General features: G+C 36.8%; 1 protein-coding gene across 2 annotated transcripts; it reads right to left on the bottom strand.

The window, feature by feature from the left end:
* Window positions 1-60,032: 60,032 nt before the first annotated feature.
* Window positions 60,033-260,079, bottom strand: KCNH8 (potassium voltage-gated channel subfamily H member 8). 2 transcript variants are annotated; one of them, XM_074900508.1, is made up of 17 exons: window positions 259,834-260,079; window positions 195,412-195,645; window positions 177,514-177,645; window positions 161,609-161,736; window positions 158,772-159,012; window positions 139,425-139,582; window positions 137,251-137,292; window positions 134,316-134,523; window positions 109,471-109,668; window positions 105,264-105,463; window positions 103,190-103,439; window positions 98,592-98,806; window positions 80,902-80,940; window positions 78,723-79,078; window positions 74,893-74,999; window positions 73,748-73,824; window positions 60,033-61,928 (listed from the first exon to the last, which is right to left on the bottom strand). In XM_074900508.1, the coding sequence occupies exons 1-17, from the start codon at window positions 259,907-259,909 to the stop codon at window positions 61,218-61,220; spliced, it is 3,372 nt and encodes a 1,123-aa protein (XP_074756609.1). In that variant the 5' UTR covers window positions 259,910-260,079; the 3' UTR covers window positions 60,033-61,217. The 2 variants fall into 2 exon arrangements, with proteins under 2 accessions (XP_074756609.1, XP_074756610.1); XM_074900509.1 differs by lacking the exon at window positions 137,251-137,292.
* Window positions 260,080-288,358: the final 28,279 nt, after the last annotated feature.

Below are 288,358 nucleotides of genomic sequence, written 5' to 3'. Positions count from 1 at the left end.
CTCCTAATAAACTGTAGAGATTTGTTGATATTTCTCATAGGGGGGGTAGGGCACTGATAGGACAAAGCAAATAAGTAGTGCTGTCTCTCATGGAGTAAGTTTCACCAACTGACTAACTCTCAGAATAAGAATTGATAATTTGATACTAGACATCAATAATTTAATTGGATTTAACTGCTTACTAGGTCCACTGCATGTGCTTGTTATTTTCCATAGCGTGTCTTGTTTGAAACAGCATCATTAGCTGTATAAATTTATTAGCATTGCTTTAGGTTAAATGACAGTCCAGCAATGTGGATAGTTGCCTATGGAAAATATCCAAGCAATTTCTTTTTTCTTTCTGTGAGAATAGAGTGGTGGTGTGGCTGGTAATGAATATTTAGAGTGCTTTTATTAAAAAAGAACAAAAGATATAACACCCCCAACCAAACACATGCTTTCTAACAGCATTCATTATAATTTAATTGGAAGTTTATCAAGATTGATGTGGTTAAGCACTATGTTGCACTGAAGGCAAGGGTTAGATTCATTCCTGGTGCACTTCCAATGGACTCTGGAGCTACGCCAAGAATGGATTTGGCATGCCTTCCACATACTTTCTTGAGGTTGTTTATGGGGAGGATACTCAAGAGTTAAAGGCATGAGTTTAAGCAGCAGATTGGAGGGAAAAGTACATCTGTGGTGCCTGTGACACTTTAAAGAATTCTGTAGGTTCCATTTTGGCTTTCTTTTCTAAATATCTATGTTCTTTTCTGGGAGCCTTTGATAGGCAGGGGGAAGCCTTACAGCAACAGTGAAGGGATTGCACATAACCCTGTAATAGTCATTCTGTACCAAGGAGCGCATTGTGGAGAAAGTGGTCTCCTAAGGCTGTGACTTCATAGCAAATCCCCTTCATGCTTAACCTTTGGAACAAATGATGGTTCATTTATAGCAAAAATATGCTCAGAAAAATTTCGATTTACATTCAGAACTTCTAATCTGGAAAGCCACGGGAGCCTTATGATGGGTATAAGTGACTTAATGAAAGGCTGGGACTGTCTAAACAACAAAGGAGATCCTATTCTTGTCAAGCAGTATGGTTTCAAAGCAGGGCACTTGGCTGCAATGCAGAAAATTTTGGTTTCTTGCCATACAGCTACTCTGTGATGTTAGGAAAATCTCTTCCTTCCTGTGTGCTTCATTTATCTTTCCGAAAATTTATAATGATCTCTCTTATATCACCATGAACTTCACAGGTTAAAATCTAGATAAGACTGGATATAATCTGCAGAATACCCACTTGCAGGACTTCATGGAGCAAGGGACTTTGTGCACTGCAGCCTGTTGCTTTGGACACAGAAAGATATGTTTTGTATCCCGCTCAATTCCTTGGCTTAGAAGAATCAAATATTCTTATGGTTCAATACTGTGCATGTTTGAGCAAAACACTCTGAGCTGGAGCTTACAGGCTATGTGATTTGTCTAGCAGTTTCTTTTGAATGGTTTTAGACAGACTCTTCTCTTTCCTTTTTTCCTCTCTCTGTGATAGTTCTGAGACTTTGCTTCCCACAGATGCGTTGTCTGGCATCTCCCAAAACCTAGTTCCCAATAAGGACTTAACCTTCCACTCCAGAGCATCATGCATCCCAAAGGCCCTTCCCTCCTGTCTACCTAACCCTTGAAAACTCTTGTGAAAGTCCTTTTAGCATTGCCTGTTGCTCCGCTTAATCAAGGAGGCCCTGGGAGCACCTTTTGTTGCCCTCCTCCAGCTAAGCTCACTGCTACTCTGTCTCATGACTGCCTTGCCCTACCTCATTATCTACAGCCTTTCTGAGCAGAAGTTTAGCCAACAAGACTCTTGCACTGTACAATAAAAAGGGGCTACTTAAGTCTTTATAAACAAAGGTGTAAGCTTCTAGTAACTCCACAGAAAACTTAGGTTTCTGTAGAAGCAAACTTCTACCTTTCTGAGGAAGAGGGAACTGAAATTCAGTACTCAAGCAAGCAAAGTCCTTTATGACATTGCTGATGAAATGCAGCATCAGAATCCCAGAAATATCTATTGTATGATTATTGCTAACTTATTTTTGTGCCAAGTGCGGCATGGGCCAGTGAAGAATTTAGTCTTGTCAACCACAGAAAAATTGAGTTAATTAATCCACATTTTCAATACTGGAGTTTCTAATAGAGAAGGCTCTTGAACGATTTTCCCAACTTCCTGAAGAACACTAAAATCTTTGAAATGGAGCATGAACTTATTCACAACTTTCTAATTTTGTCTTTATCAGTTTGAATTAAAAATCAAAGTTGAAATCACTCAAGCTATTACCTTCTTTCTGTATCTATTCTACTTGCAGGTAGGCTTAGATTGTGTTTTACCTTTCAGACTAAGGTTTGGACTTTTTTTTTTGTTCTGTATGAATTTTAAGTGAATAGGAACAGTATAATGTTTAAAAGCTATTGGTATGACTGAAGTGGATCTCCTTAAGAATAAAATATCCCTTTATCCTCAAATTACAATCTTTTAATTGAAACGAAGGAACCTCTTCTTCCTTTTATTTTCATTTTCCCTATTCCTCATCAAGCAGGTTACAAGTAATTAACAAAGAGGATTTTGAAGACAAGGTCTCTTTCTATTTAATTCTCCCTTGCTCCACTGCTGCAAAAAAAATCCGCCTAGACTTTTTACCTTTTTAGAGATTCTTTGAAAGAGACTTTTCCTGGCAATTCTAGTGTGCTTACATAAACGTTTTGTAGACATTTAACTTCAGGTACCTTGTGTCTTTGCCAGGGGTTTCCAGCATGCGTTCTCCAGCTGAAGGAGTTTTAAATTTGCTCATGATGTCTTACTTTGCCTGTAGCAGTTAGGCTACTCCCCATAGCTTTTTCTTTTCAGCCCCAGGCCAGGGAAAGACACGCTGATTCTTTTCATGCATCCAAATTTTTCACCTTTTGCTTACCCTATGCACTTCCTTCCTCCCCAAAGGTAGGCAAGTCACTCCTCTAATTAATTCCTCCTTTTCTACTTTTTAATTTCTGGATTTTACCTTCCTTTATGCTTAGGCAAAGCCAGCCTTCACATTGTTTCTTTTTCTACTGCTGCTTACGTTTTCCCCATCTATGGTCATGGTCAAAGTTCAGAACTTGTCCTCTCTGACTTCTCTGCTTGCCATTTGAATTTCCTACTGCCTCCTGCTGTCTTATCTCCTTTAGTACTGATCTTCCTTCCTTACCTGTTATATCACACTGTTCTGCCACCTCCAGTTCATTAGCATCTGTCCAACAGCCTGCTCGTTTGGGAGCCTCTGAGCCATAGAACACAACGCTATCTAAGGAGAGGTAATGACCTCCCTGAGCCCCTGTCCCACTTGTCTTTGTGTCTGACTCTACACCTAAATCAGTATACCTGACACAAATCCAGACTCTCTCTGTCGGAAATGATCAAAGCCAACATAATCCTTCTCTAATGATGAGATAGAGTATTTACATGTTCACCTCTGATCTTTATATAAATGACCACATTTTTGACAGTTTTCTCATTAAATGACTTTTGTAAGCTAGAGGTTGTCAGAATACGTAGGACAGCAGTTTCTGGCACTGCTTGTTAGGGTGTCCTGACTCGAATGCCATCCGTAAAAGCACCGGCACAGATACTTGTGTTAGCTTTGGCTGCTGCTCACTGAACTCTGCACAGCAAATTTTCAGGGCAAGGGGAACAGAGTAGGGGAGGAAAGTGTGACATTGCAGGGTTTTTCTAACAGTTTATGCAGTTTTTGTGGCGGTGTTTGTGTTTATCTTCATATTCTAGGGCTTTTGTGAACACTGGATTAAATAAGCCACAGCTACTGAAGGAAAATGCTTGATGGATGTCATGGGTTTATATGTGCCTGGATTGAATCAGGAAAAAGGGTAGAAGGAAGTTGAATCTCAGAGCTTGCCTTATTTCCTTAAAAAGTAACAATTCGTAGGGAGAAACTCTTGCAAAGCTCAGTTTGTTTCCAGCCAAATTACTCAGTTACCCTTTAATAGAATTAAGTCTCTGAGTCATGATTGTCCTCAGGATTGCACCACACTCAGCAGCTGTGTGTATATGTAATAGTTTCAGGAAATCCTCCTGCTTACTTCAACTTGAAAGTCAAATGGTTTGGTTTTCTCACAAAATAAAATTAGTTGTGTGAGTTTTAAATAAAACGCAAAGAGTAGATTCATATTCCGATAGTGGTAGTGGTGTTGTACTTTTCCTCTATAGGCAACACAGAAGGACACTCAAGGTCAGGAGCAGATCAGATTGGTTCACATCTTTTTGTTATCTGAGTCAGAACAGAGACCGAAATGAAAGTTTGCGCATTTAAACCGGGATTAAAACCCTGTTTTCTTCCTGGGTTTGCTAAATACTAGATATGACATGAATTAGGGAAAGTTCAACACAGGAATACCATGTATTTCATGGCAAGAATATATGCTAGGGAAGAGAGATCTGAATCAATTTCCCATTTTAATTCAGTAAATTTTGTAAATGCTGAACAAAAGGTTATGAGAAGGCATCTCTACAGCACTGCAATTCTGTTCAGCCAAAATTATTCCTGAAATGGGCTTGATAATCATTCTTGCAGATGACTCTGAATCAGCAATCTGTGTTTTTTTGATGGATAAACTGTTTTCTAAAATGGTCGTCTATCCTTAAACGACTTAATTTACAATATAAACAGTTCTGTGTTAAGTACTAGGGATTCCTTAACTGTAACAAAAAAATTATGCATGATTTTTCATACTGATGTCAACATGTCATTGTAATTGATCAAGTTGGTGATATTATAAATTTTTAAGGTTTTGTGAATTTCCTTCTGTTGTCTTTTTAAACTAGTTGACTTTTTTTTTTTTTAACTGTTATATAAACACTTTGCAACCAGAATTGGATCCCTTTTATGATATTAAGTTTGTATTGCAGAAAACTATTACATATTAATAAGGTCTAGGATTCACTGAAATGTAATCCTGCTGTAGAATCACACAGGTATTTTCACTTCCTTGTTACGTATTACTTCCAAAAATATGCCTCTGGAGAAAAAAGAATGCCTTAATACCTGAAAATTAACAGTAGCTTGTAATACTGTTTCAGAATTGTATAGCAGTGCAAAATCCCTTGAGGATAAGCTAACATCTCTTTAAGCGGTTAGAAGCTTTCACCTTTCAAAGAACCTAAGCAAGTTAGTGTTATCTACTGTTCGCATATTCTGTTGTCTCTCCTGGTTTAATCGTGATTGAAAATTGTATGCCATAAAGCTCTTCATGCCTTTTATGCATGGATAGACTCCTGTGAGGCAAAGCTACTGGATGCATAAGACGTAAAAAAAGAAAAACAGAAAAAAAAAAAAGAAAATAGGGAGTAAATACCAAGTCAAGACTCTGGGAAATGCAGGTTCAGTGGTGATGACAAGATAACTGTAAAGAAAGACTGTTGGATTGGAGTCTATTTATAGAAAGTATGCATCAGGAACATGATGCACTCAATGGAAGAAGAAATTCCTGTGCTGATAATGGGCACAGTGACAGCTATATACAGCTTTTCTTCTGTACTCTATAGAGTTTTTGTGACTTTCTTTTCAAGTGAATTTATTTCTTGTGAAAGTTGATATAATAAGAGCATTAGAAATAAGAACCCTTTGGCTACCTGCAAACAGGGGAAAGTATGAAGCAATATCATGGTCAAGCCTTCTCTGTCAGTACTCTTGAATCCTTTTTTTAAAGGTATCATATTAAACCTTGTGAGTTTTACACAGTCATTTTACAACTCCAGCATTTCAGGGTGTCCACAGAGAATGTCTCTGTCCTCCTATTTCCTTTCCTAGTTCCCATAGCTTTGGAGGAGGAACAGCTTATAGCATTCATCATGGTGACTGAAGTGAACTTTAAGTTGAAAGCTTGTAATGATGGCAGTGCTATGAAGCAAACATATAAACTAACAAGGAATTTTGAGAGGAATTGTGGTGTCTCTTGTTTTCTATGTGTCTTCTTGCTTTTGGAGGTCTTGGAAAGTTTAAAGAAAGCTAAATCTAACACTAAGCTGTTCTTCTCTTCCTTCAAAAACCCTAATAAAGGAAAGTGGCAGAGGGGTGAAGTCATTACGTGCTGTCTCTTAAATAACTTAAAGGTATCCCACCATGAAATGCTGCAAAAGACCAGTCTCAAAATATTTCAGTCCCTTGAAAAAATAAACAGAAGAGATCAAGTTGAGGTCTTGGGGGAGTGTATGATCTGAACATTTCTGCAAGTCTGCATACTGGTTCAACTTACTAACCTTAGTGGTCTGTGGGCTTAGTGATCTGCTGGGAACTGGATTATTTCTGAAATATTGTACTGTGAAAATGGTTCAGTTTGGCCTCAGGGAAAAATTAATTACTCTTGGATTTAAAGGAAAACATTCAGCATTTTTTTTCCACAGTTCTCTTGTCTTACATGGCCTATGTCTTTGCATATTGGTTTGGTTACAAAATATAATCCATATTTTTCCCTGTTTCTCTTTAGCCAGGTTAATGCTCATGTTTGTCTTTTTGCTGTGTTTGCTTTAATTACTGTAGTGGTACAAGTCTATTCTTAATAACATGATATCTTTTGTTATGCCTATTGTTATTGTGATAAATTAATATAATACATAGTATGTCAGCATTCTACACTGCAATCAATTTTGCAGTGATTGCGTTGCTGTATCAGTAATACATCAGTGATCTAGAGGATGGTGGAGGAGATATTTTACAGCTGTAGTTGCTAGTGAAGTATGAAAACTACCCGTGAAGTCATCAGATAACACCTGGATCCATATGTTCCTTTTCCACTTTACGTATCTGTAGCACATGAGCTGACACACTGGGTGGAAAGTTCTTGATCCAAACAGCTGCCTGTGCTCAAATTACTGAAATACTGGTATCAATTTGTTCTTTCTTATCATAGATTCAGAAAAAAAAAAAAATCTCTGGCTGCTTTACTAGATGTGTTAATTGTTGATAGTTTAGAAGACTGTTTTAATTGATGATCTGCCATTACACAGGGTGTTTGATGGAAAGCAAAGCTGAAGTGAAAAGAAATGATTGTACAATGAAAAATTGGCAATTACATTTCTTGACAGAGGTTTAATCTCGACAGGGAAGAAAGTCTTCATGGAATAGCTGTTAGAAGTACAGGGGTTTTGGATCCCATGACTAAATTGTCATTATCAGCTGCCTCAGATTTTTCTGTAGGTGGTTCCGTGTTCCTGTTCCATGTTATCATGAGGTATCTGTTTGGTGTTTTCACTGGGGTTATGAGAATGCTATGGTTCAGGTGCACCTTACAATGAGCTAGAGGATTGTGTCTTAAAGCTGAGTTGAGACAACTTGTCATACTGAGGACAAGACAAAGAAAATGATCTTTTGTTCTTGTTTTAAAAAGCAACTCTCTGGTGGTGAAGCAGTGTGGTAGGACAGTGTAAGGAAGGTGGTCTTGACCCTATGTGTGTAGCAAAGTAGGGGATCTTTTCTGTGTATATTGATTAGTCTAAATGTATTATTAACCCAATATATTCTTAAATTTGAAGTTACTGATACTTGTCAACAGTAGAGTAAATCAAAAGGCTAATTTATAGTGGCAAGGTTATCTGGAATGTTTACATTTCCATGGAGAAAAATTGTTCCTTCCAAGCATTTTCAGACAACTATGAAAGATTAGTAAAGACAGTAGTAAGATAGCACTTGAACAAAGAACAGCCTTTAAGGCCAGAGGAAAAGTTAAGAGTAGTTGAGCAGAGCACGGTTTCAAGCCTATTGGTACCTAAATCCCTTGAGATACTGTTTGAAAGGGATACAGTATAACTGCGTTTGCTGTGCTTTTTCAAGGCTCTTATTCATTTACGCCAGGTCAATATTAATGGTTAACTGACAAATTGTATGACATGTATAGAATTATATTGTATTTGGTGTGTTTGTAGCAACAGCATTATTCTTATTAGGAGGAAAAATAAAGTATATAGTCATGTCTCAGAAGTTAAGAAATACTGACGTTCACAACAATGAAACCTCAAGTTAATTTTCCCACAAGACTCCTTCTGGATTTAAAGGGCTGGATATAACTGTTTAGAAGGTGAACTAGTGAAGGAGGATTTTTATATGGCCTTTTTCTTGTTTATTGTAAGTCTAGGAAAGTGTGTGGCAGAGCCAGCAAAAACAGCAGTTACTTGTAAACTTTGTGTGAAGTTGGTAAATGGTTTTATCACAAGAAAGTAAGATGATGATTACAGGAAACAATATTCCAGGAAAAGCTGTATTACATGGTACCTGGCCCCTATTATCTATGAAAGAGCATGATGGAAGTAGCCAGTGCGTGAGGTCAGTGACTCTGTAGCATGGTGGTATATGACCATGATTGCTTTAAGTCAAGAACTCAGGACTGTCAGAGGCAATGTATCTTGGGGTGCTGGCAGTGGAACCTGGAAGAAGCCACTTAAACTGATTTTCTATAAATGTGAGGAAAAGTTGATCTCCTTTGTTCCTTTTCTATAAACCAGGTACATCTAGAATTTGAGAGGACTGCAGAATAGGTACCTGCATGTTGTATAATATACTGATGTATACTCTAGAAATGTAGAACATTTTAGATATGTACAGCACTTTAGTTATACAATGTATAACATAAACTAGAAAACTGGTAGAAATTGAACCTTAAGTCTTTCCTGGGACTGAGGTTGAATACTATGAAGTAAAGAAAATGCAGGGCTGCACATTGACCAAATAATGAGAAAACAGCATGTTGGACCACTCCTTGCAATGAGTATGTGTCTGTCTGATGCAGAGAATGATGTATGCACCCTGTAGGGAGGAAAGAGAACAATGTGTGTTCACTAGACACTAAAATTCAGGATTCATTTAATTTTGGTGTTTCTCCACCCCCATTTCAGCTTCAGAGTGCTTACAAACTCACATAAGTATTACTGACTTTATTTTTCTTGATTTAACATTGTTCAGTCTTCTGTTTTCAAATGGAAGCAATTATATGAGGATAAAAGCTACAGTTGGGTTGTCATGAGGGATCCACAGGTGCCCAGGATTCGTCAGTGTCACACAGATAGGAGCATTGGGAAGGGGTGATGGAGTGAATTGTGCAGGTGTTGTTGAAACACACTTTATGAAGGGAATTGGCAGCTCTTCATCACTCAAGTCAACCAGGTAGTCAAGCCTGATAAATGAAGCCTGAACAGGAAAAGAGTTAATTTTCTACTGAGAAGAATAAAACCCTAACTGCTTGGAAAGAGTAAGAAGAAGATAAATGAGCATGTAAAGGAGTGTTTGAGAAGCTGAGAAAAAGAAGCCAAAGGAAATAAAAGTAGGAGGAGCAAGTTTTAGGTTAGGTCTATTAAATAGCGTGCAGATGAAGTGATCACTACTAAGTAGATAAACGGGAACAAAGCTTGTCTGACATGACCAAAGAGGACACAAAACCAGCACGGAAATAGGTATAAAGGGGAAAGTCCACTTAATCATCAAGGACTTTTTGACCATTGAGCAAAACTGTACAGAGAAAATATCACTGCAGACTCCTTCGCAAAGACATAATATGGTATAGCTTGTAGCAATACTGAATGGTATTTGGGTACTATTGTCATATTAAAATTTTGTCTGTGGTCACACATTGTAAAAATTACTAAGCATCATTACTACTGTAATATTTATGTAGTCTCCTGCCCTGTTCAGTCTTATGTTCTACTCTAAGCCATATGTACCCAGGGCGATGCATACTCAGATCTGCTCTAGCCATAGGGAGAAGCAAAAGGAAGAGAGCTGAAGATGAGCTGTATTCACTGTCTTCCCTGTCTCTTCTCCCTCCTACCTCCCATTTCCTGTTCAACCAGTAGTCCTCTCCTTGCCACCACTGAAAAGTGACAGAGCAGAGAAATGCTCCACTCGTGGTATCTGAGTCAGGGTGAGAGGGGGAAGGAAAATATTTGTTTCACAGGAGGGGTGGGATCCAGGTGCCTCAGACAGCAACGTACCTCTGGGAATGAAGACTCTCAGAGGAAAATTCCATTCTCTTTCTCCTCTCTTGTCCTTTCCTTCCACCCACAATAGCAGGTCAGATGTCAAGAAGGTGTTTAGAGATCACAAAGAGAGAAGCTTGCATTTATGCCTTCTTCCAACTCTCAATTATCCTAAAAGTTACACAGTATTACAACAGCTTTAGTTTGGTATCTATATGGTGGAGCATTTAAATGGTTGGTCTTGGGGAATTCCCTTAATGAACTGAGACTACTGGAATAAATTATCCCTTGCTCAGGTTAGGTGTCCTTCTGTACCATCTACATGAACAATACATCTACTTTGTAAATTTGACCTCTTTCTGACTGTTGAATTTAGACAAAATGCTGGATTGGCAGGAGGGGGCATGAGGAGGGCAGAGTGATGGGTAATAGGAGCCTCGTGCCTGGTTGGGAACAAATGTGTTCTGCTATGTGTGTTTTGGCAGTTGCATGTCATATCATCCATTCTTCTTTTCAGGCCAGTGAAGCAGAAGTGAGGGCAAGAAATACACAATTTGGCAAGCTGCACTAAAAATAAAGAGGTTGAAAAGAATTAATGTTGAAGTTGCTTCCTTTTTTATTTACTGAACTAATGACTTTTCTCAAGAAAAGTTACTTGAATAGTCAATATGAATGATAGACACGAACAGTAAATCTAATCTCTTGTGAAAAATTGAAGATTTTAGTGACTGGAAAATACTTTTTCTTTTACTTAGTGTATTCTACTTCTATAAAATTCCTTGCCTTCTGTAGCTTCCATGGGTGCTGGATTATTTCTCTCTATTGTTTTTGTAGTAAACCTCCCTTTGAAACTGCCATAGAGCTGAAGATCAAAATTAGTTCAGGCTTTCAGGCCTGATAGTGTCCACTTGTTCTCTTAGAAGGACTGGAATTTATACATAAAATCTAAGCAGTTCAATTCATAAGTGGAAATACAGAATATGGTTGCAGTGTTTTATTTTTCTCTTAATGTCTTCTGAAATCTGTAATTTCTGTTAGTTTTCACCACCCCACCCCCAAAAGAGAATGTAAAGGTTATTTGTCAACTTTTGATGTTGACATTAGAATAGCACAGACAATTGCATATTGACATCAGACCTCCATCTTTGTCTGAATAAGACACATGGATTACACTAAAATATTCATCTGCCCCATGTAATGAATGATAAACTTTGGGATTTCTGAAATGTAAGATATGGTAAAACAGTTTTTATTTCTCTTCTAGTAGTTTCCTTATGAGATAACTAGTTTAAGTGTTGAATGATGAAATCTCAGGTGCCCAGCATTTATTCTCATCAGTGAGAATTCATTCTGTTGGCCAATTCACAAGGAAATTTGGAAAATATAAATGGAATTGAGCCAAACTGATCTCCTAAACAACTGTCAGGGTAAGGTATGTACAATAAAACTGGTATGAATTTGATGATCAGGTTAAAGTGTTTCACATTTCTCTTTAATTTTACTATGGCTTCCTATCATAACAGAAGCCAGGTAGGAAACATGGTGACTTAGACTGGCTCTGGGTCCCCAACCTAAGAAGGACAAGGACCTGTTGGAGTGGGCCCAAAGGAGGCCACGAAGATGATCAGGGGCTGGAGCACCTCCCCTATGAGGACAGGCTGAGAGAGTTGGGGTTGTTCAGCCTGGAGAAGGCTCTGGGGAGATCTTACTGTGGCCTTCCAGTACTTAAAGGGGGCTACAGGAGAGATGGGGAGGGACTCTGTATCAGGGAGTGTAGTGATAGGATGATGGGTAACAGTTTTAAACCAAAAGAGGGCAGATTTAGGTGAGATATAAGGAAGAAATTCTTTCCTGTGAGGGTGGTGAGAGACTGGCACAGGTTGCCCAGAGAAGCTGTGGCTGCCCCCTCCCTGGCAGTGTTCAAGGCCAGGTTGGACGGGGCTTTGAGCAACCTGGGCTAGTGGAGGGTGTCCCTGCCCATGGCAGGGGTTGGAACTAGATGGTCTTTAAGGTCCATTCCAGCACAAACCATTCTATGATTCTGTGTACTTCAGTATTTAAGCGTCAGTTACTCTTCCAGAGCCCTGGGATAGTAATGTACAATTTCCTAATTGTATGCAGTTTTGGAATACCAGTTCTGGAATATCTTGTGTAGTTTGTTCAATTCTGTATGTTCTAGATGGGAGTGGAACAGAATGAACTGGATAAATACCTTGATTTTTATTTTATGGGCTCATCCAGCTGAAACACAGAACTTGTATTTTTCTGTGAAAAATGTTAAACTGCTCTTGGAAAGGTTTATTGAATGCTTGATTTTGAGTTATGGCATGACAGACAGAAATATGTTTTCAGTAACCAGGAAACAACATACTGAACACAGGCCTGGTGAAAATCCTCCCATAAAAAGAATGTTTTCACAGAAATTTGTGAAATCTTTGTGTGTGTGTGTATTTTTATTTCTGTTCTCCTTTCCTAGAATAAAAACCTGTTGGCAGAATTTTATATTCAGAAAAATAATCTTACTGTTTCTAAAGAGCATAAACCTTTAGCCTCTTTTGTGAATTGTTATGCTGAACAGGTGTTTTTGGTGTTAGATCATGTATTTCAAGGTGTGTCAGACTTCAACACACTGTAAATAATCTGATATACACTGTATGAGGATTTGGCCATTAAAAAAACCAGTTCTATATATTTTTGGGAAGGAGCTAGTGTGTATATCTTCTGTGAAATAATACATCTTTTAATGCTTTACAGTTTTATTGTCAAAAGGTTTGCATAAAACTAATGCAACAGCACAACAGAATTTGTTTTGAAGCTCCTTCCAGAGTAGAAGTTTTATCCTTACTAATATTTTGGCCTTGATTTAAAAGGTGTTCTTTGCATTTTTTTCTCTGATAAGCAGTACATATTCTCGTAGCAAAATACAAACAATAACACCCCTCTCTCCCCAACCCCTTCAATCTTCATGTTCTATTCATTTATTTATTTAAATGCTTTGGAGGATAAGGAACTAAGAATAGAAGTTTTCATTGCAAGGATTGTGAAGGTCTCCAGCATTTAAACAAAGCCATTGCTAGCACTTTGGAAAGGCTTTTCTTTAATCAGATATTTAATGCTGCAGCAGTCAGAGAAGTGATTTTTTAGCAGCCTGGAAAATAGAAAACAATGGGTATTGTAGTATGTAACAATGATCCTTAACTATCAGTCTAACATAGCTAAATTCCTATTAAGATGTATTTTTCTCCATTTCAAACAGTTTCTGTTATCCTCTATTACTTTTTGATGTGATGCACCACAAGAATTTACCTGTTATTGTACTGATGAATAGCTCATCTTGCTCTGATGGCTGAAATATTTCAGAATTGGTAGGGTAAAATCTGGAAGGTTCTTGAAGATCATCAAATCCTTTTATGACTGGGAAGCATATTTCCTTCTAATAACTACATATTGAATGTCCTCTTCAAACTGAATTGAATTCTCTTCAAACAGCATTTGAATTACAGGTTGCAATCTGATCCTGGAATTTTGTCAAGAAAAGTTTGGTTAAATTGATTTTAGCTTTCTCTGATTTACATAATATCTTTCTCATTTGTAATCTAGAAATAACAGATAATATCACAAATCTTTTTTGCCTTCAGCAAGCATATTACAAAATATTTCCACTGAAATCACAGACTTTTCTCTTAAGTTATAGCTTTCTATGGCTCTGTGAGTGGTCACAGAAATAGGATGCCTGTGGCCATGGGACACATACTGAATACAGGTCGATAAGTATTTAATAATACTTACCTTGCCAAATCAGGACAAGAATTTCTTCTGAGAGCAGAAAATTAATTTTCAAATGCTTATTCTAAATAAAACATTAACTTTGGGGACTCAATTGAGGGTTTTAACTATTAGGAAGTAATGGAAAATGAGACTGATTTTAAGGGATTTTTGTTTCCAAATTTCCTTCGGCTCTTTTAATTGATAAATATTAAAACAATGTAAGTAAAAGTGGTGTTAGATTACCTTTTCTTTTAGGCTAGCAGAAATAACCAACCAAAATCCCCAAATCTTTTTGGAACTGTAATTGAATGGAAATATACATTGTTCACAGATTGAGATTCCCAGTTAGTGCTACTGGGTTGAAGATCAACCCCAGAGATCTTCCAGAACTGAAACTTGCTTCTACAAAAATTGCAAACTACATGGTGCTAGTTTGTTAAAAAAAAATGTCTAACTACTGCTGTTCAGTGGCAGAAAATAATTCAGTTTAATCTTCGTTACAATTTATAAAGACCTGAAGATGACCCACATGTATTATGTCTCCTTTTCAAATGTGGGGACAAGGAAAAAATGTGGAGAAATTCAGACCGGTAACTGAGGTGTAATTCTGGGCAAATTCTTTGACTTGCTTTTTATCTTTATTAACACTAACTGTAGTAAATGAGGTCAGGTGCTTGGTAAATGAAAGACAAATATGGGGGGGGGAAATTGAGGGAAAGTTAGGAAGCATTGGTTGTCAACTGTCAAGAGATTGTAGGATGCTGGTCAATCAGAGCAACATTCCCATAAAGCTAACTGGATCCTGTTGTAGCAAGAGCTGTAAGGATTACAGAATTTTCATATGCTAAATTGATGTTTCCCTGGCCTCAGAGTGGAAACAATTCAATATTTAAGAAAAGATCCATGTTTTAAGTACAGGGAGGGTTGGCTGAAGATGAACTCTTTCAGTTTTGCATAAAAGATTTTTTTTTTTTTTTCCAGACAGAATATTACCTTTTCGCCAAATGAGTCATATGGGAGATACTTCATGAATACAATAGAAGATCCAAGCAGTTGGGAAAATATTAATCAAATCAATACTAATGTTATATATTAAGTCAACAACAGACAGTGATTTACAAGTTAGGCATAAAAAGAAAGTATTGAGGTAGTAGGAATCTGTCCATTAATGCTGTCTGTATGAACTTTTCAGTAATAGAAGCGATAACTGCATCCTAAACCTTTGTGTATAGAAACAAGAAAGCTGGTGTTTTTCTTTCTCCCACTTTTCAAGGCTCTCAGAGTGAACAGCTCCCTTGCTATAGAGTCTGCACTGGATTGTGTGTCTCTTAAAAAGTGGGGGAAAAAAATCCTTTATTTATCTCTGGGGTGAATTAGTAATGGTTATACATGAGAATAGATACTTACACACATATATACGGATGCATATTATTATGTGAGTATATGCTATACACCACATATACACAATGATGCTAGGGAGACTGAGTAGACAGATTGACTGTCTATACTGACCTTTTAACACGTTCCTTCCTCAGTAAAGCAGTGAGAAATGTTTATACTCAGAATATACTGCCAAATCTCTGTGACTCTCTTTCCTGAACTATTACAGTTGCGTGATGTCTTGAACAAGTTTATACAATGCTACTCAAAACATTGCTACCCTAAAAAGCCACAGAAGGCAAGATCTTTAGACTAAAATGTTTTTTAAAGGAATGTCAGGTAAAGAAATAGTTGCTTCAGGCTGGATAGGCTAAAGAAGAAATTGCTATTCTTTGCTTTTCTGTGTCCTTATTGGGCCACTTTATATAATGTAAGATCTCTTTGAAGGAAAGGCTAGGAAACACAGGACAGCTGGCTAGAGCATGAATAAAAAAGACATAACCTCTAGCTTTGTGCTTAAAAGTAAAAGTCTTGCATGGCTGTGCACATCAGTTCTGTTGTCTTTTGTGCAGCTTTTGATGGGCTGTAATTGTCTTCCTGGCATTCACAATGAAGCACATTAATTTTGCTTTTAAGTCTTCTGAAATTCAATAGAAAAATATGCAAATGGCTCAGGAGGAAGTATGTAATTCAAAAGAGGTGTTATATGTGATTTTTTTTTTTTTTTTTTTTTTTCCCCCCTAACTAAAAGAATAGAAGCTTCATTATGTTTTCAGGACTACTTTATTCATCATGATAAACCAAGAGTCTATTTCGTCCTCAAACATTGAAAAGTAATTTTTCCAGATTCTGATGAGATTCTAGTGTTTCTGGTGTGTATGGAAGGGTGAAAGTGTTCCTGTTACTGCTGTTACTATTTAATTGTATACATCCTTTCATCATAAAATGGTTTGCTCCCTTATGGATTTTCTTAAAAGTGAAACCATCGTAGTGATATTAGCTGATTTAGTCAGCAATGCAGGCAGGAGATTAACTACTCTTACAACCCCTTTGTGAATATACCTGCTACTATACCTTCGGGGTCCAGTGTAGTATCGAGTGTATCTTACAGAAGGTAGGTTTGTGAAGTGATGTGGCCTTCATTATAGTCTGGGGAGACATACTTGCTTGTCAAGACTTACAACCTAAGCTGTTAACAGGCTGAAAAAAATCCCCTTTTCCAAAATATAATAGAGAATGGTCTTCCATTTACATGTCAACAGAATATACTGTGGATGACCATGCAAAAAAGCTAAGTAGACTACATACAAGCTATCCTTCTGGGTGCCATCTACCCAAGTCTGCAAAAGTACTCTTTTATTCCTGCATACTGTATGCATGAATACGTTAAACCCATGTAGGATGCCCCACTAATGATATGATAGTCAAGATCCATGTGCATGGTACTTTAAGTACATATTACACATCTTAATTTGGATCGCTGACTGGGAAGTAATTACAAATTCTGGTAACTGCCCTGCTTCCTGCTGGCTAGTCTTGAGGTATTCTGCATAAACTTTAGGTGGGTTAGGCAATGGGACTAAGAAGGTTTTATTCACTGGAGCTCATGGCTATTAACTGGAGATTGCTTTGGATTCTAAAGGGACTTTCTGGCAATTGTTTGAGATCCTGTCAATAAGCTGGAGAAAACTTCTGTTGAAGGAATGGTACAATCCAAGTGGGAGGTAAGCGGCTTGGTTAGGCACCTGTCACTTTCTAGAATTTCCAGAATTTGTCTCTCCAGAAGTGTCACTCCTCTGAGTCATAGAGGAAAGAGTATATCAACTGTGCAGTGAAATGGCTTAAATAATACTCCAATAATTAAGACTTGTGGTATCAGAACATTTCTGACAAGTTGTCTCAAATTTTGTCTTCCAGCATTCTAGTCTCCCCAGTTCAAATTTGAGTACTTTTTTTTTTTTTTTTTTTTTTTTAATTTTCCCCCTTTTGGGCAGGATGGCATGTGAATGAAATGAAGAATGGAAAAACACACTACCAAACAAACCAACCCACAAAATCTTGCCCTTTGTGTGAGTGTCACCATTGGAGGGGGGATATACATCTATTCAAACGCCCTTCAACTTATATTTAGCTTGATGTCAATGCAAATGTATACTAAAATCTACTGCTGGCATTTGACATCCTGTGAGCAGAAGATCAGGCCATACATAAAGGCATTGGCTTCTCATCCTATGTGAGCTTCTAGAAGTTACTCAGTATTACACAGTCATGAGCACTGTCCTGACTGCCTTTGCTTTGATATTCCAGCTCAGTTCGAACAGCTTGCCTTTGCCAGAATAACTTGTCAGCTGGAAAGAGAGAGCAGTCTTACTGCACCCCACTTACCTGCCAAAGAGCATCCTCCTGGAACACTTGTGTGTTTTTCTTATATAAAATCAGGTGAGGAAGGAAGATAAAGACACAGTAGTACCATAAATGGCTACTGATAATAATTTTAATATCTTGCAGCTTTGACCTAGGAGCAAGCTATTACCCATCAGCTGTACCACACTAAGTACAAAATAGAAACAACCAAGGGAGATTACTGTGGAGAAAATACCTTGTGCCAATTTACTATCCTGTGGGAACTTCTGTTCTTAAAGTTTTGAGAAGAATGGAGCAATTAATGTCTGTGAGGCTCTAGTAGGTATTGGTCGTTAAGTTGTACTTCATGTACATTTCTCATGTTGTAGTTGTGACTTACATTGGCCCCTGGGGGCTAGCTGATGGATAAAATGTTGCTGCTTTAAGCATGCTGCAGAGTAATAGCTACCACGGATGCCGCAGTAACGTGAGGGGAAGGTGTACAGGGAGTAGGCAAAAGCAGTGATACCTGGGATGTGTCTGTAATGTGCCTGCTAGATAGGGAAGGAAGCAACGGACCTTTCCACTTGGTGGGTATGTTTGGTGTGCCCAAATCCTCCAGGCTGCACAGCCTTGAACCACTTGTTTTAGCCCTATCCTCACAGTTAAGAGTCGCTTTTACTTACAAAAAAGGTATGTCTGGTATATTTGTGCACTTGGGGATAGGTGTACGTTTCCAATAAAGTCTACAAGCGAGATGTGTATGGGAAAATACTGAAAAATTACTAATTCTTCTAAAGGGTTTTTAGCTATAATGCTCTTTCAACCTGCTTCTGCTTGCAGATGAGGTTCTGCGAGTGCTGGTTTTGGCAGCAGAAGAGGCCCAAGAGGTTTCTGACCTCAGTTATTCTTTCCCATCTTTGCACTTAAGTTATACAAAAATAACTTGCAGTGTGACATATAATAAACTGAACTGACTCAAATTTAGAAAGTATTTAAAAGTATTACATTCATGCTGTGAATGGAAGGAAAGGGGATATATTATGCCAATGACTAGATTGTTTCTGTGTTATTTGGGGAATGGACAGTGAGCAGCAATACAAGGTTGACATCTCCCAAAATTAGCTTGCAAAAGAAAACAGTCGTGGAACTACAGCTTAAATTTGTTCTTTATTTGTGCAAGTAATCTTTGCTGTTTATTCTTGAATTGTTAACTAACAGTGTATCACTACATTCAGCCTTTTATGCTAACTACAAGTGTGTCCCTTCAGGTTTACTGTTGTGTGTTTACCTGTTAGAAAAAAATATTTTGAAAAAATATATTAATTGTCTTGCATTGTCTTGTTGCTTCTTGGTTACTGTATGTTGTGTGCATGTGCATTTTCAAGTACATCCGTCTGAAAACGTAGATCCTGCAATTGTTCCATACTAAAGATTGAAATTTAATGGTTGATACTTAAAGGTTTGGTTTTGCAAGAGTACTGTGAAATTTTGATATGAGGCCTGTGTTGGCATTTTAGCTTGGTAGGCTGATGACTTCAAAACAAAACTAGTGGGTTTTTTTTAGAAAACACTGAGAAAACCCCAGGTGTACATAATAGCTGCAGTGCAGCTCTTTGCAATGTGCAGTTAAGTTCAGAGTCTGGCAGGTGACATTTTAAAATTGAAAGGTTTCTGAGAATACATGCCTCCAAACGTGAAAGGGGAGGACAATGGCTTCAGCTTTGTTTGTTGTACTTTAATGCATGTAAGAGTGCCAGGACAATAAAGCTGATCCTCTGGCATCTTCATGTTAATTTTCAGAAATTTTTCTATCAAAACTACTAAAACAGTACAATAACACTTAGGATGAATGACAGTTACAAAGTTATACTTGGTATGTTGATATGTCAGTTGACTTCTGCACTTGGTTTGTTGCTGTCTGTGGAAAAAGAGGAAAGTTTTTACACACCTGAACACTTTGAGAAGCTTTATTGTAGTTGCCTTTATATGTAAGCCGTGTAAAAACTGTGGGTTAAGATCATAGTGATTGTTTTGGTGAAAGCCAAGTAACTTTGAACAAGAGAATGGCAGCTTTTATAGGGAAGTGGGGAGATGGGAAAGGATAGGAAAACTTCATTAACCGATCTATTTTTTTACAGAAAGATCAAACACAACTCATCAAAACCAAGGCTGTTACTTGTGAATAGGAGTACAAGCAGGGAATTCACACCTGATTTCAGTGAAAGAGTGGAGTCTAAAGCATTTGGCTCCCTCCTTTCTCATTGTCTCCACTTCTTACTTGCTTTTGCTCTCTGCTCATTCTCACTCGTTCATGTTTTCACTAGCCTGTCTCGGGAGGGGATTTCCCTTGGCATTCTCCTTTAATAAAACAAAAATCTAAGTTTCTGTGTTTACATAAATTTATTGACGGCCTCTAGGCTTGTCTTACTGTACCCGTAGTTCAAAATGAATTGCTGTACACTGTTAACAGATTGAGAATACTGGGTTTGGGTTTTTTTTATTATCTGCTGCAATATTATCTGGTAAAGAAACTTTATCTGTTCAATGCATAGTCATGGAAGAAAGGGAGGCTTATCCTTTCCCCTCACATAGAGGGAAGACAGAAAGAGAAAGATGAAAGTGGAAAAACTACTTTGTCCCCCTGTGTAAACTGAATTTTTTTATCACTGGTAATTACCTTCAAAACCCTAGAAAAGGCCCTGTTGCTGTAGCTATGGCATCCTGCAATATAGCAGCATCCAAGGTATATTTTTCTTCACTTATCCTCCTTCCAAGTATATCTCTCACATTTGGTCTCCCCTTTGTGGGCAGTGTGACCCACTGGTCAGGACAGCTGTCTGTGCTGGAATTCTTGGAATTTTACTGGAAGTCTGTACGTGCTGGTGCCTTCCCTGGAAGTGAATTTGGGCTAGAAACAGTAAGACTTTTGATTGGGGGTGGCTAGACGGTGGAATTATCTCATGCTCATAGAGAGAAGCTTGAAAAGGTGGCCTGGAGGTACCTTATATATTACAGTCTGAAAGCAGATTGCTTCTCCTCAACCCTAGAACAAGCCTTGAGTGCATTTGCTAAACAAGTCCAGTGAATTTAGGCAAACTGCTCTTGATTCTTGAGCAGCTGGATTTATAATATGATATTGCAGAGGAATACATAGTCTGGTTTAATAATCCAGGGCTGTCTAAATAGATTACACAGCTTTTACATAATTCTACTTTTCAGTGCCAGTAAGGCAGAGCCAGAGGTATTCAGGAGCACAGCATAGGTGAAACAGATCCTGAGTCTTCTTCTAAAATGGTTATAAATGTTCTTATTGTTCATACAGCTCTAAACCCTCTTTTGTCTCTGAAGAGGAAAGAGGATTGTTTATACTGTAGATCTGATGCATTTAAGTGAGCTTTGGCTCTTAATTTACTCACCTACATAATCCCTGTAGAGGGAGAGGTGTTCCCAGGGGTTCTCTGGGGATGCTTATCTTCCTCTGTTGACTAAAAGAGGAGAGGTGCAGGGAAGGGCAATTCTCCCTTATATTTAGTTGCAAAGACATGAATGCTTTCCCTTCTCCCCCACCACCCATGCTGATGAATGCCTTATTCAAGCAAACTAATTTCCAGACCTGGAAAAAAATATTTGAGACAGTACGTGATGATTTATAAACAAAGCAAAATGCTGTTGTGGAGAGCAGGCAAAATGCCATGTGTGTTTGTTGGAAGTGGTAAAGCTTGTGGAGGGAACAGTAGGGACCTGAGTAAAACAGCCTTGAAAGCCATTCCACTACTGGTATATAAGCTGAAAGATGGAGTATGAGCCAATTTTCTTATCTCAACAGCATGAGCCTTGCAATCAAAGCTGTTCTCATTTTTAATTGTCACCTGTACTGTCAGCTGGCTTAGCTTCCCACACAGAAAAGTGTTTGCATATACCTTCACAGTTACATCTGGAGCTAAAGGTCCTTATGCACATCCAGCCCAGCTTCTGATCATTGTCTGTGATAGCAGGCTTGTCTTCAATGCTCAGGATGTGCTTTCAGAGGGGTTCTCAGGAATGTTTTGCAAGCAAAGCGTGTAAATTTTATTTAGATCCCCCACCTCCCCACTTTCAGCCTCTCTAGTGATGGGGAAAAAAATGGTCCATCTGCTGATCTTTGAATCAAGAGGGACTCGTTAGCTGGATTTCTGCTGGTATGATGGAAAAAAAGTCTAGAAATAGATATCCAGGCCTTGTAGGTTTTCTTGAAAATTTAAATATTTGAGTTACATTAAAAAACCCCCACAAACATGAATTGCTTTATTGACTGATATATGTGTGTTTAAGGAAAGCACACACTCTATTTACCTCAAAACTCCCCAATGTTTGTCTTGATCTTTGTGAAAAGCAGGCAAAGAACTGACTATTTCAGAAGAACTATAATTGTCTTTTCTCCCTCTTTCATATTAATATGAATTAATGATGGCTTCAGTGAAACTTTCTGAAATAAAAATCAATGCTAAGTAATCCAAAGGACAATCGAACCCATTGTTAAAGCCAGTAACAATTCCAAAATAATGCCCATACATGGTAATCCCATCAGACCACTGATATCAATGGAAGCCATTGTTGGTTTAAAGTTTTGATAAGTTTAATGAATTTGGAGTACCACAAGTGCTGTTTATCAGAAAGTATAAGCTAGTATCTACTGTGATGAGTGGTAGTGTTCATATTTTAAATAGCTTTTTGCTGTTTGAGAAATATATTTTTCCCCCTGCCTGAGTTATATGCCCTAAAACCTGCACTTCTTTGTGAGATCACTGTTGTTCATGGCTGGTATTTAAAACCGTAAAAATACTTGAGGAAGGAAGTGCTTAGTTCTAGTAAACCATGTTTTGTTACAAATTTTATTTTTTTAAGTTTTGAATCTTGGCACCATTTTAAAATCTATTTAAAATGCAACATGTAGTAGGGTGCTACCTCTATAATGCTAAGAAAATGTCTTTGATTATCTTTTGGTTAAAAGCTACAGGTATTATCTTGATGACACTTTTTCACAGTCGTCTTATTAGCCAGCATGACATGTTTGGGAAACTTCTTATTTGTAACAGTCAATGTGTATTTGTTGAGAACAGTCATGTCAAACCAATCTAATTTTCAGTGACAAGGTAACAGACCTTTTGGATAGGAAAAAGGAACAGATGTTGTATATCTTTAGTAAAGCTTTGTTATTGATTTGCACAATATTCCCACAAGCAAACTAGATTTACATTCAAATGTATTACTAGTAACAAAAAAAAAATAAAATATGAATTTCAGTAGTATAGGGAGAGAATGGTTGAGTAAAGAAAGTAGGGTCCTTCAGGGGTCTTTCCTGGCTGAAGTACAATTTAATGTTATCATCAATTACTAAGATGGTAAAATTGTGGATAACGTCTGTTTTACATTCCTGTTACGCTGGTTTTGTGTGACAGTGTTTTTGATATCAGGGGAGTGGGCTACAGCAGTGGCCCCCTGCAAGAAGCTTCTTGAAAAGCTCCCCTGGCTCCATGTCAGAGCAACCTCTGGCCAAGGCTGAGCCGATAAGTGATGGTGGCCGTGCCTCTGTGATAGCATATTTAAGAAGGGGAACCTGGGAGGAGGAGTTGGGACTTATGAGGAAGAGTTGCAAGGAGGACACCTATGCAAACACTGAGGTCAGTGAAAGAAAGGGGAGGTGCGCCAAGGCAGAAACCTCCCCCAGTATCCTATGGTGAGACGGCAGGACTGCCCCCCTGCCATTCATGGAGGTCCACGGTGGAGCAGACGCTGACCTGCAGCCTGTGGAGGACCCCACACTGGAGCAAGCAGCTGTGCCTGAAGGAGGCTGGCACTCTGTGGGTAGAACCAGCCCCTGCTGTTGTAGTTCACCACTGAGAGGACTGCAACATGTGGCAGTGACCCATACCAGAGCAGCGTGGGAATTGCTGCAGCCCGTGGGAAGAACTCACAACAAAGGAAGTTCATGGAAAACTGTCTCCTGTGAGAGGGGAACCATGTGGAGCAGAGAAAGAATGTGAGGTGTCCTCCCCCTGAGGAGGAAGGAGTGGCAGACTGACCATAACCTCCATTCCCTGTCCTCTGTGCCACTGGTGGATAGGAGGTAGAGATATCAGGAACAAACTGGAGTCCAAGGAAGAAGGAAGAGGTGGGGAAATGTGTTTTTAAGACATGGTAATGCTTCTCACTGTCCCACTCTGTTAAGTGTTGTTGTTAGTGTTTGAAATTTCTTTTTCTTCCCCTAAGAAGTCTGTCTTTTGCCTGTAACCATAATGGATGAGTCACCCTCCTCTGTCCTTATCTCAATTCCAGGCTCTTTTTCTTTATTTTCTCCTTCCCATTTCTGAGGGAGAAGGGGTGAGTGAATGGCTGTGTGGTGCTCAGTTTCCCTCTGGGCTCAAACTACAACACCTGTGTAACTACAGGAACAACGATGCAGGTAGCAGTTCAGTGAGAAAATCTGTGAGGTAGTGTGGATCGAGAGCTGAGCAGGGTCTAACAGTGTAACACAGTTATCTGAAAGGCAGAGGTAAATGAAATCAAAGAGTTTGAAAAATGTGAAATAATTCTCAACATTGATGAAAATGTAGTTGGAATGTGGTGGCAAGTTTTAATTAAGAGTAGAAACAACTGGATCCAGAAGACCAGAAGCCATAGAAAGCATAAAAAAAATATTACAACATAGAAAAGACAACCAGTAAGGAAAGAGACACATGAAATTGCTTTAATATAGTGAAAACAAGATCTAGGAAGAGATGTAACTCTTGAAATATGTTAAGCCTATGAAGAGAGAACAATTTATCTTCATGTTTAAAGGACAAGAACTAATGTGCTTAGGCCACAACAAAGAGTACTGAGGATCAGAAAAACACTTCTGACTAAGTATAGCAAAGTCTGAATGAATTGTCTGGAAAGTAATGGATTATCAAATTCTTTTTTTTGGGGGGGATGTGACATGCATGCGTGTGAACATCAGTTATGTTCAACTCATTATGACTAACTGGGGAAATATTTATTAAAGTTTGTAATGCACATAACAGGACAACGATTTGGAAAATTCTTGGCATTACTTGACCAGAACTTATCTGCTGTTAGAGATGTTGTATGTAAATGTCTTTACTGAAGCTATTGTTCCCAACTGTTTTTGCTTCTGTCATTCTGTTTAACACTTACCTCTTTGTCAGGCAGATTGTAACAATGATCCGTTGCCACACTTTAAATATCTCAGGGGTATATTATTCTTCAAGGTAGCAAGCTGTTAGGCTGGCTCTACTGATTGCCAAACTGCACGTTATAGTGAGTAATAATAACAGGATTTTTTTTTTTTTTTTGTTAGTCTTAAATAGTACGAATGTTTTTGAAACATCTTTTATCACCGCTCTGAATGCAAACACAACCCCTTAAACCTTGTTGGAAGTGAAGTCAAACAGTGTTTTGGGAATGTCAAATTTCTAACTGAAAGAGAGTGTAAAATTTTTTTGTCATTGTTGTTCTGGGTTTCTTTAGTAGGTTTTTTTTTTTTTTTGTTATTTCCTGTGTGTCTCTGAAATATTCTGAGGTTCCGTTGTCCAAAAAAAGTGATTGGTGCTATTAAGTATGGAGGCTTTTGGGAAACATAGGGGTGCAGCAGGTATTGCCAGTATAGTTCTTGACAAGATGTATTGCAAAGTTGGGGAAGCAGGCAGAAAAACAACAGAAATCTTCTTTAGCTTTCCCTGAAAGATATGCTAAAAATAATGTTTTCATGGAACATCTTGCTTTTAAACAAATGAAGTTTCTGCATGCAGGAAGGACTGTCTGTCAACTAGGCTTATTCTACTATTTAAATTACCATTTTAGCAAGTGGGATGCTGACGATATTCTGGAGAGAAAACCAGATGTAGAGCAATTTCCTCACATCACTGTAGGTCAGGTCTGAAGATGCAGTGAAATGCCAAGGTCCGAAGGTAATAAACTGAAAACTTCCCTCAGTTGTTGGGATTATTGCTGTATAGGACGCCACTGAACAACGGCACACAGTGTGACAGTAGGGCTTTAGTTTTAGACTAGAGAACCTTTTGTTACCCACCTGTGGCAGTATTTGTGCCACCAAAACAGCAGCTAACCAAGTGATTCAGATAACTGCCTCAACACTAGGGCCTATTGAGACTTCTCCTTCAGTTTTGTTTTTGGAGAATGTACAGCTTTTCTTTATTTACTTGTTCAAATCTCTGGATCACTCGGTTTGAGATAATCTTCACCCTAACTGAGGTAAAAAAAGTTTATAAAAGCCGAAATTCCCAAATAGTGTGAGATAAGTCTCACAATGGTTGTGTTGTGTATTCATTTCACTGGATCTGTGTTACCCCTCTGTAACTCAAATCCTTAATTCTGTTTTCATCTTCAGTTTCATTGAAAATATTATGCCTGAGCATAGCTCCTGCACCTCTGCAGCAATCTGTTTGATCTATTTTGAATGGTTCCCTTTTTCAAATATTATTTCAACTCATCAACATGCTCAAAGTGCATGTCTTTTCATAGATGACAATGTACCATCTGGGTTTCTGTTCAGATAGTAAATGCCCCTTTCTTTGTTTAATCTCACTTCCAAATTTTCTTTTAAATGGCTGATCACTATTCTGTCATCTTCACCTATTTCCCCATTTCTCTATGTACTGTTCCATTCACATAAAAAAAAAAAAAAAAAGAAAAAAATTGAATTAATTTAGAAAATGTGAGGCCAATTCCTTATGTTGACTATTTCCTTGACTAAAAATTTGATTTAGGCTATGTCTGCTTCACTGTCTAAATTGATTTATTGATCAAAAAAAAGAAGAAAATAACTAATTTTACTATCCCACTCGTTTACTTTTTCATTTTTGCTTGTTCATTTTAAAAGCAGTGATATGAAATATTATCATAGCTCATGTACAGACTATTGGTTAGTATTCATTTGGAATTATTTGAAGAAGCAATAGGAACACAAACTAGAGGCATCTGAGGTCAGGTATAAACACCGCAAAGCTGTGAGGATGTTTAAAATTGTTCATTGTGCTGAAAGTGTTTCAGCATAAAGCAAGGTTTACAGCATTTTCATTTATACCTGTAATACAATGAAGTAATTTTAACAAGCACACAAACTACTTTGGAAAACAACGGCATGCCTATGACTATGAAAAAGCTTCAGTTATAAATGCTGACTTACCTTGACCCTGTGTATTTACTTGTCAGGCAAGGACCATGATACCCCAGTTCTTTTGACTGCAGGATCCAGTTTAGCATAATTTCAAAAGCAGCTTTTCTTTGCATATCATAGTAGAGAGAGAGAGGTCCAGAAGCCAAACATTTCTCTCGAGCTCCCTGGGCTAGGCCTTTTAGGGGTTGATTTAAGTACCTGTCATCTCAGATGGCAGTATTTAATAGTCAAAGTAACTTACAGGATGCCTAAATAACTATACAACCTGTAAAAGATATTCTGAAAAAATCTCCGGTTATTATCTCTGCTGTTCCTGAGTTAACATTTTTCTTTAGAGTGGAAAATTATTTGGAAGTTTTACTTTTTTTATATTCTTTGAAGGTAATAGTGATAGATCAAACACCAGAATAATTAATGCTTTCTTACAACTGAATGAACACATAAAAGATCAACTCATTCTGTAGGATTAAACCCTTTGCCCTGCCATAACTTTTCCTGGTTGGACATGTGTGACTGAGAAATCTGACTCTTGGATACACAACACATGGATGTCAGCCTCAGAAACCGCTTGTGTGTGTATTTGTGTGTGTGTATATACATACAGGGCTTATTAATGTAGCTTCTGAGGGATTAATGGGCCATCAGCTCCTTGGTTTGTGGTTGACAGGCCTCTTTTTTTTTTTTTTTTTTTTTTTTTTTTTTTTTCCCTTTCTGGGATGTGGATCCTCTGCTTCCTTAGTTTGTCCCTCCTTGCCCATCCCATTCGGCAGCCTCCACTCCATCCTGCAGAGCTAAGGTGCCAGAGTAGGTTGTTCCTTGCTGACTCTAATATGAGTGGTAGCCTCTTATCAGCAGGGAGGGGAGCTTACCTGCTATGGCAAACAGCAGCAGCAGAGTGCTAAAGGCTGGTTAAGTTACCACCTGTCATAGATATGTACTTAGTGAATATGAATCAAAGCTGAGCTCTTATCTCCTGCTGTGGAGTGGCTTTAATGAAGCAAAAGCATTGGAAATGTGTTCTTTGGCATCACCTTGGAATATCTTTATCTTCTCTCGTTTAAAACAGTTAACTGTGCTGTTAATCTGTAACGTTGTTCCTTCAGGAATTTATCAGACATTAAAAATATTGATTATTTGCTTTGGAGTAGACAAAAAAGTCACTTTCTCATAAAAGAACTCTTTTGTATACAGAAAAGTACAAAATAGTTCTCATTTCATAAATGCTCTACAGCCTTTTTTATTTTTAATTGAGGATTAGTGACTGGGGGGTTTTTGAGTATTTACTGTTGCCTGTTGGAAAGAAAGTAATGAAAATATAGAGAAGAAAGTTCTTGGTATCGTGTTTTGTGTGTGTACATGTGTTACAACATTTTATAGTATTTCTCAGGTCATATAAATTTGGATGAGGAATTCTGTTTGTGAATTTGCTGCCTTGGGCTCTTTGGCAGAAAATCAGCTTCTGTTGAGCAAATCAAAGGATGCATCACATCTTCTGTAGCTCCTAGAAACTGAGCTTAAAAGTGCATCTATTTAACTGGCTGCTTATATAAATAACTGCTCAGAAGGAAAGAATTGAACTTTGGAGAAATATTTTGACATTTTTAGTTGTCTTTGATAATCAAAGCTGAAATACTTTTCTAAATAGTCTTTTACATTGTATATTCTCCTAATTCTCCCTGTGACTCTTTTATCTTTTTTTTTTTTTTAATGGTACAAAGGCTGTGAATTCATATTAGACAAAAATAAGACTAAAAAACTGAGCAAACCACAGCCTCCTGTACATCAGAAGACATTCAGTGCCACAGATAAGTACAACTTTACAGTCTTTCTACTTACAAGGGCATATTTAGAGCTTAATGAACATGGTGTGCTAGTGTATATTATGGGATAAGTTTGCAAATAATAACAGAAAATTAGGTTGCTGTTCCCATATGACACTAACAAGCTGCATTTTAGAGGAGGCTCTAGAATGAAGTGGTCATCTAAAATTTAATTTAGGGCTGAAAACCTGTACTCTGTTCCTCATCATCAAGTTATCCTGCGCTCTCCATTTTATTTGTTCTGTGATGATCTTTGAAAATACAGCTTTCACGAGAATGTCAGTTGAACAGAAGTACATGATGTACCAATCCATTGAGGACACTGAGAACATTGACCTCCTTTACATAAATTCATGTTCCATTTCAATCAAATATATTATCCCATCACCCATACATTTGCAACAGCTTCATAAAAAGTCAGCACTGGCATATGTGACACACAATTAGACCATTCTGCTGAGTCCACTTACAATGAAACAGGACTCTGGAGTGGATAAAAATCATTAAGTGATAATAAGCATGTAGTTTCATTTGTTCATAATATATTGATGGGGGAAAAGTGCAGCTGTGGAAAGTCAATATGCCTGTATACTGTTGTCCCAGCTGGACAAATGCACTTATGATCTTCTCATTACTGTAATTACAGAAGTAATCTGTTTTAAAAGAAGACCATAGCTACCATGTAAATGAGTATTGAACTTAGCAGAACACCACCAGTTTGTTACTTCTCAGGAGTTTTACTACATAAAGCAAGCCAAAAAAATACCAGCAGAAAGGCTCTCGTAGATGGTTTGTTCTGTAGATACATTTAACTAATAATATATCACAAAAACCATTAGGCAATCAGTTCCAGAAGGAGAAATAAATAATACAGAGACATAATCACATGTGCCAGAAGACATATATTCTAGTAGCATGTAATCCCAGTATTACGGCAGATTCAAGTAGCACTATTAGAAATGTTTCAAGTTTGAATTAGACTTCCTGTGAACCCAAGGTAAATCAAACTGTTGATAGTGCAAGTGATCCTTTTAGAAAAGTTATAGAGGAGGGTGAAGTGGTGGTGGGAACAGAATATGTTATGAGGCGGGAAGTTGCTCAGGTTTACAGCATCCTTCTCAACTTTTAGAGAGCTTGCTACAGTTACTTCTGTTGTGAAATAAAAGTTGATGGCTTCAAAATGAATGCGGCTGAGGAAACCAGTTTTGCCGTAGGCTTGCTTTTATGTATTTGTGGCAGTATCAAGAAGAATCACTTCTAATACAAAGCTTTCTTCAGAATAAGGTGAATCCCACTATCCTTTTAAAAATTTTGCACCTCTGTTCATGTTTGAATCCCTATAATAGGGAGTGGAAAAAACCTGCCAAACTCTGCAGTGACTTGGTGTACACTAGCTGGGGAAAAAAGGTAATAAAAAAATGCTTCATAATGAAGAAGGGATTGCACTCTAGAAGAAAGATTCCTGGTATAGGGGAAAAAAAAAAAAAAAAAAAAGCACAAGTTTTTATTTTCTTCGGTTGAATTTGTTTGGGGACAGTGATAATTCACAAGCATAAGAAGTAATTTCAACTTTTTTTCACTGCTCAGAAGGTATTTTATATTTTTACTCTTGTTTAAAATAGTGAAGTGCATTTTCTTTTCAGGAAATGTTCAATTTTAAGTGGAAAATGTAGGGCTGTCTTAACCTCAGTGTAACTTTTATAGTAAAGGTAGTGTCATAATTTAAACATATATTCAAAATAAAGATAGCTGTTTAGAACAGCTGCCCTTATGCAGATTCCAGACATTGTTAGTTGTTAATAAGTCAGGCAAAGGGGAAACTCAAAAACTATCTTAGGTGACAGTCGCTGCTTTCAAGCGAAGAGCATAATTAAAATTTTCATTATTTCCCTTCTTACTGTCTGAAGGTATATATATGCATGTATGCCAAGGGGAGACTCCCTGCACCCTGAAATACAGACTTCACTTTTTTTAGTCAGCTCCCTAACCACTTTCTCCAGCTCTATCCCTTTTCTCTGCAGTGTGTCCCTTTCCAGCTGTACATCTGTGCTCTTTGTATTTCTTGGGACAGGCCAACACACAAACTCTCCCTTTCAGTTTGTGTAGATGACTCAGGATCATCTGAGGCAGAGAAAGAAATGCTGGCAAAAAAGAACAGTGAAAAGAGAGAAGACTAGTCATGAGACAGAGTAAGGGGCTGGAAGAAATTAAACACAGGAATAAGACAGACATCCTTGGTGTTTTCAACCTGAGATTCATGCCCAAGCTTGGGCTTGCACATTAACTCCACACAGTGCCATATGAGTTCCTGTGCTTGATGTAGATTAAAGCTGCTTGACAATACGGATCGTATGAGATCTCTCAGCAGCTCTTGATGCTTCTGAGAGTGGAGATGGTGGAAAACCAGGGACAGTCTGCCTTTGGGTTCCCATCACACCGGCTGAAGAGGAGAGCTTGGGCACACCTGTCTGCACCCTAACTACATAAATGTCCATCAGGATGCTCTGAGCTGCCAAGTCATCCAGAGGGACATAACCTGTCTCCTCATCTCACAAAGGTCTGATAAACTGCACCCAGCTATCCAGATGACAAATACAGGTAATCTTATGATAGCAATGACATGTGAGTTAAAATCTTGCTTTCTTTTGAGCCAGCAATGACCACTGGAGACATAGAGACACCTCTTCATGTTTTCACACTATCTGAAAAGACATCAGGAGGACAACTTTGCTAATTCTTCCAGCTCTCCTTCATGATGATGCAATCTGTGCTATTATTTAATTTTCATTCTGTCACAGCTTGAAGTCCAAAATGAAAGCTGGATTTTTCAAGGGGTCAGATATATCTGCATCAAAAATCAGTTCCTTGTCCCAGTGTCTTATTTTTTCTTAGCAAACTAAGTGTGATACTGAAAGTAAATAGATATAGCTGAAACACTTTGATCTGTAATAGTAAAAATATTTTTGTCATAGAAACTTAATGGTATGAATCTGAATTGTTATGGGATGTGGGCACAACATAATATTTTAATTTTTTTTTTTTGTTCTGGTCTGAGGAGTTATTAAAACCCACCTCAATGCCCACCCGCCCCCCTTCCTCCCCCCAGTTACAGCGTTTGATGAAGTATGTGTCTGTGTGTGTAAACCAGCTTACAGCACTTGGGCGTCCCTTTTGTTAAACTATATTCTGTTACCTTTAAAGGTGTCACAGGGTTATGTGGGCTAAATGTATGCTCAGTCTGTATTTTTTACAGTGGTATCTGCCTCTCAGGATTTATTTGGCATTTCTAATAATACTTGTTAAATTGTACCTTTGCTCTTGGTGATGAGGAAGGTTTTATTAAGAAAATTATTATCTCTGTGATTATATCATCCAGCTTTTCTTTGGCCTGTGTCATTCCACCTACTATAGTCAGCATCCCTGCTCCTGCTGGCACAAGCTGTTGTCCCAGTCTGCTCCAGACTTTTAATTTATGAGTCATGCTGTTTATTTCTAAGTCCCTCTTTGCTATAGTCTCCTTGTGAGTGAGTGGCTACTGGCTTTCCTGCCCTGCCAATCTTCCATTTTCTTTCCTTTTATTCCCAAATTTCTGTCTTCTTGCTGATGCAAAGTAGATTGTGTTCCCAATGTTACTAATTTTTGTGAGGGGCTTTTAGCTTTTTATTTTATCAGAAGACTCCAACATGGTTGCTGCTGGCTGATGGGATGCCTGTGCTGACCTAGCACGTAGCAGCAGTTTCCTTTTCCCTCCTGCATTGCTATTTTTGTCTCTTGCCATTCTAATCAAGTTGAATTTTTTGGGGGGAATCTGCTAATGCTCATTCATTTAATTTTTTTCACTTCATCCCAGTCCCATGCACCTGCCACATTTGATTTGCTCTGCAATTTATTTGATGACTCAGACTTTATGTACGCATGTACACCTGTTTTATGTGGACTTTTCTCTTCTTCTCTAATGGCTTTTACAAATGTGGCCAATTTCACCCACACCTTAGAGAGAAAAAAGTTATCCAGGACAATTAAATTTCTATCCTTTCTGTGAAAACAAGCAGCACTGTAAAAGAATTCCTGTGTGTGTCTTCATGTATGTGTTACTGGACACTAGAGATGCTGTGCTGCAGAGAATGATTTAGAAGGACTCTGAGGAAAGACACTTGCAACTGGAGCTCACACTTATGATGCACGTCTATGTGAAACAAAGCTGTGTTACTTGATCTTTGTTTTATTTGCAATTTGTATTACTCTAAAAGAAAGCACATTTTTAAGAAGTTCCACCAATGTGTGCCTTTCTCAGGATATATGGAACTTGTGTATGATTGTACTGGAAGATTTATTGATTTTGGTTATATATACCTGTTTAATTTTTTTTTTTTTTTTTTTTTTTTTTACTATGGTAAATGCAGGATGTAATATTTTTTCTGTAAAGACTTTTACTTGACAGACTTGTATTTTGTTCTTTTCCACATAAACCTGAGAGCTACTTTTGAGACCCTTTTTACTTTCTCCTTTCAGGCTTCACAAGCTGCTGTTGGATGATTTCCTGCTATCATATAAATTAATCATGCCCATACTTAAGTATTCTCTTTTTTTGCCTGCATTTACCATACAAGTTTATTTTTAGTCTTTATTCTTTCAGAAGTGATGGTTAAATGGAATCTCTCTTCTTTGACTCTATCTTTCTTGCCAGAGGTTATTCTACTAAAACTGTCAATGGAAATGCATGAAGCTGAAAAATCTGCAGCGGCAAGGGTTGCTGTAATCCCTTAGTGTCGTTCTACAGGAAATTACGTCTTTCAGGGGTAAAATAAGTTCACAGTTCAAGCTCTAACTGTAGCTATGTCATGCCTCATCCCTGGGATACATCAAAGAATGATTTCTGTTGAAGTATAGGTTTCCTGGCATGGAGGATAGTGTTGGTATGGGTGACAGCATCTGTTTGGACAATTGTATTTCTGATTTCCAGAGCTCTTCAGAACAGCTCTGTTACTCTGAGAGTTTCTGATGTGGCAATTCTTATTTTTGCTTTACCCCATCCAGATGTAATTCCCTTTATCATCCATTATTTTCAGTCACGATTTTCTACACAGAAACTCAAACATCTGAGGTGCGACCACTTTAATTGAATACAGTTGCTCAAAATAAAACGAGGCATCAGTGTAAGGCTGTGTAATGAAAGGGCTGTACAACCTAGGGCACTTGCAAATGGAGGAGGTGATGGCTGGCAGGGAATATAATTCTTATGAGGGGCAAACTGTATCTCTACTACTCGACCTCAGTGTTTTTAAATGCTCTTGTTTGTCTTCCTTCTCCTTAACTGTGTTAACATCAAATGAAAATACCTTTCTCACAAGGATTCCCAGTGCACATTTCAGGAAAGAGTGAACAGTTTGACATGGCCTCTGTGGTGACACATTTAATTGTCACTCCCTGCCTCTACCAGTCCATACATCAAACCATAGCCCAACCACTATGCTTGTTCTGTTACTTGCTTTCCTTAGCATTACCTCCTTGAAAGATAATCGTTTATTGCTGAAGGTGGGACCATTTCAGGTGGGGTAAAACAATAGACACTAACAGTTAGGTATTTCCTGATTTCTGTATTGTCAACAAAATCATAAGGATTTTTTCCATCTGATGTTAGGATGCTTTCTGAAACCAGAGAATTGATTAAATATATTGTTTAAAATTATCATGGTGGAGAGAAAGATAAAAATGTTATTGAGTGACACTTGCCTTACCCAGTTTTGCTATCATTGGTCAGTGCAAATGAAGGAGCTGCTTTCCCCCACCCTAGGCTTGAAACCTGAACATACCTAGAGTTAGACTGTCTTTCTTTAGGAAAAGATTTTAAAAAGGATGGAAATAAAAGAATGGAAATTGATAGTTCCTGGCAGCTTGACTTCAGAATCTCTGAGAGGGATGTTAAAAGACTCTTCATTGCATGATGCTAGTTTTTATCACTGTTGAATTCTATATTTCTTATAATTGTCTCTAAATATGACTACAGGGGTGCAAAATCATGCATGCTCTTGCAGAGCATTATTTACACAATCTGGAGGAGCATGGAGGAGGAGATCCAGGTCTGGGTTATCTAAAGAAGGAGGAGGAAGGTCTGGTCAGTGCAACACCCAATAAAAGGACTAGTGTAAGAACAAAATCTGGTGTGAGCAACTTTTAAAGATTTGCATTGAATCTACCTGCAATTTTATGATCATATTTTATCCAGTTGTGTAGAATCATCATTGGCATATTGTTACAGAAAGAAAAAATTTGAAAAAGGATTTAATAGTACAGCAAGACTCATGTTTATGACAGCCTCTGAAAACTGTTTCTGTAGCTAGTCAAAATAAAATTCCAAAGCTAAGCTGTCTGAGATACCCACACCTACAATAAAAATTTGAGTTGGAGAGTGGCGTAAACCTGCAATACAAGTTTGGCTACTGTAGGAGAGAAGTTCTTTTAATTTGTAATGCAACTCTCAGAAGCTGTATAATGAGTGTAGAAAGGAATATAAGATAATAATGAAACTTCAGATTACTGTGGAGGAAATTTAGTTTAAAGATGGTGCAAGTAGGAATAATTTAAAGTTACTGTATAGTGCAAAATATTCTTTATCTGTAAGAATGAAAATTGTTAAATGCTTACATCACAGTTTCTGACAGGAGGCTGGAAAGAAAATCCGTGCAGTGAATCTCAGGAGCAAGAATCTTGCCTTTCAGCAACCCTCTTTACCTCTGCAGTAAATCTAAAGGGACTGATTATTTCAAGGATGTCCTATAACAGCTAGCTCAGTCTCAGACAACTACCATGAAACAAACAACTTTCAATTAACAGAGCCCAGCATAGGGTGAATCTGTCAGTTTTGTAGCATGCCCTCTTGTAGTTAGCTTGTGAAAGCTTTCCTAAGCTAGTACAAATGAAAAATAACACCTTTTTTTTTTTTTTTTTTTTTTTCCAGTCATAAACTCTAATATGCTTTGTTTTTCCATGGAAAGTAAAACTTTGATTCAGAACAAATTATCCCAATAATAATATATCAGTATTCCATTCAGTATTCTACATTCCTCCACCAAGTGGTATGATAGAGGCCTAACAGATATGTTGACCGCAATGTGTCCTTTTTTCCCCAATCAACAGGTAGCTGCAGCCTAAGTTCTTGCTGTTACAATGGACAGCTTTCAGCACTGATGCATTGTCATCCCTGGCAATTGATTTGGACACAGAGTTGCTCCACTAACAGAACTGCTGGGAAGGGCAGTCATGCTGGGCCAAGCCAGCAGGTTTGAAGGCTACCTCCATGTGACTGACCATAGTTATGCGGTCTACTAAAACCTAAGAATGCCTGCCTAGCTGTACCACAAGGATAAGCTGATTTGTATTGGGTGTCACAGTGCTTTGAACTGCTGAGCAGCAATGAAGATAGTAGGACCCAATGAAGGAGGTCAACTGAATGTCACAGGTATTCTGAACAAATTCCTGGTTTTGAGGGAATCATCTTTGTCCTGTGCTGTAATTAGCAAGCTCCCTGTTTAGGCCCTGATACAGGTTATGCTCAGAGTGCAGTCAATAGCATTGGCCCAGCTGTGCGTACAACTTAGTTGGCTTGATGGAAGAATGCCAGAGGGCTGAGAAGGACTCTAAGGTATGGCAAATTCTTCCATGCTCTCTGAGTCTACTTGATGTGCTGTGAAGTACTTGGATGTAGTTGCTAGGTGTTGAACTTTCAAAAAGGACCAGTCTTTGAGTAGCTGAGAGAACACATGGAAAAACAAGTTGTCAAACTGCAGCTGAAAACTTTCAGATTTCAGAAAACATTTGTAGCATGTTACATATAATTTGAAAATAAGTCACTGTCAGGATTTTCACTGCCCTGTGGTTTGAGACAAATAGATTAACAAGAGATATATGTTACTTAGTTGCAAGGCTGAAGAAAGACAGTAGAAAACCATTCATTCGATTAGGATGAAGCAGCTCATGTGGCATGGAAGTACCCCTTGAAGGATGCAACTTGCAATGCTTTTGACACAATGGCCAGTTTTTGTGACTGATAAATAGGGAAATTAAATGACCTGACAGAGTGTCTAAGTGTAAGTAAAACTCAAGTGAAATCTAAGGGCTGTGATACCTGAACAAAATATGTATTTGTGGTTCAACAGAGATGTAGATATGGGACAACTCTTTTGGTAAATGCAAGGTCAGCGAAAGCCACTTACTCTTTTTTTTCTTTGCTTTAAAGGATAAGATATGTAAGTGGGGAAGAACAGGCACATGGATAACTGGTTTGGTGTAGCTGATATGCTGAGGCTAATTTTTATTATAGTGTCTAAGCCATATCGATTTAGTTCAAATATTTGACTTACTATAACCTAAAGCAATTTTAAACAAGGCTTTTAAATTACTTTAAGAGGTTGTTATTAGTAGTTTGTAATGTATTTCCTTAATGTATTTATGATCAATGTGCTTAGTTTTTTTAGTATAGGGAAAGACTTTGTTTGAACTTTAGAAACTCAAAGTCCCTTTTATTCTCCTTGTTGATCCAATTTCCATTCAAATACTTGAATATTGTCAGAATAGCATTTGATTGTGAGGAAAAAAGGAAATAATTTGACAGAACTGAGGGAGAACATATCACTAGTGGAGTCAACATAGTGCACCAAGACATACAAATGGTATTTCTGAGTATGAAATAATTTTGAGAACGAAGAAACCTCTTTTTTTGTCTAGAAGTTTTTTGTGTTGACTGTCAAAAATATTTCCCAGTGCATTAAATTTGATAATTTCTGGCAACAGTTTTGGTTTTGGTGAATTAATATTTTCTAACATTTCTCTCCCATCTGTCCCCAAAATAAAAAGAATCCAGCCCCAAAATATTTTGTCAAAAAAATCGTGACCAGATCAGTCTGACATCATTTGTCTTCAGGAACCAATACATATAAACAAACATCGATATCTGTGTCACTGATCTGTTTGAAAGCTGGCTCAACATCTGTTACTGCTTGGCAGAGGGGCACAGAATGTTCAGATTTTTAAAGCCTTGTAAAATGTTTTCATATTTAAGTAATGATTGATATTTCACTGCAATTACTAACCTGATAAAATTCTTCACCAGAGGTAGGAGGATGAGGGAAGTTAACAGACAGGTACATCTGCTAGTCTTTTGGAGATTCAACAAACTTCTGAATGAGATTCAGACTTTGAACTTTTTTCAAGTTTATTTTTGGCTTGAAACCCAGAGAGGATAGTAATGGGCTGAAAGGAAGCACACCGTATTGCAATAAGACATATCCCAGATGAGCCTTTGTGATGGGTCTCTAACCAGATTCACTAGTTAAATGTTTTCCTTTGAGAGAATGGGAAGCTGGCTTTTTTCCTAGAAAGTGAATACCACTATGTCCATGACACTTCTAAGCTTCTAATAACCATTAAAGGATACTCTAAAATATTCCTTCTCACAAATGATAGTAATTGTGTAGTCATAATTAGAATGGAGTAAGACTTCTGAAAATACTGTTTAGAAGTACTGTGAGTGACAAACACATTCAGAAAAGTATAGTTCGTTGAATAGCAGGAAGTGGAATTTTGAAATCATGAAGATGACAGTTGTCATCTTAAATGTTGAAGTATTTCATTCAAGAAATTCTTAACATCAGTCTTTACACCAGACATTAAAACTTTAACTAGATTTTATCCTCAATAAGTTTTGCAATATCAAAATCTCTATGGGGGTGTCTACACAGTTCTGTAAGATGCTAAATAGATATCCCCAAACTGATATTCAAAGAACTAGAAACTGAACAATATAGTCACTCCACTTGCCCCAGCCAATTTGTTGCCTAGCCTGGAAGCAGGTGGTGGAGCCAAGGATCAGAGCTAGAATTATTAGTAGTATTTTGTAGTGTTTCATGGATGACAATCCACTTTGCTTGGAGGCAGGCTGAGATGCTCTGCAAGAAGTACAGTGCTCAGAGCATGTACACTCCCTGTGGAGTCTGCAGCAAAGTTGCTTTATTTTTTCTGAGGCTAACTGGCTAAATGTCAGGCTGCTATCTTTAGTAACATGAGGGCATTGGGATTTTTGTTAATACTGGATTAAGGCAAGCCACACAGCTGTGTTTTCAGGGAACTAAATTTACAAAACCTGAACTTTAAACTTAATTTCTCCCTTTACTTTAGCTAGAGTTGTAACGGCCAGTGGTTTCAAGAAAAAGTGTAGATCTAACAGGACAGCTGGCAACTGTCTTGAAAAGTACAGTCATAAGTGAAAAGAAGCCATTTTTATGATGGCATTTTAGAACAAATCAAAGAATCATAAAACAGTTTGGATTGAAAGGGACCTTAAAGACCATCTAGTTCCAACCTGCCTGCCATGGGCAGGGACACCTTCCACTAGCCCAGGTTGCTCAAAGCCCCGTCCAACCCGGCCTTGAACACTGCCCGGGAGGGGGCAGCCACAGCTTCTCTGGGAAACCTGTGCCAGTGTCTCACCACCCTCACAGTGAAGAATTTCTTCATTATATCTAATGTAAATCTACCCTCTTTCAGTTTAAAACCATTATGTCTCAGCCTATCACTACACTCCCTGGTAAAGAGTCCCACCTTTCCTGTAGCCCCCTTTAAATACTGGAAGTATGCAATAAAGTTTCCCCTAGAGTGTGCTCTTCTTCAGGCTGAACAACCCCAACTTTCTCAGCCTCTTCTCATAAGGGAGGTGCTCCACCCCCTGAGCATCTTTGTGGCCTCCTCTGGGCCTGATTGATCAGGTCCATGTCCTTCTTAGGTTGGGGTCCCAGAGCTGGACACAGCACTACAAGGGGGGGTCTCATGACAGGAGAGTAGAAGAGGAGAATCACCTCAAATGACCTGCTGGGTTACTTCTCTTGATGCAGCCCAGAATATGGTTGGATTTCTGGGTTGTGAGTGCGCATTGCTGTGCATCAAATCTTCACTTCAGTATATTATAATGATATGCAACTTAAGCTTACAAAAGCAAGCAATCAAAATTGGTAAAGGCCAGAATTGAGGTTGTCTGTGAGCTCCCATGAACATGCATAATGATGCAATCTTTGCTCTTGATAAGACCTCTCAGTCTCTATTACTCTCACTGTATTCTTTTGTGGTTTTGAGCTTGAACAGTCAAGCAAAGCAGCAGAGAGAATCCTTCTGGATTTAGTTTCATTGTTGGAACAAGTGCAGGGGAAACACTGTAAAAGTCTGTGCTAGAACAAATCCGGTATAAAGGTAACTTATTGAGAACAGAAGTGCTATGCAACTTTCTGCTGATTATGTGTTAATTATAGTGTTGGGGCTTTTTTCAGGGTGCTCTTAATTGTACCTGTTTGGATCTGTTTTGCTGTTGTGTGTATTGCCTCTGTTTTAAAGAATAAAAGTTCCAGTGAATTATGATACAAAGCCTTCCAATCTGAGAAAGCCATAGAGACATGGCTTACCAACCTTGTTCTGGAAAACCACAAAGCCTCTCTCATGAGATTATCCTAAGTGAATAAATAAATTTTGACTTAAAACCAAAACAAGGATTTGAAAGTTTTGGTATCACTGACACGGATTTTTAGTAGTTCAATAGCTGAAAACAGGAAAGTGTTGGAGCCTTTTACCATGTGTGTTGAACTGTATCTGTTTGCAATGATATTCCAACATTTTCAGCCCTTGAGTATATTTGTTAGTAGAAATGCTATTTAATCTGACATGCCTTTCCAAAACCAAATTCTGTAGTAGAACAAAAATGAACGTTTACTAGATATTGCTAGTCCATAATGAAAGAAAAAATAAAATTAAATTGGAATAGTGTGATTTCAAAAGCACAAACAGTTGATACTAAAAGTAAAAACCATCTTTCCCGAACATGGCACACATCAATTTAAGTTTAATTAGCAGTAACAGCATTAATGACATCTTGGTGCTCATCAGAATATTGAACAGTTGTTGGCAGATGTGTGGCAATACAGCAGTAATTATGAATCTTTCCCTGTTGTATTGTTTCTATTTAATTCAGTTTTTAAATGAAATCACACAGTTTATAGACTCTTCAGGTATGTTCAGGACTGCAGTCTATGGTGCACACACAGCACAACATATGCCAACCCATTTTCTTAGATGAAATCTATGCAAGTCTAAAAATAACTCTATGAGCATATGTGCTAAAGTACTTTCAGGTAACCTTTGTTTTCTCTCAGCTCAATGTAATAAATCAAAACCATAGAGCCAAGCACATGCTGTTGCAGCTCCTCTTACCTCACTTCTCAGTGCAAGAAGGAAACTGCTTATATGTATATAATACATAATCTATAGAAAGTACTTAGGATTTTAAAAAGGAATGTAGTATTTGTAAGGAAGTTACCCTCCACCTTTTTAAAAAAAGCATACTAAAAAAAAAGGGATGGCAGTAAGAGAGTAACTTTCTGTAGAGACTTTTTACCTCTTTAAGGGCTTTGTACTTAGTAATCATCCAGCAGGTGGTCTATAACTGTTCATTATCTTGTGGTTTGTGTCAAATGAGATCAAGGTCTGTTCATCAGAAGTCTGTCTCAGAGTACCTTGAATAATACATGGACCTCATTCACATTCTTGTGGGTTTTCTTCAAGGCCACCATTAGTGGTCAGAGCTGCTTTTATCATCTGAGGAGTAAAGGACATTGGTATGAAGCTGAAGAAACATTGTCCTATTTTGGTGTGCCACATGTGCTCTGTTCAGTGGAAGAAAGTTTGTCAGATTATCACGCTTATTAAATTGGCTGAAGCATTTAAAATGTGAAAGCAAATTGCTCATGGAAAAGAAACTAAGCTTGTGACTCAAAAAACCAAACAGCTGCTCTGCTTGACAGTGAACGGCTATGGATGCCAAGGAAAGGCTGCTGCTGAGCAGCATGACAGAAGGACTGGAGGGAAGGAGGGAGAGATGCAGAAGCTGATGCTGATATCAACAGGCTATAGAAAGGTGTCAAGGAGGCAAAAGTAGGGGCCGTGCATGGAAGTTTAATACACACACAAAGCTGACAAAAGCACCATCCAAGCCTTCAGAGATCTGCATATCCCTAATTAATGAGTATTAGTAAATCTTAAAACAATAACAACAAATAGTACAGGAAGGGTGCTATCTATTTTCTGTTTTGTTTATCTTGTTTCTTGGCATGGTAGAATTAAGTGGCAAGGTGGCATTCAAGTCCTCAGTTATTTCAGTGGGGTTTTTTTGGAACTGCTTTAAGCTCGTGCAATGTCCTTTCTTATAACACCATGTCTGTCAATTTTTAACAAAATCTAAATCTGCAATCTGACATTTTTCTGTCGGTGAGTGAAAGAGCAGTCATGTCAATTTAGTTATACCTTTCAGCTGGTTTTCCTCAAACCAACTGAATGAGAAGATACATTTCCTCTTAAACTTCTTAAAGACAGTGTTTGTTCTCAGTGTATTTTATTTTTAAAATAAGGCCTTTTTATTTTTACATTACTGTTTGCAGTTATGAAATACCTTTGGCCACACTGGTTTTGGGAAGTATGGCTTATGCTGATAAAATACAAGTAACTGAAAATTTATCAAATTCAATTTTGGAACAAATAATTTCCAACAGTATACAATTAAATAAAGGCATGATTTATATTCTTTGTATAATGATTTACCTGCCAGTTAAAGGTTTCAGATCATGATGCATGTATTGGAACAATGATGTGAAGTCTTTACTAGCAGACTGGTTCAACAGGTCATTGTGTGGGATAGACATTGTGCAGGTTTTTTTGTCTTGCCTTCTGGTTAACTTATTAATTCTTTTAAATTCTTCTCCATAGTTGGTCTTTAAATATCCCTAATATGTGTGGGTTGGTTTTTTTTGTTTTCTTGTTTGGTTTGGGGTTTTTTTTGTTTTTTTTTTTTTTGAGAAGGTAGTAGGGAAATAGCCCTAGACATTCGGCTACTGAGACTTCTTTTTTATAAACTTTTAACAAAAATTCTAAAATACATTTATCATAGTTATTATAATGTTAAGTGAAGTTGGAGCTGAACAAGCTGTTCATACCGCTTAGATTCTCACACTGACTGTTTCCAGGAGTTTAGAGAGATTCCTGTGAGTGAACTAGAGGTAACCAGTAATGATTGGTAATTAGCTGCCCACTGGTTGGTAGCAGCCCCAGCCAGTCTTTTCAGGCTGGTTTTCTCTTTCTCAGGCTAGATACTGAGCTTAATACATTCTCCACAGGTGGGGTTTACTGCGAGTCTGAATGACAAGGCTGGTGCCATAAGGCTGGTGCCATGAGGCCAGGCCAGAACAAAACCCGCTTAGTGGGGTGCTCGGAAAGCAGAAATATCATGGGGTGAGACTGACTTTTTACCTGTCTGCAATAGCAACTGAAAAGTGTCTGAAGATCGGTCTTTTGTCTCACCATGAACTCTGACTGAAGGCTTCAGCTTCTTTAACCAAAGCAAAGCACCCCACTTGGTCTCAGGATTGATTTTTAGAGGGCCCTGGTCAGCAAGCAAATAACTACTCCATGGTATAATAAGGAAGGGAGGGATTTTTAGCTTTTTTCTCACCTGTTGGAAGAGTTACTTCAAGGGAAATGAGACCAAAGGACCCTGGTGCAACCTCTTTGAGCACTGGTGCTGATCACAGATGAAGATGGGCTATCTCTGTGGGGAGTACCAAAATTGGCAGATTTTTTGTCTCCTGTCAGAAGGTCACAACGTAGTGGGGTGATGTATTACATACAACTACCATATGGCACCACTTGACAATACTGCTGTAATTAAAAATAACACCTGAACACCATAAGACCACTGTGGATTTTCAGTCTATCCTATTTGCAAGTTTCCCATCACATTTCATCTGACTACTTTCATTGAAAGGACATGAGCAATGCTTTTTACAATACGTGCTCTACAGTAAATGACTAGAAATACTCAAATACCAAATACAGAAGGTAAATAAGCAAACACATCTCTCAACACAGCCAGTAATCCCTTTACAGTAAATGCTGCCAAAGCATAGCAAGAGACAAAGTATTCCATTCGGAGTATTAAATCCCTTTCAAGATAACTTTCTTAGGTTAGACTTAAATGCAGTGTGTAAAATGTTAATACAAGTAATTCAGCTTTTGTTGCCTGTGAATTATTTGGATCTAAATATCTGCCATGTGTAGACTGCAGGTTCACAGAAGAATATCTAACTCCTCTGACAGTCAGTCATTAGAAGCTTTAAGCAAGTATAATGTGCTTGAGTACTGTAACTCAGCTGATTAAGCTAACACAGCTGGAAGAGAAATATTTAAAAGGTAGTTGTGTGATGAATAGAGGTGTTTGCAAGCCACAATTATGTCCAGTAAAGAAGATTATGATGCAAATGCCATAGTATTGGAGTTGTCTTCCAGTGATAGTTGGTTTTGCCTCAGCTGAAACATATGCTTCTTTCGAATGCTTGGGATGGCATGCAGATATAAAACAGCTCATCAGCAAGCAGTCCTTTAACAAATAGATCATAATGCCTAGATGCTGCACAAAATGATTTAATGAGTTTAATGATCCAAGACTTGGCACAAGAAGAAATAGTTGAGTGGAAACAGAAGTGAGGTGGTGCGGACTGGGACTGTACCACTTGGTTAGGCAGTGTGTTTCACCTTTCCTGTCTTGTTCTCCTTTTGTCTGCTTGTCATTTTCTTCAGGACAGGGATCACCTACAACTGCATGTGTGTTGTAGTACATGATGTTGCACACCGGGGTCTTGGGGCAAGGGATGCATGTTAAATCATGCCCTTGCAGTAGGAGTACAGAGTATAATAGAGATAATAAGAGTGCCAAGAGGATATGGATGTCTTGTTTTATTTATTTATTTTTTAAAAAAATCTCTTGTAACAATAATTTGTGCAACACGATGACTGTTATAATTTGACATGTAGAGTAGAAGAGCATGTGGATGGATAGATTTCTAGGAGAAAGATGTGAAGGAGAAAGAAAAGGCAGAGTGAAGTGTGGAAAGTTATAAAAAGATAGCAGATACAAAGACTATATTTCACACAGAAGGGAAACTGACCCTGAAATTTTAAGGAAACTGTCTTCAAAACTTTTTCATATTATTACTTCATATTAAGGATGGAGAAACTGAGGGGGAGAGCAGTAGAAAACTGGGGAAAGATTTCAAAAGCAGCAGATGCTTTGATCCACTTCTATGCCTAGTATCTCAACTTTTATTTCGAATGCAACATTACACATAGCATGACATGCTTATAAAAGAGTGTGATCATATTGACGTCTCAGAATAGGGAACAAGCATTTTTGGCAGCTTTTCAGACCTCCAGAGGTCCTGCAAGTCTGGCTATTTGAGGTGGCTTAGCAGTATGGATTGTTACTTTCTTAATATCATTCTCCATGCAAGCCTGCTGCAGTCAGCCCCACTATAGCAGAGTTCAGCTTATTATGAAGGCAGGATGTATTTACCTTTCAGAGCAATTGAAAGTCTCAGCCTTTTCAAAGGATACCAAACTATGTACACCACTTAGTGGCCTGCATCCAAGCCTGCCCCTGCTTCTCCAGAAGCATGATGATATTTTAGTCAGTAGGAGACAAGCTTCAGCCTCAGAGAGCTGGTGAGGCTCCAAATATGAAATATAGATCACATTGTTTTAAACTGCATTCAGTAGTCTACTAGAGATATCTGTACACAAACCTTGTTTCCACTGCATCCTTAGCCTATTGCCAGAAATTTTCCTGTTCATTGTATGCTGTATATAGGTACTGGATTGAACTGCCTGATTTCTATTTCTCAGGTGTTGCCATACACAAATACTTTTATGCATTCAGGCCCAGGTTTCCTACCCAGTTCTAATTTCTCAGTATCTGGGTTTCTATGAATAATTACACAAGGCAGCAAAAGGGGAAGAGGACATAATGACTCTGTTTCAGGGCTATTTTCTTTCAGACACTAGCTTGAATATGTTTTCTGGGTGCTTCTCATTATGCCATGATGCTCCATCTACTGTGCATTTATGGTTCATGTAGTGATTTTATGTGGTTGTTCTCTTGATAACTGGAAGTAGATCTTCAGGAGCAGAGTAAAGGTAAATAAAATTGTCAGAGGCATATGCAGTAATTGCTCTGTTCTTCAGAGGGCTTAAGAGAAGTGGAGACACTTAAATGAGAATTTTCCTATTCATGATTTCCTATGAGAGATAAAAAAGTGGAGGGGTGTTGTAAAATAGTCAAGTTCCTTTTGAAAACCACTTAAAAATGCTTCAGTACACAGTGTTACTAGAAACCACTATTACAAGTCATTTGCTAGGGATACATGAATGAGCTAGAAGTGGTGTTCAACCTGATTATTCCTCTTGGTAGCATCTACTATTCGATAAAATATTGGATAGTATTTGGCTGTGAAAAATCTATAAGGAAATATAGGAATATAACAATATAATAAAACTACAGTAAGGGAGTGGCAACAAAGAGAGTACTATTATTTTTGTTGTTTTGTTGATATTTGTAAGCCTCTCAAGGGCCATGAAAGAAATGTACACCTTCCTTGAACCTCATCATCATCCTGCTAGTACAGAAGAATCAAGGGGTTCTTGTTAAAATAAGTGTTCAGTTATGTAAATAAAAATAACATGGATGTGGTTTAGACGGCAGTTGACTCTAGTAATGCAGTGCATGGTGGCCTCTGAGGACTGGTGGGCTGGAGCTGTGAAGAGGGCACAACACTAACAGCAGCCAGGAGAGGAGCAGAGGCAGGAAACTTGTGTCAGGAAGTACAAATTCTCTCCTGAACTATGAAATGTGTGCAAGTTTTCTTCTGCAGTGTCAAGGAGAGGCCATAAAGTGCTACCTGAATATAACGTTTTGCAAGGTGTTTATATTGGGCTGAAAAAGTCTTCAGTGATGGCTTTGTAACTCTAATGAACTCAGTCTTCATTTACAAAAGAAAAGAAAGTTTGAGGTGTAGGATTCTGCATATGCTTTTCCTATCCCACTTCATCAAAACTATATACCTCATGAAAGAGAATGCTGTCGTCTTACAAATTAAGTGTTATTAAAAGAAATCCCAATGTCTAGATATACTGGACCTTGTTAAATACCTTATAAATTTTTTAATAAATTAAAAATAATTTATTTCAAGGTTTTTTATCACTGTGTAGCTCTCCAACCCTTTTTTCCTGGATCCATATGTTGATAGAGACACTCATAACATTACTGTCTTTCTAGGTACATGCTTATGTTGTTTGACTGCTTTTGTCTTTGTTTCATTTTGCTTTGCCATTTGCTCTGTGGCAGGGATTGGGTGTTACTAGCATTCAAAATTGCCTTCGGGAGATGTGTAAATTGCCTGGACAACAGTAAAAAGACTTTGCATCCATTTCTTACTATAATTCAGTAAGATAACAAGGTCACAGCCTCCACCTTGAGTGTCACTTGGAACTCAGTGCTGGGGCTGGTGCACTTTCCAGATGGATTATGTAATTCTTGAGCATTTGAATGGCTTGTGCAAACTAGCAAGGGTGTGGGATGTGCGTGTTGGTGGCCAGCCGGTTGCTCAACAAAATACAGGATGTGCACTGGTACCAAGGAAGCCTGGGAGCAAACTGGCATGTTAAGTGCTTACCAAAGTTTAAGAGTCAGTATGGGCTGTTGGAGGGGAGCTGGCCTGTGTCTCAGGAGATCTCATGCCTGTTTCTGGTTTCATTGCTGGTCTGCTGGCTATCTATCAGTGGCAAGTCACTTTTCCTGCCTGTGCTGCTGCTGCTTCTTCGGCAATTTATGTACCCTCTCTATTAAAAAGGAAGCTTTTGGAGGTATGGATTGTCACAGACTATGCATGTACACAGTTCATTTGTGACTTGCTGTCAGGTCCTGCACTGCTGTTAGCTGTCAAAAATCCCAGAGACTTTTTAACTGTCAAAACCTTTCATAATTCCCCAGCAGAATACTTAGCCGTGGTCGTTCCTGTTTTGGGGCTTCTGCCTGCTTCTTGCCATTCCCTGTAATTACCAGCTCCACTGCCCTCATTTTTTAACACACACAAAGTTCCCTCACAAATTTTTGCTTATTGCTTCTCACCTGGTTTTCCTTGCACCTCTCCTCTTGGAGTAGAAATCCCTCTCTCCCTCCCCAGAGGCTTATTGCTGGTGCTTTCTACCTACTCCTGTGGCTCTTCTTTTGAAGGGTTATCAGAATTGACTAGAAACCTTTTGGCTAGGAAGCAAATTAAAATGCTAACCAAAGACCCCCAAAGGTATAAAGTCCTTTACATCCTGGACACAGGGGTATCCAGACCCCAATGACAAAACCTGCTGCATGGGGAAAGGAGTCGAGTCTTGAGTTAATTTGATGGAACTTGATCCAGTTGTTAATGGACTTTCTTAATGAAATTTAATTTGAGGACAGGTTGTTTCCTTCACTTCTAAAATGGAGTAGACAGAAAATAGGTAGGAGAATAAGAAGAAAGTAGTAAAGGATTTCAGCTACAGCTGGGCAGCCTGTTTTGATTTTGTTTTGATTTTTCTTTCCTTTTTTCTCAGGTTGGCTTGACTTTCTAGAAGCAGGTCTTAGTCTGATTTTGAATTATTTGTAAATTAAATATATTTTAGTTATCATCAGCTGCAGAAAGTACATAGAAGGCTAAGATAAACAACTGTGTTTTAAGTTCACTGTTAATGTAAATGCTGGGGTGGGAGAGGGGGCTATCTCATTCTGAGCAACAATTAATTAGTTTTGAAATTTTTGCTGAACTAGAAGTTTGAAAATAATTATCTTTTGGGTAGATGTGCCATGTTTTGCTTTCAACACTTGATTTTAAAATTAATGGAAAGGAACTGTTGAAACAGCAAGAAACCTGTCTTGACAACACAGCTATATGTTTGATACAGCACTGGAGTCTTGGAAGTCCTGTCTCTCTTGCTGGAAAGTGTAACTCAGTGATTTTACCTGAAGTGGAGAGTACCTCAGGAAATTTTAGTTCCCAGTTATAATGACATTTATTAGCTATTCAACTGTCTGCTCTCTCCATTTGATGCTTAATTCTTAGAGAGTTCAGGGACAAAGTTGAGAGGGGTTAAGTTTTTTATTGTTGTTGTTATGCGTCTGCTCAGGGTGGAATCTAATTCTTTCCATAGCTAATCAAATATTCTGCTGTGACTGTTCAGGGAACTGCAGCTGATGACAAAAATATTGTATAAATAGACAAGCAGAAAGCTACCTGTAGGTTGGAAATTTGTGTTTCCATCCCTACAGCACATTGCTTCAGAAGTGAAAGGAAGAATTATTGAAGGAAAGAATATATTAAATTGTTAATAACACCCAAGGTATTAGAAATTTATCTGAAAATAATTTTCGAGAATCATGTGAAAAAGTATATTCTGGCAGCATGTTGTCTGTGTAGCGTGAAGACCGATTAATTACATAAGGCCTTAATTGAAAGCCACCCGAGTGAAGTATTCTATTTGGAACTAGCGGGTATACAAAATGTCCCTCCGTAGGAAATGGGTTAATATAACTTTTCAGGTCTTCTCAAAAGTTGCTCTTTACAGAGTGATCTGGTTATGACTCCTCTAAAAGATGAAAAATGCATGCTCCTGCCTGGACTGAACAATAATAGGGAAGTGATATCTGTGGTGCACAGACTGGCTTCGTTTGCAGAGTGAACGCATCCTTCCCTGACCTTCAAACACCCAGCTAATTGAAAGCACTTGCAGAAAAAAAATGGTCTTTTCACAATAGATCAAAGAAGGATGGTGTTTTTCAGTCATTCTATAGTGGTTACTAATGGAAAAATAACAGCTCAATGTAATTTTTTAGTACGTTTTCATAGAAAAGGCATAACAAAGAGGGACCCATGCATTTACTGAGGTAGTATCAGCAAAGTACACATTATTGAGATACCTGAGCTAGAGTGGTCCAGAGCTGGAATTTCTGTTCTATGAAAAACCTGGGAACTTAGTGTTTGAGCTGTATCTGAAGCAAACAGCAGATTTTTTGAAAGCTTTTTGAAATCTTTTCTTGTTTAGTTATTTGAAATGAAAGTATTTACTAATAAGCATATCACATAGTTTCTGAAACTTTAAAGCTGAATTCTCAAAGTCATTGAGATTAGGAATTAAGGTTTAGGGTTCCTATAATGGTCTAAATTTCCAGTGCCCTGCAGTTTGGTATCACAAAGGTGAAAACCTATGGTATTCTGTACAGCAGGGACTGCACTAGAAAAGCAGACTTGGAAGGTCCAGACTGTTCAGTTAATTGTCTGGGAACTGTCAATATTTTGTTAAACATCAATGGCAACTTAGATATTTTTCGAAGGCATTTCAGGTTCAGTTTGCAAATTTCCAGTTAAACCTGTTTGTCCTGAGAATTCCCAGTGAGCTGTACCCAGCATAATTCTGTAGCATGTGAGTTTGTCAGAATTTGATGTTTTATGAGTGCATGAAATAAATTTCTTTATCTGTCTTTAAGTTACTAGTGTATGACTTTTAGCCCACCAGTTTGAGTGGAAGTCTAATTCTGGTGGTTTTGAACGTTGCATATGGCTGTGTTTGAGGCACATCAATATCATTGCTAGTTCAGCCTTGCACCCTAAAGAATTACAAGTACAAACCAGAGGAAAGATATCATTTTTCTCATTATCTGAAACAGAGGCTATGTTAAATTCAATATGGAAACCATAAAGCCTGCTGATGGATAGTGATGTTCCCTCTTTGGTGGACTGCAGAAACATACAGTTAATCAACGTTTTTTCTCATGGGAAACAACTAGTGTGAAGGAGAAAAATGCACTGAAGGTATGGAACAGAATAACCCAGGATTTAGGAGAAAAAGTAGAAAACCCACAAAACTGCTTTTAGGAGAAATTAAGCTAACAAACTGGAATGCAAAAATAAGCTTGACAATAATCTATAATAGGTGTGGATTCCCCCTGAGGATCTCCAAGTGGCCTGCAGGTCTTTCTCATTCCTGTGCTGTTTTGTGGCAGTCATTCTTGCTAAGGCATGTTGGGCTTTTCGTAGAAGAAAATGGTTCCTATGAAGATTTTTAAACAACGCTTTAATGTAGATTAAATACATGGACTTTGTGCCTGTTCAAGGGCAATATATGTCTTACAGATATCTGAAAATACTAAACATCAAGAAGAAAGAAAGAAAAAAAAACCCCTAAAAATAGATTATAAAATAGGATTTTCCTGATATGAAATGGAAGCTGAACAACAGAAATTATTTTTCCTTACGGTAAACACTACTAAGCAGTAGTAGAATTCAGGTGATAATTGAAGAGTAATTATTATGGATGACCATAAAAATATTCTGTCTCCCATTTAGGTCATTTACGCTGTGGTGGTGATATTTATATGGCAAACCTTGTGCAGAAAAACAAATCAAGGGCCTAAGATCAAGAAAACTATGACCTGGGGGGAGAAGCCTTTCAGAACAGTTGCATTCTGATGTACCTAAACAGCAAGGCAACTGAAGGCACATCTTGGATTTCTGTCATTGCCTTCCTGTGAGTCATTAGCTGAAAACAAGGATGTTGGAATTTTTGCCTGATTTTTGTTACTGATGCTAACCAGAGAAGAATTCAGCTCTAAAAACTTAAGTCCTGGTCTTAATCTTGTATCGCAGAGAGCTCTTGTATCCACCCCATCTTCAGGATAATGCCTACAGGTTGCTGTTGAGCCTTATAGTTAGTAAGCTCTTGCAATCCTTTTCCTGGGTGGTGGTGATTCTTTCCCTGCCTTGCAGTTAGTCTCTGGCTTTGGTTGTTGTTTTACAGGGTTTTCTTGTTAAATGTTTCCCAGCTGGCAATGAATCATTGTGTGCTACTTTGTCTGCTTTCCACTGTTCTGAGGGCTTGTTTATTTATTAATAAGAACAATAACAAACAGAAATGCATGGCCTTTTCATAGTCATTATGTGCAAAGCACATTGTTCCAGGCTACCTTGCACCTGTGTCATAAATTAAGTCTGTAACAGACACTTAACATACATACAGGGAAAACCAAAACTAGTGTTTTATTGGTTTCAATTTAAAAATAATATATTTACACTCTGTGTGGATCAGCAGCTTTAATATTTGGATGGAGTTCTGAATAGGACAACGAAAGCCTTTTATCTCGCACTTAAAACATTTATTTTATGCTGATGTTACATGTCAGAATTTACACAGGATGAAACAAAACAAGCTCAGGATGAGAAAAGCTGCCCCTGAAGAAAGGAAAAAGGCTATTTCTAAGCCACCACATTCTGGTTTATACCAAACAATAGTGGGAAAGTAGAAAGTGAAAATGGATTCACATAAATATTAAGAATTAAGAGTTCACTCAGGAAAGTTCAGCCTGGATGAAAGTCATAGCCTGGCTGGAGAACTACAATAAAACTGTAGTTAAGGAAAAAAAGATTGGTTTCTGCCACTGACATTTATGACTGAAAAGAAAATTAAATGTTCTTTTACTCTGTAGAACTCAGCTTAGAGCTGGCAAGGGACCCTAGATATATTGGGAACTTGTCATAAACTCTCTAGGCTAGACTTGGATATGGCTGGAAAGTTCAGTGCTGTTTTTAGTGAGAGAGAACTGGGAACTGTTTTCACGAAGGGAAACTTTCACTTCTCAAATATAGTTTAGAGAACAAATGCCACTAACAGTGGTAGACAAAAAACATTCCGGAGAGATGACAGCAGGCAGATTTAATCACCAAATGGTCTCTGAAAAGACAAGAGGAAGGTCCTGTATCAGGTCTATTTTAGACTTTTAACAGGGGCATTGCAGAAGGTAACCTTGTACCAACTGACCACATGTAGAGAGTTTAAATTAAATGGAAAATAAAAGTCTGAAAGGGTATGCATATGACAGTGAAGTTAGTTGAACCTAAGTTGCTCAAGGGTATGAACATTGAGGAGGCTTTGCTTTTCTTCACATAAAAGATATAACAAAATATCTAGACTCTATATTCCTAGAAAGAGGACAATGTTTTTAGAGACAGGCTCCAGTATTAACATCATTCATTCACACAAGCAATTGTGACTATGTTAGCTTATTCAGCATCATCTGACAAAATGGATAAAAGGGAGTTATCAAACTCTATTTACAATCTGAATAAATTCAATATTTTTAACATGAAGGTTGACTGTAAATGACCTAATTGCTGCTGATCTGAGCAGAACCTGTTCCCATTCCCAAAGCTGCCAGCTCTGTCCTTACCCACCTGAGTGCCTTAGTGTATATTAAGTCATACGGAGGTCATGTCGAGAGGCATCATTGGACATAGTTTTTCCTTTTTTCCCCCAGTGTGTTTAGTTTTGACTACAGTGTTTCACAAGCTATAGTTTGTTTCTGGTTTTGGATAGGGCCTGGGGTCTTTCTACCACTGCTTGCACGATGACTGCGGGAAAGGGTGTAGAAGTGCAGGCACAGCATGTAAAATATCTCAAGGACTTGACTGACTTTGCCTGGAAGGCTGACTGTAGCAGCACCGAGGCTTGGACAGCTGTACATGCAGAGTCAGCAGAGGTACTGTGTTGCTAGGACACATTGCCTGCCTTCTTATCTCTGAAAATACCTGACAGAGGCAAAGTTTATCCTCACAGGCACTAGAATGCATGGGTATTGTCCAGATGTGATTTTTATGTCTGATAGCTGGTTCAGGAAAAGGGTTGCTCTGCTGCTTTTGCTAACCTGGGATTGCAGGTGCAATATGAACCTTACGCAAGTCTTTCAGAGGCTACATTTTCTTCCACCTTGCTCACATGAAAAGTGTAATTCATTATCAAACTGACTGGCATAATTCAAGCACCTGCTCTCAGAAACTTAACAAGCACAATTAGAAAAACTGCTGTGCTATATAGCTCAGACCACAGATAATCCTCCCATAAATCTTCTTTGTAGGTAATCTATTTTTGTACAAAGCATAGTGCTGGGAATCCTTCAGCGTTACTGCTTGGAAAAACTTTCTGCTTTCTTAGGGCTCTGTTCCCTGGCGCAGCTGCCTGCTGCTCCCCTGCCGCGGAGCAGGTGGGGAAACTGCTTCTGCCCGGTGCCGCCAGGCTGGGCGGAGGGGTCTGTGCCCAGGCAGACAGGTGCACCGCTCCTGTCTCTCCACAAGCTGTTGCGGAACCTTGGATAAATTTTTCATGCTCGTTTTTCTCCTTTACGTGCTTCTCCTTGTTTCGTTAGGTTGAAAGCTCTCTGAACTTCGTATTATTCCCATATACTCTGATGAATACAATGGATCCCTGAACTCTTTTAGGCACTCCAATTTCTACCGCAATGTGAATAACTGCTAAACTAAGCTCCATATGATGCCATTCATCTTCAAATAAATTTTCTTATTGAAGCGAAGGGTGACCAGTGCTTCAAAAGACTGTGTGCTGTGGCTCTAGTGAGAATATTGTCAAATGTCCCTGAGAATTTTTACAATTTTCTTGTTTTATTTTTTTTTGCTAATAAGTAGATATATAGACCCAAACTTTTTTTAACAGCCAGTTGCTGAAAGGCTCTGTTCTTACCAACAGTTGAAAGAATACGTATGTTTACATACTGGTTTGCATCAGAAATAGGCAGCTTCTCACCTTGAGTGCTCTATACTTGTCATGTTGCTGCTGTTCATTAAGATAATTTAGTCCTAAAAGAGAATATTAAGGATATTAAAAAAATAAATACAGTTTTACAAAAGACTAACCAGCAATTTTCTTTTTTAAAAAAGCTTTGCCTATTGTTATAAGGTGGTGAATAAGGAAGATTTTCCTTATCTATGATATGTTAGAAATATCAGTAGCTAGATATACAATCATCAGAGATTCTGTGGCAAAATCTGTAGTGCAAACTGGCAATTTTCTGTAGAGAAAAATAAGGAGGTGATCATATTTTTTTTTAAGCCCGCAATAGCTGCTTGACAAGCCTGACCCTGTAACAATATAAAATACTGTTATGAGACTGTGTAGCATTTGGAGAATGTATGTGTTGGATTTTTTTTTCCTCCACATCTATTAGATTTCATTGCAAGCAAAGGCACAGAAGAGGACTTTGCCATTTGTTTCTGGAAAACAATTTCAGACTGATGTGAATAAGAAGAAAAATATTTTCATTTGTGTGGTTATAATTTTCCTTTCTTCTCCGATAAGCAAGTCTAATACAAGAAACCCATACATTTTTCATATACTGTAGGCTTTGAAATTCTGTTTCACAGGCATTTGTGTGGTTACTGAAATAATGTTGAAATTTTCCTAGTAAGAATGTGAGATGTATTTCTGTGGATCTGTGCTGTGTAGGGGTGGAAAAAAAAAATCAGCAACACTAGATATATGGGTTAAGTTACAATATCATGGAAGGAAACTCAGGAAGTAAATGATTGACAATGTTTGCCTTTAAGAAGGCATAATTAATCTGTAAAATTAGTGCCTATTGGTACTTGTGGTTCCAGTTTTTCTGATGGTGCTACTGTTTTTGTCCGGTGTTTGACTGCAGAGTCAAAAAGAAGCTGTTGTGTGGGATTTGACTGTTTGTACATAGGGTGGCTAACACTGCTTTTCTTTTCTTCTTCTTGGAGGAAGCTTTGATTTTTAGAGCAAGAAGCAAAATCTTTAAGGTGCCTTATGAAGAAAAATATTCTCTAAATATGTGCATTTTAAGTGACTACGCAGTTATCTTGTGTTTTATTAGGGCAAACAAAGGAAGAAGTAGTCCGACTGTTTGCACAAAGAGATCAGAAGTAGAATATACAAAAAATAAGGTATCAGAATAGTTACCATGTAGCCCAGGACAGGGTGAATACGTACATATAACATCCCCCATTACATGTGAAATGTGAAATTTAAGTGCAGATAAGACACACATTTGGAAATTTGCACTGACTGTCTTAAATCCTTACAATGTGTGGACTGCTAAATGCGAAGGCTTGTGAGTTTTTAATGTAAAAAAATCCTTCCTTATCTTTGCATGCTTCCCTGAGAAATCTGCTGCTTCTTGATTTAGTTCCATTATTGTCTTGTAAGACCCTAGGATTCATCTGCACAAACTCGAATTTTGCTTGTTCCTGAGCATTTTTTTGGTGATGCTTGTGATGCCTAAGTGTCCTTAGTGCAGTAGTTCCTGCAGTTGTGATTTATGACAGTGTTAGATAACTCTTTGCACTATTCTGGCACTTACATTTTGGGGGAAATCAACTGTAATAGGTCAAAGGCAAGTAAAATAAGAATGAATTTGAATATTTCTCTGAAGTTGTAACTTTTAGGGACCCTATCAGAATATTTTTAATATGTGAGGTTGATAACACAATGTCAAGGATGAGAAAATCAGAAAACTGGGGAAACGTTTCTTTTCAATGCTCCTCATAAGCCAGTTAGTAGAAGCATTTATTCCATCTGAGATTAATTCTGTTGATATTTTATCCTATAGTTAGATAAATACTAACCATTTATCATTGTAGTACATCATTTGTACAATTTAGTGTAATTGAAGATAAAGATCTTTACTATTATTTTTTTCTACATTTTCTCTGTTGTACTGAGCTGTTTGTAGTGTGTAAGACCTTTAGATTTACCATGGCCAGCGTTAACAGGCTCCTGAAGAGCTGTGGAGAGAGAAAAAATTCAAGTGATGATCTCTTTTACATAAATGCCAAGACTTAAAATACACCATCAAGACATAAATGTAAGATTACATATGAAATCATAAACATTAAAACAACTTGAAAGAGGAGGGTACTGCTTCTCCTCTTGCACAATTTTTGGTGGTTCTGAGTTCTGCCTGAAATGAGTCTGCTAACTCTTAACCTTCCTTAACTTGCTTCTTTGAGAGATTTCCAAAGTCTGGGAGACTTCTGGTATCAAGGTACGTACAAAAGAAAATTATCTTTTAATCAGCCAGTTTCTCTAAACAAAAGATACAGATCTGTGACACTTCTTTGTGGTTTTGAAGCAGGAAATTTCTGTTTCTTGTGGTTGTTGCCACTGACAGTGCATGGTAGGATAAATACAGGGACTCTGGGATGAGAAGTTTATGAAGTACAGAGGTCAGTGGTTGGTCTGGGAATGGTGATATGACTTTTATGCTCATCTAGGAAGGTATAAGACTGATTTTGTATGTGGCATCATCTAACAAACTTGCAGCTATCCATTATTTAAACAGAATTTGACTGTTTTAATGACTTGCAGAGACTGAAGGACATGGGTTTAGGTTTCTTGTTACGGGTTATCTGATTTTCTGAGTCAAGTGAGGACTAAATACTATGATGTAGGCTGCTGGAATTGGTGACTGCTGTACAAATTCCCTTTACTGAGTTGGGGGATGGAGCCAGGAAACCAGGCAGCAGTCTTTTCCCTTTTCTTATTGCTCACCCCATTGTTGCCTAAATTCCCAGCTGTAGCCTCATTCTTTCATTGCTGAGGTAAGTTAGAAGCATTTTGCTAGAAAATGGGAATGTGGCTGTGCACTTTCTGTGGTAGGTCTAGCAGCATGAAATATCTGCAATGTGTCCCACTGAGATGGTTGTGAGAAGCAAGTGCCTTTAGGTTAATGAGAGAAGATGCAGAAAATGTTGAGAACAGGTTTGCTTCATTCCAAAACTTAGTTTGTGAAACACAGGATTTTTTACAAGCTACCAGGTGAGGCTATTGACACAGTGTATTACAAAACTGACTCATAAAATAAAATGTTTTGAAATCTCATGTGCAGTTAGCAGATGGACTAATTAGAGAGTAAATTATTTGTGGTAGATAACCAACCAATGGGTCAAAGCAAGGTTATCACAAGAGATGAGTATGATTTGTAAAAAAAAAGAAATGAATATTTGCAGAATTTTTGATAAGCTGTGTTTCTTAAATTGAATCTAGAAGTTATTGTAACAGCACAAATACACATCTTTAAAAATAGATCTGAAGGTATAAAAGCAGAAGACAGGAGAAAATTAATGGGGGATCCTACTTTTTTTTTTTTTTTTTCCCAATGCCTCATTTGGTTGTTGGTTTGGTTTTGTTTGTTTGTTTGTGTTGTTTTTTTTTTTTTTTTTTCCCCAACACCTTCTTTTCCCTATTATCAATGGAGTCAACTTCAGCATTGTGAGAAGGTAATAGTGTATGAGATTGAGGTTACAGATTGGTGATTTACTGCCTGAATCTTGACACAAATCTGTCGTCCTACTGCATGACAGTACAGTAGCCACTTAGTTTATTAGTGGCAGGCCTAGAATGTTTATTTATAGGAAAATGACCAGGAAATGAGCAAAGAAATGGCTGAGTTTGGTGGTATTATAAATGGCATATAAAAAAGAATGGGTGAGGAATAAAAAGAGAGGGAAAAGAAATGAACAGAGATTACAGTTACTGTACAGAAGAAGAAAGTAACAATGATGGAAATTGCAAGAGAGGAACAAAATGTAGCAAATTTAGGAAGTAAACTGCTGCAGAATTAGATAGGAAGAACAATCCTGAGAGAAAAATGAATTCTAGTTTTTATTTTTCTAAAGTTTAGTGCAAAAAAGAATACAATAAATTGTCTGAGCTGGGCTGCTGAAGGTTAGGGTGTGGGATGCTTGTATTGATGTTCACAAGGAGCACTTCTGAGAGTAATACTTGAGTATTAAGTGGTTGTTGCTTAAATCCTCCACGGCTATGCTGTGTGTAGAACTATACTGCTCATAGTAATAGTGTTTGGAATTTACTGTTCTGTTCCAAATGTATGTGCATTTATCCCTATGAATTGTCATTTTACCTTCAGAACTGAAATTTGCTGAATTGGTTGCCAGATATTTTTAAAAAAAAGCTGCTTGCAGGATTCTTTTCCTGAGGCTGTCACAATATAATGGTGTCAGAGAGTTTAAAATAGAGCCACCCTTCAAATCCATATTTCTATTTTGCCGATCTTCCTTTTTCCTTACTTGGTCTTGGCCTGGCATGAACTTGTCCTGTCCTAAGTTCCTTGAGCTTTCCCTGGAAGGCAGTACGCTCACTTGTATGATGCCCATTTTACAGACTCTGCAATCCAGGTAATGGCTATGTTTGTTCTTTGAAGCTATGGCAAATACAAATGGCACAATGTTTGCCAACTTTGTTTAGGATATATTTGACACTTGCAGAAACAAGGAACTACTTAGGACAGATATTGGGGTGCTGTTTCTTCTTAATTACCGCACCTGCATTTTTAGTTTGAGAGTCAGATGTACAAGAGTAAAGCTATGGCTGTTTATGCAAAGTGGCTTTTTATTTCCACTGACCTTTGTATAAAACTAACACAAAAACTCCAGAACAAAAAGCATCTACTTTTAATCTCACAACACTAGTGTTTATATTGGAAAAGAAAAAAAACAATGCCAAAACTTCAAAGCATATACATAATGGTTTATGTATTGCTTATAAAATGAGAAAGCAAACACTGCTTCCAATTTATATATGTAATGGAAATTATTAAATGATATTGGGAAGTAAACATGGTAGACACATAGCATGTTTGTGCAGTTCCAGTCAGTGTCGGGGATATGGTGATCTTAGGTTAACCTCTGCATTTCATTAATGCAATAGTTTGAAGGCAGGTTACCTTGTGTGGCATGAAGAAGGTGGCAGTGAAGAATCAGGATTTGCAGACAGCTGTGCTGCATGTGCCCATGTGTCCCAAGGAACCAGCATCTGTGCTTTATGAGGAGGGCAAGAGAGGGCATGGCTACACAGTGTGCTGGCCAGCTGCTGAGGCGAGGTGATGCTGTATCACCACCGAGCTTCTGGCTGCTCTACCAGGACCTCATCTCCGCTGCCCTCCGTTAGGCAGCTCCTGACTTCTGGCAAGCATGCGCCTGCCCTGGGTGTGGGGGCCAAGCAGCCTCCCCCAGCCCCGTCCTCCTGCTTTGTGCCAGGGTGGATGAGAGCAGATTGCTAAAGACAAAGCAGGATTGTTTGCAGAAATACCATAGGCCTTTATTAGCTAGTATTTGTTATTAATATTTTAAAATTTCTGGGATATGCCTTATTTAATCAGCGCTTCTCTATTTAGTCTTAAACTAAGTAAGAACTGGAATAGAGGGAAAGTAAGAAACCCTATATATAAACACTCATGTTGAAGTGTAGACACACTGACAAAATTCAGGCAGCTTCAAAATGAGAGATGACATTTTGTCCTTAATTTGTACCAGTGGGAAAAAGGATGTGAAAGGATGTAAATTGGGCACAGAATATGAACTGGGATTTGTGTTCCCACACACATCTAAATGTTAACAATGAATTTAGTCTTTGAAGCTTTCAGTAAAAAACATCTTAAGGAAGTTAAACAAAAATCTGTGCACTGTAAAAATTTTAATTTGATAACAGTCACCAGTTTGCATTAATTATTAAATGTAGCAATTTACTTCTCAATTTTAAAACATTTATTTGGGGTGGTAAATATGTTCTTTTAGAAAGCTTGCTAAAGGACATGCAAATGTGGTGTATACTGGGCATCTTTAAATATATAAAGCAAAATTCCAACGCAAAGCAGTAGCTCTGGTTACACTGTAGCAATATAAGTTTCTAATACATTAAATACTGAAAAAAACCTTCAAATTTCCTTTGGGTATTAAATCAAATTCTGGATTAAATAATTTGTCAAATCTATAGTCTCTTTTTTTTTTTGACTAAAGGTCAAAGATAATTTTTACATTTGTAAGTAAAAAAATCAACAAATAAATAACTGTTTAAAACTTATTTCTTTGATTCTGACTAGACCGTTGTAATTTTCTCCTTTAATATTCCTTAATTTGCTCAATTATTTCATTCCTCTTAATTTCCTTGTCCACATATAACATTCCAGAACAGGGATGTGTAGTAAAATGTTGTCTTGGTCTTATCAATAATAGTGCAAACCAAGGGTACTTAATGTTATCAGTATAACAGTTAATTTTTTAACTAGTGATAGCTGACTTAGTATGGGATACAACATTACAGCTGTTTTATTTTTTTTAAATAAAATAATACCTTAATTTATTTGTATTCCACCAGCATGAATACATTCATTGCAAATTGCATGCACATAAAAGGGAATCCATTTGTAAACTACATAATATCTTAACAATAAATAGTATTTGATCTAATACATGGTGGTAGTGCATTTCTTGTTAAAACTGCAAGCTTTTACCAAAATGAAAACAAACTCTTATTCTCCTTATAAATATTTTAAATATTTTTTAAGTACGTTTCATAACAAGTATATAAAAATAGTATTTTTAGATAAATTAAGAGGTTTCATTTACATGACAAACAACGTGCAACAACTAACCACTCTCTACCAGCTCTATTTGATTGATTGTCTAGATGACATGCAGGGATAATTGTCCCTTTGCCTTCACAGAACTGACAAACAGATCAGCAGGACCCACGGTCACCTGAAGCAAACAGTGCCATAGACATTGTTTGGGAACAACAGTCAGACACCCAGGGAAAGCCTCTGCTTCGATGAACAAAAGCCACCCAAGATAGTTCTTTTGTCCTAGACTTCCAGCTGCTCTGACCCTCAGGGTCTTTGGACTATCACAAAAGTCTGCCAAACAGACCAGTAAGTTATATTTGTATATAAAATGCTTTTCAACATGCTTCTAGAATCTAGAATTTATTTTTTCTTTTCTATAGTATGAACTGGCAGTACCTTTTCTTACTTTCTATAAATCTGAATTTTCATGTTTGTAAGTCTCTACGATTGCCAGAGAAAAGGTCAAATAAATCAGTCATGCAGTACTCTCTAAATTTAAAACTGGCAGCTGTGGAACATGCTTCGAGTACTGCTTCACTGTTTCTCATACTGCTTCACTGTTTCTCTTTATACGTCTATGGCTTGGTAATCTTTATCTTTAACATCCCTTGTGCTTGTCACAATGTCTACTGGGGAATCTGGGGTCTGTGCAGAAACTATTCCGGCTGTTCCTTCCAGGTCCCACGATCCCGGCAGGTTCTCAAGGCTTAGTGAGCTGATTGCTCCTTGGCTAAAGCTACCTTCCTCAGATCTGCTGGGGAGCACGAGGTGTAACGATGTCTCTGATGAAGAGCATACTGAAGAAGAAAGAGTTGCTGAAATAGACTGAAGAGGAGTCAAGGTAGTGTCTGAATGGGAAGAGGTGCATCTTATAAATTGCAAATTGTCTTTCTGAATTACCTGATGCTGGGAGGGGGAATTGTGAAGGCCTGGTGTATAATAAAATTCACCGTCCATAGAATTTTGCAGGTTGGGTTCAGTTCTTTGGGGACTGCTGCCTACCGAGGACAGATCTGTATTCCAAATGTCACATAGCGTGTTGCCACGGGAAAGTTGTGCTTTGGTGCAAGTAAAGTTCCCAGCTTGCATGTGCGTGCAAGGTTGATGTGTAGTCCAAGCCATTCGAGACTGCAGACTTTCCAGGGTGTGACTTCGAGATATGCTGTGCACAGCACAGAACCCTGGAGGCTTCTGGGATGTGAGCAGGTTCTCCAGAAGATGCATCATGTTCTTCATATTCTTACTTAATTGAGAGACTTCTTGAGTTAAAGTTGTCACCTGTTATGGTAGGGCAAAACATCACAGTATTTATTTATGCAGTTACGCCTGAAATACACACATACATAACTTTTTTCCTTGTAACAATATCAGCTTTGATCTGTGGTACAGTGTCTTTATTTTAAAGAAATATACTCTACTAATAGATGTGTGGGAAACAGTCCATCCATCTACCTTACCACAGCTACATGCTACACTTCCTGTGGCATATTGAAATAATTAAAGCGACTCAATTAAAATGTATGACGGAAACACTGTGGGCATAATTCACCTGATTTTAAATGATGCTCTGTATATAAGGAGTGGCCTTAAAGTCAGAACTGAGATGATTTCCAGTGGCAATATGACATCAGTAGCTTCTTGATCAATCATTGAATATTTCAACGCACAAACCTTTTTTATTAACCAATTTTATACTCATGAATGATACAAAACTGAGGTCTTGTGAAATCTTGTTCAGAAATACACATGTGCCATCTTCATAATAAAATAAAAGAAACGATACCCAAAGTTGTCAGATACAAGTAATATATGGAAAATCTGGTGGACTACTAAAAAAAAAAAAAAAAAGGAAACTGAAAACTCTCAAATTCACTTTCTACCTCTAAAAATTTAAACAGAATAAAGCCTATGAAACAGTTTGCTTCCATGTAGTTGTGTTTACATTTGAAAAGTGTTCCATATAACACTGAGAGAGACAGTAATCCACAGCATAGATTACTCTGATATGTATGCAAAAGAATGAATTATATTTTGTATTAGACCTTTTTTTTAAAAAAACCCACTGATAGCATCCAGGTAATTACATGAATTACATGAAGTCTTTAATGTCCCCAAAACTGCTGGTTTGGATAAGAGTTAGATTAACAAGTTCTGAATTTATGTTATAAAGTAAATTGATATATGAACATTAACAGGGATGTTCTTTAGGACATTATAAGGACGTGCTGGGAAATGAAAAGCTTAACTCAAACACAGAAGTGACCCACTCACCATTACAAATGTGTTTGTCTTTCTTTTTCCCTTCTTAAGGAAAAGTTTGTAGGAAGTTCAAATCAGTCAATTATTTTTAATAAATATAAATTAACCTATCAAGAGTTAGAAATGAATTTTGTCTCTGTGGTAGCTAATCAATCTATTTTAGGTCAAACCACTGTCGTTACTGTTAAAATAGAGCTTGTCATACTGACACTGGTGAAAATACTCTGTTGAAAAAAGACATGACTGCACATTTATCTTCAGAATGATAAACCACCTGTCAAAAAGAAAAAAGGCTAATTCAGGGGGCCTTTCTTTGCCCTGAAGTAAATACACCATGTATTAGGTGCCCTACACAGATTAGTTTTCATGTAATCAGAAATAGAAATACAATTTTCATTTTTCTGACAGGATGGTTCCAAAGAAGTCTGCTGGAAAGATATTTCAGAATGAGTTTGACTGCATTACTACAGGCACAATAATTTTAAAGAAATCCTGGGTTAGAAGGAAGCTCCAATACAGCTCCTACATCTATTAGTTTGAGCTAAGAGTTCAAACCCATCATATTGTTTAATAGTTTTGTAATGATCACACTGGATTCCCTGGAGGGAAAATGCTTAAAGGGAGGAGCTCTTGAGTAGAACATTACAGGATCTCTCTCTGTCTCTCCCCTCTTTCTCTGCCTTGTTACCTAGTTAAGTTATGCTAGATAGAAAATAACCATGAAATCTTCTGCCAGCTGAGATTAAACTTCAAATGCCCGATAGGTCACTTGAACTTCAGTTAATGTAAGGGATTAAAATATGTAAGAAAAGTGGTCTGTGAACAGGCTTCCCATGGTGTCAGAGAAGGTTCTTGGTACTGTCAGAGTGTAAGGAAACACACTGTGAGATTTCTGGACAAATCAACTGTACAAGAGCTTCTGTGCTCCTTTAGGAACCTGGAGATGGCATTGCAAAACCTCCAAAAGCTTCTTTGGGAAGAAAGGGGAAGAAGGACAACCAAACCCATGGCTACCTAGATTCAATGTCATCAGTTCTTTTTAGGATCATCACTGACCCCTTCTAACAGATAAAACAACTTTGTTTTCTGTGCTTAGCTTCCCAACTTGCATCCATTTTACAGGGCTTTCTGAAGTCGTGCAGAAAGGAAGATATACTACCTTATGATTATGCACCTTTACCCGAACTATGAATGCTGTATGAAAATATCTGCAACTTTAAACTATCTTGCTTGGTTTGGTCCATGTTTTTCTCTTCTATTTCTGGTTACTTAAAGGCTTTTTAAAAGTTTAATTATTCTTTAACATGTTTCTTTTGACAGTTCATTGAGACAATACAGCAAAATTCAATCCCAGCATCAGTACTTGCGGCAGTCCTGAGTTTCTGTTCATTACAACTTGCTCTATTGCCCAGATACTATTTTTGATATAGCAGCTAGTTTTTAGAGTGCTATCTTCTCATAAGCTTGCTCTCACACAGTCATAGGAACTGACCTGATAAACCAGCTTTTGATGTATGCTTTAATAGTTTCCAGTAGTATGCTAGTTTAAGATCCAAAGTAATTACGCCAAACTTCATTGAGCACTATTTAGTGAGACCTATTTGGACCAATACTGCTTGACACATAGGCAAAGCAAATATGTAATTCTCTGGATAATATTAAACCTTTTCTGGATTTTAGAAACTGTTAGTCTTACTGGATTAAACATCCAATATCTGTACTATTAATTACCATCTATCTCTATATTATTGTATACTTACATAGTATACTATTACTGTTATTATCCATACTATACTGTTTATGGTGCCCTTTTTACACCCTGCAGAGATTCTTGAGCAGATGAAAATAAGCAGGTGTAACAGGGAACAATTTTATCAATAATGCTAACAATTTCATAGCGCTCCAAAAGGTGCAAAAGAACAAAGATTAAAAGCAAAAAAATTCTGAGTCTATGAAACGGAAATTAAAAGCAGTGCAGTTTCCTCCTGAGTGAAAGGACTAATTCTTTGTGTGCTGGTAAGGCTATTCTCTTTTCAGGAGTTCAGTGATTACCACCAGGCAATACAAATAATTGTACAAATGGTTCCCACTGTGTTAGGCAGACAGCTTTAAAATAATCTGTTAGATCTCAAATATAATTGAAATGCTGCCTTAACAGTTTCTAGGATTTGGAAAAGACACTGCAATATCTTCTGATGTAGAAACTGGGATTTATACAGATTTAGGTTGAATTAGCAAGAGGTATTTGGTACTAAGGCTGGTCAAAAGCAATGCTCTGGTACATTTTTAGCAGATCTGTTATAAAGAAATATTTCAAAACAGAGGTTAAAAAACCAGATTTTTTTTTTTTTTTTAACACATGGACTTTAATAGTAACACTTTCTGGTGCCCTGACCAATATAAGTTTTACTAGTTGTATTTTGCATTTTCAAATTACTTCAGCAGTTTCAGTAGGAAGAGTATTTTTCTTTACTACCAGTATTAAATTGTTTTGCATTTTGAATACTTTGTTCCATGTAGTTAAGTATGAATGGGGTGATTGTATTTAAATCTTTCTATAAACGGGATGAGAAGCTCTATATAAGGTAAGATGATGATGGCGGTTGTTGCTTTGTTTAAATAGTATTGGCTAAACAGTTTTCTTTGTCTATTATATATTCCAGCATTTAAATTTCTTTAATGTTATATTTTCTACTAGAATACCTATCTGCAATAAGCGTCTTTTCTTTTTTTTTTTTTTTTTTTTTCCGATTAGAAGCCTAATTCATTGGTATTTTTTTCTCTCTGTGGTTTACTCCCTTTTGCAATTCAAACTTTACCCGGACATCTTCCTACTATGACTCTTTCTGAACTCCCAAAAGTGAAGAAGAAAATTTGCATCTTGAGAAATGGAAGTTGTATTTTGGCAATGCAGGGAAGCTGCCTGGCTTGCATTGTATACGGCTGCTTCTCTATTCCCTTTCTTGGTGTTTCATTGGTTCTTCTATTCTGGTGCTTCATAAAGTCAGGAAGACTTTCAGCCAGAATGAGTTGTCTTTCAAGGCTCAGATTAACTAACTGCATTGTTGACTCAATGATTGAAACAAGAACTGAGCTGAGACAGACTTTTTCCTGATCATCTATTAACATCTCTGTGACCATTGGTGGTATGGTGACAAACATTTCTGATTTAATGGCACTTTAGGAATAAAGCTAGTTGCAAAAGAAAAAAACCTAAACAAACCAACACCCGGTATAGCTAATCTGAGTTCAGATTAAATGTATAGGATTTGTGCAATGATGTGATGGCTCACTTTCAAGGAAATAAAAAATCTGGAAGACTGTGAAATTGGCTTTATCATGTAGAAGTAGAATAAAATTTGCTGGTTTCTCTGTTGTCTCATGAGCCAGCTCTCAGGTAGTTCCAGGGCAACCAGTCTGTCTGAGTAAATTAGGATGCTAAGATTATTGCTGTTGCTATCAAACAAGTAAAGACAGAACAGAAAAGTATAAAGGACTAAGTAATTTAAGTGTATTTAAGTCAACAGGACTCCCATGAAATTCAGTCTAGAAAAGGGTTGCAAAACTGCAGTTCTAATAATTTGTGGCTCTTCACTGTTGGATGTGGATGCTGCCTTCAGGTTGCATAGAACCAAGACAGTGTCAGCATGATGGTGGCAATAAGAAAACCAGGTTTGGAAATTACTGCTTCAAGAGTTTCAGAAAGTATTAGGGACAAACTCTGACTGATATCAAATGGAGGATCATGGAAATCCCAGGTGGCTAGGAGAAGAGAAGCTGTTAATGTGTACTGTTGAAAGAAAGCCTGAGGTTGTATATATGATATTGGGAAAAAATATTAAGTAGACAATTTCTATAAGCATCTAAAGGAATAGTTAAAAGGGAACAGGCAACATACATTTCTCAAGAATAAACCATGGCAAAACAATGTAATTTGCTTCTTTAACTGAAAAGCTGGTAATAGATAAGTAGAAACTGTAGATGTAATATGTACCTTGTCCAAAGACTTCTCAGATGTTACTGTCCATGTGACATTCTTCTAAACCAACTAAGAAATATGACCAAGATGTAATCACCACGTGTTGGATTCATACGTGATTGGAATGATTTATGATCAATGTTTTGCTGTCATCCATGGACATTTCAAGCCATTCTTTTTAGCAGCCTATCCTGATCTGTTTTCATTTAATATTTATTTTTAATGGCTAAATAGAATTCGTGTTCACTTTTAAATATCAGTAATATGAAATTCAAAAAGGATAAATGTTTAACATTACATTTGAAAAGAAAATGTCAGAGACATGAATATAAGCATAATCTCCCTGTGCAGAATATTATAGAAAAATATCTGTGGAATTTTGCTGAATCACACTTTGCAGTCATTGATCATACTCCCAGGATATATCAACATCATTTTTTATTGGACAGGGAAGAGGGTTCTCATCACCAGGAATTACTTATGCTCGTGCAGCTTGATATCATGTACTTTGTCGGTGACTTAAAAGATCTAACCAAAGACAATCTAGAAGAAAATGCTACCAATGAAGAGTTTTAGAAAATGTGATGAGCAAAGAAAGAAGGAATTTTGTTTATTGAGATCTGCTGGAACAGTATGGTGGTTTTAGAAGAAGAATGGCAATCAGCTTTTTCTTATATCTTCTAGGCATAAGACAAAAAGCAGTGAATTTGCATACCAACAGAGGTTTACATTTAGATGTTGAAAAATAGATCTATTCAGTACAGGAAGGTTTTGAAATGCCTATTAGAGAGTTAACGGGATAATTGTCATCTGTCAGTAGTAACTGTGACACTTTAGGAATAAAGCTAGTTGCAAAAGTAGTAACATATTTTTATTCAAATCTGAAGTCAGCTTTTGATGCCCAGTTGACTTTTACACTACACTTGGCTTTCTCTCTTGATTAATTTCTTTGTCTCAGGTGCTTTTCCACCAAGGAAAACTGCAAGAGAGACACCACAGCGTGTAGGATCTATGCTATGTATGTGTTGTTTGTCCTGCTTCAAAGAGAAATTAACCTAAGCTTTAGAGCATCAGCTATTTCTGTTACCTACATCTGCCAATGGCTATTAAGCTAACATTAAAAGAAAGAAGAAACTAGCTGGAAAGACTACTCTACAATCACCAAAGTGCCAGAGAGAGAGACAAAACAACAAGGTAGGAGAATGTCAGTGCTAAAAGGAGAAGATATTTTTACAAATCTCAGTAGAAAATAAAATGTGTTTACTGGGTGTTTGTGGTTTAGAAAGCTTTTATTTCTTAGCACAAATAATACTAGGCTGTATGTCTTTATGTTTATGCTAAAATTAAATAGATAAAATCCAAAATGGATACATTAGTTGTTATTAGTTTTCATCATCAGTAAATGTCATTAGTTCATTTTTGGCCACATTTTTCTTGATTAAAAGATGTTTTCCAAAGTGAATTGTTGGGATAGCCTTGCTACAAAGTAATTTCTCTCATGTGATAATATTGTTATGATCTTGTTACAAAGAACATGTTTTTAATTACTGTAAGTCAGGGGTGTTCTTTATATGAGTTCTCAAGCTGCAAACTGAACTTAAACAGTACATCCCCTATGTAAAACTGAAGGCCTGATTACCAAATTTTCTTCATTGGCAGTGATTATAAAATGACTGTTTCCATCGTGTGCATACATTTTTAGTATTAAGAAATATGTTTTGCCTTTAAAAAGAATGCTTTTTTCTTGACCTGAGGAGAATGAGGTTGATTTTTGGCAGCAGGATGTGAAATATGTTTTCAAATAATCTATTTATAAAATTTCTTTATGTGGTTTGGAAAATAAACATATTTATTTAGGATAGTTCCTTTTGTTAGGTAAATGTCCCTGTAAATGCATTTTCTCTGTTCTGAATAAGTGCCAAATGCTTAGAGTATTTTAAGCACTTGAATCTAAAAAAACTAAAATTAAAAATAGCTGAATTTCCACTAAGTGCTCCAACATGCAGCTAAATAGAAGGCAATTTTCTCGTATGAAACCTGACCCTATTCACATTTTCTCGTGTTTGTTTGTTTTTCAGTTGAATGGGAGAAATGTGAGCACTCTGTTCATTATACTGTTTTAGTAGTGTAAAAGTGGGGTCTACTGATGTGATAAAGTATGAAATCAGACACCAGATTCTGAAGCTGAAGGAGGCCGCACTGGAGCTGGGTCATATATGGGAAAAACAGGAGACGTGATAAAGAAATCCGAGTTTGTCTGCATGTACTGCGTGAGATGTCCTGTGTATTTTAGCATGAAATCCTGTACCTGTGTATTTGGATGGAGAATATATACAAATTATGGGAGAAAAAATAGGACTAAAATTTGGGTATTTTCTTATTTTTAACTGGTCTGTGTTTTAAATAATTCAGATTTGGGGCTTGCATGCTGAATCAAAATAGAAGTATTTCCATGCTTTTTTCATACAATTGCATTCAAATGATAGCTAAAAGCCTAGTAGGATACAGACAATGGGACTGTGATAGGCATGTGCTTTAATCTAGACTTATGTCCATCTGTATATCTCAGAAAGTCTGCTTAGTGGTTTCCTATTTTACTTCTGGGCTCCTTAAGTAGTTACATGTGATTGCACCAGACAAATGGTGCCTCTGAAAAAATGATGAATGTTTAGATGCACTCACCTGATCAGTCTTTGCAGAAAAATGCATTGGGTTGTACAGATCTCTGCAAGGGAAGGATGAGTGCTTGTAGACCCATTCCTAAATTCTCACTCTGCCTAATTAGGAGCAGGTCTTTGAATCAAGCTTCCTCCATCTCAGAAACTGTGTCATGTTGTTGGGTATTCAGTCACTTAGTCTTGAAACTGTTTCTTAAATAATGCCATTTTTGCAGGAGCAAGAACCAGAACGTTAACTCTCTTGCCTGTCACATACTGAAGTATAGTGAAAGTCATGCCTTTATTATTCAGTGATTATTTAGACTAAGTCAATGGGCAAATAGGTAGGAGATTAAGTTGTCCTATTCCACTCCACCTTGCAATACTGAACATAAGAGAAATTCCCTTTTATCAGCTTGCATCTCATTCAGGCTCAAAATGAGAAGTGACGTTAGGTGAGTGAATGAAGAAGTTGGGTAACTGGCTGAGCAGCCAAACCATGGAGCTATACAATAGGAATTTGGGTTGCATTCAAGTTTCTCTTGCATTGCCTAACAAACTGGTAGTGCTAACTTTGGAGCCTACCCTCCTTAGAGGAAGTGTGTTCATCCATTATTCCTAAAGTTAATATGTAACAAACTTTGAGAAGTGTAATCAAGGCTCTGTCTTCTGTTAGTCCCATTCTTAGGTAAATGAACTTTCCTTTGGATTATGTAGTGAATGTCATATGCCTAAAATACTGCCAAGAGCTCCACTGGATATCTAAGCTGGGTGTAGCTTATTTTGTAGTTTTATCTCTGGGGAAACTCTTTTTTGCTTTGTTTTTCTTTGCTAACAACAGACTGTACTGAATGTTTGAATGGGAAGATGCATGTCTTTGTTCCTCCAATAAACAGCTGAAATGTTTTTAAGCTAACTAGTAAACTGTTGTAATATGATTGCCTTTCATGAAAGCACTTATTTCTGCATTTGTTGATTGACTTCTGATCTCCACTGGAAAATGTATTAATGATAGTGTTTGCTGCTGTTGGCTACTTATGACCTGTTTTCTCATATTTTCTTTTCCAGGAGGAGGCTGCATGTCTTAATAGAGAAGATCATTTCTAATTCTGCTGGTATTTTAACTACTGCTAGAAGTCTGCTGCAGCATCAGTCATAATCTTCCATTAATGGTCATCATCAAATGATGGAATGATGAAAGCACTGGGGTCTACAAGTGTTGTTCAGTACTTAATGTAACAACAAAAACCCCAAGGAACAGCTAGTGTATTTCACCAAGGTTACTCACAGGCTTATTTGGGTAAATGCCAAGTCGGTACTGTCAGTTCAGAAACTCCAGATGGAGCATGTTTGATACATGTAGAATATGCAATTAAGAAGCCTCTATAGTCGTGCAGTTTTTCAACATAAATTTTGATCCATGGGAGGACTTGGAGGATACCCATCTGTCTCTGGGATTTGAGCCCGTAATGTTAACTATGAAATCTAAATCTACACCAGTTTAGTATTGCTTCTCATGCTTTTTTTTTTTTTTTTTTTTTATGTCCCAGTCCAATATTTGTCACTATTGTGTGCCCATGAATTGTTGCATTGAGTTGAGAATTCTTATATATAAAAATGTTTCTATGTTTAAACTCTTGTGTGGTTAGAATGCAGAATATTGTTTTCTTTGCTAGGGGATTTAGAAAACAAAATATGAGCTCGGAAAGTAGAGAATACTCCTTCAAAGAACTGCAAGGCACCAGCTACAATCTTCATCTTAAACATGACTACACTAACGTAGATGTACTCTATGTAATGTACTCTATACAGCATGGAGTAAATTAATCTTAGATATACTGCAAAGTTGAAGATAAATGTTCCTTTAGGTTCCTTGACTAAGTCTGATGTGTTTCCCAGAGTGCAGGGTTTTCTGTAGTCATTATAGTGTAGCATCATGTAGCTCTGTAATCTCCTATAAATTCTATGAGATACTGTAATCAGAGAAAGGTAGCTTTCTCTGCTGTGACTAAACAATAAGTACAACTATTTTCAGACTTTTTTCAACATTATCACGTTATTGTATCTTCTGGTTGCATTATTATTAATGTCATTTTATCACTAACCAGGCTAGATGTAAATCAATTCAGGTGTTACCAACAGATGACTGAACCTACCAAAACCTTATCTGGCTTTCAGTTTTAGCACTTAGCACTCTGTGTTGGTGCAGGCCCCAGTCAGGTATGCAGTGTGAAAACAAGTTCTGTTTCACACACCCAAGACTCCAGAAGTTGGCGGTACTCTAAATTTCTAGAGATTGTCTTCCTATTACTTACAGGACTCTTAATATCTACTCAACAGACAGAGACTATAGATGAGGCCTCTGTTGTCACACTCGTGGAAAGAAGAGAAGGACCTGCCGAGAATGACTTCTTTTTGTCTGACAACCTAATGGTTGACTTGTTTAATCAAGAATTAGTGGTTAAAATCTGTCTCATTCCCAGGAGAGACTGCAGAAATCTTGGGAGGTAAGCACCTCTTATTTCAAGTGAAGTCTCACAGGTAGCATACTATGTGGAAAAAATAGATGGATCCCTCCTCCTCAATTTGAAATAAGAGAGTGAGCCATATTCAGAACAGTGAAAACTTTGTCTCTGGATTTTTGATTCTGTTTCCCTGTGTGGAAACTTTAGCATTTTACTTCATGTGGTCATATTCCCTTTTTTATGTTACTGTGAGCAAGCAAGTTGCATGACATTTTGTTCAGATAGTGTTAGTAGGGAAAAATGAAGATTGTACATGGAAGGAAATAACCTTCATTGTGTTTTTTTGCTTTTTTTGTTTTTTTTTATCTTCTTCTTTTGTTTAACATACTGCCCTGCTCCAAGAGTTATTTATTGTTTTTCACTAGAGAAGCAATGATAAGTCCAGAACTACTGCAGTTCAAATGTTTGGTTAATCCACAAGATGTCTGCCTTAGCACATCTGCCACCATGATATATTTTCTAATTGCCTCTTGCAGATAACCACGTAATACATCTTTGTATTTTAAAAATGCCTGTCCTCTTCAAAGTTAAAAGGGATGAATCAATATGACTTGTCTGTTTCAAAAATATTACATAGGAAATATAATTTTCTATAATAATAGTGTTGTCAATGAACATCTTGGAGATATCTTTGAGTTCTTTGACCAAGCCTTATAAGAAACTGTAGTCAATGGGGCATGAGACTTTTGCCAGTTTGACATACAAATGAGGTGATGCATTCATAGTGACTAACTAACCATGCATTCAGTCTTAGTTTAGGAAATTTAAATTATCTGACCAAGTTAACCTGAGCCAGGTTGAAAGAGATTTACAAGCCCAATACTTCATATATGGAAATAAAAAATAAGTAGTACACAATATAGAAGGAAAAAAACCCCAAACCTTGACATTTCTTGTAACAAAAGAGCTCAGAAAAAAGAAGTGAAACTGTGTGGTCGGACTTATTTAAATGTTTCCTCATGTAGAGAACAATTGTCTCTAATCTCTTCATACAAAAGACAGATTATGCTAGAAACAGATTTTATTCTTGCAGTATAACTGTGAAGTTGAATCTGATGCTTTCATCTTGTTAGCCGAAGTTCTGCAACACTTTAGCCAGAGAACATTTCCTCTTTAGTGTCAGAATGGTAGTCGATTATAGGTTTGAAGTTATTAGACGGGAATAATAGGAAGCACCACTGAACAATAATGACCCTACATTCTTCAGGTCATATTGCTTGAGCAGGCATGGATGAACTTCTGTTTCCTTCTAAATAGGCATAGGTAACGTTTGACGTGAATTTGAAGATGACTGGATTTTCATTTATTTCAAGGAAACTCTCCAAAAGAATAGCATGCACCAAAACAAGAAGAATTGAAAGAAAGGGCTTGAGGAAAGAATGAGAGGAAAGAGAGAAATAGAAGAATGTACAGAAGAGGATAAATCCCAAGATTAAATACACTAACTATGCTAACCTTACTTTGTTTTTAGCTCTAGCACAAATTTTTATATAGCTTTCATGTAGAAAATTAATCTGAAAAGAGTTATAAGCCTCAAATTGCCCTAAATGTAGGAATCCCATCCAGTTTTGAAAATTCATTTGTCACATATTTATCATATTCCCAAGTTTTCTGAGTTTTCTCCAGCATTCCTTGAATCAGTGTTAATATCATCCAACACCCACAAAAGTTTGTTACCTCATCATTAAGCCTGTTGATCTGCTGTTTTGTCTCTTCTGCTTTGATGACAAGCACAGCAGCACCAATTTCGGCCTCTGAAAATAATTCAAATGCATATAAATGACAAAAGTATCATGATTTGAAAACAGCAATGCTATTCTTGCACTTCTCCAATGCTTTAAACTTAAACTGAGTTCACACTTGGATAGAATGAAAATAAAATATTATGTTTAATGTTCAGTGCATAATGTGTAAGAAAATTGTGATGAATAAATTTTGTACTGCTCTCTTCAGTCTGAACTGAAGGGAATGAAAATGACAGCCATGGTGCCAACCATATGACATGTCATCTGTTTCTAAAAATCCCAGATATAATTAAACATCCATTATTTTTTTTTCTGTTGGGCTTTAAGAGGATCAAAATGTGTCCTAATAGCATCCGTGCAAAAGGAACATAACTATGTACTTGGACTGTTTACTTGTAAAAGAGAGGATGTTTGAAACAGTCTGAATTGCACTAATTGTGTCACTTCAGCATCAGTCCACTGGTCCCTCCCCTCTGTCTCTTTATTCCTCTTTTTTTTTTTCTTTCCACGTTGACATGCTCTGTTCCTCTGTGGTGCTGTTTAATCAACCTTTTCAGAGTGTAGGTCATTTAAGACTTCCTAAAACCTCTTGCTATTCAAGGTTTTCACTCTTTTACTTCTAAAAATCTATGTACTTTCATACTTCTCCACTTCTCAAAAATTGAGAGCCAAGTTTGCATATGGTTCTTTATGATTTTTTTTTTTTTTTTGGTATTAGAATGTTTTTATGTTGAAATTTGCCCTTTGTGTTTAGTACCTTCCAAGCCCAAAGGTTTGGGAGCATGAGGCTCCTGGCTGATCCTACAACGCTGCTAATAAAGTATAATGCATGAAAATACAGTACTCTTTGCAAGCTGTTTTATCATGACTGTCTTTTAGCAGGAAAAGAAGAAATGGGCTTCAGGACCCTGGTGTATTTTTCTACGGTACCCGTTGTGGTATTGAAATGTTACTGAAAGTAGGGATACATGTTAAACACATTTATGCCATTTCTGAGAACCAAAGAAACAAAGGGGAACAAAAAGCAATTATGAAAATTGTTTTCTCTAAAGAGTGATTTTTCTAGGCAAAACTTACCTCCAGTTGTAGGAGATAACCTGGATTCCTGCCTGAGCTGATCAGAGCTGAAGTCAAAGTTTTGGCTTTCCTCATTATGGTTTCCATCTTCAATCCCATCAACAATTCTGTTGAGAAAAATGGGAGTGATGGAGCAGTTTCATAATCATCACATTCATAATGATGTTGTCAAAATTACTCCTAAAGGGCACATTTTTAAGCAATGGTAAATTTTGCACAACACTGCTTTTAGAGAAAAGCAAAGCTATTATACTGATGTACCTTCTTGTGATTAAACTTACTGTTAGAGGAAGGAATGTGAGGCCAAATAGAATTAAATTGAAGTTTCAAAATTTTCATTACTTCTGCAGTATGTTCTGGGTCCTAACAAAACCTATATTGAATACAGTTTGCTTTTCATATCTAAAGTAATCTGTTGCTATTATTCTTCACAAACTAAAGATGCTTCCTTCACTATGCTCTTGGGAAGTTTAAACCTCTGTGCACATAACAGTCAGCCTCTTATATTAAGCTTACTTATGCAGAGCCCAAGCCTGAACATAATATATTTATGAAAGTATCTCTGTAAACCACAGTAAAAAATGTTGTTGCCATGCAAATAGCTATTCCCAAATTCAGTTAAAACTAACTAGCTCAGGCAGAGAAGTCTTGTTTGTAAACTGGGTATGGGAAGATGTGTAGACCAGCCTGCAATGTCCCAATTATATTGGTACTGGATCTAACTACTAGAAAAGGCATTTTTGTCAGTTATTTCTACTCATGCATTGCAGTTGACCTCCAATTTGCAGTGTTGAGAAATCCAAAGGAAAAAAATTGAAGCATTTTATACAATAAGTGCTGCATACTAAGAATAGAAAACTGGTATTGGATGGAGGAATCAATACACATTATTAAAAATATATAATTAGGAATACTTTTTGTTCTTATTTATCATAAATTGTGCTATAAAGGGAACAGTTTTAAAGTCAATGGAAGTGACTCAGAAAATTGCCAACTGACAGACCTGGAGCATCAATTTCTTGTTTTGTCCAGGCACAAGATTCAGAATTTGTCTTACAGTAGGCAGATGAGTTAAACAGTAATCTGGAAGGGCTAAAGAAGACAGTTCTTGGCCTCTTAGTCAGTAGTGATAACTTTGTGATGATGGAAATTAAACTTTCCATCTAATTAGGATATTATCAAGCAAACCTCTTGACTGGAAATATTTGGAGAAACAAAAACCAGACAATACAGAGATATCTGAAACATATTTGGCTTGAAAGACCCACATAACTTAGCGCTCTGTGCTTGTACCATATATTGTCCTTCTTGGCTCTTCATGGGGGTTTAGGGCTCTGTGTCATGTCTGAGTGTTCATGATGCTGGTTGGATGTTACTAGATTTCCTTATATAACCTTTCCTTAGATAACCTTATCCAGTCTCTGGGAGGAAATGAGACTCAAATGTGGTGCTTGAGCTGCTCTGGCCTATACTGTTATCTGCAGCTGAAAACCTGAATGATTACTTTGTTTGAAATTTGCTATAGCACCTATTTAATGTCATCTGGCCTCAGTGCTTCAAAAAGTAAATTTTAAAAACCGATATCCCTTTTGTAGAGATTTCTAATTATATAAAATGCTAACATTTTGACTGCCTTTAAAGCACACAGAAAAACCTACTCAGACGTGACTTAGAATTTATAGATGCTGTATTATTTAAAGTGTTTAAAGATTCAGACTAAGAAGAAACCATAGTAGCAAAAATAGCTAGTTCTGGACAGCCAAAAGACAGATGTGGGAAACATGTAATGGGCAAGATACTTATTCATATACAAGGAACTGGCTGTGGAGTGATGAAATCTAGTGAGTTGAAAACATGAGGGGACAAAAGTCACTGGTAAGTCTCACCCCTTTCTGAATAAGCTATTGTACAGCCCTGAATTTTCCTCTGAAGACACCTCCACTTGCAGAAGCCAAAATGTCAGAAAAGATTAACATGTGACCTCTTCTATCCAGTTCACCAGGGCTAGAGTGCACTCATCCATGTGGGTCTGAGGAGATTCAAATGCATAAATGCCTCCTCCTAGGACTGCCTTTATTATCACTTAGACTTTGTTCCTTTTGATGCTCTTCTTCATAAGTAGTACCCAAAAGTGAGTGGGAAGACTGTGACTGTATCTTAAAAGTTAGGATGCTGGCTTCAATTCCTTGCACCAAGAAGTATTCAGATAATGTACCCTGTCTCTGTGCTCTGTTAACTGTGGTGTACAAGGAAAGAACCTGAAGCACCAGTGAAGAGTTCTGGTTGCTTATTCTAGGGAACATCCACAGTGAAACAAATTTGTTAAGCAAAGTATGTTCTCCTGACAAAGTGTTGTTATACACCTCACAACTGTACTGACTGGACATTTCAACTAGAGTCTTGCTTTCCCCTTACACTGCTGTCCAACAGCAAAACAAAAGCAAGGATCTTAATTAAGGTCTTATTTTCTCTTTAATACTTAATAAGATATATTTAAGGGTCTTTTAAAAGTGGTTTAAATTGTCAATTTAAATGTTCTAATAATATAAACTGGTTCTGGAACATAATATTGAAAGTGTTTTAGCTGGAAAACAAAGTCTTAAAAACACATATGTCTTGGCCCAATTTTCCAGTCTAGTAATGGGATTATTCTGCAGTTATGAAATTATGAATGGAAATAGGATATAAGAATATATCTAAAAATACTTGTTTCACATTCACTTTTGCAGCCCTGGGTGCCAATGTCTGGCAGCATATGTTCAGAATAATAATGAGCAAGAATACATTTCGGTAGAAAATACGAAAGGTAGCTTTTCACAGGATTACCACTTGTTATGGAAATGATAATGACCTTTACTCATTGCTGACCTGAACCAAATTCATATGAGATCTACAAAAGAAATGAGAAAATATCCACTGTTCATTTCAGTTTTACTGGTGCAGAAGCTGGTTTTCCACACATTATCTTCCCAAAGATTTGTCATTATCTTGACAAAACTAAAATTGGTTTGTATCCTTCTTCTTGGACATGTAAAATACTTCAAATTATAGAAACCAAAACTTGAAGTGGAAGGTCAACTGCTGCAGCTCCTCATATGTGAAGAAGTTATTGTGTTTTCTATAAAGAACTGATCCCCAAAAATTTGGTTAATAATTAATTATTACATTGCAGCAATTTGGAAATAAGGTACATAAATCATCTTAAAACATACAAGTAAAAAATCAAAATGTTAAAAATTAGACACTAATAATACTGTAATAATACTATTACATGACTTCTTTATGTTAAAAGTCACAACAGATTTTCTCAACTTCATGTTTACTCTCTACATAACTTGTTTTATCTTGTTTCTTTTCTGTAATGTAAAAAACCCCCCTCTAAATATTTTCTAACATTGCTAGGCAATAGTTTTCTATTATAGTCCTCTACTCCAGTAATTTTTATATTTGCACTGCTATGCTGTATTATTATCTACTTGCTTTCTAAAATGCTGTCTCTCTGATGGACTTGGAATGTTTCATGGTGCTATTGTGGCAATGCATATTATTATAGATGGATAAAATCAGATTATTCAAACAGTCATTTTTGTAATTGCTCAATACTTTCCCTTTTTACTGGCAGAAATATTTTATTTTGCAATAAAGTCCTAAAGTCATAACATTCTGTGTATTGTGTAATAGTTCCTACAATAAGAGGACTTTTCCTTCTGTGTGGGATGAACAAAAGTATCAACTATTAAAGAAAAAGAAATATTTTATACTGTTATAATAATGATATTTTTAATAGGATTTACATGATAGAGAAGAAAATAACAATTTATGACTATTACCTTGGACTCAGGTCAGGTGGACCACTGGTGGTCAGTGCTGAAAGGTGTAACTTAAGGTTTTTCTCCTTCCTTCTGGAGTAGTAATGGAGCTCCATTTCATGCTTGGTTCTTGAGGGGTTTGAACTGCAGGCATGGATGGGTGAATGAAAGGGCACCGTGCTTGAGGTCAACTGCTTCAAGTTTCTTCCTAGGTGGCTTTTATTGCTTCCAGCCTTCTTCTGCTGAGAACAATTTGTGCTTCTTGTATGGACTGGTGAAAGGGTGTTACTCTCTTCTTCTCCCTCCTCATCCTCGTCTTCATCTTCCACAATTGAAGGGAGTCTCTTCTTTATATTTCCGTTTCCCTTGAGCTCTGTCTAAAATAGCAGATAATACATACTAGTGTAAAATTCAGAGCCTGACGTTGCAGAAACACAATTTCTTCTGTTGTTCATCCTAGAATAAATCCAAATCTAGCACAGCTTTCATTTCTCATTAGATATAGCTCTTTTGGAACTTTTCCATAGCTTCCCTCCCCAGCTATGGTTATATGCACATATGTGAGAAAAATACAAGCAAATTAAGGTCACTAGTGACATAGCCAGTGAACTCACTCCAATATGTTTTGTTACCAAAAGAGATTATATGACTAGTTTTTACAAGCCATATGCCAGATGTACACTTGAGTAGACAACTCTTGCTTTACTGAGGCATTATTTGTTTTGAATGTTACGGTCTCAGACTCCTGGTGGACCAAGGGAAAGAACTGAGGCTGGTAATTCATATAACTACACATTTTCATGTAGAATCACTTATAATCTATAAATAGCATTAACACCAGTTCAACTCAAGCCCAAATGTCCTCTGTATCCTTCTTAGTTGTTGTAATTGAAACCACTGTTGGGATAGTAGGTAGATTTTTCAGTTTATAAAAAGTCCCATTAATGCACCAGTGGTGCGACAGCGTCATCTTCAGAGCTGAGCATTGAAAAGTAGAGCTACATCTGTTTGGTTTTTTGTTTGTTTGTTTGTTTGGGTTTTTTTTGTTGTTGTGGTGGTGGTTTTTTTGTTTGTTTGGGGGTTTTTTTGTTGTTGTGGTTTTTTTGTTTTTGTTTTTTTTTTTTTTTAAATGCAATTTGAATGCTTAGTGTTGGAAACAAGGCAATTTAGAAGCAACATAGACCTTGGTTCTGTAGTTTATGTACTAATTAAAGCATGTTGTAAGAGAACAATATGTTTCTCTTTTATGGTAACAAAATACACCGGTCGAGTCCTGAGATATGCCAACATGGAGTTCACATCAGGATCAGGCCATAAATCAAAAATATTTCCATTTATTGACATGGTACAACTTACTGTATTTATTGGAAGTAGGTGAATGGACTAAGAAAGAATCAGGTTCCAGATCAAATTAGCAAATTCCACACATCTCAGTGAAGAGTACAGCCAAATGCAACTTCATGGCTTCAGAAAAGGTTGCTATTCAGTTTTTCAGGCTACTTCTCTTAATCAAACTTGATTAAGGCACTGTTAACTTTAGATAGAAAACCCCAGATGAACTTGTATAGTCAAATTTCACACATTCAGGCCAAGTAAGATTGAGTGGAAATGCAGATTTGGGGAGTTTATCCAAATGTTCTCAGCCCCTATTAGTATCTGTTTAAACATTTTGCAGCATGTGTTTAATTTTGCTGTGTTCCACAGCACACTTCCATTGAGTGAATTCTCTTCTCTTATACATTGACAGATTTAGTGAACTAAGTCCTTTCCATCTGAGATGTATGAAAGGGTAATAATTTAAAACAGTGGCAAAAGACCTGTCCATATAAAATATAACAGCCTTGTTGTCAACCATAATAGTAATCTGAAGGCTGTTATGATGATTAAATTGTACAGGACCTGGCACTGATGCAGCCTATACTCTACAGAGAATGAGCACTACCCATATTCAAAATTTTGGTTTAGGTAGCCATGTATTTAAAATGCAGGTGCCATATTAGGATAACCAAATCCAGCACGTGGAAGAAAAGATCATAAGCTGATACTCATAAAATGGACAGTGGCAGAACCATCTGCAGGATGCTATTTAAAGTCTCATTCTGAAACTACAGAAGTCAGTTGGGGTTTTTCCAGCTTTGCTCTGGCCATAACTGTGTGCATGTGTCAAAGTCAAGCTTGGCATATTTAAAATGTGACGTACCTGAGATAATGTAGACTTGTTTGATAATTTTGATATTACCTGAGAAAAACAAAACAAAAAAGGAGTAAATATGTGAATCTTCACAGAAGAGGCTTCCAAGAGCATACAAACATCTAAACCGAAACATTTATGTTGATACAAGAAAAGAATCTCATGATAAAACATCTGTATTAAACTAAATGGTGACAGAACACTCGAACTAAGGACACGCCTTGGAAATAGATGCTGTGAGAAAAAGAAACAAAAAGTTTTATTTTTATTAAAAAGATAGTTCCTGCAAAAATAACATTTTACTTTAAAAAAAGTTGGGACAGTTCTTTGAACCTGTGAATGAATGTAGATGGGTGAATGTATGCCTGGCAGGTTTCAGTGCTGGTTTGATGAAAACCCATGCAGGAACAGTGCTTTGATTTGGCCCTATCTCTTTGTACCTTTAGCTCCTGTGACAGCCTAGTCCTTACAGATGATCTAACTAACTGTAGCATCTCTGTGGAATTTTCAAAGGCAGTAATAGGACTGAAGCAAGTAGACCCAATATAATCCCAAGGGAGATACATATAACAGCTGTTCAAGACCATTATATTTTTCCTTCTTTGATTAAACAGAAAGCAATAGAAAAGGAAGAAATAAAAATCATGCAAGTTTAATGTGTAACTACTTCTAATAAAAGACATGGAAACTCCTGAGTGATATCTGTTAGGACCATTCTGTTGTTTATTTGAATGTCCACACCTTGACCACAGCCAAGTCTCTTGACAGCCTACATGCTGTATTAACAGGAAAATTTTAGTCTGCCCGGTAGAATTTTCAGAAGTGATTTTCAGCTTTCCTAAACCCATACATCAAGATAAAAAGTGCTTAACACCCATCAATTTTAAATTGGTAGCATTGGTTTATTTTTATTAAAACTCAAGAAGAAGTAAAGCCTTTCTGGAAGCCATTAGGATTTCAAGTTTGTTTGATAAAATTTTCATAATTCCTATATACATAAACTTTAGGCACAGATTTGGGGAAAAAAAAAAAAAAAAGTGTTGGTTTGGGATTTTTGTTTTGTTTTGTTTGTTTTCTTCTTCACAAGTCTTTCAGGTTAACCCGTAAACTATTTTGTAGTTTCTCATAGAAGTGAAGGTACTAGTAGTGGTATAAAATACAAATACACAATATTTAAGTTTGTGTAAGCAGAAACCCTACTCCAAAACAACCAAGCCAGTCACAGGTGTATCAATAAATTTAGCAATAACACTCTAATAACTGCTAAACAGAACAACTGCAATAATTAGGCTATGTAAATAAAACTACTGCTGTGTTCTTCATGCATAAGATAAAATAGTAGATAATATTAGCAGAGAATGATATCTGAGATACTGAAATATCCTGGCTTGCACTATAATCTATGCCAACTGAAGAGACACCATCTCCTTCAAGATTCAGGAGAACAGGAAACTGGAAATGTACTAAAATATTTAAGTACTAATGGCCCACTTTGCACATATGTTTAACAAGATTAATTTACAAGAGTGCCCAGAATTTTGGGGCATCAATTTGCTTGGTTTCTAGTCACAGGTGCAGTATGAATGTTAAATAGCAGCCTTAATTAAAACTCCAGGGTAATCTCAAATATTAGCAACTTCACAAAAAAGATCTGAGAAAGTATGGATTTGCCCATTGAAGGCTTTAGAAGTGACTTGTCAGTTGTAGTTTGTAACGTGGGTGAAGATTTCTCACGGTTTTTGTTTTGTTTTGTTTTTCCTGAGCACATGTGTTAATCCTGATTGTACATCTTGAAAACAGAGACAAAGAAAATATTATATGTGTGTCTCCTAGATGTTCTGGTTGCATTTCCCACAGCCCTGCTGGGGTCTTTCAGCTGGGCTGGGCTTTCAGCTCCATGACCAGTTGGCAGCACTGTTCCCGGTCTGCAGGACCTCTCTGCTGCCCATCAACACAGCATCCACAGCCACCCACCCATTCATCCTTCTCCACTCAGCATTACCCTTGCTGGTCACTGCAGCAGTGAGAGGCAGCACTTTGTAGCCTTATGACCTTACCAAGAAAAAGATGAAGGGATTTTTGAAGGCAGGTTGCTTTTTGCAAGGAAGGGATGGAGTGTTCACAGCTGGAAGGGTAGAAGGGATGGAGGAAAGGTATGAACAGGGAGCATGTGACATGAGAAAGTACTCATCAGACTTCTTCCATTTCCCCAAACTGACCCCTTTAATTCACTGGGGACAATTTCAGTCTGGATAAACTGAGATTTTTAGATAAACTCTGAACCTAGAAACTATGTTTTCTATAGCTCAGAACCCACAGTAAATAGTGTTGTAATTGCTTCTGTATGAATACACTGCAGCCATATTTTTTGCTTGTAACTTTGAACACCACATCTTGCATACATAAAACAGGGGCCTGGACTTTATGGCTTGGTACTTGAAAGCTAGTAAAAGAAACTATAATTATTCTGTGACCAGAGAGAATTCTCAAGAGTTTTGCTTTTGAACCTCCTCCAGCAACTCCACTCTCTTTCTCTCTCTCTCTCTCTCTCTCTCTGCAAAAATACCGTTCTCAAAAAGAAAAGGAAAGATGAACAAGAACATTGACAACGCCAGTCAAAGGGCAGTAAATTTGAAGACCTCACCATGCACATAGCTTTAGCTCTGTCAAAATGTAGTATCAAAGTAAATAATTATGAGATGCTCTCCTAGCTTCTGATCTACTAAAATATTTTATTTAGAGCAACACAGTGGTGTAGCTTCTATAAAATGGTTTGTTTTCTTACACAAAAAGAAAGAAGATACAAAATAGCTCACATGCTGGTCTTTTTAAAAGAAGTACAACTCTTAAAGAATAAGGGCTGCTGAAAGAAAAACAGGTATTTCCCCTGCTATGCATTGGGAAAAGAACCAGAAAGACTGATGTTAGTATGTTATTGAGTTATGTGAAATACTGTCAAAGAGTCTAATTCAATTTTAATTTCAGCTCTGGTGTCTCTTTATGTCTCGTGAAACCAGCTATTAAATTTAGTTTCACAAGACAAAACAATAATAGATACCAAAAGCAGATTCATGTTGAATTCTTCTATCTCAAATCTATAATCTTGTAATGGTTTAATATGTTAATATATAGATGTTAAAAATTCAGTAATATTTATCATTGCTTATTATAAGCACAAAAAGAACATTCCCCTATCTGAAAACACTGGTGGTTTGCTGTCAAAAACCAGTGATCTGAAGATTTTTCCAGGATCAAGAGAGAGCAGTCTTTAACAGAAGAATCTGTACCAGGAATTGTGGCCAAACCAGTTCATTAGCTGTAAAATAATTCAAGATTAATTCCAATGATAAAACCCTAAAAAGAGAAATATAGAGATACAATTAAACTTGAGATTAATACATTAAATGTCCAGGTAAGTAAATTTGCATTTTGCAGCTCCAAAGAATGTTTTTATTGGCCTAATTCCTGTTGCCTTCACAGGAAATAGGAACAAAAGTAGAAACATATTTTTACTGATTTGCTTTTAAGTCTTGAGTCCTAAAATATGTGAATAATTCTTTGTATCTGAAGAGTCAAAAGAATAAAATACAGTTTCAGGAAAAGATTTGAAATCAAACTCGATTATTAATGTTCTTAGTCAACATTTAGAAACAGGAAAAAACCATTTAGGAGCGTTGGCAGTGTGGGGGAAATAAGCAACACATGCCATATATTTCTATTCTTTGCAAATTTGTTGTATGGTAATGGAAAAGATACAAGTACATAACAAGGGATTATTGTACCACTGAAAGCTTAATGCTTCACATGTGTTCAGGCCTCGGTTTTCCATAACCAGAAATTTTTCAATGAAATATCACAAATCCTTTAAATCACAAAGGACTCGATCAGTCACAAAGAGTTTATCAGGTTAGATATAATTGTTTTATATCTACATCTACTGAGCAATTTACCTTTTTTTTTTTCTTTTTCCTCCCCCCCCCCCCCCCTATATTTTCTCAGGTTTATTCTTATTTCTTCGGCTTGCTTAACAAACAGATAAAGAAAATGTATTTTGTGGAAGCAGATGTTTTCAGCATTCTCTGATCTCACTTACAGTATATATTTCATTAGCAGCAAAAGTTGAACAGCAGATCTATCACCAGTATTTTATTCTAGGTGACCAATAACTGTGAATTGACATGAGCTCTGCAATCTTCTGTTAAGTCATTATCCTATATCATGCCTATCTTTTGAATAAATTATTGTAGCTTGTGAAGTTAGGACGAATGTTCAGTAATTAGCTGGTTGTGGCTAGCTTTGGATGTTTTTTTGAAAACAAACACTTTATTGAATTCAAATTTCTTACATGAGCTTTTATATTTAGTATTAAAAGTTTACTTTTTATATATTTCTTTAAAACCTGTGTGTTAATTTCACTGCACTCAAACATTTTCAATCATACTTTGATTGTTTTGTTTACAATACAGGATCTGTTGCAATTTCTGTTAAAAAGGTGCCACAGAAACAAACCCAAACCTCTCTGTCACTTGAGCCAAATCAAGGATCGAATAAATGGTGAATGTGAATGTTATAATTTGTCATTTTTACTTCTATATTCTTACCTACCTCTCCCCCACCCCAAAAAAGAGAAGAAAGTAGGGTCACAGACTGCTCTGAACATACATTTTTCATAGCAAACATGTGCCAATAAGAATTAAAAAAAAAAAAAAAATTAAGGAAAAGACTGTCCATAATGTCAAAAGACAAAAGGAGGAATTGTTAAAATAGACAATAGACCTGGTACTGACTTCACATTGGTCTTGCAGGTTGCATTTTTGGAAAAGCTTGCAGATTACTACTGATAAAATAGTGGAGACAATTTTTTCATATTCCTATAGTTTGTTCACAGTCATGAAAAGATTTACTTAATATTAATAGAAATGACAATGAATGCTAATAGCTTTCAGGGCAATAAAACTTATCTTAACTTCATACAACTCTAAGATTTCAGAGAGTCATAAATATTTGCAGGACAGGCCCTGTGGATTGATATCCAATTACACTTCTCAACTGGAGGCTATAGATACTGTGGAAGAGTTGCTCTAAAGCGTGTATTATTAGCTTTATCTTTAAATGAAACTCCACACTACTTCTTATGTAAATATGTTTATGTAACTTCAGAGAGGCTATTAAAAAGAGAAGAGGAAGGCAATGAATTGGATCTTGAAAAATATTCTCCCATTGAGTTTTATTACCTGCCAGTTGCCTACTTTCAAGCATCCCCAGTGTTGCCCAGCTGTTTTGCTAGCACTCAGAGGCCGAATCAATGGGATGAGTATTAATAAGAAGTGACTCAGTGAGGACAGGAACATGTCTATGGAAAATCTGTAAGAAAGTCAAGCTTTATCTGGCTTTCAGGGTAAACCTTACAAAGAAGAAAGCAGGGACAAGCATAACCTGTTTCCTTATTTTAAAATCTATTGGGGTTTTTTTCCTCAGAAACATTGCTTCTAAATAACGAATATTTTGCTTTTTGGGTGACAACTTGATCAGTAGATTACTCTCTAGTCAATTCTCCCAGAAGGAAGAAAAGTGCAAATTGAGCACACATTTGGCCCCTAGACATATTCAGAGCTAAAACTTTGGGGAAGACAGCAAACATACAGTAACTGTGAAAATGATTCACATAATTTCACCTCAGGGCAAGAAGCCATGTCCTGACATGTGAAGATGTCAGCAGAAGTCTAAGTATATAACATTATTAAGTAAGAGAGCCATCATAATTTCCTTCCCCTGAGATGCAATTTGTGTTTTCTATATACGTATAATACAGAAAAGCTGAGCGCATAGCTTTTTGGAGCTCTTGGAAGCTTTGTTACTCAAGAAGGTCTGCATGGGTTAGAAACTAAGACACCGTGGACTCAATAAGTGAAAAAAATTGCTTCAGTTTTCAAAGTACTGTGATATAAAACCAAACACAGTGTCAGAGAAATCCAGTAACAATCTTGCTGAAAGGAATGAACATAGTGTGATTATCAATGGTGCCTGTCCCTGAACATTTACTATGTATGTAGTATATATATGTATATACTGTATGTATATATTTACTACTACAATCATGTTATTATTTATTACAACACTGAAAAAGTGATCTATATGTCTTAGGTAGGAACTGCATTTTCAGCAGAACTCTAGTTACACTTATGTAGGAAGGTTCTGTAGCTCTGGTTTTACTGAGTGAAGTTATAGATTATTAAAAATAAAATTATTCTGATATATTTGGTTTTATATCAGTAAAATCTTAGACTGAATTTTTACATAAATTATTTTTGTTTTTAATTTTTATATGCTTTCATATCTTTGAGCAGAAGGGTGGGTCTAGATGATCTTCAGAGGTCCCTTCCAAACTCAGCTATTCTACTATTCTATGATGTTTAAAAAAGTTGTACTAAAATGTTACCAGCTCAGTAAAATTGAGAACACATACTTGCATTCATGTAGAATGCCAACTTGATACACAAATTCAATGATTATAGGCAGTTTGCTTAAAGATTACTTAATATTTAATTTCACACATTTCAGTACATATCCTGAGGTTATGATGACTCTGCAAGTGATATAGTAACTTTACCATATAAGCTAGTCTGACATGCTCATTACATCTCAAGGTAGTCTGTGCCTCCAGAACCATTGTTCTTATAGAAGAAATTGTGGTAAGTATTACAATTTCCTTCATAAATTAGTCTTTACACAGAATAATAAAAGGATGGGTTACTGTAAGAATGCTTCTAAATTTAAGGCCACTATCTGATCACTACTTTATCAATGCAAAATAAAATCCACCCTCTAATTCATATTTTAAGATTAAAATATATTAAGATTAATTTCATTTTCCATATTTTTCCACCGTAGAACCAAAAAAAAATAATATTGTAAAAATTACATTAGCATATTTCCTAAGACACAGTGAAGAACATTGGAAAAAGTTATTATCTAGCATCCCTGTGTAATTAAAACAGAAATATGTTAGATTCCAAGGCAATACTCTCTGAAAGCCAGGAGCTTTTCCTGGCTAAAATTCTGACACAGTGTTTTATACCCTCCTCATACCACAGTCTAAAAACATCAATAAGCTGCTTTGCTAGCCTGGATTTTTTTACAACATGTAACCCTCTGGTTAAGCTTTATAATCTGATGCAGAATGCAATAATCCCAGGAACTGAAATGAATGAGAATGGAGAGTGTTCAAACGAACTCAAAAGCTAAAATTAGAAGCAAAATTTTGTCACTTATTTAAATATTTTAATTCTAGTTACAGTGAAAATTGTTTGCATTTGTCAAGAAATTGCTAAGGTCCAACTGTGAAAATCCTAATTATATACATGTATTATATAATCTTGTTATAAATAGCGTGTGACTAGTAATCATAATTCCTGTCTCCTAACACATTCATAAAAGTAAGAGAGTGATCACAGGGGTATGAATTCTGGGATGGGTCACATGTATGTAACATATTTCCAGACAAAACTGAATGGGTTATTTTCCTCCCTTTTGGCGTCTTTCACATTTCATGGGATTCATCCTTACAGCCAACTGTCTATTTGTTTTAGGTGTAAAATGGAAAACAATTGTGAAAACTCAAGAATTAATGAAAAAGCTATTAATGGATAAGATCAATAAAAGTTGTGATGGGATGCATATTCTAACTGGAAAATGACACAAATCAGAAGAATAAACTATAAGAGAGACAAAACCAGACAGTATAGGGGGCTGTGTGGTGTTATTTTGAAAAATATTAGAATGACTGAAGGCTACAGAAATGAAACAGGAGCATACCAGCAAAAAAAAATAAAAATCTTCAGGTAAAGATACTAGGAAAGAAAATGAAAAGACCACCAAGCTTGCAAGAGAAAAGGCATACCAGTCTGTCCTCTTTGAATTACATGTTTCCTTATTGCGTTATTTCTCAGTGGTGTACCGTATTGAAGGATATATTAGAAACATGATAGTGAGATGACTATCTTGAGGGTTACTGAGTGAACTGATGGCTCAGAGGCACCACGCATCATGCTCACCAATGACTGCAAGTAAACAAGCTTTATGAGTTAGCAGACAACAGAAAGGAGTGAAACCTGGCTCACACTATAGCTCCAGGTCAGCACCGCTCCCGTGCTGAGTGAAGCAGGTAATTGCCAGGTTGAGGGAACGAAGGAAGGACTGACTGTAACACTGCATAGGGAGGAGGATATTGCAACACTGTCTGAAACTAGCATCCACCTTTAAATAGCCAAAGATCCACCAAAATATGCTTAATGTCATGAATACAGGTAGGAGACTCTGAAATATCTTGTGGAGAGCTAGATGACCAATGCTTATTGCCAAACTACTTCTCATTCATTTAAAATCAGAAATTAAGTGTAAAACCAGTGACCGAACTGCTCTGTATTTTGCCAATGGTCACACGCTTCTACAGCTGTGCAGTCCTGTTACTTGTACCATAGAAATATAGATGTTGAGCTGTGTAAGTGATGTTGTATGAGTGCTGCTTTGTTCAGCAATAGAGTAATTAATTTTGAGAAGATGGCTAGGGGAAGAGAGAGGGAAGAAGGAAATAAAAAATTCCAGCTGGTCCCAGATGCATGAACAAAAATCTGAGTAGCTTGTAAAATGCAAAAGAGCACGGAGCAATATTTCACAGCAGCACTGATTGCAGAGTAGTCCACGTACAGAGGCAGGTAAGAGACCTACTCCTGTGAACGCATCAGGAGTCATGTCTCAAAGTGAATTATATGTACACAGTTTTAAAATTATTTTACTTTTTGATAGTATGAGGAACACTTTCATTCCTATTCTATAATTGCTGAGAAGATGAGACTTTTGCAGACTCCATCTCATATTAGAAGAGTATAAAGAAACAATGGAAGTATGGTGGCTGACTGGCAGAAAGCAGTGGACGCGCAGCCATCAGTCACTTCGGATCTCTAATAGATCAACGGGACTTTGTTCTGTGTTGCTGCCAAGTGCACATGGACTAAAGAGAAAGATAATAAACAGGAATCTAAGGTGTTTTGGTTTGTTTGTTTGTTTGTTTGTTTGTTTTTTCAGAATAATCACACAGATAAAGTGTTAGACTTATGTTACTTTAGGTGATTTATTCACTTCTATATTCCACCTCCACCTGTTGTAATAATTCTTGTATAGAAACACAAAAATTGCCATCAGCTGGTCTCCTATTTTGCAGAATTTATACTTACTGTGCCACAGACAATAAACACCCGTGAGTTACAGCTGCAGTAATACTACATGATCTTCTACCAGATGACATGCTGACAAGGGTGGGTGCTTAACTTCATGTAAGTTTGTTTAAAAATGACAAGATTTCCTCAAAGTTATCCAATCCCACTTGAAGTGATATAGTAAAGCTTTTTAACTTTTCTAATGTAAGCCACTTTTTTTCTACACAGCTGCTGGGTAACATGGCATTCTCTATTAAAAAGTTAGATGGAATTACTTGAGAAATCTTCTATGGAAATTATTTATTATGAAAAATATTTTGCAGCCTCCGATTGTCCTACAGTGTACAGAATGAGTTATGATCTAGGCTGGGGTAGAGGAATTATGACTAAGTGTAGCAGTGTAGTAAGAGCTGGTTTGGAAATTAATTTTTTCAGTACATAGGTAATAGACAAGACAGCATTTTTTTTGGCTCTGAAAGTTAAACACATCAATAAGTAATTATGTGACTGAAGTTTCTATCAGGTTTTCTTATCTTACAACACTTTCTAAAATTAAAAGCAACTATTAAAAAAAATGCTTATTTTTTCCTTAATATTTATAGAATTGAAAATAGGATGACTTTGATTTGTTTATTTAATGCAAAATACTATTTATTAAGCAGACAATAAAGACTGATTAAAAAAATCAGAAATGTCATGCTATTTCCATCGCTGATTCATAGTGGATAATCAAATATGTAACAGATAGAATTCCTTCTGAGTTATTACTATATTGGAAAGCAGCATTCATAAATTCAACAGACCTATATTAGAATATCTAGAAAAAGCATAACTAAAGAGGCAAGAATGAATATATGTCAAATATGTAATCTACTAGCTGAAAAACTGACAGTGGCTAGGCAGACTTTCAGCAGAATTTTGTGCTGCATTCAAAAATTCCTGTAGGGACTTCTTTTCTGCCTACAGAAGAAATACCACCAGTTGTCGCAAAGAAAGATTATAGAAATAAACCAATTAAAAAGAAATAAGGTGGAATTACATTATGGCCTTAAAATACTTGTTTAATGCTTAGCTGGAATGAACCAGGACACTCAGTATATTTTAGATTAGAATTTGTAGACATTTTTCTTCCCAGACTGTGCGCTCTGTTTTATGCTCCAGAGCTTAGAGCATTTTTCACCTTTAAGAACAATTGGTTTGGCCAGTTCTCAGGTTTCCCAGTAGAAAATGAGGAGCATCCCTTGTAATTTATTTGGTATTGCTAATAGCAACATGATCTTTATTATATTAAAACCCCCCACAATTCAATCATTAAAATTTAATAAATTCTAAACACCAGCCTCTCTAAAGGACAAGAATTAAGCCCTATTTTGTCAGACAATGTCTTTCTGGGGAAAAAAAATAATTCTTTGTTTTTATTGCTTCTTGGTTGCCTTTTAAAATTTATTTGTCTGTTTATTTTATTATCAAGGAGCCCGGCTAAGCTACAGTAAGACTCAATGTTCCCAACTGGAGGAAGAATCTACTACTTTTCTTGTGCAGTCTTTATCATTATGTTTCATTTACACTGCAGATGCACTGAAGTCCTTCCCCCTGCTTCAGAGACGGAGTATTTTAATTTTAAAGAGTAGTTTCTCCTTTGGGGGAAGGGGGAAAAGAAGTTCTTGTAAGAGGCAGAACACTGCCTTTAAGGCTACAAAAGAAAAAGTAGATTCTTATTAATTACAACTCCTGTCTACAAACACAGATTTTTGAATCTTCAGTCATATAAACCTTTTTTTGTGGGTTTTTTTTTTGTTTGTTTGTTTTGTTTTGTTTTTTGTTTTTTGATTTTTGTTTTAAATGACAGATATTGATAGAACTCTAATGAGTCAAAGACTGTGCCTTTATGGGTCTTATCTTCCTTTGGGACTTCATTACAGCTTGAGGGATGGCACAGGTATCAAGGAGGCCTCCTGTTCTTTGTATCAGTCTGGCTGTAACCAGCCTTTGGGGTTTTTTACTGAATAATGATGTCTACACTCCAGACATTTCTGCACGGACACAAGAAATAATCAGAAACAAGAAACTGTTACCAAGCCCACAAATACATTGTGCAAATATTTACCTATTCTGAGTTTCTCATAGGATAATTCAGAGTTATGAACATCTGCTACTCCTCTCTAAATATATAAAATAGCACATTTTCCAGGGCTAGTGGATAGCAAAATATTTTTTTAAAAATATAATTGTATTATATGTTGTAAGAAACTTCTTGTGAGTGCCTAGCTTTATCAAACCAGATATCTGACTCTCCCACTGCCTGCTATATATGCAGCCTGTATACAGTGCAAAATGATATAGGTGAGATGAGGCGGGTGTCAGAATCTGTGTCACTTCGCAAACTATTTAATGGCTATGACATCATAGTCACAGATCTAGAAAAAGTGGTTGAAACACCTGAATTGCTGAATTGTTTTAATGTTACAACTCCAGCTACCAAACAAATTATCTTTTTCTAACTGTCCTCAAATAATTGAGTACATTTACAAAAACAGTTACAAGTTTCTTGAGCAAAATGCAGCAAAGAAAGCAAAGGGCAGAATGTATATATGTAATCAATGTAAAGACTTTTTTTCCTAATTCACATCTCTCTGTGATGGGAATATATAAAAAATGGCATAATAGCACTGCCAGTGTGATTGCTCACACATTAATGGTTGTAATCATAAATCACTTAATGATTGCTGGGTTTGGAGCTGTCATGAGGAACCACTGAAGCTTTATTTCCCCGGTTTTGTGTCTTTGTGTTTCTCTATCTGTTACTCATTAGAGATTGAAATAGTTGCATGATTGCCAACTCCTGTACTTAAAATCTCCTGAGTTTTTCTTCCAAGATTGCTTAAGCAACACTTTCAATCTTTTTGTAACCAGCTATAAACAGCTACAATTTCTGCTTGTTACTGGGAAATCTGGTTACAGATCCCCCTTGTTTTACTGAAAAGTGACAGGGTTATGGAAGTCCTGGAGCCTTTTCCACCATTACACCTTACTTGGATTTTAATGTAGATGGAGAACATCATTATATATGCTCTTAGACTTGCAAATGAACCAGGAAAACAAATTTTGAAAGTTTTCCTAGAGAATTTGATGTGGGTAGGGTAGTTACATGATCTAGTGCTTAAGTATCCAACTTTGACACTCCGGGATCAGGAAACTCTCGATGATTTTTGTCCCTTTTGATCCACTTAATTTTAATCCGGTTCAAATGTCTCATTCAGTTTTGTGTGCAATGAACAGTTCAAACAGCACAAGGAAAGGGGTAAGGGATCACCAGGACTGCATCTTTCTGCAGCTTCACTTTCTTAATGCTGGCTTAAAGTGTTAGGAAATCTACAACCTAAGGCAGTTTTGGTAGACTGAAGATGCAATAATATTTTAGGTTAGGACTGAAAGGCACCTGGCAAGTGGAGAAATACGTGCTATTTCCGTCTGTAGATTACCTGACCCTAAACTGAAAGGCACTTGACAAGTCATAGTGGGGAAATGAATGCTATTTCACCCTGCAGTTCACCTGACCCTAAATACTGCTGCTGATCCGTTTTCAGAAGCATTAATTCATATTCAATTTAAAATTTGCAGTCATTTAAAACATTCAAGGAAGAAGAGAGTGAGAAAATGACTTATTCAAATGAATCAATCTCCTGTTTAACTATGGAAAAGTTCTCCAAACCCCAAATTTCCATAAAGCTGCAGAAGTCATAAACACTTAGAAAAATGAAATCGCCCTGTCTTAGGAAGAGAGAGATCAAGATACAGTTTCACAGCTGCCGAACAATCCCACAGCACCATTCCCAAGAAATAATGCTGTATTGAAAAAATTATTTATTTAATGTTCGTATTTTCATACCTACAAACTGTACTTCTGAAAATATTCTTACTATTCTATGAGAGTAAAACACTAGATAACTCTGAAATTATTTCTGCTTGCAAATTATATTCATGAAGACATGGTATTTTCTAGGTGAAGCAGAGAGAGTGGTTGACTAGGCACACTTCCTACAGACATACATATCTTCTCTCATTTGCTGAGCCATCCTTTTGGCCACCTTCTTGCTGCTCTTTATCCTTATCAATAAATAAAATCATTGAATAAGAAATGAGAGGCACGTGACTGAGGTGGGTTCTGCTGCAAGAGAAATACCAGTGGAGGGCATAGTTAACCGAAGGATGTAGAGAAAGTGACACTGTGATAATCTGTCTTGGGTTCATGATATTTGCCCGTGACATTGGATGCTACTCAGTGTCAGGATTATTTTTTTTTTTCCCTTTTAATTTTAAGATAATGGATTATACCATGACATTACAGTGTTTATTCACAAATGCTGTAAATATTTTCCTCTTTAAACCAGAAAAGGTGCTTGGATATGTCCTGCACTGCTTTAAAACCCATCCTGCACAGTGTGTGTGACGATGTTCTTTTCCTGTCTGCATACTCTCATTTGAGGATGGTGTAGATTTCTAGAATTGTCTATGTTGGAAAAGACCTTGAAGATCATCCAGTCCAACCATTAACCTCACACTGACAGTTCCCAACTACACCATATCCCTCAGTGCTATATCGACCCGACTCTTAAACACCTCCAGGGATGGGGACTCCACCACCTCCCTGGGCAGCCCATTCCAACGCCTAACAACCCCTTCTGGAAAGAAATGCTTCCTGATATCCAGTCTAAACCTTACCTGGTGCAACTTGAGGCCATTCCCTCTTGTCCTATCACTTGTTACTTGGTTAAAGAGGCTCATCTCCAGCTCTCTGCACCCTCCTTTCAGGGAGCAGTGGAGGGCGATGAGGTCTCCCCTCAGCCTCCTCTTCTCCAGGCTAAACACCCCCAGTTCCCTCAGCCGCTGCTCATACGACCTGTGCTCCAGACCCTGCACCAGCTCCGTTGCCCTTCTCTGGACACACTTGAGTCATTCAATGTCCTTTTTGTAGTGAGGGGCCCAAAACTGAACACAGGAATCGAGGGGCGGCCTCACCAGTGCCGAGTACAGGGGTAAGATCCCTTCCCTGTCCCTGCTGGCCACGCTATTGCTGACACAAGCCAGGATGCCATTGGCCTTCTTGGCCACCTGGGCACACTGCTGGCTCCTGTTCAGCTGGCTGTCAATCACCCCCCCCAGGTCCCTCTCTGACTGGCAGCTCTCCAGCCACTCCTCCCCAAGCCTGTAGCGCTGCTGGGGGTTGTTGTGGCCCAAGGGCAGCCCCCGGCATTTGGCCTTATTTAAACTCCTCCAGTTGGGCTCAGCCCATGGCTCCAGCCTGTCCAGGTCTCTCTGCAGAGCCTCTCTACGCTCGAGCAGATCCACACTCCCACCCAACCTGGTGTCATCTGCAAACTGAGGGTGCACTCGATCCCCTTGTCCAGACCATCAATAAAGATGTTAAACAGGAGTGGCCCCAAAACCGATCCCTGGGGGACACCACTCGTGACTGGCCACCAACTGGATTTAACTCCGTTCAACACAACTCTCTGGGCCTGGACATCCAGCCAGTTTTTTTCCCAGCAAAGCGTGTGCCCATCCAAGCCATGAGCAGCCAGTTTTGCCAGGAGAATGCTGTGGGAAACGGTGTCAAAGACCTTACTGAAGTCAAGGTAAACAACATCCACAGCCTTTCCATCATCCAATAAGGGGGTTACCTTGTCGTAGAAAGAGATCAGATTTGTGAGGCAGGATCTGCCTTTCATAAACCCATGCTGACTGGGCCTGATCCCCTGGTTGCCCATTATATGACTTTTAACGGCACCTGTGATGACCTGCTCCATGACCTTCCCGGACACCGAGGTCAGACTGACAGGTCTGTAGTTTCCTGGATCCTCCTTTCTGCCTCTCTTGTAGATGGGTGTCACATTTGCCACCCTCCAGTCCAATGGGACCTCCCCAGTTAGCCATGATTTCAGTTAAATCATGGACAGTGGCTTGGTGAGCACATCTGCCAACTCTTTCAGCACCCTTGGGTGTCACCCATATGGTCCCACAGACTTGTGTGCATCCAAGTGGTGCAGCAGGTCTCTGACCACCTCCTCTTCAACTGTGCTGACCTCATTCTGCTTCCCCTCCCATCTCCCAGCTCCTGAGGCTGGGTGTCCAGGGAACAGCCAGTTCCACTGCTAAAGACTGAGGCAAAGTAGGTGTTGAGCACCTCAGCCTTTTCCTCATCCTTAGTTACCATGTTTCCCTCTGCATCCAGTAGGGGAGGAAGATTTTCTCTAATCCTCCTTTTGATGTTAACGAATTTATAGAAACATTTTTTGTTATCCTTAACAGATGCAGCCAAGTTGAGCTCTAGCTGTGCTTTGGCTCTCCTAATGTTCTCCCTGCATAATTTCACTACTTTAGAGTCTTCATGAGAGACCTGGCCTCTCTTCCAAAGGCAACAGATTCTCCTTTTGTTCTTGAGATCCAGCCAAACGTCCCTGTTTAGCCAGGCCAGTCTCCTTCCCCCCCTGCTTGTTTTTCGGCACATGGGAACAGCCTGCTCCTGTGCCTTTAAGACTTCTCTTGAAGTATGTCCAGCCTTCCTGGACTCCCATATCCTTCAGAGCAGCCTCCCAAGGGATTTTGCTAATCAGTCTTTTGAGCAGGTCAAAGTTTGCCCTCCAGAAGTCTAAGGTGGCAGTTTTACTAACTCCTCTCTTTGTTTCTCCAAGGATCAAAAACTGAATCATCTCATGATCATTGCACCCTAGACGGCCTCCAACCTTTACCTTCCCCACAAGCTCTTCCCTGTTCACAAGCAGCAGGTCCAGGAGGGCACCTTCCCTGGTCGGCTCACTCACCAGCTGTGTGAGGAAGTTATCCTCCACACATTCCAAGAAACTCCTGGATTGTTCCTTCTTCACTGTGTTGTGTTCCCAGCAGATACTGGGGAGGTTAAAGTCCCCCACGAGAACAACAGCAAGTGACCACGAGATTTGCTCCCAGCAGAGAGTCTGTACATCACCCAGCTGACTTTAATTGGGAAGAATTGTCCCTGATTTTATAAAAGCTGAATGTGTTTGCAGCTGAGATGATGATTCTCAGATTCGTCATACAGAAAAGCATGAAACAATACATTGCAGTGGTTCACCAGGGTCCATAACAAAAATGGAGAGGAGCATGCAATCAGGTTCAGACCCTATCTTTACAGAGAGTTTTACTCCTTTTCAGATTAAGCATTCCTCCCCAAGGAAAATGTGTTGGTTATAAAACTAATCTTCAGGTTCTCAGAACAGATGTGTACTCTCAGCTGCTGTCTTCAGCAGCAGGAAGTCTGGGGACATTGCAAGAGGCAAACAAATGAGATGCCCTGATTGTTTTCCTTTATTTTGCATTTATATATTTACACCTTTCTACTGCATTTGTTTATAGAGCATTTGTGTGGAAACACTGGTGCCAAAGTACACCTAGTGAGCTTTTTATAGAAAAATCAGCCTATATCTTGTGTTCACCGGGTGTCTGAGCTGAAAAAGGACACGTGTGAGTGGGCACGAGCCAGGAAGACATAGTGCTGGAGTGGGGTGCACACAGGGCATCCATTGACACTTCTTTTCACAAACCAGCCAAGCAACACGCCACTCTAGTGAGTGCTTGCCTACACTACACAGAGGACAACAGCCACACAAGGTATGGAGTTTTTAAACTCTGCAGCTCTTTGTGGTGTCTGCCCAAACAGCTAACCTTTTTTGCCCTTTATGCTTCCTTGGCATTACATTTGTCTCCTGTCTTGATAGTGTATTTTCAATGGTACTTCTCTCTGTGTATAAGGAGAAGCACAATACAAGGACAAATACCTGAACTGTTAAATACCAACCTAAAAGTTTGGCTATCACTATCTTCATACACTCATATGGCTAAGTCAGAAAAAGAAAGCTGTCATAAAAGCTTTTCATTATTAAAATATGAATATACATATTACTACATAATATCAGTGAAGCACTTTGGTAAGTCTATACTGAAGTCTTTTAACAATGCTTTATCTGGAATTTCTTGTTCACATTAAACTGCTCATTTAAGTGGAAAAACACATTTTAGTTAATGTGATGAAAACCAATTGTTTCTCATTTTGAATGTGTGTGATGACATTCTTAACTAGGAAGCAATAATCAGTGATCTATGAAATTAGTATTCATTAGGCTGGCACACAAGCTTCTAGAAAAAGTATAAAAATAACAAAACATTAAAGAAGAACGTTCTCTCATAGGTGATGTTTTCTATGGAAAAATGAGAAGCAGAGAACATGCTCACTGTTTATGATCTGATCAGCTGATAATTCATGTTTATGAATTGCTGAATTGTTGAATCATTCATTATAAATGGCTGAATTATCAAACAGATGGAATGAATGGTCCTTTTAACATAATCTGTGTATTTCTTTACTGTAGCAAAATTATGAGAACTGCCTAAAGTATGAGAAACATCTTAAAGTTAACAAGAACTGCAGAGACCTTTAAAGATACTTACATCACTTTCATGGCCTTCTCTTAGATTGTATGTGAGATCATGTTGTATATCTTCAACAAACTTGTGAGCGTACTCGGGGTAAAGGTCAAGCACTTCAAAGAGGCCTTTGAGGATAATGCATTGGAGGTCACAGTATGTTAGAGCTTTAACATCTGCATTTGTTTTAATAACTTGATCCCTAATGGATAGGTTTGCTCCAATTAAATCTCCTTTACCTAAAAGAAAACATGAAAATACATCTTCAAAGTATGAATTTTTTACTCCTTTTTTGAATCATAAATCTGTTTCAACATAATTGCTAAATCTTAAATCCCATTGTTACCACTGTATTGTTTAATTAATAACATTCTAAAGGATCTTTGACTAAAAACTGTTGGGTTTTTGTTTTTGTTTTTGTTTTTTTTTTATCTTTGCAGGTGCAATCTTATATGTAATTAATTGAAGGTACAAAGACTAATTTCCAGACAGATATCTAACTACCTGATTTAAGGGAGCAATCAAGTAAATACATAGAAAATTAAGATTTACACTGGTAATTAATAGCAGGTGAGACTTTGTTTTTCAAAAAGCGAACATTATAGCTACACTTCATAATGTATCTTAGTTGTACAGGCTATTAATACATGTGTAGCTCAATGGCACTTCTTCCAAGAGAAAAGAATGAATTCTTACGATATTATATTTTCATTTATGGGCAAGAATGCCTTGGAATACTGAATGTATTAAAAATGACAACTGGCCATATATTTAAAAGCACAAAAATTTTATAATGAGATGCTTTCACAAACATCTGATCTGAAATATAAAGCAGTCATTGAAGGAGAGGTCTTCCTCAAAAGTTAAGGCGGATGGTCTTTGTTAAAGACCCAGACAGTGTGATGGAGTGCACTCTTGGCAAATTTATGGACAACATTAAATTAGGGAGAGTGGTTGATATGCTTAAAGGCAAAGCTGCTATTCAGAGGGACTTCAATGAATAACAAAAGGACTGACAGAAACCTCAACAAAAACAAATGCCAAGTCCTGCGCCTGAGATGGAAATCCTCCTTGCAACTGTATGGGCTGAGGACTGGACCAGCTGGAAGGCAGGTCTCTGGGAAAGGACCTTGGGTCCTTGTGAACAACAAGCTGAACATGAGCCAACAATTTGCCTTTGCAGCAAAAAAGTCCAAGAACCTCGTGTGCAGCATTAGCAAGAGCATCAGCAAGTCCCAGATAGTGACTCTTTCCACCTATATGTTGCTTCTCATATCACAGCTGGAGTACTGTGTCTAGTTTTGGACTTCCCAGTACAAAACAGAATATTGACATAGTAGACTGAATCCAGAAGAGGCCAGTAAGATGAGCAGGGACTGGAGAACATAATGTACAAGGAAAGGCTGAAAAAACTGGGTATTGTTCCACCTTAAGAAGAGAAAGCAAAGGAAGGATATTATTGCTGACTTCAATAGTCTAGGGAAAAAGTGTAAAGTCCTCTTCAGGGTGTGACAGAATGTACTGGGCACAAGTTGTAACAAAATAAATTGTGATTAGAAATCAGGCAATGAAAGTCACCAGGAGGCTGGTCAAACAGGCTGCCCAGAGAGGCTGTGCAATCGCCATCCTTGGAGATGTTCAAAATTTGCCTGGACATGGCCCTGAGGAAGCTGAGCTAAATTAGCTTTAAGCAGGTTAAGGTTGGGTGGCTTCCAGAAGTCCCTTCCAAACGTACATTATTCTGTGATTAGTAAGTAAAGACTGTAAGATCTGAAAATCGGCCTAGCATGTGATTCCCACTGGATATTACACAAGAAATGGTGAACTTGAAGGGTAAGTTAAACTAAGCAGCCAACCATCCCTGAAGCTGCTTAAATAAGACAATTTTATACTTGAAAATACTACTTGTAATTTGTTCTATTTACAAGGATCTTGAACAACTTTCTCAAAAGACCTTATCATAAACACATAATAGGGAGGGTTTTTATTTTAAGCTAGGAATATACATAAACTTATGCTACTTTGGGGTTTCTTAAAAATGGCAATTGGTATAAATGAGAGCTCATATTAGTTTGGGGAAAGGTAAATCTGATAGATGGCAATAACATTTGTCGCTGCTCATGAAATGATGCGATTTTTACTTAATCAAATGCAGTGTGAAGCTAAGCCTTAATTTACTTTTAGTTTTTACTGTAAGTATCAAACACTCTAGATTTCTTTGATTATACTGAGTAGAGAGCTGGTAATGTTAATCTGTTGCTGGCTGTGTAAATATGGACAAGAGAAAAATTATTTCAAATATGCCAAAACTGATCTTTAAACATCTTAATTAGAAACTTTTTAGGCATATGAACCTAAAGCATTGGTATCAATAATGCATAAATAATTCGGAAAAAAATGTTAGAGTTGTATTTGATTGGAGTTACAGTGTTTGATGAAATGTCATCCTCAAAGACACTACAATGGATTTGGTAATGCTAATGTATGTTTCTTTTCAAATGAAAATCATGTAGCAAAGGCTGTAGGTAGCAAACTGAAGTTTCATGTGGAATTACAGCAGCAGCACAATTGGACCTTGAATATCAACATTTGTTACATAAACAGAATAATGTAAGTTATTCTTAGTAGCTCTTCCTTTTTCACTGGAGAATAAAGTTATTTATAAATGTTTATGCAGACACATCTATTTGTTAATATATCTGGGACATATGGTCAAAGTTATAAATTTATTCTCTTTATGGATATCTTTTAAATCACTTATGGCTAATATTTTAAAATAAATCTAAGATGTATGCTCAAATGGTACGTAACTGTTATATTAAAATATATTTTCATATAAAAGATATTCTAACCATTATTATTAGATATCAAGTAATAGTCTCAAGGAGAACCAAACAGCTGTATTTAATCAGAGCATTTCATTGTGTTTTTGCTGTATTGCTTGTTAGCGAGAATGGTTCAGTAAACAAAAACTAATCCACTAGAATAATAATCATGACAGAATTATAAAACAGTGGTCTGGGAACTGTAAGTAACCCAGCATTGTGAGGGAAAAATAACCTGCTCCTTTGGATTTACATCACATCAGTAACACAGTTTCTCATAGGGACCTACAGGTTTGATGCATTCACCTTCTGGTGTTAATTAGGTTTAAATGGTGAAGCTCCCATTCACCATAAGGAAACATTATTTCATTCTATTATATTTTTGCATTACAATTTCATTAACTTTTCTCAGAAATCCATGAATCTCTTTCTTCTTGTTTTCATTGTCACCATTACACAATGATGCTTTCATTAACATTTTCAGAAGTACCTGAAAATGGAATAATTAATGAAATCATAATTCCAATGGGGGCAGCTCTTGACCTTTTGCTATATTTAAGCTTAGGATTTTTCTAAGCCATATTTTATAGCTTTGCTATCCGATACAATAAAATAAAGGCATTCAAAAACTTCCTAATTACAAATGAGTGACAGTGTGATGTGGGCTGTCAATCTAATGAAATTAAAGAGTTATGAAATAAATAGGACATGTATCACATTTATATTCTAAAAAAAGACCAATCATATGCATGCTAGTAAAATAAAGGAAATTCAATTACAGAAGACCAGAAGCTTGCATTATCAACAGTCTAGCGCAATCCCACAAAACAGGAAGGAAAGCAAAAAAGGAAATGTTCTTTTTAACTCTGCTTTATAAGAACATTAAAAGTTATTAGAAAGAACAATACATTTAAAACTAAAGAGGTATTAAAATCATAATGAAATAATTCTTTAAATTTAGAGCAAAATATTATATTTTACTTTACCAAAATACTTTATCAGCATTAACTCAGACAAGCCTAATCATACTTTAGCTGAAGATAAAGGGAATTTCTTTCATAGGCATTAGATTGAGGCCAATCACTGAAATTTACAGACAGAGATGCTTAACCCTAGAAAAGTCAAAGCAGTCATCTAGCAAACAAATCATCCAAATTTATTAGAACAGAACTTCCAGCCTTACTCTGTTCTAATATACTCAGATGACTGCTGGCAGCATCAGTCAGCATCAAGAAGTATCTCTGTGGGGAGCAGTGCCAATAATGCTTGGTTTTCATCACATAGATGTCCTGCAAGGAGTCTTCATATGCACGCCTCAAAGAATGAGAGTAGACTCACATTGCTTTCTTTCGTTTGAGAGCATTAGTGGGAGCACTGCCTGGCCACTAATTTTCATTAAAGATTTAGGAACTAATAACCAATGTCCTCTGAGGTGTCAATACTGTCATCAAATATAGTTGGAAGTAGCAATTTGTATCAAAAGCTAGCAGTTACCGCCTTACATGCAAAGGAGAGAGAATAAATATAAGAAAATAAGAATATAAGTGAAATATTGCACAGGTAACACTTTAGCAATTTAAAGCTCCTTCGGGCAAAAGAAAAGAAAGTTTTAACTAAAAAAAAAAAAAAAAAAAAAAAGAACTCAGGGATGTCCCTAGAGTATGAATAACAGATTAAAATCAGAACAAATTATTTCTCATCAGACTACTAGGACACACTAAGCCATCAGTTAATAGTGAAGGTCATCCTACATTGGCAGACCGTTCTTTTTCATTGAAGCTATGATTAGGAGCATACCAAGAATTGCCAGCACCGTGCTGTCCTTCAGAACTTCCATGGAACCTGAGCACACAAAGTAGATCGCTTGCAGGGCATCTCCCTGCCGGAGGAGGTATTCCCCAGGAGCACAGAAGGAGGTTTTGATATGCAGAGACAGAGACCTGAGGCAACCACGGCTGGCACACTCAAAAAGGGAGAGCTGCAAAATCTCTTTGTTCAAGTGCATGGTGATGTCTGAACGTAGCTCGTCTGGGAAGTCTTTTAAAAGCTGTCCAGAAAAGAGACAAAGGGGTGAAAAAGAGAAAAAGTGTAAAATTGTTTCCTCTTTTGCAGAAGTGATCTGATTTAGTAGTGCTGCACATGTCATACTTATGCAAAGATTTTCCTTTGATAAGACATGTGCTATGTCTTAATAACTCTTTATGCTGATAAACACTGATAAATTCCAGGAAAAACATGAATAAAAATATGTCTTTATACAGAAACAAGGTCAACACCACTGTTTGTAGGAATTCCCCCTAATGCACAAGTTCTTCTCAGCTGTTAGAACACAGTAGGCTGTTTGTGTATATTACTACTTCTTCTGTAGTAAAACCACTGAAAGAGGAATAACTGAGAAAAACCTCTAAGATCTTTTTTTGTGGTTTTTTTTGTTCTTTGTTTAATGACGCAATTGGACAGTGAAGGAGACATGGGAAGGGAATGGAGACAAAGTGCATGTTTAGTGGGAGAACCTATAGAAATTAAAAGACCGTAAGGTCTTCCTATTTTTCCTTTATCTTAATTTCAGGGAAATGTAGCCTAGCCAACACATAATGACATCTATGTAAGTTTTACAGAACATCTGCTGAAGGATGGCAAATTGAGAGAAGCATCTTTCTGCTTAATGACAATCTTCTGAACATGAGATGTAACTGATCAAACCATCTTCCCTTTTGTCAAGGCACCACAAAAATTTCAGGTGGAGCTTTTTTTTTTTTTAAAAAAAAAAAAGTTTAATGGTGCTCTGAACCATGCAAGCTGTAAGTCCACAATCATAGTTTTCTTTGTAGTTTGAGGTGATCTGGCATCTGAGTAATACAATCAGCCAACACTTGACCAAGTGGGCTTAGACAAGGTAGTTTGTGGATGGAAGGCAAATCATGAAATACTGATGGTCTCTCCAGAGGCTGCTGTTGTAGTACGACAGTCACTCAGTTTCAGTACAACTAAAGGTACAGAAGCTGAAGTGATCCTTAACCAAACCTGGGAAAGCTCTGACATCTGAGTGGCTATTGTACCTTTGTAAATCTTACTAGACTCCTTGTGTTGCTAGGATGCTGGTGAAAATTTAATTCTTTGTGCTATGCACACCACAAAAAGAATTTATCAGGAAAAGAATGTTCTCAAACCCAAATCTTTCTGCTTATTTCCACATCATCTTTAGAGGCCACTGAGTTTTATAATGGCATATATAACAAGAACTCTGAGGGGAATGGTTCTTTCAAATAACACTCCAGCTGAGAGAAGCCATTTTTTCTCATGGAGTACAGTAATATATAACCTGGATAAGTCATTTAAAACAAGCAAGCAAAGTCACAACCTGAAGTCTGTCTTTTGAATTCACTCATGTTACATTCTGCAATATTAAAAAAAAAAAAATAGGGAAACGAATAACATAAAAAATCAGGCTAAACCATTTGTTTAAAGTATTGCAAAGAATTAAAGAAAATGAAGGTGGGAAAGGGCAGTAAAGAAGTGTGTCCTTTAAGAAAAGACTGAAAAAACCCGGTAGATTTTTTGTTTGGTGAAAAGCAAAACTGCTCACTAGGGTGTTTCTGCTGGCATCATCCAAAAGGTTTCTGATGCATGCTTCTTCAGCATTTCAGGATTATGGAGGACTTTGAATTTTTAATATGATATATGATGTTCCAATCCAGATTTTTCAATAGTATGCTCTCTTCTGGGATAATGCAGCTTTATTTTTTAGCATGCTCTTTTTTATATGTAACTTCACACAAAATGCAGCATCAGAAATGGAAAACTACTCCCCTCCCTGACTCTAAGTCCATAGTCAAAACCATCAAACACATAACCTCCCTTGTTTGGTTACCTCATTGGAATCAATTCCATTATTGACAGACCACGTGGTTTGGAAATATTCAAGCATCCTTTGCTTTAGCTGCTGCGGCAGGTGATGGACACGTATAAAGTCCTTCAGATCCTTGGTTCTTGTGTGATAAAGGGACCATCTGGAGTACATCCTCTGAATTATGGCAGTCACATTGCCAAACACCAAGGCATGCATCAGAGCTAGGGAGGACAGAAATTATGTGCAGTGTGGGGTGACTTGTTGATCATTAAAACATAACACAGAAAATAAACAGGATCTTCACAGAAAACCAGTTTCCTGATTGAGAGATAAAAGAAAGCTTTTGAATAGAAGGCTCCATGAGTAATATAATGTTCATATGATTATTCATTTCTATTTTTTGTGTCACTAGCAGTCACAATCATGAACACATGTAGGCGGGCATGTTCAGGACATAATGAGAAACTATTAACCAGTATGAGAACTAGACTGAAATGATCAGTTAGCAACTACATAGAATGTAATAGATTTCAGAGAAATCATGTAAATAAAAAGTTACTGAGGTAGTGGAATGAGATTGCAAACGACATTTAGAGAGTATCATATTCTGGGGAATCAGATGTTAAAAAAAAAAAAAAGACAGAAAAAACCCACTGTAAAGCAGAAATTCAGGTTAAAAAAAAAAAAGATACATTCAAACTGACAAGCTAACTTCTTATGTTGCTTCAGAAGGTTGAACGTGGTGTGAAATTGTTTATCAGAAAGTTCTGACATCCTGGAGCTTGTCTGCAATTAGAGACTGGCTTGGGAATAAAAAGACCAGAAGCAAAATTGAAGAAATGTTTCCAGATACAGGTAGTTTGGGTTTGTCTGTGCAGAAATGTGCAGAAATGTGCTTGCTGATTATCAGTGGGAAAAATCACTGCTAGATTTTCTGTCATGTGGTATTGATCTGAGGTATATAATATAGACATTTACAAATTGTTTATTGAAAAAACTATTAAAGAGCTTGATTACTACTCTTGAGGGACATCTATCTTATAGTTCTTGAAAAAAAGCAGACAGACCCCTCAGAGTGGCAAAGAAATTGGTTTATAAACAAGAGAAACAAGATGTTGATTGTGTACAGCAATTTACAGAAGTCCAATATGAGTGAAGAGAGACAAGGGGGAACAGCAGGAGGAAAGCATGAGCTTTGATGGTTAATAACGCTTTTACATGATAAAAACAGGCAGAAAATTCTTTCGTTTGGAGTGTCGAAAATTTTTACAGGCTGAGTAGAACACAAAGGAGCTAGTGATAATATCTATGTCTTTACTGTGAAGGGAATTAAAAAAAATAGATAGAGCACTGCAGTGTGATGTATTTTCACAGTACAGTATGCATTCTTATAGAGGTGATCCAATGATATGATTAAGTCACTGCAAGTCCATTAGTAAAGGAAGATAAATGAAAAGCAAGGCAGAAGGAAAAGGCTCAGATATGAATATTAGGAAAAAAGTAAACATAATTGGAAATGTATTTCTAAGAATAATCAGCTGAATCAACCAGGTGGTGTTCCTGGTGGTGCAGTGAATTGCCAAGTCATTAATATCAGAATCTTGTACAACAAAATGTGAGGGACTGGTATAATGCTAGATATGGGATATTATAATAGGAAATATGGCAGCGAGGGCTGAAATAATTCAGCCAGACATAGCTAAACAGACTAAAAAGATACTGTAGCCTCTCTGAGGATGTGATAATTTAAAAAGTGGGAGGGAGGGGGTATAAAGCATTAGTTGGAGTATGGATACATATGTAAAAATCACGTGATAAGTCTCCCAACCGGCTGCAAGGTTAGGAGCTGGACAGTGTAGAGGTCTCCATGACATGACTGTAGGCACAAATATAATCTAGAATTTTATTATTATGTGAGGATCTGTCTTGCATATGTACATTGGAAGACAACTCCAACTCGTGATGACAAGTTTTTCCTGGCTGTGATAGGCATTAGATTTCTTTATCAAATAATCACAGACCCACCCTACTTTCTGTAAGAAATCCATTAATCCAATCCTATAAAACCAGGTAGGACAAGTTAAAAACTTCTAGGAACCATATTTCATAAAGTGGCCTTGATTTCAATGGATATTTTAAATTACATTTTTGTTGCTTGGGGCAAACAAAGGAACACGTCTGATACCAGAAAGGACTTGAGCTACTAGAATGGACCTCCAGTCTCATAAATACAAAACTGCACATTCTTTGCTCAAAGAACATGGAGAATACAAGACAGCACATGGTATGGTCATCTGCAGGAGGACAGATCTGATCAATAGTTTACAGACATTGGATATGCTAGGAATTCTGGTTAAATTTTAACAAGCAACTTTTCTTTCCAACTTTAAGAAGAAATGCTGTATAGAATATGATGTTTTATCTTTACAATATTACTTGTCCTAAATTGTAATTTAAAATTCACGCCAAACCAGAGGCAAGTAAAAATCAAACAAGGATATTATAAGTTATCTGTTAAATTAACACTTTTTTTTTTTTTTTTCCCCTGACTTCAAATTTCTTTAAGGTTGGAATAAATTCACTTCATTCTTTCAACTTGCAGTGACAGTGACATTAAACAGATAAACTAAATCACACTACCCATTACACCTGAAATTTCATAGACTAATGGCTTATTCTAAAAACTGTAAAAAGCATCTATTTTTCTCAAGACATCACTTTCTACTAGGGATTTTTAAAATTAAATATCAGTCAAAACTATACATCAAAATATGTTTTAAGAAATGAAAATATATTATGCCCTAAATTTCTCAAGAAAATACCTGTAAACCATCCTGCTCTGCTTTCTTACCTGCATATCTACTGTTCACTGACCCTCCCAGATGTCATCTGGTAGAAGTCATTCTTCTACCTGCTTGCCTATGAGTAATTTTTCCTTTTTCAGTTTCCTCTTACTATATTCAGTTGACTAATTCTTCACAATTTATTCAGGGCACAAGCATACCATTTCTATAGCTCAATAATATAAGAAACAAAAAAGAAACTGCTATAACTGGACTATTAAGTTTGTGAAAGCTCTGCTATATCAAAGTGAATTAAATATTCATCATTGCCTTACACAGGATATCTCATGATTTCTTGATAGAAATTAAAACTCCCTCCTTCATTCCAACAGATTTTATGCAGTGAAAGCCCAAAGCACATAGGTCACATTGTAATTTAAAACTATAATTTTATGCTACCAGCCAAAGCAATTAATGAGCTGCTTGTGTTTTTGTGATATTGACAAAATCAAAACGATATCATTCATGGATGATTCAATTATTGCCACTCATTTTCAGGACTGGGAAAAATGACAATAATTCTTTGGGCACTTTTTATACCACTTGATGCTGCAAATATGTTTACGGTTCATTCGTTGTGTTCCTGGCTTTCAAGTGTCAAGTTGCCAATTTATTTTTTCCCAGGAAAATTTATTCTGCAAAGCTGACAACCAGTGCCTTACTGACTCGCCCTGGAAAAATACCTCCTAGTGCTTCCAGAACCATTGGACAAGCAGAAAAAAAACCATGAGGCAGTGATCTAGCAGTGATTTACTTTTACCCTTCACACCTACTGTGACATCTTTGAGTTGTATGATGTACACAGTATGACATAGCACAACTGATTTGTTTGGGAAGATGAAGATAAAGAGAGAGCTGCAGGTACCTTCTCTAGTGGCCTTGATTTACCAAGCTCTGCAGATGCCACCAGCTCACTGGTTGTGCCCGGGTGCCTCACCAGAAAGGAGGTGACCATAAATGAGCACATTGCTTTCCCCAACAGTATTACTAGATAATTAACGTAAATAAAAATACTACTAAGAGCTCCAAATATGACCAAAACATTGCATTTTGATTCTAATCTGAAGCAGTGATGCAGTAAAAAAAAATTTGGCATGAAACCAAAATCCCCTGGCACATAGCTGGGTCATGCTCACTGACAATAATGTGAGTTTGTATTTTACTGGGGGACAACTGTCTTTTGTTGCCATAGTGATCAAAAGGTTAGAAATAGTCTTTTTAAGAGAGTGTAAAACCTATACAGTTATTTCCTTCTTTTGCCATTTTAAATTAAACTTTATGTTGTGTTTTTTTTTTTAAAGAAACTTAGCAAAATTTCAGCTCTTATTTTCCTTGTCCCTACCCTCCCAAAACGTTTTACATGATGCTTTAGCATTTGTACCTACCCCCAATCAGCATTGTGCAAATGGAGAAGATCTTTTCAGCATCAGTATTAGCTGAAACATTTCCAAACCCAACACTGGTGAGGCTGCTGAGGGTGAAATATAGGGCAGCTATATAGGCACTTCTGATTGATGGGCCTCCTAGTGTATTATTCTCATAGTAAGGAGACTCAATACGTTTTCCTAGCTCATGAAGCCAACCTGAAAAACAAAGCATAAAAAAACCTATTAAGGAATACTGACACCATGAAAACTACACGTTCTGTAAAGCAAAATAATTCTAAAAAAAAAAATAATTTAGAAGATACCACATTCTTCACACATTTCCAAGAATAAAAGAACATTAAACTGTAGCAATTTCTATAGCACGCTATGTATTGTGTCTCTGGAGTATTTGTTTTATTTCTGATAAGAACTGTATTTCTGTATGTAAATCAAGTGGTTTTGAATTGCATATTACAGGTCTAATTAGATAATTCACAAAATCCATTAAGGCACTGAAAAGAAAAAATCATCACCTAATAACACTGCAGCAAGAATGCAATATAATTTTTATTCTTTCCATTAATTAATGCTTGGGAAGATTTTTGAGACTCTAAGACTAAACTGTTATAATAATTACATATTTAGAGCTTTTTACATGTTTCTTTTTACAGTAGAAAAGATTCAAATAACTAAACATAACTTACAAACCAGAATTAATTTTCAAAAGATGCTTCAGTAAGTATTTTCTAAATTGTTCATTTAATCTTTCCTTTCATTATGCTAAATGAGTCTGTGTGCTAGAGAAAGTAGAATTAGTTACTGCCTCATAGATATTTAAAAAACAACAACAACCCAACAAAAAAAACCCCAAAGCAACAAACAGGGAAAAGCATGCAGTTCCTCTTTTGGAAAAGGAAAACAAACAACCTGAATGAATTGCATAAACACAATGCTTCATAAAAATCAAGATAGGGGAAAAAAAAAGAGATAAAAATCAGTTTTCATGCCCAGCTTTGCCTGTTAAGCAGTTTGCTTGGGAGACTGGGAATCTTTCCTGGATATTCAGGGAGAACTGCCAAACCAAAATATTCTTGGTAGACAGAGTTTTATTTTAGAAACATTGGTTGGGGGTCCCCCTGTTGTAAGCTGAGACCTGACAGACTGAATCACCTCATGAAGCTTATTCTCTCTCCAGTTCAGTCAGCATCCATTTTTCATTTTGGATGAATTCAAGTATGAACTGGGGGGAACCCCCTTGTGCAGAATATCTGCAAAAGTAGGGGGCAGATTCAAAGTATCTGTCCCATGAACTTCCAGTCAAGTTGGAGAAAAAGTCTGTAAGAATTTATCACCTACAGCAGACTTGTTGAGCCATGACTGCTGCCATCCTCAACTCCATACTCTCTTGCATGCTCTCCTGCAGAGAAAGCTAAGCCAGGAGGGCTGGGTAATTACAGTGCAAGGTCTAGCCACGACCCTGCTGACCCTATGCAGCCTAGTGAATTTAATCAAAAGCATAAATGAAAGCATTCTGCATTGTCATAAGATGGCTGTACTGAGTGGGCTGGTTTACCTTGCCAACAGACAAGAAAGCATATGAAAATCTACTTGATTTTGCCTTGATAGAAGGTATTAATCACGAGGCTATTTTTTATTTGTGGATCCCAATTATTTAAAATGAAAGAAAAGCAAAACTAAAAACAAAAGCCTCACTGAAACAATACCAGTTCTCTCTCTGTGCACCACTGTTTTCCTGAGATTATACTACATTTCCCCAACAATAATATGTCCCTTTGTACAGCAGATTTCATTCCTATGCTCATGTTAGGGAATTTAATCCCACACATTCAAGAATAAAGAACAAAAACCTAAGGAAATTCCTGGCAGAGAGTAGATAGAGTTTAAAAAATTCTACCTAAATCTAATGTTTATTCAATAATATGGTTCAATGTCAGTTCTTGAAAATATTCTAGTCCTATGAAGAAATTATTTTAAATACTTGTAATTTATGCGTGAATGCTGAAATAATGCCTCTTAGGAGAAAATCTCTTTCCTGAGCGCATTCTAAAAGCCACTGATTCTTGGCCTCTTATTCCCATTTTTCTGCCTTTTGTTATCTGAATGAATTTCACATTCATTGTTCCTGGTGGTCATATTGCATCTGACTGGAAGTTTCTCTACCTCAGTTTCGGCTGTCAAACAACAACAACAACAACAAAATGTTTACCTATTGTAACTTTATATAAAACAAATATGGCCTCACTGTTAGACTAATACATATTCAATCCTATCCAGAAAAGGTAGATGACTCCATTCTTTAACTGATAGATATATGTAAACTGTTTTCTCCTTTACAACACACTTTATGTTCAAGGGTATCAAGCAAAACGCCCAACCCTACGGCAATATCATAGTTCCTAAAGGATGCATTACTGCTAGTAAAGGTAAGGTACAAAAAAAAAATGCCTACATTGTATCAAACAATAGAAGTCCCTATAATATCTCTTAATATAATTCTACTACCAAACAACCAAAAAGAATATTAGCATTTCACAGTTGCTAACAAGAACTGCCAGGGTACCAGTGTTTGAGATGAGTTCAGCACTCTGTGCCCAGTTCTGTGGCATAACTGAGGGTCAGACAAATGATCTTAATCAGCAAGATGAACAGTTTATCACTGAGCTACAACAGTAACAGTTAGCAATTATTAACAATTGTTAACAATTGCTAAAAAAAAAAAAAAAAGTCCACTATATAAAGAAAAACTATTAGGTAACTTTCTTTAGAGATGGACCATGAGATTTGGAACAGAAAATGTATATCTGAACGTGAAAACATAATAAATATATTCCCCTGATTTGTAGGTAAGGACATGGTAGCAGCTTCTTATTTTTATTCTGGTTTTTAGAGATGATACTAATCAGGACCTTTTGAAGAAATTATATAGGATGAGGTTTCAGCCAAAGTATTTAAAATGCTGCAAGATCTTCCAATCAACTATACTTAGATTTTTGTTGACAGCACAACATCTTTTTCCATTTGGGAGTAGAGAAAATATACTGTTGGCTGTAAATACTTTCATTAGCCAATGGAAATAGTCTTGAGATAACATGATTGACTAATGCCTTTTATTTCTTTGGTTTCTGTAGGTAACAGCTCTCAGCAGATTCTCTGGCAGACTTGAGTAATTAATTTCTGCCCTCAGGGTAGAAGAGAAAAATAAATATACCTTGTAGTCAGAGGAAGCTTCCTAGAATTTAGCCTTATGAATGCTGTCTGGTTCTGAATTAACATTATCTAGATATAGCTCTGCGACTTTGAAAACGTTTTTAAGTACCAATTACCGTAATTAAGAGGAAGACTTTTCAATGGGAAAAAGAGCACTTGAGTAATCAAGTTCCATTGGAAAAGTCAATAGGAATTGGATATCTAGCTCCTTTAGGCTACTTTGAAAAATGCTGGAAGAATCTGTATTGAGTTTCATTTACCTTTATTTGGGAAGATCTCAAGTACCAGCATAAACATAAACAAGCATTTAAGCATCTGTAGATGTCATACTTTATAACTGAATGTGAAACACATTACCTCATTTTACTGGACAAGCAGAAACTCAAGTCTTCCCTTAGTCTGGTGCTTGCACTGCACTGAGCAGGCACATTGCTCCCTATGATTTGCAGATTCATTCTATGCTACTACTTAACACCAAAATCCCATACAGTGTTTCAACAACTTAGAAATTAGTTGCATTAATTACCTATGGTGTTTATTCTATAAAACAGCCAAAACATTTTTTTTTCCAGTTAATATGTAGACCAAAACTCTCTGGTTTACTCTGGACTACTGCATCAGGCAGGGCAAAGCAGTATGGATGAGGAATATCTCTTAGAGCATCCCTGAATGCCTGAAAGCAGGAATGGTTCTCCAATAGACCAGTGGTGAAGATGTTAGAACAGAAAGAATGAGACAAAGCCCCACCTTCTCTTAGCTGTTGTTACATATGAAATTCAGGGACTTCAGGTATCCCCTGGGGAAATGTGAAGGTAGAAAAGCTTATCTGCTCCTGCATCATCACCTTTTTGTGTTTAAACAGTATTTGAACCTCATTTAGGGCCAGACCATACTTAGCTCTTTCATGCTAGTGAGGAAAGAAAGAGAGTAATCAATGTTGTGCTGATAGTAGGGAAGAGATGTAATATTAATGTAATTAGTAGTTCTGGGGTAAACTACAGGACACTGTCAACTGTGCTTTATCTATAAGGTCTATATTTCAGGCTGACATGTTTTTTCTGGCTTGACTAAAAAACTTTGGAGCTCTAAATGAAAGTACAAAAGATGGCAATGTCTCTATTACATGCCACATCTTTATACTTCTGAAAATCTACAACTCTACCTCATGAAATAACACGTGATACTAAACCATCTGAAACCACACAAAACCTACAAATACTGGAGAACAAAAGGCAAAAAATACAAATAAATCACCAAACACTGAAAAATAATAACAAAAAAAAATTGTACTGAACTGGAGCACATACAGCCTTCTGATATAAATAGATTACAACTTTTAACACCGAAGTCTATGTTTTATGCCTACTAATGTGTGTTACAGCAAAAAGTGTAGGGTCATCAAGGAAAAGATAAAAACTATACAAGAGAAATTCAATTTTTTGTCACTAGAATGCATTTTTACGTGAAAATCACCATGTGCCCTGATTGCTCTGTTGACTCCCACTGCAGCAGTCCCTGGTCACTGCTGATAGCTCCTCATTTCAGATCTAGAGTCAGGCAGCATGGAGCTGTAAATTTGCATGGGAAACCACACCACCCTTTCATTACAGAGCTGCACACTCCCCTCTGCAAACGATCATCCCATATTTCCATTTTTAATGGGGGAAAACTGTTTCAAAGATCCCACTGGTCTCAATGAAGCCAAGATTTTAGCTTTTGTCTCTCTCTATGTCCTTGAAATATTAACCTCCAAAAAATAAACCTTAGGGCAAAACAGTTGCTAAGATAGAACAAATAGGCAAATTCCCTTCTTTTCAGGTAAAACCACTTGTGATGAGAGTCTCTGTGAGATACATGTCCAAATCACTTCCATCAAGTGTCCCTGTTGCTTCTTTAGAAGATCATTTGAGGAAGGGAGAACAGAGCTAATATTTAAGATAAGATGTTACCATCATTTTGTGTAAGAGTATAATGAATATATTCCACCTTATCAAACCCTGATTATCATTCATTAGACAGTAAAACATTAGCTTTGCTTTTAAGATTGCTTCCAGATAATTTTGGACAGTTACTCTCTAGTTGTTCTGACTGATACCATGCATTCAAAATTTAGAGGTATACAAGAAGACTGAATCATTTTACTACTTCTAGTGTGCGTGACTGCATTATTGAATAATCATTGCCTCTCTTCTCATGGTGATTACTCATTTAAGGTGTTCAGTTTCTTAAGATCCTCAAAGCCTTTTTTACCCCTGCCTAGACAAAATATTTTTGACATCTGCAAATTTTTCCTGCCAAAAGATTTGCATTTTTTTCCCAGACTATTAATACACTAAACAGCACTATACCTACTACTTAATCCTGTGGAACACCACTGTTACCCTTTCATTGTCACAAAATCTGATCATTTCTTTACAGGTTTGATCTATAATGGAATTTTACCTGTTATGTTAGGAGAGGCTCACAGGTACCCAAGCAGATGGTTTAAGGATTAAAGACCCCCCAGAGACGACAGGAGCAATCATAACTTCAAGCACTGCTTCTGGAAGACTGTAAATGTGGCAGACCTTATCGTACCAGGTCACAAATAAAACATGAACCAGGCTTTTCTTTCACACAGATTATAAAAAATATGTGCTAAAAATAGAAAAACACACAATCCTGAAGATGTCGTACAGCTGCAGGTTCTAGGAGTGTGAAAACACAGTTCCACCATGTGTGCCCAAATGCCATAATTGCACAATAGTAAAATACAGGACGTGAGTTTATGCACTTTTCAAAATGAATATAAGAAATAAATGTTATATGTGTAAAAAGAAACCCGAGGTGCATCTATATGATGTGTCAACAAACACAGGCTACAAAAGAACAGGTCTGGCCTAGGGCCTAAATTTGAAGAAGAGAATTAGCTGGCATTCAAAATAAGTAAAAGTTAAGTGGCAGAGCGTGAAATTTAGACTAGAAATACTTCAATATTAGTACAACAGACATAAGCATAATAGCTGCATGACAATGAAGAACCGATAGAATTAATCTACTCCCCTTGATCTTTATTTTCCTAGCACACTTTTCCTCAAACAGTAGACACCCAAAGTTACAAAGAAAACAAATATGATAAAGACATTAATATTTTTCTCAAGCACTGAAACTCTGCTTAAAAATATTAAAGCCATTCCCCAAATAATTTATTCTAAAAATATGTTTCTTATTTTTGGTTTCTAAAATATGGTCCTTAATGGAATATATTCTTTATTATGGTGTCTTTATTTATTTATCTTAAACTAGAAAGACACATAACACACGTATGGATGAGACTGATAGTGTGACAGAACTAGGGGAACATCTACTGCAGTCAAATCAATGTGGTCAAAATTTTTTGAGATAAATTCTTGACATGGCATAGAAGAGAAATAGATTTAACTTGGACTATATGAAACAGTTTTATGTCAACTGCCTGCAGCTGGACTCCTTGCAAATAATGTCAATAAATGCAAAATTTTAAGCGAAAAGAAAAATGGTAAAGAGTTTCAAAACCATGTCCTTCCCAGAAACAAACCTTGATGAGACATGTTGTCTCCAAAATTATACATGAGGATTCATGGGCAGCAAATTCTAGGATCCTTGTTGTATTAGGAATTAAGTGGACACTAGGAATGGATAAATTAAATTAAAATTCCATTTGAATTCTATTTCAGAGAATCTGGGTAGAATTTTTATTACATCTCTTCCCAAATTAACAAATGAATTAAGAGATGGGCATGAGCCAAAATCCAAGGTACAAATGTGCTCCTAATAATACCGAGATCTGGACCGTATCTTTTCATCTAGTTAATTTCTTCATTATGGATCAAATAAAAAACTCAGGATTTGACCATATGTCGGATGAAATTGTAATCTTCTGCCAGACTTTGGTAATTCTACCACTGATTTTCTAGCATCTGTAACACCATCCAGAGAAAGTTTGAACTTGGGTATAGTGCAGTCAGAAAAGAAAAAATAAAAAAAGATAAAAATTGAAGGCCCATGTATGCCCCACTGCTCCATGAAGATTGCACGCTCAAGATACATAAACCTCTGTAGTCAAAAGCACACAGGTGAAATTGTTACTTTCATACCTGGTTCCTTTTGTATGCCTGCCTTAAATGATGGAGTACCCTTTGCTGATACACTGACTGGTGTTCTTCTTGGACACCGATACAGAGAAAACTGTATCTTTCCATAGATCCTTAGGGAAAGTTTTTAACTATCTAGAGACATACAGTGAAACAGATGTTTTAAAGAATTTTAAAATCCATGGAGTTTTTCAAACTAAATGCATACTCCCTTTGGTTAGAGCATTTTTAGATACAAGCTTAACCTTTCCCAGGTTTACCAAAAAATAATTTAATTTGAATGGTGACATCATATGTAATTCTTTTGTAAGGCTGACTAATACCCTTTGTAAATAAATTGGCTGCTGTATTTCTGATTGAATATATACTTAGAAGCTATTGTAAAAATAATTACATTTTGTAAAGCTTTAACTCGTAACTCGACAAAGTCATAACAAGATATCGACCCATTGTGCTTACTGAAAATGAAGTTTTCATGGCGCAATAAATATTCAACGAACTAAGTATTTTCTGTAAGGAGAGGTGCTCAACCAAGGGATTAAAAAAAGACAAAATCTAAAATCTAATTGTAATGTTGCTGACAACAAAACCACACCCGAGCCCACAGAAGTGCTGAAAACCTGACAATTAAACTTTAAATATCTGACAAAATTCAACTCTAAATTGCAAGTATCCCTGCTTAGAATAAGAAAGTAAAATTTTTGTATTCTCATGATAAGATGTCCCCTTAAAGATACTGACAAAATTCCTTTGTGTGGAGCATTTAATTTCTTGCCACCAGCAAGGTGTGATCTGTTAAATAATTTACATTTTCATTTGGAAGGCCATAAGTGCAAGGAGAGATACTTTTTATCCTATAAGAAGCTTGTAATCCACCCCAGTGAAGGTACTATGGGTGCATGGATTATAATGTGATTTCCAAAGTCTCTATGGTTGATCACTCCTGGACATGTTCATGGCTTGTAAGTGGTAGAGCAATAGGACTGATACAAACACTTGTAATGCTATAATTTTATTAGAAAATGATGGAAAGAGATATTTTTAAAAATATTTGGTTAGTGATAAGTAAGAACAGGATAGCAGCTCTTCCACCTAATGCAAAATGCCACATAAACACTTCACAAAATACAGTGTACATAAATTACCAACATCTTCACACGTTTCAAGTCCCAATTTCTAGCCATAACCTAACTATGTTCATGCATTAAACATTTCCAGATGAAGTCCTATCTTTTTTATCTGCAAAGTAAGGTTTTGCAATTTTTACTTTTTCTTCTACTAGGCTGGACAAATCCCTGAGGACCAGCCCAGACACAGTTCAAAAGTCAGAGCCCCAAACATTTCTTAAGATGATAGATCATGTGAATTAGCTACTTATATTTCTCCTTCACCATGTGGCAAAAAACTCTTTCCAGGTAAGTTATTTTATGCCTGCAACTACAGTATGTTCTAGTGAGAGGAAAGGGAGTGATACAGAGGGAGACATGTCTTTTTGAGTGGAGCTCCAAGACAGTCTCCAAAAATCTAACTGGTGTTCTGTATGACCGTAGAGGTTCTCCAATATACCTTCTAGTAGTCTCATAGACCATTTACAGAATAAAGATTTCCCTTACAGTAGAGATACGTTTATTCCAAAGTAGAGACCTGACTATATTACATATAAGAGCTATGTACAAGAATTTTAAGAACTCAGCAGATTTGCAAGGAACACATTCTTTTTGATTTTTTTATGATAATTCTCTAAACATTTATACTTACTGTTACATAGAAGCTCCAGCGTACATGATAAGTGCACCTGCACTCCTGCAGAACTAGGTCATAAATTCCTTCAGTCTCATTTATCAGGCAGTAGGTAAATTTAGAAAAGAAATGTCCTGGAAACTCTTCTCTGTGGTAGGCATATACAGCTCTTCTCAACAGTAATTTATCAGATGGCTATATTTGGATTTGTGGGAGATTTAAATCGTTGCTTTTGCCAGTCAGTAGTTCTTTTTTTCTTCCTCACATCATTGAAAGGACAAGATAGGGATATTTTCAACATCAGCTTTCCATGACTTTCCATGACTGTGGCAGTCAATACTAAGAATACCTTATAAACAGCTCTAATGTCATTAATATATTTGTAGTGAAGACAAGTACCTTCTAGATTTTTTTAAAATTATCCTGGTTTGTTCCTCTCAAAAAAACCCCAAGACTTTTTTTTTAGGGTTCTTAAACTGAAAGAAATTAGTAACGTAAGTAAATTATCTGCTTTTTTGTAATATTGTAAATGTTCATGTAATTTTTAGATTACAGGTAAAACATGCAAGTCTAAACATATAAGTAATTCATGAAATAAAATTGCAAGCATATTAGAAATATATAAATCATTTGCAAATCATCTTCTTTAAGGAGATGGTAACACTGTCACTTCACTAGGCAAACTGGCTGTTACTGTCCTTTTCCAGGCTATCAGATGTCTTGCAGCTAAGCTTAGTGCTTCTAGTCCATTCAGTACAAAGAGCATGACAATCTATGCCCTCTTCACTTCCCTGTGCTCCATCAGTCAGTGTCTGCCTGTTAGAGTTTGTCTTATCTTATATTTAGAGTGTAACACCCTTTTGGACAAGAGCAGCCTTTTTATCCTGTGTTAATTCAGAAATGGAGACAAGAGGGTCTTGACCATAACTAGGATCCCAGGTGCTGTTGCAATAAAATTAATGATAATGACTTTCTTTTTACTAAAGTGTTAGAAACCTGCTTTGCATTTTTCTGTGTTTGGAGTCCAAATCATGCCAAAAAGGGTTTGAGCTTCTACAGGTGATACATTCCTGTCTTTTTAAAGAAAAATCACCCTTGTCCATTAGCAATACAGATTAAATCAAAATAAAACCTTTATTATCAAAATATGCAAAAAAATCCTCCAAAACAAAACCTTGAAGAACATCAGTTTTAAGGTTGCTACCAAAACTTTTGGTCTGTATGTGTGCAGTGTGGCATAGTTGGCAAATTAATCTCATCTCTGCCCCAAAGTTCTCACCTGGTCAGGTCTCACCATCAGAAAAACTCAGGCTAAAGTCTTTCAGTACTTCATTTACATCAATTATAATCAGTCCTGGCAGTAAGTATATTAACAGTCCCATCTCAGAATCTGCAAATTGTTTCTGGGGGCAATGACAGTGCTAATCAATACCTTAAAATCTCTGCAAAAGAAAGTATTATTTATTTGCAAGAGCAAGATATCAATTTTATGTTTCTTATAAAAGCAGTGAAATATGCTGCACTTATTTTCATACTGCCTGTTTAACCAGCAGCGATCTGCGAGAGTGGGGCTGTTTACTTCTAGACTCCTCTGTAAGAGTCCTCTCTTCTCAAAGCTGAGTAACTCAGTAGGGAATCCCTGGCAGTCAATACATTCCCCTCTCCTGCTATCTCCCCCAGTCCAGCAATCAAGACAATTTTCAGCAGCTTCCACCCATTCAAATGCAGCCTCACAAGTTGGTAAAATGGGGGCAGATGCCTTAGCACATCAGCCACTTACTTTAGTAGGTCTAATTACAAATGAAAAGGTAATTTCAGAATTGCCACAAAAAACATGTTCGTTTTCATCTGACTAGCCTGCAAAATCACACAGGAGATGATGATAGGACAATGTGGAGTTCAGTTCAGGTCAGTATAGACTGTTGCAGCCTACATAACATGCATTTCTCCTTGTCTTCTATACTAATAACACCCATGTTAGTTAGAGAACAGCTAAGTATGCTAACCCTCACTACAATTCTCTCATGGCTTGCTCCATAGATTTGACAATATTGTCTAAGTTTTATCCTCTGCATTCTTAACTAATGAGCCACTCACTGTGTTGCTTCCCGGACCAGGACACTGCCTTAGTCACACAGCCATACAATAAACAATATCAACAATTTATCTGATCTTACCTCGTCTTAATTTTCTAATTCTTGAATCTAAACTAAGTAATAATTTTCATCATATTTTTTTTCTGTATCATTTGAATCAGGGATGTTGAGATCCAAACATATTTGGCTTTTGTGAGGGGAAAATCAACAAGAGAGGATATTTTACTCCAGATTTTATCTTAACATAATAGCAAACCAAGAATTTGCAATGTAATGAAGGATTTATGTAAAAAAGGAATAAAAAGTAAAGAAGAAAGCTGCTGTCTTAATGGGAAAGCACACTATGTATTTAAAGTTACAGCAGTTCTCAAATAAAACATCTGTGTTTGCAGATCTGACAGGTCTTTTTTGAAGTGCGTGACATAAGGAAATCCTAAACATTAACATTTTTATCTATAGATATCTTAGATCTGACAATGAAAAATTATTTAGAGTAATTAGGTATAATTGGTTTTACAGAATCTGGATTGTGAAAAACTTTATAGACTGTAGAATGCCGTGACATACTCTCACAACTCCCTATCAGTTTATTTTACTGAAAGCAGATCTAGTTAACTTTAAGCATTGTCACCTGAAAGTACAAAAGAAGCACAAATATTTTCCAAGGTATGTAAAAATGGAAGAAGTTCTGGAAAAAAGACACTCTTGATAGCTTCTCATTTTTATATGGAAATTATTTTCTATTCTATTAGGAAAAATACCTTTCTTTTATCAAGCACCTGCTTGGTTAAAGGGCAGGGAAAAGGATAAATAAATATAAAATAGTAATATACACAAAGGACATTTCTACTTTAAAAATGTAAGACATGTTTGTGCTACAGAAGTAAAGAAAAGCAGTTTTAGTCATTATGGGATGTCTATGGAACGTAACATGGCAGTCTCTACCTATGCAATGAGGCTGAAATGCAGTCCTATCAGATATTGAATCAGCTGCTGAAAAGATTTAGAAATATATAGCAAAGGCTTTGTGAGTTTAAACTGGATTGAGACGATGTAACTTGAACAACCAAGACATGAGCTTTGAAACCAGAAGTAGAAATTTCTGAGAAATCCTAACAAAACTTCCTATTACATCCATGTGTAAGAAACACTGATGTTTTAGCAAACTGGTACAAAGCTCTCCAAGGAGAGTGGTGTAACCCTAGAACAAGCTATCCAAAGAGATGGAAGCCTCTCTAGCCTTGCTAATTTTCAGGACTTGGATGGAGAATGCTGTGTCTGACATGTTTTAGTACTGATGATAGTCCTTGCTTCAGCTAGTTGGCTGGACTGAATAAACCCCAGAGGTTCTTTCCAGCCAACATTTCTACATATCAAAGTATAGCCATTAAAGGTTAAAGACTCTGATGTAATTTCTAATTGTCTGAGCAAGGCTTTCACGCACAATATTTGCACCTTTCAATAAATTATACTCTATGGTATTCCCATAACTGAAGCCATGTGGAAAGATCATGGTATTGTTTTACCTCTTAGAACTACTCCCTTTTATGGGGTGTATACTGAGCAGATTTCCCCCCTACATCGTGGTACTAAGAATTTCTATTACAGCTGCAGAGATTGGTCCAGATACAGATTTTCCACTGAGATAAAAACTTCTTTGTGGAATTAATGAACAATATGTAGGTAATCTGTGGTTTAGACACAGCAGGACACTTTCAACTTTGTCAAATCTCAGGGGCTTCATCTACACACCAGATTTTTACTTTTCACTTAAAAATTGTCCAAAATTTTTGTCCTAGGTGCAAAATCTTGGAAATTTATTAATAACTACAAAAACCCCTCATACTCCCTTTAATAAGGTACTTTAATCCTTATTGGGGGGGGGGGGGGGGGGGCTGTAAATCCAAGAGGGTATCTCAGTCCTGGGTATTTTATGATTGCTAGAATGGTTCAATCAGTAGGTAAAGTACAGTGTATAAAGGAAATATATTTTAATCGAGAAACAGCCCGTAGAAAAGAAGAGCATGGAAGAATGGCAGAATAAAACCTAGTAAGACCCAAAGTAGCTGAAATACAAATTAACGTTAAACTAAAAGCAAGGAAAATATTTCAGTTCAGTTCAAGAAATGACATTTTGGTTTGGCACAGCTCCATCACAAAAATAGTGGTTTGGATTTGCAAGTGAAAAATTTAATGATTTTCACAAAATTAATTTCTATAGATATTCTAAAATTTAAATGTATATTTTAAATCCTGACAAGGATAGACCAGTCTGAAGTGAGGGATGTTAACAAAGAAAACTTTTCCTAGAAAGTATGTTTTACATATAAAGCAAGCAGAAAAATAGGGCCAGATTTTCACACAAGCATTTACAAGACCTTAATTTGTAAGTGTAGTTCTTTACCATGTGGTGACATGTTTCCACACACACTTCCAGCCCACGTCTAGGTGATTACAGCTGTGCATATAAAACCTCCTTGCAGCAGTTCAATTTCTCTGTGTCTGTTCTAACAGACTGACAAACAAGTAGAAAAACTAGGTGCCTCTGCTTGTATTGTACTAAAAATTGTGTATAACAAATTATCTGAAAATAGGATTTCCTCTTCAAAAACTAGGTGAACTTTCCCTCCTCGATTATACTTATGCAAAAGTGTAACCTGAACAGATAAAAGAAAAAAAAAATTATTTCCTAAATATTTCACACTATTAGCTTCTCCAAACTGGGTCTCATATATAGTATTCTACACCAGAATTGTTTTAACCATTCAGGTAAGGTATTCAGCAGACTTTAAATATTTTTTTGTGGTTTTGAAACAAATAAGTACATTTATTCACATTCTTCATGATTTTAGTGAATTTATCTATTTTAGTTCTTACAAGGCTGGAAATTGTGTACCTTAAACATTCATGTGTGGAAAAAGTACACATTGTGTGTACAATAAAAGCATTACTTTTACTGAGGGATAAAACTCAAGAGGATTCAAAGACATTGAAAATACTAAGAAGCATTGTAGTGTAAGGCATTCTCCTGGGGTTTAAAATTTCTGTTTCAACTGCCTTAGAATACTTCATTGCTGTGAAATGCTTCAGCGTAGCAGTACCTTCTTGTCTTTTTCAAAGGATATACAAAGTAAGAAGTGCAGTTCGCAATTATGCTTTCGAAAGTTTAATAGCTCAAAGTAATTGTCTTATTTTGGTCATTTATTTTATTTTTATTTATTATTCATGTATGACAGTCCAGGGTCTAATTATTTAATGTAAGTGCTGCAAGAACTTAGCCCCAAGGGATCTGGTGTAGTTGGGAACTGTCAGTGTGAGGTTAATGATTGGACTGGATGATCTTCAAGGTCTTTTCCAACCCAGATGATTCTGTGATTCTGTAAAGAAAGAATCCAAACTAGTTGGCTGAGTCTTTAATATACTGATGTCCCTAAATGCTTCACAAGAGTGGTAACCATAAACGATTTTCTTCATATATTAACTAGAAATTATTTTTCAGCCAGATTAATTCACTTCCCCTCTCCCAGATATCCAGAATAGACAGGTGAGTATATGGGTGTGCATGTTCTACATAACACCGGACTTTCAATACAGGCACCCCAGGTCAACAGAGCATTATAATTCATTTTACTAATTTGAAGATGTCAGCACTCATGTATGACATAACTGTATTTTTTAGTTCTTTTTCTTAGAGTTGTCTCTTAAAAAACAGAAAGAACCATAGTTCCAAAGTAACTGGTTTTGTTATTACCAGTGACAAAAAATTAAGAAAGCTGATAATCAAAGACATAAAGTAGACTGAAAGAGAGATTAAAATCAAACATTCAGGTACAGAGATGACAGATTGAAAAGAACAGCAGATCATGACTAGTGAATGATGTGCTGTGCAATTTAGTCAGCATGAAGTTCTTTCCTCCCCTGCAAGGATTCATAAATTTACACATGCCAGTTCTAACCTGATGGATGTGTGTGTTTGGAGCGGTGAAACTAGACTAATATTTTATAGTAGAACATAGTTTTCTTGGCTAAGAGCCTTGGAAATTTACAAGTACTCTTTCTGGCAGTGAAGAGGATCCACATAGTTCTACCAGTGCAACAAACTGAACTGCTGTTCCCACCCTCAACAGACGTGATGTGAACGGACCAGGGAGTGCTGGGGATCTGGGCTGAACCTTGCCGCCTAACTGGCAACGCCAGATCAGGTGTCAGCTGCAGTCTTTCCCAAAACGCCATGAGTAGTTCATTACTATTAGCTCTTATTAGGCTAAACACTTGTTGAAATTACTAGAAGCTGTTTTCTCATAGGTCCAGACTCGGACTCCAGAGGGTAGGCCTGGAATCCAGAAGTACATACACATACCTGCACACACTGACCACTTACATAGGTTCAAAACTTGATCATTGCTTAGCACTATAATTTTGCCCCATGTATTTTGCTAGCTGATCTACCTGATAGCCCCAGTACCTGGAGATCTGTGATCACAAAAAAATCTCAGCTTTCATAACTTTTAAAAATTAAGTTCCTGGTTGTCAGTGTTGCTAAGAATATGTTGAAAATAGGAATCTCAGAATGTTCAAAAGCAGACTGACAATTACATATTTTTAAAATCTCTTTATTTTGTATACTTCTTTTCATTCTGTTTTTTTGAATGCTTGGATTTGGTAAAAACTGCTCACGTCACATTCAAAACCAAATTTATTAATTCTCTAACAGAAGGAGATGTTGTACAGAGACAGACTTGGGATGATCTGGGATCATTAGTAGTTAAGAGAATTCATATATGAAAAGGAAAAATAAAAGCCAAGCCTCTATCTCAATTTTGATACCACCTCTTTTGGCACATCTAGCCATTTGACTAATTAAACTGCTTTGCAAGAACTTCATGATACATAAGTATTTACCTGCTTCTACATACGTTATGAGGATTAATGTAATATGAAAATACTAAGAGTTAACTAATTATTGCTTTAAAAAATTAGATATTATATTGACCAAGAATGGGAGTAATGACACTGATTTTTCCCATATGACTTCTACTGTTACTTACTCCATGGTTATGCTGAGCCCAAGAGCACCAGAAACTTGTGTTAGTTCACTAACATACATTATTTAAGGAAGAACTGGCAGATACACATACCTAAAAATAGTCTTTTTCCCGAAAAGAGGATAGCCAGAGTTTTAACCTGAATAAATGTACTAAAGCCACAAGTATCTGTTGTCAAGGATATATATACTTAAATCTGCAACTTCAGCATTCCTGGCAAAATTGCTCAAGACCTTAAGAAAACTAACATAGACTGCCTTAGGTTTCTTAGCATAAACTTGGAAAAAGCTTCCTGGTACTGAAAACTTCCCAAGCTGTTGAAACTCAACAGAGTCACATTGTCAAGAGGACAATGACTCTACATGGATATTGCACCTTGATGCTGACTTACAAAATTCTGACAAGACTGAAGCTACCAGAGGGCCACAGAAGACCTAGACAGAATTTAGGAATCCATGCTCAAGAGTCTAACCTAAAGTTTGCATCTAAGTCATTAGAGGTCTACATTTTGGACAGTATGCATCAGCCAACTTCTGCATCAGGCCAGAAATGCCATAATCTTTGCATGATTAAGACACGCAGAGCATCTATCCTATCTGCACCCAATGCGGATCCTTCAGCCACCTTACCCCTTCATCTAAATCCCCTGAAGGACTTATTAGGGAAGGTAGTTGTGAATTCTTGTTCTTCCTGTCTCACCCATCACTGCATAGCTCTAGGAAATTTAAGTGCAAAAGAGTATGTGGATTGTCATTACACCTATTACTTCACTGGTAAAAAGAAACATGAAAGACTTTGTATCTCTGTTCTCCTTATCCTTGAAGAGTTGAAGACTTCATCTCTAGCTTCAGCTGGACACTGGAGATTCTGAGTCGAGAGTCAGGCATTGGTCATTCCTCTGTTGAAATCACATCAATTTGGGAAGGAAAAAAACAACCAGGACTCAGGGAAGAGAGCTGCCCCGGAAAAACACCGAGTGAAGTAACCCATACATCAGGATATGGTGCTCTCTTAAATAGATTTGCCTTGTACCTATATCTTCCATGCTTTAGACACAAGTTCCAGTGCCTGAACCCCATGCTGAAAAGTGAAATGCAGTAACAATGCCTCTCCCTCCTTCTGTGGTCAAAAGAAATAAGCAGTCTCTTGTCTTGTTTTTCACCAGATCAACCTACTTCATATCTGTGCTCTGGATGGAGACAGACCCCAAGATGCTTGCGCAGACTCAGGAGTCCATGAACTTCTGCAGAAAGGGGCAATCCTTACTGGCACAGGCACAGACACAGGTGAACTTTCAGAAAACTAAACACTGCGAGACCTTTCTGTTTGGATCAACACTATTGGAGGGATTCCTATGTTAAATTCCATTATGTGAAACATACATGTTCTTCAGTACCTGTGAAAAGGACTTGTAACTTCCCTCCAGCCCAACATAAGGCATACAAAACTTGAGTGAAAGGGCCTGAAGGCAAAAGCCTATTTTCAGCATTTCCTACTGGTTCCACTCAGGTGTTGTGCAGAATCTCATTTTGCACCTAAATCTGCCATCCATTGCCCTGAGAGTTAATTCAGGGTATAAATCCTTCACTGGAAGCCAGGCATCCAAGCCCCATTAAAGGCTCTGACTGCAAATGTGTGATAAACAAAGTGTGTGGGGGAAAGTTTTCTATTGCAATGTATGTGAAAGTACATTGGTTCAATCATGACCGAGTTCTTATTTTCAGAAGTACTGTAAATTACAAAGCTAATATGCAATGAGTAAAATTCTGAGATGCAAGTAGAGGTATTTTATTGAAATAAAGATTTAAAGAACTAAAGAATAACCTTAACAGACCTGATGTCTTCTTCCAGAGTAAATTTATCCCAGAGTAAACACATATAGTTTATTTTCTATAAAATATTTTAATTATTTTAATTCTTTTAAATTTTGCTTTGATAACAACTCCTCCATAGTCAGAATGTAGTAAGTGGTACTGTGCATGGACTAATAAAAAGTTGCGACTGAATTTCTGGTGGACAGGAAGGAATGTTTTTGAGACAATTACACAAACTATACCTGACAGCTTTGACTATCTAAGGGAACCAGCATCTTTACTCCTGGCCTTCTCCTAATCTCCTTAATACACTCAAGATAGCTGAGTTTCAACAGCTCATATAATTCACAGAATGAATGCCTTTAGCAACAGGAAACATTTTCAGTATTGTGTCTTTCCCCTAGAGATAGATTGAAAAGTCATTTCTCATATTTGATAAGAACTTGAAGGGGAATAGCATGGTACATACTAATTCAAAACAGCAGACAGCAAAAAACCCCTTATGCCTAAATCCAATACCTGTTAAACCTATAGAAATGAGATCCAATGTATTGAAGTCAATAGAATTAGGGTAGTAGGGTCAGCCAGGAACCTCAACACAATCTAGTCTCTACTATGTTACAGATTGCTGAAAATCATGCCGTGTCTCAGGGAAACATCTGTTTCATCAGTGAGGACAAATGAGGGGAACAAGGTGGAACATAACAGAGAGGGATCTGAAAAAGCTCGAAGGGAAAAACAGGACAAGGACTGTACCACTGTCTCAGGCAGGTGGGAATGATCAGTCCAGGAGTCATGTTTTTATCAGATGTTAAGAGTCAAGCTGCTGCACATGGAACAATTGTTTCCTGAGATAGGAGAACTTGCTGAGGTAAAGGTTTCTAGCACCTGAAAACAGTGCCCATTCTACATATCTTCCAAATACCTCATGTAATCAGTTAAAATAGCAGTACTAAAACTAAGAGATCCAGATTTTAACGTTATACTACACTGGTATATATCCCAATGCCACCACGCCATGACACTATGACTGTTCATGAATAATATTCCCAGACACTACATCTTTCTCATGGTGTAACCACGTGGCTGAATTTGTGAATGTAACAATGTTTGAAAATTATTTGCATCAAAAATGTTGCCTGAATAAGGAAAAAAAAAAAAAAAAAAGAAAGACAGACTTATAATTAGTCCCAGCAAGAACAAAGCAAATACTGTTTCGATTCTGGGTATTTTCATAGGGAGAACTTTATCACTCCCATTGCCCCAGTCGAAATGCAAATTAAGCACCTCATTTGTTTAAATTAGCCAGAGAAATAGATACACAGAAGCAAATGCTACTCCCACTAAAATCAGTGTTGAGAGATCTGGGCTATGGTGCATATCTGATGGCACAGCAAGGTCCAAAGTATTATGTTAACAGTACTACAGCTTTAAAATGTTTGCTTTAAGTGTTAGCAAAACCTTGGTCTTGAAATCTGTGCTGCAGGCTTTCTGAGCAAGCACTAAATGGAGTAAGGAGGTTGCTAAAATATTTTTTCTCCCTCTGCCTCTCACCCCAAAAATAGAAGCAAACATAAAAAGCAAAGAAATCTTTTCATTACAGGCATGGTTTTCCTTTCTTAGAACAAACCCATCCCTGTATGTCAGCTATTGTATGCATTGCAGCATCCATACCCAGGGTACCAGATTTTCAAGCAGACACCACCTGAGCCACTCCAGTGAAGAATAAAAAGCATACTTTCCAAGGGGAAGACACATCCTTTTAATAAAAAAGTATAGGAATTCTATTTTTTACATTGTATTTTTTAATGCTGCCAATTAGGAAGCCTTCTAATGCCTGGAATGAACTTTGTATAAGAAATACTGATGGAAACTTGGGCCTCTAGTTTTGGAATTAATGTAATAAAATTAAAAATCTAGAAATAAAAACCTGTACGTACAAGAGTAAAGTTCATATTCTACTGCTTTGTTTGCAGTAAGAAATCTCTTTTACACACACTTCAAAATGGCACAAAAATTTCCAGTTGCGACCTTCATACAGGAGGATAGTCTCCATCCCCTGCTAGATGCAGGAGGAAATATGGTAACAAGTGATGAGGAGAAGGCTGAAGTGCTTAATGCCTTCTTTGCCTCAGTCTTTAATAACAACATTAGTTGTATTGATGAAATCCAGCCTCCACAGCCAGAATACAGAGACTGGAAGAATGACCCCCCTGCAATCCAGGAGACAGTCAGTGACCTGCTGCATGACATAGACATCTATGTGGGACCAGATGGGATACACCCGAGGATGCTGAAGGAGCTGGCTGGGGTGCTCGCCAGGCCACTCTCTATCATTTACCAGCAGTCCTGTCTGACCGGGGAGGTCCCGACTGATTGGAAATTGGCCAATGTGACGCCCATCTATAAGAAGGGTCAGAAGGATGATCTGGGAAATTACAGGCCTGTCAGCTTGACTTCGGTGCTCAGGAAGCTGATGGAGCAGCTCATCCTGAGTGCCATCCACAACACATGCGGGACAACCAGATGCTCAGGCCCAGTCAGCATGGGTTTATGAAAGGCAGGTCCTGCCTGACAAACCTGATCTCCTTCTATGACAGAGCAACCTGCTTACTGGATGAGGGAAAGGGTGTGGATGTTGTTTACCTTGACTTTAGCAAGGCTTTTGACACCGTTTCCCACAGCATTCTCCTGGCAAAAATGACTGCTTGAGGCTTGGACAATCGCACACTTTGCTGGGTAAAGAAATGGCTGGACGACCAGGCCCAAAGAGTTGTGGTGAACGGAGTTAAATCCAGCTGGCGGCCGGTCACGAGTGGTGTCCCCCAGGGATCGGTTTTGGGGCCACTCCTGTTTAACATCTTTATTGATGATCTGGACAAGGGGATCGAGTGCACCCTCAGTCAGTTTGCAGATGACACCAGGTTGGGTGGGAGTGTGGATCTGCTCGAGGGTAGGGAGGCTCTGCAGAGAGACCTGGACAGGCTGGAGCCATGGGCTGAGCCCAGCTGGAGGAATTTCAATAAGGCCAAATGCCGGGGGCTGCCCTTGGGCCACAACAACCCCCAGCAGCGCTACAGGCTTGGGGAGGAGTGGCTGGAGAGCTGCCAGTCAGAGAGGGACCTGGGGGTGTGGATTGACAGCCGGCTGAACAGGAGCCAGCAGTGTGCCCAGGTGGCCAAGAAGGCCAATGGCATCCTGGCTTGTGTCAGCAATAGCGCGGCCAGCAGGGACAGGGAAGGGATCTTACCCCTGTACTCGGCACTGGTGAGGCCGCCCCTCGATTCCTGTGTTCAGTTTTGGGCCCCTCACTACAAAAAGGACATGGAATGACTCGAGCGTGTCCAGAGAAGGGCAACGGAGCTGGTGCAGGGTCTGGAGCACAGGTCGTACGAGGAGCGGCTGAGGGAACTGGGGGTGTTTAGTCTGGAGAAGAGGAGGCTGAGGGGAGACCTCATTGCCCTCTACAGCTCCCTGAAAGGAGGGTGCAGAGAGCTGGGGATGAGCCTCTTTAACCAAGTAATAAGCAATAGGACAAGAGGGAATGGCCTGAAGTTGCGCCAGGGAAGGTTTAGACTGGATATTAGGAAGCATTTCTTTCCAGAAGGGGTTGTTAGGTGTTGGAATGGGCTGCCCAGGGAGGTGGTGGAGTCCCCATCCCTGGAGGTGTTTAAGAGTAGGGTCGATTTAGAGCTTAAGGATATGCTGTAGGTGGGAACTGTGCTAGGTGAACGGTTGGACTAGATGATCTCCAGGGTCCTTACCAACCTAGATGATTCTGTGATTCTGTGAACAGAATATCCTCTGTCTCACAATGATACTACCTTTATTATACCCCAAGCAAGATCTCTCCGTGTGCATTATTTGTTTATGATTCAGTATGATCTCCAAATCTCATTTTATTTTGCTTAATCACTCATACCCTAAATCTCATCTAACGTTCTCCCCTCAATATATCACCTACATGGATGCCTTGAGGTCTAGCAGACTGGTCATTTGAAGTTTTCTTAAGGTGAAAAGAAAGGCTAGTTAAATATTATGAGCTGAGTATCAACAGAGCAAACATTATAGTACACAGAGGGTCAAGACTTCATCGTGTTTCACCAGCAAGTAGTTTGCATGTGGAGAGCAATAGAATCTGCACTGATCGAAGAAATTACATAATCTTATTTTTCTGCTCATATGTGTGACACGTAAGCTTAAACAGAAATTTTATCAGCCCTGAAGTGGTCTTTACAAAATAATGGCTTCATACCAGCTATTTGGAGTTTTCTGATCTCTTTTTTAAAAAAAACAATTTCTAATAATTTAAAATTTTAAAACTCTTACCCTTAAAAATGCAAAGCAAACCCAAACATAAAACATTTAACTTAGTGCAAGAGAAAACTTTAGAAATAACCATTCTGACAGAGAACTAATATCTATAGAAGTTTTGCAGGAGTCATTGCAGTATAATTTTTATTATACATTTACATCATCTAAATATTTTAGAGACTATCCATGAAGGTGGTAGAACAGTTTCCCAGACAAAAATGCAAACCCACATTTCTGAAAAAAAAACCAAACAAAAAAACCCACACCAGGCTGTAAACTCAACAGTGAAGTCCTTTTGCCAGGTAGGAGGCTAAAGACTAAGAGTACACACTGCTAAGTGCCTTGGCCCATCTGATGGGGAGGTGTATTGCCTGCAGCTGTCAACGGAAGGTCACCGAGTCTCAGGTTGAGATGAGCCAGTGGTGAAAGAAGATGATCAATGTGTGATAACTCAGATACAACACTCTTCACTGAGATGTAAATGGGACTTCAGTGAAATGGCTCTGTTCTAGATAAACTGGGATTTGGTCTAATGAGATTATTGGGACACTTGTTTATTACCACCATTGCCAAGAGAGGACAAAACTGAGGGGTGAAAGTCAATGTTTTTGTAGTGATAAATGCCAAAAGCCCCAGGGGACGTGAGGAGAATTTCCTGAATGTAGCCTTGGCTCAGGGAAAAGGAACAGGCTGCATGGGGAGCTCAGCCAGGACCCCCACCTGGGGAGCAAGGATGGAGCCCATCTGCATCGCTGGGCCTGCAATGAACGCTCTGAAATCAGCTATCATTTATGGCCTACATAAGCTGACATTGTGTCTTCATAGCTACTTCCTGTCAGAGAGACTCTTCTTTTTGTTATTATTATTATTATCTGGATTTGGTTTTCCGTTAGCAGTATTTGACCAATTTGTGCACAGTGGGCTTTCTTTGTATATTCTCGCCTACAGCTGCAGTCTTTTCTTTGAGAGGTTTACACTCTATGAGGAGTTCAGCAGCTGGTCACAGACCTGGTTTACAAAGGGAAGGAGAAATAAACAACCAACTAGAAGAATAAAAAGACTCCATAAAGCTTTCAGTAACCTATGAACAAACTGGAGGTGTATTTATCGGACTTTCTTCTTTTCCTCTTCCTGTCCCAGCATTCTCACCTCATCTGAGGTCAGGCACCTTTAACATACTTGTCATTTTTCCTTCAGACTTATTGTTATTAGATGATATTTATATAGATGATAATGGGGTTAAGAGAGAAGAAAGAAATTAAAGAAGATAAGAATAGGGAATACTGCAGTCTGAATGCACCTCATTGAGCCTTTGCTCACAGGTACATGCATCATCCCCCACACCAAATTTTTTATGTTGGGAACCTCTATTTCACCATAAGATACTCTTCCTTTATGAGAGAGACACGTGTGCATTCTTTCCTTCTCACAGATAAGTTACATATTCTAAATCATTCATATGCTTTTTAATCATGTCTTTAGTGTCTAAGCATAAAGAAAACTAACAGGGCTTCCCCCTTCCAATTAATTTTATCACTGTCCTTGTTTCTTCTCCTGCTTCAGTGAACACATAATAGGTTTAGGCTAAGATAAATACAAGTAGAATTAAAAAGATAGAACACAAGAACCAGAAAGAAAAGGGAGAAAAAGGGTTGCTTGATGTTGATATGATATCTGAGAAAGACAGCAAAAGAAATGCACCTCTAAAGTAAAGCCAGAATGACCCACATGGGAAGATGTGGAGTATCAGCTGTTGCACTAGTGGGTAACACACCCTGAACAGTGCACAAATACCTCGTGATGCCAGGCTCTTATACAAGGTGTATTGTTTCCCCATTGTACCATCATACATGGGTTCAACACTTAGAAATAATAATAAACCTTAAACAAAAAGGAAAACCTTAGAATCTAGAGTCAATCTGGAACACTCAATTATTATCTGAATGAAGGCTGGGGTGGAAATTAAACATTGAATCAAAATTGAGCTTTCCAAAACCATCTCTCCTTTGATAAACACCTCCTCTGCTAAGCTGAAGACCGAAGCTTGCAAACCAGCCAGACAATATTTCCAAAGGGAGTTCTTAACTTGAAGGCATTTCAGGGCCTATCTGTTTCAATGTACTGTAAGGAATAATCAGCACACTTGAGGGAATGCCTCTGTTGAAGAATTTGCCTAATTTGCAAAACCAGGATGAACTTTCTCATCTAACTCTTCTACACAGTTTACCTAGCCCTTTCCTATCCGGATCCTCAATTCCCCAAACATTGATTGAATCACTCTTAAAAATCTTCTTGTTTTCTACTTTTCCCATTTTCTTTTCATTTTAATCCTATTTTTAGACCGACCTGAAATAGACTACCAATCTCTTCCTTTTTTCTACAAACATCACTAAGAAACTCTATAAGTTTAAACAAAAAAGGAAATATTGATTGACTTATATATGTGGTTTTATATATTTACATACATATATATGTATATACATACACATGTGTATGGTGGAAAGAAAAACTTACCTATGTCCCAGGTAAGGGGGTTATTCTGTTCCATCTCCCTTTTCCCTATGACATACCAAATGCAGGCCATCCAGTGAGCAAGCAAGGCAAACATGGACATGAGAAGCGTGAGAACTATTGTGCTGTGCTGGGAGAAACGATCCAACTTCTGAAGGAGACGCAAGAGGCGTAGCAACCGCACTGTCTTTAGGAGGTGAACAAGGGAAACCTAGGAGAACAGGGAAAGAAAGCAACTTGTCAGCAGTTGAATTCTATCACACAGTTCTCTTGTTTCAATGAAAGGAAAGTCTATCTTCTAAAGCTCTATGAATTTTTGCCCACTCTTTATTCAGTTACATAGCTTCATATTATGTTTAGATTAAAGCTTAAAAGAGCAGAGAATAGTAAAGATGGTTAAAAAAAAAAAAAAGGTATTTAAGTTTGCTCTGTACATACACATTTACTAGTCCTGACTTAAACCAAACAAATTCAAAATACTGGGAGATCTTTCATTTTGTCTTTTTTCATGAAGTCTTCTTTCAGATTTAACTTAAAAAAAAATATCTGTGTTTGTGAAAGAAATGGATCCTTTCCCACTCTAGAAGAGAAGCATAATTGTCAAACTGACTAATGTTTGATTCCAATATGAATACAAAATAGACATTTTCAAGCACATGATGATTTTCAGTTTCTGCTAACAGCCAAACAGTAGGCCTAATTCAACTATGTATGAGATGAAACCAGCTTAATAATTAAGCCTGGAAGAGACAATAATGTATAGTACATTCTGCAGAACAAGGAAGCAGAGAAGTGAGTGGAGAATCAGAATTGTTCTTCAGATTTAAACCTGTGTTCAGGGGCCTGGGCACATTTTACTGGGTTGTATTAAAACTTCTAATACTAAGTTTGAAATTTCTTACCTAAAATATTATTGCCTTTCAAGTGTATGGGGTAAAAGCAACACCTAATCTGCTCAGCACCCTAAGTGTACATCAGTTTATGAAGTGCATAAATAATTCTCCCACAAGCTTCTTTATGCAGTATTCACTGTCCTTTATGTCTTTTTTTTTTTTTTTTTTTTTCTCTTCTCTCAGGAACCTTTACATTTTTTCTCATGTACATAGAAGGGGAAAAAAGAAAATCAACAGAAGCATGACACTTATTTAAAATACTTTGAAGTTCACTGCTGTCAGGAATAAGATTTGACATTAGAGCACACAAACAGTTACAAGGTCTTCTTGCATTTCTTTTATCTAGATTATGTCATCTACAATAAGTCAGTGAAATTAGTTATGTCTGTGGCCTTAAGCACAAGGATATCTGCAAGTCTGGGACAGAAGGCTGTAAAATATTTGAAGGAATTGCCATATTGCCATTAATATGATCATATAACTATTAAAATATAATTATTCTAATTGAATGCCATGGAACTATACCAACTGCCTCTTTTTCTGTGGTAATTAATTTCCCAAAGTCTCCTTTTCTTTTCTCACATCAGTTTGCTTGAATCAAACATGGTTCTGGTTGCACTCTTAAGATAAAGGGGTCCCTATTCATGACTGACTCTTCAAGGTGTTTTAGTAATATATAAAAATATATATAATGATTCTATATATAATGATTGTATATGTGCTATGGAGCCTTCACCTTTACATGGGTGCCCATGTTCTACTATATCACAACCAAATAATGATGACTTAGGTGAAATGATTTTTTTATTAGATTTTCACAAATACGAAACTTCAAAAGGTCAGTTACAATAAGTGTGCCCTGCCACTTATCACTTGTGACTAAATTCTGACCATTTTTAAGTTACAGAACATTAATAGATACAGAAACAGTAAATCAGATAACATAATGTTCTTTTAAACACGGAGCCATGTTTCATTTTAAGGCCTAAAGACCACCTCATTTCAAAATAATTTCTGAATAAATTTAAACAAAGTTGTAATTAATCTTATGTAATTACACTGGATTTTCTCATTAGTCATGCTAAACACTCTTCTTGTATTGTGTCCAATCTGTTATTGGAAGACCTGAAATGCCATTAGGCAGCTTTCTTTTCTGTGTCACAAATTTAGAAAGACAAAATGAGGATTCAGCACTCTTATTTGTGCCTGCATAGGTTTTGCTTTGCCCACAGATATAAAACCATCTAAATTTTCCATTTGGTTAATCATTTTAGACTAGCTGGGTTAACCTTTTTCTGTCAAAATGACAGAACTTTTTCTAAACCTAACACAAACTCAATCATAGCATAGTGTTGAGAAGTACTGAGAAACAGAGTTGCTACAAACTAGTGATGAAATTCTCTGCTTGAAAGAATCATCTCCTACAGCAAAAAGGAATTAATAAGGACACAAGATACCTTTTAAGAAATTACTAGCGGTAGGGATCTTTAATCCTTTTTGTCTGCTTGGTTAATTGGTTTTCCTCAAAAAATTATACACTTGCTCTATAACTACCAATAGTTACCCAGAGAGGAGCAGATTCAATCATTGTAACTTAATGGCCTGTTTTTCACTTTGGCAGCATTTCACACCACATTTCCACAGATTAAGGGATTCTTTACGTCAAATGAATACACAGATGGAAGGAGCTGGGTTCTCAGGAGACACTGAGGTAAGGCAGGAACGCCTCAGACCTCCCAAGAGTCACCCATTTCGTGACAGGGCAAAATCCCTGCAAGGTGTAAAGGCAGTAGAGCCAACTCATACAGTTTCACATTTTTTCTTTCAAAATATCTCCAAGGATGGCGAGAGACTCCACAGCTTTTTCACGCACTCTAACTCCACAAATCTCCAAAGGGAGGATGACATTTATGTGCCATACATACCTATGTATGTATGGCACTATACCTATAGCTTGCAGAATTTAGAGCATCCCTAAAGGTTTGGCCTTTGTGCCAGGGCCTGAACAGCAAAGGAGTGAGATGCTCCCTGATGCCCCTTCTCACCGTTCTGTTGAGGCAACATCTGAGAGTCGATGGAGTGAAAATCTGAGAACAGACATGAGGAAATGGCTTATTAAATCATAAAGTCTGAAAACAGTGGAATGTGATTAACACCTCCCCCCATTCTTGAAACAGTTGATAATCATTGTTATCGTGCGGATTATATTAACAGTTGCCAAGTTTTGCCTCGATGGGAAATATGATATAGTAAGGCACTGTGTTCCCATCAAGCAATTATATAGTGAACAAAACTGAGTTTGTTGGGGTGAATGCAGAGTGCAGAATCCCAAATTATGGATTTGCTCTGAGTTACCAGAGATGAGAAACAGTTGGCCCTTGACTGTCTATTATTTAGTGGTCTTTACATATAGCAGTTAGCTATCAAATTTGGGCCAAAACAAATGAAGGAAGCAGACTGGATCTTGCTAAAACTTTTTAACAAGTTATTTCACTCTTGGAGCATTCAGGGATCTATGCCTGTCAGTCAGTCTTAATTTTGAGATCAACATGGCTATATATTGTTTTTTAATTGGGGCTTAGTGTTAGGTCTTAATCTAACATTAATTACCTCATTAAGGATCCACTACTAACAGAGGCACATTTTGGTGCCCCTGGATATTCTTAGTCACTATATTAGTTACCTTATTCAGGAAAAAATTCTAAAAGTACAACAGACAGAAGATGTGTATTAATCATATTATAGTAGCATTTTTGATATTGTGACATTTTAACGGTAAAAATAATAATTAGCTAATACTTTCATTTCCAGAATTTAGCATGGGACATATATCAGTCTTCCCAATGAAAAAACAAAAGATAAAAAAAGAGCAATTTGGGGTTTTTAATTTTCTTCTTGAAGGAAAAGATCAGACCTGGTTCGTTTAATGAAAAATACTTAATGGACATTAAACCAGTACAGTTATGCTGTCTGTTTGGTTTTAATGTAAGGAATAAACTGAAATAGTAGTGTATTTAAATAAATTACCCAACAGTTATAAAAAACCCAGTAATTTAAGAACATGGAACTATTAACTGTCTGGTTTTAAAAGTTACTGCACTAGCACCAAATTGATGGTTCTTAATGTAGCAAATGGAGTGAAAAGAAAGATCATTGAAGGCAATGGAACGAAATGATAAAATCAAACATACCTTACATGGGAGGCTTCCTGACTAATGTTTTTCTACATTTTGTTTTTTATATCTATCTTACCATCTATGTACTTGTCTGTAATTCACATTTAATGAAAACAGGATTAAGTGCATCTGTTTACAAAAGATCAGAATTCTGATAATTAGAAAGTGGACAGCTTAAAAACCTGTCTCTTACGTGAAAAATCCACAAAATTGAGAAACCTTTGCCAACATTTTTTCTCAAAATTAAACTTTCTGATTTGGAAGGGTGTGTGTGTGTTTGAGATTTTGTTTGTTTGTTTGCTGTATTTTTGCTTAGTAGATTCTTAGTCTACCAAACCTAATAGGGCTATCAGAAGAAAAACCTTTGTCTTAGCAGAAGTTAATCATTACAAATGTAACCCATCATGACTGTGACATCACCAGATGTTAGACCCACACATTTTGCAAAGCACCTTAAGCATTTTGTCATTATATTCCTAAAAAAGATGAGTTGAAATCAAAGCCAAAGTGTAAATGAGAATTGTAAGTAATAGATGCTAGAACACACCAAAATTAATGATCATAGTGTAATTTTTTTACTAGAATGCCTAGAGGTATAGAGAAAGAAGATCCCTGGCTGAGTAAAGAATGCTGACCATAACAATAATTTACTTTAGCACAGTAACAATTTATGAGTCTTGAAAATTAAGGATAAGGATTGAATTTGTGCAGCATAAGATATCAAAAGCCATAGGGAATTGTATTTCAGTGTGGTAAGTAAAAATTAAGCTAACAAAGATGCAACTGTTTACAAAGTAAGAATAATTGAATAAAAAAAAATAGTACATATGTGTTTTTCATGATAATAAATGGCGACTTTGACACTCAATCTTGCAATACTTTTAATTAAAATGTACAATACATTGTACTCCTTCCTTCAGCATCCATTTTAAAAATACACTACAGAGCTGAAAAAAACACCAAAGTTGATTCAGTTTTAGTCTTCAGATCTGGACACCCCCCCGCAATGAACCCCTCTTGAAAAAGAACAGGTTAGTACTTACCACAGTGACATTGAAAGCATAAAGAAGATCGAAAGGAAGTGCAGCAATTAAATCAATGATAAACCAGGTAGTCACGTAGTGGATACAAATAGATCTTGCTTCAAATATAACTTGGCCAGACTTGCTGACATATGTTGTTCGGAAATTTAAAATAATATCTGCTTGACAAAGAATGAACAGAATCAGAGAAAATGATTTCTTGATTCCTGGGGATAACACCAGGAATTATTTTTCTTATGCATGGCAAAAACCAGATGAAGAATCTAATACAGAAACAGACAAAATATAGTGGTAAGAGATCAACATATACAGAGTTTAACTAATTGATGTACAAAGTTTTTTGTAAGGAGCAAAAATAATGTTTAAAGCATTTAAAACTCACCAATTTCAAAGGGAGTTCAAATTTTAAAAAAACCCAACAGTCATATTGCTCTTTAAGCAGCACCAAATATTGGTATTTTTCTTAATGATAAATGAGGGTATGATTGCTGTGCATAAAACATATTTACATTTCTTTTAAGATAAAAAAAATCATTAATTACTTTACTTAAAAGGTGTAATTGAAACTTTTTTTCAGTCACAACAGTCTAGCATAGAGAACAAATGTCATCCTCAAGGATAACTTTCCTTATCAACAGAAAAGTGCTGACCTCACTTGAACAAAAAGGCTTTTGGACTACGGTGGAGATCACAAAAGTGATATGAATTGCTTGGTGGTTTGTGCATTTTGTATGTTCCTATCTAACATTCCAGGATGAGTGTCTTTCACTACAAGATACACTTCTGACGTGTCTTGCTAAAGCATATTAACACTCAAAGAAAAGCTCAGGTCTTGACAACAGAGTCTCAATTTTCATGTCCTACAAGACAAAGACTGTAATCTGTCCTTGAGCTATGCACCCAGTTTCTACTAACATTAGTGAGAACTACATGTATAACTTTTACAATGTCAGAAAAGAGTGCAGCCAACCATCAAGGCTGGTGTTTTACAGCAAGATAATTAGCCAGCTGCTTTGCAAATTGTAATGCCTCATGCTGAAGACCATCTCATAAAAGAGAAAGAAGTGATCCCAAGTGTTAGGAAGACGTTCAGAGCATGATTGACTTTTTTCCTCGTTAAAAACTAACAACTGCAGGGTGATGGTCTTGGCAGCCTGAAAGCCAGTGGGCTCTCTTTAATATCCAAGTTATGAGAGGCAGCTTCCTAGATGCTAGTCCAGTGTATAACAGACTTGTCAACTGTGTTATCTGTAATCTAGGTAGCCTATTACTAAGTGTTACAAGGAGGGAACTTCATTCCCTGTGACGTGTGTCTCTGTCTATGGCAGCAATGGCAGCACTGCCTCCTTTCTGTCTGCTAGACAATGCCCAGTAAGATACATCTTCAGCTGCCTCTTCTACACTCTGCTCTTGCAGGGAGGTAGCAGCAGCAGCTGCTGGGGACTGGCTCTGCATCATATACAGCATGGAGCATGCAGATGTGTGGGAAGTGTTTGCTGCCCAAACAGATCTTTCTCACAGCCTCTGGGAAAGGGGACACAGAAATGGCAAATGGAAGCACCTACAGCTGAAATTTCAGCCTCTTGCCCACTAGCAGGCTAAAGGTATAGGAACATGACGTCTGTCTTGCAAAAGGAAATAAACACAGAATATAAGTATTTCATAGCTTCAGTCTATTCAAGGGATTTTTTTTTTTTTAAATCTTTGGATGCAAATGTCTCCTTTCCTCACAGCTAGTTTCTCATGCGTTATATAAACCTGCTCTAATTCAGCACATTCCTGGAAAAAAAAACAAAAAACCCAAAAAAACCCCCCGGCTATGAAGTCCTAAAAATTAAGCATACCTCAACTTTTGTCTCTTCATAATTAAAATATAATGAATGCTAACAGTACTGGTATTGTAACTTACTTTTAATTCAAATTAAGTTAGATCTAAAATGTGAGTAGTAGTAGGAGTAGTAGATTCATCTGCTCTTGGTTTTGTAGGTAAGTTTCTGGGGCCTGAGAACTTTCCTTTCTGCTATATACACATGAGAATGAATGCCTAATTTCTGATATACATTTTATCCTACATTTTTCATTCAGTGTATGAGAAATGTCTGCAAAGATCAGCACATATGAACAGACTCCCCTCAGAAAGCAAATTTGGAGGATAGATTTTTCCAGAGTATGAGACACAAAGCACTGCTACCACTAGAGCCATAAAAAGAGCAGTGGGTGAGCTTTGTCCCATTTGCAAGCTTTTCTACAATCTAGACAGAAAAATGCAAAAATGAACATTAAAAGATTTTTTTCCCCTATGCTTTATTTGAAAATCAAAATTCTGAAAATCACAACTTTATGCTTATATAGAACACATACACTGAAAATGGAAGAAATAAACATTTATGCAGCTCTCTTTAAGTGAAGCTGATTTTATTAGGCTCTGATTGTTGGTATTTTTCTCCTTTCCTGAATTTTTCTATTTATCAAGAACATTCTTTTTCACCTTTCCCGTGTTTTCTCTTTTTTTTTTTTTTTTTAATTGTAGTTTTTTTCTCTGCCGTACTTCTGAAATAAGATGGCTTTGCAAATTAAACTTTTCAATAATATTCTTAGTCTAGTGAGGACAGACAATACACAGACTTACAGTAAAAGAGAGTACTGTGAAGCAGAGAAAAAGTATATGACCAGGTTCATCTTAACTGAGTAAATAAACGATTTAAAATGATCTGACACGTTATAAAAGCTCAATGGAAAATGCTGCCTCTTTGAGAGGGCATGGACTGCCACTAGTCTATATTAAAGCAATCTTTCATTTCCAGAATTTTATTTTAGAATCTTCTAGTACTAAAAGAATATTAAAATGGAATTTGTTTGACTCTCACAATACCAATATAGCATTGGAGAGTGTACCTATATGACTCAAATGCTTAGGGCTAACATTGTCTACATTTGGACCAGACAGATCCACTATTTTATAACTTCTTTTTCATCCCTTATGAACATAGATACTCAAATAGAGCAGCCACACAATCCATGGAGAAATTACTATTGAAGTCCTACAACAGACTTCACACTATTGTTCTTACAAAGGAGTTTGAAAATTAAATCTATCCCCTTAGTAATTTTACTTAGTTGCCTACACTTACTTTTAAATATAATGGAGTAGCTGACACTCAGAAAAATTACTAACTCTTATCCAGGTTTGACCAGGAGATCTGTTGATGTCACTTGATATCTATGACAACATTTCCATCTTAAGAACAGCAATATCAAACTTTCTTTCCTTTAGTGTACTTGTAGAGATGCTTTCCTCCATGTATGCTGTGATGTGCTACTTGCACATTGTGATGATGGAGGCTATGAAGAATTGGTGCTAAAAATCTCTACATACCTGGGGGGCAAGGTATAGAATATTTGCCTAAAACATTGCCAATCATTGGTATAATGTTTTACAAAAGTGTCAATTTAACAGGTTTCCATTGACATATACATTTTGTGAATTTATATTATGTTAAATGATGCACTGAACTATAAAAAGATCTGATGAAATTCATAGCTGCTATGAAACAGTCATGTTTCATTATATAAACTTGATATTTTTTTCTTCTTAACTGAAAAAATCCTAAGCAGGTTTCAAAGTTTCATGTCCTTAGAGTTTTTCTTAAAGTTTTTTAACTTAATCAGAGAAGCACTTCTATGATAGATCAGCTTCTACAAAATATTAATTAGACTTCAAATTATCATGCAGTAAGACAAATGCACATTTAATCAATTTCACTACCAAGTGCATATTTTTCATATATGTATTCCTCACCCTTAAAGAAAGGATAATTCCCTTGTATACTGTTAAAATTTTATAACAAAGAGATGCTAATAGTTCCAGTTCTAAAACATTTTGGTATTTCATGTACTAATTTCAGGTTCTTCAATGTGGATAGTAGAAATTATTTTTCAGTTATATTTCATCCCGTCTTTCACTTCTATGCCTAATCTATAAGCACAAAAAATAAATTTATGCTTTTTTGCAAGGACAACTTATGCCTACAAAGAGATCAATTACTGAAAAACATTGTCTATTCATATTATGTAAGATGCTAAACACAGCATCATAGGTGCCTTCAATTTCATATAATGGTTGTTCGATAAGTTTAGTAATAAAAGTTCCTAACTGTTTCTAAAAAATAAAACTATGGAACATAGGATTAGATATTCTGTGGCAATTCGGGATAAATTAGTGTTGCAATCTATTGTACTGGGGAAAAAGAATTATTACTGTTTGGATCTGGAAAATATAATCTTATCATATATTGACACTGTGAAAATATGACATAATCTAAGATGTGCCCTTGAAAGTGTAAAAGAAACTTTTTTGAAGACCCCAAGGCTTTTATCAACATATATGTTTGGAACAAATTTTGAGCATGAATTAACATTCGGGACATTAAAGAAAAAAAAAATAAGGCTTCCAAGTTAAAAAAGCAAAAACCGAAAACCAAACCAACCAACCAACCAAAAACTCACAAAGTTTTAAAATACAAAATAACCCAGAAAATGCAACTGAAATGCAGAAAAGATCAGTGACCATCAAAATTTCAATTTTGAAAGTGAGAACAAAATGTAATTACATTTAAATGACTAACAAAACTAAAGATGTATACAGAGTATTATAGTCCACTTCTCTCATTTTCTGAAAAGAAGAAAACTTAAACTCTGGTTTTGAAATGAAGTAGGAAAATTTATCACTCAAAATGACGCTGCAGATGGTACAGAAGTTTATCATATAACAAAGGAGGCATTGGACATTTCAAGGAGATTTTGAAGACAAAGTTCCACCTAATATTCTAAGTAGAACTTGCTGAGAGCGACTTTCTGAATCACCAGTATTATCTTCTAATAAAATATCTGATAATTGGAGAAATGCCAAGGAAATAAAATTTGGCGTGATAATTTTAATAATGGGGGGGACACAATGACACGTGCCACTAAAAGTGATGATCCAAACCCCAATATATTTGTTAATCATAAGAAAAGCAGATCATTCTATCATATATGTTAAATGTATATTAGTAATAACAATACATGTTAAAGTGTTACTAATGCCTTAAGTTCGTGGAGGGTATGAAATCAACACACTGTCTTTTGCTAAGAAAATGGTATGGTTTAGATACAGCTAGCAAGCTGATTGTCACAGAATACTTAGATGTGATAAATTGTTTAAATCTGTATCTTCCTAATTTGAAGGTTTTCATTAAATAGAATGTGGGACACATAAAACAAAAGACATACCTGGTTTCTATTCAGTTTCAAAATGTTGTTACTATGGGTTTGTTTATAAACAAAACTGTTTCTAGAGGATTCATCTTGACTGATTAAGTTTACACTGATACAGTAGATTTTAACAAAGAAAATGGGTGACTATGGCCAATTCAAATCCAAATACAAAATGGATCAAATGTCTCTGTATGATAGGCAAAACCACATCTAATACCCAAGAAGGGAAAAGATATCTGTAGAAGGGGGGATTCTGGCTTGGAAAACAAGGACACAAGAAGAGATTTCTAATAGCTAAGAGTGTCGTTATAGGCTTAGTACAAAGAGGTGGCAAAACCAAGAATATCACCTGTGAATAGAAAACAGTTCATGATTTTGATGAAATAACTACAGCCATACAACTCTAGCACACACACCTCAAGACAAAAGAGAAGACAAAGAGAAGAATTACAAAGAACTGCCTGGACTTCACTTTACATGATGTTATAAATTCAACTTTCTTGGATTACTCATCTCCAGAATACTAACAGTACTGACTTCTACTTGTTTTCATCTACTGATAGGCTTCTTAGGCAAAATAGACTACACTGGGCAGACATTAACTTTAGGTAAATTAATTTTGGAAATCGAATGTGGTTTAGCAAATGAGGTGATGAACTTGCATCATTTGGATTCACACCAAACACACATACTGTATAACACAATGTCATACTAAAGATACCTAATTTATGTTGAAGCACAGCACTTAGGAATACGGACTCATGTAACTTATGCACATGAGGTGAAAATGTATATATGTAGATGTGCTAGGGAAAAGAAAGGCAGGTTTGCCTGTCATGATCATCCTTTGCAGCATTGTGTTACTCTGTTCTCTTTCATTTCATAGCTTTAGGGGGAGAAAAGAATTGATTTGCATTTTTCCCTACATGTTCTTTAGGTAGGCTACACTAAGACTGGGTAAAGGTCTTCAAGTGTGTTAACTATTATACTCAAGAAGCCAAGAGGCAATTCTTCCCCCCACTGATACAATACTGAGGCAAAGAGATGAGGTAGAGAGAGCACAGAGAGAAGACCATGTTGGATCATTCCCTTGAGGTGTCAGAAAACATTTCTTTAGGATGCTTTTTGACCAAATGCACAGTTCTAATGTCAGATCTGGGTCTAGAAAATAATTATTTCCTAGGTTTCACAGGCAGAAATGTTTTATGCTGTTACTTGCAGTTTCAAGCTAAACAGTCTGCTGTGATAATTTGAAACGTACTAGTTAACCTATACACTGCTAGTAGTGGATCTATGGTATTTCTGACAGCTTGATCTCTGACCTTTCCTCTCTTTTACCCATTAGAGTTGAGTCTCCTAAATTAATTAAATCTTTGGGGGAGTTCTCATTGTTTTGGCACAGTGCTGATCCTTCAAATTTTTCAAGCTCTAGTGCAAAGCCTTAACACAAGTGACCTGGACACATACCCGAGGCTATCTGGTTCCATGGACTGAGGTCTTGCAGATTATAGTTGGTTCATGCTTTTAAAACTACTGTTTTCATGCAACAAAATCCTCAGGCTGAACAGAACATATAAGTAAAATTGGAGATATAGAGTTAGTTGGTTACTATACATGTTTACAGATCAGTATGGTAACACCAGTCACATACATAATTATTTCATACGGATTTGCTTGATATAGGTAAGAAAGAAAGATAAGGGTATTTGCATCACTAGTACTTTGAAACTTCTCATTCTCATTTGTTTCAGAAACTTCAGTAGTTATCAAAGTTAGAAAAAGGATTTTTTTTTTTTTTACTTATTGCACATTAGCGTTTGTGAAACATCTAAAGTTTTAACAGAAAAAGAGATAACTACTTTCTTTAAATTCCTCTAAGCCATCCAGTACACCAAAGGCTTATTGGTGTGCATATGGAATTCACTGTTCAAGATTGAAGAGATTAGAGGGTTTTCTGCACCCTTTCTGCCTTCTTATCAAAGCAATTTAGGACAACACCCCCAGATAACATTTATATACATAAAACTGAATAGGAAATGGTAAGTGCTTCTTTCTGTATCCAACTCATTAGACAAAAAAACAGAGGGAGGTAGGTGAGTGTGATCCATCTTTTATTTCTTGACAGTTTTCTGAGCTGTACTTGGGTATAAAGAGTTCCTTCATCTGGGCAACCTTATTTACAGCTTAATTGCTGTGCTAAACTACTCACCAAGAAAGCTGCAAAGGAAAAAAAAAAACCAAACCAAACAGAACTCCTGAGGCTAGATACTTCTAAAAGCACAACAAAAACTTTAACTCAAATTTAGAAATATCTGTTTCTCCTGAGACATTTCATTACTTTTAGGAATTACATGTTCCACCGTCTTTTGGGGCATGCTGTTTAAAAAGTGGAAGATTAACTTTTTTTTTTTTTTTTTTAATAAATGTTCTCTTATCATTAATACTTTGAACAACTAGAATGTTAAGCAAGTTGAGGCAAGAAAAAGTAGTTAAAGATAAAAAAATGGTACAATAATCCATTCTGAAAGTACGCATGGATTATTTAATATATTGGAAATTGTTTGTGAATTTTACTATGCACTAGATCCTACCTATAACAACACTAACTTATCAAAGAACAATTTGAATTTCAACATGAGCATTAATGTTGTAAAGCTTTAGGGATTCCAGATAACACCACAACATCAAAACTAATGATTTTCATTACTGATGAATTTGTGTTCCAAATGCCCTGAGATGAGGTGGGCTTCAACTCTTTCCTACATCATGAAGGGCAACAATTTTTTAGGTTACAGCTGTAAACCAGGCAACAGGGACATGTAATCTCTGAGCGGATTGCTAAAGTGTACATAAAGTGACTTCAATATCTTTGGACAATTAGTGGGTCAGAAATTTTCTACAAGAGACATATTTGAATACCTTTAAGTATGCTCTAACAACAAACTTCTGTCTGTGCAAGCTTCATATTTAAAGCTGTGTTTGATACGTTTTGTTTTGACTGGGACAAGAACTACATACAATCTATTTTCTGTTTTAGCAGCTCTCATAACACAATTAACACATTATTAACAATAAGCATTATTACTACAGAAAAAAAAAATCTGAAGTTATCTCACTGTCAATTTTTTCCATGTAAACTGCAAAAGCATAATCTTAAATGATCTTGCAAGCTACATAGAACATGCCACATGCTCAGGAAAGCAGAATAGGAGACATAAATAATGTCTCTGACATGAGTAATGTCATTAAAAAGTTACCTACAACTAAAGCAAGAGTAACAGCAAAAAATATAAACTGGCTGACTCGCTGCATTCTGTGCAGAAACACAGCACACACATATCTAAAATATCATCTTTATGCTTGATGCAGAGAGCAAAGAAAGGGTGAAGCCTCTATTCTTGTCTTCATTGGGAAAAAAAGCTGGGTTATTATTTCAAGTTAGATAATACAATTTCAGTTAAAGTTAGACAGCAAAAAGTCAAAGTTCAAGAGAATTAAAGCTTAAGATAAAGTTTAGACTATCCTATTGACTTTAAGAAAGGCCACGAAATCATGTATAAACTACAAGGTGCCTTTTTTTCCACATATTTTTACTGTGTTTTAGCATAGATACACCTGCTTTGTTAACAAACACCCATGCATTTTAAGCCAGCCCTGACCTGTGTTGCAGACTTTTTGCTCCTTTGCCACTTACTGCTGTGCGGGTGAGCCTATGAGCTTAACAGAAGCAAAGTGTGTCAGTTCACAAAGCAGCAAGTAATTTTGTTGCTGTTAAACTGAAAGGTTAACTTGACCTGACAGCACTCAATAGGGAGAACCCAAGATCTCCAATTTCAACAGACTTGTAACAAGCAAGCATATCACCCATGCAGCTCCCCTGTCCCTCACTTCCAAAGATCTAAATAGAGCTTTTTTTCCAGCTATTTCAGCTCTAATTTCCACACCCAGGTCAGGCAGAATCACTTTATATTAAGAAAAATTCAATGGCCATCCACCCTCAGAAAGACTGTTCTGCTTTGTCTGCCTAGGCAAATCTCTTACCTCCCTATCCCCTCATGTTCCCTTTTACATGCCTACTGCTTTCACCCTACATCCTCCAGCACTGCTCCGCTGTTATGTCCAAACATGGGCTTCTGCTCTGTGCACCCTCTGAACACATGTGCCTGTTGATGCAATTCCTTTCTGCTTTTCCAGTCCTGCTTCTCATTCTCTCTAGCCTGCAGATCCAATCACCTTCCCCTGCCAACCCAACACAAGACAAACCAGAAACCCTGTCAGGCATTGAGTCCCTAAGGTGCATTCAGAGAAAATAAACAGTGAATCTCGTAAAACCATTTGGTACAATCAACCTCAAACCTTGACTCTGATTTATCTTCTGGTGGGATCCCATGGCTACCTAGCTCAATCTGCATGATTCTCTCAGACTATTATTTCCACTATTGATAAGATATGGGAACACATTATTTTCTTTTAAAAAATGAATTCTTGTTAGAAATGTGATATCTCTAAAACTTGTGCAAAGATACACTGACAGATTAAAGAAAATGAATTTGTATAAAAACAAAACCCAGTTTTTATAACTATGAAACTGTTTACATTAAACAATGTTATCTATACGCAGTTATAGTTTCTAATTTATTTACATATTTTGCTCCAGTTAAGCTCTTACACAGTATCCACAGCAGTGACCACTAGCAGGCTGGGACCAACATTAGCCTAATGTCTTCCAAGTTTGCAGTTACCGTGGATACATGCTTTTGTGATATTTTAATTCTGAATTTCTGAAGCCAATAGGATGATCTAACTGAAAAGCTCTATTCCTTTCCTTATTTGAGTATTTTAATGGTTTTTAGTCACTTATTTGTGCTTATTTCCTTTTTCACAAGCTTCCACTGTGAAAATCCATGCCCTAGCAATGCTCAGTTCCCATGAAAAGACAACTTCATTCATAGTTGGGCGTAAACGACCTAAGAATTCTGAGCAAGTCTGTAGAGCTTTGGAACCATTTGGTGACCTCTCTTGAATTAGAGGTCTGTAGGATATGTCACATCCTTTACTAAACCATCCTTTTCTAGATTTCTGTAGTGTTCACATTCACACACAGACAGTGAATAGTATGAAAACACCAATTTAAACTGGTGCTCAACAAAGGGCAAAAAAAGATTACATTACATTAAAAAAACGGAGGCTCTACTCAGTGCATAATGCAGATTGCAACCCTAAATGATATGAGTGAAACCTACAAACTGATATTCACCAAGCTATCCTACTAATCCTTAAGATGTTTTCCAGAATAATAACCCTTTTCCAATTTCAAAAGCACAACACATGTTTAGTATAATCTCAATTTCTAAATCTGGTGGCCAGCTGAACCTCTTGGCCTATAAACAGGATAATTTTACCTGGAATAGTTGCTTTTCCTGTGCCAACATTTTTTTTTTTTTCCTCTTGTGTTTTTAAAAAATAATTCCTGATGGGATTAGACATATTATCAAACTACAGCAGAATAACAATTTAGGATTAGTCAGATGATCCAATAACTGTCTGTGGCACACTTTTGGACTGCAGCAAATGCTAGGTAATATAACTGAGTTTACCTCTCTTACTGTGAACTAAATGAAGCTGAAAAATCCTGCATCTTTAGGGCAAGTAGTATACATATAAGCAGTAACTAGGGTATTGGGTGATGCATGATTCTTTATTAGACTACAGTAATTCAGTCCTGTGCCTGAGACCTAGATGATTTAGGTATATTAACCCCACTGATTTTCAGAGCAGACAGTTTCCTACAAGGCTTCCCTCTCCTAGATGATAAGACTATCTCTTATTTCTTTTGTTTTCTTCATCTTCCTTTATGTGATTTTACATTGATTGTCTTTAGCTAGCAATACTTTCCCCAAAGGCCAAGATCTTTGATCTATCTGATTATCTGAGCCAATGTTATTTAATTATATATGGATAATGGTATTAGAATCTGGCCAGAAAGCTTTTAGAAAAGATTCCAGGAAATATTAGTGCTGTATTGCTTGAAGAACAATTTATCTGTCCCTATATAAACTCTTGTTTTTTCTCTTCTACTGCTGCTATAACCCTAAATGTTTCTAGTAAATCTCCTAGGAACAATTTATTCAAATGGAAGTGTGATTTTTCAACTCATCATATCCCCTCAAAATGTCTATTACCATGATTAGCTTGATGATTTTCTTTTTGATGCTGATGTGATAAGGTGAGGGAGATGATACTGGTTTTATATAAGAAATAAAAGTAATTCTTATTTTACACCTGTTATGTAGGAATCCAGGCTATTATGAAGTCAAATAAAGTTTACAAGAAAAAAACAACAGAGATTAAGTAATTAAAAAAACTAAATGTAGGGAGTTTATATGATAAATACATAATATATAGTAAAATATATAATCTATAATTAATAATATATAATAAAATAGATAATCTATAAATAATATATAACAAAATGAGTTTTTATAACAATCTGTTGCAGTTACTGAAGGAAAAGCATTTTTTTCCCAAGAAAGGTATAACAAATGGTGAACAGATATTAAGTAAAAATCAATCTTAATTAAGAAACAGCAGGTAGTAACACTTTAAACCATTAGTACTGAACAATTAAGATGTCACTTCTGCAGGTTGATGAAAAAAATACAAAAAGAAATATGTCATTTATAGATAAGTAGAGTTGTGGATTCTCCTTTCTCTGAGGTCTTTGAGGAAGAGCTGATGTTCTACAGGAAAACATGCTTTAGTCAAACACAGTTTATTGGAATTAATATTAATACCTGGATTAAATATAATGTCTTATTAAATATAATGTTTTAGGATTGAACTAGATGGTCAAAAATTTTCTTTCTTATCAGAATCTTTATGAACTGAAATGTCGTATAAAACTACATATAACTGAAATCTCAGATGTATTGTGTTGACATATGTAAGAGTGAGAAGGAAGCAGCCAGCCCAAATTTTATACTGTTAGAAATTAAAGAAATAAAGTATCCAAAGATACAAAGTGTAGGTCCCTGTGGACTTGAAATCTGAAAAGGAATATCAAAAGCCACCATTGTACCACCAGGATGGTATTTTGTTAAATAGAAAAATTTGTTCTCTTCAACAGTTTAAACAGAAAAAAAAACCCACCTTATTGAAGGACATGATCATTAAAGAAAATTATATAAAAGGATTAAAATAAGTCCTTAAGTAACAGTACATTTTAAATGATAAAACTTGGCTAGCAATTTTACCTCTCCCTCCTAATTTTTCCTTGGGTGCAACCCCCAGTAACATTTTCTTGGGGCCATTAGCACTTGGAAATAACCCAGTTTGATTGGTGTGGGTAGTCACAGAGGTTGGGAACCTCATTTCAGAGATACATTCCACCTCCATTCAAAGAAGCTCTTTTTTTTAGAGGTCTCGTGGCTTTAGCTGAATTACTAGCATTCAGATGGACAACATAGTTTAAAGCTACAAATACTTAAAATCTTCAGCACAGGGATATCTCATTCATGTAATATGATGAACTTCTGGAAAAAAGCTTCTGCTAATGAAGAATGACTATAATTCATAGGCTTTGTTCTGTTAAACCGACCACTGAAAACACTAAGATGTTTTACCAGTCCAATTTCTCCAGTGAAAAGAGCTTGTTTACAATTGGACACCAAGATGCTTGTCACTACAGCACATGAGGAGTGGCATGGTCCCTATTCTAAGGCAGTGCTATCACATATGTTCTCAGCCTTGCTCCGTTACAGTTTGACAATCGACAATATTTTTAGTGGTTTCAGTGGAGCAAGATCTACTCTCAGGCATTGCAGATCATAGCAGAACTGATTCATAAAATCCATCTGTAACTGACAGACTGATTTGCTCTTCCTTACTATTTGTTCTTACACCGGAAGGCAATGGGGTATTGAAGTCATACCCAAGAGGAAGTAGCGTTTTGCTTGGGTAAATTACCCATTAATATAAAACCCGGAAATCTGAAGATATTAGTGGTTTGGATGGCTATTGTGGTAACAAAAGACACTCCCTCCAGGAGTACAGTATGGTCAGTGTTAATGCACTAGCATGGTATGCTCTGCCATACGCCATACTTAGGCTGCTGTAGCCATTATGGTGGGCGTGCTGGGACACACAAAATGACAAGCACACCAAAGTTAAAACAGAGGTTTTAACTGCAACTTTCTGCTGTGCTGAGAGCCCATTAATTCAAATCCCAATATCATACAATTGCACAAAAGGCCACAAACTTAAAAAATAAAAAGTCACATTCTTTTATCTGCTTCCTTGATTTTCAGCCCTTTGGGTTCATCTTTTCAAGTTGCTCTCCTTAACTACAAGGGTGTTAAACAGGGATTAGCTGATCTCAGTTCTATAGTAGTTGATACTCCAGAAAAGCATCACATATTGTGACCTTTAAAATAGCATACTAAACGCTGGTAAGATTTTTTTTTTTTTAATAAACTGTGCTCTACCATTTAAAATCAGACTCAATCCATGAACATATTGAGTAACTAAAATATATTATGCGGACTTTTCTACTAAGGAAGATACAGACTTTGGAGTCTTGAAATAAAAGCAAAGAACTAAAAATATTTCTGAAAAATGAACTGCTAGCTCTGCTTTTAAAAGAAGCTAGTATTTGTGACTGCAGAAGCGTGACAGTTTTTACATGGGTAATTTTCTTAATAGAACCTGCAGAAATAGGGCAGAAAGAAACAATTCCAAAGAGTGAAAAAACATCAGTCATATGATTTAACTTTTAAATAAATTCAATGTGTGTGAAGGAAATGTAGTAGTTGTTACGTATTTCATGAACACTGTTCACTTTACACAGATGCTGGAGACATCAATGAAAGGATCAAACAAGTAAAACATTCACTGGGCAAAGGGGGAACTGCTTTGCGCACTTAACATTTTTTAGCAATTCCAAGGAGAAAACCTGAAATATTTTTCTCAGAAGTTACCTCATGCAACTTGGCAACAATTCACATAGGATATTAATCATAAATCATTAAAAAAATATGAAGACCACATGAAAGCTCACAAAAAATATAACTTAATAACTATATTAAGCCTCTAAGCATTTCCTTAGAAATTATCTAGATGGTTAATTAAAATACTTTAATCTTATTGAAAAATATAGCTCTGTTTCACCATTGTGTTATAGGACAGTCAACCAAAGTGCAAACTTTGTCTGATTGTACCTATAATGTGAGTCAGTCACACTCTGTAGAACAGGGGATTTTAACTCTTCATACCTTTTGAAAGAAAGCATAGCAGAGTGAAAATTAAGTACAAAACTTTTACTACAGCATTTCCCAGTGTGTGGATTGACTATTGGTGAAAGAAATGATTTGTCACACTTTTTTTTTTTTTTTTTTTTTTTTACAGTAGCACCACACTTTAGCCAAAAAAAGATGACAAGTCAGTTCTTAAGTGCTCTTTCCACTCGTAAGTACTCAGAAGCCTATTACTCTGATGTTACAAGCCTTATTGTGAAACAGGAAGTAGGAAAGAAAAACAATTTCTCTGGAGATTCATTTAGGACAGCTCAAATGGAACAGTGACTATATTTGCCAGAAGCACAGATGCAGAATATTTTGACCCATCTATAAACTGCCTACAGAGCTGTCCCCAGAATAGTAAGGAATTACATATGGCAAATGCTGCATATTTCAGCCTATACTTATGAGGTTCCCATCATCTTACATGTGTTTTTTTTAAAAGGCCTTTATCCTGAATAATCTACTTGGTTGGTTTTATGTATTACTTCACAACAACAGATTTCAGAATGGATCCTGTTCAGTACTTCTTTAAGTACTTGTTTCTTGGATTTTGCCTTTAACTTTGATGGTACATGGCACAATACATAGGATCCCTTCTTGAAACCAATGGTTTAAGTCACTGTCATCCATTTTGGCTGCAGGAAAAGCAGGAATGCTCAGACGAGCTGCTTTCTTGTCTTAAATGTAAGGTATCTCCCAACTTCAGGAGTAGTAAGCAACAGTTTGGGGCAATGATTTCTTAAAACTTTGGTTAGATCTACAAGCATGCATATTTTCATTCTATGAGAAGCTGGCTAATGATGTGTACAATGACTTCACATCTCTGCAAATGAAGAGAAGGAATCAGCAGAGCGGATACAAGTCAAATGTTCAGCATGCCTCCATTATCATAATACTTATCTTTATCCACTTGAAGATACAGAAATATTTCCATGGAAATTATTTCTTCTAAATTATTGTGACTAATGCGTGTCTGCTTTATGTCCAGGTGAATATTCCTGTGCTTAGAAATAGCATCTTGTATGCAGACTAGCATCTGGCCTCCTTACAATGTTATATAAGGAAGACTACTGGAAAAATTTCTAACAATATAGTGGTCTTGCCAACTTCAGTGTGACAGTTTGAGTGAGAATCTTTACAAAATGTATTACTGCTTTCAACATAAACGTTTTGTACTGCTTATTCACATTACTAGGTAATCCATGTCCATGAACAACTTATTATGACCTACCCTTCTTAATATTACGTGTATGAACAATGTCACCCTATCCAATTTCATGTTTTGTTCATATTTGTTCACAGATGAGACCATTTGGTGCTCAGAGATGCATTTCCAGAGATATATTAAAACCACTTCCATGGTGTCTACCTGTATTTTAACATATTAGGGTCTGAAAGCACCCCTATTTCTAAAATATGGTCCAAAACACTGCCATTTCCTTTCAAAATGCACAAGTCCTCTTAGATGTGAGGTGCCCTAGACACAGATATTGATTTACATGACCTTTTGTGCACTTACAAAGATAGGAAATGATAATCATTATAATAATGAAAAAGAACATGACAGAAAAAATAAAACAAGACTTTGAATTTAAAGCAACCTAAAAAAATCTATGGCGTTTAATACTATCTCATCTGATTCCAACAAATTTTAACATATATTATTTTCAATATAATAATATGTACACTTGAATGACTGTGTAAATCATGAATGATGATATTTTACTGGGTTTGTACCGTATTTTTAAATCTCTACATATTAAACATCTGAGATTCCAGGGCTTCATATGATTTAAGACAGTTTTGGGAAGATTTTGAGTCGTTTATATTTGTGATAGACACTAATGGGCCAAGCCATCTCTTTAATCTACAGTATCATGCAACACAAATCACAGTTTTAGGGCTTCTAAATATGCTACTTTTAAAAACAGAAATTGTTGATAAAACACTTAGTTAAGGAGAGAGAGAGATACATAGGAAGAGAAGCAATCTTAGTAACCATGATTAAATTTCTCTCTTGAAAGTGCAAACCATAGATAGTCTTCAGACAAGTGTGTCTGTGGGGAGAGAGGGGGAAGGGATGAGTATGGGTTTTCTTCTACAGGTAGGCAAAGGGGTACATTGCAGAAAATCACTTAAAATTACTGTTGCCAGTATGTTTCTAAAGAGTATAATTTTATAGATATAATTAGTATCCAGGGTTCTCTGTCCTCCACTAGAAACTAGATGATTCACAAAAAGAAAATTAAAAGTTAAAGGTCACTTATTTGTATAGCTCATCTCTCTATAGTTGTTCCTGGCTACCTTAGGAGACAAAATACACAGATGCTTTTTGTCTTATCCAGAAAAAAATGTATTACCATTGCCCCAAAAGCCTATACATACTTTCTCTGAACCAGTGCATTGATCTGAACTCCTGTTGAAGACATCCTTTTCAAATAGACCTGTGAGTGAGTCTGAGCATTTAGCAGTAAAGCATTGATATTTTTCTGGCACCGTTACTTTCTTAAATTAAGGTGTCCAACAATGTTTTCAAAATGCGGGGAAAAAAAAAAAAAAAAAAGAAAGGCAATATCTGAAAACTGGAATGAAACAATTACAGACACAAAAGCACTACACTGGATAGTTACAGAAGAGTAAGTCATGCGATCAGATTATTACTAATAAAATTGAATTAAATTAGAGAGAGATTCTCCCAGATTTTCCCTCCAAAACAGAGAAAACTTTACAAGTATTATAGAAAAGTAATCAAGATCCACTATGCTTAGAAATATTGAAACTTTAGCAGCCCAGACATACCTATCTACGAGTGAAGGATTTAGCTACTGCCCATGCATATAAAGGGGTATAAACTTTGAAGTAAATATTGCAATAAAGCAGGTAATATCACTCACCAGCTGAAAAACTTTTAAAGATAATTTTTTATCTTCTTTATTTATTTGCTTCAATAGACTAATGTTAAAAAATTTTTCTCTCCACCTCAATGATTTTAGGATACGTAAACCAGCCAAAAATTTCTAAAACTAAACTAGTTTTACATTATGATTGTATGGAGGAAGCAAAAGATTTATTTAGAGGCTTATTTTAGAGAAAGTACACTCAAACATCACATCACAGAAGTTATCAAAGCACTAGCATATACAGTGAAAAATATTTTAACTTAATTTGAGAAGCCTTAATTATGTTCCCTCTCCAACCTCTTTCCCAAAGACATCACAAAGTGGGTTGTTATTATTATTGTTTATCTTCTGTTTATGTTTTAGAGAACTTTAAAGGCTAAAGCATTTAAACCTCTAGTTAAATGTGCTCTTTTCTCATAAATAATTTAATTCAGATCAACACATTTATAAGCACTGCAAGTCAGGAGAATACTTCCATATGTATTTTTATCATGCTTAAGCATATGCTGACTCATAAATTGGATAAGCCTAAAAGTTTTTTTTAGCTACTAGATTTATTCAAACTCTTCTACTTAAAGGAAACCCTTAGCCTCTACCCTGTTTTATCCCTTGAACTGATGTGCAGACATCTCTCACTTTTATTGTCGTATCTTTGCTCCCTTTGACAACACAGTTAAAAATGAAGAGCTTGTCAAGTCCAAATAAGAGTTTATGCAAGCTATGTGTCTATTCTATGTTCTGAGAAATCAGAATAAAAACAAAGCAGACTCTTTTTCTCCAGTCCATGATTACAGAGTTGTGATACCTCCACGATTACAGAGCATAATACAGCTGAAGGCCCCATCTCAGACAGATCTCTCCACTGACTTTGAGGCAGTAGCATCATAAAAGGAATTTGAATCAACACTTCTCTTTGACTTTTCTCAGAGCACACAGATCAACCATCAGAGATGTGCTTGTCAGAGCCACAGTGGAACAATGTCCTGAAACTTATGCTTGAATTTATATATGCTGTCAATCTTACTACTTTCAATATAGTTACATATATTCTGAGACATATTCATTCAACATTTTAATGGAAAAGGGAGCATTAAGAGGTGACTATAAACACACTATTTTCTTTAAATCCACTGCAGAGATTTAAATCCAGTATGAGAATGTCTTAAAAATACTCCATAAACCTCTCCCCGGAGCCACGAATTTAAAAACAGATAATAACTTCAGAAACAATTATTTTGGGGAAAATTGAGCCATTATTGAAGATATTGAGGAGGAATATTGGTATGCTACGGTTCAGTTTCTTACACAAAGAAACTGAAAAAGATAATACGAGGCTTTACTACAAGACCGCTATAAATGATGATCTTGTCTTCTTTCAGTTCTTTAAAGGTATAAGACTTAAATGGATCATTGAAATAAAAAGTTTAGAGAATGGACCAGATGATAAGCTACAATCTCTTAAATTCTATGCCAGTTATCAGTATAGCATATTCATACTGCACTTTAACATTTTTCTGGTATGAATCTTAATCTTGTGTCTTCAGTGCTCAAAATCTAGTGATTTTCAACTTGTGGTCCATGGGTCTTCTAAGCATTTGTGAATGATAATAGAAAAAAATAGTACATTATGAACAACACTATAGTAAATTCAGGGCACATCCCTACATTGGGAAAGTTAGGTATCCACAAGGTGAAACAATGGTTTTCAACAAGAGAAAAAAAAAGAAAAAAAAAAAAAGTGATCTAAACTTCAGATAAAATTTCAAACTATATAGCTATAATTGATTTTCTTTAAAATCACGAAAGTGATGATTATTTCATTTTCTATATTATACATTCTGTGAAAACCTTAAATGCCAAAAAGAGATCCCAAACAAACCCCAAGCATATCTTACCAATGATAAAAAGAATTTCCACTGCAATGTCACTGACAGTTGTGCTTCGAGTTGTAGACAGCTCATCATGGCCAATAAAGCAAACGTTATAAGGTACAGTCACAGCAACATAAAACGTTGCCAGTAAAATAAGCCAGTCCCAGCCAGCTTTAAAAGTGCTAAAATGCAACAGTATGAATTTGGATTTTTTTGCATCTGAAACTTTGTATTCTGGAAATGCTGGTTTATCTACAAAAACATTCTGAAAAAGAGAGAAAATACTGAAATGAGACAAAACAATAATTTGATCATACAGACACATTTCTTCCAATAGAGCCATTAGTTTTTGTTTTGTTTTTTTAAAGTATAATGAAATATGACATAGTCATATTCGGGCAAGAACTAACGCTAGGGTTTTTTTCTAATGTGGTTCTCACACTCACTCAGACAGATGTTTCTGTTGATGGAACTTTTGTGAATGTTGGGGCAGGAAGAGTATTAATAAGGAACAGATTAAACAGAATGAGGAGGGAACTGAATCTGGCAAACTATTTCTTCCTCTGTTGGGTGAATTCTGATGAGCAATGATTTTTTTCTGAACAGATAGGTTAAAGTTCTGTGTACATAGTACATAGTACTGCAAAAGGGAATAAATGCATAGAAAGGAATAGATGGTGCTGAAAACAAAACATCCTTCATGTACACATTTTAGAGCTGTGACAAGGTTGTTTCATACTAACTCTAGCCTGGTTCTAGAATACCTGTCAGTACTTAGAGCACCTCTCCTGTTTAGTTTTGTCTGAGGGAATGCAGTTAATGTGCCTGAGACTGCTATGAAGCAAAGAACAGTTAGTGGGAATAACTTCTTTATTCTCTTTAAAATTGCACTCTTCATCTAAACTGAAATACTAATATAGACCTACCATAATACAGATCCAGATCTACCTACCTTCACTGTTAGACTATACTTACTTTGTCATGTGTCTCAAGTCTTTGTCATCTAACCAGCAAAGGTCTTTGCACAAAGACTTCAGTCTTCATGTTTTATAAATTCTTAACTTTCACCTTTCAGATTTAACAAAAACATCTACCCTCCTAAAAAGGAGCATGTGGTACATGAACTGTCTTATGTTATTTACTAAAATAATTCTTGCTCACTGTCATTGTGATCCTTGTTAATGCCGTTCCAATAATGAAGAACCTCACAAAACAGTATTGTTTGTTCAGAAAGCTAAGATTACTATGAATATAAAGACAACAACTGCATGACTGCAGACTTAATTATATTTTCCTTGCCTGTCACGGCCTTTCTCTTTGTGTGTTTCTTTTAAAATACTGATGTGCTTGCCTTCTCCATTCTTGATTCTCATTCATGAATCTTAGGAGCTGAACTCTCATTGTTGTTATCATCAGCCCATTTTTAATTGCAGAGAAGAAAACGTTCCTCTTATGACTTCCAATTCATAGCTTTAAAAGTCTAGGCACTAAAGGTAGTAAATTAGTCTGACAACAAGTGTTTTAAACCAGTATAATATCATCTGCACTAGGATTTTGACAGTACAGCAGTCACCAAAAGCTATTTAAAACTCATATTCCTGAAAAACATTACAATTCTATGAAAATATCACCAGAAGACGTGGTTATATTTTGCATTTTTTTTTTAAAATTTATACTTTTTAAACACTTAACATTTTAAAAACTTTTTAGCTTTTTAACCTTTTTCAAACATTTAACATGTTTAACATTTAGCATTTACTCACAGTGGAAGTGACTGTATGTCCTTTGAGGCATATATCAGCTGTGTATTTTCATGTCATTAATCTATACCAAAATTTTTCTGCTTTTAATTTGTAATGTAATAATATCTAGGGGGATGTATCTGCACTACTGCATTATTTTGGTAACCAATAAAAGGAACATGCCCAGTGGCAGATCATCTTTTCAAGGGTGTTCATGATCTATACCCTTTGGCTACTTTTACTGTTATCTGTCTTCCATCCTCCCTTTAACCAAAACTAAAATAAAGACCATTTTCTTGTGGCTCTCTCAAAGATTTTAGATTTTTGATGCTAATGATCGACAAACAAGAAACTAAATACTGGTTTTAGATTTGAAGAAAAACTATCTTTTTGCCATGCCTGTCTAATAACTATAGGCTCTCACTGTTGGAACAGGCTCTCAGATATTATTCTAACATTTTTATATGTACATACTGATTTCATATGCATTTCTAGTTTTCTTCTGCATTAACTTTTCTCCTGAAACATAGTTCCATGGAGCAGGAGGGTTATCCTTTCTCCTGAGCATATTTCTTTACAAGTCTTTCTGCTGCTGTATTTTTGGTTTTGTCTATTGTTTGATTTGGTTTGAGCAACATTCACCTACTGATTAAACCTGGATTGAACCTACTGATTAAAACTGGAGAAATTCCCATGAAAAGTTGCCTAAATGAAGTGTTACCTTCCAGAGCTTACACAGCATAGAGATTTTCAGCTCGAAGTAATACCCTGAGTTTCTTCTTTTTTTTTTTTTTTTTTTTTTTTTTGGCAAAGAGTAATTATTGAAATGAAATAATTGGGATTATAATATAAATTGGAATCTAAAATTAAGTTCGGAGCAATTTTATAATGTGGTTTTCGTGGGGTTAAATATCTGTTTACAGTATGGCTAGATGCACTGACTTGCTATATGAAGTGTAACAAATACCATAGTAGGCATGAACTGCACTTTACTCCTTTTGTTACCATAAAATGATGCCTAAGATATTTCTTAGGTATTCACTGACCTTCTACAATACACTTTTTTTTTTTTTTAAAGACAGTACTAAGAGTCAATTTTTGAAAAATAATTACACCTACATTATTTAATTTTAATTTGTTCTTCTCTCTTCTTTGTAGATGTCCAGAGATATGATAAAGTACAGCTCTGCTCCGTCTTCGTGCTGACTCAAAATGTGACCCCGCTCTTCCTCTTCCTTTCCATTTTTCTGCAGAACAGAAGTGATTCTCCATTAAACACTGGGAAATGGCACTTTAACCTTTGCGAGATGAACTACTGACATTTTAGACTTTGGTAGAAACAGGGCTAGATGTAAACATTATGCACATCTTTCTTTAGTTTTGCTTCATCTTTTGCATTTAAGAAAACAAAATTGCTCTACTGAAGGGCACATAAAAATCACTATAAAGCTTTAACTGTCAAATGCCTTCACACAACTCAGAAGCAATTAATTGCAACATATGACTTCATAGATTAGAAAAATGTACACTTTACTGTTTCAGAAAATGAAATAGTGCCTGCTGACCAGAGGTAAGCATGACTAGGAGTAACCACTTAAGGTATTCCTACTCTCTCTTTTCTTTCAGGGAAAGAAAACCAAAAATAAATCTCATGATGTGCTTTTTAAAAACTATCTGACTTGTACTAGGCTTCCATTATGTCACAATATGCTAATTTGCAAGCTTGCTCATTACTAATATCCAGTTCTTTTATTCACATATTTAGATTTCTTTTCCTACCACATGGTCACTGGCATAGTCACTTGACACATTCCTTGGTGACATGAAATCCATTAAGAGTAACGACTAAATGCTGTTTTGGAAAGGTCTGTGGTCTTTCCATCCATTCAGATGTCTGTGATTGCCAGTCATGGGATCAGATTTTGTTCTTGCTTATACAGAGGTGAATTCAAAGTACATCCAGTGACTCTGATGGAATTACAGTGAATTGATGACAGAGTAAATGAAAGCAGACATTTTGTGATGTGTTAGGATTAAGAAAAAAAGAATTATGGGAATAAAGTAAAAAGCTGTCTGTCAAACAGTTTAATTAAAGTCAATTCAATGCATACAAATTAAGGGGGGAAAAAAAAAACCAAAACCAATTAGCAGAGCCAGAAATTAACAAGCAAAATAGCTACATCTTGACACCTGCCTAGAAAAGCAAGAAAGACTTGAATAACAGAAGACTGATGTATTTTTGGCTCTGCAACACAAAACCATACATAACAAAAAGTGTAGGAAGCTAAACTTTCCAAACCTTTTAGTGAAGAACATTTCATGTAATTAATGAAAGAGCTCTCTCCAGTTGAGGATTTTTTACATGTCAGTAAGAAGTGGGGGGGGACGGGGGACGGGACATAACATGAAAAACGGTAAAGAAAAAATGTTGCACTGCAAAACCAAATAGCTACTCAAAAGTTTGAGGAGGCAGATGAAGAAGCCCTATACTTCCCAATCTCCAACTTGGATGTGGTTTAAAGAGCTACAACACCTACAGGTGCCAGCTACAATGAAGAAAGATAAAACAAAAGGGACGATTTCAGAATATACTCCATTAAATGAACTTTTTTTTAAAAAAATTTATCTCTCAATCATTAAACCACTTAAAACTCAAACTAAATTTTAAAAGTATTCTTAAATTTTGGGTGAGATTAAAGTGCTTATCTGTTTCTCTGAGCAAAAATGAATTTAAGTCTGTTGGATCGGGTCTCCACTGTAATATTGGACAGCTGTAGTAGCCTGTTTTTCTCATATGACTTTGAAATTCCCTTTAAAACTATTAACAGGCCTCTCTTTCTTCCCTTTCTCAACCTAAACTGCCATTTTGGATTAGGCGATTCAGTTAAATGTCTCCCAAACTAGTCAATAAAATATGCTTCAGATCTACTATGAGGCAGGCTGAGAAAGTGGGCAAAGACCTTTCCCAAGTTTCTGGCCAGCAATGGTTTTGTGACTCTTTATCTAAAGGCTTCATTCTCACAATGTCTCATATCTCATACCTCTCCATGTCCTTAGTCTACAAAGCACAAGATAGTCCATCCTGGCAGGCAGTAGGTATAACAGCCTAGGCAATGTGATGTGTTGTGAGACCCACAGTGAGCCATGTTGCAGAAGACAGGCGTGATGCCTTCAGGTGGAGTTTCTTTGACTACTTTCAGCAGCCCCAACAATACAAGGCTTCTCCTGTGTGGAAGTGGAGCTCTCTACCTCTGGTCAAGCTTGAAGGCCTTCTCTTTACCCCTTCTAGATCTCCTGCATCCTTTTTAAGTAACTCTTTTTTTGAGAATAACATAACTTTCTAGATATGGATACACAATTGCCTGACACAATAGTGTAATAATGCCTTCAGTTCTTTTCTTAATAACTCCTAACCTCAGATTTGCCATTTTCTTATATGCTGAGTAGTGAGCTGAGGAGGTGTCCATAACTCCATCTCTTCCCAGAATGGCAATAATTACTATAGAGAGAGTCAATGGACACATTCAGTTAAAATTTCTTTTTTCCAATATATTTGATTTTTTATTTTCTGTTCACTCTTTAAATAAAAACAAGTTCCTAGTAAGATTTTAAATTTTATGTGCCAGCAGTCTGCTAATGTTTTGCTTTAGATGGATCCCATCTCTCCTACGCAGGTTTAGCATTCCAGCCACTAAGGATTCTGTAGTCGTTAACTTGCTCAGGCTGTGGGGTTTGATGTGGTACTCACTATAGAACCATACTAGTTGCATATTTGCACAAGTGACTTCCATCACATGCTGATTCCAATATTTGCAAAGGATTAATGCCACCTCTATGCTAATATTGGAAGTCACTCAACTCCTAGGGACTGAAAAGAATGTGTAAAAAAGGAAAGCATGACATTCATTATGAAGTAATAGTATTTTTCTTTTTGAACAGAAATGCTAGAGATTTTTTATTGTAGTTATTAGCAGTGAAAAAAATATGAGTGACCTGTGCAGATAAGATGCCATCAGACAATGCCATCACTGGAGCACGTGTCAATAGATCAGTGAATTTGTGCATTCTTGCGTTTTCTGATTTTCACAGTATCTTTAGGAAACAAGGCAATCCTGATCCTTAGTAAACTCCGTTGTTCTCCAGGTGAAACTTTGTTGGTGTGAGATTATTGTCTGTAACCTTCATTCCTTTTCTGTCATACTCTGTTTACAAATCACTATCCTGAAGGAGACAGTTAATTTTTATAAACATCCAGTTGTTTATTTCTGGTTCTTAAAAAAAATGTAGGTACCCAACAGACTTGCTTTTGTCTTTCCATGGCTGATAGTAGCTAAAATTTACCCTGTGCTTAAAATCAAAAGGATTTCTCATCTCCCCAAATACTGTGAAAATTCATTGCTCTAAAGAAATCTCAGATTTGGGGGTCTATTTCCTGGCACTTCTACACACCCCTTCCTGTGTGTTGATAATCCCCCACCCCAAATAGCTCTTAAGAAGGATGCTTTGCTATTTAGTCTTAACCCCCATTTTCTTTGATCAGAAAAGTGCTAATGCATTTCTTAACTCTTCTTGCTGTCCTTCTGTGTTGTTTTTCTTTAAAATGAGATTAGGTATAGCATGACAATAACACATGACAATCTCAGAATTCTTTTCTAAGAAAGGAAACTAACAATGCCACCTCTCTGTCAATCCTTACATTAGTCTCATAACAGCTTAAGACTTCTTACAATCTTGTAAAGGAAGGCTGCAGTGGAAAAAAAAAAAAGCATAATCAGACACAAATGCCTTCGTAACAGTTGACTTTTCTGTTTGTGTTTTCATAAGAACATGAGGCACCATTCTTCCACTTAGAATTAATAGCAAGTGTAGGCATAACTCTATTTTTGTCCCTTTGGAAAAAAAAAAATAAAAAATCTACTCCTTAGGTATAAATCAGGAAAAAACCCCTGTAATTTCTGATAAGATCTACTAGGTATATGCTGCCCTAGTAATGAAGAACTGTAAACTCAACTTTACTGACCAAATTAAAATGAAATCTGTCTGTTCTCCTTCAAAGCACATCAGAGTAGTCAGAGCATAGCATCAGATATGGTCCAGAATACTTCATGGTTTATAAAGTTCTCTTTTCCCAGATAAAGTATGATACATTTAAATCCTTGAAATGTAAAATAATGTGTTTAATCATCAAATAGGACATCAGGCTTATACTGTTCTTTCAGTCATGAAGTTCAGGTGGTAACAAATAAAACATATCACAAGTCCTTCCTGAGGCAGAGCCAGAGGGGTGCTCAACTCACAGTCAAGGGAGCCTATTGCAACCTTACAGCTCCTGGGGATCTTCCTTCTCAGGACAGCTGAGACTGTGACAGAAAACGGCTCATGGCCCAGGAACTCGTCCACAGGCACAGGCAAGCTGCACCTGAACAGAACCTTGCTCTTGTTCTAGGTGTCCAGCCTCATGCTTGGCTGTAATTGCACAGGCATAGGAGCTTCCTTGGAAAGTAAATCCATCACATACAAACAGAAGCACCATAATCTTCTTGTATAGTGGACTCAAGCTGTCTACACCGAGTAACTGTGATGTGCCCCAGAAGCATTATGCTCACTCCACAGCAGACAAGCTGTGGCATGAGAGAGACCATGAAATGCATCGCTTTACAAATACTGAAATAAGCTAACCTCTGGCCAGAAAGGTTGTACGTTATTGACAAAAAACTGTCTCAGCCTTGGTATGTTTCTCCATTTTTCACATCATTAACTTGTATCCCTTCAATAGAACTACCTTCACTTTTTCCTCAGGTTATGCATCATCACAAAGAAATATGTATTAATTACTACTTAGGTTTTCCTCTGGTGTGAATACCCAATATGATCTTGTAAGCAATCATCTCCCAGTCTGATCATGGATCGTTATCATACTATCACAAGTGTGTATGTATGTGAAAGAGAAAATTAATGTCTAGCATTTATTTCATAGTACACAGGGAAATCTGAATTATTTGTTTTAACTAAAACAATCATAAATTTAGGGAATGAATAAAAGCAACCAGCACCTCTCAAATTTAACCCAAAACACAATATACTGACAATATGTGAATGAGGTAGAGAAGGGTGAGGTAGTTTGAGGGATTAGTCCTGAAAATACATGCACACCTGCGTAACTTTATTCACAGAAGTTGGTTTTACCAAAAAACAATGTGGCAGTTATCCTAAAGGCTGTGAGGCTGCAGACTTGGACCTCTTAGCAGTATTTCTGCATTTTTTTGACTCCTTTGAGGGCAGTAGCCATTGAAATGATGGAGTTCACCACCAGGGACAAGACCATAACCATTTGCAGATTTTTCACATATTCACAACCACATTGGCTCCATACTCAAGGTTATGCTGCAGCCCCAATTACTTGATTGCCAGGGCTGTCCTGTTTGCTTGCCAGGCTTAGGATAAGATTGGTTCAGACACATTGACTGTCCTCCCTCTTCAAACAGTATAAATATGACCATTTCAAGTCATGACATGCAGCAAACCTGACTGTCCATGTGGGCAAAAATAAGAAAGATAATACAAATGTAGCTATCTTTAAATGTTTTGCAAGGAAGAGTTGTGAGAAAAGCAGTGAGCAAGAGTCAGATGGCTCCAGATTTACATGGACAGTCATCGCTACAGTGTCTGCTATCTGGAAAAAAAAATTTTTTTAGATTTATTTAATAGTGTAGTGTATATTTTTATTAATAGATTTGCATAAAATAATGAGATTACTTCTTCTTAGATCTTTTGAGGTCCATGAGCAAGTATGAGGAATAAATAGTTAACATTTTTATTCTGTTACAATTTACTCAGAGGACTGGATAAGTTGACAGAATAGCTAAGGACATTTTTGTTTATTTCATTATTTACAAAGCTGAAGTCAATCATGAGATGAAACTACAGGTAATGGCAGCTCCCAACTAAGAAAATTTGTCATAGAAATAATATCCTTATGAATGTATGACCTAGATTTCCTTTTGAACAATAACAAAAAAAGGTAGAGCAGGGTAAATGGACTTTCTTCATTACTAAGAAGTATCCAGATACGGACAGACTTGGAAGAGATCCATGACGCTGCTCCATGTACATGCTGGAGCACTGTGAAAAGGCATAGTAACCAGGTTAATACTGCCTGACTTCACAGACTATTGTGACTTCACACTATTGCTGGTTGAACCCTTCCTTCCTCAAAACACAGAGGGAGCGGCATGTTCACATACCTGCATGACCTCTCCTACAGTTGTATTCTGAAGTCAGGCAGGGAAATAAACCTCCCCCATTACCTTTCTTGTGTATTTCTCTAGAATGTCATAACCCAACACTCAACCCAATTACACAGTGAGATGTTGTTACCTGGGATATCTTACAAGTACTAACTGTTCCTTTTTGGTCCTGGGTTCAGTGAACCATTCATTAAAGAATTTGTCCATCATTTATTAATCTTATAACTCTATCTCTAAAAGGCCTCCTCTAAGACGTGGAATCAATACTTTTTTTTGTCCTTTTAATATACGTCTTGGGAAACCCTCATCACTTGCATCATAAGGTAAGGAAAACCACAGCAGAAAGTCTGACCTCTGCATAGACACTCATCAATAGCCCACATGCCATAAAATAAATACAATGATGTTTACAGAAAACACAATGTTACTTAGTCATATTCAGTATCATTAATGCAAAATACACTTCATAGTCGGGCCTAAAAAAAAAAAAAAATCACCCAAGGAAATTCCAAAGGAGACAACTGGAGTAAAGAAATACAAAAGGATTCTGAATGAACACAAAAACTCCTTCAAAAACAGATTGTATGAAAGGCTGGTATAAATTGTTCTAAACTTTTTAAAACCTCTAGCTAACTTTCCGATTTTATTCTCTAGAGGACAGCACACCAGCAGTTGTCAGTGAAAGAGAACTGATAAAAGTTCTCACTTTGTTATTAATGACAGAATAAAAGCACTACCATGGGCAACAGGCTGCAGGAGGTCTGTTGGTTGCATGACACATTCTTTCAGTCAACAACCACCAAATATTCACAGAACTGTTAGCTGTATGGTGCATCCAGGCTATCCTCTAGCTGCTTTTTCATTCTGTTAACTGATTAACTGATTCAGTAAGATGTATTTAACGCATATAGCAGCTGAAAAGCTGTGAACATTATTACAGAATATTTTTTAAAGGGATCAATTTTACACAGAATCAATTGTATGATTTTAATCATTTTAACATTGTGCTATCAAAGAAAATTCAGCTTTGAACAGGCAAAGAAGCAATAGTATATATTACTACTACTGTTTTATGGATCAGAAAGACCTTTAAAACAGTAGTACACTTATGAGATAAGAAAGTCTTAACCACATTTTGGGTTGCTGACTCTCCCATCATTACAAAAAAGAGGGTAGGGGGAAAAAGACACACAAAGACCAGAACAAGGGATCTTTCTCCACCTCCCTTTTGATGGTTGATGGGTGTGCACTCATCAATCTTCTTTTTCAGATGCCAGTATTTGGGTCTATCTCATAAAATTCAGAATTAAAAAAAAAAAAAATCCAAGTAGACACGCCTGTCTTCAACTACTTCTAATAGACGGAGAATCAGTAGAAAACTCTGAAGATGAATTGACTTTAAGTTATTTTCCAATTTATTAATACTATTGCCTTCTCTCAGGTTTTACCTAAAAAGTTACAGAATCTCTTATAACGAAGTAAAATATTCCATCTCAAAAATAACTATTTGATAATTGTGTAAAAGTTTATTTACCAGCTTATTACTACACAAGTAGAGTCATCTCACAAATGGAAAAACTGTCATTTTTATTATACCACTAAATCTGAAACATGCTGTAGCTCTTGCAGAACAAAATGTAGTGTTGAATTTGCAGCTGTATCATCATTTATTCTTTCAGCTGTTTTTGATGTGATTCATCTCCTGGAGCAGGTTGTATTTCCCACAGTGAATGCTAGCTTATGGCAAAGTGACATGCTCATTTATCATTATGAACAAGAGCATAACTAATAATATAGAGAATATTTGAAATATTTTTTTAAAAGGCCCTAGATCTTAAATATTTCCAGTTATGGATGTATTATTTAAGGACATAATCCCAGTTAACCTAAAGGTTTTTTTTTTCTTTAATTCCATTAATTAAATCACATACTTTAATTACTGATATTTTGTCCTCCAGAATATTTGAGGAAGGTTATTTGTAATGTGAGGTGATCATAATTTCACAATCATTGATCTTTGCACAAATTAATGAAAAAAAAAATTTGCAGAGAACTTAGCAATAAACTATAACTTTGCTCACTTAAGTGAAAATGAATATATACACCTGAATAATTTCTATTTTGTAGTGAAAGGAAGTCTTCTGTCTTGTTTTCTGAATCTATCTATCTATAATTCAGAACCAGATCAGTCACCTATAAAAATGTTTTGTGGTCAGTGCAACTCGCCCTGAGTTAAAACAGGGAGGAAAACCAGCTTTTTAAAAAAATTTAGTTTAAAGAGTGAAGACATATAAAAGTTCAAAGACCTATAATGTCTGTGTATACATTTCATGTAGTCATCGAAATATCCACAGAGTATCTCTGATTATCTCTTAAAAAATTATATTTTCAGACTATGAATGTGACTTGCTATAAACCAAAACTGTTCTACGACCTTAGTTACGAGAGGTAGGATGGATGGTTGGCAGATGTAAAACTGTCTTTGCTACAGCTAGGCAAAACTCACCTGTAATAAATCTTATTTGCTCAGTCTTTATAGGACCTCGGGGTTGCTCTGAGGAGCTACGGCATGAACAACATTCAGCATAACTGCAATTACAGGTGAATTCTGCAAAGTCCCCTTATTTGTGTTTCTGAACACAAAGTACATACACACTATTAATTTTAGTCCTCATAGTCTCGCAATAAAATGTAAGATACAAGGCTGTGTCTAGGCATGTAAAAGTCTTTAAAGACATGTCTTCATTTTCAGATTTTTTTCCACAGAAATAAGACATTTATATACAAAGGATTTCAAACCCTCTACCTCCACAGAAACCCCTTCCTCTACCCCTCAAAAACCCACCAGCCACAACACAACTCTGAAGAGCTTTTCTAACTGACAAAGTACATACTAAATGTATTCACTGTTTCTTCCTTGCTTTCTGTTGTCAGCCTTATATGGTTGAGCTAGCAAACTAAAAGGAAAAGCTGAAGATATTTTCCACTGTTTGCCATCAACCTAGTCCAATCAAAAAGAAAAGTAGCAAAATTAAAAACCAAACCAAACCCCAAAACAACTCTACTCCCCCTCCCCGCCCTTGATAGCTTGGTGTATAAGGGAAATCTAGAGGTGATTTCATGAATTTATCTAGGAACTCATGAGTCAATGAACTATTTGGTTGCTAATGCATATATTCTCTCATCCTTCCAGGATATCCCAGAATATGGTCTGCTTCTCTGCATTTGCTCAAGAATCAGAGTTTGCTTTTTCTCATTTTCACTCTATATATACCACAAAGGACAATTTCCCCTCACCTTCAGAGTGTACCCTGTTCCTCTCTGAGAGCTGCTGTAACGGAACTGCCACTCACCGTTAGCACTTGGTAAAAAGCTTAGGTAATGGCCATAAAGATTGATATTTCTCAAAAGGTTCAGGGCTCAAATACAACTTCTCTGCTTGCAAAACAAGATGAAAAGGAGAGAGGGATACCATCTATGTGCTCACATGTATCTGCAGGAACAGAGAGTAGAAAGGCAGCTCTATTTTCATCCCCTAAATTTTTAACACTCATGCACTGACCAGGAGGAAAGAAATTTTTCTTTACTGAAGGCAGAAGAGATGTAGACCCTTCCTACTTTGATGGTCAGCCAGCAGTAAAGTCATTCTAGAGAAGATGTAACTGAGTCACTGAAGAATATAGGCTTCCCCAATAAATTCTTCCTTTGGGCAGCAGGAAAATTGGTCTAAAACAGTACTTCTATCCCACCTCCTCCATTAACAGAACTGCATGGTGCCTGATGCATTCTGAAACACTTTATCTGCTTTGAATACTATACATCTACGTGACTATACATCCTCCTCTCAATATCCTATCTCCTGACAGATGTAAGGAACTTTAAAACAAAAAGTTGTGCCCGGAATATTCACTTCTGTATCCTGAGCAGTCACAAAGCAACTGAGACAGTAATTAAACAGAATAAATCAATGTGCACATTGCAGAATTTCTTAGAAGAGCCCATCCCTGCCCCCTAAAAATCTGGAATCCAAATGTTTGGCCCATGGTATTTCACTTCTGGCACACTGAAAAGAACAACGTCTCATTCCAACAAATGATGCATAATCAAAATATATCTATTTTCTTATAAATTTGTATAGACCTAAGGATTAATAAGAAGCCAGAAAAAGCTAGCCAGTTAAACCATAACACTGCAGGTTAGTTTAATCCATGGTGGGTGTATTCCACTTTTAATTAATATTATTATTAAAGTGTCCTTGCCAATAGGTAGGACAACTTGGCAAGGAGGTCTTCAAACTAGGAACAATATGGGGAGAAGACGATGACCACAAAGAAGTGAGGAAGTGGTGAGATGGACTAGTAAGTGGCTGGACTACTGGGCTCAGAGAGTTGTGATCCGCAGTATAAAGTCCAGCTGGATGTCACTCGATAGCATTATGATTGGGGCACTGATCCTATGGCAAATTCATTAATGACCTAGAAAATGGGAAAGAGTATGCTCTAGGCAAGTTTACAGATGATATGATTTGGGATCAAGGACTTGTTACAGCAGATGTTTGTGCTGCAAGAAACTTCAGAGGGACCTTGACAGTCTGGGTAAATGAGACAACAGGAACCTGACTGAGTTCAACAGAGGAAGGTACAAAGTCCTTCACCTGGGAAGAATAAACCCATGCACTAGGAGAGGCTGGGGGCCAACCAACTGGCAAACAGATTGCCGCGCAAGGACTTGAAGGTCTTGGTAGACACCAAGTTTAACATGAGCCAGCAATGCCTTGTGGCAAAGGTGGCCAACAGCATTGCAGTTGGCATTGGGAAGAATGCTGATAGTAGGTTAAGGGAGGTGATCCTTCCCCTCTACAACACTAGTGAGACACATCTGTAGTGCTGGGTCTAGGTCAGTGCTCCTCATTGCAAGAGAAACAGGGACGTACTAGAACACATCCAGTAAATGGCCACAAAGATGACCAGGTGTTTGAAACATCTGACATAGGAGGAGAGACTGAGAGAGCTGGGACTGTTCAGCCTGGAGCAGAGAAACCTCAGGGAGAGATCTTATCAACGTGTATAAGTATGTGATGGGGGGAGGTAAAGATGACAAAGCCAGCGTCTTCTCAGTGGTGCCCCATGAAAGGACAAGAGGCAGTGGGCACAAAAATTAAATATATGAATATCATTTAAATATAAAATAATATTTATTGACTTTGTGAGCAGTCAAACACTGGAACAAGCTGCCCAGGAAGTTGATTCTCCATCTTTCATGATATTCAGCACCCATCTGGATGTGGTCTTCTAGCTGACCCACCTTCAAGTAAGGGGCACTGGAGCAGACAATCTCCAGAGATGCCTTCCCACCTCAACTGTTGTATGATTCCGTGTTTACTATATATTGCACACATTTATATAATAATGCTGGAATAAAGTTGAGAAAATCTGTCCTAAGATAATTGTTTTCAAAGAGATAAAAATTTTCTCAAAGAAAAAAACAACAATAGAATTATTTTCAGAATTAGTTGAATTCAACGGGGGAATTTTAACAATAATTCTAACTACTACTCTACATCTATATAACCCAAATTATTATATATTTGCATACAGATTAGAGATATGAAAGTAGTCACAGAGTAATTTAATTTCTTATTTCCCTACCTGGATTCTTGTAATCTCACTAACTTCCAGCACATGTCCAAGTGTATTATGGAATGTTCATATGCAGAAATGAAAAAACACTGACCCAGCCATACCATATTGGAGTCCAGATTTGGAGGCTGATATTTTCAGTTTAATCAGTTTTCCCCCAAAAGAACAATGGAACTCTTAATCAGTTTACCAGAATATAGCTCATTGTGAGTCAGGATGCTAAAATAGATCTCCGATAAAACTAAGAAAGTTTTAGAAGGAATCACTGTATTTATAAAGAAGATTTTTCCTGTATACTAGAAAGACCATCAGTTTGGTTAAAGACCCCAAGTATAGGAAGAAAAGCTGTTGAGTTGCTTTCCACAACAGTAAATGATTATAGGTATTATTAAGCAGATGGAAAGCAGAGTGAATTTCTACAATAACTTTATAGTTAGCGGAAACCTGTATTGTTGAAAGCATATTACCAATATTGAAAAGTTGAGGCCCCTAAGAACACTGCAATTAAAAGGGGCATGGGGGTGGAGGAGGGGGATGGTAAAATAAGTTTAAAAAAACCAAAACCAAACCAAACTGAAGAAGCCATATGAGAGTTCGTGACTGTCACACACTTCTTAAGGACTGCGAAGATTCTCAGGCATGTGTTTTTGCGTTTTTCTTGTATGACGGTCTTAGGACAAAGTTTGCTCTTCCATAGGTTGATAGGGCTGATTTCACTGGAAACTTTTATACAGAAGAGGAACAGAAAGAAATTCTGTTAAATTTGTATTTAGAATGAGACATTCAAAAGAAAAGGTCACAGACGACATCTGACATTTGGTCTGGGTAAAGCAAAATCAGGCAAAAAAGTGGATATTTGAAAGGTGCATTGGCACGAAGGAGCAATTGAAGTTGTGTGAACAGATGAGATAAAATAGATAAGAAAATGCAGCAAATCAAAGAAGTATCAACTCCTGAGGTCTGCAAAAGTAAAAAGACAATCCACAAGAAAAGAGAGGCCAGAAAATCAGGAGATAAATGAAGGTGTCATGAAAGTGCAAGGAGAACAAGATTTTACAGAAGAAAGCGATGGTATCAAAGGTAGGAAAGACATAAGAAAGAGGGAGTCTGGAGAAGACTTTTGGAGGTGCAACCCGTGATAGTATATTACCATATAGTGTTGGTGGAATGCCGAGGGGTCCACAGAAGACTTAAGAGAAAAGCAACATGAAGGAACTTTTATAGAAAAACTTTCTAAGAAGTTTGAAATAAAGGGAGATGGAATATGACTATTAATGTTCCATACAAATTATAAAAGTCTTTTATGGGCAGAAAAGATGAGAGGTAGACTGAAACAAAAACATTAATACAACAGACTTGCATGGGCAGAAGAACTTCACACTGAGCATGTTTTTATCTAAGCTTTCCTTCTAATACACAATCTAACTGAAAAAGATATGCCAAAAAACTCTATAGAAAACTACAAATAATGGCAATTATAGCAAGAGCTGGCTTTCAACTCCAAGTTTGCTAATTAGCTGATTTTTGAAAGGACAAATTCAGTAATCTTAAAAAAAAAAAAAAAAAAAAAAATTTGCAATATTAACTGTGAAAATAATATCCAGTGATGCGTATCAATCACTTTGCAGTGGATGTTAATCCCTGAACATTAAAAAAGATCGTTAATAACTTTAAACAAAATGAAAACTCAATTTTCTGTTAGTATTAGGAGCATCCTACATGCCTGATAGTAGTGGTCTAAGTAAAGAAGAACCGGTTACTTGTAGATGTTAAGCATTCTGAAATTTCATATACTGAAGCAGTTGCATAGATTGTACTGGGAATTCTCTCTTGACAATGATGGGATGATATTCACCACTGGAGGACTAATGAATCAACCTTCATAGGAAGAATTTGAATGTTACTTGATGAGAAAACATACCATTATTTTTATATAGCCAGGCACATTTACATAAAAGATAAATGCTGGAATTATCTGTAAATATTTTGAATAAATGGTTAAACCTTGTTTCTTATCTCACTATGTTATATGAAACAATGTAATCTGGTAAAGCCCCACACTAAGTGCTACTTTCTTTTGCCATGATGCAAACAAGTATCACCATAGCATAAAATGATTGCCATAGTTTTAAAATTGGTATAAAGGGAAGGAACAGCCAAGTTTCAGCATTGTGCTCTAAAGAGTACGTTACGAAATACAGCCAAAAGCCAATATTCATAAGCTTATTGAATGGGCATTTGCTGGTGTACTGTAGCTCTGCATAGGCGTGTTCCTCTGTCAGTACACAGTAGGAAGAGTATTAATTTTTAAATGTGCAACAAACATGAGTTAAAATCTGCTTAGATTTACAATTTGACGTGAACCCACATCAAAAGCTGAAGATCATTTTAATCCATCCTAAAATAAGCATACAGCTATAATATATTTATCAGATAAACAATAGCTGTCATTTTACAAGTAATCAGTGATATACTTCCAGTCATCACTGGCATACTAAATGTGATTTCTCACTAAGTGTATCCTGAAAATTTGCATCTCCCATAAGGTAAATCATTAACCTTGATAGCACAGATGTTCTGACAATCTCTCTTCTACATGGCTCCACATATCATGTTTTAATAAATTAATTTCTTAAAACTTTTGTAAGAGTAAGGGGTTTTGAGGCTTAAGGAGAAACTAGATTAAATATATTTTAACTATTTTACTTTGAGAGGAAGTAACTGGTTGAAATTGGATGTAAGGAAAAGCTGAAAAATGTACTTGTGTGCTACTTCAAAGCCTTTCTTCAGTTTTCCAGCTCAGAAATTCTCAAAAATGTTCAGTGCAAAAAAGTGAAGGATGCAATAAAAAAAACCCAAACCTGCAGTATTCTGGGCTTGAAAAGTAAGACAAAGGTGAAATTATTTGTGCAAATGTACAAAAGAGGCAGAGATAGTTAGCATAAACTTGATTTATGAATATTCAGAAGCACAGGGAAGCCTAATATTTTCTGTTATAATGTACTAAAATTTTGTACAAGAATACTGAATTATATTTCTCTGTAACTGAATATAACTATTTTATTGAAAAGCAACTATTTAAAATTGGAAAAATCTGAATATTAATTGTTCCGCTACTTCAGAAACCCATAAGAAAAAAAAGAAACCAATAGGGTGTATCTATGTTGCTTCTGAGATATGCAGAGGTTATATGGTTATCATAGGGTGAAAAATTTAAATAAATCCCAGAGTAGTACCAGACTAGAAAATTCAACGGTAATGAAATTTTACAGAATTCTGAAGTTATTCTTTCTATCTACTGATAAATGTTTTCTAGACAGTTTTTCTGACACTGAAAAATTGCAAACCTAATGACTCATTATACCTTTACAAAATCTAAACCTGGAGTAAGTTCACTGTCTTTGATACACAACACAGGCCAATACTGACTGCATAACCTCCATCCTCCCACACTGTCTTTCCTTTGTGTTAGCAGAATTTAGCAAAACTTGACTATACTATACAGTCAAAATTATTTTATGGCAGCTACGAATCTCTTTCCAAATTCATGAAAGAATCCTTGCATTGTTTCCTTTCAGAAGCAAAAAAGTGTGAGAACGTATTTCTTACACTATTGGGTATTTCTAAAGACATATAAATCTTATAATTTTATATAATGTAATGAAAATTAGATGACACAAGAATAGTCATGCTTCTCAATAGGTAAAATAATTTCTAAAGTTGCATGCTTTTCTCATGAAAAAAGTGAAAAAAAATGCATTCATTCATCTCTCAGCCATGCTGAAATCAGATTCACAGAAGGAATGGGTGAAAGGTCTAGCTTTTCCAAAATGTATCTCCATAAATCCAGAAAGTAAATAAAATAAATCATAGTGCAGTAAAACAGATTGAATTTTGAGGACAAAGCATTGTCCCCTGAATTCCATGTTTACACAATGTGGATCAATTTGTAAATAAAAATATTTACAAATAAGAATTTCAACAGATTATTTATCCCTCTACATCATGTATTAATTTATTCTTTGGAAAGCTAGGAGGTCTCCATATTGAAAAGTGTACATGAGAGAGAGACTTCATATAGATACAACTCTCAAAAACTTAGCAGTGTTGGTTCTTCAGTGTTGCAATTCACACAAACCTTCCTTTTTGTCTTCTGCAGCAATCTTCACTTTTGTGTCTGTTATATCTTTGAAAGAGGCCAGAAAGAGTACTACATCTCCTTTTTCATTCTTTATAGGAACAATATCCAGTAGGCACCAGAATGAAGACCCTGCAAGGATAAAGAACAAATTTAATTCAAACAGCTGTCCTTTTGCAGAGAGATGGGGGGGAAAAAAAAAAAAAAAAAAAGTTAATTGCTAAATCTACAACTAATGTAATTCTAAAAAATTCTTATTTAGGAGGTCAGTAGTCAGGGAATCACAGATGTTCAGCTCATGTAAATCTCTTTGCATCATTGGCTGAAGCTCAGTAATACTGCTTTCTCTAGAAGCAAGGCATTAATTTAAATGCAAAATTTATCTACAGGGATCATTAATAGAGTTTAATGAAGCTGCTTACTCCTCTGAAACCATGCTCTTCTTTGAATTCACAACTGATGTTGCTTATTTTACTGGAATAGCTTTCACTTTGTTAACTTGACATCTGAAGCTTACATGTTTACTATAGAATCATTCTACCTTAATCATCTGACTTGATACTCATTAAAACCTCTTGACAGAAGACCTGATATTCAGAGCATCATTCCACTAATTCAAAGGTATTTAAACTAATCAGACATCAGACTTAGAATAGAAATAGAATTAACTCCTTGCATCTTACAGATGGTGTGGTTTATAATACCACACATCATCTGTAAAATTAATATCAGCTATCTTCCTTACTCTCTGTAATGTTCACCTTGCTAAGACTTAGACGATGCTGAGTTTGCCAATATTTTTAATTCATGTTAACCTTTATCTGCCCACACCTGCTACATAATTATACGCCTTAAAAATAAATTGTTTCCATTGTCACTGATCGTGTCACATCCTGTTTGCAAGGTATGTTGTTCAATTCCAAGTTTGTTGTTAATGCTGGCCACTCAGAACAGAAGATAATAAATGCCTAGGTGCTGGTAAAGCACTGGAAGTATAACAGAGATCTCAGCAAACATCCTAGATCCGAATCCCATCCATTCTGGGATAATTCAGCCCAGTGTCAGGCTTTTGTCTTTTTCACGTTTTTTGTCTATCAACACTAACTACCTCCACCCACCATCAGCCTACTAATATTGTTTGCGAAATATGTAAGTACTGCTACAGAATTACTCTTTTAGTTTTAAATTTTTTTTTGACATGTCTTTACACTTCAACAATCGTGTTCCTTTCCAACATACTATTTTTGGCATTCATTTCCAAACACAAGTCTACTTTCATTCATCATATGAAGAAACAGGAATAGTTCCCTGAATACCCAAAGCCACAGCTGACTACTGGCAAATGATCAGCTAAGCTTTGGAGGGGTGCTTATGAAGGAGCAAGTAGATTAGTCACTTCCTACTCTATTCTCTGTCTTCTGAACTCTGCAATTTGAAAATTAACTGGACACACCAAGATCCCAATTCAGATTTCTAATTTAAATTTCTAACTGTAAGTTCCCTGACTGCCTGTTGAAGGCTGTAGGCAAGCATGACAGGTGAAACAGCAGCTTCCATTTTGAAGGACCACCACAGTTGACAGTGGAAAAGTATGCTTCAAAAGAAATTCATCTGGGCCTCTCTGTCCCTGTCAAACTTTCCAAGAGGCAGCCAGGCAGCTCTGAGAGTAACATTACTAGTTAAATCACCAGGTAAAGCTTCCACTTAAGGTATTTAAAGAGGGGCATGGAGAATTGGGAACAGGAGGAAAGAAGACTGGAGAAGGAGACAAAAATCATGGGAAAAGCAGACTGGCTTTATATTGGGTTTAAATAGTCTCATTTTGAGATCAAAGACAACAAACAAAGAAGCCCTTCTTTTAAAAGAAGGTAGAAAAGATATCAGAAGCAAGGTATTTTATTGTTCCTTCTTCCTTTTTAATTTTCCATTCTTAATTAATTTTTTGTATAGATTTGACTCTTTTATCAAAACTTATGGGAAAACCTGCTCAGTGGTGTTACTGTCAGAAATGTTAGAGAGTGCCACCACCCTATCAGTCTGAAGTGATATATTCAAAGATAAGAAGCATTAAGCAATTTTACTTTCCTGTTTAAAAATAGAATCACAGATCTCTACAGACTATCATTATAACTCTTACACTGGCCAAATTCTTACTTGTAAAATTACATTCTCCCTGGCTGCATTCTAGTAGCGTTTCAGTTGGACAATAAGTCACTCTCAACTCTTTCTTCTAAACAACACCAGTAGCCTCAATGGTCTTTTAAACAGCTGTTTTAATCTCCTCTAGAAGTAGAAGCATATCTTACACTTTTCAATTGTTTCATGTCTTTTCTACACACACACACACACACAAATTACTCATTAAGACTGCTTCTGGAAGAAAGTTGTAGACATCAGCCATGTTCAAACAAACCTAACTCAGTTATGCTATTATAAGAAGCACATCTGGTAATATCTGAAATCATAGAACTGTAGGTTTAAGGAAGTTATTGTAACATGGTTCATCATCAAAAATTGAGAAAAATCCATTTAACATTTCATGTTTTAATGCATTCACTCTTGTATAATGAAGTATATTTGAATTTTTTGCAGGTGAACACAGGTCACTGAAATTGTTCCACATCCTGTCACCATTTAATATCATTTGCTGTTTCTCTTCAATCATATTTTCTCTCGTTACCTGTCCTCATTCTCCTCCTCTGTAAATATTTCTGAAAATATTTTGAATAGGCAAAGCAAATATGCATAAAAAATTGTATGCACCATTAAGAAAAGACATATCCAATACATGCACAGGTTACTTCTCTCCTGAAGAGTTCCAGGTTATGGCATGGTGGAGCTGCCAGTCTTGGCATTACTTATATACTCCAGAAGACCCAATCTGAGCTTGTTGGCTTGTTTCTGGGTTTTTGATTTTTTTTTTTTTTTTTCTACCTTTACTCTGAAAGGAGTAAATGAATACAATGTACTCTTCAGGACTAGAGGAGATGATCCAGTTTAGGTCAGGACTAGGTCAGTACGTGCTTGCACTCTGTGAAGAACAGAAGGGTGGTATCCTTCACTATTGAGAAGCATTCTTGGAAAAATACAGTGCTCCAGTGCAATTCATTATATAGCTTTTACTGAATGCCAGCATCATATAATAAACCAACAGAAGAACTTTCTACTCATTAAAAAAAAAAAAAAATAGTGCCTTATTTTGTTACAGTTCTTTTGAGTGCACTCATCTGTGAGAGAGAAATTCCTGTCTGGCTTCAGATGGTGCAAACAAAGGTCTTCTGTATTGTCATGAGTTGTCTATCAAATAAATATCTTTTGGAGGTTTATTTATATACAGACCCTCTTTATTGCTCCAAGCCACCACTCTTGAAGAAAGACTCTAATCTTTATACTGCATTATGAACTGGAGGTTCAAGATATATTTTAATATCCTCAAGGCTTATGTAAACACAGCACAGGGAAGGAGAAAGAGACCAAATGAAGCATAATCTTATCACAAAGCAATTTGACTATAGTCCCTTTTATATATACATAAAAAAAGAGAGTGCTTTATGGTCACTCTTTCAGCCACGTTTTCTACCTTTCCTCACTCTGACAGCTGGAAGTCTGTCCTCAGAGTGAAATCAAAATAAAGGTCAACAGACCAAGGAATTTAAAAGGGACATTTTATACAAACCCCTGCCATCAAAATGCCAATAGCTTTCAGAGCCACTCATTCCTTTCACTGGAACATAAGACCTGCCTAAATGAAGGAACAGACTCAGAACATTAGCCCTATACTCACCATACAGTAATACTCAATCTTTGGTCACTCCCACCCTAGACAGAATGGAAATATCTGGTGGATATTTGGGTATTGCAGGGTTATCATAATACAGAAATGGAATGGGATTATTGATAACCAGCTAATTTAATTATTTAACAAATATTAAAAATATATATAAATATATATAGAAAAAAATATTTAACAAAATAATTATGTTCTGCACCCATCTGGTCAAAATTTTAATTGAGCTTTTCTGCAGTAAGCATCTTCTTAGCCACATATATTACTATTAATTACTTGGAACCAGTGATACTGATGCAAAGCTATATTCTCCTTTTGCTCTTGACAGTCTGGGAGTAGTTTTGTTCAGGCAGACAAGCCTAAAGCTTCCTTTTTTTGTCATGTGTCAAACATTAGTAGTTATATCCACTTCCAGACCTTCACTTCCTCAGGATCTTGCTTACCACACCACTCTCCAGACAGACACCGAACCAGATTGCATTGTCCCTTCCGTCACTCAAGGGCAGAAAATCACAAATGAACAAATTCCTGTGATTTATCTCCACCTCTCTGTGGTAAAAAGAGGGATTAAGATGCAGAGCTCTTTCACAAAGCTCTGCATCTAATATTCCAGACTAACCAAATGCAGTGTTTCATGGTCTAAGAAACCAAGTACCTGAAGAAAAAAATGAAAGTTTAAATGTTTTGCATATTAGATATACATATTAGTCTTGTGACACAAAACAATCACTCTTCAAGGAATAATCATCATTATATACAAGCATAAGAGGGCAGAATTAGGCTGCAGAATGCATCATAAATCTGTCACATTTCTTTGTTTCAGTACTTGACTAAGTAAACTAAATGTTCATTTACATAGATGCAAATCAAACTTAAAAAAAAAATAAAAAAAACAAAAACAAACAAAAAACCCCACCCAACAACAACAACAATCAACCACCATATTTCCAGGAATTTGCTATGTAAAAGGCAAAGATAAAAATATTTTCACATAGATAGCTGTAATAACTTGTCAACAAGGTTGATGCTAAGTCTTCAGCATTGCAACACTGTCCCATTGCCAAGAGTTACTTTCAATTAGCAAAATAAACCTGCTGTTGGATACATGATATTGCCAGAGAAGTTTTAGCCTCATCATTTCCACTTTCCCACTGCAGACTCTAAGACTGACAGACCAGGATGACGAAGACTTTGCCTAGGGAAACCAGACTCTCTCTTTCATTAGTTTATACAAAGTTTTCCAGCATCACTGATAACGTTTTGTTTTGAATGTTCTGTGGTTTTGACAAGATGTCAACAGTTTGTTGAGGAGTGCAAAGTGCAAACAAGAAAACAATGCTTTAAAAAAAATGCAACTGAACTAAACAGAAAGGGAAAGGAGATGAAAGAAAAAGTATAGCTATAATTAGCTATAATTTCTCTCTTGTAAATATCCCAACTTTAACAATGATCAATTAACACACCTAATGCAAATTTTTGCTGCTTTAAACAAAATTCTCCATCAGCTCTGCAGAAATCACATATATGTATTAACAAAATCTTTTTCTTTTTTTTTTTTTTTTTTCCCTTGAATTCCCCTCCTGTAGATGACAGCCTGTGTGCTTTAGCCTAGTGACAGTTTTTGGTCTGATAAAATTGCAAGAAAACTAACAACACATAAGGGCTATTATGTAATTGACTTATATGATCACTGATGGTTAACACTTCCATAGGACTAGTAAAGAAAGCTCAAGAACTCATTTCCCAAGGCTCTGTACAGCCAACAGATCATGCTTGTATCCTACAAATGACTCTCCCTATAAGTTTTAACAGCCAGTGTAAATGCATGCCAAAATATCTTAAAACAGAATACAGTGATATCCCAGGAACAAGGTAGAAGAAAGGTGATACATAAGATACCTTAATAACAAAGCAAAAATTGCGTGTCAGTATGAATAAGATGGTGTTAATTCTGCAGAACTGATTTAGAAACTTCCATTCAAAATATGCCTGCATGCCTCTGTATAGGCTATGGAGTACTACATGAAATTATTCAAATTTATTATATCTCATCAGAAAACGTGCAAATCCCTCCTTCATGTGTTTCCACCCTCCTTTTTTGGGCCCAACTGCTTCAACCTACGCTCTGTGCTCTCTACTGCCAGGTGACTCAGTGACCTGTCTGTGATGTTACCCATCACGTCTAACTTCTGCCATCACTGCCATGATGGAGAGAGGGAGAGAGGGAAAGGATGTTCTAAGAGAAGGCACTTTTCAGCACAGCAATCTCCTATCCTTGGCTCTCCTGCAAACTGTCAGTGTAAAGCAGAGAGAGGCTTAACTTGCCACCTCAAAGTCTCCATTTATTACTATGTGAACACAGACTACCTCTATAACAGCAGGTCCTAGTCTGAGTGTGTGACTTTTCCAACCTTAGTGTTCTTTATATTTTTTGTATGCAACCACTAAGTACAGTCTGCAGTGCACATTTTATGCAAACTAATTTATGAGCTACAGCACATCTACATTTCAGCTTGGTTTATTCAGCTTTCCTGTCTCTATAACTCCACTATCTTTCCTTCTTAATGAAACTCCGCTTCAAAATCCTCTAGCTACATTTGAGTTTTCATTGAACAAAACCAGAGAAACTAAGCAATGCTTGTTAAAACCATGTGACATACATTATCCTTATGTGTACTACTTACTTCTTGTCTGCTCTAATTTCCTTTTCCTATCTCCATCCAGATTAGAAAAGAAAACTGCATTTAAGGAGATAAATACTTCCCTGATGTAATAATTTACCAGGTTACATTTATAACAATTAGTAAAATACACAGGATTATCTAAAAACTCACTTAAGTCAATGAAATACATTCTGTTTAAATGCACAAAGAATCAGGGCAGATTCATATCAGTCTGCAACTTCCTTTTCCTCCACCTGCAATTATCATTACTCTGTCACGGTCATAATAATTCAGCATTTGCCCGCTAAATCCTGGGAAAGTACTAATTGAGACAGTCTATTGATGTAAATGAATATCCAATATCTATAGTTAAAGTGGGAAAAAAACTCAACAAAACAAAACCAACAAAACCCAAAACAAAATACTGTTTCTTTAATATCTTTGTATGGACTGTTTCAGAAAAGTCAGGCTCAATCCTTCCTGAGCAGTCTAGTCCTTAGTGTCTTCAGTTGAATTCTGCTTTTTTCATTGCTTTGAGTTGAGCAGTCCCAAAATGAATAAAGTTCATTTTCCCTTGATTACTATATTTTTCAAAGCCTATTGTTAAAACCCGGCTTACAACCGATGGTCCTTATTCCTTTTGGAGTTCCACAGATTCTAATCCAACATGTAGATGTAATTACAGAAGTAAATATGATTTCTCAGTGTACTGAGAGATGTACTTCTGTCTCTTGAAAAAAAAAGCAAGAAATTTTCTAAAGCTAGGACGATCTCTTGTATACATATATGTATGTATATGTTTATACATATTTACACATATACACATATATATTAAAAAACATATATTTATACACACATTTTTTTTATTTCTCTCGGTTTCTTCCTGTAAGCTACCTAATCTTTTTGAAACTGTGTCTGATATTTTGGTATCAAAGGAGTTGTAGCCCACATTCATCTAAACACAACTATGTTTTCAAATGAACACAACTATGTTTTCAAATGATGTTATTTTGCTTTTAAGCTCATTATTTTGTTCTCTTAAGGAGAAGCTTCAAAAATAACATGAAATTTCCTGTAAGCAAAAACACAGCAATACCTAAACAGACCACTACATTCATAAAGAAAATTTTCCGCTTTTTCAGTTTCAAATAACAAGTGATAGCAACGTAAATAAAAATATCTTTGTGTAAGATATTTTCATGACCCTGATTCTAGTGTCTCTGGCAGTGGTAGCCCTTAGAAACAAAAGGTCTGGTGTTGGCAGAATGGGAGGTCTCCCAGCGCTGGGAGAGGTGCTGGTCAAAACCTCATGCTTATTCATATAGCTTTCAACAGACGTCACATGGAGAAAGGGGATTCTGCTGATTAGTTTTCCACTTATATTACACAGCTCTACTTTAGAAACCGATCATTTGTTTTCCCCTGCTTTTTCCATGAGGTTAGGTCAGAGAAGCTTTCTGTTTAATAAGACTATCAGTGCCTCTATAGTTGCTGTCTATTATATTTTAGCTTTGTTTGTTAATATTAATCAGCAGTTTTCAGCAAGTTTGAGGATTTTCTGTTGAGCTCATGATTCAAGATCTTTAATTTGCACTTGACATGCTGCTCACTGGCACCTTGCTGGAAGGAAGGGGCTAAAGCTGGGTCAGGTCGTGGATCAGCATTGATACCTCCATCTTGTCAGGTTCAAGTTTTTTGTACAGAAGTGTTTTGAAACACATACTGAGTAATTACATAACACTGTAGAGAGGATTAATCTTCCCAGTTCACCACTTGAATCCGTGTAAGCACATGCTGTAAAGAGACTCTGAGCCTGCCCTCTGAAAAGAATTATAGTAACCCTGTCAGTTGGAAAGTAGTAGATTCTAACCTTTTAATTACTTAACTGCTCTATAAAATCAGACTGCTTTTACAATTCCAAGCCAAATTAGTGAGAGGGTTCAACAGACAGTGCTAATATGAGCCTTGTGCCGCTCTTTCAAAAAACTATGGACCTAATGCAAGAAACTCACTGCAACTGTCAGCACAGGAGATGGCAACTAGTCTGCACCATGACCCAGCATGTGGATTTGGGGATCATGAACAAAATAAGGAAATGTCAGGAGGAGGGAGGCAGATAGTCATCAGGAGAAATGGTACTTTGATATTTCTTTAACCAAAGAACAGCATAATTCATGGTGAAGTACAGGGACACAAGTCAACTTTTAGCTAAAGCTTGATTTAAAACTCATAAAAATAAAAGGCAGTCTATCAGCAGCCTCAGTGTGGCCATTAAATTGTGAGAAAATCTGAAGAGTGACCAGTTTGATGTAGTACAAACATCCCACTGAAAAATAAATAGCTACATCTCTTCCTAAAAATGCATGTGTGAAAAGTAGCATAATCAAATATATCATAAAAAATTGAAAAAGTGCATAGAGTATTACTAACAGCTATTCATATTAAGTGCAGCTGGAAGCCCAGTATCCCTGTCTGGAAACACTAATGTGTAAGCATCTGTAAGTAATGAAGGGTCCATCACTTTGTAACAATGCAGTAAGTAGCAGGAAACACTCATACGGATTTATTTACTTATCAATGTGTTTCTAGGAGAACAAATCTTTTCTTAGTGAATTGCACTTTTAATAAATCATGTTGTTATTGAAAGAAGCTATTAGTGTCATTGTGAGTGCCACCAGAACAAAGTATCAGCGCTGTCAGTTAGTAAGGAATGTCTTGTTGAAGTCTCATTAAATTACAGCAAAAGATCTCAGATGTTTTAGATCACATTGCACACAGGGGGGTTTACTGCCTTTTTTTTTTTTTTTTTCCTTTTTTCTTCTAACTGAAGTTCATCCCCTTATTTGTCTCCTCACAGGCTTTTGCTGACAGCTTCACCCATGGCTCTGCAGAGTTTACATCAGGGGTCTCTGGAGCAGCAGAAGTCTGCCCAGTCTTCCTCTTCTGCTGCAGAAGCTGGGATTGTCTCTAAAACATCTACACATTTCAAGGCTACATATTAACTTTCATCAGAGGATGTGGGTCAATCAGATGAAGTGTTTGGAGAGGAAAGGAGCCAAAAAATTCCCTCTTCTGTGAAACAGAGGAAAATAAGGACATGCCTTCTGTCTACATCCACAACCACACTGCTTTTTTAAGAGAAAGATTTCCCAAGATCAAAGAAACTTCCTAATGCCTATATGGAAGGGGGGAAGAAAAAAGAAAGAAAAATGAAAAATGAAAAAAAAAAGATTATGCATTTATAAATATAAAAATAATTGTTTATGGCTCATGTAATTGCAATTAGGTATTGATTGATGTTAGATATTCTGTTGGAGGGACAACAGAGCAGGACATAAGCAATCCAGGAGGTTCCTGGAATGCACTGATGATAACTTACTTCTCCACGTGATAGAGGAGCCAATGAGGAGAGGTACTATGCTGGACCTTGTTCTCACCGACAAGGAGGGGCTGGTGTGGAGTGTGAAGCTCAAGGGCAGCCTTGGTTGCAGTGACCATGAAATAGCAGAGTTCAAGATCCTCAGGGCAGTGAGGAGAGCACACAGCAAGCTCACTACCTTGGACTTCAGAAGAACAGGCTTTGGCCTCTTCAGGGATCTGCTTGGTAGAGTACCAATTGGATGAAGATCTGGAGGGAAGAGGGGCCCAAGAACACTGGTTTGTATTCAAGAATCACCTCCTCCAAGCTCAGGACCAATACATCCCAACAAAGAGGAAGTCAGGTAAGAATGACAGGAAGCCCACATGGATGATCAAGCTGCTCCTGGACAAACACAAACATAAAAAGAAAGCCTGCAGAGGGTAGAAGAAAGGACAGAAAGCCTGTCAGGAATACAGAGAAACTGTCCAAGCAGCCAAGGATCAGTTTAGAAAGGCCAAATAGAATTAAATTAGTATTAAATCTGGCCAGGGATGTCAACAAGGGAAACAAGTAAAGATTCTATAGGTAAATAGGATAGTGATAAAAAGGAAGGCTAAGGAAAATGTGGGCTATCTCCAGAAGGGAGCAGCCTTGGTTATGGGGATATGGAGAAGGCTGAAGTACTCTTATGACTTTTTGCCTCAGTCTTCACTGGCAAGGGCTCAAGCCACACCACCCAAGACATAGAAGGTGAAGGTGGGGACTGGGAGAATGAAGAACTGCCCACTGTAGGAGAAGATCAGGTTTGAGACCATCTAAGGAACCTGAAGGTGCACAAGACCATGGGACCTGATGAGATGCATCTACAGGTCCTGAGAGAACTGGTGGATGAAGTGGCCAAGCCACTATCCATCCTATTTGAGAAGTCATGGCAGTCTGGTGAAGTTCCTGCTGACTGAAAAGGGGGAAACATAACTCTCATTTTTAAAAAGGGACTATAGAAAGACCCAGGCAACAACAGGCCAGTCAGTCTCACTTCTGTGCCCAGCAAGATCGTGGAGCAGATCCTGCTGGAAACTTTGTTAGGACATATGGAAAATAAGGAAATGATGGGTGATGGCCCATATGGATTCACTAAGGACAAATCGTGCCTGAAAAACCTGATGATCTTCCACAATGAGGTAACAGCATTCATGGATAAGGGTAGAGCAACTGATGTCATCTACCTGGACTACTGCAAAGCATCTGATGCTGACATGCACAACATCCTTGTCTCCAAATTGGAGAGACATGGATTTGATGGATGGACCACTTGGTGGGTAAGGAATTGGCTTGATGGTCTCACTCCAAGGGTTGCAGTCAACAGCTCAATGTCCAAGGGAGAGCAGTGACAAGTGTCGTTCCCCAGGGGTCAGCACTGGGGCCGGCACTATTTAACATCTTTGTTGGTGACATGGACAGTGGGACTGAGGGCACCCTCAGTGAGTTTGCTGATGGCACCAAGCTGTGCATTGTGGTCGACACGCTGGAGGGAAGGGATGTGCCATCCAGAGGGACCTGGACAAGCTGGAGAGGTGGGAACATGTGAGCCTCATGGAGTTCAATGAGGCCAAGTGCAAGGTCCTGCACAAGGGTCAGGGCAATCCCAAGCACAAATACAGGCTGGGCAATGAGTGGATTGAGAGCAGCCCTGCGGAGAAGGACTTGGGAGTATTAGTGGATGGAAAACTGACTGTGAGCCAGCAACGTGTGCTTGCAGCCCAGAAAGCCAACTGTGTCCTGGGCTGCATCAAGAGAAGTGTGGCCAGCAGGTCAAGGGAGGGGTTTATCCCTCGCTACTCCACTCTCCTGAGACCCCACCTGGAGTCCTGTGTCCAGCTCTGGGGCCTCAACCTAAGAATGACATGGACCTGTTGGAGGAGGTCCACGAGGATGATCAGGGGAACGGATCATGTCCCCTATGAGGATGGGCTGAGAGTTGGGTTTAACGGAGAGGAGAGGAGAGGAGAGGAGAGGAGAGGAGAGGAGAGGAGAGGAGAGGAGAGGAGAGGGGAAGGGGAAGGGGAAGGGGAAGGGGAAGGGGAAGGGGAAGGGGAAGGGGAAGGGGAAGGGGAAGGGGAAGGGAGAAGGGAGAAGGGAGAAGGGAGAAGGGAGAAGGGAGAAGGGAGAAGGGAGAAGGGAGAAGGGAGAAGGGAGAAGGGAGAAGGGAGAAGGGAGAAGGGAGGAGAGAGGAGAGAGGAGAGAGGAGAGAGGAGAGAAGAGAGAAGAGAGAAGAGAGAAGAGGAGAAAGCCTTCTTTAAGTACTTCTTTAGGTGCTGATATTCCAGTACTTAAAGGAAACCTACAGGAAAGATGGGGAGGGACTCTTTATCAGGGAGGGTCGTAATAGATAGATTTAGATTAGATATAAGGAAGAAATTCTTTCCTGTGAGGGTGGTGAGACACTGGCACAGGTTTCCCAGAGAAGCTGTGGCTGCCCCCTCCCTGGCAGTGTTCAAGGCCAGGTTGGACGGGGCTTTGAGCAACCTGGGCTAGTGGAAGGTGTCCCTGCCTGTGACAGGGGGGTTGAAACTGAATGATCTTTAAGGTCCCTTACAACCCAAACCACTCTACTCTTTGATCCTATGATTATTATTATATCAGCTTTTCAGTGTTACTTGTTCTTCTTATTCCTCTCCTCCTGTATTTTGTACTATAATTAAGATAATGTGAGAAAACCAGACACAAAAGCTTTTTAGCTTTTTTATTTTTAGGCCATGTTTTTAAGGCAGGGCAGGAGTGACATCACATTGCTATGAACTATCCAGCCAAGCAACTTCTCAAGGGACTTCCTCTACATTAGTAACTAGATGTCACTAAAAAAATTGATTTTTCAGTATGGACTTTTTTTTTTTTTTTTCAATTAGAAAATTCTAATAAATGCCTCTTCTCTAACTGCTGGGATTGAAGTTTCCCAATGACATGGTGGATTTCAGGAGATTGCTATAGCAGGAAGTCACTTCATATTAAAAAGGTACCATATGACTTCCATGTTTCAAAATGCTACAGGATATTTTCAGACAGCCATTAAAAGTAGGTTTTTAAATTTCTTGTTGAAAAAAGGGATACAATATCTGCAATGAGAATATATTTTTTGTAGAGAAGAAAAGCTTTAAGAAAACCTAATTTTCTTTCATTCTAAAAGAAATTAACTTTCCTTAAATATCTTTAAAATTAATTAAAACTTGTATAATTTTAAATAAGATTAAAATCATAATCTAAAAAAAGCTTGCTTTATTTGCTTAACACAAGTCATGTATTAACTGCAAATAATGTAATGTAGTCTTTGCTATCCTGTAGCCAAATTATTCAACTGCAACTGTGGCAGAGGCTATAGATGATGCCTCACAGCTTGAGGCTTATTTCATTTGCCTGTGGCTGTCATTGCAGCTTATATGAGAATGCTCTTACACCAAGACTTCAAATGGCCTTTTGCCTGCTGATATCCAGTAACCCAATCAGAGGCTCTACCTTTCACCCTTTCTCCTCGTATTCTGCTCATCTGAAATAATACCTTGGTGTTGACCTTCCAGATAGGGATACACAGTTATTAAAACACATATTCTCCTACACTGATGAGAAGAGCCCAAATACCTTGATTTAATTCTACTGACTCTTAAATTTGTGACTTTATAAGTTACTTAGCAAATCTTTAAAGGCCAAGAACTACAAGACACTTGCCCAAGACATACCTCAGGAAGAGTTTAAATCAGTTTACACATAGAAGATGACAGAGTCCCTTGAGTCCCTGTTGTCTACCACAAATAAATGCAAAACTGCTTACAGTCAAATCCTAAGGCAACTTGCGATGGTGTTCTTAGCAATACCCACTTGCTCCAGTCCTCTTACAGCAGAGATTTTTAATTGCCCTCAAAAGCCTGAGCAAACAGCGCTGTTGCTGGGGTGCACAGATACAATGGAGACCGCAGTAAAGCCTCTCAAACATCTGTAAGTCAGAAGGGGCCATCACTGATTACACAGTGTTTCACACAAGTTACACATACACAGAAAGAGGTCAATTTCCTTTCAGTGAAGGAAGGTTGTAGGACTACTACAGTCTTAAAAGCGTATGTGGAAGAACAGACCTCTTTTTAAATACTACAAACTGATTTTTGAGACAGAGGAAATGAGTTTGATGGGGTCATAAGGGAACCAGGGTATGACCTCAGCAACTGAAGATGGAGAGCTTAGACTGGACTAAGTCAATGATTATAGGGCTTATTGTAGCATCATCTTGGGCTGTAACAGAAAAGGAAAAAATCCACACTGCTGCTTATTTGTACATCAGTTTGGAGGACTGTGAAGACCTCTTTTAACTACACGTACTTGTTGTTGACAAGCTTCTGCAGTGGTTTGGCACAAAGAAAAAGAAGGGTTTCTCTAATTGCAGTTCCTCAGCATAGTGTCCATCTGCATTTAGATTATTTTAAAAAAGAGATCCAGTGAGTGAGTTCTTTTCTCACAACTCACCTTAATTCACAAAGTTTACTTTGTGTTTTCATTATTAGAAATTAAAACTTAATTTGTTGCAGGTGTTTTAAAGAAAGTGTAGAAATAATAAGAGAAATAAAGTTTAAAAAACAGTTAAGCTATGTAGTTTTAAAACTTTCTGAAGAATGGCATTATAAAATTCCTTGTCTCTTGATAGTTTCCTTTTCTATTTGCCTTCAAAAACCCAATATAGTTCTGATGAATGAAAATTTAGAAACTGAATGAGGAACCGGAACAAATTCTGAAACTGTGGTGAAAAGTGTATTTTGAGTGGGATTTTCAAAAGACATCTCTCTCTCAAGCTGCTTCCACAGTTCTGTGCTAACATAGTAGAAGATATCCTGCATGAGAAGGTACAACCAGCTTATCCTACTCTAAGGATTCATTAAAATGTCAAAAAGAAAAACACACATAGAGAAAAGTTCCTACCCACTACTAGTTGTTCCAGGAGGATTGTTTTCCAGTTTGGTCAGAGCACAACTGCTGAAGATCATCCTTCTGTTAAGATCCAAACCCAAATGACAAAGACAATGAAATTCTTCATTTTATCCCCCAGACAGGTAATCCATTTTACTCAGCTCCCTACCCAACTCCTTGCATGCCACTCTTGCTGCAGTGTCAGCTCAGAGTAGTCTGGAACTTCCCATGAAATTGCATGTGGGTTGCTGGAGTTGCTTTAGTTATAACAATCATTCCTTTAACTAACAATTATTGAGCAGAAGTGCTATGTGACTTCTTAATTGACGGTTAAGTAACTGTGAAGAGCCCCATATTCAAACTTACTAAATTCAGATCAAAACTAGTAAGAGCTTTAGGTCCCAAGCTTGAATCAGTGCTTGCTTAGAGTGAATAATCTACTAAAAAAATAAATCAGTTTTAAGGTAAGTTTAAATAAAATTCAAAATACTGAAAAGTGTGGCAATTAAGAAATCAACCAATATTCAGTTTTGGAAGTTTGGATTTCTTCCCAAAAAGATAAGACACAGATGGGGGGAAAAAGAAGAAAAAAAGATTAATTACAAATTTCAAGCTGCTTCTTCATTTTATATCAAATAGAGAAGAAACCATGAATAAGTTATTGTGTTCATAGATCCATTTCCCTCATAGTTATTTCTTATCATAATGTTGTACTCATTATTAAGTTTTAAGAAGTATGCTGAGGGGCATCAATCTTTTCTGTGAGCTCAGAATTATCTTGGAAGCTGAACTTCTATCCCTGAAGTTATCCCTGAAAGTGTTAATTTGGTCTTGTAGTTAGGCCTACAGAGAAAGACTGTACCTCTGAATCGTGGACTAAAGCCAGATACCTAGTTTCACTCTAAAGTCCTAAAGATAACAGTGAAATGTAACCTGATGATGAATAGACATTGCTAATTGTCTCCCACTGACCCGTGTTCCTGGCATTACACTAGGCACTAGCCTAACTGACAATTATTTTCAATATCAGGTAAGCCTGAACATATCCATACAGTTATTTTGAGGCTGTTATTCCGAGTTCTTACATCTTAAAATATTTTTAAAAAATTTATCTGCAACAAAGACATTTTTTTTTCTGTCAATGTTGAATAAGCCTAACAGCTTCAGAAGTTTAATTTTTCTTCTGAAAAAAACCCAAACTCAGAACATTTAGCTAAAATGGATGATTTACCAAATTTGGTGTCTACACTTTGCAGCTCTGTTGAAAAAACAAGATTAGTTTTAAAGATAAATTTTTCTTCTATTCAAGAACAGTCTCATGTTATTTTAATACCTATTTATTTCTGTTTCCCAGTGGTACAGAAATACATGAAAATGAAAAACATAATAAGCAGTCTGGGAAATTTATTCATACACAGAAAATGTATTGGAATGGCTTCCAGTCAAATTATACACAGGGATGCAAATAAGATGGATTGTGGGAATTCTTTTATCCTAAACAATTTATCTTTATCTATTTATCTGTGCTTCAGCTGCTTCATTGATAAGCAAATTGACCTGTAATCTCTTTCTGCCTGCATTAATCTATTAACCTATTATAGGTTTGAAACACCCCTTCATAGTGAAAAGGAATCACAATTTATCATTCAGGACAAGAAGACAGTTAAATAAATAAAAGAAATAAAGCTAAAACATACACATACATTGAAATATCTTATCTCTGTGCCCACTCATAATGATAAAATACTGGAGAAAAACAGCTCTTATCTTTCCAGATTAAGATCATTTTTTCCCTATATTCAGTCATGATTTACAAATTTGAAGCTACTTTTCTGAATATCCTTCCTGAACCATGAGTTCAAGGAACTATGGGAGTCTCTTCTAAATGCAAAAAACCAACAAACAACAAACACACACACACCCCAAGTCTCCCCAAAAAGACAAGATCAGGCAACATTTACCAGCATCTTCAGAGTAACTTCAAGATTTCGTACTGTGAAAAACAGTGGTCATGAAGACAAGCCAACTAAGCAACATTTCTTCCATGTATGTCAAGGAAATTGAAGCTGCTTTCTCCTAACACACTAGATCACTGACTATCATCTTTTCAATACGTGGTTATTACTTTTGGAAAATAACTTTTTGAAGTATTTAATACAATAGTAATAATATTTGAGAGGAAATGTTTCATTAGTAAAGAAGAGCACAGGTAGGGTCTATGAGGAAAGCATGTGGCCTTAACATATACCTAGAAATTCCAGCCAGATAATAAAACAAAGTGATAATCCACAGGCACCCATGGATCCATTGAGCCCATGGATCATTAAGCAAATGTGAATGCTCCTATAGCACTGCGGTGGTCGCAATCCTATCAGTATCTCACACTTAGTGCCACCTATTTGAAAATCACATGAATGATAGCAGTGTAAATACTTACCAAATAGGTACACTGAAGGAGCCTGATATAAACGAAACAAGTTGATAAGTGTGCATCATGGGGTGCTTTCTTCCATGGCTCACTCATCTTGATTTTGAAATGGTCCTTATAAATGCCTTACCATAAGAATGAAAGTTTTGGCAGTACAACTTGAAATTTACTGAAGCCTGGAAACTTTTTTATGTGACAATACATATTTAAATATAAATTTTACTTATAGCACTTATCCACTTTTTGAAATTCATCATTATTCTGTTTATATATAGTGACTGTGGCGAATAAGTCACTTGGATCATTCAAAGTTCTGAGCATTTTATTTATGGGACTGAAAATTTTACATAGCCACTGTCTACCTTATGGTGAGTATTAATTTTTAAATTACAGTTTCAGCAAGGAGGGGTAAGAACTTCAATATAAGAAAAAGTAGAAAATGCAATGTCATACCAAGTACAGATAACACAGTGTCTCACAATGCAGTTTAGGAACCTGAATTTCTTTTATGTATCTTTGTAACTTGTCATATACCTATGTAAAATCAGTAACACAGCCTCGATGTCTACACAGCTGTCTTTATATAAATCTATTCTTGTATGTCTGATCATAGACATAAAAAGTCATTACACAGAAATGCATATTGTATATTATATGCATGAATGCTAAGTTTCATTCTTTGGGACTAACAAATCAGGAAAGAAAAACTTACCGTTCTTCTTATAGAACATGATTTCTCCTTTGAATTCTACCTTCTCCTCCAATGATTTCTCAATTTGAAGAATCATCTGCTCGTTTGTTTCAGCACCAAGTAAAAATTTACAGCTGCAGCTCTTCTGCATAACTTCAGTTCGTGCAAATCCAGCAAGCTCACAGAAGCCATCTGAGCAGTAAACAATAGGGAATCCCTTAGCCACCTGAGCATTTGCAAGAATGAAGTTGCTATCTGTGGAAGAACACAAAAGTAAAACATGGATTACAGTCTGAATTCTACATAATTTGACATAATACTTCCTTTAGCTCCATAGGAAGGCACAAATGGACATACATTTAAAAGCAAAGTACCAGTTGCCTGCAAACAAGAATGTAACTTCTGTTTTTAGACCATTAGTCTAAAATGAAATTAAGTCTAACAGTCCACAGAGCACCTTGATACAATGGTTCCTCATGGATATGTACAGCTTGCCTCATTGCATCCCTGAGCAATAATTTATAACTGCCTCTGAGATGGATATTAGCACATTAAAATAATGACTTGACCAGAGACTGGTGACAAACATGGTAGCTTTTGAGAAATTTCAAAGATGCTGTGTTATGCTGCAACTCAGACTACTCTGCAGTCTGAACAGACACAGCTATATCTTAAAAAAAAATATCTAATCTCTCTGTGCTCTCCAAGCTAAAGCTAGTCTTTTGTCAACACTCAAACTAATTTCTATTATATAATTTTGAAAGGGAATCCTTAAAAATAAGGCTGAAGGACATTCAGAAGCTACATGGAATTGTTTGTCCCTTGTTTTCTCTTTTTGTGTGTGTGTGTGAGGGAAAAAGATTTTATACAAAAGCAGCCACCTGTCTTCCAGAGCCCCAACATACTTCTTTCCTATAAAAGAGGCACGTCAAAGATTCACCATCCTGTTACACTTTGATGCACTTTATAATTTTTCAGTGTGTGTAAGATGCAACTATCATGTATGATAAATTCAAGAACTGACACGGACATCAATCAACAATAAACAATGTCCTAAACTGAGTTCAAATCTTTGCCAAATAACAGCTCATTTCCACCCCTTGCTGGAGTGTCTTTGAAGGTTTTGTGCCTTAGACTGTCATCTTCAGTTTACGTCAGCAGCTCTAGCACTTTACAGTCTTTTTAAATTAGCATGGAGATCCTTTCCAAATAATATATGAAGTTTTCACATAGGTTTTTTGCCCATATTTCCTTATCTTGAAGTGGGGGAAAAAAAAAAAAAAAAAAGTTTTATGGGAAGAATCTGTCTACATTTCATATTGACAGAGGAAAGACTATTTTTTTTGCTTATTGCTTATTAAGGAATGTTTACCTTAGAGCTTGCTAGCAGGAGTTTAGGAGCAGTCTAGTCCCAAGATAGATACCTCTCATTTTTCAGAACTATGTGCATGTGAATTCATGTGTATGCATTAAGGGAAAATGCTATTAACTAACTGAGAATCCCCTGATAAATATTCATAAATTTAAAGACAAAAATTGAACTATTTTAATGGAAAACTCAGGCTGATATGCCTAATCCCCATACAGGGATATATTATTCATGAATGGGGAAAGGAAGAACAGAATTCATAAACTAAAATAGAGGAAAAATAGGTCTGTTTCAGCCTTAACTGTCACAAGAGTTCCACATCCATGAAATTTCAACAACTTCAGCTATGTTACTCTTTATTTACCCAAGGGATAAAATACTATAGCTGATACTGCTAAGATTTCAGTACTTTAAAGGTAATGCTGAGGTTTATTAAACGATCAATTTGCTCTTCAGACTTTATTTCAGTTAGTCATCTTTTGCTTAAATCTAATTAAAGTGTTTCAATAAATGATCATTATAATAAAACAGATTTTTCTCATTTAAAAATAGTGTGATTTAAAAATGCATTCTGGTTCAGTACAGAGCTTGACTTAACCTATCATTTTTATTTGCCTAACTAGGGAATAAGTATCATTACCATTCATGCACTGACACGATGCTCCCCCTGTCAACACAAAACAAAATCCTGACATCACCAAAAGAATCAAAATCATATGCTTGCAGTGCAGTTTAATGACAGTGTTGCATTGTAAGACCTGCAGTTCATACTTTCCAAATGCATCTGTAACCTATCAAATTAATTTACTCCTGGGTTTCTTATTGTTTGAGATACAATTATGTGACGCAAAGACCTTTTTTTTTTTTAATTCTAATTGTTGTGAATTTCATGAGACAGAATATGAAACACTGAAAGGACAGATAGGGTAAGGAGGATGTTCTCAGAATGCAGGAGTGTTGGAATATAATTATGAACAGGAATACACTGGATCTTATAAAGCATATCTTGATTTTATGAAAAATTTAAGATGGCCAAACTCTGCTGTCATTTACATCAGAATAAACCCAGAATACTTTTGGTTACTTTAACATTCATAGAAGATAATTTACGTTCAAAAGCCAATCCAGTGCCAGCTAGAATAATTAACATCAGCAGATGTCTGATAAGGCTTAGAAGACTAATTTTGCTGAACTTTGAGTACAACAGTAAAGCACCATCTTCAGGAAAATACAATCAGAAATGTATTTCTGTTTTTCTTGTGCCTGAAGTTCAAATCAAATGGTGAAAGATGTGCTTGCAATCCCAAACTCTTAGACTAAGGGACATATTTAAATAATATATTGAAAAAATTCCTTGTAATATTTAAGGATCAAGCAACATAATTTTGTCCAATAATTACCTGTTTCACCAAATTCTTCAGTAATATTTATTAAGTGATAATTAACATTTAACTATTACACCAAACATTTAAAAAGTAAAATATTCTGTTTATTTACTTCTGTAATTTATTTTCATAGCTTGGAATCTTTTATATCACTTGCTATTCGTACTGCACATGAAGCACCATAAAATATTTCAAAAAACAAGAAATGAGAGTGAAATTTTATCATTCAGGCCTCAGTGTGACACAAATAAAAACCCCAGCATTTAATTCTATGATCTTCAGTGATAGCTACCTGAATCTTAAAATCCAGAGTAGGAAGGATGAAATTTTATTTAGAATAATTGATTAGAAATCCATGGACTGGAAGACAGCACTTTTGCTTATCTTTGAACTTACAGTAGGAAAATTGCAATGAGTGGCACAAACTTATTGCTCTGTATATTTTGGTACGTTTATGTGTAGATTCTGACACTTCCATTGTAATAAAGATGACTTTGAATTCCATATTATTCTTTCAACATATCAGCCTGAATATTAATTTATTTTATTCAGGTTGGTTGATGAGGAGACAGAACTAGATTACTGGTAGGGTATTTTGTTTGTTGGTTGGGGGTTTTTGTTGTTTTGTTTTTGGAGAGTTTTTTTTTTAGAGAAGAAAACACATCCAAGCTAAAATCATGATCACTTGAGAAAGATGTAACCTTGAGCCTTTGGGACTGTTTCAGAGTACAGGGCATTTGCAACAAGAGAACAATCTGCATACAATCTAAAAGAACAGATTTTGACAAAACCATGAGTAACACTCTTCAGAAATTAAGGGCTGTAGGTCTATGCAAAATAAATAACATTATTTTAATTTTAAATTATGTATTTGTACATTAGCTTTTGATAAAAATACTTGGATGCATGTTCAAGCCTGCATGTGATGTGTAAAGGATGATTTAAAAGTGCTTCTGTTAAAGGTAAGAAGCCTAGACAAAAAAAATCCAACAACATTCACAAAGTTTTCCTTCAGTAAATCAGCAGAGACAGATTAATATGACAGAGGTATTGCACAACTCTTCAGCACAATTTAAAAGCAGATTTGTTTCAGCCATGATTCTTTTCCTTTAAGTGCATTTTCTATGAAGATCAAATGACTTTTTTACATGGAAGTTTGAAGGAGGACTATTAGGAGCTTGCATGCCTGCATTTGCTTTGGAAGCAGGACATATTGGAGTGGATAGGACATTTATCAACAGAAGACTTGCATGGTTCCAGAAACCTCTGCCAGACACATAGCATAAACTTGGAGACAATTAAAGGAGTTGAACCAGAACCATGCTAACTACACCTTCAATCACAGGCTTACACACCGTTGCCCTGTTTCAATGACCTCATACCCCAAAATTATAACCTAAGAAACTGAATGAATTTATATCACATGCCATCTTATACAGAGAGATAGGTTTGTTAAACATGCCATGACAGAGTTTTAGAATTGAGATAATTAAAGGGAAAAGGCTATTACGCAATTCTCCCTTCATAATTAATGTACACAATTTATCTGACTGTTTGTAATGAGACCATGCTACAATTAAAGTCAGCACTCCCTTGATAAATCTTACTGCCATCCCTTACTGACAGAAGGGTTTTTTCTTTAATACTGTAGCTATGTCTGCTATAAATCTAATCGTTGTTTTTCCCCAGCTCTCGTAACAGTTCTTTCCATCAAAGTCTAGGCGATTTCTGCAAGTCTTCATCTTTATCAGTGAAGAGAACATCTATCTGACTTCTTGTGCAACTGAGCACAGCCAACCACCATTATAATTTTAAATACTAAATTATTTAGGAATTAAAAAGGAAGAAAACCTACAAAAGAAAAAAATCCCTAGCAATCAAAGAAGCTGCATTAATTAAACAAGTGACTTACATAGTTACTCTATCAAATAAAGAACGGTCAGTAATTCTTTTGGATGAAAGGTTTTACTACATGTAGGTTTGATTCCATAGTTTCTACATGGGCAACTTAACAAGAGAAGTCTCATCCCAGGTTCACACAAATTACTGTTACAGAGAACATGGCCACATTAACAGTTAAGATTACCTAATTGAATGATTAAAACAGCATATGAAAACATTTAGCTTTATGTCAGCACATTTATCTGTGAGTTTAATTAGAGTTCAAGCTCATTTAAAAACTACATTCCTTTGAATCTGATTGAGACCAAAATGATTTTATAATGCATACACTTCCACATATTAAGGATCATCTTGAAAATCTAAGTGTAGTTAACTGGGTCACTACTGTGAGATTAAGATTTATCCAGATCTGCGTGAATCAGAAAAAACATGTTGATTATACTGGTACCTCTTCCCACTCTTCACTAAAAAAATACTGTATATTCCAGTGAATTTACAGTAGTACAGTAAAAGGTAGAACTATTATGTAATAAACTACAAGTATGGACTGATGAACAAAGTACCCATCACTGTAAGCTGTATAATTGATTTAATTGGCAAAGTCATTTCAAATAAAGGCTGACGTTACAAGGAAATGTATCAATAAAATTGGGAACAGTTACAAAATCAGAGTACAAAACAATATTTGAAGTACCTAGCTCTGTGGACTCAGTTCAAGGTGAGTTGCCATAGTTCCCACTTAACCAGCATTGCCAAAATGAATCCCCATTATGTAGAAAAGTTCTGAATTAATCCGCTAAGAAATCATTTCACTTTGCATTTACAATAATATTTAGTCTGACAGTGAAAACGCTTTCCTGTATACAATATTTATAGCTACAAAAAGAGTTCATCTCTGATGTAGTTCACCATAGAGACATTTAAGCAAAACTTGGGCATCTGGATGCTAAATCATCTCCTAGTCTTATTGATAAACACAGATCATAAGCCATTTAAGAGACTGAGTATTTAACGAACTCAGACCTAGCCTGCAGTGCCATTAGTGCATCAGGTCAATACTGGAAAAATGATTGCAGCTTTCTTTATGAAAAAAGTACCTATTCCTAGAACCAAGCAGATCAAAAAGCCAGACAGTATCAGAGGGAAACAAAATAAAAAACAAAAGCAAAAATAACCCTCATGGTGAATGGACTCCTGGGATCCAGGGTGGGGAGGAGAAGAAAAATAAATAATTTGCTCCTTCATTACAAATCTCTGTGGCTGTTCCCATTAAGTTTCTAATCCAAATTTCATTTGCATCCACCTGAACTCCAAAGAATAAGGCATGAAAAGGACTTTGTACAAATAGTGGCAACGTTGTTACTGCTCATTTAACAATCAAGTGCAGTTGTAATGGATGAACTATAGTAAAGGAGAGGAACTTTTAGCAGAGATGGCTTTGAAGTTCTTCAAAATTAAACTCCACTAGCAGAAGCAGACATCTATATCTTCTCCTCAGGTGGAACTAGTCTAATATATGTCATTTTACTTTTTCCTGATATTTATCAGGAATTACAAATTCACATTACATATATTATGTGCAACAAAAATTTAAATCCAATATATGAAGTTGAATCAAGGTTGCTATAAAATATTTCTTTTCCCACCTTTAAGCTGTGTTGATTTTAACAAAATTTATTTTTTCAGTAAAAAACTATTACATTCTACTTGACCAGCCTTATTTGCATTATTGATTGTTCAGTGACTGCCAGCACACAGTGCTGATACATAACTAAAAAAGCTATGTTACAGTTGTCAAATATTTAAATGCTAGCATGCAGTTTTATATGCATTGAAATGCTGGAAGTGAGACAACACTTGACAGTGGAAAAGACAGAGAAAGGAAGACATTAGCAGTGAAGAGACACTGCAACTTGTGAGTTGCCAGCACATTGTAACCACACCCTCAGAAGTTTCTCAGTGGGAACTGAAGGTGCTTGTTTACCTGGTAGAACTGAACTATCCCTGATGAGGGAGTTCAGCTGTTGTTTGGTATTTTCTGCAGGTGTCCACTGGAGAGAAGATTGCACAGATTCCCACCTCCAAAGGAAACATGTTTTGCAATTTCTTCAGTGAAATATATGGAAATTTTAAGTTCATCCTCCAGGCAGAAGGGCTATTTGTATAACCCAACAATATTTAATTTGATGGGTTTTTTTCAGACTGTTCTGTTGTTTTAAAATTCACCTGGAATGGTCAAAATGGAATTGCTATAAGTGAAACTAACACATTGAGTTCTCATACACTCAAATCATATAGCCTAATGACTTAAGAGCCTGGGATCCTCACTTGGTTTCAAACATTCAAGTAAGAGAAAGGTTTGCAGATGAACAGTCCTGAACAACTCTAACTGTTCAAAGACAGGAGCCACATCCTTGTCAAACATTTACCAATATGATTCTCTTCACATCCTTTATCACTTGTCTGAAATAGGAATGAAATGAGGAGTTGAACGCTGGTTTGTTTATAGCTGTTTTAAGCACCGTGTCACCTACTCACAACTGGTGCTCAGTTTACAGACATACCAGACTTTCACCATTGCATAATATTTTGTGGGTTTAGTGTCTTATACATGTCTTTAAGTATCATGCCTGATGAACCTGTTTGTAATACTACCGCAGTTGATAGCTCTTTGTGTATTTGTCTTCAATGTATGTACTACTACTGATGTTGCAATATATCTGAGCAGCCAGATGTTACGGATGCTGCTAACAGAACTAGTGGCAGAGTACAGGAAATAGATTAACAAGCTGTTATTCCTGCACATCTGAGGGGAAGAACTTAAGCTAGAAATTTTGAACCTAGTGTGAAATGCCTTTAAAAGATCGTGTTCCTGCCTCTTTGAAAGCTAATGCTCCTTTGAGACTATGTTGGTTATGGAGTGGTGGCTCAGGGGCTTGGAAAATATCCTGATGCCAACTATACTGGAAATAAGGAACTGGATTTCTTTACAATGTGATGATTTGGGATTGAAGAACTATTTACCTACTATTGAGAAAGCTTCATTTTATCACTTGAAATAAGTAAATTCTGTGGAAATTTTTTTCCTCTTTGGAAGTGACCACTTCCAAAACCACTGTGGTACAGCAGATGATGTATACAAAAGTTATCAATAAGTGCATAAAGAAAATATTTTCAAAATGGAAATATAAAGGGGTTTGAGTGCAAAGAGAGTAGAAAAACTTCATGGTCCTTCCCTTGCTTCTACCATGTAAGGCCAGTTGAATCTGCATACTGTCCACATGCTGAGCACAGGGAGCTTTCAGCCACTATTTGCAAAAAGAATGAAGGAGAACAAATTACACTTGAAGCCCTGGAAACGGCCATGGAAGAAACTGAGAACAGGCTATGGCCTCTGGATTCTAGAGACTCCAGTGAGGCACGAGTCATAAATGTACTAATTCTTTGTCAACAGTGGGGCATCTCACACCACTGTTCCTCACCTGAACAAAACAATCTATCCTCGAAATAGACCCAGACCCAGCTCTGGGTTTAATTTGAAGGCAAAGAGACAGTAGTCATCCTTCCTCAGCACCATCTATAGAGTGCAGCACTCCACAGGGAGTGATCCATCATCCTCAACTTTTCACTCATCACTATCACAGATACATCTGGTCCTCCTCAGCACAGAGCTTCTGCATACGGTTTTCATTTCCACATGTGAGATACACAAATAACAATATCCATAGCTTTCTTATGCCAAAACTACTGGCTGTGCAAATATCCCATGTTGTTATTATATTCTTTGAATAAGAAACATTCATCATTTCATACAAGTGCTGTACTTCCCCAAAGTTGTTACTCAAAGAATCTCAGAGCTGATTTTCATGTATGGTAGCTCATACACATAATTTCTGGACAGCTCACTGTCACTTTAACAATCCTCTATGACCCTTATGATTTCATGCCAGCTTGTGGTGACTTCTACTGTATTGATTTCTCTCAATAATTATTATACTTCAATATTAAGGTGCCAGGACTCTATGGCTAAAAGTAAACATTTTTAGCCTTTGCAGTTTATATGCTCCTCTCTCAGTCCCTGAGATTAAAGGGTAATCTTGAGTTAATTTTAATGGGGAGAAGCAGCAGACTTCAATGTGCCTATTAGGATAAAATGAATTCTCTGTATATGGCAAGAATTTCTGTATGCATTTTTTTTTTTTCAGAGAAGCTACACTAATCTAAAATGATGCTGTGAAAAAGAAAGTCTGTTCAGAGAATGTTATTCTGACAATTTGACTGAAATTATGTCAAAAACGGTTCAGAAAATGATGAACAACGTCCAGGAAATGTAATTTTCAGAAAAGGTAGTGTTCTATACTGCACTATTTACCATAACAAAGAATTACACTGTGTATCCCAAACTCACCCTTTCGAATCACAATAATTCTAACAATCTCAATATAGGGCTTCCTGACAATCCATTCTTGAGTAAAATCCCTAAAAAACCACATATTTTGGAGGTGGAAGAGGATGAGAGGGAGGTTACAGGTGAGAATGTAATTAAGTTATTGTATTCAAAAAAACCTGAACCATCTTGTAGTGGGTTTGACAGCTGAGAATTATCTCAAGAAAAATCTGGAAGAAAAACGCTGAAAACTGTAGAAAGATCAGTGTTGATGTTGAACAAGCAAGGAGAATAACTTTAATGGAAGAGCAAAGTAGATGCCTGAAGTAGACATAGGCTATTATTTCTTATAATGAAGCTACTATAAACCTCCTGAATGATTGTTATAGCTAAGAGCAGGAGCACCTGATCTTAGATCTACTGATTTATGTAAGATATCCAAATAATCAAGGAAGAAGCTACTTGGAGAACCTGAAAGACTTGTGAACATTGTCATTAGATGGTTTTCTGAAGAAAAATCCAGATTTTGGCTGAAGAAGTGGATACGGTCTGTGAAATCCAAATCATCTGGAACTCACTTCCAGTGAGGGGTAAAGATATAAATACACAGTAAATTTGTCAGGGTTTTGATTACCTTAGAAGAAGAAAAAAATAACAATTTGGTCTAAGTATTGTCCAGTGAAAGAAAATCAGGCATAGGAAAAGACTGATATCAAAAAAATCCCTGAACTGAACCTCAAACAACCTTAATTCAACCTTAAACAGTGCAGATAAAAGAACAAACACACCAAAATCAGGAAGGGACTGAAGATACTTAGTTAATCAAAATATAGGCATTTTAATGTCTGTTTGCTTTGTTTCATTTCTATATCTTTTTAAAAAGAAATAAAGAGGCTAAGTAGCACAGAAGAACATTTGTCATTTCTATAGCAAAAGTTATTTTCATTTTGCTGTGGAACAAAACCAATTCTCCTTTCCTCTTCCTTGCCCCTAAATGCTGCCTGAATAAAATAAAACTTACATTAGAAAGAGACTCACATTAGAACAATAGGTCAGTGTTCAGTAACTGATGCAAGACCCAAACCTCCAGCATGCCAGGAAAATATTACCTATTGACTGTAATGCAGTGAATCGGTGTCATTAGAGATCTGAGTAAATATCTGTCATTTTTTTTGGTCAAAACATACAAATTACATTTCAGATTTTGACTAAATTCCTCTTACTGCTACAAAATAGTTTCATGTAAAAAAAAATGTTGTCACTACACTTGCAAGACAATGTCAGCACTATTTTTTCTACAGGAATGAAGTATAAAGATGCTGTAATCAAACTCCAGCATTGTTACAGGAGGTTGTTTGAAGTCTTGCCTTGTTTCTCCAAAGCCCAGTCTGAAGAAAAGGAATTAATAATATTACCAAATAGCAGCAGATGCTTATATCTAGTTGTGAATTTTTCATGAGAGAATAATCTTATTCATTTGGAGAGTTTTGAAAAAATTTGTAGAAATCCAGGTATTTATACCATGGGTTGGTCCTCTATCTCATCTAGTAGAAGTGGCACTGAGAAAACTTAGAGAAAAATTCTATAAAACTATACAAATAAGAAAAGTTTTTAGCACAAACTGTGCAAGGTTCTAGAAATTACACTTACTGAAAAAAAAAAAAAAAAGTAGAAGAAAGCTATAAATTACAACAAGATTACACTGCCACATTTCCTATGTGACCTGATGCTATAAATTTGGAAATTCATTGCTGTTCCAGATACTGTTTTGAACGTAAAAAATAATTCAGAGAGACTGTAAGTCAGTTAGAGAATTTAACCAGCAGAAATGCCTTTGTCTGTTTCATAACCTTTTGCAGTTCCAGTGTCTACAATACCAAAACAGTGTAAACCTCTCCTCTAGCCTACTGAACCTCGGTATCAAGAGTCAGGAGCCTCATCCTCGCAGAAATGGTGTGAAGTGACTTCTTCAAAAGGCTTACTCAGAATAAGGACCTATATTTATCATGTGGGAAGCATATGGGGACTAAACTCCTTCATGTCTAAACTAGACTGACCACCCTCATAAAGCACAGGAACTGGGTAATATCAGTAAACAAGCCATGAAAGAAGAACCCTTTTGTACTACGTATATGCAGGTGGGCTCTAAGTGTTGAGTAAATGTACCTAACCTTGCCCACGTCTTTCCTTCTTGCAAATAATGGGCTAAGAACATCTGTAGGTGAGATACTGTAGAACTACTTTCTTAGGTGGAAATTATTCTAAGGAAAGAGAAAAAAGGTACAGGTTTTTGTTCCTGGTTTTGTTGATTTTCTTTTTATTCCAACAAAATAAGGTGCATGAAGTAGGAGTCTGACCTCATGAATTATACTGTGGTGTAGCAAAATCACTCCATTTCAGACCTCACGTAAATATGAGTAAACAGGGTCATCACTCATTGTACACAATAGCATAAATAAACTTTCTTAAGTTACAATAGCAATAATGATAACTCTGAAAGACTTAGGAGAAAACTTCACAAAATCTACAACTGCTGTTTAAAAACAACAAACAAAAAGGGTGAAACCTGGCTTGTTAAAAAAAATACTCTCACACAAGAAGAGAAGACATACGGTATAGCGGATTTACATTGGAAATAGTAAAAAATGTGCAGTACCTTAAGCACCACAGTACCTTATTCTCGGTAATGCTATGGGACTGCTACTTATAGCCCTGTAACCCTTACCTGCACAGTTGAGGTGGTATTTTCAGAGCCTCTGTAGTATTATTTTTCCTTTATTCGTCTCATATCCTTGATCTTATATTGTCATTCTCATGGCTATGCACCTGCAAGCCTGAACAGTGGTGGGCTCTCACAGGAAGCACCTGTGAGATCTATCACTGATCTAAGAATGACCCCTTCATTCCCCTTGTCTCCTTTTCTCACATTGTAGATTGTTTGTTAAAGAGCACCGAAACACTGTGCACAACCAAGTAAATAATAGTAATTTAAGTATCCAGTAAATATTAATCTGTAATAGGTGTACACACAAGCTTAACAAACAATAAATACACATCACTGCCAGCTAATTCATGTATTGCAGTCAGGGCTAATACTATCATTTAATGGGAAAAAAAATAGTGGTGGGGGGGTGGTTAGACATCCTGGTAAAAGTGTATAGCATTAGGGGAAAACAAAAAATCATCTTCCCCACTCACATCTGTTGCGCTGGAGTAACGCCCAGAGCTCTTCCAGGGATCCTGTTTCTGCTTCTCCCAACTGTCCACTGGAGAGGGTTTTCCTTTTCCCTTTGCACTCTCACTCTCCTTTGCTGTTTTACCTTTCTTCTAAACCACCTTTTCAGAGTTAATATATGCTGTCAGCTGTGGGCTCCACTATGAAACCTCTTGTGTACATAAGCCTGTCTCAACATCTTTTGTGCAACACAAAACTTCCTACTCATTCCCTACTCTCATCCTCTGCTCTTGCCTATGCAGGATTTCTCAGTCCCTTATGCTTTTTGTGTCACCCAGCTGGCCTCATCAGCCGATGCAGTAAATAAGTGCTCTTTTTATTTAATTTTCTTTTTTTTTTTAAAAAAAAACCAAACCAAAAAACAAACAAACAAAAAAAAACCCCCAACAAACCAACTTGCATTAAAGTTCTGCTGGATTAGCAGGCTGAATCTTATGGTCATATGAGCTCAGAACTTCAGTGAAAGGGACAGCACAGAGAGCAGCATAAAGGAGGAGGAGGAAGCGACAGCATAGGATCTCTCCCTTTAGAGGTCAGTAGGTGGTAGGCCAATTTGGCTAATTCTTTGTATGCTAAAAAATGTAACCCACTCTGGGTCAAAGTGGCCTGTGATAGGGAGCAATCTGGGGAGCAGCTCAAGGACACAATACTCCAGAGAAAGGGCTTCTTCTAGCAAACATGTCAGAACATAAGTGCTGCTGCACTCTTTGCTATATTAAATGTGGACTGCTGTGCAGGATTCACGGCAGTGGAAAACTGAGAAGCCACAGCAGGAGCCAAAAAGAAAATGTGTTTCAGGGAAGAATGAAGTGTCTCATGAAGGCAATCATCCAAGCACTAAATAACAAGCCAGCATTTGACGCAGTTATAAATTGGGATTCACTCAGAAGAGAAGCAAAAGTCTCCCAACCCTTTTAGAACACTTCCAGGCTTTATTTTTTAAAAAAATTTTCTCTTTCATAGAACTTTCAAATAGTTTTTAGTCTTAGCTTAGATGGAAAGAGCCTTCAGAGGCCTGCCCAAGAACTTCACTTGCTTCAGGAAATGTTAATCAGCTGCCATCTCTCTCAGGAAAGACAGATATTGCCTATTGCCTGTATTTCCCATTCTCCTAAAAAAGCCTTGAATATTAAAGTAAGCAAGACTCAATTTTTTTCACTCCAGGAGATGGAAGAAATGGAGCGACAGAACTCTGAAACTTGGTTCTGTTCCCCCTTTTAATCGCTATTTATTTCATTCCTCACTAGTTGGAGGTGTTAGCATACTTCTGGCAGTATTATTAACTGTTTGCACTTTGTTAGATTCTTCTGTTCTATGGCATTTTCTAAGCCTAAATTGTAAGCCAAAATGTAACTTAAGAGACAATAAGGAGTTGGAAAGAGAAAAAAAAAAAAAAAAAAGAAAAAGAAAAGGAATTCAGGAAAGACAGTTGCTATCAACATAATTATTTTGCCATTTCTAAAGGATAATGTGGGATACAGTAGTCTGCAGAGGTCAGATCATTAACCTCTTTGGCCTTGCTTCCTCACTCTACTTCATTAAAGAAATTCCAAAGGGAAAATTACATAAACACTATTTTGTAGATAATATTAAAATGGTTTTAGTATCAATACCATCACAAGAAGTAATCTTTTCAATAATATCTTGAAGTATATTTTTCAATAGATAGAAATGTTCAGTTGGTTATAGTCCTTCAAAATTAATTGGAATACTGTCATAGGATTAAATTTTGGGTTTTGCAAACTTGGCCAAGAGAAGTGATTCTCCATCCTTCTAACCCACCAACTAATCCACTATATTTCAAAGGGTTCTTCAGAAGCAGGAAATATATAGTTGTTTCTCTGGAAGTACTACTAACTAGCTTTTAATTAACATTTAAGTTAACTTTTAAAAATACCTTGTTCATACAACCTCTGCTTCAAAAAGGGCAAGCCTTCAAAAAAATCAGTTGAATAACAAAACATGCATGGAATGCAAAAATTTAAACAGATATAATGAAGTTTCAAATAAAACGATTTTTATTAAGTGGCTTTAGAAAAAAAGAAACTAAAAGTAATAATGATAAGGTATTTCTTTTACCATTTCATATGACATAGTAATAAAAATGTAAAAGAGTACATAGGAAGAAAATCAATTAATAAAAGAAATAAAGAAAACAATTTTCCAAAGCTTTTGCTCTTCTCAGGATAGAGTCTCAATAATAGATTAACTGACATTTTTGCAGCATGCAAGAAAAGTAAATATGCTTGGACCTCTGGAGAGTAATACACTGGTGATATTTCAGGAAAGGATTTTCAGTTTGGCTTTTTTTGCTCCACACTTTTCATAAATGAGTAGATTGTCAAAGTATGAATGGCATTTAGAGGACAAAAATCCATGTCTACATTTCCTTCTTCAGAGGTACTCTCGGCAATTTCTTTTAGGTATGGAGGTCATCCAGATCCTCTGCTTTAAACAAATGGATGAGAAGCTTATTTCTCATTCATCTACCCACCTGTTGTGGCTTTCACTGCTATTGCAGTCCCCAGAACTACCACTATTTCTTTGGGCAGTCTGAATCCCCAAGAAAGGGGATTTATGTTGAATTTTATGGTAGCTGTCTCTGACTGGATTTAGGAAATAGGAACTAATTAGAATGAAATAGAAATAGCATTTGCCTCAAACTTTAATTGAGCAAGGACCTGAGATCCACCTGAGATTCTTGATCTTCATTTTACTGTACTAAAATATTGTATGTAACATACAAAAGTTAATCGCCTTGACCTCTGCCTTCACAGCATTTAACAACTAATATTCCTGAACAATCTTCTCTTCCATTTAGGCTTTCCTAGAAAAGAATGAGTAGCCTTGTTCAGAGTTTGTGCTCCTTGATCTTATCCCAGTCTTCAAGAGATACAACAAAAACATAATCTGCTATCAGCTAAATGCCCACAGCTGAAAACTGAATAACCTCGCATCTGTACAAATTTCAGCTTCCACAAGAAAGGAACTATACAGCATACGTTTCATATCTTCATTTGTAAAGAGAAGTAATCTTAAGGATTTAACTTTAAAAATATATTCTTGTACTACATCACTATGTTTTCGATTAAAATCTTGTAATGTTCACATTTTTCAATATATTTTGTATGCAATAATTTGAATGTTTAAAACTTCTGTTAATTAGTTGTTGCTCCATTTCGTACTAACATGGCAGGCATTTTCAGGCACGGTCTTAGTTATGCTGTTTCACACTTGAAGAAGTGGGAGCTGATGCTAATTGACACAGTCCTATTCAGCTGGTAAAACTAATGACTAAGTCTTACTTTACTTTCTGCAACTAAAACCAAATTAGAAGAGACAAATGACCCATTTTTTATTTCATTTCCAAACCCAGTATGATTTGTTTCTAAAAAAATCTTAAAAAAAAAAAAATCAATATTTAGCCAAACGCTTATGTCATTACATGTCATGTAGGCGAGATCTGTATTGATCATGACAAGATATTCCTGTAACTGAGATGTTTCATTTCCTAAAGGGTTTTCTCTCTGCAAAATGACAAGTAAACAGAGAACACATTCATAACAAGATTAATATGCAATCTATAAACCATTTCAAGAATATTAGAATTCACAAGAAACCTGTTTCTCAGCCATGAGACAGATGTGTTTGCCATCTCGCTGCATTCAGCACCTCATATCTGAGAACACAGAATTACTGATGGTTAACTGACACCATTAGTGATGTATCACCTGGTGCTTTCACCCAGTGTCCAGGCCAGCTTTGTTTTGAAAGCAAGATGAGGTGCATGCATGCTTACTGATTTGTGTTTTCTGTATTTGATATCAAACTTTAGGAATATTTGCAAGGAAAACAAAACATAAGTAGGCCTTTCCCCCCCCCCAAAAAAAGTCCACTATATATAAACTCCTTAACTATTAGCTGTTAGAGAACTAAAATGGGGGCTTTTAAACGGCATTTACAGCTTCTAACTACCAAATTTTATCTGCAGTCCACTTCAGATCGTAACTTCTTTCCTTATGCCACAGAATTTAAATCCTCTTCCTTCTCTACTGCAGTACTCCTTACTCCCTGCATACAACCCCTCACAGTTCCCCCAGTTCCTCTCTTTCTTCTTCAGGTCCCTATCTCTTTTACTTTTCTTTAAGTTCCCACACGAAGAGGCAGAGCCCATTTTCCTGGCCTGCCCAGGTGTGCTTGCTGGATGGTCTGCTGGCGCAACCGGAGCTGGACACCTTCCACCTAAGAGACACGGGCAAGCCAAGTGGAACTTCTCTCAGGTGCTGAGAGCCAAACAAATGGCTTGAAATATTTTATGTGACTTCTGGTTATTTCTTCTGCAGGCCTATTGCACAAATTTACTATTTCTTAAATCATACAGCAAGTTCCTAAGTTTATTTTCTGGGGAAGGGGGAAGGGAACTGGCAGAGTGTAATACAGCAAACATCTTGTTTTCTTGGAACCAGGACAAAAAAGTACTTGCCATGACAATATTAATTTTAATCCTCTCAGAATTTTAGGATGATGCAATGGTATTGCATAATGAAAATAGCGAAAGTGAAAATCTCTAAACAAACTCTGGTTTACTGATATAGATTTAGATCAGTACAGAATCAGTAAAAATAACTTTCTGATCCAGAGCATGCATGCATGCTTTTTGCTGAGATTGTTAAAATATGCTCAGTTTTTGCTAATATGAAGGTTTTTATTTTAGTTCACCACTGCACAGTACTTTCGCATAGTATAAAAATCCAGGGTACATACTTTTGTAATTTTACTGGACAGAAGAGCCCAGATCAGACATGACTATCCTCAGAGTATTTGTCTACAAGCAAATACTTTTTTTTCATATTATACATGCAAACTAGTTCAGTCACTGGGCTTTTTGGGGTGATTTTTTTTTTTTTTTTATGTTCAGAAGTTGTGATTTGTGAACCTAATTCTTCCCTTGGGATGCTAATCTGCTCAAAATTAAGTACCACTTTTAATGGTTAAAAGTCAGCATATCCATAAATAGACAGTAATAGCTAAAATAGAAACTCTCAAGCTTGCTATTGACTGGTGATGTAAATTCTGGTTATATTCCTTCATAGGATTCATGCAGCAGCGGTGAGAGCACTGGCACAGAAGTACCGCTTTGTTCCCATCATTATTATTATTTCGCCTCCCCCTCCTTTTTATAAATTTGATTTCCAAACTGCTGCAAAAGTTGTCTCCAGACCTATCATCTTATATTGTCTGTCATAACATATTTAAAAAGGTTATTCTTGTGAATATGATATTTGAAATCTAGGATTAAAGTCTACACTTTCACTTCCCACAATTATTTATCATGTAAGAGATGCTGAGTCTGTCTGAAAATCTTCAGTAGAATGGATCCTAATAAAATCTTGTTCAGGTGCAACCTGTTTGACCTTTCATGATGTGTCTTTGGAGTTCTCAAGCATGCACAGCAAAATCGTGATATAAAAAAAGAGAATAAAGTTCTGCTATTGCTACTTAAATATACTTTACTACTTAATGTAAAGGAGAGAAGCAAAGTAGGAGGGGGGAACCAAACCAAAACCCTTTCCTGATATGCATCATCGTGTTCTCCCCTTGATTTTCTAAAGAAACAAGTTAATAATGAGAAGGAACAAATGTCATTTTAATCAATATATGTTTTTTCCTCTTTCAAGAAAGGGTTTATCATCTTCATCCTTAGATATATGTAATTAAAATCTCATTTTCCATGCTCTCAGTTACTCTGGTACATCTGCAGGGCAACTCATGTGACAGTAATAAATTTACCTTATTCTAGAAGAGATGGAAATCTGGAAAATTAAGCTTCAGTACTTTTGAGAAGTATTTCAGATGAATCCAGCACTTTTTCCCTAGGAGCTGGCAGATTAGATTTTGATTTTAATAACAATCATTTGCATGTCATAGAAAATATTTTCTGTGCAGACTCAAGGAGAGACAATAATTTTAGGATCACAGTCTAGCAATTAACCAATATTATTAAGTATAATATTGTTATCAAAAAGAAACAGTGAAACAGTAACTAAGGCAATAATAACTTTAGGTTGCTGTTAATTTGAGTGTCAATAAATAGAATTTGTTTCTAAACTTCCATATTCTTTCTTTTATAAACTGTTATATTCCATTTAGAACAGGTGTTACACTATTTATTCTCTTTACTATTTTTAGCTTGTTGTTGTTCATTTTTAAAATTCTTTCTCCCTGCAAAACAATAGTGCCAAACAACATTCAGCTGTCAGTCTGAAAATATATAACAAGCTTAAAACATGCGTTGATAGCTTGTCATCTTTATCTGTTTGGGGAGAAAGTACAATAGTATCAAACAGAAAAACTGCTCGGTAAATTCATAAACTTTGAAGATTTATAAACTCTAAAAGAAAAGCAACACCAGTGACATGTATAAAAGTGCATTAATAGACTGTTAAAACAGATAAAAGACTTTGGAAACTTTTGTAATTCCATTTAAAATATGTTTTTTCCAATAAATAAGATGTCAAGCATTACATAAATTTTGGATTGGAATGTTTGTGTCTTTTGAGATCTCCTCTGCAATTGCATGCTGAATAATAACTCTCCTGTTTCGATTTCTTAAAAATTCCAATATTTTGTCTCCGAAACTGTAACTAAATCAACATTTTCCCCGACACTAGACCAGAAGTTAATTCAACTTCTTCACCCTTACAGGTGTCAAACATCTGCAATATTGAATCTTTCTGAAAATCATTAACAGCAGAACAAATAAGGAGACTTTGGAGAGGTAGCCCATATCCTTCATTACTACCAGTGCATCCTTTTTATAGGAAAAGAGGTGGCAGGACTTTTGATGGGTTTTGTTAAGTGACCCGTGTCTGGATGAAACTGTGCTGTCTGAGCTAACTGTGCTCCACAATACAAGGTCTGCTGGATGACACTGGTTGTTTAATACTCAGTCCACAGGTCTGATTATTAAAGATTATTTTGCAATTTTAGCAGCTGTTATTTCACTAGAAATTAAGTAAAAGAGAACTGAAGTAAACAGAAAATTCAAAACTAATCAAAACACAATTATAGTAGATTTGTGCGTGAGAATAAGTGCTCAGACTGAATTAACATCAAAATAGGTTTCAGTCTTCCCAAATAAATCACTGAATTCCTCTGGATTATTATATTTGGTGTGGGGGTGTTTGAATTTTTTTTGCTTTGGGGGTTGGGATTTTTTATTTCACGTGGCATAGACTGATACTTTTTCTCTCCTGCTTATTTTACTTTTCTAATTTCTAATATCTCCCCTTCATTCTGCACTTTCTCTCTAATTTTACTCATTTACTGTTTCTTATTTATTTTCTCCATCTCCATATTGCTAACTCAAGCTATTTTCCATTCCCACATTCCCAGTCAGAAGATTACTGAACAAGGATGCAACTGATCTGAATACTAGAAGGTAAAGACTGAAGTTAGTGTTTGTGGACTACATTTGAGCTTGGAAATTGTTTGTGACCTATTTCTGCAGCCGGTTATACTGTGAATTACAACAGTTTCTAGAGCAAAGGGTAGATAACCTTCCTGAGGGCCAACTGTTTTATCCACTAATAAAACAACAATTCTGTGTTATGCATACAGGATGTGAGAGAGCTTTCCTTACCGTATTTGCCCACTCTTCTCTCTTGCAAGTAGATTGCCATCTTGAAGAGATTCATCAAGAGTGGAGAAAGCTGAATGAAGTTAATACCTTGCTTTAAGCTACAGGAAATGAGACATTGTGCTCAACCTCAAGATTAAAAAGAATAAGTAGAACACCCTTAACTGAAGTTGGGTCAAAGAGAAAACATGTTCTTATATTTCATCAAACATAAACAGAAATAAATTAATCAGTCATTATGTTACTTGCAACAACTACTTACCAATTATTTAAGAATATTTACCAAGTCAGCTAATAATAACTTGTAGGAATGCAACAATTATCTGCATTAAAATGAGTGATATAAGTAGAGGTATCAATAAACTGGCAAAGTCTTGACCACAGCAGCCCATTTCTGAATGATCAGACTGCCTGCTATGTACGAAGAGAAGTAGAGGATAGGCAGGACATCCCTACTCTAAAACTGACATGTATTTTTTCTAGATTTAATTCTATGAATGAATGAAATTAGAGTTGTTGTCAATTAAGTATGCATTTATTGCATATTCTACCTTGTCAGTTCTAATTTAAAAGCAGTGCTTATGGAGGGGCTGCATTTATTAAGTGCGGTTTGAAAGTAGTCTCTAGATACAGTGTGTAATTCAAGTCTGTTACACCATAGAAGCATAAACCTGAGTGGCAACAAGAGGCATATGTAAAAGAGTCACAGTAGTGATTGTCAATTATAACTCCAACAGCGAGCTTGAGACAAGATTTAAACTGGAAACTCATGGAAAAAGCCCTGTACCCCCATGGAATAGAGCACCCTGAGAACAAAGAGCCAATTTTGTAAGAAATGCTGGAGTCTGGAAATACAGATTTTGTTCCACATGAGAAGCCTCCCTCCGGCTCCAAAGTAAAAAGGGAGATTTGCATATGTCTTTGCCGTGATTGCCTTCCTCCTTTTTCCCCATAATCAGAAGCTGAGAAGACGGGACACTCATCTGACATGCAGGGTTTTATCCCAGAGAGGTTGTATCTGTAAATACCTGAATTATCAGTGTACGTATTCAATTTCTGTCTCTCAGCCTTGTCTGTTCCACTTGAAAAATAATATTCACTGAGTTAGAGAGCAACCAAACCACAGTCATCAATATCCCAAGGTATTGTGCATTTTGGGTCTGAGTCACCCCTAACTCTTCCGATTTCTCCAGAAATTTTATGTAGAGACTAATGGACTGATTAAATTGTCTCTGGGAGTTTTCAAAGCCCAGTGTTCTTTAAGTCATTCCATACAAATCTCCTTCTTTCAACTGGATTTTATTGTGACTATTATCCCAGTAGCAACACAGTAATTCAGGATGGTAGACATGGGCATTTTTCTTTGCTGATGTCTCAAAACAGAAATTACTCCTTCCAGCTTCAACCACTTTCTAATATTCAGACTTATTGTAAAATGCTAGCTACATTTAAGAGAAAACCCCCCTAATCTTTTACATCTGTAGCCTGACATCACTCAACTTTTCCTCTTTGTTTTTGGCTGAATATTTTAATTGGAATGAAACAGGTATCACTTATTCTTATGTTATTTTTTTTTTCTCAAAAATACACAAGAAGCTGTCTTATACACATTATAGCATTATTTTTAAATAACAATGACATCACAGTAGCTTAAAATGTTCTAATAATTGGAACAAAGGACAATTTTTTCTGCCTTTTAAATGTTGTCCTTCTGTGGCATGCCTGCTACTGCAGGCTCCTCTTTCTCCTGCACAAGTCTGACTCTCCAGACTTCTGGAGCATAATGGAATATTTATTAATAGATTCCAGAATTAATTAGCTTGTATTTATACAGTGTTTTGAAAGAGAAAAGCATTACACACTTATTGTTGCTACAATAAGAATAATAATTATGAGTAAAACCCATCTTTCTTAAGATTTGATGTTAATTCCCTGATGCCTAGCATGCAGCATAATTATTTATACAAAGCTCAAGCTTTTTGTAGTCTGAAGAGCAGAAAATGTTACCAAAACCAGACTTATATAGTACTGTATTGTTTATATCTTCTAGTTCAATTCTTCTAGACAGAGTCAAAGATGAGCATCTCCTCAGACTTAATAAACAGAGCATTTTAGAAAAAATGAAGGCAACAGTTAATCATAGACCAAACTTTCTTGCTCAGCTTAGCAGTGAAGCAGATCTCGGGGCTCAGAGGTCAGTGGCACAGCATATTTCTTATTCATACAGCTACCACCTATTCATTTAGCTTCCACCCCAAAAAAATAGCAAATCCACAAACAAAACAAAACAAACAAGTGAAAACCCTAGGCAACAAATGTCAAGGTAGTCTCATTCTTACTGCCTATTGAGAACAAGCCTTATTCCTGTATCTTTCTTTGACACTACATGTGTAAACAGAAGTTGGTTTAGGCCAAAAGAGTATCATGAGGTATATTAACTATTATACAGTATAGGATAAAAGCTTGCACCTTGGCCATGTTTAGGAATTTTGACTAAGTCTATACTGATAAATAAAACAGGCCAATTAAGGTACCAATGCCAATTACTAAGCAGTCAACTGTAGTCACAAAATCATTGTCAAATTGCCAGATTTTTGCATCAACAACCATTGATTTTAGATAGCTAGAGCTCCCTCCTTGATATGAAGATAAGCTCTGTAGAGACCCTATTTATTCAATGGTAGACATTCCATAAATACTTAATGAGTAAGGCAAATCTTTTAGCACACTGCCTTGACCTTGTCTTGTTCTATCAGAAAGGTCTAGAAGTCCTGAATAATGTTGGAGACACACGGTGAGATTTTAACAGGGAATTTTACACTGCTTTAAATTTATAAAGGTACAGAACTAGGAAAATGAGAGAAAATGTAGGAAAAGAAGGAGCACAATGTTGTCTGGCAAAGTAAACACTGAGAAGACGCGTGGCTTCTGTGTGTGAGAAAGAGCATGTAAGTGGGGGAAGGAAAGATAAGAACTATAAAAACGTTTTGTCTTTATTTATGTAATTATGCATTGGAAAATTCAACCTAATTTTCATCAGAAGTCAGGCTTAGGAGAAGCCTTAGAGTGTGTAAAGGGACAATACACTCTCTGAAACAGAACACCACCTCCCTCACAAACACAGCTTGAAGATTAAGTTGAAAAAAATTTAGAGATTACATGATGTTGTCTGCAATAATAAAATACTTTGTCCAGTGACTCAGGAAATCCCTCCTAACTCTAAATTCGCATTACTTTTGAAACTGCTAAATACAGAAAAGTTATGAGCTCAAATCCAAGTCCTACTGAAGTAAATGTGACACAGGACAGAGGTGCTGGGAACATCAGCCCTGAGATGGGAATATTGGGGTGTTTCTACCTGTCTTACCAGGGTGATCATTCCAGGGATACAGGCAGTACTCTTCTAGTACCATATTTTGAATGAGACAAATAAAATATTTTAACTAAGTATTTGGGGCTGTGCTACCTATTATTTATGGAAATTTGTTAGAACATTTTCAACAAATTATTTCCAATATCAATAAACACTTTCAAATTTTTAAACATATAGACAGTGTTTTTTCCATTTCAGATTTCTTATAATGGCAGATAAAGACCTTCCTTTCTTGTCCCTAGTTGCCAGCAAAACAGTGAAACTTCAAAAATATTTTCTTTGTAGTATTTTACATTAGTATCTGCTAATATCTGTTCCATTAACACCTGCTCTAACATCACTAATTCTAGGAAAAGAATGAGAAAGGACAAAAAAGAACTGCATCATGCATTAGTAGCTTTGGAGATACTGTAAAAATAGATACAGTAAATTTTTATCTGCTTCATCTCTGAGTTATCAACAGCCTTAGCTCTTAAATCCATGAAATTTAATTCCCATCATATCCACTGATGTATTTTCATTAATTGCTGAATTCCCTTATGTGTAAATTTCATCAACAGTACATTTTCATTTGCAATGGCATTTGGAGATGACCTATAGAGAGTAAAATAGTTCCATGCTACTTTAGTCACATGTTAAAAAAAATAACAGTTATCATTTCCCTTCTTCCAAATGCAAAAATAGTTTTGCCAACTTCTCCAAAAGATGCTATGATAGATTATTTTTAAACTTCGTAAATTATTATTCAAGAATGACAGATAAATTGCAAAGTACACATGTGTAAGGTAAATTCCTATCTTTAGGAAGACAGAAACTAAGAATTTTGAGAACTTGCTAGTATTTCAGGTATGGTCAAACCATTAGGATTGATTTGAATCACACACACAAAAAAAAAAAAAAAACCAAAACACCTACCACAGAGTATTTTAAGTCACTAGAGATTAGGGAAGCCAGAATTCAGCAGTCTAACATTTTCAGCTATGGACAACAGGAAAGTACAAAGTAGCCTGCAAAAATACTTGTGGGGTTTTACATTAAATGCTTCAAAGGTGAAATAAGCACACTGAAAGATGGAGAGTTCAATTTCTAGAAAATTTTTGATAGGAATGTTTCTTTAAAAAAGAGAAAAAGCCTCCTAAGTACCCATTGACAAATGTATCTTGTACACTTAAAAGGAAGGGCAGGAGGCATCAGGAAATCTATTGCAAGAACCAAGACAGTAACAGCAAACATTTAGAAGTTTATCAGTTTTGATATGAATTATTTCTAATTTCTGTCTTATGAAATGAATATTATAAACAGAGACTTCAGGATTCCATGTGCTTGCCACCCATATTACAATATATTCTGACGTATTTGTATAGCAGAATCTTTCAAGCTATTTATTTCCCCAGTACTAAGGGGAACAGACACTAAGTCATATACCTGGAAGAAAAGTCAGACTATATATATCCACTACACTTTTAAAAATGTCCATTCCTCAAACGATGGTTAAATCTCATCTGTCTAAATGTACTTCATATCTGAAGTATACATCTAGCCTCCTTTTATAGTTGGAAGGGCAATGGGTGTTTCCTGGTCATGATTCATCTCTTTTAACGTAGATGTCAAAAACAGGTCAGATAAATCATGCCCTGAAGTTGTTTATTTCTGTCCACTAACTATAAAGATAGAAGATGTCTCAACTGCAGGTAGAGAGCAGCATACTCCAAAATGTTATGGAAAACCAGAGGTCAGCTGCCATTTATTAATCCACTCCACTGTTTGAGAAGCTAAACCAAGGTCTATGAAAATCTGTATAATGAATTAAAGTAGGGTTGATGTGGTAGAGGGCATTTTGTTTGTTTTTTTCATCCACTAAGCTATTTCTCTCCCATAGGATCTCACAATGTTTACATCAGGTAAAATGTCATCATGTCATAATTTCAAAGCTAAATATTAAAACATGATATTAATACCAATACCCAGGTATATAAATCTATTATCCAGAAATATTTCAAAATTTTTTGTCATGAAAACCAACTTTAAATTCCAGTCTTTGAAAAGTTAAGCTCCATTTTGTGCCTACTCGTACCAAATGTTTCCTTACAGAGCATACCTGCGCAAACATTCAGTATTCCTCTATTCCATTATAAATTAAAACGCCCCCTGACTTGAGGCCTCCTGTGACCTTGTCCTGGAACAAGCATTCAACACAGGACCCAGACTCTACTGAAAAGCACCAGCTAACATGCATGGTCATGCTTGCTGGTTCCTAGTAATTGCCTCACATTGTTAACTGCAAGGAAGACTCCTGTCCACCCTGGACATCCAGTTCCTCCCCTCCAGGGGACTCCAGACAGGCATAGCACTTCAGCATCACATTGGCAAGGAAGTATTCAAGTAATCTATAAATTAGGGCTTATTCTTGAGCAAGCACCCGTGGTCGAACCTGACTCAGTACAGCCCCACACTTCTACATACAGTCATTCTCACGAGTCATCTTCCATGATTCATGTCGTTTATAAATATGGGTAGAAATTCTGAATGTGCCCTTGTGTAAAACTATTTGCAGAACAGGCCCTGAATAAAATGGTTTCTTACAGACACGGTATCAGATCTGACAAGGTAAAACTCTAGCTATATATGGCCTTGTTTGTTATGTACTGTGACTTATCTAGACTAAGTGTTCTGAAAAGAACTTAATTTAAAAGTTGACTTGAACAAAACTAGGGCTTTTGACATACGAATAAAGGGACTTTTCCTGTATGTAAAAAACCTCATACATCTGAGAAATGTCCCCATCCATGGAGGTGTTTAAGAGTAGGGTCAACATAGTGCTTAGGGATATGGTGTAGTTGGAAACTGTCAATGTTAGGTTAATGGTTGGACTAGATAATCTTCAAGGTCTTTTCCAACCTAGACGATTCTATGATTCTGTGATATGAGTACAAGAAGTTAGACTGATAGACAGGCTGGACTCGGCAAGTTATGAAGACGGGAGAGAAAAAAAAATCTTTTATTTGGTTAGCATCACATGTTCTACTAGTAACATAAGATCAGGTTTCTGCCTTGACTTCCCACTGTCTCCTACACGATGGCATAAACTTCAGGTTGTGTTGCATGGACCATATCTTGGCTTTCCCAACAGTCTAGAAAGTAGATTGACTATTGAGAACACATTGGCAACACATTCCCTTTTCTGTCCTTAAATACTTTTAACACCTAAGGCTATTCCTGAGATACACCAGAAGTCTGAAATTCTAAAATTCACTCAATTAAAGAGAACACTAAAAATATAGGTTAAATAATTTAAAACTATTATATAGAAAGTACAACTTTTATGTTGTTTATAAAATAATCAAAATACCATGCAGCTCGAAAGATTTCATAGGCTTCTAAATTGCAACCTTTACATTCCAAGTTCTGCTACCTAACCTTGTATCTCACATTGCAGTCTCCAACGTACTAATAGCCTCTGGAGACTAAGACATGACCGCTTTGATATGTATTTGCAATTCTCCTTGATATAGTCCCAACAATAGTTTTCAGTTGCTTCTTGGCTGCCTATTTTCTCATTTACAGTAACAGAATTTATGGCCACAATTATGTCATGCACTGAAGCAACTTTATATCACTAGAGCTTTGTAGAGATGTAGCTAATATGCTTAGGCAGTCATTAAAGGCACTCCCAGATCTCTAAAAGATGACTTGGATGTAACAGAATAAACTTTCTCTTGCAGTTGGTGCAGGCACCACTTCAGAAAAAAGAAAGACCATTGGCAACTACCTTCTGTCAGGCCTAATGCAACTTCATAGGAACATGTGTACAATTTATTATACGTTAATACAAACCAGAATAACCTAAAAACTATTTGGATCTATTATAAGTGGAAAAAAGCGCACCCCAAAATTCATGAGTATGAGAAATGTGCCTTTTATTTTTACAGTCCTTTAACACATCTGAACAGCAGTTGGGTATCTAAAAATCTTTTAACTTTGTAACTATACAATTAGGACAGAAATTAAACATCTATGTGCATATTTGGTATAATAATAACATATGCATTATTTCTACATCTATTCACAAATAATCTCTAATTCAGTTTTGCCTTTTATTCCCTTTCATATTTCATCTCCCTCCAAAAACTAACTCCTCCCTGCCACCAAAATAATAAAAATAAAAACCAAAAGTCATGCTCAGAAACCACATGCAATTAAAAAAACCTACTAAGCATAATACACATCTTTTCTAGCACAAACTGTCTACACCTACAAGCCAAAGAGGAGGGAAAGCCTGGATGAATCACACCCTGGAAACACCTAACTCAGAACAGTACGTACCATCCTTTGAAAGTACTTCTCACTTTTCACTAATGACTGAGCTTTATACTTTTTAGGTATTTGAGTGAAGTAAGCTCCATTCCAAAGTTCTAATAGATCAACAAAGCTTGCAGTTTGACTAAAATATGGGCAGTTTGGGTTTTTTTAAAATCTGGAACACACACACACACAAAAAAAATAGTGAATGAAAAACAGGAGAATTAGTGATTCGTGCAGTTTTTGAGATAATACTTCAAATCCATGAAATCCACATTGGAAAACTTCAATGCAGTTTCAGTAGTTTATGCTATTATAGTGTGAGACTGCAATAAAAAAAACCCCAACCCTCAAGTCTTGTCAAGTCTTGTTTTAATGTCACCATGAGTCAAGATTTATAGGGAGGAAATTAATTCACTGCAAGTCCACACCCGCTGACAATTCTTGTTGCAATGTAAGAGTACAATAGCAATAATAATTTCAGTGGAAGCCTGTAAAGACTCCTTTATAATGAAATGAAATATCAGTGTAAGGTATATTACAGTTAGAAAATGCAAAGGAAATTAAAGCAAATAAAATCCATGTAAAGCTTATTATTAGAGTTCACAGGTAAATCTGCATATATAATCCATCCTTTTTCTTCTGGTTATATATCACAAAGCATAGACTTACTATAATCTTAAGGAATACACCAGCTGAACAGGAACCTTCTACCTCACCCCTCTGAATAGGGGTTGCATTCATATATATCATGTGTGATATAACCTATATGGTGTTTAACTATGTAATTTGTGTAGATCAACATGATGGTAAAGACTTCAATGTTATCTGAAAATCATTGAGAAGACATTTTCTAGTTTATGATTGAATATAAATGCAAGCAGCTTTCAAAAAATAACTTCTCAGCAAAAAAAAGTATTTATAGATGATCATCCCCTGTTTTTGTTTGAATTAAATTCCCTTCCTATTTAGTTAACATACCGTCTACAACTAGATGCCAGATTTTGCCTGCTGCTGCCCAGGCAAGATTTTCTCTATTGACTCTGAAGCAAATACTAACTGGGTCAATAATGACAGCCCATAGGTTTCTATCCCAGACAGAAAAGGTGTTTGAGGGGAGCATAACAAAGTGGAAGATTATAGCTATGTGATGTTAATTTTCAGCAGGTGTTGAACAGCTGACATAAACATCCTTTAAAGTGCTCTGATTTACATCAAGGCCACAACAGCGGCACTCTAAGAATCCTGATTGACTGCATATGGCTTTTAAATTGTGATTAGAAGAACTGTTGTCTTGGTCCTGCTAAACTGGCTATTTAGAATTCAGGTAGTAGTCAGAAGACCGAAAGAAACAGTTCAGAAAAGTGACAGCACTTATGTGGCTCCACAAAGGAATCCATAATGACATGATAACTTGATCTCAAAGAGAAATGTCAAAAAAGGATAATGAAAGAGCAACCCAGAAAAAAATACTAATACATTCAAATGAATATGCTCAGACATGTTAATTCTTATTCTATTTCAATAATTTTTAAATTTTAAATAGTGAAAGATTTTATTATTATATTTTCCTACAATATCCTGTGCAATAATAAAAAAAGCAGTAAGTGCACATAAGGAGAAATATGAAATACCCCTATTAGCTTCAACCCAGTGGAATGATGATATAATTAATGTAAAAGTAGATGTAAACAAGATCCCATAAGCAATCATCTACAGACCTGCATTCCCTTTCTTTGGAGCAAAATGTATGAAAACAAGAGAAGATTCATTAGAATCAGATGCTGAAAGCTGAACATGGAACTTGGCAGGTCTTAAGAATTCAGCAGCATCTTGAAGACTTTCCCATTCTATGGCAAATGAGGTATAAAGGGGAAGGGTGTTTATTTCATATAAATGAAATGCAAGAGTATTACAGCAAATGTTATAACACTAACACAGAACACTGAATACAGAAATCCTCTTCAACAGTATTTTATCTATTTTTAAAAGGTTGTTTATACTGTTCCAGAAGAGAAACTTATTTTTAGACACAGTGTTTATGAATGCAGCCCAACTGGCAAAGCAAGACAAGGATACCCACTGTCTCATTCTGATCACTATGACCAATTTCTTTCAGTCAACACATGTAGGTAAATTAATCTTTTTATAATATTATTTATTTTCCTTTCAATTGCTTAAACTACAAGTTTCTCAGGGCTCTGCCATTCAGTCCCTTAAGACATGCTTGGATTGTATTTACCACCGGGGGTTGTCTTTCCCATTTTATTCTGTGACACTTCTTCAGTATATCACTAGTATTTCTGTCCAGAAGAGTCATTTGAAGTTATAGCAATTCATAGCTTCCTTATTCTCGTATTTCAGAATACCAGTGTAGTCTTATTTCCCTCTAGAGTTGGGAAAAATGCTTAAAACAATTATCCCTTTGGAAATGCCGGTCTAGTCACAAATTATCTACCCATAAACATGATTATTTAAAACCACAAATAAGTGAAATAATTCATTGAAATGTAACTTAATTTCATATTCATGCATTGTTCATGAATGACTTGCTGTGACTGCATAGCTGCCACTTTTATTAACGTTATCCCAATTGTATATTGTTGCTGCTAAGAACATGAGCATGAAGATGCATTGTACATTGATACTTGGAAAAACTTAACAGTTTGAAGAGAAGTTTAAATTAGGGATGAAAAAATAAATTTCAAAACTCAAATTCTAAGTTTCCTAAATAAATAATTTTTTAAAAAATAAAATAAATGGTCTAATTTTAACTATTCAGAAACAGTACAGAATGTAATTTAACAAATGTGTAAATCACAACTGATATACAGCAAGGGTGACAGGCAGCATTGCAACGTAGTGATGCCAACTCAATACTTTCTCAAAACTACTCTTTGGCTTACAGTAGGACACATTAATAACTTATATCTATAGACAGAAGTGATTTTGTGATGTGCTTTAAACATAAAATTTTACTTCTAATATTTGTATTCTTGAAATCTGACACTGACCTTCAATGCTCAGTTTCATTTTCATTCTCTTGACATAAAGACAGACCTGTTCACATAGTGAACCTGCAAAAAACTTATTCATTCCTCTTTCTTGCAAAAATTGAGTGTTTCTCTTTTTCCCTTTGGCTCCAAATTCTTATTATTCAACATGACAAAAAGGCTCATCTTCCCACGTACATGCATTGCCATAAGTAAATATTCAGCAGTTACACAGGAATCTCTTACCATTCACTTTTCAACCTGATCATTGCCATCAAGAACCAATGTGATAAGGTCACATGAGAAGCTTGCCTTAGAGAGGTTTGTGGTATGAAATGAAGCAAGGAAAAACAATCAGAAGAGGAAAAAACCCAACTCTTCTGCTGTGTAGTTTATTAGTGTGTTTATTTTATTTGCAAGTAATCTTCTTTAAAATATTCACAAAAGACGCCTTAAACTTAGGCTATTTAATCTTGCACACTTCCGCAAAAAAGCTGCTAATAACATGTACAAATGAAGAAATGTGGGAGTATGATAGACACCAGAATAATCTCCAGTAGATTAAACTGAATGTTTTTATTAAAAGGGTCACATTTTATTGAATCTTATATATGAGATGTGGACCCAGAAGAAACCTCTTTCTATACGTTTATAAGAAAGAACCTCAAAGACATGACTTGAAACTACTGCCACAAAACTTATCCCTAAACCCAGATCAAATTCTATTGTATATGTCATGGAAAAATCCATTACTGGTAAGTGAAACACAGTGAAGGAGTTTGCCTTGAATTAATAAATTAATTAAAGATCTAATTATGCAACAATTTCCTGCAGTCATCTTCCCCCCTGAGCTGTGATGTTTTTTCTGACTAGGACAGGAGTGCAACATTCGGTTAGCCTGATCCAATCTTGTTCTCCACGTTTTTTAAACAAATATACCAGGACTGTGCTCACACATTTATCTCCCACATATTTCCTTAAAGACACTGAGGAATAAAAATAAAATCCTCATAGCAAGCTGCATATTCAGTTATTTGGGTTGGTGGAGTATGGCCTTTGGTTCACAGCCTAACCCCAGGCAGAGATGAAGGGGTATTTGCCACAGGCTGAATCAATCTGTTCCAGAAGCCACTGAAGTATTTCAGTGTGGTCTAGTCTTTTACAAATCCAGCTAACAGTTTTTCTTTTGAAAAGTCAGCTCTTTTCCAATGAGCTCTGTTATCCTAACAGAAAGACATTAGGGAAAGGCTTGACACTTACAGTCTGATCTAGATCAGTTACTGCTTTGAGTCTTTATGAATCTCTAAGATCTCTAAGATCACTTTAACCACAGTCATCCATAGCACTTCATCAATTTTCCATGCCTACATGTGAAACGTATCCTTTTCTGAACAACAGCTAAAATTGATCAGGCTATTCACAATTTCTTTAAGAATGTATTTGGACCAAAGCCTCCACCTAAATATTTCATTACACAGCTACTTCTCTAAACGTGGCATCAAATGTTTTATTGGTAGGTAAGAGGCAGATACTGTTGTTTTCTAAACATTTATTCTCCTTACAGTGAGGCAAATCTTCTATCCACATGATATTATTTAGTTCTCCTGCACAACATAACCCCTTACAGTCACTCCTGAGTTTTTTCAAAGGAAAACATACTCTCAAAGTCAAACCCAGGAAATTTTTATATAACGTGAACATTTTTAAAGGGAGTTTTCCTCCTTTTCAATATAGTAAATCTTCCAAGGGACCATTTAATAATAAATGTGGTAATTATGGAGTTTCTCAAAACCTTCACTATACTTCAACTACAAAGATACTTAAAAACTCAGATATATGAAGACGTTAACATTACAATAGCACCTCACAAATACACCCCCTAAAGAATGGTAGCAAACCTTACCTCTGCAACAGACTGTTTATATTCTTTGTAAAAGTTAAGGCTCAAGTTACTTATATTTGTGTCCTGTTCATATAGCTTTTGTTATATTAACTAGTCAGTGCCAAAAGATAAAAACTTCATACAAAAAGGCATTGCATAAGAGCCATAACGGAGTCATTATGAACACTTACACAGAGTTGGAAAGGCAGTGATTGAGCCTACTGAACTTCTGACAGGACCGGAATAAACAAACTCGAACACAGCCTTGCCTGTTGCTCTGTTTGGAACACAGGATCTCCTAGTGACACCATCACAAATACATATTTTCTGATACTATGATGTAAACTTCACCAAAAACAATGTTTAGCATGCCTATTCACTGTCTCTCATGTCTCAGCTGCTAGGATGGAAGAGTATCTCTTCTACCTTGGAGTTCAGCACTTTCCTAAATACCTGACTGCCCAGTGGAAATATTAATGTCTTTTACTTACTTTCCTCCCAACCCCCCTCTTTCTTCCTGGTTCTAACAGCAGGGTAGAAGATGTAGAACCTCGAGTCTATCTATTCAGTGTTCCTTGTACCCGCACAACCCATTTTTCATACCAAACTGGATAAGCAATATTTTTATGGCTCCAAAGAATCTCTTACAAGAATTGGCGACGCTGATTAAAGGAAGAGGTTTATGGATTTATATTTACCTTCCTTATTTGATTTTGCATGCTTCAAGATGATAGAAATATATGAATTTAGCAATTTCTACTAAATGAAATCTAATAACCCCCCTAAATACTAATTCAGTTATCTATAAACCCCCATAAAATCTAGCTAAAATGTAAACCTAGTAATTTTAACAAACCTCGAAATGCCAGACTTTTCAAACATCTTTTAGGAAGTCAATGAATGCAGTGATTATGCCCTAATCTTAAAACCTCAAGTATTACTTTAGGCTTCTCATGGTGCTTTTCTTCTCTGTGTTTTACCAAGGCAGTGTCCAGTAGCTGTTTGCTAAACATGCCAGCCAGTGTAGGACCATTCCAGTTGCTGCTCATTTCCTCTACTTATGCCAGGATGCAGAAGCACAGAGCTTAACATTTGAAGAGAAGCAGAGACAGATTCCACTGCCAACAAGAAATTAAATGAAATCTGAACAGGCTAAATCCTGCTCCTAACAGCAGACATATTTCCTATTTTCTTCAATGGAACTGTGAATATCTGTGCTTTGTCTAGTGCTTGCACTCACTATATTTGTAATCATTACTGCATATGCTGTATATCTAAGAATATGTGTAGGGACTTTTACTAGGAACTCAGAGACACAAAATCTTGTCTGCATGAGTATGCACGACTATCTCACATGTCAGTTTGCAGATTTAAGCTTTTTACTAGGTACTCACAGAAAATTTTAAATAAATTTTATTCTAATCCCATGTAAACAAATTCCACTGAAAAAATAATTAAGTTGTACCAACATAAAACTGTCATGAAAGCTTAATCAAAAGCCACTAATTTCTAATGTGTTTTTCCATTGTTCTGACTTCATCTTTTGCATTTACATCATTGCTGACAGTTTGCTATTCAGCATAATAGATAGTCAGTGTCCTTATTTCCACCTTTTCTAAACCAGTAATTTGAGAACAGGCAGGTCTAGAAGAATCTATTCCTTAAATTTACATCGTGTACATGTCTGAAAAAAAGTCCATTTGGGATAAAATGAAGAAACAATGTAAGGAAGTAATGAAGGCAATGGAACAAATCATACTTTATTTCTGCATCAAAATGACTATGTTTAGAACATATGCAAAATGCTTTTTTTTTTTTTTTTTCTTTTAAAATAGAGGTTTACTCAGCTGAAAATGACATAGCTTTGTCTGGTTCACCAAAATAATTTTCAGCAATATTGTTTTAATTCTGAACACATCTAAGTCTAAAAAAAAAAAAAAGTGTTAAGATTTTTAAATAGCCTATAGAATCTAAATGGATATATTGTTTGCTTATGCCTTTTTACAGTCACATTCTTCACTGTGACCACACATCCAAGTGTCTGAAGGGAAAATGAGTTATTCCCTTACTTATCCTTTTAAAATTAATGTGTTCCTTTTTATGTCGTTCATTCCACATTTTCAATTCCTTTAAAATAAACTCTTATGAGTTTCGCTCAGTATGCTGGAACTATACTTTCTTCAGAAACTCATTTTCTTAACTACACTCTTCAGTTATTAGTAATCACTGTGTCAGGTCACAGATTTATAGCCTTTCTGCTCAAAACTGACAAAGCCAGAATGAAACATTTTACGTACCTTCCCATGACTTACAAGTATGATGTGAAAAAGTAATATCAGGTTCATAGATTAATATTTATCCATATCTCACTCCTGGGACCATAACACTTCACTTTTAGGCAACATGTTATAGTAAGAAAATGAATACTATATTCCACCTATTTTATGATCATTTTACGTGTATCTTGACAGATAGTCAGGATGATTACTTTAATTTACACTGAATATGCAAATAGATCTGGCAATAACTACATTTGAAGTGTTCTGTGTTGTATTATAATTAGAGCAGGGTGAAAACCACAACAAATTTGCTTTGATTATTTCCTCAAACTTAAAAATAAATGGGCCATATTCTGCATTCCTCCTTCACACTGAATTGGATTTGCACCTTGCAATTCTCAGTTCCCCGTGGGTAACAGGCAGCAATAACTACACCAGTCAGGTCAGCGCACTTAGTATGTGTTCCTCCAAGATAAACCTGGTTTCCATCATCCCTTGTCTTTGGGATTTATGGAAGAAAGGAGAGGATAGGAAAGAAAGATGTGCCAACCCCTTTTCTTTTTTTTTCCTCAGTCACAGTTAGTGATATATGATAGAGAAAAGAACTGTCAAGGCTTCAGTTGCTCCTTACTATTTTTCTCCAACTACCTGCCTGCCTCTATACCAGGAAAGAGCACCACAGAAGCAGCTGCTTTTCTTCCTCCAGGGTTCTAATGGGAGTAAGGAAGAGACCATAATGGGTAGAAACAGAGCTCCACATAGATCATTTACTACCATCGCCCATCCTCATAATTTCTGGCTTAGTGTGTGTGCTCTGAAAAAGGTTTCACTGAAATGAATTATCAATGGCATAAGGTAGTAGAGTCATTATAAAATGATCACTACAAAATTGTTGCCTTCCTCCCAGAATCTGTCTTTACACAGCAAAACCATGACCTCTTGTCTCAATCTGCAGAAAAAACACTTGAGCACTCCTCACCACTTCACTACAAAGTTCGCTGAAGGTAGATTAAACTACGTTGACTGATTTTGCACAGAAACATATAAAGAACACTAATAAGATCCATTATGCTGGCTGCGCTGTGAAGATACTAATCACCCCCAAGAGAGTACAAACACTGTAAATCAACATGGCTGTTTGTGCAGTAATCATTAGACCATGGCTTAACGGAACGGTTGCAGACTCTGGCCCTGTTATTATTTGTGAAACTGAAATTCATTTAAAATCATTCTCCAGCAGAGTTAGCTTGCTGGAATTATACATGAAATACAGACTCCCTTGACCTGAAAAAATATTTTTGTCCCCTTCTACAGAAATGTCATGTGTGCTTCAAGTAAACATAGCTTATCTCGCCCTACACAGCTGGAACAATGAACATAATAACTGAGAGGCTGTGAATTCCTCAAACACACCGGTGATCAGGTACTTGGGCCTTGCACTGGGACAGAGACAAAATTGCAGATAAATTAGACTCGGTCTTGCTGATGGCTATGCCTGTAAGGAGCCTTCCCAAAGTCACAATCAAGGTCAGGAAGATAAACACAATAGGCCCAAGTGTAAAACTTCTCAAATTATGTGTGCGCAGTATGATCTGATTACAGGTGTTTCACATGCAGTTAAGTTAAAAAAAAAAAGTATTTGATAAACATTGGTTTTACTGTGAATTGTTCAAGCAGACAGTTGTCTCTGTTCTCACACAGTAATCCAGAGAAATAAAATATCCATTGACTAAACTGAAGCTAAACTGGCAACCAGCAGTGTTCCAAGATAGCTTCTGTCTCTACATATTGCTGGGGAAATTTCCACAAAGAAGCTTTTAAAAGCTATCTTGAATGCTGAGGTAGTTAGCTACGACAGTGGCTAGTGTGTGACTCAAAACCTCAACTGTATGGAAAAGAAGTGAAAGAAACAAAACAAAATAACTGAAAATGAACTCCCATAAACAGTCTTTTTTTTTTTAAAAAAAAAAAGTAACTTGACTAACATAAGTCTTGGAGGTTTTTTTTAAAAAAAAGCATCTAAAAAGGGAGAGAGAGTTTCACTGAATTTTGAGTATTCAAAAATATAACGAATTACAGTAACATATAGACAGATTAGAAGTCATGTTAATCTCCATTAACATTTAGAACCTACTCAAATCTATGTATTTATAACTCTTAATAATTATATTCCTTAAAGTCTGTTTTCACAGACTTTTTACCTGCTTCAAAAGATTATATACCAAAGTAGAATACTTCTGTGATAAATTACTTTCTATTAAACTTATTTTTGAAAGTATATTAATAGAAATAAAATCTAATCCAAGTTATATATTCATAACTACACACATTCACTTTCTGAACAAATCTTTGTATCCATATCTAAATGAAACAAAAATAACTATATACAACATAGACTAAAAACCATCATAATGATTTTCCTTATTTGGAAACTCTTTTGTCATTTAGGGCTCTCTAGTTCTAAATCTAGTAGATGAATCTGATGCAGAAAATTACCATTCTGTTATCTATTTATCTTCATTTTGACACAGATTCTTAAATTTCATATAATTACTTATATTTATTATGATCTATCTACCATCTATACAGCCATTATAGAAATGCTAACACACCACAGAAGGCCGCTCTGTTGATGGCAGGTTGTCTCCGATTTCCACCTGCTATACTGTATTAAAATAGATAAGAGAGTATTAAATACATCAGCAACACTACTTAGTGTAATTGCCGTGGGGATGTTATTCCATCATTACTGAGACATACCACAGTGCAGAAGATAACCCAGCGTATGCCAGAAAAATGTTTTTGACATGTTCTGTAACTGAGTCTAAGTCTAGCAAAAAATAAACTACAAACAACAAGAAGAAAAATAAGTAACAAGTGCCCCCAAGACACTTTGCATAAACTTGAACTAATTCCATATACTGGCTGAATTTTGTGGTTGGTTTCATCCCAAAAACTGTGACCATAAAAGGTAAATATTCTTGCAAATAGAATTTTCATTTTGAAGGTGAAAGGATTTAAAAATAGATACAACAGTTTTTTAACATTTCCATAAAAGCCTTAAACAATGTGGTTTAAATCTCCAAATTTTTTTTCTGTTTTGTGGGGCTTTTTTGTTTGTTCGATTGTTTTTTTTCTTTTTAAAATTCTGTTAGGCTCCCAAAATTAAAGGATCTATTACTTACACAGCCTCACTTCAAATATTCAAAACAAACTCCTTTATTTGAAGTGAAGTCATAAATTGTACACATATATTTATACATACATACACAATAAAGATCCATTCATCAAATTCTGATCTTGTTGAAAGCAGTACAAATCCTGAATAACTCAAAGAGTAAAGATTATTGAGTTAAATAATATGGAAAAGTTTTAAAAAAAAAAAACAATCAGCCAACTATATTAGGAAGACCATAGTTTTTGTGGGGTAAAAAAATACAAACTTAACTGCTACAAAATTAATATCTCATATCTTCTAATTGAAATAATGGGAAACAATATCTATATTACAAAGCTCCATGTTTCAAAAAAACAAAGGTATGTAAATTGGTTACACTTAATCTAGCAAACCAAAGGCTTAAGCCACAATCAGGAAGGAATTCCTTAATGCAATGTCCTTCCTCTTCCACTCAAGTAGAAATTAAAGAAAAAGACAAAATTTTGACATACACTTTCTGTCAAGTTTTTGCTTAAGTCCTTTCCTAAATCAGAGACTTGGTAAGCAATTTAAGCACAAGAAACGTGGTTTATCATCCCTAAGATGTCCTTTTTCCCTTGGGATCTGAAATACATAGAGACCCATTGTAAATCCCCTGAAGACAGACGAGTGGGAAGATGCTTGGTGTGATGATAAAGCAGAACAAAAACAACTTTGTGAGAGACGTCAGTGCTGATAATAATGGCACTTATCAAAGGAACCAAATCGCTGAACAGAATTTGAAAACCAGCATTTGGGACACAGAATAAAGGATGCATGTTCTGACAGAATAATTATAAACCTATTTCATTTTTTTAAAATGAAGGATTTTACTATGCTTTTCAAGGCAATCAATCCCCCCATTTACCATGCATAGCACTATCTGGTAGAGAAATATTGCTATATTCAAGAATCTCGTATACATCTGGATAGTTTTTTACTGCAATTTGTGGAATCACTTAGAAGGATAATTTCACTTTATTGCAGGTTCTTGTTACTCCTTTCAGCATTGAAAAACTCTTGATAAACAGAATATCTTTGTAATGTTTTTTCTACACTATAATTAAGCTAAATATATAATCTGACTGCACAGAAAAGTAGAAGGTGCACAGTGTTCCTTTAATTTTCAGAAGCATGTCTTACCTATCACATATAAAGACACACATGACAATAAACAGGAATGATAGGGTAGTGACAAACAACTGGAGTATTTGGAGTCCTGCATGTCACTAAAGTGAAAGGTATGTCACAATCCTGGTTTTCAGCAGTAGCGTACCATAAATTAGACATGGCATTATTTGGTGGTAACTGCAGTTTATTCAATAAAAGCATAATATATGCATCCTTAATGACATGCGTGTCGCAAGATATTTAAACATTTTTTGTTCTCTACTAAAATCAATTTTCTCCATGCCATTTAACAGGGCTGAAAGACTCCACAACATAATCATGTGTGATATTTAGGAAAACTTGACTCACAGCTTTGTGTAAGACTTTCAGCTATATTTTCTGGGATCTTTTCCTGACTATAGCATAATACACCTTTGCAATTCCATTATTTCTAGTTAAAAATTTAAAAATAAAATTAAGGCATTAAATAGCTGGTCAAGATGTGTCAAATGACCTTATAAATATGTGACAGTACACATAGATTTAATAATAGACTCATAGAATGGTTTGGGCTGGAAGGGACCTTTAAAGATCACCTAGTTCCAACCCACCTGCCACAGGCAGGGACACTTTCCACTAGATCATAGTAAAAGATAGACACAAATAACAATACACACTAAAAATAAGCATGTGGTCACAGCAGTTGACATACTTCGTTACCTCTACCTTTTCCTCTATCCATTATCTTTTTTCCTTAATTCTACAGTATCTATTCTAGACATCTTGCCTTATTTTCCCCTACCTATGTTGTTTATAATAATTTGTCATACACCTTTTTTCTCTGCTTCTAGTTTGAATTGTTTTAAATTTTGTATCATTTAAAACGTGTAAACATGAAGAGAAACTATTGAAACCATCAGCACATTTTCTGGGAGAACACATTACAGTCTACAGAATTTCAGAAGTGAACAGAACATATCACTGGAAGAGATAACAAGGAAAGGGATTTTTTCATTAAGTTCTCCATATAAAATATACATAAGAAATCTAGATAGTTGGTGACAAAGAAATACTCAGGATTCACATTCACAAAATAAAATGAAAATTATCTTCTATGATAAGTTAATAACAGTAAGAAACATTTAAGTTGCGTTTTTAATCAATATTTGAGCAGAATGATTTTTTTTTAATGCTACTTTTTGCATTTTGATATGTGTATCGTCTGGCAATAAAACACCCAAAAAAGTTTGCATGAAATAATGCAAAGAACACTCCAGTCAACAGTATGGTCTTCAGAAGGGGAATATATATCAGGTTTTTCCTTAAGTTGTTTTACTAATAATGTAGTTATATTTTCACCTAGCACCCCAATAGATTGAAAGAACAGTTATAGTTATGGTCTGCATTTACAGCTAACAATGCCTGAGAATACTCTTTTGTTTCTGTGTATTAAACTGTCATTTTGTCTCCTTACCACATCAGCTTGTAGCTGTTGCAAAGGTGGGTATAATTTTTACAAATTTTTGATGCATATATTTATCAATGTTTCAAAATGTTACTCTGCAAGTTATGCATGCTCACTCATGTCAGACATGCATTATTTATGAAAAGTCTGTATAATGATAGATTATTTATACTCTGATATTTATGGCACATCTTGATCTGAAAGCCTGTATGAAATTGTCCAAGAAACAGCAGAAATAGCAACACTTAACATGAAAGCTTATTATTAAAAATGGATGGCAAACAAGGCTTATAGTATTAAGTGATTAAAAAAATAAATAGGTATTTTCTCCTACTGCCTTGCAAATAGAAATCTGACTTTCAGGTTCACCATTCAGGGTTTAATATATATTTTTCTCTCTGCACTTGGAAATAGGAGTTTTGGAATATTTCTGTGTGAACAATAAGCTATTGCTGAGCTGCAGTGTCCTGTGGATACTAATGCTTCCTCTGAGGGTTTAAAGGTTAAGATCTAAATAAAGGCGAACTTCTGAAATTTATCCCCAGGAAATAATTATTTCCTTTACAATTCAAAAGGTATTTTTCTTGGTAAGATTATGTAAAAGCTTATTTTCACGTGTTTTAAAGATCTTTTTAGTGAAAACTTAAGAGAAAGTGAGAAAACTTAGTAAGAATGCATTAAGACAGTCTTCTAGTGCCACCATTCACATGGTTTATACACAAACACTTAAAGAGTGGGCTTGGACAAACTCAAACATCTCAAAAGAAGTGAAGAGCCTAAGCCCCAGCCACAATGAGTTGGGAGTCAGCAGGGTTTAGTATGCTTCTTTATCAGTAAGTAACCAATTAAGTTCTTCCTAAGCAAGAACAGTGGATGTGGTAACTGAACAACAGCTGGACTGACAGCTACCTGTGTGGGTGGAAAGCACGTGGGTCACAGAAGGTAACGTTTGTAATCGTGCTCTTCACTGTCCATGTACACCCATGCAAAAGTGAAAAAGGCATCATACATATGGAAGGATACACTGAATAGTATGAAATAGTTTCAAAAGTATGAAATACTTTCACAAGTCAAAGAAAGGAAGAAAAAGGAAAATCTGTGTTCCAGGAACAGACCTTCTAATAGGTCAATCATAGCAGGATTTCTTTATGTTGAGTTTCTGAAAGAGTAACATGCATGCATTTTCAGTTTAAGCCTTGACGATCTTTAGCAAATAAAAGGCTCTGGTCTTCCATCTATTTACTTCACTGATCTGTCCCAGCTATCCATCACTGACAAAGGCAGTGTGGAGTATTCACACAAAGAAAAATTGTGGCTGGCTATATAAGTTAGAAAGAAAGAAAACGTAAGTCCTGCAACATTATAAGTTCAATGAAGTAGCTAGAAGCAAAAAAGAAGGGGAAAAAAAATCCCTCACAGTTACAGGATAGTTTGTTTCTTTTTGTGATGTTTAAAAAAAAATTGCTTTGCATTCAGAAAGAATGCATAAATCCAATTTGAAAAAATGCAGAAGCAGACAATAAAAGAGTATTTGAGGCACAAAATTGTAAGAAGTAACAGTAACACCATGGACAAAATTTGAAAAGAACATGGAAACCAACCCTTATATACAATCTGGTTCTGTTTCAGCTAATTTGGCAGTGATTACTGGAGACCGTGTAGCTACAGTAGAAACCATAAAGCTTCTCAAAATGCAACTGACATCATAACTGAGAAACCCAAAATTTCTGTTTAGCTGAAGTTGTGTAAACAATGTTATATCTTCATTATCGCTCTGTGGATGACATATAGCAACAGCTCCAATTGTACAGTTTTGCAAACAGTCAGTACAATTTCAGAAGTCACTAGAACTTAGTGCAATTTTACTGCTCTGCTAAATGGGGATGGGACTCAAGGACTATTGACAATTTTCTATTATTACATTGGTAACTTTGTCCGCTTCAAGAGAGAGATTGGAAAGTTTAGGTTTAACCAGAGTAAAAAGGATTTATATTTTTTAAAAGTTTTGAATGTTTAATTTAAATCATTTGAAAAAATATTCATTCACAGCAGTACCAAAAGCTAAAAAATTTGTCTCACTTCTATTTAAATAATAGCAGTGCTAATGGATTTGGGAAAGAAATCATTTCTTAGGAATAAGGAATAATAAGCTAATATTTTGCAGGGAATTGTACATCTTCAAAATGTTTTACCAGCATTAAAAATTCTTCAGAGCACTCTTGCAAGTTAGGTGTATATGATATCTCACTCCAAATGTGGAAGAAAACTGAATTAGGGTATTTTGTTAATTACTCTGCCTCATAACAATAACTGCCCCAAGAGCCAGAATGGAGGTATAACCAACCTGCTAGCCTTTTACTCAAAACTAGAACTATCAGATATCTGAATTTCCCCTGACATTTGTCTCTTTATCCCACCCAGGCTTCTTACCTGGGAAGAATATCAACATTTCTCACATTTGTCTGCAATACATGCAGATATACCATGGACCTACTTCTGAAGGAGCACATCACAGAATCATTGAATGGTTTGGGTTGGAAGGGACCTTAAAGATCATCTAGTTCTAACTCCCCGTCATGGGCAGGGACACCTTCCACTAGCCCAGGTTGCTCAAAACCCCGTCCAACCTGGCCTTGAACACTGCCAGGGAGAGGGCAGCCACAGCTTCTCTGGGCAGCCTGTTCCAGTGTCTCACCCCCTCACAGTGAATAATTTCTTCCTTATATCCAATATAAATCTATGTTCTTTTGGTTTAAAGCCATTACCCCTTATACTATCACTACTTGCCCTTGTAAAGGGCAGTACTGGAAGGCTGATATATGATGTTCTTAGAGACTTGTCTTCTCCAGGCTGAACAACCCCAACTCACTCAGTCTGTTGTCATAGGGGAGGTGCTCCAGCCCCTGATAATCTTCTTGGCCTCCTCTGGACTGACTCAAGCAGGTCCACGTGCTTCTTATGTTGGGGCACCCAGAACTGGACACAGTACTCTAAGGGGGGGTCTCGGGGGGAGAATCCCCTCCCTCGCCCTGCTGGCCACACTTCTCTTGATGCAGCCCAGGACACGGTTGGCTATCTGAGCTGTGAGCACACATTGCTGGCTCATAGTCAGTTTTTCATTCATTAATACCCCCCCAAGTCCTTCTCTGCAGGGCGGCTCTCAATCCCCTCATCTCACAGCCTGTATTTGTGTTTGGGATTGCCCCGACCCTTGTGCAGGACCTTGCACTTGGCCTTGTTGAACTTCATGAGGTTGGCATGGTCCCACCTCTCCAGCCTGTCCAGGTCCCTCTGGATGGCACATCCCTTCCCTCCAGCGTGTCAACCGCACCACACAGCTTGATGCCATCAGCAAACTCACTGAGGGTGCCCTCAGTCCCACTGTCCATGTCACCAACAAAGATGTTAAAAAGCACCGGTCCCAGTGCTGACCCCTGAGGAAAGACACTCATCACCTCTCTCCACTTGGACATTGAGCTGTTGACCACAACTCCTTGAGTGTGACCAGCCAGCCAGCTCCTTATCCATCAAGTGGTCCATCCATCAAATCCATGTCTCTCCAGTTTAGAGACAAGCATGTCATGTGGCACAGTGTCAAATTCTTTGCACAAATCCAGGCGGTTAGCACAACCACAGGATATCCAGAAATCATGGACAAAGCCTTTACTGATGGACAGACCATCAATGCAACATGTGTATTACCACGCTCAGAAAACACAAAGTCTCCTGTGCATATTACTCTGATCTCACTAGTCTTAGATTGGTATGTTGCTACAGGATGTCACACACAGTCTTGCCAATGTTTCCTGCCATTCAAGGCCTCATGAGCACCTGCTATACCAGGTCTCCATGCCCACTGTCTCCTTTGCAGATTATGTGGACATGGCAAGTCACCTTGGTTAGTGCAATGCACCCACGGCATGTGAAACAGACTACAGGTACAGAGCTCATATATATAGGTTTTGACTAAATTAAAGGACATATAAGAGACCAACTCAGACCACACCTCGATCTTTAATGCACACTCACTAACAAGAGACATAAGCTAGTTTGACTTAAAGTAATAACAACGTTACAAAACACAGACATCAGATACTCCCTGTGAACCTACTGGCCATGTATTTGCATAATATAAAATTAATCACCTACACAGCTGCAAGCAGTATCAAAAGAGAGATGAAGACGACATTCCCATGGAAAATATTCTAGCTTAGAAAGATCTTATCTGCGGAGCTACATTTTCAGCTCTCTTACCTTTTTGAAGGATGCACTTGCAAGTTCCTGAGAAACAGTGATGGAGAACGTGCAGTGACAGGCAGGTGGTATTTCAAACCTGACAGGACTTACTCTGAAAAGGCATACGGTTTATTGGGTGCTCAGTGCTCCTTCTGTTTTTCTGGGAAAAGAGGTTTCTTTCATGATTAATACTATGTGAAGCATTGTTACAGGACTGCTCTGTTCCACTGTAATCTCCCAACGGCCTGTGGGATTACAGACTAACATGAGGTAAATGGTAAACAACAACCCAATCACTCCTGACCCACTTACGCTTTCTTGTAACCTACAGTGTGCAGCTTCCTATGATTATTTGTTTCTACATCTATTCTATTTAACTATCTCTGCACTGAAAGACAAGGATAAGACTGGGTTTTGATTTTCAATTTAGCTTCATTAAGAACTGAATCAAGTTCATACCTAGTGAAAATCCGTGCAGCCCTGTGAAATACCTCCCCAGTTTTAATTTGGACAACAGCTTTCAATACATCTAACTCTGAAGAAGTTAACCAGTAGATTTAAGTTCAAATATCAATACTAACTTGGTTTGTCTGAAACAGCATGTTATACTTGAACTGTTTTCAAATTGTATCACTGCAGGGGTTAGAACTTGCTGTAACATTTATATATTTATGTAAGTGTAACATATATAGAGAGGTTGTTTTTTTTTTTTTTTTTGGGGGGGGGAGGTAATAGATCAATATTCTTTAATGACTTAACCTCACAACTACCTTCCTGCATGGTCAGTTTAGTCACAGGGAGAAAAGACAACTTATGCTCCCTTTTGTCCCATCAAACTTCAGGCATTTATTCCTTACTTCCCTGCCCTAATCATTGGAGAGAAGGACACTTTTCAGATGGCAAAAACACCATCTGGAACTGCCTGTACCTTTCCTATGTCTGGCAATCCATTTAGGAAGTATGTTCATAATAAAGACACTATAACATTTGGTCCTCCAGAAGTTTCAAATTTTAATCTAAAATTGACTTCTCTGTTTAGACTTATCTGAAAATCACCAGTGAATAGTCTCAGGAATGAAGTAATTTTTAAAAAATAATTCACTACAAGTTATAAATTGCATGCTGACTCATCAGAGATGGATAAATATGTATAAATTTTGTATTGGTGTTTTGAGAACTGTCAGGAGGGCTTGTTCCTTATTATTCAATTTCCACATATGGAAGTATAAATACAGGCCAAGCCAACCAAACTCTCCTATTTTTACTCCCTATTAATAAAGGTTTGGCATTCTACAATCATCAAAACTGAAGGGAAAATTGCAACCCACATCCTTATAATATTAACAAGTATTTTTGTGATACTGATCTTTATGTTATAAATGAGTGCTATAACTAATAGCTTTTCCTAACAGTGGGTAAAACTATTTTAAAATACTTAATGGTATACAAGGTGGTTCAGTTTACGTGGAAACTATTTCAATAGCATGTTTAACACTGCATGGAACAACAGACTGTAGTAAGTACATGATGTTCTAACACTGCACACCAGATAATGTTACTATAATATCTTAGGAAGAAATTATTTTCATGGGGGTAACTCACTAAAGATTGAATGATTGAAGTATCCTACAATGTGCAATTCATTGGTCATTAGATTAGTAGGTATTTCAGTATTTAAAAAAATACAAGCAGAAAGCAAACTATGACCTCCATCACTAAATCAGTTAAGTTTATACTCCCTGAGTATTTCCCTATTTTTAGGCAAAAAGAAAACACTACTCAGCACCGCTAAAGACATTAAGTAACTGAATATATAGTCCAACCTGGTTTAATTATCAGAAAATTCATTATATGCATATTAAGACTGCTACCTATAACACACATACCTAAAAAAGCCTTCTCATACTCAGATGGGTTAAATTTATGGATACAAATTTGGCTCCTTTCTCAAGTGTCACAGCTATCACCATCTGCTTCATTTTGTGTGCTAATATATGATTTAGCTGGAACTATGTAAAAATGAATGTTGCTAGATAACTTCTTTAAGTGTCATTTATTTCTAAACTGTTTCAAGCAAATAAATTATTCCAGTTAACTTAGGCAGTAATTTCTATTGATGAAATTAGCTCAAGTTCCATCTGCTCCAGGCAGTTCCATGAAAAAAAAAAAAAAAAAAAAAAAAAAAAGCAAGACAAACCCCAAAATGGTCTTGCTTTTGACCACTCTATTTCACTCTATACATCAGTTCTTTTGAGATAAAGAGGTGCAATTCTGGAGGTGTTATACAATATCCTTCCATAAAAGCAGAAAAAAAGTAACAGAAAAAATTGGTTGTACTATTTCCAGATGTGAGAGATTTGAGAATCTTGTTAAAAGATTCTTATAATGTTTGATACACTTATGAAAGGTAGTTATACTGTCTATTTTAGATCTCTAATTAAAATGCATCCAAGAAGCACTAAAAAATATGAATACAAGATTCCCTCTGCAGTCAAAAGAGAGAAAAGCACTTTCCCTTACTTCATTCTGTAAATAACTAAAACCAGTTAAGGAAAAAAAAAAAAAAAAAAAAAAGACTTCCAAATTCACCATACCTTTCAGAGTTTCTTTCATCAGGAAAGTGAATCCAGTGAATCACTCAAAGCCTACTCCTAAATATCCAACTGACACAAAGTCCATCTTAAGTTCTTCTATTCACACTTGTGAGAGGGGCATTGCCTGAGAAATTTGGTGACAAAAAGGGAGTAAGACAGTTCTAAAAAAAAGGCTCATATCTAAAATAGCAAGAAGGACAACTAGCATATGACTATTATACATGTTCTTAGCATTTCAACCAATTAATTTCTTCTCTCACAGCAGTAGATTCAGAATTACTGTATCAAGCATTTCTTTCAGGATGCTGAAGACAAATACAGCTGAATTTTGAAATCATCACCACAGAGTCAGATAGGAGTCTATTTCAGAGTGTTGTAAAGGGTGGTACTTAAGGTGCTGTGGATTGTCCATCCTTGCTGAATCTCTCAAGAAAGTTTTAACCTGTTGAGGTTTTTTGTAATAAAGAAAACAGACCATAAGTGAACATGTTCCCCATGTACATCTGATTCCCCTGATCTTTTCCCTACCCAACACTAAAATCCCTGTTTACAGAGGGATCCTCTGAACACCTGTTTTCATCAATATTTAACAGAGGAGAAGAGATCTGAAGGGTGCTGAGATGCTATAAGCTTATAAAACAGCCAGGAAAGAAATGATTCATAACTTGTTTTTGCAAAGCTTCAGTGTCATCTTGACTTTATTGGATTTCAGAAAATTCATATAGGAGCTCAACTGCAAGAAGAAACAAGGCTTCCTTGGTTCTTTGGCACATAAAATCATTTGTTCCCCCTTTCACATACTTGCAAGAGATAAAGTATCAGATACAAATATCTCTCTTCAACAAATTTTATATGTTAGAATTTCAGCACCTTATGAAATGAAGAAAAAAAAATATTAATTAGAAAAAAAAGGCACACACCATTTACTAGATGTCCCCTTGATCTAATACCACTATCACTGTTTATTGAAAGTGACCAGTTCAGGGCTAGGGTCTAAAGGTGCACATTTCTTCTCACTGAGTTTATATTACAGTTATGGAGAAAAACCCAAGCTAGTGCTGTAGTTCCCATGAGACACCTAGAAAAAGTCTCAATATTCAAACAGCCTGGTGAACAAGTAAGCAACTGAACTTCGAGGACAGCTCTCTCATACTTTGCAAAAGGAATTTTCCAACGGATCTGAGCTGAGTCAAGAACTGTCTTGGGAGAAAGGCACATTGGGCTGCTGATGCCTAGTCTGAGAAGAAGGAACCACAAAAGATACTACCTTGAAGAGACAAATCAGATAAGCTAATGGCTAAAGTACTAGGAGGTTCTGATCTTGATGCTTTAGAAAACAGGAAGATACACCATGACACTTTAGAGTATTCATAGAATTTATATTTTTATTTTCAGTAGTTTGAAAACAAATTCAGCTGTGCCTTAGAAAATTGAGTCAATACTGGTAAAAACCACTGTTGACTCCTCATGTCCTCCTGATGCTTCACAAAGTGTGCCGGAACACAACATAGCAATCCTGAAGTTATGAAATAACGCCAATGTGATATAGAAATTAAATATTGCCACATTTTTAGTGATGTTAGAGGTGCTTGGATTCTCTTCTTTTTGTTTTGGTCTTCTTTTTAAGGATTTATACAATTTTCTTTTAAATTTTGGTCTGAAAGTTGCATTAATTAGAAAAACCTTTCAGAAAGTAGAAAGTACATTTTTATAGGAATGTTTTTTTCTCCTAGACATTTAAAACAACATCTATATGAAAAGTTTTTGTCTTGCTGACTGAGCATTAATGTTGTGAAAGATAAGCGTTGCAAGTAAAGATAGAATTCCTCTTCACGGACATGCTGTTTCATCATAGCGTAGGTTGTTAAAAATCCCTTGTCGTGAAAAATCCTCTTCCTCAAAGTCTGTGATTGAGAACATTCCAAGATTAGAAAAAGAGAGATATTTTGTATTTCTAATACAGGATGAGTTTCTGCAACCTAGACTATCTAGCTCTGTATTTTGTTCCTTCAGATTTGTCACCAGTATATTTTAAACTAAGTTTAATATTTTCTGCTGGCCTGGACTTGTTAGAATATCTCTTTATGAGAGTAATTTTGCAAATACAGGATAAGGATGGAAACACACTTCTTGTGTACAATAACCCACTCACATAAAGTAACTATCCTACAAAAAAAATTAGGAGTGTGAAATACACCCCTTTCATGGCAAGAATGGGATAGATATGGTGCAAGGGTGGCTTCTGGTTGTGGAAGTCTCATAACTGTAACTCTGGTAGTAGTTTGCACTTGTGGAAATAAGATATATCCCTCATTTTTCTAACTTCTCTATTTCCCTTTTGTTGCAATTATCCAGTCCTCTACCACTGTACTTGAGCAACTGAACTACTTAGATCCTGCTAGAGATCCTGAAACAATTTTGATCATCATGACCTTTCTTGAGTAAAAAATATAAAAGGCTTTTAAAATTTACTTTTTAGCTAAAAAGCTCTTAATATTGCAAAATTGACATAAAATTTCAGATAATTAAAAACTGAAGATAAATGTGTTGGTTCAGAACCACAGGAATTATTTTGGTTTTGTTTTCCATAGTAACTCCATATGCTTGATTATAAGGGCAAGTATAAATTCATTTGAGAAGCATTTGGAATTTAACAACAATAACAAAAATATCTCTTAGTGTGTAGTAGCAGTTCTGGCAGAAAGGAATAGAATTTCTATGGATATCATTTGTATTATTTCTGGGGATTTACCTTCTTGATAATACAGAGAACAGCTCTTGGCTCTTGCCTCATAATCTCAGCACACAGGCCTGAATATCTCACAGTGCCATACTTCAGACCCCTTCCTGTCAGGTGCCCGCATTGTATATGTAGCTGCCAGCCCTGATATTTGATCTTCTAATCACGTACTAATGTGGCGCATGGGTTCCTGGAACAAAAGAGGCATTGGTGCTTCCCTGAAGCAGAACAGCGTGCTACGCTGTTGGACTGTTTGTCTAGAGAACACTCCCCATTTTCAGCCCAAGAGATATTCCATGTCACGTGGCCCAAGATGGCATTGTCTTATGTAACAAAGAAGATAGTGGTGAGGTCTGTCAAAAAGCAAAGTTTTGGTGTTTTTTCACAGCCAAGCTATCAGAACACTTATTGCAGCACTTCATTGCCACAAACATTGCTTGCCAAGCCTGTAAAGCTATCAGGAAGCACCTGCTTTCAAAAACAAACTATTCTGTTATTATATTTAGCTTATTGTGCCATTCACAAACTCTCCCTCGAAGCCACAAATTAACCATGATAAATGAACACCAAAACATTCAAGTACTATGCAAACAGCTACAATATTCTGAGCATTAAAACAGATGAAATAAATTCCCTGTGCTCTACACAGCAATACGTTAAAGTTTAATAGCTAGAAAAACAGCAACTAACAAACTAAGAAACACTGTTACAAAGATTCTTTCTCAATAACTTCACTTTAGAAAAATATTTTCATTAGAAGAATTACTATGTACATTTTAATTAAACATGAGTAATCAATTTTACGTATGCCTGAGCATCAAAAATGTTAGGAGACAATACCTTCACACTTTAAATATAAAAAACTTTCCCTTAATTCTTTCTCATCTTCTAAAGTCATCACCACACAGACTGTCTAAAGGTGGCTGAAAATGTCTCATAACCTTTAATTTTACCCCTGGAATTATTTTTTTCAATGACAGTTTGTATAAAAGGACATATCAACCACATCAGGCTGGGGAAAAAACCTACTGTAATTCCCCCAATTAATTCTAACCTCTTAGCTTTACTTGTACTTATTTCACTCATCTCCCAAAACTTGGCTTATTAAGAACGATCCATTACATTGTTGGTCACACCGTATTTTTGTTGTTGGGCTTTCTGGCCTTTGTCTTTCTTCCTTTCAGTAGGAAGACCCTGCCTGCAAAGAATTCATAAAAGGGAAATGTGTTTTAAAAAGCAGAATAAAAGGTGAATGTATGACTATAGTTCCAGGTTATTTATTTATTTATATGGCTAATAATTCCCTGAACTTGGTTTCATGGAAGAGACACTCCTTGTGTTATTCACTTGTCATTTGTGAGACTGTCGGACTATTTACCTATACTTTGCACCTTACTTAATGATGCATATATTGGCTGTTTTTCTTTCCCCCCCATGACTATTTTCTGCATTGGAACAAATTTTTTCCTTGTCTCGTGATATCTGTGAGTGATTATACCTATTTATATAAAAAGTTCTTACGTCAGTAACTTGTTATATCTCAGGTGAGATTGATACCACATCAAGTTATGATTATTTATGTTTAAAAAACAAATTCAAAAAAAGACAGCAGGAATTAATAATGTTAAAATTATTCACCATAAAAGACACAAACAGAAGGCCTGCAGCTGCCCTGACAGTTCAAGTAATCATCCCCAGAAGACTCTCTTCAGCAAAAAGATGAATACGTGAACTATTTCTCCTAACTAAAACATGATTTCTTCTGTAATTAAAGCAGGTTATCACCTGCATACATGTTTCTGTATATACATGTTAAATACAAAGCATTGAAAGGTCTAGATAATTGCTTTTCTGAATATACTTTTGGGGCAAAAGGAAGAACATCTCTAATCCATAATTATTTTGTTTAGTTAGAACAAAAGCGGTGGAAAAAGAGCAGTTCAGATAGCTCCAGCTGGATCCAGGCAACAAAGTCTGTGCATTTTTCCAAGAGTTACTGCTTCCACTATCTGCTTGGCTTATTAGCACTGAGTTGCAAGTGAAACCAAAACTCCAGGTCCCCATCTGGATCTTGCTCATAGCAGTATGAAAACAGTTCAACAGCTGCCTGTTTTATTTGTATAGGAATTATGACTAATGAGCTTAAATGTTTGAAGTAATTTCCACCTGCCCATCCTGACTCTTGCTGATCGCTGCTTCTGCTGCAGGGATCGATCAGCTGCCTGGGGAAGCAGCACTGAATTGCTGTGATTCACAGCCCCACGCATGGAGTTAAGGTGGACTGTTCATTGCCAGGATGCAATCTGCAGCTGCTCAGCAGCTCTTTGGGCAGATCCTATCGACCCCAAGAGTACAGATGGGAACTTCTGGGAGCAAGGCAGGACAGACAGCAGACATAAGAACCACGTCAGACTTTCAAACATACTATAAGCAAGTTTATGAAAAATAAGATCATGTGCTATCCAGTCATCCACACACAAAAAAGCCTAAAATCTGTTAAAACAAAACAAAAACCCCTCAATGCTGGTCCCTCATTACCTTTATAAAAGTAGTCATTTATAAAAAAAGTAATAACGTTGACATAGTCAATTCTCACTGTGATTTTTCACCAAGTCAGCTACCTAACTTACTTCTAGTTGCTTCTTTCCCCCATATCAAGCAGCTAGAAGTGACAATATGTTGAAATGAAGACTTTAACTCATTGGGTTTTAGTGGTTAAATATTCACCAAGAAGATAATGAAGATGTGTTGGTCTATGACACCCAAGACTGCCAGATGGCTTAGTGCTATGTAGGACCACAGGTAATTTGTTCTCTGAGAAGAGAGAAGATAGTGCTTTTAGTCCTCTTGGGAATATACTCATTCACAGTAACCTTTCCCTGGCCACATTCTGCAGTGAAGTGGAGCTTCCTATAGTGCTACTGTCATTTAGTTCATTCCAAAGCACTGCCTGCTGCTCACTCAGCAATCCCATCAGTCAACTACTTCTTCACAGCTTCTCCCTCCCTTTCTCTTTCTTGGCCAAAGATGACTTGTACATTTTACCACATAAGACTATCTCTTCCCTCTGAAAATCAATCACCACTCCAGCTCATGCTAGAATTAAAACTTAGGAAAAAACCCTGGTTGATTTGGGTTTATTTATTTATTTATTCAAGGTCACTTATGATCTATTCTTTCTTAAGGTTTTTAATACATCTTAAAGGAGAATAGTCTGCTTTTTCAAAATTTACATCACTTATGGCTTATTTTGGGTATATGGTATTTGACCTCGTTTGTGTCTTAATCTCGCTCTTGGGATCATATTGAAACCTCCCCCAACATTGGATCAGGACATGGCTGCCAATATGAAAATGAGTTAACAAATAATTATCTGTAATTGCTAATGAACTTGAAGACAAAAATCACAGATTCAGAAAGAGAAAAATTACAAGCTGTCATAAGGATGTCAAAGCTATTGGAAATAGTTGGGTGCAAACCTGCACCATACCAGAAGAAAATCTGGAAGTAGGCTTTAACCAGTTGCACTAATTTTAGCTGGGATAGAGTTAATTTTCTCCAGAGTAGCTAGTATGGAGTTATATTCTGGATTTGTGCTGAACGCAGTGTCAATAATACAAGGATGCTTTTGTTGTTGCTGAACCATGCTTACACAGTGTCAAGGTTTTTTCTGCCTCTCACACCACCCCACCACCGAGTAGGATGGGGGTGCACAAGAAGCTAGGAGAGGACACAGCAGGGACTGCTGACTTCAACTGGTCACTGGAATATTCCATACCACATGACATCATGCTCAGCAATAAAATACTGGGGAAAGGAAGGAGGAGGATGGGGGAGATGTTTGGAGTTCATAGCATTTTGTCTTCCCAAGTTACCTTTATGCATGATGGAGCCCTGCTCTCCTGGAGATGGCTGAACAACCTGATTGTCAATGTTAAGGGGAGAATGAATTTCTTTGTTTGCTTTGCTTGGGTGCATGCTTTTGCATTACTTATCAAACTGTCTTTATCTCAACTCACAAGTTCTCACTTTTCCAATTGTTCCCCCCAAGCCACCAGGGTAGAGTGAAGCTTAGGTGCCAGCTGAGGTTAAACCACAATACCAGCACAAACTTCAGCACACCTGTAAGCATGAAAAGGATGAATCCTCAATTTTTTGTCTCATACTGCACTGCAGTGAGTTCACATAATTGATGTGAGGCAGCCAAGACTACCATGCTTTTCCTTAGAGAAGGACTCGATGTAGTATAAGAGCAATTGTCTGCCTAGTTCCAGGCAAGAATTTGCTGGTAGCAGATGTATGGAGCACATTGTGCTCTAACCACTCTTGGATGCATGCTCTGTAAGGCACTATCAGCAGTACCATCCTCCTGATAAATTCTAAAAATCTCATATAAGTCTACCTTAAAAAAAGTTTTAGATAAATATTTAGATAAATAATAAAGATATTCAGGATGTCTAACGCATCCTGCTTTCTGTTTCCAGTGAAGAAGCAGCTCTTGAACACAACTAAGTAGTGACTTGGCCATATTGTATTGTAGCACAGCTCTGTTTTAAAAAAGGCCATTAAAGCTGCAATATCTTTTAAAATCGCAAACACCAATTTACAGGAAGACTTTGAATAGCTCCCCAAATATAATGTCTAACTGCACTATCCTCTCACCCTTTACCTTCCATGATGCCAAATTGCTATATTACTGAAACAGTCACAACCTTTATAGATTTTCCTCTGAAATTCAGTGATCCTGTCAACTTTCTTTGTTCTTGGCAAATGTGTAGCTCAACCTCTATAATTTTTATTAACAGTACTTTACTACTTGAACTTTTTAATTACTGAAATATCTAACACTTTGTTCTATAACAGGTTTTATGAGGTGTGTGCTTCTTCCCACTGTTGAAGTGGAAATGTCCAAACTCTTAGCCTCAAGACCTTTCAAATCAATAAAGAAACAATCCAGTTTAGTAAATGTAGTGACTGTCTTACCTCATAAACGTAATTCATATATTCAAAAGAAAGACATTGATTAAAATATTGTGTATTTTCATTTGGTTCATTAAAAAAAAATCGACTTATTGCTGATATATTGTGATTATTATTGACTTGTTGAAGTTTTTACCCACCAAAGAAGGTGGTTTGATCTTCCTCAAAGAAGTTTGTTTTTCCTACAAAAATATTTTTCTCTAAAACAACATAGTATTCCCATCATGTTTCTCATCATCGTTAATACCAAAATGTTAAAAAAGGTACAATTTATGCAAAAGCATACTCTTTTCATCTCAGGAGATATCTGACATTTTAAAAAAAAAAAAAGCTATTTGTCTTAGGACAATTTTGCCATTCTAAAAACGTCCAATAAATGGCAAAATGACCAGGTTAGAGTTCTCTTTCATACATTTAGAATGTCTAGTCACGTAACATAACAAGCTCTTGAGGAAGATAGTAGGAAAAAAGAAAAGGGCACCAAAAAAAAGCTGTAATAATGAGTTTCATGTGCATGTCGTCCAGATGAATCTTTCTGTATTTCTATAAATTCAAATCGAAGGAAAAGCAAAGTAACCTAGGTAACTTTCAACCCTTAAAAGTCTCAAGAGCTGCAACCTGGACTCCTGGAAGTCATAAGTAATGCCTAGAGAAAAAGTGAATTCACTGCTGACACACTGGAAGCTGTTTTCTCTTCAAAAGGGAACAATTAAAGCTTTGTATAATACTACCTCAAAACTGCCTACATCCCCCCAAAGGAAATACATCTAAATACTGACAGTTATTTCCTTTACTGATCTCTTGCACTAATTTTTCTTTATGGTAAAATTAAAAAGGAATGATACTTTAAATGTCTTTATTGAAGAAAATTAGACTGTGTCACAGTTGTTTTTATTCCATTTCTTCTTTTGACACAGGAAAGGTCTAACTCAGATTCAATGCATCAATGTATTTATATCTTTATTACCGACCTATTTAAAAAAAATAAAAAAAGAATAAGTTTGTGACAACAAATTTTCTTCAGGTTCTTCTTCCGATTTGTTGGATCTATGTGCAATTTTCTACTTTAAAAGTTGTTTTAAATTCTTTGAACTGTATCACTAAATACTGTGAATTCTAAAGGACATAATTTCCTGAACTTTCATGTTTTGTCTTTAAGAGTATATAAATTCATATTTTCTGAAAGATAGACAAAAGCTTTAGTATTTCTATTTTGTGCTCAGTACTAAGGAAAATCTTTCATAATCAGTGCATTAATATTTTTGGAATGCCTGTACTAGAAATATAGGAAAAGATAAGGTGATACTTGAAAAGGCCATTTAAGGTTTTGGATCAAACTCCTCACTCTTCTGCCTAAATAAACTTGTTGAAATTGTATCAGTATCTTAAGTGAAATACATCTACAGTAACTCTAAGAAAAAGGCCAACTTTAGTTGCAAAAATATTAAGCTATTGAAGTGATTTGCAAAATTCTGTAACACCGTGGTAAAAGTTGTACCTAAATATTTCTCACTGAATTCAAAACTTTGATTATCACAGGAATAAATTTCATATTGACGTCGATGAAAGTAGTGGTAGGCCAAAAAAAAAAAAAAAAAGTTGGCTTATTTTATTTTGTTTTGACCAAAAAAATGACTTTGCATGTTGTCAGTTTGCCATCACAAAATTCTGTGAAAAACCTGAATGGTAATGGCTGTTGTTTTACGTGTATTTTCAGTACTTTTCCTAATGTCTCAAAGATGGACAAACTCAGCTATAGAACCAGTTATCTCCTTCATTCCATTTGAGAGGGAAAATTTTGGAAATCTTTTAGGACAGTTCCCATGGCTACCTTCAATATTGCTTATTTGCATTCTTCCTTACACAGAATAAGTGTCTTCCCATCAGAGTTCACTGATCTTCATAAAAAACCAGTGCTTCTTTAAGGATAAAATACAACAGATTTTTGAATGCTTTTTATATAATCTGATGAAAAACAGTAATGGAAAATAATTAAACTGGCCATGAACTCTCAAAAGCATGTTCTGCTGAAAAACATCTCTGAAGACCCAGGGACAACTGGCTTAACCTAAGTTTCTCTCAGGGGATCAGGAAGCTCTAGATCTAGTCTTAAGCAGCCACTGAAAATAGAATAGGTAACTTGTGAGGAGGGGGGAAAAAGATCCCAAACCAATCAACTAAACAAAACCCAACAACAAACAAACCACCCTTCCCTGAAAAGGGGAAAACCATTGTAACATCATAAGATAGTGGACCACATTTCTTAAAACAAATCCTGCATCCAAGATCAACAGGGAATACAAGGTGTTTCTCCATAATGCAACTGTCTTCAGCTGTCCTTCAAATGATAGACAGCTCAGCCTTACGCTTCATGGATGCTCAGAAAATATTTAAGGTCAAGTTCAATGTTGAATACTTTAGTATTTTAAGAACAACACCTGTTCCAAAGCCTTTGAATACTATTATCAGTCCCAGAAAACAGAAGGAACCATAAGCACTTGGCAATAAAAACTCCAAAAGAAGATTTTTCTTACTGTTGAGGAAGTCTGTCTCCTGTTTGCAGCTTGAGAATGCTTTACTTGATTCTTTATCTCTCTCCCCCTTATTTTTATTTTCTTTCTTATTTGTTTATTTTTAGATTGAGTGGGCAGGAAAAAACATTACTTTGGGAGCAGGTTGTTCCTTAGTTGCTCTTCACTTCTAATCACTCTAACAAAAGGTAAGGTAAGCTAGCTTGTGAAAATGCAGAGCTACTGTAGCAAGTGCCTGCGTTCACCTTTTCCACGCTATAGCTGATAACAATATATGCAACTTTTCTTTCAAAAACATATTACATCAGAGGGGTACTAACAGCAATTAATGCTCTGCAAATCCATACTTTTCCTGATTTATTGTAAAATATTCATGCATATATATTTGATTACACTTCTACATGTGCTTGAGGCAGTGCTTTTGTTGTTTCTATTCTGTTGCTCTGAACAACAATCTGAGCACATTTTCTTTGCATCCAGTAAGACTGGGAATGTAAATAATATTGGTACCTGCATAAAAAAATAAAAGCAGGATAAAATAGAAGTTGAATATATAGCAATAATAACGACAAATCTATTTTCATAGCAAACCTATTTACTCACTGAAATTTTATCGGCAAAGAAAATAGTATCATACATTTGGAGAAGAAAAAGAAAGTAAACTTACAGAACATCTCCAGTAGAAATCCTGGTAATCATCTAAGATTTAGAAACCCTCTAAAGAGTTTCTTCTGTAATCCATTGACAAAGTATACATTCCTTCAAATATATGTCACTTCAAATATACAGATTTGTTTTGATCACTGCACTGAGTCTGAGGTTTCTTAGGCTCACATATAAAATTATATCCAGAAACAATAAAAAGGATAATATTCCTGTTTTTTTTAAAAAAAAATAAATCCCTTATTTAATGATCCTTTTCCACTCTTAAATTTCAAGTGCTCATCTTGAATTCAAATACAGACTTCACTTCTGAAATAAGTGTGGGCTACTAGTTGAACTTTACATTTACGAGCATTAAACTATAACCTTAGAAAAAGTGGTGAGTTTAACGAGTTACATAGCCTTCTGAATGGATGCACTGCAGGACTGTGATTCCAACTTTTTTCTGTCTGGCAAAACCCAAGAGAACACCACCTGACAATTCAAATACATCAGTATTTTCTCTAGCAGTAACATGGTCTCTGCATAAAGCATACAGTAATAATGATTTTTCATTATTTTAAATAATAATCCAGTGGCTGGATATTAAAAATGTCACCTGCACGCTTTTTTTTTTCCTTGAACCAGATCCTTAGGACCAGAACTCAAGAATTAGATAAGAAATGTGGTCTTAAAATGCTCTGAACCCCTCCAATTCTGTGTCTTTCTGGTCCAACTTCAGTTCAAGTTAGAATCAGAAGGTAGTATAGCTGTTGAAAACAAAGATCATCCAAATAAAATAACCTTAAATTATGATGTTCCACGCCCCCAACACTGTACCAAAAGGAAAGGAAAAGGTTTTTCAAGTAGCTGCTTAATCTAGCGTATGGTTACTTCCAGTGAGGAGCAACAGCACAACACAGATTCCAACATCTGACCCCTGATTTATATTCAAAAATGACATTTGCCTTTTTTTAGTAACAGAGCTAGAGTGAGCTGCGACACAGGCTATGTATTATAGAGACAAGTACAGAAAGGAAAACGCTTGCTTTCTTTGTGCTCCAAGCTGAGCACAAGCAAGATTTTTTTCTTGTGTTGACTATACTTTTGCAGTGACAAATATATGATTCATTCAAAACAACTCATTATTTGCTTATCCAAGGATATAAGCAAAAGGGCAAAATGAGTCTTCATGACAGAAGACCAAGTATATATGTATCTTTGGAAATTTTCCTCTGGCTGACTAACAATCTCTAGCAGAAAGAGCTAGACCATCCTCACAACATCTCCCCTCCTTCAGAAGGAGTTTGACAGGCCACCAGTTTTTCCACTGTCACTGCTTGGAAGTCTCTGATGTTGATCAGTGTCTAATAGTTTGAGTCTTTCACCCTTCTTTGATTGCAGGCTTTTGTCTTTGGGAGGTGGACCACTGTGATCCTGGAGTCTGATCATAACGTCCTCCCCCTTGGAAAAGCTCAGCTGATGTTTCCCTACACCTGACACTGCTGTAATTCCTTGAGCCCATTTTGGGAGAGAACCACTGCGTAACATCGGTAGCCAAGAAGTACTTTGCTGCTTTTGAAGTTTTTATGATAACCGTGTTAGGGTTAAACAGCACATTGTCTAGTCTAGAGAGGATAGAATTCAACCTAATGAGACACAGAATTTCACAACAAAGTTCCAGAAAGTGTTAGTGCATTGGCTCAACCTAGCAGACCTCACCAGTTTGTTTATGAGACAGAAAAGCAAGTGATGGGGGTGGGGGGGAGCAGGGGAGGAATCTGCCCCTTCAATCTGGGAAGATCTCTGCATACAAAGGCTTTCAGTCTGTACCAACTGCTGATTATGCAACAGAGACAACCTGGTTCTACCCAAGACGCCAGTGGAAGTAAACAGCTCAAATGTGATGACAGCGTAAATCTGTGTGTTCCCATCAGGTACCTTTCAATCACCCCTTAAGGGCAACTAAAGCAACTGGAAAACTGAATCCATCTGAATGGTAGGGACAAAAAAAAAAAAAAAAAAAGTTACGAAAATTGCTGCTTAGGTTCAAAGCTCTGTTTGTTAATACTTAAGCAAGTTTTTAATTAGAAAACATATCTGAATGTAGTTGTTCTGCAAATAGAGAATTATCAAATTATCACCATTGACAGTGAGCAAGAAAGAATTAACTCAGCTTGATCTTCAGATTAGACTGATCATACAAGATTGCGTTGATAAGGATGTGGAAGTACACACTTAATTTGGAAACTGATCATATTTGATAGACACAAGAGATAATTATAGAACTTCAGCTGTCATTTTATAGCATAACCATACACAAAATCGTTATACTTTTTAAAATACAAATTAATGAGGCCACTTGCTGAATCTGTTAGCTTTGCTCTTTGAGCAAGTATCACAAATTTTCAGAAAAAAACACCTCTGGTGAGGATTTAATCTATTGAAATAAATAAACAGCGCATATAGAATATTTATTTTTACATATATATGAAAGTAATAGAACATAATTTCCTACCATCCAACAATTTCTGAATGCTTTGCCTAATCTAAGTAAGAATGAAAAGCAAAAATGTGCAAATTTTCCATTCAAAAGATTGAAGTGAAATTTAGTTTCATAATATTGGGGAGGGTGGGGGAGAGTGTTAATTATAGGCTTATAGTTTAAATAGTTTTCCCACCTTAAAATAATATTTTGTCTTGAAATTCTGAAAAACAAAAACCAAACCAAACCAAAAAAACCCACACAACCAAACAACAAAACCACCCCAAAACTCCGAACCACAACCTACTGGTTTGAAAATGTGTACATTTGTTTTCTGAATAAGCAATAACCACATAACCACATTGCTAACAGATGGCAAAAAGTGTTTGGATGACCTGACGCATAGTTTTCAGAGAGAAAAACTGGTCTTTGAGAAAGCACTGACTTAAATTACAGTGTCAGGAACACAAAAGACAGTTCAGAGTTGTAAGAAGGTGAAAGTATAATAGCAGATGGGCAGATCTAAGAGGTCTATCATGGAAATCCAGATAGGCAAACCCTTAATGCTGTTCTTCCACATATGCATCACAGGTAATGGAAACTTTGTAGGAGATCTCTGGGATCTCCTGCACAGTCAAGAGTCACCCCAATAGTAATTTAATTCTTTGTTTAGCACATATTCTCTGGTTTCCTATGTAAAGAATATGTATGCGTAACATACGTATAACAAGAGAAATCTACTGTGAGAATTCTAAGCAGCTGAAGTAACTGTCAAGCAGTTCTCTATGTTTTTTTGACATATGCAATTTTTCATAATGTGATTTATAGTTGCTAATTAGACATAAATCATTGCAATAGTAAAATTAAAAGACTTATGTGAATGAGTTTTTGAAAAGTTCTGTGCAAAGCAAAGCATATTTTCTAATATTATCTGGAATCCCTTCTTGCACTGTTGCCCAGAATTAGAATTATCCCTCTTCTGGATTAAAGATGCATTGGTGGATTAGTCTATCACTGATGACAACATAATATATCCTTTCCAGAGGCTTAAAATGAAAGGAGGTCTGTTAACGACAGACTATGTTAAAACAACAACAACAAAAAAATCCAACCCAAAACCCCCTTTGACACAAAACTGTATTTTAACATTTAAATATCATCATGTGTGAGGTCAAAGTAGTTTGTGAAATACTGCCTCAGGTTCAGTGCCATATATCGGTTCTATTCCTTTCACAGACCATATCACCTATAAAACTAGTAAGGCAAGGGACGAATTCCTGGAAGGATTAGCCATCAGCATTACTTCTAGCTTTAGCTAGAACAACCTCAGGAATACTACCTGGACAATATAAATGAAACAAAAATTCGCTTTAATGTTTCTACTTGATGCTCAGAAATGTATAAAAAAAATTGCAAAATTTATCTGAAATTTTGTTGTCAGTTGAAGAAGCAATCATTTTATATTTAAATTTAACATTTTTAAATGAAAATATATGTTGTATCAAAGCAACAAGAGAAGTGAGCTCTGTCTGAAGTTTTTCAGTTGAGCTAGGATGTGTATTATACATAACTATTTCAGATAATATTGAGTTGATTCATTGTTTTACTCTAAGAGATGTTATGTCATTCTGTAAATTAAGAGACATGCTACCAGTTTTCCACAGAATAGTACCATCCTCCAAAGTTTTATTAGATGTAGGACCACATAGTTCATTAAAAGTCTTCCCTTGTGAACTTCTGGGAGTATTTCACATGCTAATAGTCATACAATGAGGACTTCCAGAATAGGACTGTTTAATATTTAAGCCAAATTCTTAAACACTAACTAAAAAGAAAAATTTCACTGCCTGTAATAAAATACAGTGTTCTGTATTTTCTGGAGGTCCTTAAATACCTAATTACGTTCTTCTTAAATTACATCCCAGGAAAAAGTATATGAGTTGTTAGCATTAGAGCTTTCAAAGTCAGACCCTGGGGTCTGTTTCTTCTTGTTCAGTAAAAGATTGGCCCAGTCAACTTCATGAAGGTTAGCAGAATTACTGGTTTAAAAAAAGAGCTACATTTGGCTATAGAATTCAGCTAAGCAATAAACTTTCTACCACACTTATCTGTTGGTGTCACTGAGAACACAGGGATTAGACATATTTCTAGTGTTTATTTATTAAAAGACCTGCATGTCATCATTAGTGTTGCTTGCTAAATTGAATCTTTGAAGAACAATATAGAATTTGTGAAATTTTTGTGTGTGCTGCTCACAGGCTGTTTTCTCCATCCTTTGGAAGGAAGCCATTGTAAAGGAGGAGGGTCCTGAGCACAAAGCAGGGAAGAATTGCTTTTCTGGCAATTGACAGTGTCAGCAACAAAACTCTTAACTAGAGCTTCATGTTTCAATATGAAGTAAATAATACAGATATGCTTTATAGAAATAAAAGGGTGGAGGATGAGGGAAAAGGACTTTAAATTCCTTTGACTACAGAGCTCAAAGGTACATCTAAGTAATCTTAGGAAGGATTGTTTTATAATGAAATATCAGTTACATACAGCCCTGAATCGTAATTAGCACCATATCCTCAGACTAGCAGAGCAGTTATAATGCAGTTCTGTGCTTTTCCACAATTGATCTCAATGCCTATACCATTTTTTTTTTGGCATTTTACAATTTACCGATCCAGTAATCCCAGTTCCCTTGTCTTAATCACACACTAATTGAACCATTGAGAAAACGCTGATACTCAGTCAAGAAGGTATCAAACCATTAGATTGTAACGTTTTCAGTCAAGAAACAGCTGACAGCAACTCAGATCTGAGTTTGGTTTTCCTCCACACTGGATGTCTTTTTTTTTTTTTTTTTTTTTTTTTTTTTCCAGGAAATTAAAGGGAAGGGAGTTCGTTTTGGCCCAAATCGACTCTCTCTCTGCCCTCCTGCTATTTTCTTTAGTATGTGTGAGTCCCATCAGGGAGGAAGCAAAACTCAAGACACGGGCAGCCCCTAACCGCCAGCCGCAGGGGAGCAAGCCAACTTCCCGCAGGGGAGCCGGGGCTTTGCCGGCGCAGCTGCGGAGCGCGGCCGTGGGCGGCGGGACACGCGTGGGGCCGGGCCCCGTCCATGGTGCTGCAGCCGGACGCCGCTGCCAGCGCCGCGCTGCCGCCGAAGGGCCCTTCCACCCTCCCTCCCTCAACACCCTGCAACAGCGCCTGCCACTCCTGAGCCCCAGTTACAGGAATTCTGCTTTTCAGGAGGTTTGAGAGCGAGGCTGGGCGTAGTAAAGACAAAAAAAAAAAACACCACACCCCAAAAAACCCCACAAGCTAAAAACCCCAACTCCCCAGAGCTCCTGCCCAGGCTCTGAAGCCTGCCTCTCCCGGCTGCCGGGGGCGCAGGAAGCCCCAGCCCAACGCACAACTTTCCTGCAGAGATCCTGGCTCCAGCAGCTGCCCCCGACCCTCCCGGAGCCCCCACGCAGGGGGTCGGGAGACGAGGGGACCCAGTACCCTCATCACCTGCAGAGCTGTGGAAGAGCCAGGCAGGAGAACTGGAGAGGCTAGGAGCTGCCTCGCCTCGCCTCCCCCTCCTCACTGCCAGCTTCTCGTACCACGGAAACCCCCGGAGGGCGGAGGGGAGGGGAGAGGAGAGGAGGCTCCCGTCGCTTGCAGAGTGCCCCCCGCGCATCCCCCTCCCCGGGCTCCCGCAGCCGCCGCCCGCCGCCCAGCCCGGACTCACGTGTGCCGTCAAACCGGGTGGCGATGGTGTCGAGGAAGGTGTTCTGAGGTGCCAGTAATCCCTTCATAACCGGCATTTTTCCAGCCCGGTGCGAGGTTCCCCATCAAAGTTTGCCTACGAGGGTGGTTCGAGAAGAAAGTGCAGAGGGCGCCCGGGGGAAGGGAGGGAGGGAGGGAGGGAGAGGGCGGAGGGAGGGCGGGCGGGAGGGAAGGATGGAGAGGAGGAGGAGGAGGAGGATGGGGATGCCTCCGCGCCGCCTCCGGCGCCGGGAGCACCCCGCTAGTCAGCCCCGGCACCGCTGGGCTCTCCCGCCCCACCCAGGGGCGCCGCGCCCCCCCCCTCGCCCCCCCCCAAAATCAAGGAGGATGGGAGGCAGGGGGTGCCGGCAGAGAGCAGCCGTGCGAGGTGGGGAGCTGCGGGGAGGGCAGGGAGAGGGGGGAGAGCAACCTTTAGCCGCCGGCGGGGGGAGCGGGGGGGGGGCAACGCGGGATCGCGCGCCCGCGCCGGGGCTGCCGGTGCCGCCTCCACCCCCCGGCCCGGCCCGGCCCGCTCTCGGCTCTGGCACGTCTGAGGCTTTCCCGGCTGGAGGCACGGTGCGATCACCTGCACCCTGCTTCCTGAGCAAGTTTCGCAGGGTCAGGCACGGGATCTGGCTTTGCTGGAAGGGGTGGCACGGGCTTGGCGTGGGTAGCAAAGTGCCCCCGTAAGGTGTTCACCGGGGAGCGAGACTGGAGCGTGGAGAAGGTTCCACCGGGTGCGCGGTCTTGTGCGTTATTTGCATGTTGAGGCTATTTTGTTTACTTAAGGGACTGGCATTTTCAACTTCATTGTGAATATTTCCTACATAATTTTTTAGAAATCCTGCCTTTAAAAGTTCCGGGAAGAATTTTTTTTCCTCCACACCCCCCCCCCCCCCCCAAAGAGAGAGGCAAGATTTAGATGCTAGCCTAAGAGGTCTAAATAAGGAGGTCTGTGTAAATTTAAAATAAATAAATTAAAAAAATGAAGAAGCAGGCACACAAGCTGCTCCCACATTGGGATGAGTAACTTGCTCAGGCTGGTAATGTGGCTTTTCTAATGCCGCCAGATAATGCCCCACGGAACAGTCATTTCACTTACTGTAGCAGCAATGCAAAACTTCACTATGGTTTTTCAGAACAAAAAGACACTTGAGAAAAGAAGTGCGAGTACACTCCCTAATCTACAAAGACACTGCATTATGGAGGGGAAGCCTTTTGGTCTCTTGCTGTTTTACAGTATTGCTATTTTTATTTCTTGCTATTCACATTTATTTCAGGTTCTCCCTGTCTCCGGATGGATAGAGGGCTTTGATTTCCACTTTTTAGGATAAGCAGCACAGAGAGACACTCCAGGAGGGACAAAAGAGGTCTTTCTTTACAACAGATAATTAAAAGGAGAAAAAAAAAAAAAAAAAAAAACCAAACAACAAACAACCACCACCAAACCAAAACCCACCAAATCAAAACCTCAGAAAATGCTGATGCATAGATTTTATAGCACAATATAAAATCTACCAACAGTAACCCCACCTTGGCTCTGAAGAACAGAGCAGTATTTTACTGAGACCATGAATCTCTCCAATTGTCCTTGTACTGGAAGCCTGTACAAAATTGTTGATATAGAGCTGCTAGTTCAGTTTTCAGAAGTGGCATGTGAAAAATGTAGTCTGCCTTACAGTCACTATTACTTTGGAAGCCTCTAAGATCCCACAGTACTATCAGTTTCTTAACTGATAAATGTCAAATTCATTGCAGGATTTTAATTTCATTGGGAATCACTAGTCTTGTCCTTATAATGTACAAGCTTTGATGCTAAATTCCAGGAATTGTTAATTTTCTTTTTCAAAATAATTCTCACATCATCCAGTTCAATATAAGCAGAGCACCAAAACTAATTTTCTTGATAGCTTTCCATTTAGTCTCAATGGCAGGTATGATACTCGTAGTTAGGTTTGATGGCACAGCATGTCCCTACTGCTGAAATAAAGAAAATGCTGTTCCACCACTTGCAAAATCCAGAAGAGCATGATCAGATTTTCACTTCAGTCAAAGTGCAGCAGAGGTTATTAAGGTAAATCTGAACCTCTGAAATCTGCCAAGGGACTTGCATATGATGTCGCCTGTGCCCTGTGGATGTGCTTCAGCTTACATTCTTTTCCATAACCTGTCCCAAACACTAAGTAGGAATACAGTGAGGGAGAACAGAATATATTCTCAACCCTACTACAGGCATTAAGGAGACAGTAACCTGTGTGTACATTCAAAGATAGAAATGTATTTCTTGTATTTGACTCACCAAAAACTGTCACAAAAAGGTGAAAAAAAATATATATACAATTTTCCAGGGGAATCAAGTTGCCATCTAATGTGCCAGCCCACAAGTAGCTAATACTATACTTCCTCACACACAACACAAAGTCTGATCTGTAAATATAGGATTGTTTTGAGGATTTTGTGACATAACATCTTCAGTTCTTTACTAAGAATCAGTGGAAATTTTTTAACAATCATGACACAGAAAATGTTTCAATAAAGCCTTAGGACTTACCCTGAGCCAAAAAGTAACCCCAATTATGCAAATACACACCCCAGAAAGGATGGATATCTGCCAGAGGAGTTATGTGGCATATTTCATGTTGATAATGGTGAACACAAATTACCATTATTGTAAAGTATGCATCACTGGTCAGGAGGAGGTGATAGCAGCAACAGTGAAATCTCTACCAACAATGAACACCTAGTGATACACATCAGGGAGGGACAATACCAAATTCTTTATAAGGAGAACATGCTGAAGGTCTCTACAAATGAGCACTTCAGGAAAGAGGAAGTTTGCTGTGCTTTACAAATACTTGCAATCATGGCATACCATTATAATTTGATTAGGACAATAGCTATGTACTATGAACAATTAAACATTTAAAAAAAAATATGTTTGTGTTTTATATACCACAAAAAACCCGAACTTTTCTGAAGTAGAACTAAAGAAACATTTTACAAAAACTATGCACACAACAAAAAGCCTCAAACTAAAGAAGAGAAACTGAAGTGTATAATCTGTTTTGCTCTTGAATTTAGCATATTCTACAATTTTTTACTCGTAAGAGTAATCCTCCTTAATACAGACTGGTACTTAACTTCAGAGAGTTAGTTACAAAACACAGAAGCATTAAGTCTGGAGTAGTTCAAAGCAGACACATTTAGCAGGTTAAAATTTCAGTTTGCTGAGAACAAAAAGTTCAGGAAAGCAGAGTCAGAACAGCTGAGAATATGTGAAGAAGCAGCTGAAAATTTGTAGTCAAGTCCAGGAAAATTATTTCATAAGATTTTAGCAAAATGTAACCTAGGGACTCTGAATAGTCTGAGACAGTTGTTGGGGGGGTGGGGTGTGGGTTAATTGTTTTTTTTGTTTGTTTTTTTTTTTTTTTTCCTTTTTTTTTTTTTTAATGTTTAAGAAAAGGTAAAATACAAACCCAGATTAATTTTAAACTAGCTTCAGGAAATCAGCTTTCAATTCTTCTACATTAATTTAGAATTTGAGTATCTGGGATATCTGGACACTGTCTCTTAAAGATTACATGATTTTGCTGGCAAGGACAGATAAATAAGAGTTGAAATCTAACTTTGATTTTTGTATATAAATCCATACCCACTCCCTGTATTCCTCTCTGTTTACTGTGGAACATTTTGCTGAATTCAAAATGTAAAAAATCTATAGCAAGACAATATCAAATCTGAGAGACTAGGGACTAATAACACTGCTGCTATACCTCAGGTTGCCATTAGCATCTACATAGAAAACAAAATTTAGTCAGGGGTTTGCAGTTTAGACTAGAATTACGGTCTGAAGAAATAAGGTTTGTTGCTCCAAAGCACTCAACAATATGTAAAATATCTCAACCATACGTTTCCTCCTACTTATCCACAGCTACTTGGGCATTCAATGTAGCACATGACATTCTGAGACACTGTATAATCTTTGTAGATATTGCTTGTCACCCAGAAATGAGAGCATGGGCAGTGAATTTTGCATAGAACATATGCAAGGAGCAGCACATTGTAGCATTTTCTGGTCATAACCTCCTTTTCTTCATTTTTAAATTAACTGAAAACACATTTTCCAAGTTTCTGGATTAATATTCCACACTACCACAAATTACGTCATAATACAAGAGGTTAGGAGCTGCTTAGTTCTTCCCTGGCATAAACAAGTGACCTCAGTTTACCTGCTACAGTTATGTAAATGGAAACAGTTAGTGAAAAAAAAAAAAAAACAAACCAAACAATCGGAAAGGACTGCCTGCAGTTTACTTTTGTACTGGAAATTGCCACCCAGTTATTTGTTTGTTAGCCTGGGCATCCAATGGGAAAAAATAAAAAAAAGAATTATGAAAGAGTCTGAAAAGACTAGGAAAGGGGAAAGAATGGCAACCTGCAGTTCATCTGCCACGAACAGGCTAATTTAGTCTGAAGTAGTGTGTATTAAAGAGTATTATCCTAATAAATGACCATTGTGCATAAAGAAATGCTGGACCCTTTCTTTCATTGTGCATAATCCAATGGAACTTCTCAAGAATAAAGATGCATAATTGAAGCTCTGCCAAGTCAGGGACAGTCTGGGTCAAAGTTTAAATACAATGATACCACCTCTGTCTCAGGGAGCGACTAAATTGTTATAGACTGGGAAAACTTGTGAGGAAAAGGGTTACAGTACTCTCCTCGTTAGTATGATCTTCTCCCACTATCTGCCATTAGTCACAGTGGAGAAATTATATTGGGTTAGACAGACCCTTGGTTGCTCATATATTATGTGGGTTACAGAGACCTACATGTAATTACATATCTGTCAGCAATTCCTACTACAAGACCATTTTTTCTATTGTATAAAATTTTATCAAACATGACAATCTGCTTCATAAAGAACATATCTCTGGAACATTTCAGCTAAAAAAATTTCAGGATTCAAGAGATGAAAAAAAGTACAGGTTAAGAAATCTCAGCAAATAAAGGACCAACTCACTGGAACATAATGTAAAGGAGGCGGCATGCTACGCAATGGGCCTGGGACATGATTAGTAATTAGGATGAAAGAGATGAGGGCAAATGGGAAGTAGATGTTGGAGTAAGGAAAAGACAGAGCTCTGCAGAGAACCTGGAAACCCTTGAGGCCTTCGACAGAAAATAGAAGTCAGGAGAAGGAAAAACTGAGAAGATCATTACTAAATACATCCCAGCTGATTTAAACTCAATGGGAACAAGATAGAAGATGGCAGCAGGAGATGAAGCAGAGCAGCTCTGAAACAAAGGGGCAAAACACCAGGAACAGGGTGAAAAGTCAGAAAGGAAACAGGCTGGCTAGCTAAACAGAAAGACATGGGGGAGATATAGGATTGGATCAAGGACAATTTGGTGAGGAAAGGGTCAAACATGTGAAGCACATGGGAAGAAAGTAGAATCCATACATTACTCCTTGGAATTAAGTTAAAGTTTCAAACCTCATTTTCTCTGCTGCTAGCAAGCACCAATGAAACTTTTTGGCAAAAGTCTCCTTTCTTTTTTGTGCTGGTGTAAATAAAGGATACAAGTGTACCAATGTTCACAGACATGTCATTCACTAATGTACTGGAAAAAAATCAGTGTAGTAGATTCAAAAGGTTCTAGTTGTACTGATACCATCAACATGTTAGCCTGTAATTTACATTATTATAATTACTTTCAAAATGTATAGGAAATCACACACATCATAATGAATAATTTCATTATTCATACTGTTTGACTACATAGAATGATTATGGTCTTTGTATCTCGATTTAGTTAGAAATCTCATCATTCATTCACGTACCAAGGTCTTGAGTGTGCCTCAGATTTGGATAAAGAAGAGATGCTGCCTTGTTTGTTCTGGAAAGTAGAAGGTGAAATAAGACCTGAAAGCTAATCTTGTTGTCAAACAAACAAACAAAAAGAGTCAGCGATGAATAGACTATATCAGATCTCAAAATTAATAAAGCTATAAAATTTCTGTTTCTGGCCCCACTTTTCTATCCATAAAAGCAGAATTCGAAGTCTCATCTCTAAGGACTGTGTGGATATTTCTAATTTTGTTACACAAACAAGTTCCACAAAAACATTCAATAAAGCTGGAAACAAATTAACAGTTTTCATTCAAGAGATGGTTGGATAATGTTCAGAAAGTTATGGAACTACATTTCAAACAAGGAATTACAAGACACTGAATTGTTCTATCATTAATTGAGCACCATCATGTGGGAAAAAATAACAATTGTGGTTTATAGGAAAAATATTACTTAAAGGAGAAAGGTACCTCTATGCACAGAATTAGCACCCAAAGCTGAATAAGCAACATCTAGTTTGAATCAAGTTTGTTTCCCATCAGAAAACAAAACAAGACCCCCCACCAAACTATGCCCAAACCCTCAACACCCCCTACCCCCCCCAACAACATACACTTCCAAAGGTGAAGCTGAAGCTTATTGTTAACTAAATGGGAACTGACATTTTCTTCAAAAAAATCTATGCAAGAAAATAGAGATAAAGTTGGATTTGGACAAGACTGGAGCATTGCAATACCTTATTTGTGTATTTCTTGGATATGAAATACACAGCATGCCTGTTTACCTCACTGTGACATTGAAGGTAACATTGATGTTAAAGGATCTTGTAGAGTATTCTATAGCTCAAAACAAGGTTGTTGTTTCAGTTCACCTGTTAATGACAAGTGTTATTTTTATTCCCAGTTCTTTCCTTTGAATACTTAGTGAACACAAATATAGCTGCTGAGAATTTTCTTTATAGTATCAGAACTTCATTTATTTATGATTTGGAGTTTAAAACTATTTCAATATAAAAATAATCTGTTACCTTTTACCTGTTGACATTCATAGAGTACAAAACCAGAATTATTTGTAAAGTAAAATCGTGCTCAATGAAAGAAAAGGAGACTTCAGCCTAAAAGTATAAGAAGTGATATTGTATGTATGTGAGCGATAGTAGGATGCTTTGAATAAAGACAGTACTTAGAAGCATAGCTCTAGCTATGGGATTTGCTCTTAAGCCTTAAGCTTGATCTTCCTACATGCAGATGTAAGAAGTAGTTCTTCCCACAGATCCACAGAAGTTAATTAGAAATTATGCTACCCTGCTTCCACAGAGATATCCACTGAACACTGGGAAATAAGCATCTAAATTTCCTGTCAGTGGAACTTCAGTTTAGTATGATCACTTTCCAAACACCATTATTAAAATACAACTCAGAAGACAGCACAAATTCCTTCACAAGTACACCTATTTTTAAATGATTAAACAGGATAAGTGAAAAAATAATTTCTTCTGTTCCCTAGCTGATATTTTTGGAACACAATTCATATTGGGCTTAAGCTTCCTCAATATCACTAAAATAACTTGCATGATTCAGTGGTATTCTTGATGACTACAACAGTGCAATAAAAAGCAGGATCAGACCCACCAGCTGTTTTTACTTTAATAGTATTTCTGACTTGCAAAACACCACAGGTAATGCTTAAAGTAATAAACAGTACAGCCATGCTGGTCCTTACCAGTGTTGTAGTGCTGATTCGCATTAAGATTTTGATCACCATTTATGAAGTGACAAGAGAGCAGTAAATGACAGCAATGTTGTTTTTTATAAATCACTGCAAATCACAAAGGACTAGTAAGACACAGAAAACGCAAAGGAAACAGAGACTAGTATTTCACTAGGTGTCATCTTCAATTTTGTTTTCAGTGAAATTGCTTTGACAGAGGATTCATTAATAAAAAGCCTGGGTGACTACTGGTATTTACTCCTTCTTATCTCTTGGATTTTACTGCATTTTAAAAAAATGAAAAATCTCATATTAAAATGTAAGATTAATAGCTAAAACCTGTTAGATAACATTCAGGAATTCCATGTTTGTAACACACAAGTATTTCTATCGCTTTGTACGCAGAAATTAGTGCTATGATGATGAATGTATTTTTAATAGACATTTAAAATTAATACATAAATTAGACCTGACAGTTTTTCTACAAAAACATCTTACCGAAAAGACATAGGTCCAAGTTCTTAGACATTAGAGTTTTTTTATGGTAAATATGGATACCACTCAATTATATGGCTTGGTTTGGGTGTGAAGTAAACAGTAAAAATACATTGTCTCAAAGCTGCAATTAGGAAGCTTCACAGAAATCAACAGCAATAATTGAAGCCAGATAATGTTTTATTTTAGGAAGTTTTCAACAAGGAAAACTAAGGGAGTTTCCCCATTATATAGTTATGGCCAATGTATTTTGTAGTATCTTTCATAACATCTAAACAATAACTGGACTATGTTTGTGAATTTCAGTACTTTTAGAATTCAGGGTTAACACTTGTGGCAGGTCAAATGCAACTTCTACCTCAATACACCTTGTATGTGACTTTAAAAGGCAAATACTTTAAAGATGTCCTGAGGTCTTTAATCTTTGCCATAGAAGACTGTAAATACAATGATCACAGAAATTTAAAAAAAAGCGCATGTTTGATGTATTATTAAAATGCCATAACTAGCAGTTTAAAAACTTCCATAAAGTATTAGAGAAAGATGGTTATCTCTAAAATATATTTCCATCATTCCAAAATACCTGTCTGTGAAGTGTAAATGCACTTTAAAAAAGGCAATTTATTAGTAAAAATACAGCGTCACCAATATAAAATATTTTGCCAAGAGTTAGTTACAAGTTGTTTACCATCTTGACATTTCTACTGAAAATAGAGTTATTTGTTCCCCTTCCAACCCCCACCCCTTTGCAGTTTTAAAATACAGTCTGCAGTTTATTTTCCATCTTTTTATCAGACATCATTATTGTCTGTCTTTATTCAGGAACCTGAGTATAGGTACAGTGGCATGGTTACCAGAGAGAAATTCAGAAAAAAATAATGATCTTAACGGCTAGATACCTAAAAATAAGTAACACCGATATTTCAAGACACACAGCAAAAAGGATTAACTACAGCGTGTTAAAGCTACATAAACCGGAGCCAACTGTCTCCCAGTACATACAATATTGTTCTTTAGTCTTTCAAATTTACAAGCAAACCTATGCAATTTTATTTTACATCATAGCTCCTTTTTTAATCCCCAAACACAAGTATCTACACACATACAAACCCTCTCACACCACAGGTATTATATGTATGGATGGTACCAAAAAAATATTTACAAATATAGTTTATGAATATATGAGAGTGTGTGTGCATAGCCACGTATAAAGCAACTTGCAATCAGAATAGTATAAATAATTTATTATTGGTTAATTGGTCAAGCTGAAAAGTTTGAAGACAAAGCAGGGAAGTTGTCCTATGACAATCTTTCATGTATCTCATTTGACTAATTGAAGCAACAGTAAATATGTCAGCACGCTGAGTGTAATAACACCTTGTCTCCTAGATGAATAATGAAAAGAGGATGAGAAAAAGAAAAATGCTAATTTTGAAATAATTGAAATAGGTTAGTCTTATTTCAAGAATCCTTGCAGCAACTAGAATAGGTGAAATTAGCACAGGTACTGCAATATGTATGTCATTCTGAAAGATGGGAAAAGCAATAGGAACTATTTTCCATAGGTTTTAGAAAAAAGTTAAGTTCAGGTTATATCTCTTTTCCATTATACCAACGATCATCACATTTTTCTTCTCACTTAAGACAATTACATGATAGTTTGAAATGAAAAAACCACAACCCTAAACTAAAAATACAAATCCCTATTTCTACATTAGAAGTACTTCAGAAGACAACAGATAAACTGTAAGTAATTAAGGAACAAGATGGTAACCTGATCCACCAAGAGTATAACAGATCAGCCTTAATACTGATTGATCTGCTTTTTAATCTTCTCTAACTCATCAACTACTTTCCCATCTTAAGAGTTTCATTAGTTGTTCTCCTCATGAGGCCATTTAAACGTTAGACCTAGTAAGATACTTCTTTGGTCAGACTTCATGTTTTTCTACCTAGAATATATTCTATAACTTTACAAATAAATTACCTCTGTTTTCATTATTAGAAAAACATACTCTTCTGTTAGTTTGGAAATATTTTCTTAACTATGTGTCTTCACTGAATGCACACTGAGTTAGACATTTGTGAAAAGAGACACTGCAAAGGGATAGAGAGAGAAAAGGAACATTGCAGTGAAAAAGCACTATTGTTAGTTTGGAGGGAAAAAAACACCAAACAACAGCAACAAACACCAACAGGCATTATTGGCAAAGAAATCCTAAGCAGGAAGATAGAGAAGGAAAACTAGAAGGAAACTTCCAATAGTTGAAAGTTACCTTGCTTGGCACAGGAATAGGCTTTTGACTAAATCTCTGGTGCAACATAGGCAACCTTAGGCAAAATGGGTCTAAGAAGGAGGAGATAACATCTATGGAGAGAGGAGTGAGCAGCACACAAGGTCTAAGAGGGAATAGCAGGAAATTCAGGCAATGCTGTTGTCCAGAGGTCCAGGAACAACAAAAAAACCCCAAACACACACCCCCACCCCCAAAAAAAAAGGAAAATTGCAGTATTTTTGTCTGTAACTGAAATAATTGCAAGAATGTGGAATTCAAGATTAAAATGGGTTTTATGCTGTAATCACATCCATCTTGGTTTTGTGTGCTCTTCTCCCAGGTAATCCCCAACAGGGCTGAAACAAAAGGTTATTTTTGGACTTTGGCTGAAGAAATCAGTCTTAAACTCCAGTCAGCCCCAAAATAGGTTGTACTGGTACACACAACACTTTCATTTTAGAGAGTTCTTGCTTTTATTCGGATTTTGATCTTTCTCAATTATGTTCAGTATTTGCAAGAATTTCAGATCTTGGGCATGTAAATACTCTGTTAGGTTATCTCCTGTATAAAATCCTTTATATACTTCTAGACGTTCCATCTATAAACAGTGCTTCTGTTCTGATCCTACAACAGATCTAAGCAAGTAAAACCTTAAGTATGCACAGCTCTCTGTGCATAGCAAAATTAGTATAGTATAATAGCTAAGTGTAAGGATTAGACTGGGGATCACATTATAGGATTAGAGCAAATATATATGCAATGGATTTTTTAGGAAATGACCAGCCTTGCAGTAGATGCAGTCTCAGAGTCCTATTTATAGTATAATCTACTTCCTAGTCAGGTTAAATTAATATCCTTATCCTTTTTGCATATACTAGTTGGCATATTCTTGGTAGAATTTTCAAGAAGAATTTTTTATCTAGGATGGCATTTGCTGTTACAGTGCAGTTTAAGACTCGATACAGAATTTGTGTCAGCGCTTTTTTCCCAGGAAGAACTGAAATTAAAGTATTAAAACATACATAATGCAGACATTGTCCCGAGAAGACTCACAGCTTCTTCCACTCTCATAACAACAAGCAAGCACACTAAAACCCATGGGCACTTCATAAAACTTTTTAGGAGGTCTTCCAGCCATGTAAAAGATTTTTCCATGTTCTTTTGAGACACATTTATTTCCCAAGAACTAGAAGATTATTATTCTGCTTGGACTAAAAACCTATTTGCATTATTTAATCCCAAACCTTATTTTGTTTCACACCAAGTGACAGGAAATCTATGATCATCTTCGTATTATTTGATCTAGCATCAAACAGCAGAAGATCATTCTACCTTTAGCAACACAGTGGGATCAAATGATGTGGAATCAAATCCAGGGTGAGCTGAAATATGCAGCTTGAAATTCAAGATTTGAATATAATTCATTTTCCCACCTTTCAGTATCGTTTTTCTAGTGAAGCTGGTCTACCAGGTTACCCGTAGAACTAGCAGCAATCAAAAGTCTTATAAAGATTAAGGATCACGACTTTATTCAAGTGAACTATCAAATATATCAGTATTATGAGCAGGTGTTTTTTTATATATCCCAAATATCTAATCATGTGTGAGAAGAAGAGGAATTTTCACAGTTAAGAGCTGTGTATTGTGAACTTCTGTATCATCTGCTTTGTTTGAAGCTGAATATACATGTAAACATGCAGTTTATGGTGTGTATTTTATCTGAATGGTATTAGCTTTCAATTTCTATAAGTGAATTTAATATTACTAAAATTGTATTTTCCAAATAAACTCCTAAATTCTTGTAATCTAAACAGCTGTATTCTCAGTAGAAATTGTGGTCAGATATTTACTAGATAGAGTAACAAACATATTATTTATGCTCTGTTAGTGGTTGGATAGAGATTTTTATAGCCAGAATAGCAGAACATTATAGAACTTACTACTCTGGGCAGATAATAACTACAATAGTTTTGTCCTGACGTTACAAAGAATTTTAATTTGTTATATTCTTTCAACAGTTGAAAGAAGCACTTCATTATTTTCTCACTTAAAATCAAACTATATAGTTTGTAGCTTATATTTTATGATAAACTGTATGGAAGATGAACGCTTGCACAATTAGTAAAGAACTGACACGTGATAACTGTTGCAGAAAGTATGTTCCAGGAGGTTTATTTGAGTTACAAGAAAAAAAGGCGTTATTATAACAAACAATGAGTGACTAGCCCACAATAATGCCTGCTGATAAAGTCCAACGATTGTACTGATATATCTGGTAAACAAGAAAATCAAGCATTTGGAAGTCAACATGCCAATAGTAGGTTACTAGGTAAGTAAAATGAGAGTCTAAATGGCTTATTCTATCATCTTCTTTTAAGCCTCATTGTGGCAGCTGAAGCTCATTTCCTCAGTAGGAATGCAAGACCCCATAAACAACACATTCCCAAGATTCATGGCTCCATCCGTAATATCTTGTTCTCCAAATTCTCATCTTCACAATTCTCTTTACATCTCTACCAGCCCAGCCTTTTCGTGTGAACCTGAGACCAAACACACTCTGCAGTGTTGGGATAAAACAAAGAGTTCACATACCTCTGACATGACCTAAGAGTGGAAGACACTTTATTTACCCCATGTGGTCTCAACAGTTGTTGGAGCCAACATTACCCCAGAGTACCTGCTTGTGACCAACTAGTTGCTTGTCTGAAGAACCTCAGCAAGAATTCATAGTTCCTCCTCTCCTCATTCCAGCTACACTTTTCCTTTTCTCCTCTATGCCTCCATATTTTCCTTAAAATCTAGATTGTTATTCACAGCTTCCTAACTGTCTACAGAATTAATCTGTCCTCTTTGGCAAGACAACTTGGCAAAGTTAATTACTTGAATTGATAAAGTGGTTCTCAGAGAGATTTATTTTAATAAGTTTTGAATAATCCTGTTGTTCTTCACAAACATTTAATTTCAAAACACTGAATTCATCTTCCAAGTTTGTGATATTTGCATATTTGAGTACATTTCCAGACTCTGGTATGAATATTCTATATTTGTCATAGCTGCTAAATATTGATGTCCTTATTTTGAAAGTCCAACCTGATTCAAATTCACATAGTAACAAGGTTATTCTAACATCTCTGATTTCTGGACCTCTTATGCTATCTAAAACAGGACAAAACACAAAATTGAATTTGGACTTTAACATCCTTTAAATCAGAACAGAGGTCACAATGACATTTTAGATTGCATATTACCTTCTTATTTTATTACTGTGAAGAACATATTCAATAAATTTTGCAGTTTCTTTTTGCTAACCTTTGGAGTATTTTTACCTTCATTAAAGCATTTTGTGACTAATAGGAGAGAATTATTACATGAATTTGGATTTCTCCCTCTACCTGTATCACTGTTTATTGACTGAAATAAAGTGCAAGGATCAGCTTCAGCCTGTTCAAACTTCAATTAAGTTCAGGTAAAACAGAGTTCAAGGTACTAACAGCTAAAGACCAAGTTTAGAACAGTTTTTAGAGGTTTAAATGGGAAGGTAGGAAAGGTACAGGATTTTCAGAAATGTTTAGTTACCTGTGTAATTTTGCCTCCTGCTGATGACCTCTTTTTTTGTTGTAAACCCCATTATATGTTTGAGAAGGTGTTCTCACTTTCTTCTCCCCTATGCATGAGGGAAATAATTTACAGCCATCAGGATCCTTCTTCTCCTTCACCTGTTACCTTAGTATCTCCCCAATTCCCCTACATACTCTATTCCTTCATCTTTACTTATCCAGCCCATTTTGACAAAGATGACCGAGGTGGGCTGCTCTCGGGAGCACCTTTCAGGGCAAGTCTGATGAATGTAAAAGTTCATTAGACAGCAGGAATGAGTAGTTAGGGGCAGTAAACTATTTAGCCATCCAGAAGCTGAAGGAGGATGCAGTCAGATCCTAACCAGTTTGGAATTCTGGCCCCCAAGTCATATGTGGTCTGAGCCCTTATTTTCCACTATCATAATGTCACTAAAAGAGCAGCCTTACCACAGGTAGCACATGAAGCACTTTTAATGAGAATAAAAGAAGCATGTGAAAGATTTTGGAAAAAACTCACTTAAAAAATACAGTTTTGTGAAATATTAATTTGGACAAACTGTTTCCTCAAGTGAAAATATAAGGTAATGACCTGCTGATTGACATTTTTCATACATTATGGAAGTGTGGTACAACAGGTTGGAAATTAATGTTACAGCTAGCTATACCTCCATTTGCATAGCTTAATTGGGCAATATGGTACTACAAATCTTATAACTGGCTGAAATGTATTCAAATTAATATTTTCACTGACTACAGTTTGAGTTGCAGGAAAACATCTTAAATATGCATATTTTGTCCCAAACACTTCAATACAGTGATATACACGGCTGTTGCAAGTATTCTGAGTACAACTCACGCTATGGTAAGTGCATGGGGTCTTTTAAACTTTTTAAAAAGTTAATTTGGAATTAATGCTCTAGTCCTTTGGAATCAATGCTATAGTCCTATAAGCACAAGCTTATTATCTCCAGAGCTGATCCAGCACAACACTTAAAACATATACTAATATAAGACTGGTAATATGCTTAACATTAAGCTCTCGTTTAGCGAAATGCTTTTAGCACTTGTTCAAGTGTATTTTGGAAGATAAGCATACTGAAGTATTAAACTCTCACCACATATTTTTCCGGGACTGTGGTCAATGTTTGCCTCCAGCCATAGCATGACCTGGTTACTGACATGTTTGAAAACTCCTGAATAGACAGAAAGTCCAGCTTCTCTGGTGGTGTAATTGCACTGATGACACTGGAGCTACAACGTAGCTTCTATCCCATGGCTTTAAACATTGCACAACATACAGATTTTGTAAACTTGCACTGGATCTATATACAGGTGCTGTCACTGCAGGTGTCATGGACTCAAATCAAATGAATATTTAAAAGTTTAGGATCTGGGTTTAGATGGGCTTTCAGAGCCAGAACCAAACTCAAAGAAAAAAAAAAAAAGTAGCTGCCCAGACTTGCTTGATATATTAAATTTCTGCCTAGAATAATCATGATACAACAACTTATCTGTAATTTATCTGGCTTTGAAAATGAATAATTTTTAGATGTACATGGAATATTTTTTTTTTAGAGAAGGATACATTTTTCTTAGCAGTTTTATTTATATGCTGTTAATCCAACAATCCATTCTGTCTCCTTAAAATCTTAAGGAAGTTCTTGCAGCAACTGTTATGTAGCAGTTTAATTTGGTAGAAGATAAACACAATACTTCGAACTATGGACTGAACATAAAATTTTACACTAATGTTGTTTTTTCTCCCTTATGTACTTCATAGTTTGCCTCATGACAATCCATTCCATGTTTCCTTCATTATTATTCTCACCCTTTATACAGCCTAGGTATATTGAAATTCCCATGTCCCATTTCTAACTATATTTTATCTTATTTCCTAATTATGTTATGTAGGTAAATTAGTAAAGACTAAACATGAACAGGAAGTATTATTATATTTGAGGAGTGCTGTTCTGATTCACCAAACACTGTTTCTAACATTAGCAAGGCTTCATCTGCAATACTGCATGTAACTCAGTATTATTGTTTATTACTGAATGTGCAAGTGATATATTTCAGAGGCATCAGTAATGAAGCAGACTGGAGAGACAGCAACATCCGAAATGCATTGGCCCAAGACCTATCAGCTTACAGTAGCACTTTGCTTTCAGAAATATAAATACTCTGATAAAACTGTGCCATATAAATTCTTTCATAAAGCTGTTTCTCCATAGTCCAGATTCAGGTGGTTACGTAAGTGTGTGAATCACGTTAAGCAAATGAGTTATTATAATGAAGTTAAACATACAATTTATATCAAACTGGTGTTTAAACACCCTTTATGTCTTTGTATGTTTTCATGTAACATTTAAAAAGGCTTGAATTTTAACCACCTATTAAGACAGAGCTGCTCTCATATGCAAAATCTAAGCAATCAGCTTAAAGAGAAAAGATTAGACAATAAATGAAATATTTTTATGTTGAGCACCCATGTGATTTTGAATATTACAAAAGCTGCTTATTTGTATCACAAGGGCCAGATACACGAAAACATTTAAGCACTGAGTATTCTTCCTTTTCAGCATGATACAATTATCATATTTGAAAGAATGAGCGCCTGTTAGGTTAATCTGTCCTGGCACAAATCCATACAAATAAATAGTACTAAAAATCAAAAAAAGAGGTACCTCACCCAGCTTATGTCACTGAGTTTCAAATGTCACCTACTGCTAGTAGCTCCCATTCAAACCTAAGTGATCACTGCTATTTCACAGAACACTCCTCAGAGTCCCTGAGCAATCTATACTTAAATTCTACTGAAAGCATATTTCTACACACATCCACCACCAATTTTTTTTAAAAAAAGCAGCTGCTAAAAGAGTCTCAAGGACCCTTGCCAAGTTTGAAATAAGGACCTCTACTCAAAGTCAGAAGGATAGTGGTGAAGTATATTAAGATCTTACAGTAACAGCTTCAGTTACTGATTCAATTTCTCTGTTATCCACTCCAAGATTTATACCAATTAGTTTCCTTCTGCATTATCACTTTGGACCATCAGTACCACTTTTCTTTTCAAAAGTTTATTTTGGATTCTTTCCATTAAACACATCTGAGTTTCTCTGACTTGTTTCTACCTAAGCACAAAACCTGACACATTGTGATACTGAATGAGATGACTTAAGAAAAGTACATCTATGTTAATGATGAATTTCCTTCCTTTTACTGTTCCAAATCATAACTTGAACAGCTTTTCAATCTACTTTTCGGGATTAATTATTTTTGCTTCCCACTGGCACTATAGACAGAACACAATGAGTATCTGAGAAATCTGAAACCAATCAGATTCTTCTTCTAAGAGCCTTCAATAATTTGATTTTTTTTTTCATCTCTCCTGGTTTACAAATGTCTGCTTCTAATCTTACAAGACAGACTCAAAACTCAGATTTCAACTAGGACTTTCACTATATAGTACTCATACACATTCCTGTTTACTTTAAGCAAAAAAAGTCCGTCCTTGATAATACTGCACGAGTACAAGTAGAAAAGAAACTGTAAGAACTTTCTAGACCAAGCGATAACACATGTTAAGGAGCCTAATATTCACTATGTTAAAGTAGGATGCCACCTACTGTTTAATACCCGGAATTAAAAATAAGATAAACGGCCTATCGACATAACCCAAGAGCACTCATGACTGTTTTGTAATGCTGTTGCACTCATCCAGTTCTCAGTAAAGAGCTTCACATCTAGCTTGTAAGGTAAAAATGGGTATTGTATGACTTCCACTGCTGAAGTAGTGGTATTCTTTATATTTAATTGAAAGAACACATGCACAAAAAAGGCAAGTTTTTCCTTATGGAAAGAAGCATTACTTTTTAACATAAATTTTTAACTGCAAGTTTGATCTTCAGTTCACTGAAGTTAGTAGAGGCAGTCACTGGCGTTGTATCAAATCCCTACCAACAGTGGGCAACTCTATGATGCTTGCTTTGATATCTAAAAGTTTGATACTGTTTGAAAAAAAAAACAAAAACAAAAAACCCCCAAACCAACCAACAAACAAACCCAAAGAAAAAGATAGCTGCAGTCTATCAATTAAGCTTTGGGAGTTTACCTTAAGCTTCAAAAGCCATCTATCAATATATAGAGATGTACATAAATATTTGCAGTGTTCCTAACTGCACAGAATTCTGTCTTTACTCTGCCTTTACTCATATAACATAAAAAAAAAAATCCATTACTACTATAGCAAGCAAACTAAGAGAAAGCTAGCCTAAAGCAAGCAAAACCATCTTAAGAAGTTCCTGACTTGGTGCTCCTTCCAATCACTTTGGAAGAGTTTCAGCCTCCTCAGTTTTCTTAATAGAATTTGTTGAGCAGTGTCAGGGCTGGGGGGAAGGATCGCTAGCACAAGATCTGGTGGTGCAGGGATTTCTGAAGACACTTTTGCTGCCAGAGGCAGTGCACAGTGTAATTCCTCAAAGTTCTCCTCCACTTACATATTGAAGTAAAACAGACGTTTCCGTGCCATTTTAATTACATGCTATCTCTTCTACTCAGGAAAGACCCACAGTAATTGGACAAACACTTTATATCTTTTATGCAAGAGGGAGTTGTTGAGCAAAGCATGGGAAGAACACAGACCTCCAGCTTCCATTTATGATTGAGTGCCATTCCTCAGCACAGTATTTCCATATTTGCCAGAGATGATGGTTTATAAAGGAAAATAATTACTGATTTAGAGGATGGAGAATTAAATTAAGAATTTTCCTAGGATGCTCAGACCATTTTGAAGCTTTCTTGTTGCTGGCCTTAAGGGATGTGTGTGTGCAGGAAAGTACTTTGCCACTGACTTCAACTAGTTTTAAACCAGGTTATGTTACATCTGTAACGGAGTCAGATAACATCTCCTATTTAAATCAAAAAATTTTTAAAAAACCCACACGCATACTGAAAGAATGGCTTTAAGCCACTTAAAGTTCTGTCACTCACTGCATAAACTGACTTAAGAAATACCACAGGCTGACATTTTATTAAATTTCACAATACAAAAACATACCCCATTTGTTTTAGGTTATTAATCAAGACCTTAAGAAAAGGATGCAAAGCGTCTTCTGGGGGAAGCAAGGCATTAAATTACAGCCTCACTGTAATGCCAAGTACATCTTAGCCATTCAACAGCTTGGTCCAGAGAACCCAAGAAACAACAGTTCTTCCTACATGATATATAATTAATTTATTAAGCACATAATGATGACCTTCCATCTATCATATGCTTTAATTAGGAAGCACTCACAAAGTTCCGAAAGCATGCAACCAAATGTGTGAGGATCAAGTTGTACTGTAATATCTAAACATACCACAGCTTGTAAATTCTCCAACAATGAACACTCTGTCTTTGCTGATTAAGGATACCAGTTAAATACCAGATAATCACCAGATAACAAAAATCATCACCAGATAATTTTTGCTGATTAAGGATACCAGTTAAACTCGGACACCAGAGTGAAAAGAGTAGGCATATTTTACTGTTGATAACAAATAACGTTATACAGAAAACATGCAGTAAGAAAAGGCAGAATAGTGCACCTAAAGCAACAAACAGAAAAACAGGTTAACGCATCAAATCTTTATTACATGAGAGAGAGAATAGTGATTAAGAAAGATCCATCACCACTTGCATACGTTACCATCACCCAGACCCGCAGTGGCTGGGCAGCCCCGGTTACAGCGAGGATTTGGAGAGCCTGTGCCGGCAAGTGGGAAATCGTACGCGGTGCGTCCACCCGTAGGTGAGGCTGACAAAGTCGCTGCAAATGGGCCCAGCCTTATATACCAGAGATTGACAGGCTGGAATGGCTGGCACCTTTGTTTTGTTTCATTCTCTTGTTGGATTCCACCCAAAGCCTGGCCAGGGCTCGGGGAGGGGGACACCAAGGGAGTTTCTAACAAGGCCAAACACATGGATTCTCATCCATGAACAAGGCTAAACAACGGAAGTTGAATACTTTCTCACAGCATTTTGTCCTCACTACTGATTGTTGCAGGATGAGGTTGTGAGACAAGACACATACCAATATGATTAACAGTCAAGCTCTGAAGTTTATTAGAAAAACAAGTCCTTATATATTCTTGTACATTCTAAAAATAACAGCAAATCTGTGTGTTGCTCTAGCGCATGCTCATTTCAAGAACTACATCCTCTCAGCACTTTTGATAAGGACTACTAAGCTCATGCAGCCAGTAGATAAGTTTCTGCTTTGTTATTTTAAGGAATCCCTTCTTATCTGTTTCTTCCCTAACAAGCACAAATTCTTTTGCTTTTAGCCATCGTTAATCTAGATGCCGTTAGTCTTCTAACACAAATACATCATTAATTTAGACATCGTTAATCTTCTAACCCAAATGCTGATGGTACTTTTACATTGTCAGTGATGCAGAAGGTTCATGACCAGGCATACGCACCCACAACTGATTATATTCTAGGGTGCATCTTTCAATAGCAAGTTTACATACTTTGTAATGATTACAGACTAAGTTAGCACCTTCAGCTTGGGGCCTGTTCTTCAGGCTTCAGTATTTCAATGCTTTAGCACTTTTTACATCAGCATAAGTGGGTTGTTATAACTTAGTACAATACCTACTAGCACAATGGTTTTCAGTTATAAAACATACAGGATTCATCTATAGGTCAGCTCTGGCTTGGGCCGGTTGTTCAAGCCTTAGCACTTCAGTCTTTCATTTTGAAATTATTGGTGCTCTAACGAGTCAAGATATCATCATCATCATTAGTCTACCATCTAATCACCTACCACACTGAATCCTCAGTCCCTCAAGTCATTTAGAGAACTTTTTGTTTCAGTTGCATAATTGCAATAATTAAACTTCATCTTTCTGGTCCTTTATAGCATTGCTTTATCCTGCAGTGGTTTCCTTCAGGGGTAAAGCGGGAACACTTGTATAACTGCATTGCTTTGTCAGGAGCAGCCTGCTCACTGTTGTGTTGGATGGGGTTGACCATCCTTGTTTCCTCAGAATCTACCCAAAACCATGACTTCTTATGATATTATCAAGAGAATACCATTATAAGCACATGCATAAAGGGACCAGAAGTGTTATACCAGAAAACATTGTGTGAAACTGTTGAGTGAAACAACCTTATGGCTCAGCTGTTTGACAGCAAGCGTTGGCTGAAAAGACACACTTCTGTGAATATGGGAGTTCAAAAACTCAGGGTAGGCCTCCTGTACATCATGCAGTTTTATGGATTTATGTTTAACCCAGTGGGTGAGCTTTAGGAGATTAGTAGTGGAAGAATTCCAAATATTGACAGTCAGATTGAAAACTATGATGAAGTAACCTACCAAGCAGCTTAATCACCCCATCCTAACTACTGAAATCAATAGAAATTATGACAACGAACTGATGTATTTACTTACAATGGGCATGAATTACAAAAACGTTTCCAGAAAAGCCTTTTTTTTTCCTGGCTGGGAATTTGATTTTATGAGGGGAAATAACCCAAACCCCAAATGTTTTGCCTCATTACCTCCACAATAATTTTGTTTACCCCCTAAAAACCATTCTGTTTCAGAAATGAGAAGTTTAGCTATATCTAGTGCTAGATGGTTTCCCTCATCAAAATTAGGAATTTTGACCACTGAAAAATATTCCATTAAAATCTTATCTAAGTCTTAAAAGATTTTCAGCATTGCCTTTCAGAGACAGAGTATTTAACTGGCACTTATACTTTGAAGGTTTTATTCATAACCTCTTTTAAAGAAGAGGTCAGAGGAACGTTTTTTTTCCAGATAGCTCTTTATTAATTCCCTCACTGCTTTATTCTCTCTCACATCCACCTTACCCTTTACTTAGCATGGCCTTTCACGCGTCCTGCAAACAGAAAGGGTCACCCCAAACCAGAAATCCACATGTGGACTGAAAGAAACAGCATCCAAACACTTTAAAACATGCCTCGACCCACTCCAGGCCTAAGGTAGTGCTGAGTCAACCTTCCCCAAAGGTACAGCACTGCTTGAGTTTAGATCAGAGGAACAGACATGTCAGTTGGTTTTGTCATATCATATTCTTGGTATGTGGCATCTGAAGTGCAAGTCTTATTCATCAGTCAAGAATTAATAAGTCTTCTTTCACACCGTAAGTGCAAAACCAAGCCAGTAACAGAAACAAGCTGTTCAACAGAGAATTAGCAAGTCTAGCAGATATTCAGGTGATCCACTTGGAAAACCTGGGTTATATATTACAACTCCAAACTATTAACTTTCTACCACACACGTCTAAAAGCTTTTCTTAGCTAAATTGTTGCAAAACTTTTGGTTTAAGTAGGATTAATGGGGTTCAGGGAAAAGCATCTACACACGGATTTTTATAACACCGCTGCTACGGGTGTTCGTTCAGCCAGACTGAAGACTTTCAGCCTCTCTTTCCTGCTGCCCATACCTCCTTCGTGGATTGCAATAAAGACTGATAACAAGGATTTCAACTAACCCGTCAGTGAAAACATTTTCCCCGGCCCGGCCGCCGACGTGGCGCGATCCCCACCTAGCGCACCCTGGCCCGCACTGCAGCCGCCGGCCGCGACACCCCCCGCGCTCCGGGCCGCCCTCCCCGGCGGGGGCAAAACGCCTTTGCCCCCCTCGGGCCGGGTCTCCGCCGTGGTTTAACTCCAGACAGCGATTCGGCACCACGCAGCCGCTCGCTCCTTCCCCCCCGCTCCCCGTGGGATGGGGGGATAATCGGAAAAAAAGTAAAACTCATGAGTTGCGAGAACACTATTTTAAGAACTGGAGTAGAATATAAAAATAACTGCAACGAAAAGGAATATAACAAAAAGAGAAATAAAAACCGGGAAAATACAAGCTTTCCTGTAGCCCCCTTTAAGTCCTGGAAGGCCGCTATAAGGTCTCCCTGGAGCCTTCTCTTCTCCAGGCTGAACAACCCCAACTCTCTCAGCCTGTCCTCACAGGGGAGGTGCTCCAGCCCCCTGATCATCTTCATGGCCTCCTCTGGACTCACTCCAAACAGGTCCATGTCATTCTTAGGTTGGGGTCCCCAGCACTGGACACAGTACTCTGGGGGGGGTCTCACAAGAGCAGCATAGAGGGGGAGAATCCCCTCCCTCGCCCTGTTGGCCACACTTCTCTTGATGCAGCCCAGGATACGATTGGCTGGCTGTGCCACAAGCACACATTGCTGGTTCATAGTCAGTTTTTCATCCACCCATATGCCCAAGTCCTTCCTCCGCAGGGCTGCTCTCAATCCCCTCATCTCCCAGCCTGTGTCTGTGCTTGGGATTGCCCCAGTCCACATGCAGGACCTTGCACTTGGCCTCATTGAACTTCATGAGGTTTGCACTGTCCCACCTCTCCAGCCTGTCCAGGTCCCTCTGGATGGCACATCCCTTCTCTCCAGCGTGTCCACTGCACCACACAGCTTGGTGTCATCAGCAAACTTGCTGAGGGTGCCCTCAGTCCCACTGTCTGTGTCAAAGATGCTGAACAGCACTGGTCCCAGTGCTAACCCCTGAGGAAAGACACTTGTCACCTCTCTTCACTTGGACATTGAGTCATTGACTGCAACTCTTGGAGTGCAATCATCAAGACAATTCCTTATCCACTGAGTGGCCCAACCATCAAATCCACATCTCTCCAATTTAGAGACAAGGATGTTGTGCAGGACAGTGTCAAAAGCTTTGCACAAATCCAGGTAAATTATGTCAGTTGCTCTTCCCTTGTTCACCAACACTGTAGCCCCATCATAGAAGGCCACCAAATTTGTCAGCCATGATTTGCACTTAGTGAGACCATGTTGGCTGTCACCCATCACCTCCTTATTTTCCATGGGCCCTAGTATAGTTTCCAGGAGGATGTGCTCCATGACCACAAAGGTGAGACTGACTGGCCTGTAGTTCCCTGGGTCTTCTTTTTTCCCTTTTTAAAAAAGGGGGGCTATGTTTCCCTTTTCCTGTCAGTGGCAACTTCACTGGACAGCCACACCTTCTCAAATACAATGGACAGTGGTACATCTCCTCAGGTCCCACAGACTTGTGCACCTTCAGGTTCCTTAGATGGCCTCGAACCTGGTCTTCTATACAGTATATATATATACATGGTATATTCTCTGCAGCTGCCTTGTGACAATGCAAGAGAGGAAGTTGAAAATTCAGTTTAATTTGGCCTTTTTAACATAATTTCTAGCAACTTTATCTAGCACCTAAAGTGTAGGCATCAGGTTATCTTTCTCCTTTTTACTATGAGAAGGATGAAGGAGTTTGTACAAAAGGAAAAGGATTGGTTTTAAGGTAGGATTAATGCAAAGAGTGACAAGAAAATGACAATGAAGGCTCACTCTATGCTTTTCTGTTACACAGGTCATCAGTTAGACATAACAGAGAGAACAATACAAATGTATTGCATTAGTGAAGTCTGATAGTTCATAACAGCAAGGCTATAATCTACTCCTTCAGTGCAACTGCAGCCCAAGTGTTTACATGAAACAGTATTGAGCTGGACTTGTTTTTGATCTCTACAGAATAACATGTAAAATTGGTGGTTCACATTTCAGAAAGATGGGAATGAGAAAACAAATAAAAATCTTTCCTTTTTTGGAGGTGTCTTAGAAATCTATAGAAAAAAACCTCTGAGTGCTGACATGTCAGATAATTGTGTGTACATCTGTGTGAGTACCAGAAACTAAAGTTTTTAACTCTCAGGAACAAGCCTACCTCTCAGGATTGCAATCAGCAGCAAAGTACAGTTGGAGATCAGTCACTAGTAGTGTACCCCAGGGCATTGTGGCAAATATTACTTAACCTCTTCATTAATGATACAGATTATGGGATAGAGCACATCATCAGGAAGTTTGCAAGTGATGGAAAACTAGGGAGGAATGGCTGACACACCAGATAGTTGGGCTTTCAGAGGGACCTCAACATGCTGGAGAAAAGGGTTGACAGGAAAATCATGAAGCTCAGCAAGGGGATATCCCAAGTCCTGCATGCAGGTAAGAATAACCCCATGCACCATGACACACTGAGGGGTGGCAAGTGTGTGCACCAGCATCAATCAGCTGGAAAGCAGTTCTTCAGAGAGCAGCCTTAGGATACAGGTGGACAACAAGCTGATCATGACCCAGCAATGTGCTTTTGTACCCTGGGCCAACAGTATCCTGCACTGTATTAGCAAGAACACTGCCAGCAGATTGAGGGAGGTGATTCTCTCCTTCTGCTCAACACAGAGACCACACCTGCACTGCTGGGTCCAGATCTGGACTCCCAAATACAAGAAAGATTAACTTACTGGAGCAAGTCCAGTAAAGGACTACAAACACAATCAAGCTTGAATGATAGGTGAGCAGAGGCCACATGAGATTATACTGTTCATCCTGGATAAAAGAAGGCTTGGGAGGTGGGGAAGGGCAGGGAGAGGAAAGCTTGTCAAATGTGTATAAATACCCAGACTTTTCTTGGTACACAATAACAGGAGCAGACACAGTGGGCACAAATTAAACACATGAAATTCCATCTGAATAGAAGCAAAAAACTGTTTGTTTTTTGTTTATTTTTTAATTATTATTTTACAGGTGATCAAACACCGGAAGAAGTTTTCTAAAGAGATTGTGGGGTCTCCATCTTTGGAGATATTAAAAATCCAACTTCACGCTGTCCTAAACTAATCTGATTTCCTTGACCTTGCTTGAGCAAGAAGGTTGGACTAGATGATCTCAGGAGATCACTTCCAATTTAAAAGATGCTGGGATACTTGCTAGCTCCAGCTGGTACTGGCTGGTTCTAAATTTTGACAAAAAATAAAAAAAGTGACACCTCCCCCTTTAGGAGGCTGATTATGTCTTGTACTTCTGCACATAGGTTATCTATACTGGGAGAACTTGGAGGCTTGGGAGCCCAGAGAGAAGGTGAAGGTCCTGATTGGATAAAAGAGCCTGGAGATCAAGGAATGAATGGAAACAAATGCCAGCAGAATGGCTTCTGGGACCTTGGCCAGTAACGTCCAGGGCTGGTAGTTGCAAGCAGCTGCACTGCACAAACCAACAAATCTTTCTCCCTGACCCACCTAGACCCGCAGACAACTCCCTGATAAGTAGAAATCAAGATCTAGTGAACATAACGTGGGATGGGGAGAAAGTGTGTGAGTGTCTGAGATATTAAGTAGGGTAAAAATCTCTAATCTCACTGGTTCTTAATATCTTTGCATCCACAGCACTGTTTAGAGTGTTCTGCATTGGTGAGGAGTGGCTTATGACTACATATCTCAATCACTACCATACAGCAAGCAGCATCTGCCTGGGACCTAGGAAGGTCTCAGGTACCTTGTGGTCATCTTTCCAATCTGTTGCCTATACTAAAGGAGCAAATGCAGGCCTAGCACCTCCACATGACAGGTAAATGAATCTGAGGAAAACACCCTGTGGAAGCAGAGTACCTAAACTTCCATCCTCAGAAGAACATGAGATTAACACAGAGCTAGCCTCAGCCAGACTATACATATATATATATATATTTACCTGTGAGTCTACCCTGGAGTTATTGTGCACAGAACAGGAAACAAGACACCTGCCATATTTTTGTCTTTTCCTACAGCCAAAGGGGGGCCAACACACTACACAAACCTTCATTTACTGATTCTACAAGTCTCTCTCTCCTCTGCAGCTCACTTTTTTTTTGTCTCGTAGTACCTCTTGTGTGTATGTAGGCACACCTGCACTTATTTGCTCCTGAATTAATGATGTCTGTCTTGGATGCCCCATTGACAGCTCCTCCAACATTTCCAAATCTTTCTTCTGCATTTTCTCATGATTGTAAAATACTTTCCAAATTAACCACAAAACCATTCCCTTCAAAATTAACCCCTTTTAAGCATCATGACAAAGGTAGGTCTAGAAGCCCAGACAACTACAACTGGTATGTTTGTGCAGCAGTCAGAAATAACGGATTTTATTTATCAATTAGTATCTGACAACTTCAGAATTAAGCAAAGATACAGGAACACAGCAGCAAGATTCCATTTCTGTTATCTACAGTCTCCTTTCTGTTCTCTTTTTTAATACTCTTAATTATTTTTTTCCATATTAGACTGTTTTCCTTGGAGCAAGAGTCTTATTTATCTAAGTACTTATGAAATACTTGGACATTCAGATAAGAATCTTTATATGTGCATATAAAACAAACAATTCAGAGTATAATGAAAACAAGATTTAACAGGCTCCTGACATGTGGGGAACAAAGATTGGTGGCCCATATTTTCAGTTTAAGATTAATAAATGCTGTAAGGAATTACATAAACTTCATAATTAAAGGGGGGTTTTGGGCAAGGTGGCAGATTTAAGATTTTTTTTCAAGTGCTGTTTCTTATCATTTTACTCATTGTAGACTTTTGCCACCTATAAAATGAATTGTTCATCTTTTGATATAAAGATTCTATTCTCAGTAAAAGCTACCTCAGGATGCATACATACAGGTCTAACTAAGAAAAGGTATTATAAATAGTACTTATATTTTAGGGGCATGAAGTAGCTTTTGCAGACTCAGTCCTGATAGTTGAGTGGTTACTATGGCTACTTCAGGATTGATTTTAACCATGAGTCCAACCTTATGCTTGAGCTCACACTCATCTCATACAAGTTATTTGGACATAAGCCCAGACTGTGGTGAGGAACAAACCTTGTTTCCATGGTACCCTTTAGCACAGGTCCAAGCATGCATTTGTCTACAGTGAAGAGCAGTGGCACAGTAGTACTTAGTCCATGTCTCCCATGAAATCTCAAAAAATGCCCCTGCATGACTGAGGTAGTGGAAACAAGCCCAGAAACAACACATGACTAAGGTAGTAAAAACAAGATTGTCTTGTCTTCTCACTAGAAGCATGTGCCATCGGGTCCTTCCAAAACAGCACTCCACAATACTTATTACACCATGATCTGCACACCTGTGGGTGCAGACCCCAGAGCAAATCATACTTCCCCTAGTCTTGTGCCTGTGCCTTAGCAAATGGACATACTGATTTATCAAAATGAAGTTGCTCAACTACTGCCTGAAAAGACTTTGTGGAGAAACTACGAAAGAAGGATTTCTGGAAGGTGTATGAGATAAGAGTATGAGGGAGTGAAGTGTTAAAATATATTTAAATCCAAGGAAAGTTTATGAAATATATACAGTACCAGTACTTATCCTGACACTAGTGGCAGTTAGGCACAATAGGAATAAGTGGGGATAGGTGCAAGCAGGAAACCACATTTGTGCTGGAGCACATTGAAAACTGTAAAATGAGTCTTTGCAGGTCTAAAGGACAGTGAAAAGCTCTGCGTTGTTTCTTCCTATTAAAGGCTTACCAGCTTTCCACCTTCCCTTTGCTGCTAAAGACATGCCAGGACAACTTTGGCACACTTAAAAATATATACATATGTGGAAAAACCTCTACGTGTAATTTTCATTCCAGGGAGAGAAAAGACCCCACACCATTAGTGACATGTGGCCTGATAGGAATCATATTGTTCATGACTGGAAGGCACACAGAAACAGGTGCAGTGTGAAAATAAATATCTTGTTTTCTCGTTTCACA

The sequence above is a fragment of the Athene noctua genome, chromosome 2, assembly GCF_965140245.1.
Source record: "Athene noctua chromosome 2, bAthNoc1.hap1.1, whole genome shotgun sequence".
NCBI classification, from domain to species: domain Eukaryota; kingdom Metazoa; phylum Chordata; class Aves; order Strigiformes; family Strigidae; genus Athene; species Athene noctua.
This window is presented reverse-complemented; position numbering and strand designations above follow the sequence as displayed.

Excerpts from the sequence above, each read along its gene's own strand:
- KCNH8 (XM_074900508.1), bottom strand. The coding sequence starts at position 259,909 with ATGCCGGTTATGAAGGGATTACTGGCACCTCAGAACACCTTCCTCGAC. Across the intron at positions 159,013-161,608 it reads ACAAATTAAAATTAAATAAT|AATGTTTTTGTAGATAAACC; the intron begins GTAGGTGTAATT and ends TCTCTTTTTCAG. Across the intron at positions 75,000-78,722 it reads CCACCTGACCTGAGTCCAAG|AATTGTTGATGGGATTGAAG; the intron begins GTAATAGTCATA and ends TTTTCTCAACAG.